The sequence below is a fragment of the Bos mutus genome, chromosome 3, assembly GCF_027580195.1.
Source record: "Bos mutus isolate GX-2022 chromosome 3, NWIPB_WYAK_1.1, whole genome shotgun sequence".
Classification (NCBI taxonomy): Eukaryota; Metazoa; Chordata; class Mammalia; order Artiodactyla; family Bovidae; genus Bos; species Bos mutus.
In genome coordinates this window covers 11,129,660-11,372,455 of record NC_091619.1, presented here as the reverse complement: position 1 = coordinate 11,372,455, position 242,796 = coordinate 11,129,660, and the positions used below count along the sequence as shown (strand labels likewise).

At 42.8% G+C, this 242,796-nt stretch overlaps 2 protein-coding genes, 1 long non-coding RNA gene and 1 pseudogene across 5 annotated transcripts; 2 read left to right on the top strand and 2 right to left on the bottom strand.

Annotated features, from left to right (window-relative positions):
• Positions 1-109,383: 109,383 nt before the first annotated feature.
• On the bottom strand, positions 109,384-176,340 carry STYXL2 (serine/threonine/tyrosine interacting like 2). Its single transcript, XM_005907607.3, is given in 8 exon segments — positions 109,384-109,954; positions 109,956-110,005; positions 110,008-112,728; positions 135,796-136,013; positions 139,893-140,124; positions 148,900-148,994; positions 175,397-175,522; positions 176,207-176,340. Coding segments are annotated over 7 exon segments (3,474 nt in total). The 5' UTR covers positions 175,507-175,522; positions 176,207-176,340; the 3' UTR covers positions 109,384-109,906.
• Positions 136,697-137,238, top strand: LOC102272142 (dynactin subunit 5-like; annotated as a pseudogene).
• Positions 176,341-178,832: 2,492 nt separating the features above from the next.
• GPA33 (glycoprotein A33) lies at positions 178,833-231,480 on the top strand. The gene is made up of 7 exons (XM_005907606.2): positions 178,833-179,019; positions 195,666-195,820; positions 204,448-204,664; positions 215,965-216,117; positions 229,544-229,663; positions 230,373-230,505; positions 230,893-231,480. The coding sequence occupies exons 1-7, from the start codon at positions 178,977-178,979 to the stop codon at positions 231,029-231,031; spliced, it is 960 nt and encodes a 319-aa protein (XP_005907668.1). The 5' UTR covers positions 178,833-178,976; the 3' UTR covers positions 231,032-231,480.
• On the bottom strand, positions 212,405-219,616 carry LOC138986833 (uncharacterized). 3 transcript variants are annotated; one of them, XR_011463462.1, is made up of 3 exons: positions 218,986-219,606; positions 217,575-217,794; positions 212,405-214,595 (listed from the first exon to the last, which is right to left on the bottom strand). It is a non-coding gene; the product is annotated as an uncharacterized lncRNA (long non-coding RNA). The 3 variants fall into 3 exon arrangements; XR_011463461.1 differs by lacking the exon at positions 212,405-214,595 and having other exon boundaries at positions 217,265-217,794; positions 218,986-219,616; XR_011463463.1 differs by lacking the exon at positions 212,405-214,595 and having other exon boundaries at positions 217,265-217,794; positions 219,178-219,616.
• Positions 231,481-242,796: the final 11,316 nt, after the last annotated feature.

Genomic DNA, 242,796 nt, shown 5'->3' with positions numbered 1-242,796 from the left:
CCAGGTCAGGAAGATTCCATGGAGAAGGAAATGGCAATTCACTCCAGTACAGAGGAACCTGGCAAGCTGCAGTCTATGGTGTCACACAGAGACAGACATGACTTGAGTGACTAACACTTTCACTTTCAATAGCTCTGGAAGTAGAAGTGATAGTCAAAATATTAAACACTTGGTATGGTGCAAGCATGGATGGAACAGAACAGGCAACCAGCCCATCAGAATAGATGCCAGCTATGCCTAACCTAATGAGTTTCAACCCTGTCTGTAAAGGCCATCTCATGAAACTTTTTATCGGACACTGAGGTATAAGGAGATTTAATACTCCTCTGATAGAGTTTAATGCACAAAAGAAAGAGAGATCTCTGCCCCGTTTGGCAAATCACAGACCTCAATGCTTTGGAAACGGGACCAGCAGCACCAATCAAATGCAATAGCAGTGTCTAGAGAGGGAAGCTTATAGACAAAAGGGCATAAGATGGGGGCTCCCTCCGGTAACTGATCAGATGTATTTGAGAAGGGAATAGAATGTAATCCTTAGGTGACTTCTGGCATCAGCCAGATCTGAGATCAATCCCATTCTCATTCTCACTCACTGTTTAACCTCATGGCAGTAAAAGGAATGCCTTTTACTTTAGGGTCTCCTCTGGAAAATAAGGGTTGCAGTACTCTCTCCATGGTCCCTGTTGTTGCAGGTGGTGGGAAGATCATGGAACACACCCACCAGGTCCCACCACTCAAGGGGACTAGTCCTACATGAGTTGACAAGATAAGAGCCAGCAGCATGCGAGCCACACAAGTCAGCATCTTGGTCATAGCCAGGAATAGGGAGAGAACAAGCTGGGATTTATTGAGCTATTGTGCTTCTCTTTTGTTTCACTTCAGATCCGTGGATATCCTGCCAGAGATAAAAGTACAATTCCTTTCCTCAAGAGAACTTTAGGTTATTGGGCATTCACCAGTGTGGGTTAGTATACAGTGTGAAATCCACATAAATCAGGGGATCTCAGAGTAGATGCATCTGACAACTCAGACACGTGTAGAAGCCAGTGGTAGGAGGGAAAGGGGGACTCTTGAACAACCACTGGCTTCCCGGCTGGGAGTTGGAAGGGCCCTATAAAGACACACAAGAAGGGGCCTGGGGCTGCAGGTAAGGACCAGCACCCTATCGGTATAGGCCTACAGTTTCTAAATAAATAGAGGGCTCGTGGGATGGAGAAAAGTGCTAAAAATACATTGTCTCATTTAAATAGGATGCCACCCTTGAGAACGAAGCAATATTTTCATTACATGTTCAGAGGAACCAAGGTTTACTCATTTGGGAAAAGTATATGTATAAATATGAACACTCACAGAAAACATACATATGTACATACATAGAAATTCCCATGACAACCAAAGGAAAAAAAGGAGTTGAGGTTCAGAAAGGTTTAGTAACTTGCTCAGAGTGACGCAGGCACTTAGAGTTGAACCCAGGACCACCTTATATCTGCTTTTCTCACTAAGCCAGGCTGCCCCAGCTCAGGAGAGAAAACCTAGTGTTTCTCTTTGCCAGATAGTTCTGATTGCTATTTACTTTCTAATCTATTTCATATTATGATAATGTTTTCCTGGAATTGGATGATATAGTACTAGGAATTGAAGATGTTTATTCACCACAAAGATTACATATGTAGACGTCCTGTCATAATCAAGGGAAGTTGCTCACATCATCTATGATTTCCAGTCTTCTCTGTATATGATAATGCTTATTTTAGGAAATCTGTTTTTACGAAGCCTTTTGATCCTCAAAAGGAAAATAAGCAGAGGTGGGACAATGATATAGCCTTTTGATATTTACTGAGTCTGAGTCAATCTAAAATTAGTTTACTAGGAAGCTGTGCATATGATGAATGGTATAGTATTTAAATGAAGCTGTGAATGTTCTCCCTTGTAATAAAGCAAATTACTCAAGCAAAATTGTTTTGTTTCATTTCTTCATGCAAAATTCATGTTTGAATTTCATCTAGGTCTTAAAATTTTAAATTTCCATAACAAGTTTTATGCATTATTATATTTTATACACTACTGCATTATGCTTTTGAAACTGATTGTACAATCTAATTAATTCAGAATATTAACTACAGTTTCCATAAAATAAATAGGGTAATGTTGATCAGGGTGAGATGGAGGTCTAAAATCAACTCTTCCCCTCTCCTCAGGATGTCAATTACATGTTCACTAAAACCCAGTTCTCTGAAGTCCTTCATCCAGTAACTTCAATTTGGAGGAATACAGCCAAGACCCAAGGTTCATCTAAAATGCCTCAAATAAATTAATTTCTTAAAGACTTGCACTTCATTCATAGGCAAACCTTTCTGACCCTCTGTCAGAAATGAGAACCCAATTTTTTATGCTTTTTTAGTTTTTAGAAGAGTCATGTAACTTCTAGATCCAAAGCAGACTAAATATCAAATTAAAATGATGGGGGTAAAGAAGATTCTTAGAAACTGTCTCCCTGAGAAAAGCAGCAAGTGTCTGTTGACAGCCTAATAACAGTGGAAGAGAAAAAGACTACCAAAAGTGGATACAAGAGTTCAGAAAACATGGCAGTCCGGGTGCGGTGTATTTTAGGGAAGTATGGCCCTGCATAGCTCAGGACCTTCTCCTGTGTGTGTGTGCTCAGTTTTGTCCAGCTCTTTGAGACCCTATGGGCTGGGCCCGCCAGCTTCCTCTGCCCATGGAATTTTCCAGGCAAGAATACTGGAGTGGGTTGCCATTTCCTACTCCAGGGGTTCTTCTCAACCCAGGGATTGAACTTGAGTCTCTTACATCTCCTGCATTGTCAGGTGAATTCTTTATACTGTGCTACCTGGGAAGCCCCAAGACCTTAAAATACTATGTGCAAAATGTCATCAATGTTCATCATGACCCAGAGATACCAAGAAATGGTTAAATTATTCCTTGTTTCTGCTTCAGAGAGTAGCAAAGTGTACAGTATATTTTGGCAGGCTTTCCATCAGAAAGATTAAAATGTTACAAATCTTAAAGAGCTGTGTCAATCATTTGGAAAAAAATTGGCTCACTTGGAATATCATGTTCCCTAACAAGTGAAATAAATGAGCATCTTATTATATATTATAATTGAATCCTCTTTCATTTGTTTAAAGAAAACTACATAAACCGTGTTGATATATAACTTTAGGTGCCTCAAGACCCTACTGTCCTATGGGCATAAAGGAAGTTAAATTATGCACAATAACCCCGAAGTTCTTATTCACATCACCAATTCCCATTACTGTGAGACAGCACGTGCTATTCGAAGTTGGCCTTTCGTGTTCCTCTCTGTGCCGAGTCCCCCTGCCATTGTTGCTAGTGAGGAGCAGGCAGCTGCCCAGGGCTGTCACAGCCCCAAGCCTCTGGGCACACCAAACAGCTTCTGGACCCCCTGTGATCTCGATTGCTAGTGTGCATTGTGCCGTTGTCTTGAAATCTGTCAATCAGCCCAGAAGCGTCCCTGTTTGTGCTCCAAGTCCTACTGAATGACTTAAGAAAACTGCTCTTTCAGCTTGAATTATTCCTTCTCTGTCTTGAGCCCTGGCTGGGGAACAGGCACCATTCTTAATTCACTTTCCCCTCTCTTCTCCAGCACAGTATCTACCCTAAACGTCCTCGAAAGCTTCTCCCCAACACTCATAGTAATGAACACAGGTTCCTGGGACTGCCAGCTGATGGGTTCGACAGACACACTGTGGAAGCTGGCTTTGGGATTCCGTTTGAAAATTTTTAATTCTGTTTTTTTAAAGGGCATTAAATGAAACAATATTTTTTAAAAACCATAAAAACTTTCCCTGAAGCCAAATCTTATTCAAAAATGCAGTTCCCATCCCTGCTTTCCCCTTTTCTGGGAGCTGCTGTATTTGTTCAAGCCACATAGTAGCCTCCTCAGGCTGAGGGCTGTGCTTTGGTAAAATCTGACCTCCTCCCCCATTGATATTTCATTCGCCAATTGGATTCTCAATTCATTCTTCACTGTTTCACTATTCATCATTTCACGGAAATATTTTAAACCACTATTAAAAAAATAGTTACATTTTTAAAAAGAGCACACCCTTGGGCGCCAACCTTTCCCACCATTGCTGGCAGTCCACATTTTATCTCCACCCAACAGGACTCCAAACTAGTTCAGGAGTACATGCAACTCAGGAATGCAGAACTTGGACATGATTTGGTGACGGGAACTTACTCCCCATGTGCTCACTGGGCATGGAAATACTGACTCTATGTTTGGAGAATCCATCCTATGCAGGAATCTTTCTCTAAAAACCCTCATGTTGACTTCTTTTGTATCAGGACTTGATGAAGACAGCCAGACAGATTAATTGAGAAGAACAAAACTTGCATCATGACATAAACTCTAGATAGTTTTCTAAGTAACTTTTGCATAATTATTTATACTGATTAGAGATACAGTTGAATTAGTATAAAATGACTCCATTGTTAACTCTTTGGAAACTCCTCATGATGTGTAATATGTAAAAGGAGAAGCATGTATTAATATTAATATCCTGATTCTATCTGGATCCTCCTTATAGTCTGACAGATCCATGTTTGATCTCCTGTAGAGCATGTATTAATCATAACCATGTAACTCTGGACTTAAATATTTGAGTAACTTTCAATCTTTTTGTTGGTTATTCTGAGAAGTGCTTTTTCAAGATATGCTCGTTTTACTGTTATATTGTCTTATTGATCTGTGCATGTGGGCTCAATTGTTCAGCTGTGTCTGACTCTTTGCCACCACATGGGCTGCAGCCTGCTAGGCTCCTCTGTCCATGGAATTTTCCAGGCAAGAATTCTGTCGTGGGTTGCCATTTCCACCTCCAGCGGATCTGCTTGACCCAGGGATCAAACCCACTTCCCCTGCATCTCCTGCATTGCCAGGCAGATTCTTTAATTTTAAAAATATTAAAAACATTTTAAATTATGAAAGTATAATAATACATTTACAGGAGACTTGGAAAATACAGAATGAAGTTACATATAGTTCCCCTATATATTACAATTATTTTTTAAGTGGATAAATTAAGATTTTTTTAGGTGGAGTTTCAATATCAAACTCTCAAAAATTAATAGAATGGATATATATAGAAAAGTAGAAGGATATAGTAGACCTGAAAAGCACCATGAACCAATTTAACGTAATTAAGATTTATGCTTTGGTAAAATCTGACCATATGTGACAATTTTCACACAACAGTAGGATACAAATTCTATTCAAGTACACATAGACTCTAAACTAGGAGAAACTGGAACATATCCAGGGACATAAAACAAGGTGTAAAAATTTCATGGTCTAAAGGTATTGAAATCATATAGAGTCTGTTCTCTTATCTCTGTGGAATTAAGTTAGAAATCCATATCAAAAGATATTTGAAAATAACCCACATATTTTCAAGTGCAATGTGACATTTACCAAGAGAGATTTTTCACTTGGCCATTGAAAGGCTCAACAAAGACTAAAAAAGCACAGAAGGTAACTGCAGAGAAGAAAGCATTTAAATAATAAATTAATATCAAAGATACTATAAAAGCCTACGTTTTGGAAATTGAATGTCCACTTTTAAATGATGGGTGTATCTAAGAAACCTAACAAGGGAAATTAGAGAATATTTGTAATAGAATAAAAATGAAAAGAGAATTTATCAGAATTTTTTGCATGCAGCTGAAGCTACTCAATGCAACTAAACGCAGTGTGAAATCTTGAATAAGGTACTTTAATAATAACTGTATCACATGTTAATTTCCTGTTGTTTTTTTTTTTACAACATAGTATTTCTTTATATTCTCAGAATTGGATTAGCAGAGTCAAGCCTCATTCAAAAATTTTAAAATCATTAGGATAATAAACTTTCTAGGCTTTAAGCAGTAATACTGGATACCAAAATTCCTGGAAATACATCAATTTTTGAGTGATATAAATTAAAAATCTAGCATTCTTCTAAGTCAGACAAGTAGACTCAAAATGTTATAAATGTTTTAGCTAGGCAAAAATTTGTAAGTTTTCTAAAATATGTCTATTATGTCACACATACTACTTATATATAGGTATACACAAGCTTTTCTGCTATGCTTGAGAAAGGCTTGAGAAAGAACAACAAAAAAGAGAGATACTGGAAAACATAGCTAAATGAAATGAGAGCACTGAATGTGAAATAGAAAAAGGGACACAAGCTAGATAAAAGTTAGAGATCCTCATGTGGTCTACTCGTTTTTATGGCAGGTGGATTCTTGACCCCTGAGTCACCTGGGAAACCTCTCTTATTGATCTGTAGGGCGGGCATTATATATGAACTTTTTGTTGGCTAGATGTAGTGTAAATATCTCCTTCCATCCTTGTATTTGCCTTTTCACTCTCTCAGTGATATCTTTGATGAACAGAAGAAGTTGTAAGTTTTGACATAGTCCACTTTGTCAATCTTTTTCTTTCCTTATGAGTGACCAACCATCCCAGTTTGGCTGGAACTAAGGGGTTTGCCAGGACATGGGATGTCAATGCTAAAACAGGAGAAGTCCAAGACAAGCCAGAATGCTAGGTTACCCTAGGCTGGGTGGTTCATATTGTTTTGAGGCGGGGAGGGATCCTGTCAGGTCACAACTGTATTTTCCAATGTTACCTTCCAGAAAGTTTATTGTTTTATCTTTCACATTTAAGTCAATCTTCAATCTAGAATTGACTTTTTGTGTGTGGTATAAGGCAGAGGTCAACCTTCCTTTAATCCCTATGGATACATACCGATCAACCCAGCACTATGTATGGAAAAAACCCACTTTTTCCATTGTTTTGTGGTGATACCTTTGTTGTAAGTCACATGTCGTAAATCAGTTGTGTGGCTTTGTTTCTCGACACCTTATTGTGTTCCATTTCTCTATTTATGTCTCTGTGATATTGTTAATACTAATATTAATATCATGGTATTTGACAGCATAAAGGTCCTCTATCTTCTTTTTCATTAAGATTGGCTTGGCTGTTCTTGGTGCTTTGCATTTTCGTATAAATTTAAGCACCAGACCATTGACCTCCTGAAAAAAATGTGTCAGGATTTTGACTGAGGTTACATCAGATCTCTCAATAACTTTGAGAGACATCTTCATAAAACTCAACATTTCAGTTAGTGAAAATATTATATACCAATATATATTTAGGTCTTTTATTTCTCTCATCAATGCTTGGTACTTTTCCTGAATAGCCTTTTAAATAAACACATTTGGGGCCCCCATTCCAAGCCTAACAAATTAAAATCTCTAGGAATGAGTTGTTGTTATGACCATGAATAGCTTGGTACATGTTCTCCAGACTTGATTCATGAGACTCATATAAATGGGTATGTATTCCCTTGAGATTGAAGTGCAATTGCCTTAATGCTCCTAACTCACAGTGGGTGCTAACTGCAACGCCTGTTGTCCTGCTTCCCTCAATATAGTATTACAGATTCCTGGGACCTTCTGTTCTCATGGTCTCTCTTGACACTTGATCTCTGGATCTCACTTTTATCCCACTGTTACTGTCTCTTCTTCTCTTCTTCACAATGTAAACAATTCATGGACCCCATGGAGGAACTGAACCCCTTTGCCTACTCGCTTTCTTTATCATGTATTTTGAATAGCTACACTCCGTACCCTCTGCATATCTCTGACCCACCTTTGCACATCCAAAGATACACTTACAAGCTCTGATAAAACAAAAGCCATCTATTCTGTGTCTCACATTTTAGCAACAAAGAGTAGCGAGGATTTAAAGTTTCTGTTTTTCTTTTACCACTCCTGCTTCCATAAGTCTAAGTAGAAGGGACTAATTGGAAATGACTATTTCCCTATGTATAAAAATTATTTTAGAATTATCCCAACTTTCAGAGGTAAGCTTCTTATATACATATTTACACAACACATACATATAGATCAATGTGTTTACATTAGTGTGTATATGCATATATATGTATATGTGTGTATGTATATACACACACATTTAAATATATTTTTAAACTAGTCTTCATATTGAATTCAGTTGCAATCATTTTAAAAGTGATTCTCCTATGACTCTCAGGTATACAATCATGTTATTGGCCCACCATAATAATTTAGAAGAGACAACATTAAAAGAAAAAACTATATACCCTTAGAAAAGTGATGAGCTCTTTCTAACTTAAAGCCGCATGCCTTGCACTTGTATTTAATTTAATAAAAAGACTGAAAAAGATCCCTACTTGGCTGCTTCTTTAATGGGTCTAGATATTCATAGTTATTGACTACAAAGCGGTCCTAATTTTTTCTGAGTTTATACCATTTTTTTTTGAGGAAAGAGGAAAAAAGACATTTTCATGTAGAAAAAATAAGAAGTGGGGGCTGTAAACTTTTTATGTTTTTATAATGGTTCTTCCCCTGGAGAAGGGAACGGCTACCCATTCCAGTATTCTGACCTGCAGAATTCTATGGACTGTATGGTGTTGCAGAATCAGACACTACAGAGTGACTTTCATTTTCACTTACATTGGTTCTTCCACAAAAAGATTGCTTACCACAGGCTTAGAATTCAGGGATTGATTATATCCATTTAGAGGCATTTTTTAAAATGTACTCAACAAAATGCTCAAGAATGTTTTCCCTTAATCCTTAGGAAACCCCACAAATTGAACAGATACTTCTGGACCTTAAGACTCTTCATCAGTGTTGATCTACAGCAGACCATTGCTTTTGGAGAAGATTAAGTTTTGCTCCCAAAATGGGCTACCACAAAAGCAAGAATTGTGAAACAAGCTACTCTAAATAAACAGATTTTTAGCTAAGTTATATATTAACAATCTTAACCTGCTGTGTACACCTTGTACTCTCAGATTTTACTTCTAGGATAATTAAATGTCTTTGCACTCCAAATAGGAGGGGGAATATGTCCTGACAATGAACTTGGCAAAAGCGTCAGGTGGAAGGAAGAGGCATAGTGGTGGAGGCAAAAGAAAGGTGCTAAGGTTACAGTTTCAAAAGAAATCTAATCTTTCTGGTGGAAATAGGAGACTTACCTGGATTTTGAGCATTAGAAGCCTTCTATATGGGGTGCTTGGAACTCTGACACAGATCATTCTGAAAAGTGTCACATATACATTCCCAGAGGGCTTTGCATTATTCTCATGTACATCATCAAGCACTGTGCATGCTTCAAATCTTAGCACAGAGTTAGAAGTATGTTATTTTGAGTCATCACGTTTTCCCCTTATTGAATGTCATCCACAAAGCATTAGTAGCTATTGAGTTATAATTCCCTCGAACATTTCTAATTGTTTTATGTAAAAAAGAAATTGTAACATCTCATTGGTAAAGGAGGAAAATCTTAAAGAGGGAGGGCTTATATTCCAGCTCTTACCTTTGTTTCAAAGGAAGATGGTGATCCAAGGGAGTACAAGTGTTTATCTCTTGCCCTAAAATAATAATGTTTCTGACTGAAAATGTTTTCTGACTCTTAAAGATTACAAAACTTTTGCTAAAATAGAAAGTGAGTCAAAAGTCCCAAAGTACTCATTATAAACCAGTTTTCCACCCTTAGGAACTAACATTTACAGAGTACAACTTATGAATCATGGTTTTTACTTTTTATTTCATACGTGTTAAACTCATTTAAATTTTCCACAACCTTGAGAGGAGATTGATGGAGCCCACATCGTAGATGAGGAAACTGAGGCTCAGAGATGTTGAATGGCAAAACCAGTATTTACACCTTAAATGATGAAGCCAGTCTGCAAACCCAAGTCAGTATGTCTCCCCAGTAGTTCCCCAGGCAGTCCAAGGTGATCCTTGCTCTGCATTTTGAAACCGCTTTCATTGTCTACTCTCACTTTAAAAATGCCAAGAGCATTTGGTGTATATCATTAGAACAATAGCTATAGGCCTTGTTGGCAACATACAAACTTGTCAGCACCTCCTATATCCTGAACAAAATCTTCACAAATTTTCTGTAACAAGAGTAATGAACAGTGATAACAATAATAGCACCTTAAATTTGTACAACATAGAAGAGTTTACAAAGCACTTCTGTTTGGGGAAATACACTGAAACCTCCCACCCTGGCCAGCCACCACAGTAACCATTTGAGTGGGTTATTTTACTACAGGAGGTACTAGTAAGGAACATGGAACTAACAAACCACCACTAACCTAAAGAGTTCAGGAAAGGTCAAAAGGAGAAGCAGGTGTCCTACCACCTCCCAGAATCCTTCTCACTGGCATCCATCTTGGTTGAGCAATGCATGCACCACCAGGAAGGATGCTGAGTCAGAATGATTGGCCAAAGACAACCAGAAATGAATCCTATCACCATAAAACTGGAGACTGTGAGCCATGAAGCAGAGCAGTTCTCCGTGGGTTCCCTTACCCCTTCTGAATAAAGTCTCTTGCTTTATCAGCATGTGTGCCTCCTCAGACATTTATTTCTGAGTGTTAGACAAGACAAGAACCCACTCTCAGGGCCTGGAAGGGGTCCCCATTCTTACAACACTTTCACATGTTGTCTCCACATATTGTAGATTGTCTGGACCTAGACTTTCACAACGATTTCAGCTTGTGTCAGTCCTAATGACTGGTAGTATCTGCCTTGAATTCTGCGTTGGAAAGGATCCTGAGGATCATTCCAGGATCTGTGGGAATCAGGGCCACCATTGAGTAGCCTTGTTAAATTGTTAAAGGCACATTAGGCATATGTTTGCTGTCTCTTGTCTGTTCTAGTCCACTGTTTTTACACAGGATTAAGTGACTTCTTTATGGTCACATAATAAACGGTAGTGCTGTGCTTAGTCTCTCAGTTGTGTCCGACTCTTTGCGACCCCATGGACTGTATGTAGCCTGCCAGGCACCTCTGTCCATGGGGGATTTTTCAAGCAAGAATACTGGAGTGGGTTGCCATGCCCTCCTCCAGGGGGTCTTCCCAACCCAGGGATCGTACCCAGGTCTCCTTCATTGCAGGCAGATTCTTTACCATCTGAGCCACCAGGGAAGCCCGAATAAGTGGTAAAGCTGAAACCAAAGTTCAGGTTCCCCTCAATCTGTTGTCATTGCAATTAAACCATACTGTATGTGAAGACAATATATAGTTTTGAGCTCAATAATGTTTAATCTAGATGCTTTCTCTAGCAAAATACAAAAAAAAAAAAATGATGTCACTTGTGAATAGTCAAGGAATGGCCTCAAGTATGCAAATACTGTGGAGGGTACATACTACACAGGGGAGGCTACAGACATACTGAACTGTTGTCAGCTGTGTGCTGTTACCTAACTGATAATATCTGGAAAGTCTAGGAGCTCAAAATTCTATTTCAAAGGCCAAGGACCTCTTGATAGTGCCAATAGCATCAATATGACATTGGAAATCAAGCGAAGTCTCCAAGCTGGCACAGCAATAAGTGTGACCAATCTTTTAATTAATTTAACATCTCCACGTTCATGTAGCACTGTTTACAATAGCTAGGATATGGAAGCGACCTAGATGTCCACTGACAGATGAATGGATAAGGAAGATGTGGTACATATACACAACGGAATATATCTCAGCTATAAAAGAGAACGCATTTGAGTCAGTTCTAATGAGGTAGAAGAAACTGGAGCCTCTTATACAGACTGAAGTAAGTCAGAAAGAGAAACACCAATACAGTATATTAATGCATACATATGGAATTTAGAAAGTAATGGCAATCTTATATGCAAGGCAGCAAAAGAGACACAGATGTAAAGAATAGACTTTTGGACTATGTAGGAGAAGGTGGGGGTGGGATGATTTGAGAGAATAACATGAAGCATATATATTACCATACGTAAAATAGATGACCAGTGCAAGTTCGATGCATGAAGCAGGGCCCTCAAAGCCGGTGCTCTGGGACAACGTAGAGGGATGGGGTGGGGAGGGAGGTTGGTGGGGTGTTCAGGACTGGGGGACACATGTGGCTGATTCAGGTCGATGTATGGCAAAAACCACCACAATGTTGTAAAGTAATTATCTTCCAATTAAAATAAACAAATTAATTCAAAAAAAACCACAAAGCTCTACATTCAAGACAATCAGATGTTTGAAGAAGTAGAACAGTCACATAGAAGACACTCTAGTAAATGCTGTTGATAATGATAATAATTTTTAAAATTCAATTAGTGTGTGACTATGGAAGTAAAAGCAGAAACCAACTGTGTTCTTCAATAAAAAAAAATTAACATCTCCCTCTGGGTTATGACAAAAGCACTTCCAGCTTCTTGAAGAATTTTACTAATGCAGTATTAACACAATTTAGCATAAAAAGAGAAGAGAAGATTAGTAAGTATACATATGCAAGCAGGAACACATATATAACCTTTGAGAATCCTGGCAAAATTTCCCAGGTTATTATGGCTTCTTCAGAGTAAAAGTGGCACAGGCTGGAAAATCATCGACTGCAACAAGACTTGTGAAGAATAGCTGTAGAGCAGAGAGACTGAACTGTCCCTAGTGTAGGTCACAGGTTCAGACGCTACGGCTGCACTCTCCTGTCAGCACTGATATCTTGGAATACAGAAGACAAGGAGGCACGTGTAGTCAGCTCTGGCCATCAAAGGCCAAACAGCTTTTCCTTCCAGCTGGGGTTACCTGCCTGACTATGCAATACCCAAGACTCAGGGCAGTTGAGTAGCAGAATACCCCACCCCACCACTTAGCCCCAGCCACCTCTGAGAGAGCCGACAGGGATTTCTTATAGCTTTACACACTGCCTTTGTTGGTGGTTTCCAAGGTGACAAAGTGTTCTGTCCTTTGCTGTAAATAAAGACAGGAGCAAAGGGATCCAACCCATTCTTCCTCCTCTGTTAGCTTCTGTCGAGTTCAGCCGAATGTTTCTTAAGAGGGGAATGTAAAAGCCCTGTTTCCTAGAGTCAGGCATTCCTGGGGCTTTGTCGTTGTTACTGCTGTCTCTTTGTTTTATGTCCATGTGGAACTTTGCTGTCAGACATGAAGCCTTGTAGCTGTCATCCAAAGCTCTCAGATTCTCACTCCTACTTCATTCCAAAATATCTCAGTAGGGGAGGAATACAATCAAATACTGTTGGGGATTGCTATCATACATTTCCAGTTAGTCACTGAACCAACCTCCCTGTGAGATGACACTTTCCCAAACCACTGACCCAGGCTTGGTTTGTGACATTCTTTGGCCAAATGTGCTCTCAGAGGAAGTGATGTATGCTGTGACTGAGTAAAGTTTTAAGAGCCATCTCATAACTCTTCTATTGCTGTTTTTTCTCCTCTGCCTTGGGAAAGGTACTGCGGTATCCAGGTGGGGGCTGCTCCTTCAGCCTAGATCCCAGAATAAAGGAGATACACAGAACACCACCACAACTAATCACAGCTTACGTGTAATAAGAGTGAGAAGTAAAATGTTGTATTTGTGAACCCCTAAGATTTTTGAACTGTGCTGTTGGAGAAGACTCTTGAGAGTCCCTTGGATTGCAAGGAGATCCAAACAGTCCATTCTAAAGGAGATCAGTCCTGGGTGTTCCTTGGAAGGAGGGATGCTGAAGCTGAAACTCCAATACTTTGGCCACCTCATGCATTGACTCACTGGAAAAGACCCTGATGCTGGGAGGGATTGGGGGCAGGAGGAGAAGGGGATGACAGAGGATGAGATGGTTGGATGGTATCACTGACTTGATGCACATGAGTTTGGGTAAACTCCAGGAGTTGTTGATGGACAGGGAGGCCTAGCATGCTGTGATTCATGGGGTGGCAAAGAGCTGGATGAGACTGAGCGACTGAACTGAACTGGACTGAAGATTTTGAGAAATGTTTGTTACTACAGCATAACCTAGGACAAACTGACTAATTAACTAGTGGTAAATTCTGAAAGAGATGGGAATACCAGACCACCTGACTTGCCTCTTGAGAAACCTATATGCAGGTCAGGAAACAACAGTTAGAACTGGACATGGAACAACAGACTGGTTTCAAATAGAAAAAGGAGTACGTCAAGGCTGTATATTGTCACCCTGCTTATTTAACTTCTATGCAGAGTACATCATGAGAAACGCTGGGCTGGAAGAAGCACAAGCTGGAATAAGATTGCCGGGAGAAGTATCAATAACCTCAGATATGCAGATGACACCACCCTTATGGCAGAAAGTGAAGAGGAACTACAGAGCCTTTTGATGAAAGTGAAAGAGGAGAGTGAAAAAGTTGGCTTAAAGCTCAACATTCAGAAAACGAAGATCATGGCATCTGGTCCCATCTCTTCATGGGAAATAGATGAGGAAACAGTGGAAACAGTGTCAGACTTTATTTTTTGGGGCTCCAAAATCACTACAGTTGGTGACTGCAGCCATGAAATTAAAAGATGCTTACTCCTTGGAAGGAAAGTTATGACCAACCTAGACAGCATATTGAAAAGCAGAGACATTACTTTTTCAACAAAGGTCCGTCTAGTCAAGGCTATGGTTTTTCCTGTGTCATGTATGGATGTGAGAGTTGGACTGTGAAGAAGGCTGAGCGCCAAAGAATTGATGCTTTTGAACTGTGGTGTTGGAGAAGACTCTTGAGAGTCCCTTGGACTGCAAGGAGATCCAACCAGTCCATTCTGAAGGAGATCAGCCCTGGGATTTCTTTGGAAGGAATGATGCTAAAGCTGAAACTCCAGTACTTTGGCCACCTCATGCGAAGAGTTGACTCATTGGAAAAGACTCTGATGCTGGGAGGGATTGAGGGCAGGAGGAGAAGGGGGCGACAGAGGATGAGATGGCTGGATGGCATCACTGACCTGATGGATGTGAGTCTGAGTGAACTCTGGTAGTTGGTGATAGACAGGGAGGCCTGGTGTGCTGCGATTCATGGGGTCGCAAAGAGTTGGACACGACTGAGCGACTGAACTGAACTGAACTGAGGGATTGAATATCAGCATTAATCCAATTCATCTGGGATCAGGTTACACTTTATGCTGACTGTCTTGTAAGACCCCTCGTGTATCTCATGCCTCAGTGACCAAGTAAGTTATGACATTCGTTGAGTTCTGAAAGAAGGTAATGACTTTTCAACCTGCTGGCACATCCTTTCAAGCGCTTTTTCAGGAGTCCTGCTGTATGCCATAGCTACTGCAGTGTTTTTCATGAGCCTCAAAATAAGCTTGTTGAAACGAACAAGTGAATTAAGGAAATGCTTTAATACTGCAGGTGCTATTTCTCCAGCATAGGAAGATTAAGTTCCCACCACTATATCCTATTCTTTCATAATCCAAATTGGTTTAACCCCTGTAATTTTCACTGCTTTTGAAGTAATTCTGTACTAATCGTCCTCCTAATTTCCCTGAGAACCTAAAGACTAGAAGAATCTAGTTCTTTAACTAGCAAGTACTTGTAACAAGTGTTTTCTTATATTTCAACACTGAGTTGTTCGGTGCATATGTGAAAAGGGGCCAAATAACACCCAAAGGTATTACACCAATTATTAGAAGATAAACTACCAGATCTGTGCTGGGAAATTAATACCAGAGTCAGAACAAATCACTTGGAAATGAGTCACTTCCCTTTGGCAACTGAAATTGATTGAAGCAACGTCCCCCCACATCCAGTTACTCGCCCCGCCCCACTGCCCTGCACCATGCTTTTTTCTAACACTTCTTTCAAATGCCATTGAACACCTCATTTTGTCCAATTGGATAAATCCAAGCTGCCAGGATCATGTGACTTTGAAGCCATATGGTCGTATGTCTAGGACATTCTAGGACACTCCAATTTCATGTAACTTAAATTTTTTTAATAAAGACAATTTGTTAAATATGTAACTAAATATAAAGATATTTTATATAGCTTTAAGACTTCAAAATAGTTAAATTCACAAGTAAGAAAAGACTCTCAATTACCATTCAATTCAATTCAACCAATGTATACTGACTACCCCATGCTATGCCAGTCCTCGAGTTAGGTCAAAGGGAACTAGAGATAAATCTGACATAATCCTCACCATTGTAGGATCTTATAAAGAAAACAATAAATTAAAATTTGTTGATTTGTGTATAACAATCAAAAAATATTCCAATCACAAGGAAACATACAACTTTATTTAGTCTGAAGGTAGGCAGTGTCAGGGGAGGCCTCCTGAAAGAGGTGACTCCTTGGCTGGATTTTGAAGGATAAATAGGAATTCATTATGGATCAGGGGATGAGGCCTGCCATTCCAAGCAGAAGAATAGCCTATGTATACCCTTGTTTAGGAAATTAGGATCATCCTGTAGCAATAAAAGAACCAAAAGACTAAAAGAGAGCTATTGCTGCTGCTAAGTCACTTCAGTCGTGTCCGACTCTGTGCGACCCCACAGACAGCAGCCCACCAGGCTCCCCCGTCCCTGGGATTCTCCAGGCAAGAACACTGGAGTGGGTTGCCATTTCCTTATCCAGTGAATGAAAGTGAAAAATGAAAGTGAAGTCGCTCAGTCGTGTCAGACTCTGCGACCCGGTGAACTGCAGCCTACCAGGCTCCTCGGTCCATGGGATTTTCCAGGCAAGAGTACTGGAGTGGGGCTCCATTGCCTTAGCCTAATGATATTTATTGTACTTCAGAAATATTTCTGGGTTTTAATTTTGGCTTAAAATATTCTCTAGTTAGTGTCAGTTGGGAAGAAAATTTATTATTTATTATTACATTTGTTTTAAAACTATGTAAAAACCATGTCTTGGATGTTTGTTTGCTGGTGATGAACAAGAAAGATCATATTTTCTAATTCTTAAAAGAAACCATACATCCTGGAAAATAATCACATTTAACCATTCAAAGGAGAAGACATCTCTCAGGCATCTTCAGTTATTCATATAGCACGCATACACTGGATGGCCACCATGAGCAAAATGCTTGTTGGGCTTTTTTTGGGGGGTCAAATGCTACGTTTTATGTGACGTTTATGCTACATTTTCTTGTCCTTGAGGAATTTCTTATCCAGAAGCAAGGACGGATGCCCTGGGAGAGATGATCTGGGTCTCTAGATTGGCATAAAGACCTTCTACATTTCATGAGATAAACAGAGAAACATTTGTAGGCAGCTGTTTGGAGATCTCCAAAGGTCTTGAAAAGCTTCTCAGCTCTGTTCCTTCTGACACGACGGAGAGGAAAAGGCAGATTCAGCACCAGCAGGTGCTCACTCACTCTGCAGAAAGGACAACAAACTCCTGTCTCTCTGTGAGAGCCTCCTAGAAAGCTGCCCCAGTGCAACACTGGCTACAAAAGAACTCAAGAAAAAATTGTCAAATTATTGGCCACATTTCCTTTTCCCCCCGCTTCCATCTTCTGGAAGCCCAAGTCTCCTCTCAGCCCATTTCACTCCCTGCTACCTTTCACTTCATTTCACCTCTTAGCTGGGATATTTTTAGAGCCTGAACACAAGTCAAACATAGCCTGCTTTCATGCCACACAATGAATGCCATGAGTGGCTTCCGAACTGAACTGAAAACTACCTGCTGGCTCGGTCAAGACAAACCTAAAAGGGACAGCTTGGCTGGATGGAAATCACTGGCTTGTAAAATCACACGCACATTTTCTCTTACAGGACACTTGATGCACCCGCTATTTACTCTTAAACTTTTTCTGAAAAGGAAAAAAAAAAAAAAGTTTGCCCACGATGTTAAAAGGGTCATGGGGAGAGGGAATAATTAGAACGTAATTTGGAGTTTGCAGGAATCCCATAGTCCACTAGCTGGTTGTGATCTGAAATGTAAAAGACAGTCTGAAAGTTTGGAGAAAGTTTCTTCTGGGTGGGAAGCATACAACAAGGCCTCCTGATCAAAAAGACAGTCTTCTGCTGTATAAACCCAAGAGAAAGTGAAAGTGTTAGTTGCTCAGTTGTGTCCAACTCTTTGTGACCCTATGGACTACAGCTGGCCAGGCTCCTCTGTCCATGGAAATCTCCAGGCAAGACAACTGGAGTGGATTGCATTCCCTTCTCCAGGGGATCTTCCTGACCCAGGGATCAAATCCAGGTCTTCTGCATTGCAGGCAGATTCTTTACCTTCTGAGTCACCATAAGGACCTCTATGCAAAGAAAATGTGCCAAAATAATACCTTCATGGAATGTCTTTGAGAACAGGAAAAGAAACGAAATGTCTCTCATTGAAGAGGGGAGTTAGGATGATCTGGTTATTTTAAACAGGCTTTTAAACTTTAATATATGCTTTCCCCCCACTCCTGTATAGTGGATTCCTAAAAATCTGCCTGGAAAATCAGACATGTACTACAGAATAAATGGACTTATGTGTAAAATGAGAGTTATATACACATTTTCAGAGTATTAAATGCATCCTAAAGACCATCATTTTACATGCCCCACCCCCCGCTTTTTAGATTGAATCTTAACGATCTATTTTAAGCATTTTATTCTGCTGTTTTTTTCTCTTTCTTTATAATTCAGTATATTTGTTTACATTGACTACATTAAATAAGTCTAATTGACATCTGCCTTAGGCCAAAGATTGACCACATAATGATTTTTATCTTCGTCTCAAGTCTATTAAATTAATGAGAGCCTTGCTTCCTATCGCAAATAAAAGCATTTTCATTCTGTTCTCCAGTCATTGAGAAGCTTTTCTTGTGTATTAAAGTAAAACATGTGTGTATGTATATTCAATACTACTGTAAATTTGAGAAGTTAAAAGTATATCCATAAGCCTCATTCTTCCCATTCCAATGCCCGTTCCTAGAACCTTTTAGCTGTTTCTTCTGATTTTTACTTTCTAAATATGCTTATACTGCCAATTTTTTTCAAAATTTTTTATCTTGGACATTATTTATTTACTTCTAATTGTAGATGTAGATAGGATTTAATTTGGATTGATGAGGATTTTAGTTTCCTTTATCCTTATACCACCTCACTTAGAGCTATGACAGTGTTATTTTTTTTTATTAAATCAACATTCATAATTATAGTAAAAAATATAAAATCAGAATTGACATTTTTATTGCTAGGTGGGCTTCTCTGGTGGTTCAGTCAGTAAAAAACCCATCCGCCTGCAATAAAGATCCCCTGGAGAAGGGCATGACAACCCACTCCAGTGTTCTTGCCTGGATAAACCCATGGACAGAGGAGCGTGGTGGGCTGCAGTCCATGGGGTCGCAAAGGGTCAGATACGACTGAATGACTAAGCACAGCAGACTGAGTGACTAACCTCAGCACAGCACAGACCCAGGGCACAGTTAAACCACTCAGTCTACTTTGATTATATTTGTTATCAAGTACTACTTTCCTTTTTCTCCTAAAGTAAATAATTATCTTATTTGTTGTTTGCTTAGTTTTCCACGTAATTATTACTAACTAACCCTAAACTTTCTAAGAGGAATATGGTACTCTTCTCAGTATGATCAGCATCAGTAAACTTAACGGTTTCGTGAGGCCGTCACCATCCTGTCTGACCCGCACTGGGTGCTCCCGAAGCTCACTTATTCTTGGGCTTGTCTTTGCCAGCAGCCCAAAAATCCCTCTCACTCCACTCCTGTGAAATATCCCCTCCTTCCTTGAGCCCCCATTTTCCTCTTCCTTGGCTTATCCCCTCAATTTGGGCAGGGGAGGGGGGAGTAGCTTCCTGAGAAAGAGTACATTCAAAATACTTTTACGTTTTTGAGACCTCAGTCAGTCTTATTCCACCCTCTAATTTAATTGAATATTTAGCTGGGAATATTTAGTGGAAATAATGTTCTCTCAGAATTTTGAAAGCATTGTCCTAATGTCTTCTAGCGTCCGTTATTGCTTTTGAGAAGTACAGTTCCTAATTCTTTGAACCTTTCTTTTCTTTCACCCTGGAAACGTCAATCTTTCTTTCTGTAGTATAGGAAGTGTATTTTTGCTTTTTGTGTGTATGTGTCTGTGGTTTTTCTTTGATAGGTAAGAAGTGGATTTATCAATATTTAGAGAGAAACATATTCCACAGAGTGTGGACCAGGACATTTTATTTTATTATTCTGTTGATGATTTCCTCCCCTTCGTTTCTTCTTCTTTTTCTTTTTAAATTTTTTGTACATTGCAGATTAATCTAAATTCTTGACTTTTCTCTTCTATTTTCTATTTGTTTCTCTTTTTTGTTCCATTTCCTGAATATTTTCTCGACTTGATCTTCCAGCTTTTCTACTGGACTCTTGATGTTTGATATATCAGTTGTTTTATTATTAAGAGACCTTTCCTGTTTTCTAAATGCTCTTTTTCTCTAACATCATATTCTTCCTTAATATATACAATATCTTTTAATTTGTTAGAACATACTGCTCATACTTAAAAAAAAATTTACTTCTGCTTTCTGCATTGTCTTTCTTGTTAGATTTTTTTTTTTGCCTTTGTTGTTGTTTTGGCTTTCAAGTTATAGGATTTCCTTGACTCTCGGTTGGTCTATTCATATTTAAGAATGAGGCACTAAAAATCTGATTGGAAGTTCTACGTGCATCGGCAGAGATTGTTAATTATTGAGTTAACCATGGTTGGTTAGTTGCTAAGTTGTGTCTGACTCATCACAGCCCCATGGACTGTAGCCCACCAGGCTCTTCTGTCTGTGGGATTTCCCAGGGAAGAATACTGGAGTGGGCTGCCATTTCCTTCTGCAGAGGATCTTTCTAACCCAGGGATCAAACCTGAATCTCCTCCATTGTAAGCAGTCTCCTGCATTGCAAGAGGATTCTTTACCAACTGAGCCACCAGGGAAGCCCACAGGAGACCCCAAAGCCAGTGTCTATAGGTTTGTTTTCTTGGGATGGTCAACTAACTCAGAAGAGAATCTTCTCAACTTCTGGGAGTGGTGGGAAGGCCCAAGATGTATGTTTAGCTGTCAACACCCTGGAATTCAAGTAAAGAATATGGGGGTCCTTATCATTTAGTAGGCTGACCTTCAGTTAATTCCTCTGTTTTCAGTTTGGTGCCTTCATCCCACCTTTAGCGGTGCCCAGTGTCCCTAAGCTCATAGTCTCTCTGCTTCTACCTGTAAGCATTTCTCTGCTGTTGGGGTTGGGGAGGGTTGCCTCATAACTATTAGGTTGAAGGAAGAGACCTGGGGATCTAACTGCTCTTTATACAGACTTTTAACGAATACTCTAGTTGAGAGTTCCATCTCATATTTCAGTCTTTAGAATGACCTGTTGTCTTGAATAAATACACTCTTTTAATAGATTCGCCTGCTAAATCAAAAATGACTCATTCATTCAGTGTCCCTCTTCCTAAAGTTTGTTGATATTGCTAAACTGTTGCTTTTTCTCCTATTTTCTTTCTCTTCGTTTACACCTTTTTGTGTTTTTACAATAACAGTAAAGGAATAACAATCATAGTTGGGTTTTAGAAGGAAAGAGAGATGAAAATATATGTTCAAACACTCATAGTGTTAATGTTAGTTGCTCAGTGGTGTCTGATTTTGTGATCCCATGAACTATAGCCCACCAGGCTGCCCTGTCCATGGAATTCTCCAGGCAAGAATACTGGAGTGGGTAGCCATTCCCATCTCCAGGGGATCTCCTCAACCCAGGGATTGACCTGGGTCTCCTGCATTGCTGGCAAATTCTTTACAGTCTGGAAGTCTCTAATATTCTATTTTAAAATAAAATATAAAAATTAAATAATTGCACAATCAAAACTCTTTTCCCAATTTTGAACCAGGCTGTTGTTCCATGACCGGTTCTCATTGTTGCGTTTTGACCTGGTTCAAAATTGGGAAATGAGTATATCAAGGCTGTATATTGTCACCCTGCTTATTTAACTTCTATGCAGAATAAATCACGCAAAATGCCAGGCTGGATGAAGCACATGCTGGAATCAAGACTGCCAGGAGAAATATCAATAACCTCAGATATGCAGATGATACCACCCTAATGGCAGAAAATGTAGAGGAACTAAAGAGCCTCTTGATGAAGGTGAAAGAGCAGAGTGAAAAAGCTGGCTTAAAGCTCAACGTTAGAAAAATGAAGATACTGACATCCAGTTGCATCACTTCATGGCAAATAGATGGGCAAAAAATGGAAACAGTGACGTGGCAGACTTTACTTTCTTGAGCTCCAGTATCACTGTGGTTGGGGACTGCAGCCATGAAAATAAAAGACTTGCTCCTTGGAAGGAAAGCAATGACAAACCTAGACAGTGTATTAAAAAACAGAGACATCACGTTGCCAACAAAGGTCTGTAGAGTCAAAGCTATGGTTTTTCTAGTAGTCATGTATGGATATGAGAGTTGGACCATAGAGAAGGCTGAGCACTGAAGAATTAGTGCTTTTGAACTGTGGTGTTGGAGAAGACTCTTGAGAGTCCCTTGGACTGCAAGGAGATCCAACCAGTCAATCCTAAAGGAAATCAGTCCTGAATATTCATTGGAAGGACTGATGCTGAAGTTGAAGCTCCAATACTTGGGCCACCTGATTCAAAGAGCTGACTCATTGGAAGACCTTGATGCTGGGAAAGACTGAAGGTGGGAGGAGAAGGGGACAACAGAGGATGAGATGGTTGGATGGCATCACCGACTCAATGGACATGGTTTGAGCAAACTCTGGGAGATGTTGAAGGACAGGGAAGCCTGGCGTGCTGCAGCCCATGGGGCTGCTAAGAGTCAGACATGACTGAGTGACTGAACAATAAGACAAACAACAGCCAAAACAATTGCTGAACCAAAAATACTGCTGTTGAAACTGAACAAATTGGCTGGCAGATACCAAAATCATGTGAGAATTCAAAACATCCTCCTGTTAGCAGAGTACATGAATTTGAATTCTACATATGAAAGGCTGAATGTGTAGCATATTAACTGTATGAAAGTGAAAGTGAAGTGAAGTGAAGTCGCTCAGTTGTGTCCAACTCTTTGTGACCTGTGGACTGTAGCCCACCAAACTCCTCCGTCCATGGGATTCTCCAGGCAAGAATACTGGAGTGGGTTGCCATTTCCTTCTCCAGGGGATCTTCCTGACCCAGGGATCGAACCCAGGTCTCCCACAAAATTATGCCAAAGAACCTGAGTTATTTCCATGACTGAGTAATGGGTCATATAGACAAAGGATAATGAAGATTGGAATTTTATTAATTTTTCTTATAGTCAGACTAGGAAGATGTAGTCTATCCAAATCATACTCAATATTTTAATATGTACAAACCTTTACAAAGTTTTCTTACTTTTGAAAAATTATATTCTTATATTTACATAATTCTACAAACACTAAAGAAGTAAAACAAAAGCAATATTTCACCACACAGAAATATGTTTAATATTTTTCATGTAAATAAATATAATTACCTTAATAGTTGAAGGTTATACCATTGTACTGGGGCTTCCCTGATGGCTCAGTGGTAAAGAATCTGCCTGACAATGCAGGAGACACTGGTTCAGTTCCTGGGTAGGGAAGATCTCCAGGAGATGGAAATGGCGACTTATTCCAGTATTATTGCCTGGGAAATCCCATACACAGCGGGGCCTGGCAGGCTACAGTCCATTTGGGGTCACAAATGACTGAGTTGGACACCACTCAGAAAATAAACAACAACAATAATTCTTCAGGGCTTCCTTGGTGGCTTAGTGGTAAAGAATCCACCTGCCAATGTAGGAGATGGGCATTCAATCCCTAGGTCAGGAGAAGGAGATGGCAACCCACTCCAGTATTCTTGGCTGGGAAATCCTATGGACAGAGGGGCCTGATGGGCCATGGGGTGGCAAAAGAGTTGGACATGACTTAGTGACTAAATAACAACAACAGATACCCAAAGTAGCAGACTTCTATCAGCCTGCATAGTTTTGGGCTTCCCTGCTAGCTCAGCTGGTAAAGAATCCGCCCGCAGTGCAGGAGATCCCGGTTTTAGAGTAAGAGCTTCAATTAAATTTCAAGTTCATTCCACCCTGTGGAAGATCAGCATCTAGCCCTTACAGGAATGTGTGGGTGCAGACCACTGGTCCCAGAAGCTAACTTAGCATAGCATAGCCTAACCTGAAGTATCCAGCAGTCCCTGGTCGCTCTGATAAATTTCTGGGAACTGGAGCAGCTGGTGCAATACTTACCCTGCCCTGTCCTGCTCAAGCTGAGAGGTAAGACTGACTACCAGACAGGGAGGCTGGGTGGGGTTGGGTACAGGCCTGGTCCTAGGCAATATGTAAGTGAAGGAACTCGGTCTAGCCTCTGCACTGCGGGTCGTTCCCTCTGGGATATTGATTATGCCATTCCACCTTTCTGAACCTCAGTTCTTCTGTCAGTGCAGATGATGCAACATTCTCCTTGGAGTAAAGTTTCTTGAGGATGAAATTAATGATGATGATAGCTGGCATCACCCGAGCACTTATTGCTGCATGTTTTTGCGTCTTTCTCTAATTCTAACAGGCTTCCCAGGTGGCGCTAGAGTAAAGAACCCACTTGCCAATGCAGAAGACACAAGAGATTTGGGTTGGATCCCTGGCTGGGGAAGATCTCCTGGGGTAGGAAATGGCAACCTGCTCCAGTATTCTTGCCTAGAAAATTCCATGGGCAGAGGAGCCTGGTGGGCTACAGTTCATGGGGTCACAAAAAGATATGACTGAGCATACATATGACTGAACATACGCTAATTCTGCCATCTGTGTCCATTTTGGATTGGGCCAGTCAACTTCAATGGATTAATTCTTCTCCTCAATCTGCATCACATTTTCCTGCCTCTTTGGCTGCCTTCAGATACCAGGTGTTGTGAATTATATGTTGCAGCGTGTTAGATATTTGTGTATGAGCTTTGTTCTGGGTTGCAGTTACTTAGAAATGCTAGCTTGATCCTTCTGGGCCTTGCTTTTATGATTTGTGAGGTGGTCCAGAGCAGTGCTCAGTCTAGTGCTGAATGTTGCCCCTTCTGTGATGAGAACTTCTGGAGGACTCTACCCAATGTGTCATGAGTTATGAATTCTTTCAACCAGGCGTAGGGCCTGGTCCTCTGAGCCTGGTGCTCCTTCCCCATGTCCAGTGTTCTGACATGCCTCCTTCATCTGCAGAGCCTGCGATGCTCTTTCTGCTCTCCCCTCTCATATTCTGTCCTCTGCGTCCTGGCTGCTTCAGTGTCTCCAGACTCTCAGTTTTGTCTCCTCCACTCAGTGAGACTGCTGGGCTTCGCCTCAGTGTCCCCTCCTTGTGTCCCAGTTTGGCAACTATCTAAGGCAGGGAGTGAGGGTCATCGCAGAGCTCATTAAGTTTATTTCCCATTTCCCCAGAATCATTATCTATTGTTACCTCATCTCCATTGCCTTCAAACTGTCATTTCATATATTTGATCTCTTTTGTTGTTTCAGACTGGAGGATGAAATCCAGTCTCTGTTACTTCATCTCAGCCACACACAGAAGTCAGGATTTCTTGTTTGAAGTCCCCTAAATCTGGGTTAAATTGCTGACTTTATTCCTAAAGTCTCGTGTGACTTTGGTCAAGTTACATAAACTGTGTTTTCTGTTGCATGGAACAAACTTGCTCCATTTGCTGCCACAAGCATGGAGTGAGAAAGTGTGTCTCGCACGTCGTCTGTGTTGAGAAAAGAGAAGGTGAGCAGTCGAGGAGGGAGAAGTCTTGGAAGACAGACTGAGAGGTGAGAAGGGCAAGTGAGAGGATGAGGAGGGAGCCAGGCAGGGACCCCTCAGATAAAAGAGACAGGGAGGAGCCTGGGCAGGTGACTACCCAGGTGACGGGGGAGGAGGCAGTCCTGGGGGGCCTCACGGAGAAGTGGGGGAGAGCGGAGGAATTCTGTAGCCACCCAGCTTGTGTGGTATCGGTCCTGCACAGGGTGCCAGCCCAGAGGTGAACGGAGGTTCAAATCTAATGCAAGTTCAGCAATCCAGGTGTCTCCTCAGGACATACCTCGACCCTCCTACATAGGCTTCTTCTGGCACCAAGCTGTGCCCCGTGGAACTGCCTCTACCCAGAGGAGTACATTTTCATAATTTGAACAAAGGTGCTGTGTAGGCCGTGAGGCCCTTTCTGCAAACACCGGGCGGTGTCAGGAGACTTGTCAAGCGTGGAGGAAAACAGTTCTCTCTTTTGCGGGGGAGCTTTGGACAGAAAGGGCTTCCCTTGTGGCTCAGTCGGTAAAGAATCTGCCTGCAGTGCAGGAGACCTGAGTTCGATCCCTGGGTTGGGAAGATCCCCTGGAGAAGGAAATGGCAACCCACTCCAGTATCCTTGCCTGGAAATCCCATGGACTGAGGAGCCTGGTGGACTGCAGTCCATGGGGTCACAAAGAGTCGTGCACGACTGAGCAACTAACACTTACTTACTTTGGACAGTAAAGCACTTAATGCCATTTACTCATTGATCAATATTCACTTGTCCATTTGTTTAATGAGGGCCACTTTGAGCCAAGCACTGTGGCGGGGACTGGGGATGAAACGATGACCAGGCCAGAGTCTCTGCCTTCTGGGGAGAGGCTGTCACAGGCTGCGAGGCATGGTGTCTGAGGTGGGGCCAGAGGACAGGAGCAGGGGCCAGGTGTGGATGAGACTAGCTGGCTGCAGAGCCGGCCCCTGGAGCTTGGCCAGCCAGCCAGGCTACAACCGCCAAAGGGACTGGCCAAGCACTGACCTGTCTTCCCAAAGCCTCTCACTCTTTCCCCTACCAAATCCGGGAGAGACGATGATACTGGTATTAGGTTACAGGGGAGCAGGACCAGTCTGAGGAGCCCAAGAAAGCTGTGTGCCCCCAACCCTCAGTATCGGGAGTTTTCTTTATAATGTGCTTGGCACCAATCTGGAGTTCCAGTCAACATCCTGGGCTTTGGGTACAGAGCAGAACTACCACAAAAACTGTTGGATAGATAAAATAGCCGTGTGATACAATATGCAAAGTCACAGTAGGGGATCAGTTCAGTTCAGTCACTCAGTCGTGTCCGACTCCGCAACCCCATGAATTGCAGCATGCCAGGCCTCCCTGTCCATCACCAACTCCCGGAGTTCACTCAGACTCACGTCCATCAAGTCAGTGATGCCATCCAGCCATCTCATCCTCTGTTGTCCCCTTCTCCTCCTGCCCCCAATCCCTCCCAGCATCAGAGTCTTTTCCAATGAGTCAACTCTTCCCATGAGGTGGCCAAAGTACTGGAGTTTCAGCTTTAGCATCATTCCTTCCAAAGAAATCCCAGGGCTGATCTCCTTCAGAATGGACTGGTTGGATCTCCTTGCAGTATACTGGAAAGTAAATCTCCCAGCTACCCAGTTCTCTTCCCCCGAAGCAGCTATTATCATCTGATGGTATATGTTTCTGGAGATTATGCATAAAGAAGCAAACATGAACATATATAGATGTCAATGATTTTTTTTACACAAAGTCTGGATGTAAGGTTCTGGCCAGCTCATACTTAAATACAATGATGTGAGAAAAGAAGAAGATAAGTTAAATTCCTGAATTCCTGGGCCACTTTTCTTGATCCTTTAGAAAGGTCTGTCCCCCTTCCATTTCCCTAACTTGCTTCTGCTGGCAGGTTCCTGCTCAAAACCTCTAGGTTTGACTCAGGGAGCTTTGCCACCCAGATTCCAGTTCTCAGTATCTCCTGAGTTTCCTGTCTACACCCCAGCTCACCAACCTTTTGGGATGTGGGAGTGATTTTACCCCAAGGGAGGCAAAGCCCTACAAATGATCAGCACCCATTGCCCTTGTGCATTTGTTGTAATGAGGTGAAACCTTGCAGGTCTGTGCTGAGAGTGTAGAACTCCCTTTTTAATTGCTGCCTGAAAATGCCAGTGACCTTTCCATAGTCCTGTTCTGAGGCTGGTATGATCAGTTTGTGTTTCACTGTGGATTTGGCAGCATCACTGGAAAACACTGCCCTGAGAACCTCACCACTGACACTGTACAACCTTTTAGGCTTCTGTATAAATCTCAGAAGACCGACTTACTGCTGCTGCTGCTGCCAAGACGCTTCAGTCGTGTCCAACTCTGTGCGACCCCACAGACGGCAGCCCACCAGGCTCCATCGTCCCTGGGATTCTCCAGGCAAGAATACTGGAGTGGGTTGCCATTTCCTTCTCCAAGGTGTGAAAGTGAAAAGTGAAAGTGAAGTCACTCAGTCATGACCGACTTAGGGCAGGTTTATTTTAAAGGGTACTGTGCTGTGCTGTGCTTAGTCACTCAGTGATGTCTGACTCCTTGTAACCCTATGGACTGTAGCCCACCAGGGTCCCCTGTCAATGGAATTCTCCAGGCAAGAATACTGGATGGCGAATATTGCCATGCCCTCCTTCAGGGGATCCAGACCAGGGATAGAATCCAGGTCTCCCGCATTGCAGGTGGATTCTTTATCGGCTGAGCTAACAGGGAACCCCTTAAGCATAGTATCTATTCATAATATTTAAAGTTTCATACTCTCCATACAGATTTTGTTCAAGATAAAATTCAACTCATGTTGACCAATTAGACATTCTTAGACAATTATTAGAAGAAAGCACTTACTTGACAGTGAAATTTTTATAACTTGTAGAATGGCTGCTAGATTTCTCAAAATATAAATAGTAGAATTGTTCTCAGAAATATTTAATATCCAACTTGTGTTCATTTGGGCTTCCCTCATAGCTCAGTTGGTAAAGAATCCACCTGCAATGCAGGAGACCCTGGTTCGATTCCTGGGTCAAAAAGATCCCCTGGAGATGGGATAGGTACCCACTCCAGTATTCTTGGGCTTCCCTGGTGGCGCGGCTGGTAAAGAATCCGCCTGCAGTGCAGGAGACCTGGGCTGATCCCTGGGTTGGGAAGACCCCCTGGAGAAGGGAAAGGCTACCCACTCCAGTATTCTGGCCTGGAGAATTCCATGGACTGTATAGTCTGTGGGGTCACAAAGAGTTGGACACGACTGAGTTTCACTTTGTGTTCATTTAACTTGCATTAAGTAAACAATGTTAGATAGAAAAACCTCAGAATTTATTTTTCTCTATTTCCTTTGTTCTAATTTTTCTATTTATCCCTATTTCCTCTACTTATCTTCCTTCCTCTGCTTCTTTATTTTACAGAATTTTAGAAAATAATTTGAGACCTTGGAAAATATTTTACAGGTTTTTTTGTTTGCTTGTTTATTTGGTTTGATTAGTTTTTTAAAATAACCCCTGATCATCAGAATCCCCTGGGATGCTTTTTCAAAAACATAGATTCCTTGACCCTCCCTATCTCTGGAAAGTTTATTTCAGGAGGTCTAAGATGTGGAGTCTGTATTTTTAAAAGCTTTCCAAGTAATTCCAAGGGAACTCCCAGCAAGGAAGACAGCTCTGCAGTCTGTGACAGGGTTCATCTCATTGAGTGCCATGTGCGCCTGTGCCCAGGTCACGTGTGTGGGTCAGGCACTGTAATAGGTGCTTGGAAAAAATCAGAAAACCAAGAGGACAAGATCCCTGCTCTTGTGGAGCTTATACTATAGCATTAACTAAAACAAAACAAACCCACGCAGACCTCTGCACTAGTCTTCCAACCTCGATTGCATACATGAACTGTCAGCCCCCTTGCAAGTGTCCGTGCCTTGGTCGTAAGGGAAGCCAGATAAAACATGGCAGGATAAGAGTATGAATCCTACATACAAGAGCTGTTAATATTTCCTCCCACTTCATACTGTCTTGGAGAACTTGCCCTTAACCCCTTCTCAGAATTTCTTTTCCCATATGTCCTATTGAGTGGTTCTGGAGTCATATAACTCCTGCTGTGGCCAAGCTGCTTGGACCAGGGGCAGACATGATCACAGCTGGGCCAGTCTAATTCTTCTTCTGGGAGCTTAGCACGTGCACTAAGAAAACTGAGTAGGATTGCTAATGTAAATCCCTGTAAGGGCCAAGCAGGTAACACAATGAGTGATGCCTGTCAGGTTTAAGGAAATCAACAGCACAGTTTCTATGGTTGACAGCACATGACCCATGATCTTGGGGTCAGGGATCTTGCTATGGATTGAATGTTTCTGTCTCTAATTTTATATGTTGAAACCCCAATCCCTAATATGATGGCATTTGGTAATGGGACCTTTGGGAGGGTCATGAAGGTGGAGCTCCTATAAATGGAATTGTGCATGCGTGTTCAGTTGTATCTGAATATTTTGCGAGTCCACGACTGTGGCCTGCCAGGCTTCTCTGTAAATGGGATGTTCCAGGCAAGAATACCAGAGTGGGTTGCCATTTCCTTCTCCAGGGGAATCTTCCCAACCCAGAGATTGAACCTGCATTTCTGCATCTCCTGCCAATGCAGACAGAGTCTTTACCACTGAGCCACCCCTTAGTGACCTTATAAGAAAAGACGAGAGAAATTGCCCGCCTCCCCTCCATCACATGAGGAGACCTGGAAGAGGACTCTCACCAGAGCTCACCTGTGTCACAGTTGGACTTCCCAGCCTCCAGAACTGTGAGAAACAGGTTTGTTGTTGAAGCCACCCCGTCCATGGTATTCTTATTAGAGCAGCTCCAACTAATGAAGACAGATACAGTAGTGAGAGGTGAGAACTGCTGTGTGTAAACCCAGCGTGCCAGGTTGTCTGATGTTTACAAAAGAAGTCCAACATTCAGGTGTTTATATGAAATTTGATAATCTAATAATGTTGAGATTATTTTACATTAAAAAAAAATTGTGTTGTCCAAAGCATACCCAGTCATGGGCCGTGTCTGCTGTAGAACCCCAGAGTGCAACCTGTCTGCTTGTCGTAGACAGACTGGTGGAAGCAAGGACAGAGAAGCATGAGGGAGCAGGGGTCAAGGCCGCAGAAGCATGAGGGAGCAGGGGTCAAGCTAGGTTCTGTGCATTTGTCTGGAGAAGCAGAGTGGCAGGGAAAATAAGGTGCTAATGACAGAAACAGTGTTTTTTTGTTTAGTGTGCTGGAAAGGCACCCTGATTCTCAATAGTCTTCTAGTTTTTCATTCCAGCCCATTGCTTCTGAAGCTTGGGTTCTGTAAGACACCCTTTTTCTTTATAATAAACTACTGTTTTTCTTAAGCATCTGTTAAATACAGTCAGTGGTAAAGAGTGCCAGGGTGGACAGCAGTTGCTTAAGTATTTAAAAAGGATCTCAAGAAGATGCCAGCTTCCAAGTTATCTTAATGTTAAAGTGCCAAACTTTTCCATCTTGCCTTCTTATCCTTTCTTGAGTTGGGGAGTAGGTTAAGAGGGGAAGATCCTGGAACATCTTGGTTAAATCTCATGTGGGAATTACACTCAACTGGCCTGCAACAGGCTCCTCTAATTTCCTTCAATTACACAGGGCTAAATAGGTGAACATTACTGCTGAAACAACTTTCCAGGCACCTTCTTTATAAATGGGACAGAAGTGGCCAAATCTGTGGGTGGACCCTCAGATCTTGGGACTAAAAATAGTAAGGATACTTTGTAATTGCCTCTCATTTAAAGCACTGAGTGCTTCATAAATGGTTAAGCGCTTGATATGCTAATAAGATTTCCAGTACAAGAGCATGTGTTTTCTCATGCACATACTTGGAATCTATGAGCTCAGTCAAGGCAGGGTCCTTCAGATGTTTATTTCTTTGAAGCTATTATTATGTATGCAGGAAGACACTTCCCACCCCCATATTTTTCCTTGCTTCTTTATATCACTTTTGAAAGGAGATAGTGAAATGGAAATACAAACTAAGTTTATTCATGTGTAGGAGGTTTCATAAGGAACCTCAGCTCTGCAGCTTGAAATCAGGAAACTTTTGGTAAAATGATCTTTTAGCTTTCAGTCTCAAACCAAGTTTTCGGGGATCTACTGCTGTGTAACAAGTAACCCTTAAAGTTAGAAAAACTACTGAAGCACTGATACAAGCTACATGAATGAACCTCGAAAACATATTAAGTGAAAGAAGTCAGGCACAAAAGGAGTATTGCATGAAATAGCCAGAATAGGTAAATCCACAGAGAGAGAAAGCAGATTGGTGATTAACAAGGGCTGGGGGCAGGGAGGAATGGAAGGTAATTGCTTAACGCACACAGGGTTTCCTTTTGGAGTGATGGAAATGTTTTGGAACTGGATCAAGATGATTGTCGCACAATATGATGAATATAGTAAATGCTATTGAGTAATACACGTTAAAATGGTTAATTTCATGTTATGTGAATTTTACTTCACTAAAAAAAAAAAAAAAATGGACACTGTTCGATTATATCTCGATTTTGTAGACCAGGGACTCTAGGAGGATTCAGGTGATATGTTCCATGTGATTAAAAGAGGTCACTTGATAGGATTCTGGTATCAGCTAGGATGTTCAATGGGATCCAGGACAGCTTGGTCACTGCCCTGGCAGCTTGGTGGGAACAGTTAGAAGAGGAGGCTCAGCTGGGCCTCTTCCTCTCCATGTCTTCTCAGACCTCTCCATGTGGTCTGTCCAGTAGGCTAAGCAGACATGGCAGCTTAGGGCTCCCAGAGGCCGCGTAGAAGCCGTCAATCCTTTTAATGGCTGGCCCCAAACTGACATAGTGTTACTTCAACTGTATCCTATTGATCAAAGCAGCCATGATTTAGAGAGAGGAGTAAATAAACCCCATTTCTCAATAGGAGTGCAAAAAATTTGCAGAAATCTCTTGTCTGCCTCCCCAAGTTTCCTTTCACTGATGAGATCATTAATATTGGTTGCCAAGGGAAACTCAAAACTCAGGGCCTAGATTCCCGATAATGCTGAACAGCTACATTTTCCAGTATATTTAGTTTTGAAAACTGATGGCAACAGTTAACAGTCAGTAAGAATTTACTGAGCACCCATGATAGATACAGCCTTGTATTATAATAAAAATTACATACATCAATATTATAAAGCTGTAGAAATCACAATCTTGGTTTTGTTAAATATGATTGGGCCATACTGAATATGAATGTCTAGAAGGTAAAGTCGAGGACAATACTATTCTAAGATCTGAGACAGGAATTTATCTTGAACTGAAGTCTCTTTGGTGCTGTGAATCTGGTCCTTGGTCCCTTTGACTCCTGATTTCCTGCCATTACACACGATAATTGCACTTACCATGGGCTTTAAGGCTGTGCATACTCCTGGTTCCACTCTTCTATTTATCTTATTAACCATTTTGTGTCTGTTTTTTTTGCTTTTTCCTGCTCTGAATCCTGAGTGCCTTGCCTTGCTTCTCCTATGCATTGTATGTGAGTATGACTTACTTCTAGCTCCTCAAGCTCTACCTGGAGACTCTACTGACATTTCCCAACTGTTCTATAGAGATCTAGCTAGCCTTAGCATACCTTCTCAAGGCTTAGGCTTAAAGGAAGAGACTTAAGAGTCATTACACCAGTTATCTCTAGGCTTCATTCCACTGAAGACTTTTGTTGGTTTTACATTTGCTTGACTCTCCTGGAAGTGGTGCCTAAGTCCATTAAGGAAAATCTGGCAGGGTTTGGCTATGTTGTTTGTAGAGGCAAGAACTCTGCAAATCAGCATCAGGAAAAACACAGTTCACTGGGTTAGTGATGAGTTAGAGAGAAAGAGAAACTTAGCCTATGACACCACTGCTGCTGCTGACAAGTGCTCAGTTATGTCCAGCTTTGCAACCCCATGGACTATAGCCCACCAGGTTCCTCTGTACATGGGGTTTTTCCAGCAAGAATTCTGGAATGGGTTGCCATTTCCTTCTTTAGGCGATCTTCCCAACCCAGGGATCGAACCTGGATCTTGGCATCTGTTGCATCGGCAGGTGGATTCTTTACTACTAGTGCCACCTGGGAAGCCCCTATGACACCACAGTAGATGGTATTTCAGCTTGTTAAATATTTCAGTTCTCTCCCCATAGAAAGGGCTTCCCTGCTGGCTCAGTGGTAAAGAATGCCTGCCAATTAAAGAGACATGGGTTTGATCCCCAAGTGGGGAAGATCCCCTGGAGAAGGAAATGGCAACCGACTCGAGTATTCTTGCCTGGAAAATCCCATGAACAAAGTAGTCTGGCAGGGTCACAAAAGAGTTATACACAACTTACAACAGCAAACAACCCCACAGGAAGGTTATGCATTATCATCCCACTGATGTTAGACTTGGCCACAAGACTTAATTTGGCCAAAGAAATGTGAGGGAGGTAGCCAAAGGACCCCTAGTGATCATTGCTTCTGATATCCATGCCCTTGTGTAATCTCCTTCTACAATGAGTCAGGGCTGGTTTTTGTGACCAGTAGCATAGGCAGAAGTTACGATGTATGAATGATGTATGGCCGCTTCTGCCTTCCTCTCTGGGATCCCTTGGTCTGGGAAAGATCATCCACTGCACTGTGAGGACACCAAAGCAGATCATGAAGAGGCGCATGTGGAGAAGACAGAGGCCCCAGACAATAGCCAGCACCAACTTGCCAGTCTTGTGAGTGAGTCACCTTGGAAGTGGATCCTCCAACCCCAGACAAGCCTTCAGATGATGCTGCCTCAGCTGCAATCTTATGAGAAATTCACACAGCCTGAATTCTTGACCCATAGAAACTGTGAGATAATAAATGGTTATTGTTTTAAGCCAGTGTGTTTTGAAATGGTTTGTTGTACAACAATAAGTAGCTAATACAATGAGTATAACTAACGTGGGTTGTTTCCCACAATGTGGAAACATTAAGAGCCAGTTTGTGATTGCCAAATTTTCTCTTCTGTCGATCAGGGCACTAGCTATGTTCCAGAAGAATATTGCTTCCTCAGCTTGGATCCTAGTGCAAAGGCAACATAGACCTCAACCACAGATTGTCTGCGTGCATGTGCTTAGTCACTCAGTCGTGTCTGACTCTTGCGACCCCATAGGCTGTAGCCCGCCAGGCTTCTCTGTCCATGGGATTCTCCAGGCAAGAATACTGGAGTGGGTTGCCATTTCCTTCTCCAGGGGATCTTCCCAACCTACGAATCGAACCCAGGTCTTCTGCTTACACCTTATCTGAGATGGATGGAATAATGCTTGAGCAAGAAATAAATCTTTGTAGCTATACGCCCTTGAGATTGCAAAGATATTTGTTATCACAGCATAATCCAGCCTATCCTGGCTGATACAGCCAAAGATTGTCCATGTTCCAAGTTAAATTCAAACTACTTTTTTTTAAGACATATATTAATGGAAGCTTCCTAGAGGTAGAAGAGAGAGTTGATGTATATTTGGAATAGGAAGTGCCGGGGAGAGAGAGAGAGAGAGAGAGAGAGAGAGAGAGAGATTCTCTTTCTACCCCTGCCCCAGGCTCTCCAGACACTTTGATTGAGAAGCTTTGAGCATCCCAGCCCTGCCCTCCCTTTCGGCAAGCCCCTGTAACTGAGATTGGCTGCCTGTGTGGTCCCATGAAAGTAGGTGGCTTGTGCCTAGTGGTTCTGCCTTTAAACTAGTCCATAACTGGCTACCAATAGTCATCCTTCCTGGGCTGCTGCAATGAGAAAATCAAGGAGCCTGCCTAACTGTGACTGTGAGTGTGAGTGTGAGTGAGTAAGTGCTAAGAGCTGTTTAACACTGTTAGGTAACAATTTATGGATGAGTTTGCAAAAAATCCACATTTTATTGACTTCACTGCTAATTACATCCTTTCAGGAAAGGAACCAGCTAGAGGAAGCAGGGAAAAAAAGAGTTCAAATTCATGTGCAGAGTTGTATGAATTTTCCCAGTATAGGATTCATTGCTTACATAATCTCCAGAGAGGTTATCTTAGAACACCATATGTGTGTCAGCTTCCTAACTGAGAGATACCAAATGGGAGAAGGGGAACCTCTACTATGTGAGCATGATTGCAGTGTTTGTCTCAAACTGATTTGTAAGAGTGCATTGGGCATTGCCAGATCTGTCCAGGCTCTCAAAGTTATGGTACCTTGAGAAAGGACCAGAAAATAATGCTGTGAGGGACAGAGAGAAAAGTGGGAAGCTGTTCAACCATTGATATAATGAATCCTTGGAAATTGTAGGAGGAGTTCCCTGAAGAGAAGAACAAAGAATCAGCTGGTGTCTCCCTAGCCTCCCTATCTCCAGAGGTGACTCATTCTATCTCACCCAATGCAGAGCACCCCGTTCTGAAGACTTCTATGACCACTTTGGTGCTCATCACCAATTATCCCCTACAGCAGACCTCTTTTGAATTTCAGGCCTGCATTTCTCACTTCCTCCAGACCTCTCCCTCTGTGTGACTGTCTCTCTTCTATGCATCTCAAACTTCTCTATTCACCAAACCAGCTTGCTCCTTACCTTAGGCTCTCCACTTCTCCCCGTTCACTCTTGTAGTGAACCAGGCTAGAAACTCTGTAGTCCTCACTGAGAATTTCTATGAAGGCTAAGCCTCAAAAACCTTACACACCCACAGCCTTTTTCCAAGACAATTCTAAACTGTGCCCTGCTGGTACCATGTGACCTGGCCTCCTTGGCCACAGCTGATTAGACTAGAGGCCTTGGCAGCCAGACCACAGAGGATGCTGCCTCTTAGAGACATGGATATAACTGAAGTATTAGACCTCCCTCTCAAAATGTGAACTAAAGATTCAGAAAGTGAAAGTGAAAGTGAAGTCGCTCAGTTGTGTCCGACTCTTTGTGACCCCATGGATAGTAGCCTGCACCAAGCTCCTCCGTCCATGGGGTTTTCTAGGCAAGAGTACTGGAGTGGGTTGCCATTTCCTTCTCCAGGGAATCTTCCCGACCCAGGGATGGAACCCAGGTCTCCCGCATTGTAGATAGGCGCTTTACCATCTGAGCCACAAAGATTCAGAGAGCAAGTCAATTAGTCAGCAGGGAGGAGAAATTAAAAGACACAGAGGAGGGATTTCCCTGGCAGTCAAGTGGTTAAGACTCCACGCTTCCAATTCAGGGGACATGAGATTGATCCCTGGTAGAGGAACTAGGATCCTGTATGCTACAGGAGTGCCACCAAAACAACAACAAAAAAGACACAGAGGAACAATCATAGGCAACTCTCATGAGGTCATGTGTGTCAGAGGCTGTGAGAGCTAAGAGGAAGCACAAACACAAGAACAGAGGAGTCCTGTGCAGTGAGCTCTGAGCAGTAGACCACCGGTGGCTGGCTGCTGCTGACCACACAGCATTAGGAGCTGGGGCTGCCAGGAGGTGACGAGGTCAGGAGAGTGGAGCCGTCATGAATGGGATCAGTGCTTTCATAAGAAGAGTTACGAGAAAGCTTTTTCTCTGTTCTCCGCTATCTGAGGATACAAGCCCGTCATCAGCAAACCACATGGTAGGTCTGCCAGCACCTTTATCCTTGGACTTCCCAGCCTTCCAGTGTGACATAAATATCTGCTGCTTATACCACCTAGTCTCTGGTACAGTAAGTCCCCTACATACAAATGAGTTCCATTCTGAGAGGACGTTCATAAGACCGATTTGTTCCTAACTCCAGCAAACTTAGCCTACCTCTCCAGAGTGCATGCATGCTCAGTCATGTGCGACTCTTGGTGACCCTATGGCCAGGTTCCTCTGCCCATGGAATTTTCCAGGCAAGAATACTGAGTGGGTTGCCAGTTCCTACTCCAGGGGATCTTCCTGATCCAGGGATCAAATCCTGGTCTCTTGCGTCTCCTGCATTGGCAGGCAGGTTCTTTACCACTGCTGGCAGTGCCTGGGAAGCCTAATAGTACTATACTGCAATAGGTTTATAATAGTTTTCAAAAAATAATACGTACATTAAAAAAGCAAACACAAAAGATAAAGAAAACATTTTTAATCTTACAGATTAAAAGGTACAGATGGTACCTTGAAAAGTATAGTACAACAGCTGGCATACAAGCATGTGAATAGTTGGCACGCCCACTCACATCTGTGAAATTTCACAACTTGAAGGTTTGTATGTAGGGGACTTACTGTAATTTGCTACAGTGGCCTGAACTGACTAAGACAGTTCCTCTTGGTCTCTGTCGGGACTCCAGGATGTGCTGTGCTGGGTGGTGGATGTTCTTCCTGGGGCATTTCATCAATTCTGAGGTCTCATCTTCCACCATGTATCTAAGGCCTCAGATCTGTATCACAGGGAGACCACTCCTTATCAAGTTGTAAGACCTATAATAGCTCTCCTCACCTTACCTGTTACTGGCTTTAACTGCTATATTAGTCATAACATTAGTCATAGCAGGAGGCACCTGGCAGGAGAATTCAGTGCAGACTCTGGAGCTGACTTCCCAGGTCCTGGCCTGACCCTCCCACTAACTAGCTGGTATCCGGGGATAAAGTGCTTCCTCTTCAGGGCCTCAGCCTTCTCATTTTGAACACAGAGGTTCATGATAGTACCTATCTCATAAGTTGATCTGAGAATTAGATGACCTTAACGGGTGGAACAGAGAAGGCAATGGCACCCCACTCCAGTACTGTTGCCTGGAAAATCCCATGGGTGGAGGAGCCTGGTGGGCTGCAGTCCATGGGGTTGCGAAGAGTCAGATATGACTGAGCAAATTCCCTTTCGCTTTTCACTTTCATGCATTGGAGAAGGAAATGGCAACCCGCTCCAGTGTTCTTGCCTGGAGAATCCCGGGGACGGGGGAGCCTGGTGGGCTGCTGTCTATGGGGTTGCACAGAGTCAGACATGACTGAAGCGACTAAGCAGCAGCAGCAGCAGCAACAGGTGGAAAGTACCTACAACAGCCCATGGCACATAATAAACCTTCAATATATCAGAAACCAGCTTATTCTGTGCTTGTCACTTTGTTAATTTAATTTTTAAAGTAACCCTATGAGATCTTAAGGGATTTATCCAACTCCAGAGCTTAAATTCTAAAGCCAAGATATATGTATTGTTAGTCTTTGACTAACCCCTTGCAGAGCTGGGTGTTCCCTCTTTGGGTGGCCACCATACTCACACCGGGCTCAATTCACCCCACTCACTGTCTCACAGCTCACAGTGGGCATCAGCTCTCCACTAAGCCACCAGCTTCTTCTTGCCTGTGAAGACTGGGCTTTGTTTCCCCAGTAGAATGCCTGGTTCACAAGTGCTCATGCTTAACATGTGTTGCTAAATAAATGAACTCAGGAAAGTGTTCATAGAAATAGCTACTCTGCATCCTTTCTTCTTCCATATAGTCTATAATATGCAATTTATATTAAATTACTTTTTAATTGATCACAGGTTTTTATAGAAAACTTATATTTACACACAGAATAATTTGGACATGGAACAACAGACTTGTTCCAAGTAGGAAAAGGAGTACGTCAAGGCTGTATTTTGTCACCTTGCTTATTTAACTTATATGCAGTGCACATCATGAGAAATGCTGGGCTGGAGGAAGCACAAGCTGGAATCAAGATTGCTGGGAGAAATATCAATAACCTCAGAGATGCAGATGACACACCCTTATGGCAGAAAGTGAAGAAGAACCTCTTAATGAAAGTGAAAGAGGAGAGTGAAAAAGTTGGCTTAAAGCTCAACATTCAGAAAACTAAGATGGCATCCAGTCCCATCACTTCATGGCAAATAGATGGGGAAACAGTGGAAACAGTGGCTGACTTTATTTTTGGGGGCTCCAAAATCACTGCAGATGGTGACTGCAGCCATGAAATTAAAAGACACTTACTCCTTAGAAGGAAAGTTATGACCAACCTAGACAGCATATTGAAAAGCAGAGACATTACTTTGCCAACAAAGGTCTGTCTAGTCAAGGATATGGTTTTTTTCAATAGACACGTATGGATGTGAGAGTTGGACTATAAAGAAAGCTGAGCACCAAAGAACTGATGCTCTTGAACTGTGGTGGAGAAGACTCTTGAGAGTCCCTTGGACTGCAAGGAGATCCAACCAGTCCATTCTAAAGGAGATTCATCCTGGGTGTTCATTGGAAGGACTGATGCTGAAACTCCAATACTTTGGCCGCCTGATGTGAAGAGCTGACTCATTGGAAAAGACCCTGATGCTGGAAAGATTGAGGGCAGGAGGAGATGGGGACGACAGAGGATGAGGTGGTTGGATGGCATCACTGATGGCATCACTGCCTCAATGGACATGGGTTTGGGTAAACTCCGGGAGTTGTTGATGGACATGGAGGCCTGGCGTGCTGTGGTTCATGGAGTTGCAAAGAGTTGGACATGACTGAGTGACTGAACTGAACTGAAAGTGTGTCTTAAACATGACCTTTCCAGAGGCAATGTTCCCATCTTTGAGTCCATACATTTTAATGTGACTCACACATTAAAAAACTATTTAATTTTAGAATTGTTTTAGATTTACAGAAAAATTACAAAGATAGTATAGAGATTTTCCACATACTCCACACCCAGTTTTCCCTATTATTGATGTCTTATGGTACATTTGTTTCAATTAACAAGACAATATTGATACATTATTATTAACTAAAGTTCACAATTCATTCCAATTTCCTCAAATGTTTTTTTCCTGTTCCAGCATTCCACACTACATTTAGTCCTCATGTCTTCTCAGTCTCCTCTTGGCTATGGCTATTCCTGTCTTTTTAGACCCGGAAAATACCTAGTTACCACAGAGTTCAGGTCATCCTCTCCACCACAGTTCTGGTTGGATGTGCTTCCCCTGGAAAGGATTTTTACATCCAATCTTGGGGCGTTAAGGGGAAACCACAGAATTTGTTTGTGCAAGAGCCTGATACCCGACCACCTTGGGGGAGTTGGGGTCCAGGGTGGGGGGGGACACAGCACAACTTAGAGCCCCCACACAGCAGTGGTATAATAATGCCAGTTTCCTGGGGGTTTCTTCTCCCAAATCCGTCCTTTAGGCGTCTCAGAGCCAGGGACCTTGTTCTTTCTGGTGAATTTTACCCTGCTCTCACCTGGCCAGCTCTCAGGGGAGAGAAACAGGAGCCCCTGCCTCACAGTCCTGCATTTTCACAGCAGCCATAAATCTAGGGAGATCAAAATTAATACCCCACCTTGCCCCTAGACACTGTTAGTCACATTAGCCACATGCCTTAACGCCTCCCATACTCCTTTTTAAAAAGATTCTCTCTCTCCTTCCTCCTTCTCTGCACCTCCTTCATCCTAGTTCCTTTCCCCACTCCTGACCAGGCCAAGATTAGAAACCAACAAACAAAAGAATGTCTAATCTTGTCATCTCTGCTCTGTTTCTTTTCATTTCCTAAGCTAAATTCCAAATTGGTAATTACATTAGTCATCCCCAAATCCAGCCTTCCCTGTGGGGTCGGCCCCCTGAGCTCTTTTCCTCACTCTTTCATGAGGCTGGAACATGGTTTGTTAAAAGCTTCTTTCCCTAATTACCAATTTGTATTCTCTCTAGAACCTTGTCCCTTTGCAGAAACCCGTCATCTTAGTTAAACCTGAAGCTGCAAAAGCATCCAGAATATAACCTCTCTTCTTGTTACATCTTCTACCTTGTAGCCAGTTAATGATACAGAAAGCTAGCTGCTGTGCCTGCTGCTCAGAGGAAGATGAATTAAGAAAAGGCTGGTGCGAGGCCCTGCTGAGAATGGGGCCAGGCCCTGGGCTAAGATGGGATGGAATGTGCAAAGGGCTTTATGAAAGCTTGGGCTGGATGTGAAACTGTGTACAGCCATACTGACCTGCAAGGCTGCTGATGAAAAACTAAAAATAGGGTGTGTCAATTTTCCCTATGAATTTGCCACTTTCTCAGAGTAGCTCTGACTTTATCCTGTGGACAGGGCAGGGGCAGTTTTCCTCAAATTGCAAACTGTACCTCCTTACCTGGCTCTGCCCCAAATAACACTCTGATGCATTCCACCTGAGAAGTTTCTTTCTACAAACAGATTGGCACCTCCTCTTTGCATTTAGGACCGAAACCCATGGGGTTACTGTCCGTTTTTTGAGAAGGGGTTTTTTGTTGTTGAGGCTAATGGTCAGAAATGAGAAATTTGGTATGTGTAACTTTTTAAGAATTTTTTAATGTGGACCATTTTTTTAAAAAGTCTATCGAATTTTGTTACAATACTGCTTCTGTTGTATATTTTGGAATTTTTTGGCTGCAAGGCATGTGGGATCTTAGTTCCCAAACTGGTGACTGAACTGGTGACCCCTCTCACTGGAAGGTGAAGTCTTAACTCTGGACTGCCACGAAGTCCCAACTTTTGTTATTTAAAAATCAATCGATAGTTTTTTCAAGTGAAGTTATAAGAATTCATGCTCTTTCATTAGTTATCCATTCTGGGCTGAGGACTCTCAAAAATTAAGTATTCATGACCCATTTGCTCTGCTAACATTCACTGAGCCTGTGTGCAGGCGTGGTGCTACATGCTGGGGATACAGAGGGACAGTGCACAGGCCTGCTCTGCGAAGCCTAGATGGGAGGCGGGCAGAGACTTCTTACAGAAAAATTGTGTGTGTGCAAAAGTATGGTGTGTGGTGTGATAGAAGCCTCAGCATATTGCTATGAAAGAACAGGGAGGAGCACCTAACTTGGGGGAAGTCAAAAAAGTTTTCACCAAAATACTGACATTTCTGCTAAGTTGAATTAGTATTCTGACATCGGGTTGTTGTTATTTAGCTGCTTAGTCCTCTCTGACTCTTTTTTGACCGCATGGACCGTAGCCCACAAGGCTCCTCTGTCCTTTGGATTTCCCAGGCAAGAAACTGAAGTGGGTTATCATTTCCTTCTCCAGGGGATCCTCCTGACCCAGGGATCGAACTCGCGTCTCTTGCATTGGCAGAAAGATTCTTTACCACAGAGCCACAGGAAGCCCTTGACACCCTGTGTTGTATTGCAATTCAGTTATACCAGAGTTAGCATAGATGCCCAAAATTAGGGGTATAGTCACCTACGAGACTGCCCCCACTACAGATACCAGCACAAATTTAAGGGATCCTCAGCCACCTGTACTTCTGGCTGATTGGCTGTAAACTCAGGAGTTCTTGTGATGCCTGCAGGTTCCATAATTTGCTGGAATGTCTGACAGAACTCAGGAAAGTGCTACATTCCAAGTTCAGTTTTATTATAAATGATACAGACCAGAAACAGCCAAATGAAGAGAAACACAGGCTGAGGTCTGGGAAGATCCCATGTACTCTCCTTATGGAAAGAGGGTGCATCACTCTCTGTGTATATCAAAGTGTTCACCAACCTGGAAGCTCCCCTCAGCTTTGGTGTCCAAAGTTCCATCATACATGCATAGCTGGTTAAATCACTGGCCCCATGATTAAACTCAATCTCCTGTCCCCCTTCCCTCTCTGGAGGTTGAGTTGGCTCAAATACCTAACCCTCTAATCACAGTCGTCCCAGTGACCATCTCCCACTCAGAAGTTATTTAGGGGCCAGGATGAGTCACCTCATTAACATAATGACAGCACAATGATCCATGGGGCTCATGAATAACAAAGATACTTCTATCACTCTGGAAATCCCAAGGGTATGAAAAGCCCCATGCCAAGAACCTGGGGAAAAATTTAGACAAATCCTTTATAAAACAAATTTTTTATACTAACATATGGTATGCTGGGAAGAAATTCCATCAAGTGATTGAAGGTGGCTGCAAGGGTCAACTTGAAGATCACTGGCCTAAGCTGACCAAAACTAAGCTGAAGATACCCCTTGGCCCCTGTAGACAGGGCAGCAGGTGAGCTTAGCTTGCATTAAAGATAAAATGAGTTACCTTTGTTTCTCTTCGCCTTCATTCTCAGTTTTGTATCTCTCTCCACTCTTCTTTTTTCTGCAGTTTCTTTTCATCAGTTTCTCCAACTTTTCCTGCCTAAATTGCTTAAAGTTGTGGCCCAAAGCCACCCCAAAGCCTACTGAAACCCCATTACATCAGATAGTCCTCCTTTCTAACTGCCCCCCTCCCCAAGACTCCGAGTCAAATGTAGATCCGTGGAGCCCCTCCATTGTGTCTCATACCAGTAGACAGAGTGAAATCCTGTGGAAGTCATAGTAACTCAGGGTTTCTATTCTTTAAAGCTGTCCCAACTCCGAAACAAAATCCTGGAGATTTTAACAGAAGCTTTGGGAAGAAGAGAGGAAATGACATCCCCTAGAGTCTCTTTGATGTGAGCTCTGCCTTACATCATGGTCTTCCCTTTATCACTGAATTCATCCTTGTCCACTTCTGGGAGGTAGGAAAGAAATCATCATTGTCCTTGCTTGGCAGACTTAAGGTTTGTCCCAAAATGATGGCCATGAAAGAGAGAGGGGTTCCTTTGATGGCACATACACTCTGTGAATTCTCTCTCTCTCTCCTTTGTAAGGGTTGGGGCGCTGGTAGGAAAAAGTTATGTAAAAGAGGATAAGGATCAAATTGTAAACAAATAAAAACAATTTATTTCCAGGAGATAAAGATTTTAAATAAAAATTCTCGTTTTTCTCAGAAACGTTGAGATTGGGTGAAAGGGGAAGATTTTTTTATTTTCTTAAACAGTCCCTAGACATCTCCCATTCATTCATTCAACAAATGTTTATTGAACATCAATAATGTGCCAGGTACTGTTCTAGATGCTTGGAAAATATCAAGAGCAAGGAATGAAATTGAAAAACGTCCCTATGCAAATAATCTCTTCAATAAATGGTGTTAGGAAAACTGGATAGCCACATGTAAAAGATAGCAACTGGACCATTATCTCATACTATACATGAAAATTAAAATGAATTAAAACTTGAGTGTAAGATCTGAAACCATAAAACACCTAGAAGAAAATGTGGGCAATAAGATCTATGACATCAATCTTGAAGATGATTTTTTTTGAATCTGATACCACAAGCAAAAATAAATAACTGGGATAATATCAAACTTAAAGCCTTCTGCACAGCAAAGGAAATCTCAACAAAATGAAAAGACAACCTAGTGAATGGGAGAAAATATTTGCAAATCAGATAAGGGGTTGATATGCAAAATAGTTTTAAAATTAGACAATTCAAAAGCATAAAAATCAAACACTTTAAAAAATGGTCAGAAGTTCTGAATGGATATTTTCCCAAAGAAGGCATATAGATGGTCAATAGGTGCATAAAAGGTGCTTAACATCACTAATTATCAGGGAAATGCAAATCAAAACCACAGTGAGATATCACCTCACATCCATTAGAATGGTTATTATCAAAAAGTCAAAAAATAACGACTGTTGCAAGGATGTGGAGAAAAGGGAAACTGTGCTCTTTGGTGGGAATGTAAATTGGTACAGTCACTATGGAGAACAGCGTGGACACGCCTCAAAAAACAAAAAATAGAACCACTATATGATCCAGTCATTTTACTTCTGGATATTTATTCAAAGAAAATAAAAACACTAGCTCAAAAAGATACACATCTCCATGTTTATTGTAGCATTATTTACAATAGCCAGGATATGGAAAAACCTGTGTCCATTGGTTAGATGAATGGATCAAGAAGATGTGGAATGTATATACAATAGAATGTTTTTCAGCCAGTGAACAGGACAAAATCATGCCATTTGCAACAACATGGGTGGGCTTTGAGGGCATTAGGCTAAGTGAAATAAGTCAGAGAAAGACAGATACTGTATGATCTCACTTACATGCGGAATCTTAACAAACAAACAAACAAAAAACTGAATTCATCAGAGCTGCAGAGAATAGACTGGAGGTTGCCCAAGGCAGAGTATAATGGGGTAGGCAAAATAGATGAAGGGGGTCAAAGGTACAAACTTACAGTTATAAAATATTAAGTCATGGAAATGTACAGCATGGTGACTATAGTTAATAATATTGTGCTGAATATTTGAAAGTTGCTAAGACAGCAAAGAGTTGGACACAACTGAGCGACAGAACTGAACTGAACTGAACTGAAGAGAGTAAAAGTTTCATCACAAGTAAAAAAAATTTGTAACTATGTGTGGTGAGGGATGTGAACTATTTATTGTGGTGATCATTTCACAATTATACAATATTGAATCATTGTTGTACACATGAAACTAATATAATATTGCATGCCAGTTATGTCTTAATGAAAAAAGTAAAAAGGCAGGCAATATACTTCAATAATTTCCAAGATCTTTGTTATATAAATGCCCTAGGCAGAGCTGAGTTAATCACAGATGAGTTTAAAAAAAAGTAGAACAAAGAGTTTCAGATGTTTCTATTAGTTAAGTGAAATAATCTTATGAAAAATGTTGTTTCTCATAAAATATTGCTCTTACTCTGCAATAATTAGTTTTGGAAATGCTTAAGCTTCCTTTGTTTTTGAAGTTGAGATGTGATAAAAATTTATAGCAATTTAAAAAAAAGAAGAAGAAAAAAAGAAGTCCTTGTGCTGGGGAAATTTACAGTTCTTTTGAGGAAAGGAAAACAAACCAATAAATACATAATATGGCAGATGGTAATAATTGCTGGTTAAGCAATTAGAGAGTAAGATAAGGGAGGGGACTTTATATAAGGACATCAAGAACAGTCCTGCTGTGAGGTGATCTTTGAAATGAAATGAGAAATTAAGAACACTGAGGAGAGAGTTTTTGGTAGAGGCAACAAGTGAAAAGACCTTTAGGAACAGTCTTTACTTCTCACATCAGGAACTTGCTGGAGGTCAAGTGGTTAAGACTCCATGTTTTCACTTTAGTGGGTACAGGTCCAATCCCTGGTCTGGGAACTAAGATCCTGCCTGCCTCAAGGTGCAGCCAAAAAAATAATAATAATAATAATAAAAAAAAAAAATAAATAAATGAAAGAAAGGAGATGAAACTAGAAAGCTAGGTTGGGGTAATATTTTTAATTCTCACAACCTTAAAAGTCAGTACTATAGTTATCCCTTTTTTAAAAACTCTTTGCTTTACCAATTTCTTCAGCCTTTTCCTCTTCCCCTTTCTCTAATCTTTCCTCCAACTTTTCCTCCTTTTCCATCCCTGATTTTCTCCCTCTTGACAGTCTTATCTAGCATACTTCCTGGAGTATGCCCAATCTTACCCAGAAAATCATTTTTTTAATTCTTTTTTATGGTGGGGGAGAAGTGTACAAAGTCACTCACTCACTCTGCCTCAGTGAGTGACACTCAGGCCACATGTAGCGGCCATGTGACCAGGTCACACTGCTGAGAAAGCCCTTCCCCAGTTCTGGGCCACCACTGGAACAAACCTCAGCTCCTCAAACCATGGGGTGAAGACTTTCTGTCAGTGTCTCCTGCCAACTTTGAGGAATACGGGCAGCAGGACATGGGATGGAGAGAGAGGGATTGTAAAAACACATTTCTCTGTCTGTCAGCAGTCAAGCTGAAAACTCACCAGGATCTGCCAGGTAAGACTTCCTAGTTCATGAATTAAAATCAGAATGCTTAACTCTCTACTTCTGTGATAGAGGAAATAGAAATTGTTCAGCTTGTATTAGTTTTCAGGACATGCATTATGTTTTTTAAAACAAAGTAAAAAAAATCTCTCTTAACAGTAGCATGATTTCCACATACTCTTCTCTTTAACCTATGTCAAAAGATAGGCAATGACTGAACCTCTTGACCTTTAAAGAAAATTCTCATTCATATGTACAAAGATAAACATTGCCATAAATATGAAGTTTAAGACTCTTAAGATAAGAAATGCCTGGTGGAGGTAGTATCTGCCTTAGACAGAGACTGAAGATGGATTGAAACAGTCTCTCTAATTTGTTTCCTCTTTTCCATCCTCATATTCCTAAGTTCCTCTCCTCTCTCCTGTCTCCACTGCCACTATGGAAAACAGTAGGGAGGTTCCTCAAAGAACTAGAGTAGCCATATAATCCTGCCATCCTACTCCTGGGTGTATATCCAGAGAAAACTAGAATTCAAAAAGATACATGCACTTTAATGTTCACTGTAGCACTATCTACAACAGCCAAGACATGAAAACCACCTGAAAACAATTGTCCGTCAATGGAGGAACGGATAAAGATGTGGTACATGCACACAGTGGACTATTACTCGGCCCCAAAAAAGAATGGAATACTGGCACTTGCAGCAAAGCAACTTTTGTGGACCTAGAGATTATCATACTAAGTCAGTCAAAGACAAATATTATGTGATATCACTTATACATAGAATGTAAAATATGATATAAGTGAGTCTATCTATGAAACAAAAACAGACTCACAGATATAGAGAAAAGACTTGTGACTGCCAAGTGGGAGGGCGGTGGGGGAGTTTGGAATTAGCAGATGGAAACTATTATGGATAAACAACAAGGTCCTACTGTATAGCACAGGGAACAATATTCAATATTCTGCAATGGAAGAGAATATGAAAAAGTATATATATATATCTGAATCACTTTGCTGTGTAATAGAAATTAGTGCATTATAAAGCAATGATACTTCAAAAATAAAAACCCACACTGAGTCATGCCATTCCCATCTCTCTACCACCACCTTTGTATCATCTGCAGTTTATGTCTCTGCTGTTGTTCTCACCACATTGTAGGGTGAAAAATTCATTTCCACATGGCCTCCACGATTAGCAGGCAAACTTCTAACTTCATTCATCTCTGCATGGTCCAGGCCACTGTTCAAGTACAGGAATGGTACATGAACAGCTAAGTGAATGAAGGGGCTAATTTCTGAGTGGAATTTGGAGCCCTGCCTGGGCTTTACCATTCATATTGCAGCCACTGCAACAGCTTTTCTTGAGGCTCTTCTCAACTTTGAAGACTATTCTTTGTGCTTGTGTTCATTTACATCCTGGCTATATTATAAGCTTCTCCTTGTCTTTGTGTTTTGTCTGATTGAGATGAAGAGGTCACTGGTTTTCTCTCATAGAGTGTTTGATGCACTTCAGATGGCAAAACCCAATGCTGAATGTATGTAGTCAGTGGTGAGCTGTTAATTCCCAGTACATGCCAGAATCATCTGCCAGAGTCAGAATGGTGCCCTGAGAGTCTTAGATAAACAGACTCCCCTGGTGGTCCAGCGGTTAAGAATCCACAGGAGATGTGGGTTGGATCCCTACACTGGGAAGATCCCACATGCTTCAGGGCAACTCAGCCCGTGCATCACAACTACTGAAGCTCTCCTGCCCTAGAGTCAGGCTCCACAGCAAAAGAAGTTCTGGTAATGAGAAGCCCATGCACAAGAACTAGAGCGTAGCCCCCACTCACCACAACTAGAGAAACCCCCACAGCAACAAAGATGCAGTGCAGCCAAAGGTACAAAAGTAAATTAAAAAAGAAAACAGCTAGAAAATGACTTCATTTGTTCATTCACTCATTCATGTATTAGTTGAATAAGAAAATTTATTCAATAAATGTGTGAACTATTAACAGAGCCCCCGTTATCCCAGGTGGGCTTCTGTGGTGGCTCAGTGGTAAAGTATCTGCTACTAAAGCAGAAGACATGGATTCAACCTCTGGGTCAGGAAGATCCCCTCGAGAAGGAAATGGCAACCCACTCTAGTATTCTTTCCTGGAAAACCAAATGGACAGAGGAGCCTGGTGGGATACATTCCATGGCGTCCCAAAGAATCAGACACAGCTTAGCGACTGAGTAACAAATCTTAGGTATAAAAAGTATAAGAAGAAACATGGTATGTGTAGTTATAGGCCTTATTGTGTTTATAGTCCAGAACCCCTTGGGAGCCTGGGGAAATGTGTGGCCTAGATTATAGAGCTGGAATACTTTGTAGTTTCCCATAGTTGCCATGAAGACCTCAGGCAGAAGAGGAAGGAGGGGACCTCTGGTATCATCTAGCAGTTTCTGATATTCTTCCATCTTAGCCTGAGCTGTGGTCCTTTCCCCAGCTGCAAATACCACCCACAGGACTTCCGATTCCAGATGGTGGAGTAGAAGGGCCTGTGCTCATTTCCTCCTCCAAGAGCACCAAAATAGCACCTAGCTGTTGAACAACCATCAACAGGAGGATGCTGGAAGCCACCAAAAACAACAACAACAAAAAACCCACATCCAAAGACAAAGAAGAATACACAGCGAGACAGTAGGAGGGGCACAATCACAATAAAATCAAATCCCGTACCCCCTGGGTGGGTGACCCACAAACTGGAGAACAATACCAAAGAGGTTCGCCCACTGTGGTGAAGGTTCTGAACCCACATCAGGCTTCCCAGCCTGGGGATGCGACAAAGGGACTGGGAATCCCCAGGGAATCTGGCCTGCAGGCCAGCAGAATTTGATTATAGGACTTCCAGAGTACTGGGGGAAACTAAGATTCTGGTCTTGGAGGGCACAAACAAAATTTTGTGTGCACCAAGACCCAGAGAAGAGGAGCAGTGACCCCATAGGCAACTGAACCAAAAATGCCTTCTAGTGTTGGAGGGCCTTCTGTGGAGGTGTGGGTTGGCAGGGGCTCACTACAGGTATGGGGGCACTGGAAGGTCCCTCTTGGTGTAAACCCTCTTGGAGTTCACCATTAACCCTACCATAGAGCCCATAGACCCCAGGACTTGGTCACCTCAGGCCAAACAACTACCAGGGAGGGAGTACAACCCCATCCATCAGCAGATAATTGGATTGAAGCTACACTGAGCAAGGCCCTCCCCACCAGAGCAAGACCCAGTTTTTCCCACCACCAGTCCCTCCCATCAGGAAGCTTAAAAACCTCTTGGCCACATCCATCAGAGGTCAGACAGAAGAAGCAAGAAGAACCACAATCCCACAGCAACTATAACAAAAACCATATTACAGAAAGCTAATCATGATGAAAAAGCAGAAAATTATGTCCCTGATGAAGGGACAAGGTAAAACCCCAGAAAAACAAGTAAAGGAAGTGGAGATTGGCAACATTTCAGAAAAAGAATTCAGAATAATGATAGTAAAGATGATCCAGGATCTCAGGAAAAGAATGGAGGCAAAGATTGAGAAGATGCAAGAAATGTTTACCAAAGACCTGCAAGAACTAAAGAACAAATAGAGAGCAATAATATACTAGAAGGAATCCAAAGCAGAATAACCAAGGCAGAAGAACAGATAAATGACCTGGAGGACAGAATGGTGGAAATCACTGCCACACAACAGAAAATTGGGGGAAAAAATGAGAAGAAATGAAGACACCCTGAGAGATCTCTGGGACAACACTAAATGCACCAACATTCACATTGTAACAGTACCAGGAAGAGAAGACAGAGAGAAAGGACCTAAGAAAATATTTGAAGAGATAATAGCTGAAAACTTACAGAACATGGGAGAGGAAATAGTCAACCAAGTTCAGGAATCACAGAGTCCCAGGCAGGCTAAACCAAAGGAGGAACATACCGAGACATAGCAATCAAACTGACAAAAATGAAAGACAGAGATAAAATATTAAAAGCAAGAAGGATAAAGAGACAAATAACATATAAGAGAATGGCCATCAGGCTATCAGCTGATTTCTCAACAGAAACTCTACAAGTCAGAAGGGAATGGCATGACATATTTAAAGTGATGAAAGGGAAGAAACTACAACCAAGAATACTCTGCCCAGCAAGACTCGCCTTCAGATTTGATGGAGAAATCAAAAGCTTTCCAGACAAGCAAAAGTTAATTCAGCACCACCAAACCAGTTTTACAACAAATGCTAAAGGAACTTCTCTAGGCAGGAAACACAAGAGAAGGAAAAGCCCTACCTACAGAAAATAAACCCAAAACAATTTAGAAAATGGTAATAGAATCATACATATCGATAATTACCTTAAATATAAATGGTTTAACTGCACCAACCAAAAGACATAGAATGAATGGCTGGGTGGATGAAAATATGTGCATGCATGCACTTCCACTTACCACATCACTCTGCTTGACCCCCAAGCCGTATGTAATTATTTTATATTGTTAAGTTAATCATGTTCCTATTATGGCTTGCAATTTTAATTGTGTGTTATTTTTTGTTTGGCTATTGATTGTGAAAACTGATAAACATTTTTTACTATTGTGATTATGTAACTACTACTCAACTTGATACCACTGTATCATGATTGGTCAACAGAAAAATAATATAACTCTATATCACCAAAATTAGGATCAAATAGAAAAACCTGTAATCACTTTTTAAATCTAGATGCATATCAGAATTCTCTTGAAAGTTTTGGAAAAATATAAATATTCAGTATAGCTTTTTTGCTCCAGAGCTCCAGATATGTTTCTGATGAGCAGCCACTGTATGATGATCCTTTACTTTTATCTAGTTTGCTTCACTTTTTCTATTTCATATTCAGTGCTCCCATTTCATTTTAGTTTATGTTTTCCAATTTCTCCATCTCTTCTCTTCTTTGATGTTCTTTCTCAAGCTTTTATCAAGTGTAATAGAAAAGCTTTTGTATTGCTGCTGTTCAGTTGCTCAGTTGTGTCTGACTGTGACCCCATGGACTGCAGGGCATCAGGCCTCCCTGTCCTTCACTGTCTCCCAGAGCTTGCTCAAACTCATGTCCACTGAGTCAGTGATGTCATTCAAAAATCTTGTCCTCTGTTGTCCCCTTCTCCTCCTGCCTTCAATCTTTATTAACATCAGGATCTTTTCCAGTGAGTCGGCTCTTTGCATCAGGTGGCATAAGTATTGGAGCTTCAGCTTCAGCATCGGTCCTTCCAATGAATATTCAGGGTTGATTTCCTTTAGGATTGACTGGTTTGATCTCCTTGCAGTCCAAGGGACTCTCGAGTTTTCTCCAACACCACATTTCAAAAGCATTAATTCTTCAATGCTCAGCCTGCTTTATGGTCCAACCCTCACATCCATACATGACTACTGGAAAAACCATAGCATTGAATGTATGGACCTTTTCGGTAAAGTAATGTCTCTGCTTTTTAATGCACTGGGTTTGTCAAAGCTTATCTTCCAAGGAGCAAGTGTCTTTTAATTTCATGGTTGCAGTCACCATCAGCAGTGATTTTGGAGCTGAAGAAAATAAAGTCTGTCACTGTTTCCATTGTTTCCCAATCTATTTGCCATAGATATAATATGCATACTATATATATTTATATATGTGTATAAGCAGCAGCAGCATAATATATATATTTTGGAAAACTTATGAATTTTTGCCTAACTAAAAGAACTGTGGCATTTTGATTCCACTTGTTTGACTTAGTATGAATAAAATGTTAGATTTCTAATTAAAAAATATGCACAAGATATGCAACAAGCAACAAAGGTTTGCTGTATTCTGTAGCAAACTATAGTCAATATCTTGTAATAAAATATGTGGAAAATAATTTCAAAAATAATATATGTGTATTTGTATAACTGAATCACCTTGTTGTGTACCTGAAACATTGTAAGTCAACTATATTTCAATAAAATATATGTATTAAAAAAAATACCACCCACATGGGACTCTGGGTGAGGGAAAAGGGGCGGCTGACCTCTGGGAGCTTCAGGCTGCAGGTGATATATGCCATGGAGGGTGAAATAGTTGGCTCTGCCTCAAGGCTGGCCAAGGAGAGCTGCCATGAAGAAAATAATGAGGTGAATTAAACTCTAATTTGATTTTTATTTGGCTTCAGCAGCCAATAAAGGGACAGCAATTTTCCAAGTCCTGTCACTGGTTGGAGGAATTCTTTGAGAACATCTGTTTTACTAATAGCAGTGACAATAAAAGCTTATCCTAAATTGGCCGATAGGCTGTCTTCCAAGCTCCTCTGAGCACTTTCACTGATCTTAACTGCACTTCCTTCCCACAGCAATCCCAAAGAAATGATGTTGACTTGTAATTAAGCTTCACTGCTGACCTCTTCTGCAGCCCTCTCCACTGCTGCCTACTCAGCCACTTGAATCGTACAGAGGAAGACCAGGATGGCCCAGGGGGGAGCCGGTCAAGTTAGAGAGCCAGAAAGCAGAGGGAAAGAACAAGGGGGTGACCTTCATTTATTCATTGTCCTTTGTTCAACACTGGCCATATGTGTGCTGAGTTTTCAGGGCTTATGAAAGTATTCAGATCTAGATGTGTGGGCACAGGAAAAGTGGGGAGAAGCATTTCTGGTTGGCAGAGAATTCTAGTTTTCTGAAACAGTACAAAAATACAGAAATTTCCTATTCTCTACCAAATCTTTTCTCTCCTTTTCCCCTTTCTCTTGCTGAGATGCCCAATTTTTTTTAAAGGCTTTTTGAATTTGTTACAATAACCCATATTACCTCATGAGTTTTTAACCATGAGGCATGTGGGACCTTACTTAGCTCCCCATCAGGAATGGAACTGTCACTCCCTGCACTGGAAGGCGATTCTTATCCATTGTACCACCATGGAAGTCCTTTTTAAAAATTTTTATTGATGTATAGTTGATTTACAATATTGTGTTAGTTTCAGGTGTACAGTAAAGTGAATCAGTTATGTGTATACATATTCCTACTCTTTTTTAGATTCTTTTCCTATAGGCCGTTACAGAGTATTGAGTTCCCTGTACTATATAGTAGGTCTGGTGTTTCTTTGGAGTGATGAAAGTGTTCTGGATTAGATAGTGGTGATTGAAGATCCTATTGTATAGCACAGGGAACTATATTCAATACCCTGTGATAGACCTTAATGAAAAAGAATATGAAAAAGGATGTATACATGTATAACTGAATCACTTTGCTGTATAGCAGAATTAACACAACATTGTAAGTCAACTGTACCTCAATAAAATATGTATTTTTTAAAGATGTGTTTAATAATGGGATAAATCTTCAAAACACAGTATTGGATGCGCAAATTAAGAGACTGCATAGCACAGAATTGCAGTGGAAGCACATTTACACAGAGATCAGCATTGTATACGCAGCATATGGGTATACACACATATTCCTAGACATGTGGCAAATATGGGTATCTGGGAGCTGGGTTGGAATGACACTCAGGTATAAGGAGACAGGTCTTCAATGGATCTTAAATGGGTTGATGATGATAACGTACCACAATTGAAGAACTTACTGACCTTCAAAGGTTATTCAAATATTGCAGAAAAGATACTTGTAAAAGAAGATGAGGAGATAAACCATCTAAAGAACAATGTAAGGCAAAACATAAAACTATGAGTAAATATTGTTCAAGTTAGAAGTCAATTGGGAAATTGACTCTCTTAAAAATAAAACAAAATTATTTTCTCTATTAAAGAATAGTATATAAATTACAAATATGAATAGACATATATCTTTCTATTGGTTTTAGCTAGTCTTTGGGGGGCTATTTTTGAAGTTATTCTCACACTGAAACTCAATATTGTAATTCTCTTTTTTTCTGTCCGTGTCATCAGAAGCACTTACTCATATCATTACACATTTACACATTATACATCATGTAATAATTACACATTAAACATCGTATAAGTCAGACAACTTTCTGACTATGTTGTTAGAAGATAACAGATTCAAAATGACTAACAGTCTAAAGGAGGGTGGGGGGAAGGATAAATTAGGAATTTGGGACCAAAATATATACACTACTAAACATAAAATAGATAACCCAAAAGGACCTACTTCATAGCACTGGGAACTGTACTCAGTATATTGTAATAACCTGCAATGGAGAAGAATCTGAAAAAAAAAATACATATATATGTGTGTGTATAATGGAATCACTTTGCTGTATACCTGAAACTAACACAACATTGTTAATCAACTATAGATCAATGAAAATTTTTGAAAATGACTAACAGTTAAAAATGCTAGGCAAATTTTGATTAATCTGAATACTCAGAGAATGAATTCTCATTTATAGAGTATTTACTTTAAAACTCATGGGGAAGAGAGGAAATACAGTTAAAAAGTTCAACAGCCCAAGTTAGAAAAATTAGCTTTTTCCCAGCAGTCTCTCAGCAATGATTTTTAAAAAGCTATTCTCAGGATGAGGGCAGATACAGAATGGAACAAAGACATCAATTGGATGGTTGAATGGGGTTGTTTTAAACTCATAGCTGAAATAATAATCTTGAAAGACTAGGTTCCAGAGAGTGGAAAGTTTTTTAAATTCCAAAAGCTGGCTTTGAACATCAAAAGCCAACTCCGGAAGGAAACTGGGCATAACATTTATCCACAAATCACAGAATAGGGAGGAATGCACAGCAAAATAGACTGCCTCCTGAGAACCGTTTATTACTGAGATAAGGAGCTCATAACAGAATGTAAATCAACTTTATTACAATGAACACTGTTTAGTTCAGTTGGCACTTTTGCTTTTGGTAGCCAAACTGTCTTGACGAAGGAAGCAACGTGTGGATTTATGAGCTGGCACAATGTCCTTTCTTATTGCAAATCAGCACTCTGAATAGCACTGACGGAAGAGATAGTTTTCCATCCCAAAGGAAGAGGGACAAGAGAATTGGGAAAGGAGAGCAAGAGAGGGCAATGTTGATGAGCTTCCTTGTGGGAAGGTTCAGAGCTCTGACCACTAACCCCACTTCCCTCTCCTTGGGTTTAATCTCAGAAGCTGGGTGTAGAACAAGACTGATGGAAACCTCAGAGAGTTGAGGGGGATAGGGCCTGAGAGACGTAGGCACTTGTACCTTGCTCAGGAAGATGTAGCCTAGGGGGATGGCCTGACTCTTATGAAACAACCTCCCTGCCCCTGCCATGAGGCATGGTGCCAGCAGTGGTCCCTGTAAATGAATGAATTACTTGGGGACTACTTCACAGCATCTTCAAGGTCTTGAGGACCAAAGATTTGTGTGGAGGGACAAGAAATATTATAAGAGGGTTAGTAGACCCCAGAGGTCTTTGGTTGGGATGCTGCTGCTGCTAAGTCACTTCAGTCGTGTCCAACTCTGTGTGCCCCCATAGACGGCAGCCCACCAGGCTCCCCTGTCCCTGGGATTCTCCCGGCAAGAACACTGGAGTGGGTTGCCATTTCCTTCTCCAATGCATGAAAGTGAAAAGTGAAAGTGAAGTCGCTCAGTTGCGTCTGACTCTTTGCGACCCCATGGACTGCAGCCTACTGGGCTCCTCCACCCATGGGATTTTCCAGGCAAGAGTACTGGAGTGGGTTGCCATTGCCTTCTCCATTGGTTGGGATGAGGAGGGGGCAAAGTGGTCTCTCTAGCATTCAGCAGTCATGACAGTGCTTGACATCTACCACAAAGGTCGAGAGGAAGCTTACACAGCTGTGATGCCCGCAGATAAGAAGACAGCCTTAGGGCAAAGGTCTCATCCTGTACCTCTTGCTGTGGGACCTGTAACTATACTTCTTACTCTCTCCATTATTCAAAACTTAGATTTACTCCCTCCAGTCCCCATTGGGAAATGAAGACAATGGACAGAAGCTAGAGCTGACCAAGTGGTTCTTCCTTGAAACACAGCTGAGCATTACATTGAAAAATGGATTGAATGGACAAGACTTGATTATTTTTTTTACATTGATAGAAGTAAGGACTTACTGAGTTCAGTTAAAGGGAAATAAAGATACATCTTTGTACTCCCTAGGATGTGACTGTATCAGTCAGGGTAGGCTAGATTGTGCTGCAGCATCAAATGACCTCCAAATTTCAGGCACACCCAACACATTGACTTTGGGGCAGCTAGGTCTTCACTTCAGGACCCGTGCTGTTGGAGCTGGAACGTGGCCATTCATGGAAGGGAAGAGAGCTCTAGGAGGTCTCCCATCAATGATTAAGTGCCTTCATCCACAGGTGACACACATCACTTCTATTTCTCCCTCTCACAACTCAATGGCCTAAATCAGTCACAGGGCCCCACCCAAACAGGAGGTGCCAGGAAAGAAAAGAAATTGAAGTAACTCAGTTGTGTCCGACTCTTTGCGACCCCATGGACTGTAGCTTGCCAGGCTCCTCTGTCCACTGAATTCTCCAGGCAAGAATACTGGAGTGGGTTGCCATTTCCTTCTCCAGAGGATCTTTCCGACCCAGGGCTAGAACCTGGATCTCCAGAACTGCAGGCAAACTCTTTACCGTCTGAGCTACCAAGTGTTTTCCTTTTCTGTGTCTCAAAGGTGGAAATCTGAAAATATTTGGTGAACAGCACTAATGATTACCCTAGCAAGTGTAAAATTCTTACCTACAACATGACTTAGGACTTAAAAAAAAATAACAAAACTGAGATAAATACAGCATAGCAGGTAAGAGCATAAAACCTGGGGTTGAATTTTGATTCTGCCATTGCAAATGGTGGTTTGATCTTGACTAGGTTACTTACCTCTTTAACACTTAGAGTTTCCCCAGGGTTGGTGTATGTATTATAGAAAAATAACTTACTGGCACAGAGAAGTGACACAATAAATAGCTATTATTTTCATCTTTAAAAAATCCTTTTGCTTCTTTCTTTTCTTTATAGCTTGCATGCTAAGAGTTCTAGTTAGTTGAATTCCAACTAATTGAAGGGTTTTTTGTTTGTTTGTTTGTTTTAAGTTCATTTGTTTTTAAAAAGACACTCAAGGGGGAAAGAATCAGGAGTTTGAGATGAGCAGATACAAACTACTATATATAAAATAGGTAAACTGTATAGCACAGGGAACTATATTCAATATCTTATAATGGAAAAGAATATGTACATATGTATAAATATAAATAAAACGAAATCACTTCGCTGTACACCAGAAACTAACACAACACTGTAAACCAACTGTGCTGTACTGTGCTTAGTCACTCAGTTGTGTCCGACTCTTTGTGACCCCATGGACTGTATGGGCTCCTCTATTCTTGGGGATTTTCCAGGCAAGAATACTGGGTGGGTTGCCATGCCCTCCTCCAGGGAATCTTCCCAACCCAGGGATCAAACCCAGGTATCCCGCATTGCAGGTGGATTCTTTACCGTCTGAGCCACCAGGAAAGCCCAAACCAACTATACTTCAACTAAAAAAAAAAAAAAAAGAGAAAAAGAATATAATTGATACTCACATATATTTCTAGTGGTGGCTTTCTGGGGGTTACTTTGAACGATGTGTGTCTTGGCTCCCGTCCTGGAGTGGCCCTATATATATGTTCTACCCAACAATATAGTCAGATAAAAGCAGTGCTCAGTGGCTGAAGTGGTCTGCATTCCGTTTTGTGTGCTTTAAGTTGGTAGTGATTGGAAGCAACTGCTTCCCCACCCTTCCCCCACACCATGACTGACAAATGTGAAATCAGGAAGATAGCAATGGGAGACATATGTGAAGGAGACAGAGCAAGAGCTGGCACAAAACCACCTCCACCTCAAACCAGCATCAACATGATTCACCGTTAACCCTGTCAGATTTCCATGGGTAAACAGTCCTGCCACTTCTTTGGAATGAACCCAGAGCATCTATGTCTTACATCCTATGTCTCGGTTTCAGCCTAGAAAGGCCCCAGCAGAAATCTGGAAATAGCAGCACTCTCCATTCCCACTTCCTCCTCTCTCAGGGAGTTTAGTATCTGCTCTCTGTGGAGCAGAGCTCTAGAGGAGTGTTCCTCTCGCAGCCGGTGTTTCCATACCTGTCTCCTCTCCTCTGGGTCCTTCACCATCTGACTCCAGACTCGCCGCCGGAGAGGTGGATGAAACGTGGGGACCAAACTCGAAGGTGTTTTCACACATCCCTAGTATTCTCCTTCCTTTCGCCTTCTTCTCAAGGGCGAGGTTCGGATTTAGACAGCAGTGAAAGGAACACTCTGAAAGGCACACTCCTCGTGTGTGTTCTTTTTAACCACTGAGGGACCAAGTTCTGCAGCCGAGAGCAAGATGCTAGACGCTGAAGAAGAGGGGCCATCAGGTGAACAGGCCTGGCCTGAGGCAGAAGGGTATTTTTGTAGACGTGGTTGTCAGCATTTCAGAATACCCACTGTTCACACTGATTATGTGGTAAATTGAGCTCAGAGAGTGAGGACTTCCTCTGCTTAGTTGTGTTCCCAGGTCACCCATCCCCCAAGTAACCCAGAAAATAAAACAAAGGCCCCAAAAGAATTTTTTTCTATAGACCAATCAATCCCCAGTGCACATTCTGCAGAGAGAATACAAAAATGTCCTTCAAGGAAGGACAACCTCAGAAATTTTGCTCCCTTTTAAAATTAATTTTAAAACCCAGTGGCAGGAGTGGCAAGAAAATCCTTTAGCATACCTTACAAAATGCAGGATAAGGTCAACCGTAAATAGCAGAGTCCCTCTCTTAACTTGGTTTGAAGGAAAGGTGAGACTGAGAGAAAGATACATGGAATAAAATATTTCACAAGAAAGGGAAAACAGAATGCTGAAATAAATGACAGGTATCTGCAGAATGAGAATTTAGACTTCCCGTAGGACACAGATGTCCTCCGTGAATTTTGTCTGGAAATGATGTTGGAAAGGTGAGATTCCAGGCTGCTTAGAGGTTCTCTGCCTCCTGAAGTAGCAGAGCAGAACCAGGGAAAATGCTTTAAATTTACAAGGTGAAGCATGGAGTGAGCCACCATTTCAGGAAATCAGCACCAGGGTTGACCAGCAGCCTTGGAAGTCACCTGGATCAAGAACAAAATGTGTGTGCCAGTGTGCACGCTTGTATATGCCCATGATCATTTGTAGATACACGATGAGGGAGAGAATGGTTGAAAAGTCATTGATTGAGCCCAGGAAGAAATGAGGCGATGCAGGAAGGTTACATCCCGACCTGCCAGCACCACCTGTGTCCCTGCCCAGCCCCAGGAATGTGGCCCCCACAGGGACTGCCTGCGCCGACGCTGTCCCTGAAAGGGCTGAGCCAGGTGTGGGAGGAGTGGCTGCCTCCTGGGCAAGGGCGTGTGCGGAGACCCTGGGTGGAGCTCGGGACCCGGGTCCCTCAAGTCTGCCCTGCTGACTCTGTTGCACTCCTGTTCCTGGTGACCCTGGGAGGAGGCACCCCGTGATGGGAGCTTTGCACTGAGCCCAGTGATGACAGCGGGGCCACAGTGGACACCTCCAAAATGTGGCAGGAGGCCCACATGCGGTTTTACAGGATCACCAAGCAGATCCTGCAGAAGTCACTGGGGCTCTGAGCCTCGTCCCTGCACACAAGCATGTGCGCACATGTGTGCAGACACACCACCAACTGGTTTCTGGGGTCTCGCCTCTGGAACACTTGGTGACAGTGACACTGTGCTCGTGTCAAAATACGGCAAGCTGGCAGAACCACAGCATCTCTTTTTTTGTACCCTTTCCACTCCAAACAGGCTTCTTTTCTGAAGCAATGGTTTCTGTAGACTGATGGCAGCTGGGCACAGTTGAGGGCATCTTGCCCAGGTGGCTCAGGTAGATAATAAGAGCTGTCACTACTACCTCTCCAGCTGGTGTGCCTGCGGACCCAGCATTTAGTGGCCTCCGTTCCTCCCAGAGCAGTGAGGGGTTCACCTTGGCCCGCCACCGCCACTAAACCAGTGACGCTCCTTCTGAAGACGTGGGGCCTTGTCGCCCAGGCAGAGGGTATCCAACGTACCTGGGGGCTTCTCGTGTTTCCCTTGTCTCCCATGAGGAGCACACGACTTTGTTTCAGTACTTTTTTTTTAACAAGATTTTTTTTCTTGCAATCTAGTCACATTTTTCATTTGTTGTATGTTACAAATAATCACGGTCACCAGGTGTCGCAAGTGTAAAGAGTCCACCTGCCAATGCAGGAGCTGCAAGAGATGCAGGTTCGATCCCTGGGTTGGGAAGATCCCCTGGAGGAGGAAATGGCAACCCACTCCAGTATTCTTGCCTGGGAAATCCCATAGACAGAGGAGCCTGGCAGATTACAGTCTATGGGGTTGCAAGGAGTTGGACATGACTGAAGCAAATGAGCATGCATAAATAATCACATTAGAATGCTTTCAGGAAATACTTTTTTAAAATGTGGATTAATGAAGAAAGGGGTACATAGAAAAGAAGTTTCCTGCTGGCTGTGAAGACTGACACTTTCCATGCTGGTGTTTATCACAGTTTGCACTCATGTCTCAGTTACTAGTGCATTTATGGAGTAGGAATACTGGAGCCTGAGACTAGTCAAAATGTCTTCTGAGTGTAGTGCAGTTTTTCTTTTCCAGTCTAAAAGCTGAGAATTCTAAGCTTTTGTACATGGTGGCTACAGCAGGAACATGTTGGGACAAAACTGTTCCTTGCAGCTTGGGAAGGGAAGAGCGCAGAGCACAGACCGTGCATCATCCTGGATCTGACTGGCATCTGTGGAAGCATGGAACTCGGGGTCGCTGCGTGGGGCATGCACTCAGCTGTGGTTCGTGACTGTGAGGTGGTCTGGATCCCTCCTGCGTGGGCAGCTCAGCGCCGGTCCAAGGCTCTGTTTCAAGCAATAACAGATCTGTTGCATGCAGAATCAAACATTTGGCCTGTTTCAAACAGGTTAAATGTAAATAGGAGTTTCTAGTTTTGAAATCAGAGGTGGTCTACAAGACATACAATGTATTTTACTCTATGTTGTCTTTTCCCAAAGTGGTACTGGCTGAAGGTCTTCTGTGGAGACCAGATTCTTTCCTTCTCAAGGGAATCATTTAAAAGTTAAAATTCAGTATGAGGACTTTGTGCTTCGACGTGGGTGGAGAAAGGGGAGGTGCTGTACATACAGAGCATTTGCAGGTAGGTGGGTGAGCCTAACCCTCTCCAGAGAGAGGAGAGCATGGCTGTGGGGTGGATGTGCTGGGTGGGCACCAGTGGAGTGTGGGCCTGTGGCCACGAGAGCTGTTGGCCATGGAGCTTGCAGGAAATCTGGAGAAGGAAGAGAGGTGATCCCTTTGCAAAATAAGGTATTTTTATTCATTTGTATTTATTAAATGAAACAAAAGAGAAAGAATCCCATGGCCTTACTCTGTGAAGGAGTTTAATTCCTATGGTTACAATAAAGTTGTATTTTTCCCCTAAAGGAAAAAAAAAGGCCTTGATGCTGGGCAGTCCTTGGCAGGACTAATTCCACTGAGGTCCCATTCTGAAGGTGGGAAAGGGACAGGAGTGTGGGAAGCTATTTACCTGACCTAGATGGAATGGATGCAACTGTTAGGTGCATTCAGTTAGATCTGCTGTCTTTCTACACCACCTGAAGCATTTTGTCTCCCTGTGACTTTACTGAGATAGCAAAGTGATTTATGGAGGTCCACTGTACCCGCATTACTGGGACTCTGATGACAGTTCGCATTCATGACTGTGAGCATCAGACTAAACAAATGAATGGCTTCTTTTGTTGCAATGATGGCTTAAAATGCTATCTTTAAAAAATTATTGTAAGAAATTCTTTGGCAGTTCAGTGGTTAGGAACTTGGTGCCTTCACTGCCATGGCCTGGGTTCAGTCTCTGGTCTGGGAACTAAGATCTGGCAAGCTGTTCAGTGCAGCCAAGAAAAAAAAAAAAAAGACTATGAAAGTTCTTCAGTGTGGTTTTGATGATAATTCTTTTTATCTTCCTCCAGATTGGACAGGACAGGTCCCACCTCTACCCGGTCACCAACGGCCCCCACCTTCTTTGGTTGGGTGGTTCTGCATCACTTCCTGATTCTCTGCGGCACGTGGGTTTGTTTACATTCCAGTTCACATGGCAGTGGTACTCCCTCTTCTAGGTGGGCCTAGGAAGAACCTTGTCTGAATCTCTGTGGACTGTTGGGACAACTGTTTGGAAACACGAGGCAGCATGGCAGGGTCCTGTGTCCACTGTGACACAGAAGGAAAGAGAGAGAGGGAGACCCATTACCCACCCTTTAGTGCAGGAGATGTCCAGCTGAGGACAGCAACAAGTCAAGTGCAGCTTTGGCCCCTGGAGGACCTGGCGTATTGCCACAGTAATGACTCCAGCTGGAGCAGCAGAGGGAAGAGGCCCAGCAGCATAAGGCTGCACTTGGTGCCAGCCCTGGCTGTGGGCATCACAGGGAAGTACCAGGGCAGCAGAAATGATCAACGAGAGCAAAGCAGAGGAAACAAGAGCGGAGATAGCCCAGAGGGCCTTTTCATCAGCACACAAGGACCCCCTGAATAACTGGTGAGGCTGTGGGAGGTGTGGGGGTGAAGCATGGAAAGATATGAGGCCCACAGTAGTAGGTTGAAGCTAGATCCAGAGAAACACCATTTACTTCTGTTAATGTGACCCTGTCTCAGACTCCAAACTGATGAAACTTTGGAAACACAGGCTATCACTTCAGGGATTTTATATAAAATACATAATAAAATTATTTTATTCTGTCTACAATGATTTTGAGCCTACTCTTAAAATGCCATGTAGTATCTTAAAATGTTATGCACTCTTAAAATGTATGCAGGTCAAGAAACAACAGTTAGAACTGGACATGGAACAACAGACTGGCTCCATATCAGGAAAAGAGTATGTCAAGGCTGTATATTGTCACCCTGCTTATTTAACTTATATGCAGAGTACATCATGCAAAATGCTGGGCTAGATGAAGCACAAGGTGGAATCAAGATTGCCGGGAGAAATATCAATAACCTCACATATGCAGCTGACACCACCTTTATGGCAGAAAGTGAAGAGGAACTAAAGAGCCTCTTGATGAAAGTGAAAGAGGAGAGTGAAAAAGTTGGCTTAAAGCTCAACATTCAGAAAACTAAGATCATGGCATCTGGTCCCATTACTTCATGGCAAATAGATGGGGAAACAGTGGAAACAGTGAGAGACTATTTTTTTGGGCTCCAAACTCACTGCTGATGGTGACTGCAGCCATGAAATTAAAGGACGCTTGTTCCTTGGAAGAAAAGCTATGACAAACCTAGACAGCATATTAATAAGCAGAGACATTACTTTGCCAACAAAGGTCTGTCTAGTCAAAGCTATGGTTTTTCCAATAGTCATGTATGGATGTGAGAGTTGGACTATAAGGAAAGCTGAGCACTGAAGAACTGATGCTTTTGAGCTATGGTGTTGGAAAAGACTCTTGAGGGTCCCTTGGACTGCAAGGAGATCAAACCAGTCAATCCTAAAGAAATCAGTCCTGAATTGAAAGGACTGATGCTTAAGCTGAAACTCCAATACTTTGACCACCTAATGCAAAGAACAGACACATTGGAAAAGACTCTGATGCTGGGAAAGATTGAAGGCAGGAGGAGAAGGGGACGACAGAGGATAGGATGGTTGGATGGCATCACTGACTTGATGGACATGAGTTTGAGCAAACTCTGGGAGTTCGTGGTAGACAGGGAAGCCTGGAGTGCTGCAGTTCATAGGGTTGCAAAGAGTTGAACACAACTGAGCAACTGAACTGAACTGAACTTAAAATGTAGAGTCTTCCTTAGCTATATTTTAAAGATAATAGAAACAATAAACCTGCAGAGCCAACTGGATGAATTCAGAATAGACCTGGTCATTACTCACAGACATTGTGAAAAATTAATCTTGCCAGAGTCCTGGGGGTGACCAGACTCCGTGGCATTACCACCATTTATAGAGCTCATAAAATACAGATGTAAAAAACTAAGATGCACATTTACTAATGTACATTTAGATTTATATCCACCAAGGTGACTAGGTGTTTCTAACCCTTGGCCTACAAACTCTCTCTCTGAAGGAGAACTATTGGGGATGCTCGTTTATGATCAGAAGCCTTCCAGGTGAGTGTGGAATCAGGAGGAATTGGTTTTGTGATTCAGCTGTTCCTGGCAGCAGGCTGAGCTAGCCTGAGGCGCCTGTCTGTGCTGGGGGATGTGTGTGCAGGCCAGAATGGAAAATGGGACATGGTCACTAGTGGGTCCTCCTCACACTAGCTTCTGTCACTCTTTTATTTCCAACTCCCTTCGGCCTAGCACATCAGATTTTGGGGCAAGCAAGCCAAATTTCCAAAAGGCAATATTTCTGTTTGCTTAAAAGAAATGTTCTAGGTCATCAACATGTCAAATGACCAATTGACCAAATCTTTGTTTCATCAAAACCCTGATTTTACTAACTACTGACAGAGCTTATAACAGATTTCTTATGTGATACTGCTTCCACATTCTTTAAAAATAAATTTTTTTATTGGAATAGAGTTGATTTACAATGTTGTGTTAGTTTCAGGTATACAGCAAAGTGAGTCAGTTGTACATAAGCATATATCCACTCTTTTTAGCTTCTTTCCCCATATAGGTCATTATAGAGGATTGAGTAGATTTCTCTGTGCTGTACTGTAGGTGCTTGTTAGTTATTTATTTTATATATAGTAGTGTGTATACGTCAATATCAGTCTCCCAATTTATCCCTTCTCCCCCAACCTTTTGCCCCGGTAATCATGTTTGTTTTCTACGTATGTTTTGTACATCTGTTTTATAAATAAGTTCATTTGTACCACTATTTTTTAGGTTTCACATATTCATATGATACGACATATCTGGAAGCTTCAATACTCTGAAGGTTTGTTTTCAGTTTTGTTTGGTGTGGCTCATGGGAACTGCTTCACCCCAACTCTTTCACTGAGAATTTGTCAGGCTGGCTCAGTTTTATGTTTTTCACCTTTTAGATCCTGTACTTCTTTAATATATAACATTTTATATGTTAATGCATGAGATCACCCTAGTTGTGAGGCCTTAGGCCTAACTTGGATTTTATAGGTCACATGCGTAAATTTATATATACATAGACCTTATTTCATGCAAGTATTTTTTCCAATTTCCACATTTGTTGTATATATGTAAAATTAACAAGCAGGCAAAAATCTTTGCTGATAAAGTCAGCAAAAATATGAAGGGCAAATTGATATAAAACTGTTTAAAGGGCAAACCATTCTTTCATGTATATGACATTAAAGTGAAAGGAGTGTGAAGCCTGAAACATGCAGAAAATATTTATTTGCTTGAGCTTATTCACAGGCTGTGATTAAAAGTAATAGGAAAGGAAGTGGGCTAAACCTATTTGCAGAGAGAAAACAAACTTACTATTTACAAAATCCACAACATTGAATTTGTGCACAATGCATGAAGTTTAAAATACACAAGATCCTCTCACACAGACCAAAGTGACAAATACACTAGGGCTGACTGGCCTCAGTGACACAACTATAGCAAACCAGTTTGTAGTGAGATCACTACCGTTAACTGTTTGAGACCTGGCTTAAGGTAATGGACTTGGCAGTTTTAGGTGAATTAATCATTCAGCAAATTAATTTTCAATACACTGCCTTTTGTTAAATCAGTCATTTAAGGACTTAACTTTTTCAAATTCATCTTTGACCAACTGATTTTAATCAAATTTACTTTAAGTTTTCCTTTGGATCTACTACCATCATTAGTTAGATTAGCATTATATTTCCAGTTGTAGGCATTCCTCTCTTTAAGGTGATTTAGCAAATTCCCAATTAATTCCTACTGTGTTGATTTTATAGTTTACTCCGAGGGCAAGCATATTTTTAACATCTTGGGAAACATGTCAATAACCTATGTCCATATTGCTGTTCGGTGTTTAACACTGACTTTCTATTATGCTACTGAAATATTCATGCTATGCACAGAGTTTCAGGCATGTGATCATCCTGCACATCTTTTCCTGGGGGTATTCCCAGACATTGGTTCTCAATGAGGGTAATTGAAGAGGGTGTTCCCAGTTTCTCATTGTGAATAGTTTGGAAATTTATAGGAGCATTTTTGCCACAGTTTGCCACAGTGGCTGGAGAGTACAGCTGACTAGGGATGCTATACTTCCTGAAAGGAGGAAAGTAATCCTCCATGACAGTAGCTGTTTTTGAATGAATGAACGAATGACTTTGGAAAATTATGCTAGATGTTTGTGTAGTTGAAAATCCTACAGATAATGATCTGAGCCTACAGTGTAACTGAAACTGGGTGAATCAAGGGAATTGGCATTTTGCTTTTATCAAAAGCTCTTCACAATTTTGGAAACACATGTTTCTGGCAACAATTACCACCTTAACCACAACTATATCCATCTGTATTTGTAGCTCCTGCATTCATATAATGATTTTAGATAAAGCTGCAAGCATCTGGCTCTTTGCTATGTCCTCTAGTGTAGTTGTGTGTTAGTAGTCACATATTTAAATATATTTAATTTTGTTATGTTATTACTTTCTTTTTAATTTTTTTTCATATTATAGGTAGGACATTACATTGATTTTAAAAATTATTTGGGTAGGTAGGTTATGTTATCCAAGAATTTCTAGAAAAGGGACATTGTTAAATATTTCATATAAAAGTTAAGTACTGTGTTTGAGAGTGCTATCCAGCACTTTCTTTCTCCCTGCACTATTCCATTTTCTGGTCCTGGCAATCTGCTTTCTGTCTAATTGTGTTCTGGGTGTGGAAGGGGCTCTGTAGTCAGCCTTGGCTTTTAGGCAGGAAAGAACAACTCCCAAGATGAATTGACCTCACTAGAGTCCTCAGGGGCTCTGAGGTCACCAACATTCTGTGACTTCCTGTGTTGCCACAGGAAATATCTTCCCTCCAACCCCTGCCCCCCCCCCCCGCAACGCTCCCCCAACCAAAACTTTCCGATCACAACCCAGCATCAAGAGGTTCCACTGTAAAAACACTACCCACTGATAAGGCGGCAAAGTAGAAGTGGTTATGGGCTTCCCAGGTGATGCTAGTGGTAAAGAACCTGCTGCCAATGCAGGAGACACCTAGAAACGGTTATGTTTTAAGAGAACACCAAAAGCCTGTGCAAGCCTAATGTAACTTTACATTGGACTTTAGGCTAAAAATTACATGTGTGCCTGCTAAGTTGCTTCAATAGTGTCCAGCTCTTTGTGATCTTATGGACCTTAGCCCACCAGGCTCCTCTGTCCTTGGGATTCTCCAGGCAAGAGGAGTGAAGTGGGTTGCCATTTCCTCCCCCAGGGGATCTTCCTAACCCAGGGATTAGAGCCACTTCTCCTGCATCTCCTGCATTTCAGGTGGATTCTTCACCCACTGAGCCACCTGGGAAGCCCACCAGTCTACATTATCTTCTCCAAATTTCCGTCTACTTAGAAGCATGCAACCTGTGAGGAACAGCCTACTAAAGCTTTGGTGCATTTTACCTGAGATCAGATTAGCCCAGAATGCAAGAGAGGGCAGGTCTCTGCAGAAACAGGGCCTTGATGTGGGAAGGGAGAGAGAGTCAGGCTCTGGGTCTAGGTATAGCTAGTGAGGGTCCTACAGGGGTCCCCTGGAGTGGCAGAGGCACAGTGCTGACCAACAGATTGTTAAAGGCTAGTCTCAAGATATGATGATGAGAGGAGTTCTGGTTCAAGATTGCAGAGTAGAAGGATGTGTGCTCATCTCTTCCTGTGAGAGCACCAAAGTCACAACTAGCTGTTGAACAAACAGTGACAGGAGAATGCTGGAATCTACCAAAAAAAAAGATACCCCATGTCCAAAGACAAAGAAGCTTCAGTGAGATGGTAGGAGGGGCATAATCACAATAAAATCAAACCCAAACCTGCTGCGTGGATGACCCACAAATTGAAGAACAATAATGACAAAGAAGTTCTCCCACTGTTGTGAAGGTGTGGAATACCACATAAAGCTTCCCAGCCTGGGGATCCAACAAAAGGGCTGGGAATCCCCAGGGAATTTGTCCTTGAAGCCTAGCAGGATTTGATTACAAGACTTCCACAGGACTGGGGAAAACAGAGACTCCAGACTTGAAAGGCACAAACAAAACCTGTGTGCACAAAGACTCAGAGGAAAAGAGCAGTGGCTCCACAAGAAACTGAACCAAAACTACCTGCGAGTGTTGGAGGGTCCCCCGTGGAGGCGTGGGTCGGCAGGGGCTCACTGCTGGGACTGGGGCCCTGGCAGCAACTGTGTGAGGAGGTCCCCTTTGTCATAAGCAGTCTTGGGGATCTCCTTTAAACTGACCGCAGAACCTCTAGACCCCAGGGCTGGGTTGCCTCAGGCCAATAACTTACCAGGGAGGGAGTGCAACCCCACGCATCAGCAGATAATTGGATTAAAGCTTTACTGAGCAAGGCCCTCCTCACCGGTTCAATTCAGTTCAGTTGCTCAGTCGTGTCCGACTCTTTGCGACCCCATTAATGGCAGCACTCACATCCATCAAGTCAGCGATGCCATCCAGCCATCTCATCCTCTGTCGTCCCCTTCTCCTCTTGCCCCCAATCCCTCCCAGCATCAGAGTCTTTTCCAATGAGTCAACTCTTTGCAGGAGGTGGCCAAAGTACTGGAGTTTCAGCTTTAGCATCATTCCTTCCAAAGGAATCCCAGGGCTGATCTCCTTCAGAATGGACTGGTTGGATCTGCTTGCAGTCCAAGGGACTCTCAAGAGTCTTCTCCAACACCACAGTTCAAAAGCATCAATTCTTTGGCGCTCAGCCTTCTTCACAGTCCAACTCTCACATCCATACATGACCACTGGAAAAACCATAGTCTTGACTAGACGGACCTTTGTTGGCAAAGTAATGTCTCTGCTTTTGAATATGCTATCTAGGTTGGTCATAAATTTCCTTCCAAGGAGTAAGTGTCTTTTAATTTCATGGCTGCAATCACCATCTGCAGTGATTTTGGAGCCCCCCAAATAAAGTCTGACACTGTTTCCACTGTTTCCCCATCTATTTCCCATGAAGTGATGGGACCGGATGCCATGATCTTTGTTTTCTGAATGTTGAGCTTTAAGCCAACTTTTTCACTCTCTGCTTTCACTTTCATCAAGAGGCTTTTGAGTTCCTCTTCACTTTCTGCCATAAGGGTGGTGTCATCTGCATATCTGAGGTTATTGATATTTCTCCCAGCAATCTTGATTCCAGCTTGTGCTTCTTCCAGCCTAGCATTTCTCATGATGTACTCTGCATATAAGTTAAATAAACAGGGTGACAATATACAGCTTTGACGTACTCCTTTTCCTATTTGGAACCAGTCTGTTGTTCCATGTCCAGTTCTAACTGTTGCTTCCTGACTTGTATACAGGTTTCTCAAGAGGCAGGTCAGGTGGTCTGGTATTCCCATCTCTTTCAGAGTTTTCCACAGTTGATTGTGATCCACACAGTCAAAGGCTTTGGCATAGTCAATAAAGCAGAAATAGATGTTTTTCTGGAACTCTCTTGCTTTTTCAGTGATCCAGCGGATGTTGGCAATTTGATCTCTGGTTCCTCTGCCTTTTCTAAAACCAGCTTGAACATCAGGAAGTTCACAGTTCACGTATTGCTGAAGCCTGGCTTGGAGAATTTTGAGCATTACTTTACTAGCGTGTGAGATGAGTGCAATTTTGCAGTAGTTTGAGCATTCTTTGGCATTGCCTTTGTTTGGGGTTGGAATGAAAACGGACCTTTTCCAGTCCTGTGGCCATTGCTGAGTTTTCCAAATTTGCTGGCATATTGAGTACAGCACTTTAACAGCATCATCTTTGAGGATTTGAAATAGCTCCACTGGAACTCCATCACCTCCACTAGCTTTGTTCGTGGTGATGCTTTCTAAGGCCCACTTGACTTCACATTCCAGGATGTCTGGCTCTAGGTCAGTGATCACCCCATTGTGATTATCTGGGTCGTGAAGATCTTTTTTGTGTCGTTCTTCTGTGTATTCTTGCCACCTCATCTTAATATCTTCTGATTCTGTTAGGTCCATACCATTTCTGTCCTGTATTGAGCCCATCTTTGCATGAAATGTTCCCTTGGTATCTCTAATTTTCTTGAAGAGATCTCTAGTCTTTCCCATTCTGTTGTTCCTCACCAGAGCAAGACCCAGTTTCTCCCACCACCATCAAGAAGCTTACACAAGCCTCTTAGCCACCTCCGTGAGAGGGCAGACAGAAGAAGCATGAACCACCACAATCCCACAGCAACTAAAACAAAACCACATTACAGAAAGTTAATCAGAATGAAAAAGCAGAAAGTTAGGTCCCAGATGAAGGGACAAGATAAAACCTCAGAAAAGGTACTAAATGAATTGGAAATAGACAACCTTCAAAAAAAAAAAAAATCAGAATAATGATAGTGAATATGATTCAGGATCTCAGGAAAAGAATGGAGGCAAATATTGAGAAGATGTGAGAAATGTTTACCAAAGGCATACTAGAACTAAAAAACAAAGAAAAAAAAGTGAATAATACACTAGAAGGAATCCATAGCAGAATAACTGAGGCAGAAGCACAAATAAATGACCTAGAGGACAGAATGGTGCCACAGAACAATATATAGAAAAAGAATGAAAAGAAATGAAGAAAGCCTAAGAGACCTCTGGGACAACATTAAACACACCAACATTTGAATTATAGGGTTCCCAGAAGAAGAGAGAGAGAAAGGTCCTGAGAAAATATTTGAAGAGATAATAGCTGAAAACTTCCCTAATGTGGGAAAGGAAATAATCAACCAAGTCCAGGAAGCAGAGAGTCTCATGAAGAATAAACTCAAGCAGGAACACACTGAGACACAGAGTAATCAAACTGACAAAAACGAAAGACAGAGATAAAATATTTAAAGGAACAAGGGAAAAACAACAAATAACATACAAGGGAACTCCCATCAGGCTATCAGCTGATTTCTCAACAGAAACTCTACAAGTCAGAAGGGAATGGCATGACATATTTAAAGTGATGAAAGGGAAGAAGCTACAAACCAAGAATACTCTTCCTAGCAAGACTCTCCTTCAAATTTGATGGAGAAATCAAAAGCTTTCCAGACAAGCAAAAGTTAATTCAGCATCACCAAACCAGCTTTACAACAAATGCTAAAGGAACTTCTCTAGGCAGGAAACACAAGAGAAGGAAAAGCCCTACCTACAGAAAATAAACCCCAAACAGTTAAGAAAACAGTAATAGTATCACACTTATCAATCATTACCTTAAGTGCAAATGGATTAAATGCACCAATCAAAAGACATAGATTGGCTGGGTGGATGAAAACATGTGCATGTATGCACTTCCACTTACCATATCATTGCTTGACCCCCAAATTGTATGTAATTATTGTATATTATTAGTGAAAAAGTTGGCTTAAAACTCAACATTCAGAAAATTAAGATCATGGCATCCGGTCCCATCACTTCATGGCAAATAGATGGGGAAACAGTGGAAACAGTGACAGACTTTATTTTGGGGGGCTCCAAAGTCACTGCAGATGGTGACTGCAGCCATGAAATTAAACGATGCTTGCTCCTTGGAAGAAAAGCTATGACCAATCTAGATAGCATATTAAAAAACAGAGAAATTATTTTGCCAACAAAGGTCTGTCTAGTCAAAGCTATGGTTTTTCTAATAGTCATGTATGGATGTGAGAGTTGGACTATAAAGAAAGCTGAGTGCCGAAGAACTGATGCTTTTGAACTGTGGTGTTGGAGAAGACTCTTGAGAGTCCCTTAGGACTGCAAGGAGATCCAACCAGTCCATCCTAAAGGAAATAAGTCCTGAATATTCACTGGAAGGACTAAGGCTGAAGGTAAAGTTCCAATACTTTGGCAACCTGATGGCAAAGAACTGACTCATTAGAAAAGACCCTGATGCTGGGAAAGATTGAAGGCAGGAGGAGAAGGGGACGACAGAGGATGAGATGGCTGTATGGCATCAGCGACTCAATGGACGAATTTGAGTAAACTCTGGGAGTTGGTGATGGACAGGGAGGCCTGGTGTGCTGCAGTCCATGGGGTCACATAGAGTCGGACATGACTGACTGAACTGAACTGAACTGAATCATGTTCCTGTTATGGCTTGCAATTGTAATCATGTTTTTTTTTTTTTTGTCTGGCTATTGATTGTGGAAACTGATAGACATCCTTTACTACTGTGATTATGTAACTGTTACTCACTTAATACCATTTTATCATTATTGGTCAACAGAAAAAGTATAGAATTCTATATCACCAAAGCTACCATTTAATAGAAAAACCTGTAATCACTTTTCAAAATCCCAGATGCATATCAGAATTATCTTGGAATTTTTTGAAAAATATAAATGCCCAGGTAGTGCTTCTTTTTTTTGCCAGAGTTCCAGATACATTTCTAATGAGCAACCATTTTTAAAAACAACTGGACTATATGATGACCTTTACTTTTATTTAGTTTGTTGCACTTTTTCTATTTCATATTCAGTGCTCCCATTTCATTTAGTTTATGTTTTCTGATTTCTCCATCTCTCTCATTTTTGGATGTTCTTTCTCAAGCCTTAATCAAGTGTAGTAGAAAAAGCTTTTGTATACATATATATAAATAATATGTATAATATATATTTTATAAAGCTTATAAATGTTTGCCTGAGTAAAAAATTTATGAGATTTTGGTTCTACTTGTTTGACTTAATGTGAATAGAATGTTAGATTTCTAATTTAAAAAATAGTTATGTAATAAGCAAAAAAGGAGGTTTACTGTACAACACAGGGAACTATAGTCAATATCTTGTAATAACATAGATATTATTATGGAAAATAATTTCAAAACTAACATTTGTATATAACTGAATCACACACACACAAAAAAGAATTCTACTTTCGAAATTTAGTAATGCTTATCTTTTTGCCAATTTTTGTCCTATTTGCCAGTTGATGTCCTATCAACATCTAATAGCAACGTTTGAGATATAAAATTTTGAGTATATTTGTATGTGATATGATTAATATAAATTAACTAAATGTGAACATATTATATTTAAAGTATTAATGATATCAAGATGCTCCTATTTTTTTGCACTTGATAAAATATTCTCAGAGAAGTGTATGTTTCACTGCTGCTGCTGCTGCTAAGTCACTTCAGTCGTGTCCAACTCTGTGCGACCCCATAGATGGCAGCCCACCAGGCTCCTCCATCCCTGGGATTCTCCAGGCAAGAATACTGGAGTGGGTTGCCATTTCCTTCTCCAATGCAGGAGAGTGAAAGTGAAGTCGCTCAGTTGTGTCCAACTCCTAAGGACCCCATGGACTGTAGCCTACCAGGCTCCTCCGTCCGTGGGATTTTCCAGGCAAGGGTACTGGAGTGGGTTGCCATTGCCTCACTATGATTATATAATTTTTCTTTTTCCTTATATTTCTTCTGACTTTCTTTATGTATCTTAGTTCCTTTGTTGTTAAGGTGTCTAATGGTTTATGATTCTATTTTTTTTGTGAATTGTATCTTTAGAATTAAAAATATTCATCTTTGTTTCATTTAAAATAAATAAATTAATTTTAAAGAAGGAAAGGAAGTATATTAAGAAGAGAGACCATTCCCACAGGAATGTGCCTAGAAAGCCAACATTACTGCCACATAAAGTTGAGGTTTACAATAAGGGTAGCAGGTAGGAAGTAAAACAAATTGCTATTTCTGTGGCTGGTAGTCACAAGTGACTTTTATTCTTTTACTTTTTCTTTTCTGTATTTCATAGAAAACAATGAATAATAGTACTCTGGCTAGGGTTTGCCTGCTTAGTCACACTTGGGTATGAATCCCAAAGCTACTGAAATGGGAGGGAAGGGGGAGCACATAACCTCTGCAAGAATGACTTAACTCTTGAGGATATGACATGAACTGGTTAGAACTAACTAGGTCCAAGATGGTGGAAGATTGAACTTCCTGTAGGCCTTGAGATTCATTACGCCCTCATTGCGACACCTCAGCATGCTCAATGACATATCCATAGCTACCCTGATAGTTTTGAGGTCAACCATAAATGGTCAAAAGAGGGTGGTGGCTCAATTCCTGGAAATCTCTACCCCTTCTCCAAATAGGTGAAGTAATCCTCCTACTCATTGCATGCATGTGTGTAAGTTGCTTCCGGGGTGTTTGACTCTGTGACCCTATGGACTGTAGCCTGCCAGGCTTCTCTTTCCATGGGGTTCTCCAGGCCAGAATACTGGAAGAGGTTGCCATACCCTCCTCCAGAGGATCCTCCCAACCTAGGGCTTGATCCCACGCATTAGCCTATGAAATTACCAGCCCATTAAAAACTACCTACCTCATATTTTGGGGCCTCTGACCTTCTGAGATGCCCACGCTCTGTGCAGTGTTTTTCTAAGTAAATTTACTTCTCATCTATTGCTTTGTCCTTCACTCAGTTTTTTTCTGGATGAGACATAAGAATCTGAACTTTAAAGTCCTGAGATCATGTGTGCGATCTCAAGTAAAGACGATGGGTTCAGTCCCATCTGAGTTGTGTGGTTGCACTAACACGTAGGAACTGTGATCTGAAATAAATGGATTTGTTACTGATCCAAGCTCACTCTGCTCACCACATGACAGGCCAATGAACCTAAGAGATGAGGTGTTGAGGCAAGGAATACGACTTTATTCGAAAAGCCAGCTGACAGAGACGATGGCAGACTAGTATCTCAGAGTAATCACCTTGGCAGAGTCTGGATGCCAGGTTCTTTTATAGATTCAGAGAGAGAGAGAGAGAGAAGCAAAGAGGAACTAAAGTCAAAAGGCAGAATAGAGAGGGAGAGGCAGTGGGGAAGTAAGTGGAAGGGAGGGAGAGGCAATGTGGAAGTAAAGTGAAAGTGTCTTCAGCCTCCCCAAACAGCTCTAAGAATGGTCAGCCTTTGGAAGGGATATGTTAAGCTCTTCTTTTTATTGTAGCTGTTCACAGATGGGAAGGGTCAGATTATCTATGAGCTGAACAAAGTTAGAGTCAGGTAGATGGGCAGGGTCCTCTGAGGCAGACTGTTATATAAGATTACAGTAACAAGGGGCTTCCCTGGTGGCTCATATCGTAAAGAGTCTGTTGGCAGTGAGGGAGATGGGGTTTGATCCCTGGGTCAGGAAGATCCCCTGGAGATGGAAATGGCAGCCCACACCAACATCCTTGCCCAGAAAAATCTCACGGACCTAGGAGCCTGGCAGGCTACAGTACATGGAGTTGCAAAGAGCTGGACACGACTGAACGACTTCACTTCATTTCATAATAACAAAAGCAAGGAAAAGCAAGTCAAAGAAACAGTTTCCAACATGGAGTCAATATCGGCTTCTTCTCTGCAATAATTCCCAATGTCAAAGTCCATTCCACAATCTTGTGGAAAAGAGGGTGATCACTGTTCTGCTTCATCAGATGGATCTTCCTGGAAGTGTCCACCACTGGTGCTGTTTCAAATGTTGAGATTTGTCTTCTTTTTGTTCCTCTTTTGGAAAGTGTGTATTTTACACTTGTAGACTTAGAAATCCCATGGATGGAGGAGCCTGGTAGGCTGCAGTCCATGGGGTTGCTAAGAGTCGGACATGACTGAGTGACTTCATTTTCACTTTTCACTTTCATGAGTTGGAGAAGGAAATGGCAACCCACTCCAGTGTTCTTGCCTGGAGAATCCCAGGGACGGGGAAGCCTGATGGGCTGCCGTCTGTGGGGTCGCACAGAGTCGGACATGACTGAAGCGACTTAGCAGCAGCAGCAGCAGGAACAGCAGACTTAGAAATGCTGAACTTCAAATCCATGAGACAGGACCTCAAGAAATTTGGTGCTTTTTTATGTATCAGAAGAATCAAGAGTCAGGGCTCATTAAAATTATTTTCTTAGTATGTACCCCAGCTATCTGGAGGCCCGTCACCCTGTATTCTCAGTTTCCTCGGGACTCACCTTAGGGAGTGGCTGCAGTCTAATGACTGCTTAGGTGGCATGTATTCCCCCTTCCTTGGGGCTCACTGGTTCACATTAAAGGTCTACAATCACTGCCTCCACTCCTCAGACCTTCCCCTCTTGCTCAGGAATTTGACCAATATTTGGGAGACATTTCATAATCAGCTCTTGTCCCATAGTACTAGGAGACTCAGTCCAACTCAGGCAAAAATTCTTGAGTGTTAAGGTGTTAAGTTTCGGACCAGGCCACATCAACAATTAAAAATTCTCTAGATTCTGTCTAACTATAATCCAGGAGACATGTTCCCTCGTTGCTTCTTCCCATATCTATAATCACACTACTACAATGATTTTATGTTACGAATGTGATTTCCTCAAAATGTTTAGCCAGAGAAGTTTTGTTGGAGGCCTAATTATACATTGGTTTCTGCAAGAGATAACTATAGAGATAACTAGACAGAATGTAAGTAATGCAGCAATATTGACAGTGACACAGTGATTCGGGGAGGCACAAAGCACAATTTGAAAACAAAGAACAAATTTAAACAATGATTAGCATAATTCGTTGTAATCCAGTTGCAATAATCACCTGACCAAAGAAGCCATAACTAATTTAATGAGCTATTTGCAGTTTCATTGTACCAGCCATGCATATTTGCTGCTGCTACTGCTGCTAAGTCGCTTCAGTCGTGTGCAACTCTGTGCGACCCCCATAGACGGCAGCCGATCAGGCTCCCCCGTCCCTGGGATTCTCCAGGCAAGAACACTGGAGTGGGTTGCCATTTCCTTCTCCAAAGCATGGAAGTGAAAAGTGAAAGTGAAGTTGCTCAGTCGTGTCCGACTCTTAGAGACCCCATGGACTGCAGCCCACCAGGCTCCTCCGTCCATGGGATTTTCCAGGCAAGAGAACTGGAGTGGGTGCCATTGCCTTCTCCATATTTATGCATGGTTTAATCTTCTGAGACAAGTGGATGTTACCAGCATGTTCCAAAAGGCATAATCTACCAAACTATTCTAAGTAATAATTAGTTGAAGGAGAAGGTTTTTCTTATACCTGGAAAACACAGATTCAAACCAGCAATCCTTTTAGGTAGAAACCAAAAAATTACAACCATGTTTAACATTTTACTCAGTCTTATGTAACTAATCCTTTTGGCTAATGGTTTTATGAAGTCATCAGTTTTCTCATTAGAATTCTTCAATTTTTTTACTCAATTCACTATTATGTTCTCAAAATCAGAAACTTTTATTTATCCAAAAGTCCTTTTTATAAATCTTCTTGAAGAAGTGGCATTTTTGCAAAGGCATCAGAGTGAAACCATAACTGTCTATATTAACAAAAGACTTAAAGAAGGCAGGTTTAAATCTGATTACACTGCAATTAACAAAGCAACCCAGTTACTGCTGTGACATACAACACCTTCAGATAACTAAAATTATGACTGATAATATTCTACCAGGATATATCAGATTCTTAGGAAGTCCATATAATCTATAGAATATCTGTACCATCATTTACCATATAATTTAAAATTTATCACTTATTTGACTTCCCTTATAATTTAACATACCAAATGAATCTAATTAGTTTAATGTCTCCCTTTGAGGTATTTCAGGGGCCCGTTGAAACACTCCAGAGTTAGCTAAAGGTCAAAGGAACTTTATTGTAATTTGATTTGGAAAGCCCTGTCAAAGGGATAGGACAAAGGGATACAAAATAAAAGAAGAAAATTAAATACAACAAGGCCATAGATCACTATGAAACTTAGCCAAAGTAACAATACAAGATTTCAAAGGCAAATACAAATTATTTAAAATGTAAATAAAAATAAAATCTGTTATCAAAAGCAATTTAGCATCTTTAGAAAACTTGTCTGCTTTAACAGAGAAAAAAGCCAAATTTATGTTTTGCACCAGCTTACTTTTAAACTTAATCAGTCCTAACTAGTCATGTACAAAACCCTTTTTGGGGTCCGTTTTCCACAAACCTTTCATCATTTAGCTTCAGTTCAGTTCAGTTCAGTCGCTCAGTCATGTCCAACTCTTTGCGACCCCATGAATCACAGCACGCCAGGCCTCCCTGTCCATCACCAACTCCCGGAGTTCACTCAGACTCACGTCCATCGAGTCAGTGATGCCATCCAGCCATCTCATCCTCTGTCGTCCCCTTCTCCTCCTGCCCTCAATCCTTCCCAGCATCAGAGTCTTTTCCAATGAGTCAACTCTTTGCATGAGGTGGCCAAAGTACTGGAGTTTCAGCTTTAGCATCATTCCTTTCAAAGAAATCCCAGGACTGATCTCCTTCAGAATGGACTGGTTGGATCTCCTTGCAGTCCAAGGGACTCTCAAGAGTCTTCTCCAACACCACAGTTCAAAAGCATCAATTCTTCGGTGCTCAGCTTTTTTCACAGTCCAACTCTCACATCCATCCATGACCACTTTAGCACAATTTTAACTGGTTATAGAGTATCTGGAGAGATCCTTAGAGCTTTCCAGGTAGCACTACTGGTAAAGAACTCATCTGCTGAGGCAGGACACATAAGAGATGCAGGTCGGATCCCTGGATTGGGAAGATCCCCTGGAGGAGGGCACGGCAACCTGCTCCAGTATTCTCGCCTGAGAATCCCACCGACAGAGGAGCCTTGCTGGCCCTGGCCCATGGGGTTGCACAGAGTCGGACACGACTGAAGTGACTTCATATGCACGCGTGTACTGAGAGTTCCTAAAAAACATGTATTTCTCACAGTTCACTCAAAACTGTTCTCATTTGTATTTTCTTTCCTTAAAGTTTCTTTATCTAAAAAAGTCTTATTTATTTTTACTTTACCTGAAAGTTTCTTTACATTGAATTGGGCCACTACCCACTTGTTGGTGCATCATTTAACTTGCTGATATGTTACAAAGAGTGTGTACTGGGGCTCAAGGTCTAATGGAAGTCGACTAATCCACCATCTTGGCTCACATGGCCATCATTTTGACGTGGAACTATTGTAATTGCTTCCATAGTCTTCCTGTGAATCTCCTTGATAAAAGAAGCCTTTTTGTAACAGCATCAGAGTACAAAAATGTCTATAAATAACGAAAGACTTAAAAGTCATGGTTAAACATCTGATTAATTGGTAAAGACATTTGAACAATACTTATTTCCTTAACCAGAGTAACCAGAGATCTCAAAATCAGTACAAATCACTTAAAGGCAAAGAAACTCATATACTCTGTTTTCAAAAATGGCATTCCAAGAATCTGAACATAAAGAAAAAGCCAAATCCAAGACTTAGCTTACTCCCAACAAGATTCATTTACCCAGCTAAATTCAATCCAGTCTTAGGAAAATCCTGATCAAGCATAACTCTTTTCAGCATTTCTTTATTTTTATTCCTCACACTTTCTTCTACTGATAACACATACCTTAGGGTTCCTTAAGTTATTTTTCCCCCACATTGAGGTACTTTTCTTGCTGACAAATTAGTAACAGATATAATACCTTATTTATGTTAAACTTAGGCACAACAAAAGTATTATACTTAGTATTATAGTTAATATGTTGATGACTCAAGACATGTCTGTATTATTATAATTAGATCAACAAATTTAAACATTAATAGCAGGTACTAATTTAATGTTAACTATTTCGTAGTTCACATGAAACTGAAACTCATGTAACTTAATTTCTCTTGTATTTAGAATTGTTTGGTTTGTAAATGCTTATTACTGTTATTTTGGAGAGGGAATGGCAACCCACTCCAGTGTTCTTGTCTGGAGAGTCCCATGGTTGGAGAAGCCTGGAGGGCTACAGTCCATGGATTGCAAACACTCAGACATGACTGAATGACTGTCATTACTGTTATTTAAGCTAATCAAATAGAGCTCTTTTAACAAATAAACTGCAGCAATGTTATCCAAAAACAAAGATATATATATAAAACACACAAACAGTGAGGCCTCAGTTCTTATTTCAAGATTTCAGTCCTGAATCAGGTACAGCAATGTAAAACCCATCAGTTTACAAAAGAGTTCGGATTAATATTGGGTTTCTCACAGATGGAACAAGTCAGGCTCACTTGGCTAGATGGCTAAACACTAATATTTGCAGAAAAAAGCAATTTCTAATTATCTTGGACAAGCCAACTTCTAAATTACTTTCAGTTCAGTTCAATCACTCAGTCATGCCCAACTGTTTGTGACCCAATGGACTGAAGCACACCAGGCTTCTCTGTCCATCACCAACTCCCCAAGCTCACTCAAACTCATGTCTGTTGAGTCGATGATGCCATCAAACTCTCTCATCCTCTCTTGTCCCCTTCTCCTCCTGCCTTCAGTCTTTCCCAACATCAGGGTCTTTTCTAATGAGGCAGCTCTTCGCATCAGGTGGCCAAAGTATTGGAGCTTCAGCTTCAGCATTGTCCTTTCAATGAATATTCAGGATTGATTTCCTTTACAATTGACTGGTTTGATCTCCTTGCTGTCCAAGGGACTCTCAAGAGTCTTCTCCAACACCAGTTACTTTACCTCTCTAAATTACTTGACCCTCTCTAAAATTTGCTTTAAAAAGACAGCACAGACAGATAAGGGTTCCTGAGAAGACCAGAGAAAAAAACATTTGCATCTCAAAGATACAGGCAAGTTCTTCATCAGTTCAGCTCAGTTCAGTTCAGTCGCTCAGTCGTGTCCAACTCCTTTTGACCCCATGAATCACAGCACGCCTGGCCTCCTAGCTAAGTCTGCTAAGTCGCTTCAGTCATGTCCGACTCTGTGCAACCCCATAGACAGCAGCCCACCAGGCTCTGCCATCCCTGGGATTCTCCAGGCAAGAACACTGGAGTGCGTTGCCATTGCCTTCTCCAATGCATGAAAGTGAAAAGTCAAAGTGAAGTCGCTCAGTCATGTCCCACCCTCAGCGACCCCATGGACTGCAGCCTACCAGGCTCCTCCATCCATGGGATTTTCTAGGCAAGAGTACTGGAGTGGGTTGCCATTGCCTTCTCTGTGTCCATCACCAACTCCAGGAGTTCACTCAAACTCATGTCCATCGAGTCAGTGATGCCATCCAGCCATCTCATCCTCTGTCATCCCCTTCTCCTCCTGCCCCCAATCCCTCCCAGCATCAGGGTCTTTTCCAATGAGTCAGCTCTTTGCATGAGGTGGCCAAAATATTGGAGTTTCAGCTTCAGCATCAGTCCTTCCAATGAACACCCAGGACCAATCTCCTTTAGGATAGACTGGTTGGATCTCCTTGCAGTCCAAGGGACTCTCAAGAGTCTTCTTCAACACCACAGTTCAAAAGCATCAATTCTTTGATGCTCAGCTTTCTTCACAGTCCAACTCTCACATCCATACATGACCACAGGAAAAACCATAGCCTTGACTAGACGGACCTTTGTTGGCAAAGTAATAATTCTGCTTTTGAATATGCTGTCTCGGTTGGTCATAACTTTCCTTCCAAGGAGTAAGTGTCTTTTAATTTCATGGCTGCAATCACCATCTGCAGTGATTTTGGAGCCCCCAAAAATAAAGTCTGACACTGTTTCCACTGTTTCCCCATCTATTTCCCATGAAGTGATGGGACCGGATGCCATGATCTTCATTTTCTGAATGTTGAGCTTTAAGCCAACCTTTTCACTCTGCTCTTTCACTTTCATCAAGAGGTTTTTTAATTCCTCTTCACTTTCTGCCATAATGGTGGTGTCATCTGCATATCTGAGGTTATTGATATTTCTCCTGGCAATCTTGATTCCAGCTTGTGCTTCTTCCAGCCCAGCGTTTCTCATGATGTACTCTGCATAGAAGTTAAATAAGCAGGGTGACAATATACAGCCTTGACGTACTCCTTTTCCTATTTGGAACCAGTCTGTCGTTCTTCATAGGATGACTTTAGTTCTCCTTTGTTTAATATTTACAAGCCTCTTAAGATAAACAGGGAAGGTTTTAGAAATGAAAAGAATTTTTGGAGGCACACTTCTGGCCCTGTAAAGACTACACTGGTAAAACAGAGACAGTTTTGCTTCTTCTCTCCTTTCACAAAAGAATTGGGTGGCCACCTCATGGAAACTGAAGGGCTGACACATCCATCCACTCATGGAAAGTTTCACGCCTTTTCCTCTAGCCTAGGGGAGAAGGCCTCCTAAAAATCAATCTATACTGAGGGGGAAAGAGGTGAAGGTAACAGGAAAAACAGGCTGAATAATCCACCTTGTAGTCCTGCCAGGAAGGCAGCAGCCAGGGGGAACCTTATAGCAAGTACCTCTCATTTTAGCTTGAGCAGTTAGTACCAGATGTATGCGCATTACCAAAGTAACCAGAATGAACCAAAACCTAGCCAGCCAGATAGTCACATTAACGTGATTTCCCAGTCCCATTAGACCTGTGATCTTTGTCCAAAAGATCAGAGTTTTCCTTCACAGGGAGAACACCCCAAATTGGAGCCAAAGCCCCCCAGTTGGGAGCCAAAGCTCCCCAGATTGGGCAAGGGCAAAAAGGCCCCTGTAGGACCCTGATGTCAAGCTGTTCTGGGGAAAAGGTTACTTGAGAGTTTAATTTACAAAGAAAAGTGGTATCTATTAAAGACTCAATCATCGTGTTCCACACTGTCAAAGTTATCCAGGGCTCCTGTAGCGGAAATTAGAATTGGACACCATAACTCCAAGGGAACCCTTGGTCCTGTTCATTATCAGAGTGGTCCTCTCCTCTGTAAAGTACTTCTGATGAAGGAGGAAACAGACAGAGCTGGACTCCATCTTAGGCCAGGCTGCAAACATTAGGCTACACACATGGTCACCCTCCCAATGGACTCTGAACTTTGTGCTCGGTGTCTATAGAAATGCCATACCAATGGAAAACCAGACCCCCAGGATAAAGGAGCCTCAGGACTTGTACTTGGACTCTCCATCGCCTAAAAGAATATGCTAATTATCGCTGTAACAGAACAAAGTTGTAAATTCCATTATGTTTATTGGGATATGACCACAGGCCTATTGATAAATGTCCACTGCTTAACTATCTAGGCTTATGACACGTGAATCATGGGTTAACTTTGATCATATCTCTCTTACCTTGTCCAGACTAGTTTCAAGGAATTTGGGGAGGTGGGTTTGAGCAAGTACACTTAGGGTATATAAGGTTTTCACAAAAACTGGTCGGGGTCCTTGGCTAAGAGGATCTTGGGCCTGCTGGTGTAATAAACTGCACTCCACTATCTGCATTGTCCTTCTGAGTGAGTTTGTTTCCCGGAACATGTGGCTACAACACTGACTGCCAGATTGTTTAACTGTGAGCCATTCAGGGGCCATTGATCATTTGATCTTATATCTAAAATGTGTTCCCAAGATCTTTCCTTTGGGATAGATGAAATATTTCCCATTTTCATAAGTTTGATACACCAAAACCCAAAAGACGTAGGCAAATTCCAACAAAGATGGCACAAAGAGATTCCAGCATCAATGCACAGATGAACTGGTTCCCAACTCAGGTAAATAAATTTAACTTACAAAAATGAATTAGTTCCAACTAGAGTAGGCTTACCCTCATAAGAACTAGTTCCTAGTGAACCAGTACCAACTCAGGCAAAAGTGCAACAACAGGATACCCTTTCCAACAGGATACCCCAACCAGATTCGCTTGTCCCATAAAGGAAAAGCCCCAATTGAGGGGCAGATATGTTTCTGGTGTGCACACCAGAGCAACTTTACCTACAAAATCGAACCCATTGACTTGCAACACAAAAAGACACAGCACAGATGAACCAGTTTCCAAATCAGGTAAATAAACTTTACCCTACAAAGGAACTAATTCCAACTATGATAGGCTTGCCCCACAAGAACAAGTTCCCCAGTGAACTGGTCCCAACTCAAAATTTCCCTCTCCACAAATTGAGGGGGGAATATATTGACTCACAAGACAAAAGGGCACACAAACCCACAAACAAATGAACTGGCTGGATCAGCTATTGAATTGGGTAGACTTACCCTATGAATGAAATCGAGTCCGTTGACCTGTAGAAGTTTGTCAGTTCCTTGCCTCAGTGACCAAGGACTAGGGGCAATTGGTGCCATTTCAGGTGTCTTGAAGGGAAGATCCTCAGGACAAATGGTCCCAGCGGTTGCTAGGGCCTTGCTCCAGTATTCCCTAACCAAGGTCAGCTAACCATGAGCAGCAAGACTCCTGGCTGGTTTGCCAAATTTGTTATGGAGTCTAAGCTTGCTCTGCTCAGCACACGACAGGCCAATGAATCCAAGAGAAGAGGTGTTGAGGCAAGGAATACGACTTTTTTCAGAAAACTGGCTAGTAGAGAAGATGGCAGACTAATGTCTTGGAGTAACCATCTTCCCAAGGTCTGGATGCTAAGTTCTTTTACAAAGTCAGAGAAAGAGAAGCAATGAGGAACTTAAGTCAAAAGGCAGAGTAGAGAAGGAGAGGCAGTGGGGAAGTGAAGTGAAAGGGTCTTCAGTCTTCCAAAACATCTCCAAGAATGGCCAGCCTTTGGACGGGGTGTATTAATCTCTTCTTTTTGTTGTACCTATTCATAGATGGGCTGGCTCAGATAATCTCTCTATGAGCTGAACAAAGACATTTTAGTTTTCAGTAAGGCAGGGTCCTCTGAGGCAGGCTATTATATATGATTGTAATAACAAAAGCAATGAAAAGCATGTCAAAGAAACGATTTCCAACATGGAGTCAGAGTTGGCTTCTTCTCTGCAACAAATTAACCTGTATAAGTTTGGTTCCTCAAATGCAGAATGTGCACAGTGATAGAACTGACTTCAGAGAGTAGGTATTAATGAGGTAACACACATAGAGATGTGTGTTAGGGAGATGTAAGAGACACAGTTTCCATCCTTGGGTCAGGAAGATCACCTGGAGGAGGGCATGGCAGCCCACGCCAGTATTCTTTCCTGGAGAATCTACATGGACAGAGGGTCACGCAGAGTCAGACATGACAGAATGACCAAGCATGTGACTTAGCATGCACACACACACATAGAGAACTGTGGTGCTCAATAGCTAAAATAACTGTCGTGACCTTGGCTTTTTGGAAGAGTAGGTTTCTCTGGGGTTGGTCTGGGCCAGCCATAAGTGGAGCCTCTTAGGTGGTCACTGCCTGGGTCACCTTGGGCCTGACTCTCCCACTTGAGGGAGCCACAGGCATTTGGTGCCGTGGACATCCTGGTCAAGTTCTTTCCTGGCCTGAATAAACACCTAAGTGGGACTGGCCCTGCACTAAGAGGATCCAGGAGGTGGGGGCCAAAGCAAAGCAGGACAGAATGGGTAGTTGGCTTGGAGAGGGGTTATCCAGGAGAGAAATAGCTACCATGGTCAAACCATGGCTTGGGCAAACCTGTGGCTCAGGGAAAGTGGTCAGCAGTGGTCTCACTTCTCCTTTCAGCTCCACCTCCTTCCTTGTTTCTTTCAAAAGCTGACATCATGGGCCAGAGCCACAGGATATTCTTACATGGGACTTTCTCCTTACCTTCCATCAACTGCCAACATAAATCTCAACATAAATGGCCTTCAATTATTTATTTTAAAATATACTTTCCTCAACCTTTTCACCCACCCATGGAAATTCTGGCCACTTTTACTTTGGTGATTCTTTTTTGTCCTGTTAATTAATCAATTAACATCACTACAAACAAAGCTAGTGGAGGTGATGGAATTCCAGTTGAGCTATTTCAAATCCTAAAAGATGATGCTGTAAAAGTGCTGCTTTCAATATGCCAGCAAATTTGGAAAACTCAGCAGTGACCATAGGACTGGAAAAGGTCAGTTTTCATTCCAATCCCAAAGAAAGGCAATGCCAAAGAATGCTCAAACTACCGCACAATTGCACTCATCTCACACACTGGTGAAGTAATGCTCACAATTCTCTAAGCCAGGCTTCAACAATACTTGAACTGTGAATTTCCAGATGTTCAAGCTGGATTTAGAAAAGGCAGAGGAACCAGAGATCAAATTGCCAACATCCGTTGGATCATTGAAAAAGCAAGAGAGTTCCAGAAAAACATCTACTTCTGCTTTATTGACTATGCCAAAGCCTTTGACTATGTGGACCACAGCAAACTATGGGAAATTCTGAAAGAGATGGGAATACCAGACCACCTGAGCTGCCTCCTGAGAAGTCTGTATGCAGGTCAAAAAGCAACAGTTAGAACTTTACATGGAACAACAGACTAGTTCTAAACTGGGAAAGGAATACATCAAGGTTGCGTATTGTCACCCTGGTTATTTAACTTATATGCAAAGTACATCATACAGAATGCTGGGCTGGATAAAGCACAAGCTTGAATCAAGATTGCCGGGAGAAATATCAATAACCTCAGATATGCAGATGACACCACCCTTATGGCAGAAAGTGAAGACTAAAGAGCCTCTTGATGAAAGTGAAAGAGGAGAGTGAAAAAGCTGGCTTAAAACTCAGCATTCAGAAAACTAAGATCATGGCATCTTGTCCCATCACTTCATGGGAAATAGATGGGGAAACAGTGGAAATAGTGACAGACTTTGTTTTTTGGGGGCTCCAAAATCACTGCAGATGGTGATTGCAGCCATGAAATTAAAAGACGCTTACTCCTTGCAAGAAAATCTATTACCAACCTAGACAGCATGTTAAAAAGCAGAGACATTACTTTGCCCACAAAGGTCCATCTAGTCAAAGCTATGGTTTTCCAATAGTCACATATGGATGTGAGAGTTGGAATATAAAGAAAGCTGAGCGCTGAAGAATTGATGCTTTTGAACTGTGGTGTTGTAGAAGACTCTCAAGAGTCCCTAGGACTGCAAGGAGATGCAACCAGTCCATCCTAAAGGAAATCAGTCCTGAATATTCATTGGAAGGACTGATGTTGAAGCTGAAACTCCAATACTTTGGCCATCTGATACAAAGAACTGACTCTTTGGAAAAGACCCTGATGTTGGGAAAAATTGAAGGCAGGAGGAGAAGGGGACGGCAGAGGTTGGGATGGTTTGATGGCATCACCAACTCGATGGACATGAGTTTGAGTGAACTCCGGCAGTTGGTGATGGACAGGGAGGCCTGGTGTGCTGCAGTCCATGGGGTGGCAAAGAGTTGAACACGACTGAGTGACTGAACTGAATTAATCAATAGTTACTAAGCATGGGTTATGCATACTGGACAATAGTCAAGTCCTAAAAATGATCAGTATGATCTCTCAGGGTTACTTCAGGCACAACAAAGGGTCATTTTGGGTAGCAGGAAATGAAACTTGCTTCCCATTGGGAAAGTTTGTGGTGGCTATATTACCCCAAAATTGGATTTGCCTCTTGGTGGGTGTCAAATCAAGACACAACCAAGTCAAAGATTGGGAGAAGGAAGGATTTATTATTACTTGTAGCAAGTAACGCTGGGAATCTTTCCCAAAGCGGAGTCTCTCTGAACAACAAAACTGGGTAAGTTTAAGCTAAGCTGTGCGTAGTCTCTCAGTCATGTCCGATTGTTTGCGACCCCATGGACTGTAGCCTGCCAGGCTCCACCAACCACGGTGATTCTCCAGGCAAGAGTACTGGAGTGGGTTGCCATGCCCTCTTCCAGGGGATCTTCCCACTCAGGGATCAAACTCAGATCTCCTGCATTGTAGGCGGATTCTTTACTGTCTGAGCCACCACATGCATATTCAAGAAGGGGTTTGAGAATTCAGCATTGAATTGGAACTAAAATCTATGGAGTCCAAGCTTTTGTTGACTGACGTCAGGAGGGTCAACATGATGATTCTCTTTTCCACCTGGGTGGGAGCCTTAGTTCTTATGGAAGTCAAAGTGTTAGATTGTTATGTACATTTCTTGACGAAGAACTAAGACTCCATTATATTGATGAACTATTGTTTCTTGACTGCTTTTCTTTAGTTCCTAGGTTCCCTCATTTCCTGTACAATAATTAATTACTGAGACCCATTCAAGGGCAAGCACTGTGGCCAGGCTGATATTATAAAATGGCTTAGGCCAAAGTGGCTTCTCTTCTATCAAGTAAGCCATTCCTGGTTCTCTTTCTCCAGGGACCCCTTACCCAATCTGCTTGCAGCTACACTACCAACTCCTGAAACTAGGGATCATGAATAAATTTGAAGCTCACTGTGGTATATAAATATGATAGTGGTTGGGATGGGTGGATGACAGTTTGGATTAGCATGGAGAATCCTGAAATAACTCCTGCTTTAGTCACCTAGAACTTGCCTAACTTTTTGAGTTAATTCTGTTTCATCTCTCAACTTTTCACAAAACTTGTCTACCACTTTATCTAAAAGCTAATCCCAATTCAAGGCCCTGTCTTCTTGATTGCTTTCCTAAGTAGAAGATTTTATTATTTTAACCAAACAGGGTAGGGATTTCCTGGAGAAAGAGAAACAGACATGGCTTTCTTAACATAAGAGAAACCATTTTTGGCCCAAGCCATTTTGTGACCTAAGCCTGGCCACAATGTTTGCCCTTAAATAGATCTCAGTAATTACTGATCTTAAAGGAACAAGAGAATACATAAGCAAATGATTATTATCAGGCAAATATTAGCCTGAAGTGCTCGATTTCCAGATCAACTGGAACCTAAGGGATGATGATGTTGACCTTTTCTGACCCTCATGACTTCAATCAACTAAAGCTTGGACTCTGTTGACCTCCCAAGCCCCTTCATGAATATGCATGTATTAGCTTAAAATTTTGCTGTTCAGAGAGACTACGTTGGGAAAGATCCCAGGTGTTTCTTACTTGCCATAAGTAATAAATCCTTCCTACTCCTACTCTTTGGCTTGACTGTGTCTTTTGGCTTGACACCCACCAAAAGGAGAACTTGGGTTTCAGGTAACATTATCTGATGCTCCATGCAGCACAAGATCCAGAAATTCACTGCAAGTACAGAGGCTTTGGGAGCTTTTTCCCTACTAACCACACTCAATAGGAGATTGATGTATAAATCTGTATTACCAATTTTTCTTAGAAAAAGGAAATACACCTAACCAGGGACATTCTGCCCATTACATAAGGTATTAGGAGTTGTTCCACTTTTAGCAACAGAGCTCTGGAATAGCAGTGACTTAAAAAAGATGGAAGTTTATTTTTCTCTCATGTAAATTAAATTTGGATATGGGCAGTTTAAAGCTGATCTGCTGTCTCTGCAGAACCCTTTAATGCTTCTGACTCCTTCTAGAAGCCAAACTTATTGTGTGGTTACCATTCACAGATCACTTCAAGGTCACGACTTGGACACTGCATGTCCAAACATTGAATCCACAGTTCTTTGCAGGAAGGAAAGGAAGGGGAATGCCAATGGGGACTCCCAACTGACTCAACAGTCCTTTTTAAGGGGCTTTCCCCAAAGGTTCAATGTTTTAGAAGCCAGAGCTTAGTCATAGAGTTACCCAATCTCTATAAGACAAGTTGGGAAATTCAGTTTTTGGTTGGACATTTAACCACTCCCCTCCCCCCAAATCACAATTATATTATAAAGAAAAAGGGGAGAGAATGAATAGTGGGCAGACAGCTGGCAATCTTTTCCATTATTGAGGAAATAGAACTGGACTACACCATGAGTATTCATATATATATATAATCAGAGATTAGCCAGTTAGGTAATTTTGAGTAATATCTCTTCTGGGCTATGGAAAAGATGGATGAACATTCCAACCCCAGCCAGGGGTATTCATTCCATTCCTGGAATAGTGTCCATTTCTGTTTTGTGGGGTTGAATAAAGACGGATAGAGTCTTAGTAACATTCTTCTCCTCATGCCATTCATGCAGACCACACTATCGTAGTGTGGCAGGAAGGCAAGTGGGGTGTGAGGGGATAGTCACATCCCAGGGACTTCCCTGAGCCCTGGCAAGTCCCTGAGACAGCAGCCAGGTATGAGTCTTGGCTTCTGACAGGAAAGAATTCAAGAGCGAGCCATAGGAAAGCAAAAGGAGGTTTATTCAGGGAGGTACACACTCCAGAGACAGAGTTTGGGCCATCTCAGAAGGCAAGAGGTGCCAGGATGCGAGGTCATTGGTTTTTATAAGGTTGGGTTAACTTCATAGGCTAATGAGTAGGATGAGCATTCCAGCCATTTTGGGGAAGGGTGGAGATTTCCAGGAATTTGGTCACTGCCCATTTTCTGTTCTTTTTTTCTTGGCCTTGTAACTGTTATAGTTCCTATGGTGGGTCATTTATCGTAGGCTGATGTATAACAATGAGCATATACTAAGGCTCTAAGTCTAGTGGAAGTAAATTGTATCCCATTTTGGACCTAGTTGGTTATAACCAGTTTGGTTATAACTTCCGTGGCTGTCATTCTTTTAAAGATTGTGCCCTGCCCCCTTCCTGTCTCTGTAGCACTCTGCAGCTTACACTGACATTGCTGCTCAGAGGTTTCCACTGAAATACTTATGATGGTTACGAGCAGAATTTTTTTTCCTCTCTAGCTACTTGTTTCAGTCTAGGCAAGAGGAGAATACAATCAGAGGCTTGTGACTCTGAGGAAGTTTTATTCTCTCTTCTCTCTGTACTCATTAACTCAGAGACTAGAAGAAAACAAAAGAGAAGAAGACCAAGGGTAAGGGAAGGTGCTGGAGAATTCTGGCTTCCTGGCATCAGTAGGAACAGTCTCTGATGTCCTTCAAGATGAAACTCGGGAAGCTGCTCAGAGCTGTCCTTCACTTGAGGTAGTTCAGTTCAGTTCAGTCACTCAGTTGTGTCTGACTCTTTGGGACCCCATGAATCACAGCACGCCAGGCCTCCCTGTCCATCACCAACTCCCAGAGTTCATTTAGACTCATGTCCATTGAGTCGGTGATGCCATCCAGCCATCTCATCCTCTGTCGTCCCCTTCTCCTCCTGCCCCCAATCCCTCCCAGCATCAGAGTCTTTTCCAATGAGTCAACTCTTCGCATGAGGTGGCCAAAGTACTGGAGTTTCAGCTTTAGCATCATTCCTTCCAAAGAACACCCAGGGCTGATCTCCTTCAGAATGGACTGGTTGGATCTCCATGCAGTCCAAGTACTTAAGGATTATTGTGGAGTTATAATTAAATAAGGTATTATTTTAATATGCCTAGACAGTCCATGGCATACAATAGAACTTGGTAAGTAAATTATACATTGGTATATGTAATTCTATAATAAAAACAACACATTATTATTGCTATAGTTATCATTATAATAAACACAGTGTGGTGAAGTGGTTAAGCACACAGCTTTGGAATCTGATTGAAAAACCACCAACTTATTACATATTTACCATATTCCAAGGGCTATGCTGAGAGCTTCAAGCATGGGTTATCTACTTTATTCTCTTCAAAAATTTAACCTTTATTTATTTACTTCAGTTTTTAAACATGTGTTGTGCTAAACACTATGCTGGGCACTGAGAATTCAGCAGAAGTCAAACAAGTGATAATTTGCCCTCAAGGAGCTAATAATTTTATTGAGGGCGATAGATGGTAAAAAGGGAATTTAGAATATTATTTATATATTTATTATCTGTTTGCTTATTTGTCTGTCACTCTCTCCCTCCTGGGCTTCCCTCATAGCTCAGTTGGTAAAAAATCTGCCTGCAATGCAGAAGACCCTGGGTTGATTCCTGGGTCAGGAAGATCTGCGGGAGGAGTGATAGGCTACCCACTCCAGTATTCTTGGGCTTCCCTTGTGGCTCAGCTGGTAAAGAATACTGCTGCAACGCAGGAGACCTGGGTTCGATTCCTGGGTTGGGAAGATCCCCTGGAGAAGGGAAAGGCTACCCACTCCAGTATCTCTGGCCTGGAGAATTCCATGGACTATGTAGTCCATGGGGTTGCAAAGAGCCAGACACAACTAAGCGACTTTCACTTTCACTCTCTCTCCCTACTAGAGTGTAAGTTCCATGGGGTTGTGTTTCCTGTTGTATCCCCAGCACTAGAAGCCAAGCCTAGCAAAAAGGGGACTCTCGACAGACAGTTATTATGGCTAAAAATAATAGTGCTCTGAAAGATGGTGGTCGGGAGTGGGGTATTACCTTAGACGTGGTGATTAGGGAAATATTTCTCCGATGTGTCAAAGAAACTGATAGGGACACTGATGCTCAGAGAGGTAAAATAACAAATTACCCAAGGCCACATGGCTGCTCTAGGTCAAATTCAAAATTCAAATTGAGGTCTGGTTTGAGAGCCCACACACCTTGCAGGATAGATGACATCTCTAAAGAGCTCAAGACAGTGCCTGGCACACGACAATTGCTCAGGAAATATCCTTTACATCTTCTACTAAATTGTTAGTCTTTAAATCAATTTGTTTTAAAACGTGTGGAATTATTGATTGACTGGTGAATTAATGATTCAGCATGAATCATTTTTAGGACCCAAAGATGTTAATTTGTTTCTGTTTGGTGACACTTTTCCCTCTTTCCTCCCTTTCTCCACCCCCCTCTAATGAGTGGGCAAGTTGTTTAGGGGGTGATGGGAGAGATAACATCACAGGATACTGGAGGTTGGAGGGAATTCCAGGCATCTCTGGGAGGCAGAGCAGCTCAGCCAGCTGCTTGGGAGAGCAACCCTCACTTCACCAACAATGACTGCTGGACCAGAGTTGCAGGAAGCATTTCTCTCAAGTCACAGTAACTCTGCAAATGCTTCAGTAGAGCCCAGTCTTGACAAATGTCCATACTCTCCAAACCAGAGCAGAAGCTGGGGAGCAGAGCTGGGAGGCAAAAGGAAAGCATCAGGGTAGTAACTGCTCCTGGCCTGCTCTGTGCCGGCTGCCACCAGCCTGCTGTGGCCTCGCTCACATGGGACTGCTAAGAGCTGTCTGGGGAGAACCAGGCATTCCTGAAAGGAACACAGAGCAACAAGGCCCCTGTAGCAGGCAAAAGGGCAGATGGCAGGCATGACTCACTGCCCTTTGCTGGACGTTGAGACCCTGTGGCTTAAATGGATCATTGCCTTATTAGCATTTCTCATACAAGAAGAAAATGTAAACAAGCACTCAGACAGGAAGCAATGCGATGGCATCCTGCTTCCCCTCTCTCCCCACCAACACCATTGCCCCAGAGAACACAGACCAAGAAAGTCCCCAGAGTTGTGTTGCTCGTCCTTTTGGGAAGCCGGCTGACGACCTCTCAACTCCATTCCATTTAGCCTACTGACCAACATAACAATTCTGCAAAGCTGGTGTCAATATCCCCCTTTTACAGATGGGAAAATCTGGCTGAGAGGAATTAAGTGATGTGCTTAGGATCACAATTTAAGTAAGGAAACAGGGATTTGAACCTAGATATGTCTGACTTTAAAGCCACTTTTTTCTACCACACCATTTTCCTTTAAAAAGATCTATGCCCAGGGAGGAATTAAAAGCACAATTGCAGAAAAATCTGAAATCAAATTGTAGGCTGCTGACAGATTGACCATCCAGAAGATATAGTCCCTGAACAAAGCCCAAGCTCAGACTGGCTTTCCTCCATCCAGCATGTTAGCCTGCTCACTAATAATCAATCCAGTGAGAAAGAGTTCCAGGAAGATGACAAGCCCAGAACCCCCAGGGACCACTGTTAAATAGGAGCTTTACTTAAAGGATGGTATGTTCAAAGAGGTTGAGATTTCCACACGCTTTCTCTTCTGACTCCCAGGGGGGAAGCTTTCATTCCAGGGAGTCACAATATTTGTGCATCTTTCAGACAGCTTTCTCTTTTTAAAGCTGCACAGCATAGGCGGTTGTGGAGCTCTCGATTTATTACAAAGGCTTCTGGGAGAGACGCAGAGAGCTGGAGGGTGTATGTGTGAGAGGAAAAGAGAGCAGAGACAGAGAAACAGAAGCAGACAAGAGATATTAGGCAAATCACTCATCCTCATAGTCCCTTAAGCAGAAGAAACATGCCCCGTCTTTAATAGCAGTGGACTCAAGATGAATGAGGATTTCAGTTATTGAAACCAAGTCCCCCTAAAACCAAGTTCCTCTACTGAGTGTATGATTCCAACACCTGTTCCCCTCCAGATTGCGGAGTATCAAAAAAAGGGGGGTTGAAATGGAGCAGGACCCTGTGGTGCCTTCTAACATACAAAAGCCTTTACGTGTCCCCTGTTTCTTGTTTGTAGGGAAAAGGCTACAGCCTTCCTGACCTTTCCTAAGATCCAAAGGGCAGATTCAGTTGCTAATTAGGGAAGAGAGGGAATGCAGAAACAGAGGAGCGGTCAGGAAACAGTAGTGTAGGATAAAGCAATGTCCTCCTTGAGGGGTATATGTAAGACCCATGGGTCAAACCCGTGCTCCCTGCAATGGAAGGGCGGATTCTTAACCACTGGACCACCAGGGAAGTCCCAACAGGACAGCTTTAAGCAAAGTTTTAACCAATAGATCTCTACTGGAGTTTTTCTACCGGAGCTAAGCCTTCCCCCCCAACCCAGGTGGAGACTGTAACTTCAGGCTGAGCACAAGTACTTAGACCTCCAGATTGGTTGGAATCAGATGGCTGATAATTGAGATGTGACCCCATTACCTTATCACAAACCAATCAGAAGAAAGTCACACACCCTGCAGCCCTTTCCCCCCAGATTTTGTCTAAACACTTCCCTGAGAGCTTCACTAGTGGTTCAGTGGTAAAGAATCCACCTGCCAACGCAGGAGACATGCACTCGATCCCTGATCTGGGAAGATCCCACATGCCGCAGAGTAACCAAGCCCACGTGACACAACTGTTGAGCCTGTGCTGCAGAGCCTATGAGTCACAACTACCGAGCCCACGTGCCTAGAGGCCACGCTCCACAGGAGAAGACACCGCAGTGAGAAGCCCAAGCACCGCAGTGAAGAGTAGCCCCTGCTCAGCAAACTAGAGCAAACCCGCACAGCAACGAAGACCCAGCACAGCCAAAAATAAATAAATAAATAAAGTTGTTTTTTAAAAGACACTTCCCTGTAACTGTTAAGGAGTTTGAGCCACCCATTCTCCTTGCTTGGGCCTTGCAATAAACCTTTCTTTTCTCCAAATTCCAATGTTCTGGTTTGTTTGCCCTCACTGTGCGGGAGGCACCCAAACCTGGGATCAACAACAGTGTGAGCAAAATTCAGTCAAATAGGTTTAATAGTAGACAAACATTGTATTTATTAGTCAACAATACTTGGGACCTGCTATAAAAGATCCCTCTAATTGATTTCATCCCTTCATTCCTTCTTTCATTCCACAAGCACATATGGAGTTTTTACTAGGGAACAAGAATTTTTCTGGGTGCTGGAAATGGAAAGATGAATGAAACACAATGTCTTTCTCTGAAGAGTTTGAATACAGTCCAGCAGATTCTCTAATGAAAGGCACTTCAGAGCCCAGAGGCTACTTTGGCTTGAAATCCCAGTGTCAGAATCTTTCCTTTGAGTTAAGGCACCAGCTACAGTTAAAGTGTCTGTGAATTAAGGGTAGCTCAGTGGCATGGATTAGCTAGCGTCCCTTTGAAATGAGACAGACACTGAGAAAGAAAGTTTTGATGGAGGAATATCAAAAGGTCCAAGAGTCTAAAAATTGTCAGTGGAATAACAAAGGACACGTGAGGCCATGGACAAATCAAAAAGAGGGCCTCTTTCCACCTTTCGTCTCTGTTGTTTTATGTCTCTTAAGATACACACGTCTTTGCACACAATGCAGTGAATCACAAGAAGAGAGCACAGCACTCTTTATGTTTTTTTAATTTTATTTTATTTTTAAACTTTACAATATTGTATTGGCTCTGCCATATATCGAAATGAATCCACCACAGGCATACATGTGTTCCCCATCATGAACCCTCCTCCCTCCTCCCTCCCCATACCATCCCTCTGGGTCGTCCCAGTGCACCAGCCCCAAGCATCCAGTATCGTGCATCGAACCTGGCGACTCATTTCATATATAATATTATAGAGGGAGAGGGTGGGATGATTTGGGAGAATGGCATTGAAATATGTATAATATCTTTATGTTTTTTTAAAGTCTGTGTGTGTCAGCAGTTTAGTCAAGCCAATCGGTGTTTTTCATTTGATCATGAAAATTGTGAAGTTTTAGGCAATAATGTTTCCTGGACACAACAATATTGTTTCCAATATGATTTCAAACTGGATGAGTTTTTAAATTGTATTAATTATTATAAATAATTTCACCACCCATGACAATAAACAATATAAATCAAGTATTCTAAACTCTGGTCTTATAGCCCTGATCTTCAGTGAAATCTCAGCTTTTTTTTTTTTTTTTTTGAGTCTACAGTCTCTTTTTTTCAATTTGTATTGGAGGATAATTGATTTACAATGTTGTATTAGTTTCAGGTGTATAGCAAAGTGAATCAATTACACACACACACACACACACACACACACACACACACATATATATATATATACACACTCTTTTTTAGATTCTTTTCCCATATAGGCCATTACAGAGTATTGACTGGAGTTCCCTGTGCTATACAGGAGGTTATTAATTATCGATTTTGTATATCATAGTGTATATGTATCAGTCCCAATCTCCCAACTGATTGCTCCTGCCCTTACCCCCTGGTAACCATAACTCTGTTTTCCACATATGTAACTGTATTTCTATTTTGTAAATAAGTTGATTTGTACCATTTTTTAAGATTCCACATATAAGAGATATTATATGGTATTTGTCTTTCTGTGTCTGACTTAAGTTCACTCAGGATGAGAATCTCTAGATCCATCCATGATGCTGCAAATGGCATTATTTTGTTCCTTGTATGTGCCACATCTTCCTTATCTCTTCCTCTGCTGATGGACATGTAGGGTGCTTCCATGCCTGGCTATTGTAAACAGTGCTACAGTGAAAATTGTGGTGCACGTAGCTTTTGGAATTATGGTTCTCCCTGGGTATGTGCCCAGGAGTGGGATTGCTGGATCATATGGTAGCTCTATTTTTAGTTTTTTAAGGAAACTCTATACTGTTCTCTATAGTGGCTATACCAATTTACATTCAGGTAAAGCAAGGGAGAGTATGTTGGCTCCAGAGTCAAGCTGAAATGTTTTTTAAGGCTAGTTTTGCCAGTCTAGATGTGTGATCTAGCAGGTAATTGAATTTCTCTAAATGTACTTCATCTGTAAAATGGGTGGAGTGGGTTGTCATGCCCTTCTCCACCCATGTCCTTCTCCACCCATTTTACCTGAAGTAGATTTAGAGAAATTCAATTACGCTTTACTTGACCTCACAGTTACAAAATGCTCTAACAAATATGGCATGTAATTTTAGAACTCCACGGGCTGTTCTGATTCTCCTACTTTAACTATCATTCCCAGACCTCTAAATCAAAGACTGATATCATAACAAACCCTGGACACATAATTTGTAATTGAATTGTCTATATATTGATGTTTCTTCAGTTGAATGTCCTGACCATGTCTGGAGTTATTTTCTATGTTTGTTCCTTTTTCCTCTGAGGAGATATATTTGATCTGAGACCATCTGTTATTTTCTGTAACAATTTTCTCATTTGGCTTTGAGCTAGCCGCAGGAATCAGATGTGCTACCTCAGATTTGTTGGTTCACACCAAAAACATTATTAATACCTACTGCTTGAGAATGCTCTGGTAAAGTGAGAATGACCTTTGTTAGTAATGCCACTATCAGCTTTTCTAATTAAGTTGTTTGAATGCTATGATTTAGGTACTCTGAAAAAGACAGGAGAGAAATGGAGCTCCTGCTAGTGCCATTCTGGAGCAGAGGCACATCTCTTCACAGTGTCAATGAAAGAGCTGCATCTATTACAGGCGCTCAGCAATTCCACTGTGGAACTATGCGGAGCTACAGCTGAAGGGTGCTGGTGAGTTAGTGACCACTGCAGACTTCTGCCGTCCCTAGAGTAAAGGCACCTTAATTGCTCGGGTTAATTGCTCTGGTCTGAAAGAAACATTGAGAATGATAGGAAATCTCTCCATGTCAAAAGTATTTTTTGTAAGACATTCAACTTCCAGATTAGAAAAGACAAAACTACACTCACTGATCAATTAGAGAGTAAATTAAAGAATTAAAAGAGTAGATAATGAAGTGTAAACTGGAATGATACAGACCGTTATACTTTCTTTATAAACATTATTGAGATTCCCTTCTTCCATTACCAAAAAAGAAAAAAATAGAAAAGAAATTTTCAGTGAAGCAAGTTTGTAACATAAAGAAAAACATACACAAGAAAATCATACCACCTGGAGATAATCCCTGTTTTGATATTTCTCTATGCATATATAAATATGTACTTTATATATTCAAAATCACATTATATAGACTATTTTTTAAACTTCAGTTCAGTTAAGTGAATTGTTAAGCTCAATTGTGTCCAACTCTTTATGACCCCATGAACCACAGCACGCAAGACTTCCATTTCCATCAACTCCCCGAGCTTGCTCAAACTCATGTTCATTGAGTTGGTGATGCCATCCAACAATCTCATCCTCTGTCATCCCCTTCTCCTTCTGCCTTCAATCTTTCCCAGCATCGGGGTCTTTTCTAGTGTGTCAGTTCTTTGCCATCAGGTTGCCAAAGTATTGGAGCTTTACCTTCAGCATCAGTCCTTCCAATGAATATTCAGGACTGATTTCCTTTAGGATGGACTGGTTGGATCTCCTTGCAGTCCTAGGGATTCTCAAGAGTCTTCTCCAACACCACAGTTCAAAAGCATCAATTCTTTGGTGCTCAGCCATCTTTATAGTTCAACTCTCACATCCATACATGACTACTGGAAAAACCATAGCTTTGATTAGATGGACCTTTGTTGACAAAGTAATGTCTCTGCTTTTTAATATGCTGTCTAAGTTGGTCATAACTTTTCTTCTAAGGAGCAAGTGTCTTTTAATTTCATGGCTACAGTCAACATCTGCAGTGAGTTTGGAGCCCCCCAAAATAAAGTCTGTCACTGTTTCCACTGTTTCCCATCTATTTGCCATGAAGTGATGGGACCGGATGCCATGATCTTAGTTTTCTGAATGTTGAGTTTTAAGCCAACTTTTTCACTCTCCTCTTTCACATTCACCAAGAGGCTCTTTAGTTCTTTGCTTTCTGCCTTGAGGGTGGTGTCATCTGCATATCTGAGGTTAATGACATTTCTCCAAATGATATGATATTTCTTCATATGATATAGATATTTCACCATATGATATGATCCAACAGAAGTTGACAATTTGATCTCTGGTTGCTCTGCCTTTTCTAAATCGAGTTTGAACATCTGGAAATTCTTAGTTCACGTACTGCTGAGGCCTGGCTTGGAGAATTTTGAGCATTACTTTGCCAGCGGGTGAAATGAGCACAATTGTGCAGTAGTTTGAAGCTTCTTTGGCATTGTCTTTCTTTGGGATTGTAATGAAAACTGATATTTTCCAGTCCTGTGGCCACTGCTGAGTTTTCCAAATTTGCTGGCATATTGAGTACAGCACTTTCACAGCGTCATCTTTTAGGATTTGAAATAGCTCAGCTGGAATTCCATCACCTCTACTAGTTTTGTTCATAGTCATGCTTCCTAAAGCTCACTTGACTTAGCACTCCAGGATGTCTGGTTCTAGGTAAGTGATCACACCATCTCGGTTATCTAGATCATTAAGAACTTTTTTTTGTATAGTTCTTCTGTGTATTCTTGCCACCTCTTCTGAATATCTTCTGCGTCTGTTAGGTCCATACCATTTCTGTCCTTTATTGTGCCCATTTTTGCATGAAATGTTCCCTTGGTATCTCTAATTTTCTTGAAGAGATCTCTAATCTTTCTCATTCTATTATTTTCCTCTATTGCTTTGCACTGATCACTTAGGAAAGCTTTCTTATCTCTTCTTACTATTCTTTGGAAATCTGCATCAGATGGATATATCTTTCCTTTTCTCCTTTGCCTTTCATTGCTCCTCTTTTCTCAGTTATTTGTAAGACCTCGTCAGACAACCATTTTGCCTTTTGGCATTTCTTTTTCTTGGGGATGGCCTTGATCCCTGCCTCCTGTACAATGTTACAAACCTCTGTCCATAGTGCTTCAGGCACTCTGTCTATCAGATCTAATCCCTTGAATCTATTTGTCACTTCCACTGTGTAATCATAAAGGATTTGATTTAGGTCATACGTGAATGACCTAGTGGTTTTCCCTATTTTCTTCAATATAAGTCTGAGTTTGGCAATAAGGAGTTCATGATCTAAGCTACAGTCAGCTCCCACTCTTGTCTTTGCTGACTGCATAGAGCTTCTGTATCTTTGACTGCAAAGAATATAATCAATCTGATTTTGGTATTGACCATATGTTGATGTCCATGTGTAGAGTAGTCTCTTGTGTGGTTGGAAGAGGGTGTTTGCTATGACCAGTGCATTCTCTTGGCAAAACTCTGTTAGCCTTTGCTCTGCTTCATTTTGTACTCAAGGCCAAACTTGCCTGTTCCTCCAGGTATTTCTTGACTTCCTACTTTTGCATTCCAGTCCCCTATGATAAAAAGGACATCCTTTTTGGTGTTAGTTCTAAAAGGTCTTGTAGGTCTTCATAGAGCCATTCAGTTTCAGCTTCTTCAGCATTAGTGTTTGGGGCATAGACTTGGACTACAGTGATATTGAATGGTTTGTCTTAGAAATGAACAGAGATCATTCTGTCATTTTTGAGATTGCATCCAAGTACTGCATTTCAGACTCTCTTGTTGACTATGAGGGCTACTACACTTTTTCTAAGGGATTCTTGCCCACAGTAGTAGATATAGTGGTCATGTGAATTAAATTTTCCCATTCTAGTCCATCTTAGTTCATTGATTCCTAAAATGTCAATGTTCACTCTTGCCATTAACATTTTAAACTTAATATTCACTTAATAGTTTTCCCATTTAAGATACTTTTAATAAACTTTATAGTATTTTTATCTTTGATCTGGGACTCATTTTGCAAATTTCTATGATTGATTAGTTATATGTTCTGGCTTTCCTATAATAAACAATATTGAGATGAGTAACCTTATACATACCTGGTTGTTTATCTGTGTAGTTATTTCTTCAGAATAAATTCCTGTGCATACATACAGAAAACCAAAAACTTCTTTGTAATATGTTGCCAATTTGCCTTCTAGAACGTCTGTATAAATTCATTATCAGCAACAGTACCGAGTTCTCACATCCCACCTGTGCTGGTTATTATCAACATATGTGCACTTTTGCTGATACAAATAATTGTTTGAATTCTAATTAAAGCTAAGATTATTAGATTCTTCCTGCTGCCAGGTACTGGGCTAATGCCTTAAGAGATCATGTGAGTCTGCCATTTTTAGGTCCTCCATCAGCCCAACCAAGCAAGACCAACCTTCTAGTCTGGGTGATTCATTATTCATTGCTCTTAAAGAGACCAGAAACTAAAACCCCATTGCCTTTGATTCCATCTTTCATCTGGTAATGCTCAGGAGTCAGTGCTCTGGCCACCAGCTCTCTGTGCATTATGCCCAGGATGCTCTGTACTTCCTGGCTATACCTGCACACCCATTGTCCTCCACTTCCAACCCACCCTCTTCAAGTACTTTTTCTTTATAGCTTCTGCTTTAAAGAAAGAAATGTCTTTCTTATTCAGTAATTCATACATGCACATTTATATTTACACATACTGATGTTCATTGTATTTCCTCACAACTTCTTGTACTTTTGGAAGGTTGGTAATGATGTCCCCTTTTTCATTCTTGACTTTTAGTCATTTCTGTCTTTTTTTCTTTTTTCTTGCTCAGTCTAGCTAAAGATTTGTCACTTGTGTTGATTTTTATTCAAAATATTCAATTTATTGATTTTCTCTATTGTTTATTTATTTCTTTTTAAATTTTTTAAATGTTTTATATATATATATAATTAATTCACAATGTTGTGTTAGTTTCAGATGTACAGCAAAGTGATTTAGTTATACATATTCATATATTTCTTCTTTTTCAAATTCTTTTTCCACATAGACTATTACAGAATATTGAGTATAGTTTCCTGTGATATACAACAGATCCTTGTTGATTATCTGCTTTACATGTAGTAGTGTGCATATGTCAATCCCAGCCTCCCAATTCATCCCCCTCGCCCATTTCCCCCTTGGTATCCACAAGTCTGCCCTCTAAGTCTCTGAGCCTGTTTCTGTTCTGTAAATAAGCTCACTTGTGTCATTTCTGTAGATTCCACATATGTGATATCGTATGATATTTGCCTTTCTCTGACTTACTTCACTTAGTATGATAATCTCTACGTCCATCCATGTTGCTGCAAATGACATTATTTCATTGTGTTTTATGGCTGAGTAACATTCCATGGTATACATGTACCACATTTTCTTTATCCATCCCTCTGTTGATGGACACTTAGGTTGCTTCCACATCCTAGCTATTGTTAACAGTGCTGCAATGAACACTGAGGTGTATGTATCTTTTCAAATTATGGTGTTCTCCACACACATGCCCAGGAGTAGGATTGCTTGATCAAATGGTAGCTCTATTTTTAGCTTTTTAAGGAACTGTTCTCCATAGTAGCTGTACCAATTTACATTCCCACCAACAGTGTAAGAGGGTTCCCTTTTCTCCATACCCTCTCTAGCATTTATCGTTTGTAGACATTTTGATGAAGGCCATTCTGACCAGTGTGAGGTGATACCTCATTGTAGTTTTGCTTTGCATTTCCCTAATGATTAGTGATGCTAGACAACGTTATCCTTGACTGTGGTAGATTAATTAAGCTGTACCCAGACCCCTAAGAGAATGCCTTTACTCGTGCTCCCTTGGCAAGTTGCTGCAGAATTGTGGGTGCAGGAGCAAAATGTTCTTTGTAATAATTATCAGTGTGTGTTTATGTGCATGTGTGAAGTACTCAACTTATCTCTATTCAGTACCTAAGAGACTGCCCTAGACAGCATGAAACTTAACACATTCTGCAATTAAAGCAGAAATTGGCAATTTGGATATCAGCCAAAGGAAACTGATCTAATACTAAGTAAAACTTTGATGTCAAGGCAGAGTTCAGAGTACTGAAAGGGCAGGTAGAACATTCCCACAACACAGGCAGGAATTACAGGCTCCCATCCTAGATACAGGGTTAAACTGCTGGGACCTAGAGCTGTCAATTACATCACACCTACCATCACTTCATGGGAAATAGATGGGGAAACAGTGGAAACAGTGTCAGACTTTATTTGGGGGGCTCCAAAATCACTGCAAATGGTGACTGCAGCCATGAAATTAAAAGACGCTTACTCCTTGGAAGAAAAGTTATGACCAACCTAGACAGCATATGGAAAAGCAGAGACATTACTTTGCCAACAAAGGTCCATCTAGTCAAGGCTATGGTTTTTCCAGTGGTCATGTATGGATGTGAGAGTTGGACTGTGAAGAAAGCTGAGCGCCGAAGAATTGATGCTTTTGAACTGTGGTGTTGGAGAAGACTCTTGAGAGTCCCTTGGACTGCAAGGAGATCCAACCAGTCCATTCTGAAGGAGATCAGCCCTGGGTGTTCTTTGGAAGGAATGATGCTAAAGCTGAAACTCCAGTACTTTGGCCACCTCATGCGAAGAGTTGACTCATTGGAAAAGACTCTGATGCTTGGAGGGATTGGGGGCAGGAGGAGAAGGGGACGACAGAGGATGAGATGGCTGGATGGCATCATCAACTCGATGGACATGAGTTTGGGTGAACTCCGGGAATTGGTGATGGACAGGGAGGCCTGGCGTGCTGCGAATCATGGGGTCGCAAAGAGTTGGACACGACTGAGTGACTGAACTGAACTGAACTGAACTATTAATCCTTAAGTAAGGTAGACATTCTTAACCTTAAGTACCAAATTCCTATAATAAAAAGCAGAGTGTAGTAACTGCCAAAAACAGGCACAAACAAAATACTGTGCGATTTCAGAGGAGGAAGAGATACATGTGGTCAGGGTGGCTGGAAGAGTTTTGATAGAGGAGAATCTCAGAGGATGGAGGTGTCTGAGCATGGAGATAGCAGGGTGGGTGGGATGGGGACCCTGAGGCAGAGAGGAAAGCCTGAGAAAGGGCACAAAAGAGTGTATGCAAGGGTGTGCTGTTCTCACAGAGGCGGAAGTGGGGTACATGAAGGGAGAGGTAGGTCGGGCTGGAAGTGGAGGGGAAGGCGGCTCGCAAATGCCAAAGGAAGAAATTTAAACTTCGTTTCATAGGCAGTAGGGAGCTATTAGAATTTTTAAGCAGAAGGAGATAAAGAACCAGAATTGTGAACTTGAAGATTAATTCAGTTCTAGACTAGATGGAAAGGAAATGAGGCTGCAATTGCTAGGCAGAGTACCGGTTTGGGGCAACGGTGGTGATCATAAAATGAAGAAAACACATGCACAGAGCAGAATCACCTGGCTCAGGTGAGGGACAAGGGAAAGGAGGTGTCAGAGTTGGCTGTGAGTTTTGAAGATTCAGAGGTTGGTGCTCTTCCTATCTGCCTGACATGCTACTAAGCTTGGACCCAGGGACCTTGATTGTTCTCTAACCTGGGCAATTTTTCAATAAACCTTTCTCCTGAGGGATTTAGGACTCTCTCTTACTAGAAATTGTCTCTGTTTTCCATGACTTCATGTAGAATGATCATAAGAGCACAGTGTCCTGGGGCAGTGTTGGTAAGGCTGGCATTCACTCTAACTCTAACCAAACAGAGCTAAATTGAACTGAATTATTGGTTATGGCTACCCCTCTGGGTTTCCACCAAGTTGAGTCCAGCTTCTGCCTCCAGGAACCTAGACACAGATAGAGCTAAACTAAGTGGATCTTCTGCCCACTGTGAGAGGCCATGTCCGCCTGGGATCAAGGTGACTGAATGGCTGGAAATGGGATGGCTGCAGCAGCCGGTCTGTGTGCACAGCTGCTCCCAGATGCTGGGTGGGGCCATGATGTCCAAAGATGACGGTAGTGGTGTTTGGAACCTATAGAAATAAAATTATGTTGATAACTACCTTCACATGCACATGGATAGATTTACACTAAATTTGGCAGATATTTGGGGGGATGATATGACTTAGAGGTTTTACATGAAATTTACTTTTGAGTGTGTGTGTTGCAGGGATGGGGAGGTGGTTTCTAGTTGGTACCTGAAAGAGATGGAAGGCATCCTGCATAGCAACAGGAGCTGACACAGAAAATCGTGCTTTAAAACATGAGCCCTGAACCAAAGTTCATAAGGACAGATGATCCCAAGGCTACGTATAAATTTTTATTCAAGATTCTTCTCACAAGGGCAGTTCTGTTTAGCGTGTTTTAGGCAGGTTGTGGCAAGAAGTTATTTAATTGTCATTGGCTAATAACACTAGGAATAAAGGTTTCAGGGAATCCAGAGAAATTCATATGCCCTCTTCTGGTAATTTTCCAAACACTAAAAGCTGAGTCTTCATAACCCAGGGCCAACAATATATCACAGGATAACTGGTGTACTGGCCTGAAATTGTGCCCTTATTCTTGGATATCGTCCATCTGCTCTTGACTCTTCAGGCCCAGGGACCTAACCCTTAACCCCAGGGTTCACACTATACCTCTCCATTCTGCCTGCACCTCTGTAAATGACTCCTTTTTGAATTACCTAATTTGGGTGTGTCTCCTGTTTCTTGCTGGGGTGCTTCAGATCCACCTTGTTTTTCACAGACTCCATGACTTCATTTCCCCTCCAGGCCTTGGAGGTTAAAAAATGCGTTCTCTGTCTCTTACCACCTACCTCCAAATCTGGTGCAGGATTTCCACTCTTGTGGGGCCCCTTTCTGTATACTATTCTCCGTTATCATGGAAGTCTCCCAGTGAGCTCTTTGTATAACTTAAAAGTAGATGATACATGAATTCAGATCTGTCCCCTCTTTTTCTTTTCTGTAAAACAAAATCACTGACTCTATTAGCTGGTTTTGTGTAGCTAAAACCCCATTCCGGTCATCACTTAATTCTTAGTAGTGGATCAGTCTTGTGTTCAGTGCATGTTGTTCCCAGTCATTTAAAACAGCATCATCAGAAAGGCTCTACTGAGATGGCCTTTCCATGTAAGGGCATTAGCATCTGTGCTGGTAATTCTCTGTTCGCCCCTCCCAACTCACCTTTTGTTCTTCTCCAGACTACTGGGTTTTTCCACCTGCCGGATTACAGTTAGATTTGGCTAAAAAAATTACTAGCATGAGATCAATATTTAGGAGGGGAGAGAGGTCAGGGTATTCGTTCACCTCACTCCCCTGCCAGGTTGCTAGGTGGTCCTCCTCCTGTGGTTATGGCTCTTGCTGGCCCTATAAATAGCTCCCTCACTTTGCCCCCTCAGTCCCAAGAGGGGATGAGTATCCCACTCTTCTAGTGCATGGGTGAGTCACTGTTTCTGTTTGCTCTCTTATCCCTGCCCATGCCTCTGTAAATAGTTCCCCCACTGAACTCTCATCGTCCACTTTGGGTGTGCCATCTTCTGAGAACTTTACTGACATAAAACACACCTTTTCATGTCATTCAGAGACTGGAAGGCTGAAGTCCACCCTATCATCCTAGATTGGGTCTAATTCAGAAGTCACACTTGGGATCCTAACATTTCAAACCCCATCTATTCCTTCAAGCTCATTATAACTCATATAAAGTTTGCATTAATGTGATTTACTAAAATACAATCTGGACTCCAGGAATCAGGTGAATTCAGAATCCTGAACTCTCAGGTGGACACCTCCCTGAACACAGGACCCTGAAGGAGCCATCCTTGGAGACACAAAAAGCAAAAGCCTTTCTGCAGGTCTTGACTTTGACTTCTCTCGGGTTTCCTCCTCTGAGCTAGTCCACATACAGACTATGAGGACCATTGCTGTCTTTCTAGCCTAGGAGCTCAACTAAAAGCAGACTAGGTCATTTCTTTAGTACGTGTTCACCAGGCTCAAATTCAGGTTTGGAGAAAGACTAGGTGGCTCTTCAAACTGAGATGCTTTAACATGCTTGTTCAACATCTGCTCAGTGGACTGTTAGGGCTGACTAGAGAGTTTTAAAAAGTTTCTCGACATGATTGAGATCAATTTATTTATTTCCCACTTAGGTTAGTAAAAAAAGACATGTGTAGAGATCTGTGTTAATTGGATCCTTATGAACAGGCACTGGGGGAAGCTGCTCAACTGGCCTGTCAGTTAATTCAGTCCCTGAACTTGGGTCTCTAAATATTGATGGTCAATTTGCACGCTAATTCAAGGTAAGAAGATCAGGAAAAGAAAAAGAGAACTGTTGTCCCAGGGATATTGCCAATCCTGTCTCTAGAAGATCAGTCTTCTAGAATGGATGCTCAACTGATTGTCTATGCCTTTGTCAGAAACTTTCCTATAGGGGTAAAATGAGAGGAAGCTCTGAGCTTGCCCAGAAGGTAAAATGAGCCACAACCAGCCTTCTTGCCTATGAGGATAGTGCCGTCTTAGATGATGACAACGACCTGTTGAGCACGGAAACTAGGGACTAAGGCTGACTAAAGTGAGCAAAGGAAGAAGGAAAGGGGGAAATGGGACAAAGACTGAGCTGTGTTTTTTTAAGGCCTCATTCTCTCTCAGCTAGTGAAGGGGAGATGAGCACCATCAGTGATTGAACTGCAGGCTGATGTGGTAGAAGGAAAGTGAGCAAATTAATTCAGTTATTTTGACAGCAGCTAATGTGCAAGTCTGGGTTTGAGCTCAAGTCTGTTCCTTTTGCCTTGGTGTATTCATGCTCACTGCAACATGTAATGTTAATAATCCATGTAGAAAAGATGCACCATGCCCACGTCCTATAAAACTCAGTTTCTAGGAAAAATGATCACATGATTAATGATCACTTACTATACACCCCATTGGTGGATTCCTCATTCCTCTTCTGCCCTCCCAACTATATCTCATGAATTAGATACATGCCTGTTTTCGAATCCTGCAAGATGCTCCAGGTTGAAAGGACTATAGAAATGAGTTCCCCAATGTTTGAGATAGGTGCCCAAAACATGTCTCTTGCTTTGGCAATTCAACCTGTGTTTGGAAGGTGGAAATCCTTGGGAACAACACATAAGAAATCTCACCAACCTAGCCCATCCAGAGTGCAGAGAAGGATCAAATGGACTGCCCACAGCATTGTCCAGTGATCCTCAAAGGAATGAAAAGCAAGGATGACCACAAGACCTCATAAAAATACATCTCCATCTCCTTGTGCTGGGCTTCTTTTCTTCTCTCCCTCATGGTGGTTTGCTTTTAACCCCTGCCATTCCAGAGGGACTCTCTACCTTTAGCTCACCACTACAAAACCTTTCTCTCTTGAGTTCCATCTGTTACTCTCAAGGGTCCCCCTCATGTCTTCCCCTTCCCTGGGGCTTCCCAGGTGGCTCAAATGGTAAAGAATCTGCCTGCATTGCAGGAGACCCATGGCTTCCCATTGCACTGTATCCTAAACTAAATACTTGGTTATTAGTTCTTATAATAATAAATATTATTTTAAAATAATATTTTATACATTAATATTTTTAATATAAGATGATATTGGTATTGTCTGGAGACAGCTTTTGTAGCACAAGGTGAGGGTGGCTCTTGGTAACACATCTGTGTCTCTTAAAGTGGGTTTCCACTAATACCCAAAGAGTTAAAAGTGACCAGAATGAAGAAGAAATGCTTGACAACATATCAGTTTAATGGAGATCCAAAACTTTCAAAAGAAACAACCAGAACTCAGCTGCTGGGAGAGGTGAGACTTGCCACAGGATAGATTTCTTGGGTCTCATTATCAAACCTCTACATAGAGAACCATGTCCTGTACTCACAGCCTTCCTGGAATAAGTTGGAGTCTCCAACAAACTATAGCGCCTTTGTGAGCTCATCTCTAGTCTGTGATGAAAAAAATCAAACATAAGTGAAGCATCAAAGTTCAGAAGCATTGGGCAACAGAAATGGCCTCAGCTGGTCCCTCATTTGGACCTCACATTTATGCTCTTCTTCCCCTTCTCTGCTTCCTCCCTACCCCACCTCTGGTGGTTTCCTGCCTGGTGCTGCTCATTTCACTTCTGCCCCTCCATATGATCCTTTCCCCATCCTTGTCCCTTGGTGGGCTGTGGCTAAGTGTGTCTTGAGCTCTGTGCTAAGCTGTAAGGCTTCTCCCTGTGTTTTCAGTCTCTCCCAGATTCCCTTTGCCCAGCTCAATCCTCCCTTCTTCTCTGCAGCTTAGTCCTTGTTTCTTCTTGCCGGTCGTCTCCAGGCAGCAATGATGGCTTCATCATCCATTTCCTCCTCCTCCCCCTGTCAGTGCTTCTCCAATACCGGGACTGCCGCCCTGAAGCAAACCTCCCTTCTTCTTTCTTTTCCATCCTCGCTTTCTCTCCCTCCTCTTCAGATCTCATGAAACTCTGGGTGAATTTCCTCTTGGCTCCAAATTCAGAAAAGTCTGACTTGGATGACTCTTCCACATCTTCCCAGTCCCTGGATCTGGCCCCATTTGGACGCCGTGGTTCTGGGGACTCTTCTCCTTCAGAGGGCTCGGGGGTCCGGCGGAAAAAGTAGGGCTCCGGGCTTTCCTCCCGGGAGCTTGAGGTCTCACTAAACATGGACCTGGAGAATGTGTGCATCTCTCTGCCTTCCCTGGTGGAGGAAGCAGAGAACCGTGAAGTGCTTTTTACCGAGTTGCTATTGGTCTCGTGGTAGGAGGAGGTGTCCTGCTCCTCTGACCGGGATTTGGAGAACTTGTAACTGGAAGACTTAGACTCTGTCTCCCGAATCAGGGAAGATCTGGTGCACTTTTCCCTGGAGCTTCCAGACCAATCACTTTGGGGAGATTTTTCCTCTGTCCTGAGGCCACTGAGCCACTTATTAATACTGTTATCCTTCTCTCTGCCAGCTCTGCTGCCACTTCCGTAGCCATCAGAGACGGCCAGGGAGGAGAAGGTGTCTGTTTCGGGTTTCTGGGAATTACTGCGGGAAGAATACCGGAAGCTCCCTATGGCGCTGTCAGTGTCCTCATCCCTATCACCCACGTCATCATCCTCATCCTCATCTTCCTTGACCTTCTTCTTCTTGAAAAGGGAGCTGCGTTTGTTGTCGGAGGCCAGCTTCTCCATTTTGTACTCGGACATCTTCTCTCTCAGCTCTGTTTGCATCTCCTTCTCCTTCCGGCCAAGCTCCTTTAGGTCAATATTGTCAGCAAAGAGGCTATAGATAGGCTTGCTGGTCCCCTTCACTTTGCTCCCAGTACCTTCAGCTCTTGCACTCATGGTATGGGAGGACAACACAGACTGGGTCTCAGAGCTGGGTCTTGCCTGGCTTTGAGGCAGCAGGCAGCCACCCAGGGCAGAGCTGCTCTGTCCACTGAGCATGGAGACTTGGTCATCCCCTAGGCAGCTGCCTGCTGGTGCTGCCTTCATGCTTACAACGGACAGTGGGCGGGGCGACAACAGCATTTCATTTTGCTTCTGGGCGAGAGTTTCACTGACTACGTTGGCAATCCAGTTCTGTATGCTGGCAATGGAGATTGTGTCTCCAGGCCCCACATGCAGGTTAGGTAGAGGTGTGGTGGGGGTGGAAGCCAAGCATCCGCCTACTTTGCTTAGGGCCTGAGAGGGATGGGAGCTGTGGCTCTGGGCGCTGAGCACAGATGCTGTGTCCCCATCAGCGCTGACTGAGGGGGCTGCCGACCAGAATGCAGACAGGGGGATGCTCCCACTGGCAGCTGAGCTATCTGCCTCCCAGCTTCCCATTGACTGGCTCTCCTCCAGTGTCTGCCTGCTTCTCTCCAGCAGCTCCAGCCTCCGCTGCCGCTTCTTGACCAAGGCCAAGTCATCTCCCTTGCTGAGCTCCACCACCTCCTCCTTGTTCTCACTGCCCACCTTCTTTTGGTGTTTCAGCTTCCAGGCCTGGTAGGCAGACAGATTGACATCAGAGAGGTTTTTCTTCTCCCCCTCCACCTCCTCCGCACCTTGCTCACTGCTGCCATCTCCTGCCTCTGAGTCCTTCTTGTGAAATCCAAACTGGATTCTCTTGATCTTCCACCTTTCCAGGGCGGTGAGTTTGTCCTTGTTTCTGCTGCAGAAGTGATAGAAGGAGCTGGCCTCGGAGGCCACACTCTCCTCGTCATCCTCCCGCACCCTGCTCCCCACCTCCGAGCTGGCGTCCACCTCCTCTCTCTTGTTCCTGGAGTGGTACTTTCGGGAAGCCTCCTTCTCAATCTCCTGCAGCCTCTGGTCCCACATGTCCCAGGTGCTCTCCGTGGACATGGAGTCAGAGCGGCGTCTCCCACCTCGGTTCTGGCTGCTCATCTGCAGCTGCTGCTTCAGGACCCGGATGTCATGGCTGCTCACACTCTCGGAGGTGCTGCTCTCACTCAGCGTGTGCCTCCTTCTTCTCGTCACGAAGGAGCTGCCATTGCTCTCCTCTTCCTCTTCCTCCTCCCTATTCCATCTCCGGTGCCCTTCTGCCTGGTACCTCTCATTTCGGCTCTGCCACTCCCGGATGATTCGCTCCACATCCTCATCCTCGGGCTCCTCACCTTGACGAGAGGAGGCTGAGAACCTGTCGTCCTCGCCCTGCAGGACCTTGCCCGTGGGGAGGCTCTGCCCCTTTTTCCACGCCTCGTAGAGCCTCTCCTCCTCCTCCTCATCGATAAGGGTGAGGGGCTTGGAGGCCTGGCTGGCCCTCCCCAAGGAGGAGGTACTCAGGTGACTGGCAGCGTCATCCTCCTCCTCCACGGTGAGGGTGTGCACTCTGGCTGCCACCGTGCTCCCGGCGTCCTCGCCCTCCTCCACCGCCTCCTCCCCACACTCCCTGCTGAAGTCCTCTTCGCGCTCCTCCATCAGCTTCTCCTTGAGCTCGCGGAGCTGCTTCAGGAAGCCGTCGTTGGGGTAGATGGCCCGCTTCTTGCGCACAGTCATCAAGGCCTCCAGGACGGCCATGTTGTGGAAGATCATCAGGTAGGCTACTACCAGCACAGCCGAACGGCTGACGCCCATTTCACTGCTGACCAGGACTTTCCCTGTGAAGAAAACACAGCAGATGGTGATGGAACAGCAATAGTTTGGCTGTTGTTGTTGTTGTTGTTGTTTTTAAGTTTTGATGTGCTGGATTTAGTATGTTTCCTTTGCCTCTCATATTCATCCATGCTCAAGTCACATTAGGGACAAGCATCATTGTCCCCATATTACAGAAGTCAGAGCAGTGAGGCTACCCTGTGCTTGTGGAAACATTTTCTGAACATGTACAAGGATTGGGGAGTGGATACTCTCTTCAGGTCAAACTTGGATTTATTAGCTTTATTCCAAAGGAATTTGTGTCAGTGTGGAACAAGATATTTCAGGTTTGGAATGACCCAAATGGAGTGGAGTGGGCCCCTCGTTACTCTTGTTCTAGGCACTGGGCTTTCACTGATGCCATCTGAGCCTGCAATGTGGGTGGATATGTCATACAACGAACTCAAATGATTGTTTATATCAACTGAAACCTGTAAAGCCTTCTAAAACTGCTATTAAGTCATGTCTCTCTTTTCTTGTAGCATTCTTAAAGCATAAGGATAGTTGTATAAATTCCTATGAATGCTTTTGGTAAATATAGCCTGTTCTTATAGCCTAACAGAAGCTTTTGCAAGTCTCAACTTTACCATTCAATACATTAGTGATTCCCCAACCTCCCCCTCTACCTTGCCTCCTTCATAAAAATGACAAACATGCCTTCTATGCCTTTGTTCTAATAACTGTTTAAAATGCACATTGGGATCACTAGAGATCTCCTTCCAGGCTGTCATCAATCTGTTTTCCAGCAGTCTTCAGGGATATTTATTAAATCATTCAGAAGTCCTATCTTACAATATGGGATGGGGGTGGCTTTTATTATTATATCTTTGCATCAGTTAAGGCTATGTCTTTGTCTTATAGCAGGTCAGAGACCCAGGCAAGACTTGAGGGCACCTGAGATCCAATAATGCTGAAAGGCCAATTACCGAGGGCCAGCAGTCACTAGGGGTAGGTAAGCAAGCCACTAAAGAATCAAGGCCTTACAAACAGCTGAGAAAAAAATGAAAGGCAAAGGAGAAAATGAAAGATATACCCATCTGAATGCAAAGTGCCAAAGAATAGCAAGGAGACATAAGAAAGCCTTCTTGAGTGAACAAAGGAAAAGAAAGAGAGGAAAACAACAGAATGAGAAAGACTAGAGAGAAGGCAATGGCACCCCACTCCAGTACTCTTGCCTGGAAAATCCCATGGACGGAGGAGCCTGGTAGGCTGCAGTCCATGGGGTCGCTGAGAGTCAGACACGACTGAGCAACTTCACTTTCACTTTCATGCATTGGAGAAGGAAATGGCAACCCACTCCAGTGTTCTTGCCTGGAGAATCCCAGGGACGGGAGAGCCCGGTGGGCTGCCCTCTGTGGGGTCGCACAGAGTCGGACACGACTGAAGTGACTTAGCAGCAGCAGCAGCAGAGGTCTCTTCAAGAAATTAGAGATACCAGGGGAACATTTCATGCAAAGATGGGCACAAAAAAGGATAGAAATGGTATGAACCTAACAGAAGCAGAAGATATTAAGAAGAGGTGGTAAGAATACAGAGAAGAACTGTACAAAAAAGGTCTTAATGACCCAGATAACCACAATGGTGTGGTCACTCAACCAGAGCCAGACATCCTGGAGTAGAGTATGAAGTCAAGTGAGCCTTAGGAAGCATTACTAAGAACAAAGCTAGAGGAGGTGATGGAATTCCAGCTGAACTATGTCAAATCCTAAAATAGGATGATGCTGTTAAGTGCTGCATGCTATATGTCAGCAAATTTGGAAAACTCAGCAGTGGCCACAGGACTAGAAAAGATCAGTTTTCATTCCAATCCCAAAGAAGGTCAGTGCCAGAGGATGTTCAAACTACTGCACATTTACACTCATTTCACATGCTAGCGAGGTAATGCTCAAAATCCTTCAAGCTAGGCTTCAATGGGTCATGGTGGAGAGTTCTGACAAAGTGTGGTCCACTGGAGAAAGGAATGGCAAACCACTTCACTATTCTTGCCTTGAGAACCCCAAGAAGAGTATGAAAAGGCAAAAAGATAGGACACTGATAAATGAACTCCCCAGGTCAGTAGGTGCCCAATATGCTACTGGAGGTCAGTGGAGAAATAACTCCAGAAGAATGAAGAGATGGAGCCAAAGCAAAAACAACACCCAGTTGTGGTTGTGACTGGTGGTGGAGGTAAAGTCCGATGCTGCAAAGAGCAATATTGCATAGGAACCTGGAATGTTAGGTCCGTGAATCAAGGCAAATTGGAAGTGGTCAAACAGGAGATGGCAAGAGTGAACATCGACATTTTAGGAATCAGTGAACTAAAATGGATGTGAATTTAACTCAGATGACCATTATATCTACTACTGTGGGCAAGAATACCTTAGAAGAAATGGAGTGGCCATGATAGTCAACAAAAGAGTCCAAAATACAGTACTTAGATGCAATCTCAAAAATGAAAGAATGATCTCTGTTCATTTCCAAGGCAAACCATTCAATATCACAGTAATCCAATTCTATGCGCCAACCAGTAATGCTGAAGAAGCTGAAGTTGAACGGTTCTATGAAGATCTATAAGACCTTCTAGAACTAACACTCAAAAAAAGATGTCCTTTTCATTATAGGGGACTGGAATGCAAAAGTAGGAAGTCAAGAAACACCTGGAGTAACAGACAAATTTGGCCTTGGGGTACAGAATGACGCAGGGCAAAGGCTAATGGAGTTTTGCCAAGAGAACACACTGGTCATAGCAAACACCCTCTTCCAACAACACAAGAGAAGACTCTACACATGGACATCACCAGACGGTCAACACCGAAATCAGATTGATTATGTTCTTTGCCGCCAAAAATGGAGAAGGTCTATACTGTCAGCAAAAACAAGACTGAGAGCTGACTGTGGCACAGACCATAAATTCCTTATTGCCAAATTCAGACTTAAATTGAAGAAAGTAGGGAAAACCACTAGAACATTCAGGTATGACCTGAATCAATTCCCTTATGATTATACAGAGAAAGTGACAGATTCAAGGGATCAGATCTGATAGAGTGCCTATGGACAGAGGTTAGTGACATTGTACAGGAGACAGGGATCAAGACCATCCCCAGAGAAAAGAAATGCAAAAAGGCAAAATGCTTGTCTCAGGAGGCCTTACAAATAGCTGTGACTAGAAGAGAATCAAAAGGCAAAGGAGAAAAGGAAAGATATACCCATTTGAATGCAGAGTTCCAAAGAATAGCAAGGAGATAAGAAAGCCTTCCTCAGCAATCAATGCAAAGAAATAGAGGAGAATAATAGAATAGGAAAGTCTAGTGATCTTTTCAAGAAAATTAGAGATACTAAGGGAACATTTCATGCAAAAATGGGCACAATAAAGGACAGAAATGGTATGAACCTAACAGAAGCAGAAGATATTCAGAAGAGGTGGCAAGAATACACAGAAGAACTGTACAAAAAAGATCTTCATGACCCAGATAATCACGATGGTGTGATCACTCACACACCCAGAGCCAGAAATCCTGGAATGCGAAGTCAACTGAGCCTTAGAAAGCATCACTACGAACAAAGCTAGTGGAGATGATGGAATTCAAGTTGAGCTATTTCAAATCCTAAAAGATGATGCTGTGGAAGTGCTGCACACAATATGTCAGCAAATTTGGAAAACTCAGCAGTGGCCACAGGACTGGAAAAGGTCAGGTTTCATTCCAATCCCAAAGAAAGGCAATGCCAAAGAATGCTCAGACTACAACACAATTGCACTCATCTCACACACTAGTAAAGGAATGCTCAAAATTCTCCAAGCCAGGCTCCAGCTGTACGTGAACTCTGAAATTCCAGTAGTTCAAGCTGGATTTAGAAAAGGCAGAGGAACCAGAGATCAAATTGCCAACATCCACTGGATCATCAAAAAAGCAAGAGAGTTCCAGAAAGACATCTACTTCTGCTTTTTTGACTATGCCAAAGCCTTTGACTGTGTGGACCACAACAAACTCTGGAAAATTCTTAAAGAGATGGGAATACCAGACCACTTTACCTGCCTCTTGAGAAATCTGTATGCAGGTCAGGAAGCAACAGTTAGAACCGGACATGGAACAATGGACTGGTTCCAAATCAGGAAAGGAGTACATCAAGGCTGTATATTGTCACCCTGCTTATTTAACTTATATGCAGAGTACATCATGAGAAACACTGGGCTGGATGAAGCACAAGCTGGAATCAAGATTGCTGGGAGAAATATCAATAACCTCAGATATGCAGATGATACCACTTTTAAGGGAGAAAGCAAAGAAGAACTAAAGAGCCTCTTGATGAAAGTGAAAGAGGAGAGTGAAAAAGCTGGCTTAAAACTCAACATTCAGAAAACTAAGATCATGGCATCTGGTCCCATCACGTCATGGCAAATAGATGGGGAAACAGTGGAAATAATGACAGACCTTATTTAGGGGGACTCCAAAATCACTGCAGATGGTGACTGTAGCCATGAAATTAAAAGACACTTACTCCTTGGAGGAAAAGTTATGACCAACCTAGATAGCATATCAAAAAGCAGAGACATTATTTTGGCAAAAAGATCTGTCTAGTCAAAGCTATGCTTTTTCCAGTAGTCATGTACGGATGTGAGAGTTGGACTATGAAGAAAGCTGGGCGCTGAAGAATTGATGCTTTTGAACTGTGGTGTTGGAGAAGACTCTTGAGAGTCCCTTGGACTGCAAGGAGATGTAACCAGTCCATCCTAAAGGAAATCAGTCCTGAATATTCATTGGAAGAACTGATGCTGAAGCTGAAACTCCAATACTTTGACTACCTGCCCTGAAGGACTAACTCATTTGCAAAGACCCTGATGCTGGGAAAGATTGAAGGCAGGAGGAGAAGGGAACGGCAGAGGATGAGATGGTTGGATGGCATCACCGACTCAATGGACATGAGTTTGAGTGAACTCCAGTAGTTGGTGATGGACAGGGAGGCCTGGTGTGCTGCAGTCCATGGGGCTGCAAAGAGTCGGACATGACTGAGTGACTGAACTGAACTGAGGCTTCAACAGTACGTGAACTGAGATCTTCCAGATGTACAAGCTGGATTTAGAAAAGGCAGTGGAACCAAAGGTCAAATTGCCAACATCCATTGGATCATAGAAAAAGCAAGGGAGTTCCAGAAAAGCATCTACTTTTGCTTTATTGACTATACTAAAGCCTATGACTATGTTTTTTGTTCTGTCACTCAGTCATGTCCAGCTCTTTGTGATCCCATAATCTGTAGCACATCAGGCTTCCCTTTTCCTCACCATTTCCTTGAGTTTGGTCAAACTCATGTCCATTGAGTCAGTTATGCCATCCAACCATTTGTCCTCTCTTGTTACCTTCTCCTCCTGCCTTCAACCTTTCCTAGCCACAGTGTCTTTTGCAAGGAGTCAGCTCTTTGTATCAACTGTGGAAAATTCTTAAAAAGATGGGAATACCAGACCACCTTACCTGTCTCCTGAGAAACCTGTATGTAGGTCAAGAAGCAACAGTTAGAAACAGACATGGAACTAACTGGTTCCAAATTGGGAAAGGAGTATGTCAAGGCTGTATATTGCTACCCTGTTTATTCAGCTTATACGCAGAGTACATCATACAAAATGCCGAGCTGGATGAACACAAGTTGGAATCAGGATTGCTGGGAGAAATATCAATAACCTAAGATGTGCAGATGACCAGCCTAATGGCAGAAATTGAAGAGGAACTGAAGAGCATCTTAATGAAGGTGAAAGAAGAGAGTGAAAAAGCTGACTTAAAACTCAACATTCAAACAACTAAGATCATGGCATTAGGTCCCATCACTTCATGACAAATAGATGAGGAAAAAATGTAAACAGAGACAGACTTTATTTTCTTGGGCTCCAAAATCATTGTAGATGGTGACTACAGCCATGAAATTAAAGCTTGTTCCTTGGAAAGAAAGCTATGATGAACCTAGACAGCATACTAAAAAGCAGAGACATTGCTTTGCCAATAAAGGTCCATATAGTCAAAGCTATGTTTTTTCCAGTAGTCATGTACGGATATAAGAGTTGGACCATAAAGAAGACTGAGTGCTGAAGAATTGATGCTTTCCAACTGTGGTGCTGGAGAAGACTCTTGAGAGTCCCTTGGACTGCAAGGGAATCAAACCAGTCAATGCTAAAGGCAATCAACCCTGAATATTCATTGGAAGGACTGATGCGAAAGCTAAAGCTCCAATACTTTGGCCACCTGATGCAAAGAGCCATTGGTAAAGAACCTGATGCTGGGAAAGATTGGAAGCAAATGGAGAAGGGGCAGTAGAGGATGAGATGGTTAGATAGCATGACCAACTCAATGGTCATGAATTTGAGTGAACTCTGGGAAATAGTAAAGGACAGAGGAACCTGGCTGTGCTGCAGTCCATGTGGTCACAGAGTCAGTGAAGACTGAGCCACTGAACTTAACTGAAAGAATCAAGGCCACTAAAAAAGCATCTACAGATTCAACGTCTTATCCCCTTCCTCTTCCAGCTCAGGGCTCAGCTGTCACTTTTAACTGGCAAACTAGGCAGCAGTTTACTACTGTGAGTACCGAAGACTCACTCCATTTTTTTGGAGGTGGTTACTAGGCCAGCTCAGTTCAAGACACTTCAGGACACAAACCAATAGGCTTCCTCATAAGGGGATCAAATATTGAATACAATTAGACTCAGTCTGGTAGAGCCTAGGTTGCCATCCGTGCTTTGTCATATTATGTTCCTTGCACCTGGGATTCCTCTGAGGAGACTCAGGGGCTGCCTCAGGGACAAGGGAAAGGCTGGGTGGGTCAGACTCAGGGGTCCCCACCCAATTCACCCAGAGCAGCAGAAGGATTTTCTATTTTCTTAGGCCACACTAAGGTATAGTTTGTGCCTGATATCAACTTCAGGGGGTGCCTTTCATTTTGAAGTGAAAGTAGATTTGTTTGGTTGTGATGAAAACTCTCCAGCAGTAAAATGGCTTGAGGAAGGAAGTCTTTTTCTAAAATTTGAAGCCATCATTTTGATCAATAGGGGGGCTGATTTTGGGGGTGTCGGGGCTCAGTCTTGAGGTACAAATTTCTAGGCAGTCAGTGTAGAACAACTGGGGATCATTAATCTTAAACCCATATGTCTGGTCCATGGTAAAATGGTCAGAGGGCATGAAAAAGGATGGTGACTTAATCCAAGGATCAAGAGAAGCCATGAAATGAAGTTTCTCAGTCGTGTCCGACTCTTTGTGACCCGTGGACTCTAGTCTACCAGGCTCCTCTGTCCATGGGATTCTCCAGACAAGAATACTGGAGTAGGTTGCCATTTCCTTCTCCAGGGCATCTTCCCGATCCAGGGATCGAACCTGGGTCTCTCGCATTTCAGGCAGCGCTTTAATCTCTGAGCCACCAGGGAAGCCCCCAAGAGAAGCCATAAAGATGTTAAGTATCTTGACCTTTAAATTGATTGGTTAGAAATAATGTGATTTAAGGAAGGATATAAAAACTGCTGTAAGTCCCACCTTGGGGGGACTCTTTACCCCCTCTCAGTGTCTATGCTGAGAGCTTTATACTTTCCTCCTCTTTAATGAATTCTATTCTCTTGAATGTTTGCATGTTCATGGATTCCATTCTTTTGCTCTGCAGACAAGAACTCGGATTCGCATCTCAGTCTGTCTAGATGTGCTTAAAAATTTGAAGAGTACTGCTAGTGGAGAGAGCCCTGGACTTGAGTAAGGCTGGGTTCAAGTTCTCTCACACGATCAGTATGCCTTTGTATGGCAGGAGTTTGTGTTGTATCCTCTCAGTTCACAATCCTCTTTTCCCTCAGAACTTTCTTCTCTCTCTGCATTTCAGGAAAATGAAAAGTACTTGCCCAGAGGTCAACCCTCCTTTTCACTGTGGATAGAATTCAGGGTAGACAAAGGACCAGAGTCTGACAACTTCTCTCTCCAGGGAATGTGGAAATGGAACTGAGGAAGAAAATCAGCAGTTATTGCCAGGCCTGTGGAGGGCCATGCTCTCGATGTAGAGAGAAAGAGGAAATGGAACCAAGAGTCCTGAGGTTGTCCAGTCCTTGTTCTAGACCATCCTGAGGCCACATTCCTGTCTCTGGATTTCTTCTTGTCTTGTTATAGTTAATGCCTTTGCTGCTTGTTAAGTAGTTTGAGATGGTTTCCACTTACTAGCAACCAGTGCAGTTCAGTTCAGTTCAGTCTCTCAGTCATGTCTGACTTTTTGCGACCCCATGAATCGCAGCACGCCAGGCCTCCCTGTCCATCACCAACTCCTGGAGTTCACTCAGACTCACGTCCATCGAGTCAGTGATGCCATCCAGCCATCTCATTCTCTGTCGTCCCCTTCTCCTCCTGCCTGCAATCCCTCCCCTTACTAGCAACCAAGGGGATCTTAATTATTACATGGTTTCAGTCATTTAGGGGCTTCCCTGATAGCTCAGTTGGTAAAGAATCCCCCTGCAATGCAGGAGACCCCAGTTGGACTCCTGGGTCGGGAAGATCCGCTGGAGAAGGGATAGGCTACTGAATCCAATAGTCTAGCCTGGAGAATTCCATGGACTGTATAGTCCATGGGGTTGCAAACAGTCGGAGATGACTGAGTGACTTTCACTTTCAGTCACTTAAGCGTCCATGAGTGGGGATTTCGCCATCTGTAAAAGGTAAATAACATGTTCTCAAGGGGTCACTGTGATTATTAGGTAAAAGGCCCAGCACCAGGAGTATATTTCATTTTCCTCCTGGTACTAGAGTGGAGAAAATCACAGAAACTAAGGTCCAGGAGGTTAATTCCAGGTCTGCTGGGAGGTAGGAACTACCCACAAAAGCAGCAACCACTGTAAAGGATGTTGTCCTTTCCCCGGCTTGCAGGGGTGCTGAGACAAGGGAGTGGGAGGCTGAAGTTCATAGTAGCAAGGGAAGGGGGGATGGTCCGCAGGACACACAGGCCAAGCAGGAGATGGGGACCACCTGGCTGACCCACGGTCTAGGCTGGCTCCAGCTCAGCTGCCACACTGGCAGGAAGGCCCGATGCACCACTGTGGGTGGGACGGGGGAGCTGGGGGTGCAGAACCAGCCCTGGAGGGAGTGCTACTGCCTCTCTTTCCCCGCGACGGGACACTCCCTGCTCCAGCCACAGCAGCTCCTGAACGTCCACGCCACCACCCTTGGGCAGCTTCTTGCGATTCTGGGCATACGTTTCCACTGTGCGAACTACCTCTCTCACCCGGGATGCTGCGTGAGTCTGTGCTTCCCTTGCTCTGCCAAGAGGTTGGTGGATAGCACCAGGAAAAGCAGCGGGAGAAATCCCCTCTCTCACAGACACCAGGCAGACATGCCCAAGTCTATTTTAGTCAGAAGAAATACGTTCTTAAAAATAGGGTTTTTGTTTTTTTAAGTATTGAAAAGAGAAAATCATTTTATATAGATATATAATTATCTATACATATATGTAACACATGAATTATTTAATAAAAATACACATATATAAAAATATTTTCCCTCTCTCTGAACTCTCTCTGCCTCTCGCTGCCTCTGTCTCTGTCTCTCTATATATGTATACATATACATGCATATGTGTTATTGTTCAGTCACTAAGTCACGTAGGACTCAGACCCCATGGACTGCAGCACAGCCAGGCTCCTCTGTGCTTCACCGTCTCCTGGAGTTTGCTCACATTCATGTGCATTGAGTTGGTCATGCTGTCTAACCATCTCATCCTCTGCTGCCTGCTTCTTTTGCTTTCAGGCTTTCCCCACATCAGGGTCTTTTCCAGTGGGTCAGCTCTTCGAATCAGGTGGCCAAAGTACTGAAGTTTCAGCGTTAGCATCTGTCCTTCCAGTAAGTATTCAGAGTTGATTTCCTTTAGGATTGACTGGTTTGATCTCTCTCCTTGCAGTCCAAGGACTCTCAAGAGTCTTTTCCAACACTACAATTCAAAAGCATCAATTCTTTGATGCTCAGCCTTCTCTCACATCCATACATAACTACTAGAAAAACCATAGCTTTGACTGTATGGACCTTTATCAGCAAAGCGATGTCTCTGTTTTCTAGATTTGTCATAACTTTCCTTCCAAGGATCAAGCGTCTTTTAATTTCATGGCTACAGTCACTGTCTGCAATGCTTTTGGAGCCCCCCAAAATAAAATCTGTCAGTGTTTCTACTTTATCCCTTCTATTTGCCATGAAGTGATGGGACCTAATGCCATGATCTTAGTTGTTTGAATGTTGAGCTTCAAGCCAACTTTTTCACTCTTCTCTTTCACTTTCATCAAGAGGCTCTTTAGTTCCTCTTCACTTTCTGCTGTTAGAGTGGTATCATATGCATATCTGAGGTTGTTGATATTTCTCCCAGCAATCTTGATTCCAGCCTGTGCTTCATCCAGTCCAGCATTTCCCCTGATGTACTCTGTAGAGAAGTTAAATAAGCAGGGTGACAGTATACAGCCTTGACAAACTCCTTTCCCAATTTGGAACCAGTCGGTTGTTCCATGTATGGTTCTAACTGTTGCTTCTTGACCTATATATGGTTTCTCAGGAGACAGGGAAGGTGGTCTGGTATTCCCATCTCTTAAAGAATTTTCCACAGTTTGTTGTGATCCACACAAGTCAAAGACTTTGGCATAGGCAATGAAGCAGAAGTAGATGTTTTTCTGAAATTCCCTTGCTTTCTCTATGATCCAACAAATGTTGACAATTTGATCTCTGATTTCTCTGCCTTTTCTAAACCAAGCTTGTTTAGAGGTTCAAAATTTGGAGATCCTCAGTTCATGTACTGCTCATGTCTAGTTTGAAGGATTTTTAACATAACCTTTTTAGCATGTGAAATGAGTGCAATTGTATGGTAGTTTGAACATTCTTTGGTATTGCCCTTCTTTGGGATTGGAATGAAAACTGAGCTTTTCCAGTTGTGTGGCCACTGCTGAGTTTTCCAAATTTGCTGACAAATTGAATGCAGCACTTTAACAACAATCCTATTTTAGGATTTAAAATAGCTTAGGTGGAATTTCATCATCATCTCCTCTATCTTTGTTCATAGTAATTCTTCCTAAGGCTCACTTGACTTCACACTCTACTCCAAGATGTCTGGCTCTATGAGAGTGACCACACTTTCATATGAGAGTGGTTATCTGGGTCATTAAGACCTTTTTTGTACAATTCTTCTGTGTATTCCTGCCACCTCTTCTTAATATCTTCTGCTTCTGCTAGGTCTTTACTGTTTCTGTCCTTTTTTAAAAAATTTCTTTTTAAATTGAAGGATAATTGCTTTATAGAATTTTGTTGTTTTCTGTCAAACCTCGACATGAATCAGCCATAGGTATATATTTATCCCCTCCCTTTTGAACCTCCTTCCCATCTCCCACCCCATTCCACCCCTCTATATTGATACAGAACCCCTGTTTGAGTTTCCTGAGCCATACAGCAAATTCCCATTGGCTATCTGATTTACACATGGAAATGTAAGTTTCCATGTTACACTTTCCATACATTTCACCCTCTCCTCCCCCCTCCCCATGTCCATAAGTCTATTCCCTGTTTCTCGATTGCTGCCCTGTAAATAAATTCTTCAGTATCATTTTTCTAGATTCCTTAATATTCATTAGAATATGATATTTATATTTCTCTTTCTGACTCATTTCATTCTGTATAATAGGTTCTAGTTCATCCACCTCATCAGAATTGAGTCAAATGCATTCCTTTTTATGGCTGAGTAATATTTCATTGTGTATATGTACCATAACTTCTTTATCCATTCATCTGTTGATGGACATCTAGGTTGCTTCCATGTAATAGTGTATTAGTGCCGCAATGAACAATGTGATACATGTGTCTCTTTCAATTTTGGTTTCCTAGGAGTGGGATTGCTGGGTCATATGGTGGTTTTATTCCTAGGTTTTTAAGGAATCTCCATACTGTCTCCCATAGTGGCTGTATCAATTTACATTCCCACCAACTGCGCAAGAACATTCCCTTTTCTCCACACCCTCTCCAGCATTTACTGTTTGTAGACTTTTTGATGATGGCCATTCTGACCAGTGTGAGGTGATATCTCACTGTAGTTTTGATTTGCATTTCTCTAATAATGAGCGATGTTGAGCATCTTTTCACGTGTTTGTTAGCCATCTGTATGTCTTCTTTGGAGAAATACCTGTTTAAGTCTTTTCCCCACTTTTTGATTGGGTTGTTTGCTTTTCTGGCATTGAGTTGTATGAGCTGCTTATAATTTTGGAAAGTAATCCTTTGTCAGTTGTTTCACTTGCTATTATTTTCTCGCATTCTGGGGGTTATCTTTTCACCTTGCTTATAGTTTCCTTTGCTGTGCGAAAGTTGTTAAGCTTAATCAGGTCCCACCTGTTTACTTTTGTTTTTATTTCCATTACACTAGAATGTGGGTCATAGAGGATCTTGCTTTGATTTATGTCATGTTCTGCCTATGTTTTCCTCTAACAGTTTTATAGTTTCTGGTCTTACATTTAGGTCTTTAATCCATTTTGAGTTTATCTTTGTGTGTGCTGTTAGGAAGTGTTCTAATTTCATTCTTTTACATGTAGCTGTCCAGTGTTCCCAGCACCATTTATTGAAGAGGCTGTCTTTGCCCCATTGTATATTCTTGTATCCTTTATCAAAAATAAGATACCCATAGGAGCATGGGTTTATTTTTGGGCTTTCTGTCTTGTTCCATTGGTCTATATATCTGTTTTTGTGCCAGTACCATACTGTCTTGATGACTGTAGCTTTTTAGTGTAATCTGAAGTCAGGAAGGTCGATTCCTCGAGCTCCATTCTGCTTTCTCAGGACTGCTTTGGCTATTCGGGGTTTTTTGTGTTTCCATATGAATTGTGAAATTTTTTGTTCTAGTTCTGTGAAGAATGCCATTAGTAATTTGATAGGGACCACACTGAATGTGTAGATTGCAGTTTGGTAGTATAGTCATCTTCACAAAATCCATTCTTCCTACCCAGGAACATGGAATATCTCTCCATCTGTTTATGTCGTCTTTAATTTCTTCCATTAGTGTCTTATAATTTTCTGTGTACAGTTCTTTTGTCTCCTTAGGTAAGTTTATTCCTAGGTATTTCATTCTTTTTGTTGCAATGGTGAATGGGATTGATTCCTTAATTTGTCTTTCTGCTTTTTCATTGTTAGTACATAGAAATGCAAGTGATTTCTGAGTATTGATTTTGTATCCTGCAACTTTGCTAAATTCACTGATTCTCTACTAATTTTCTGACACTATCTTTAGGGTTTTCTAGGTACAGTATCATGTTATCTGCAAACAGTGAGAGCTTACTTCTTTTCCAATCTGGATTCCTTTTATTTCTTTTTCTTCTCTCATTGCTGTAGCTCAGACTTCCAGAACTATGTTGAATAATAGTGGTGAAAGTGGACACCCTTGTCTTGTTCCTGATCTTAGGGATATGATTTTAGTTTTTCACCGTTGAAAGTAATGTTTGTTGTAGACTTATCATATACGGCCTTTACTATGTTGAGGTAGGTTCCTTCTATGCCCATTTTTTGAAGTTTTAATCATAAATGGGTGCTGAATTTTGTCAAAGGCTTTTTCTGCATCTATTGAGATGATCATATGGTTTTTATCTTTTGATTTGTTAATATTGTATATCACATTGATTGATTTGAATATATTGAAGAATCCTTGCATCCCTGGAATAATCCCAACTTGATCATGGTGCATGAACTTTTTGATGTGTTGCTGAACTCTGTTTCCTAAAATTTTGTTGAGGATTTTTGCATCTCCGTTCATCAGTGATATTGGCTTGTAGTTTTGTTTTTTTGTGCTGTTTTTGTCTGGTTTTGGTATCAGGGTGATACCATTCTACAAACTCATTGTAGAATGAGTTTGGAAGTGTTCCTTCCTCCTCAGTTTTTTGAAAGAGTTTTAGAAGGATCGCCTTAGCTCTTCTCTAAATGTTTGATAGAATTCTCCTGTGAATCCGTCTGGTCCTGGGCTTTTGTTTTTTGGGAGATTTTTGACCACAGATTCAATTTCAGTGCTTGTAATTGGATTGTTCATAATTTCTATTTCTTCCTGGTTCAGTCTTGGAAGATTGAACTTTTCTGAGACTCTGTCCATTTCTTCCAGGTTATCCATTCTATTGCCATTTAGTTGATCATAAGTCACTTATAATCCTTTGTATTTCTGCATTGTCTGTTGTAACCTCTCCTCTTTCATTTCTGATTTGTTGGTTTGATTCTTCTCTCTTTTGTTCTTGATGAGTCTGGCTAAAGTTTTGTCAATTTTGTTTACCTTTTCAAAGAAACAGCTTTTAGTTTTATTGATCTTTACTATTGTTTCTTTTATTTCTTTTTCATTTATTACTGCTTGGATCATTATGATTTCTTTCCTTCTACTAATTTTGAGGGTTTTTTTTGTTCTTCTTTTTCCAGTTGTTTTAGGAGTAAAGTTAGGTTGTTTATTTGATGTTTTTCTTGTTTCTTGAGGTAGGATTGTATTGCTATAAACTTCCTCTTAGAACTGCTTTTGCTGCATCCCATAGGTTTTGAGTTGTCATGTTTTCATTGTCATTTGCTTCTAGAAATTTTTTGAGTTCCCTTTTGATTTCCTCAGTAACCTGTTGGTTATTTAGAAACGTGTTGCTTAATCTCCATGTGTTTGTGTTTCTTACAGTTCTTTCTTGTAATTGTTATCTAGTCTTATAGTGCTGAGGTTGGACAAGATGCATGATACGATTTCAATTCTCTTAAATTTACTGAGGTTTGATTTGTGACCCAGGATGTGGTCTATCCTGGAGAATGTTCCATGTGCACTTGAGAAGAAGGTGTATTCTTCTGCATTTGGATGGAATGTCCTGAAGATATCAATGGGATCCATCTCATCTAATGTGTCATTTAAGACTGGTGTTTCCTTATTAATTTTCTGTTTTGATGATCTGCCAATTGGTGTGGGTAGGGTGTTAAAGTCTCCTACTATTATTGTGTTACTGTCAATTTCTTCTTTTATGTCTGTTAGTGTTTGTCTTATGTATTGAGGTGCTCCTGTGTTGGGTGTATAGATATTTACAATTGTTATGTCTTCCTCTTGGATTGATCCCTTGATCATTATGTAGTGTCCTTCCTTATCTCTTGTAATTGTCTTTATGTTAAGGTCTATTTTGTCTGATATGAGGATTACTACTCCAGCTTTATTTTGCTTCCCATTTGCATGGAATATATTTTTCCATCCTCTCACTTTCAGTTTATATGTGTCTTGAGGTCTAAAGTGGGTTTCTTGTAGACAGCGTGTATATATATATATATATATATGTGTATATATATATATATATATATATTGTTTTTGTATATATATATCTTGTTTTTGTATCCATTCAGCCAGTCTGTGTCTTTTGGTTAGACCATTTAATCTATTTACATTTAAAGTAATTATTGATATATATGTTCCTATTGCCATTTTCTTAATGTTTGGGGTTGATTTTGTAGCTCTTTTTTCTTCTCTTGTATTTCTTGACTATATAAGTCCCTTTAACATTTGTTGTAAAGCTGATTTTGTGGTACTGAATTCTCCTAACTTTTGCTTGTCTGAAAAGCTTTTTATTTCTCCATCAATTTTGAATGAGATCCTTGCTGGGTATAGTAATCTTGGTTGTAGATTTTTCCTTTCAGTACTTTAAATATATCCTGCCATTCCCTTCTGGACTGCAGAGTTTTTGCTGTAAGATCAGCTGTTAAGTATATGAACTTTCCCTTGTATGTTACTTGTTGCTTCTCCCTTGCTGCTTTAATGTTTTTTCTTTGTGTTTAGATTTTATTAGTTGGATTAGTATGTGTCTTGGCATGTTTCTCCTTGGATTTATCCTGTATGGGACTCTTTGTGCATCTTGCACTTGATTGACTATTTCCTTTTCCATGTTGGGGAAATTTCAAACTATATCTTTAAAAAATTTCTCATACCCTTTCTTTTTCTCTTCTTCTTCTGGAACCCCTATAAATCCAATGTTGGTGCATTTGATATTGTCCCAGAGGCCTCTGAGACTGTTATCAGTTGTTTTCATTCTTTTTACTTTATTCGGCTCTTCAGAAGTTATTTCCACCACTTTGTCTTCCAGCTCACTGATTCATTCTTCTGCTTCAGATAATCTGCTATTCTTTCTAGAGTATTTTTAATTTCATTAGTTGTGTTGTTTGTCTATGTATGTTTATTCTTCAATTCTTCTAGGTCTTTGTTAATTTGTTCTTGCATTTTATCCATTTTGTTTTCAGTTTTTGATCATCTTTGCTATCATTATTCTGAATTCTTTTTCAGGTAGTTTGCCTATTTCCTCTTCACTTATTTGGACTAATGTGTTTCTAGTTGTTCCTTCATTTGTGTAGTTTTTGTCTGCCTTTTCATTATTTTTTTTTAACTTACTGTGTTTGAGGTCTGCTTTTCCCAGGCTTCAAGGTTGAATTCTTTCTTCTGTTTGGTTTCTGCCCTCCTAAGGTTGGTCCAGTGGTTTGTGTAAGCTTGTAAAGGGTGAGATTTGTGCTGAGTTTTTGTTTGTTTTTCCTCTGATGGGTAAGGCTGAGTGAGGTGATAATCTTGTCTGCTGATGATTGGGTTTGTATTTTTGTTTTATTTGTTGTTTAGATGAGGCATCCTGCACAGGGTGCTACTAGTGGTTGGTGATGCTGGGTCTTGTATTCAGTGGTTTTCTTTGTGTGAGTTCTCACTATTTGATACTCCCTAAGGTTAGTTCTCTGGTTGTCTAGAGTCTTGGAGTCAGTGCTCCCACTCCAAAAGCTCTGGGAACAAAGATTCCACAAGTGGTTTGTTATGGGATTGCTGCTGCTGCTGCTGCTAAGTCGCTTCAGTCATGTCTGACTCTGTGTGACCCCATAGACGGCAGCCCACCAGGTTCCCCCGTCCCTGGGATTCTCCAGGCAAGAACACTGGAGTGGGTTGCCATTTCCTTCTCCAATGGAGGAAAGTGAAAAGTGAAAGTGAAGTCGCTCAGTTGTGTCCGACTCTTCATGACCCCATGGACTACAGCCTGCCAGGCTCCTTCATCCATAGGATTTTCCAGGCAAGAGTACTGGATTGGGGTGCCATTGCCTTCTCCTTGTTATGGGATTAAGTGAGATTAAAACAAATATCCAAAAAAGAGAAACCAAAGATGAACCCCAGACAAATGGCAATTACAAAATCAGGCAAATAATTAAAATAATGGAATATACACATATACACATATACACCCATGAGCAAAGTGAAAACGGTCCACCAACAAAAGTAAAGTACAGTAGATTGACCCAACAAACAAAGGAAATAAAAAATTATATTTACCAGTTAAGAACAAAACTAACTAAAGCACAAACTGGAAAACAAAACTAAAACAAGGTGCCAATTGGGGAATAAAGCAATGAAAATTAAACTACCAAATTGTTGATAGGAAAGGAAAGAAAGAAAGAATAGATATGCAAAGTTAAATAGAGATAGATTAAGAAGATTTATATACATTAATGGACTCTGTGGGAGAGGGAGAGGGTGGGAAGATTTGGGAGAATGGCATTGAAACATGTAAAATATAATGTATGAAACGAGATGCCAGTCCAGGTTCAATGCATGATACTGGATGCTTGGGGCTAGTGCACTGGGACGACCCAGAGGGATGGTGTGGGGAGGGAGGAGGGAGGAGGGTTCAGGGTGGGGAGCACATGTGTGCCTGTGATGGATTCATTTTGATGTTTAGTGAAACTAATACAATTGTGTAAAGTTTAAAAATTAAAATACAATTAAAAAAAAATAAAGGCAGAACCACAAAAAAAATAAAATTAAATTAAATTAAAAAAAAAAGATTAACTGCAAGGGGAAAAGAACAGTAGGAAAGACAAAGAAAGGAATAAATATAGAAAAATATAATAGGTTTAAAAAATTAAAATTATAAAGAAGAGAAAAGAAAGAAAAACAGAAGAAAGAAAAAAAAAAAAGGAAAACTCCACAGAACTGCAAAAGCCCAATGTAAAGGCAAAGGTTTATAATAGCAATAAAAAAATGTTACTGATTAAAAAATAAAGCTCAAAATCTTAATTAGATTACACAATGCCAATAAAATCAACAACTGCAACAGAGGTGGGTGGAAAGGGGAAAAAAATCCAAAGGAATCTACAGAGTGTCCAGGTTCGATGCACGATGCTGGATGCTTGGGGCTGGTGCACTGGGACAACCCAGAGGGATGGTATGGGGAGGGAGGAGGGTGGAGGGTTCAGGATGGGGAACACATGTATACCTGTGGTGGATTCATTTTGATATTTGGCAAAACTAATACAATTATGTAAAGTTTAAAAATAAAATAAAGTTAAAAAAAATAGGTCAAATCTTTAAAAAAAAATAAAAATAATAAATGTTTTTCTTGAGTCACTGTTGTCAGAGTCCTTCCCCTCGCTGGGAGTGACAGTCCACCTCACCTCCCTCGGATGCCCTCCAACACTGTGCTGATCTCTGGACCTGCTGTGGGGGCAGCTCAGGTTCTAATCTTGTCCTACTCCTGTATGTTCTTGCCTCCAATGTCCACAGTTATCAGAACTACTGAATTTTCTTTGGTGGGAGCGCTCAATGACCTTTTATACATTCCATAGACAGAGTCTGCCTAGTTGATCATGTGGATTTAATCTGCAGCTAGTACAGCTGGTGGAAAGGTTTTGGGTCTTCTTCCTTAGCCACACTGCCCCTGGGTTTCAATTCGGGTTTTATTTCTACCTCTGCATGTGGGTCATCCACTGGGGTTTGGTCCTGAGGCTTCCCTGGAGGATTTGGGTCTGCACCTGTGAGGGCCAGGTGTGGAGGAGGTGCAGCTGCTTGGGTCGCAGGGGTTCTGGCAGCACCAGGTACTCAGGGGAGTTGGTGGCTAGGGCAGCAGGAAATACAGTGCTCTAGGAGGGCATGGCACTCCATGGAGAAGGAAATGGCAACCCACTCCAGTATTCTTGCCTGGAGAATCCCAGGGATGGGGGAGCCTGGTGGGCTGCCATCTATAGGGTCACACAGAGTTGGACAGGACTGAAGCGACTTAGCAGCAGTAGTAGGAGAGCGTGGCAACCAGTACTGGCCAGTACACTCCAGTATTTTTGCCTGGAGAACCCCCCTCCCTGACAGAGAAGGCTGGCAGACCACAGTTCACAGGGTTGCAAAGAGTTGGACACTGCTGAAGTGACCCTGCACGCATAGATGCAAAACTTTTTTGCTTGTGGCAGCTCTGCTCCAGTGAGAGTTGAGTGTGAAGATGGCCCAGCTGCTTGGCCTGTGGGGACCCTGGTGGCGCGAAGTGTGCAGGGACACGGACTGCCTCCGCCGCAGGAGTTATGGCCCTATCAGAGTCTTTTATTCGAGCCCGTTGTAGCTGGCAATCAGAACGCCTCTTTGGCCAGTCTTTCTCTGTAGCTCTGCCCATTCAGGCACATAGAGGGACCCCCCTGGCCGGGCGTCCTACTCTTGTTCTGCACATCAGTCACTTAAAGAAGCAAACTGGGTGAGGTCCTACTCTGTAGTTCAGTGCATCAGACGTTTGATGGGCCAGCCTCTCTATTCAGCTGCTGCCAATGCTGGCATGTCGGGAGAGAGAGGCTATAGTGATGGCTCCATCCCCTATGTGTGACTTAGCAGTATCGCCTTGCTTCCATGGCCACCTGGCTTTCCTCCACAGGCATTTCTTATCACAATCTCCTCCTTCACCTCCCCTCGATCTGTCTCTCTGCAGTCAACAGCAGCCCTCGCCCTGGGCTCACTCCCCAAACTCCAGCTCCCAGCCGAGCTGCGCCTTCCAGGGGACCCTCATCCGTGTCCAGGGTATGTATGGCTGCAGCAAGGACTGTCTGATTCTCATTCCACTTAAGCTGCCACAGATCAGCTGTTTCACTCTCAGCCTTAAATGTTTCTCCTCCAACTCAGACAACTACCCCGATGTGTGATCGGACCCCTGCTTTAGTTCCCTCACTCACCGAGGGCAGGTCCAATTCTACTAACACTCCTGTTTTCCCCCTTAGTTCCTTCATCCTACCAAGTTTTGCATGGTTCTATATATTCTTTTCCTCTGGTCAGGTACTCCTGTCCACTCTCAGCTGGTGTTATGCACGCACTTCTGTATCTTAAGGTGTATTCCTGATGTATCCATGGAGAGAGATGTACTCCACATCCACTGACTTCTCTGCCATCTTCAGTCCTCTTTTTCTGTCCTTTATAGTGCCCATACTTGCATGAAATATTCCCTTGATGGCTCTAGTTTTCTTGAAGAGATCTCTAGCCTTTCCCATTACATCGTTTTCCTTTATTTCTTTGCATAGTTTATTAAGAAGGCTTTCTGAGCTCTCCCTGTTGGTCTCTGGAACTGTGACTAATTGGGTATGTCTTTCCTTTTCCCTCTTGCCTTTTTGCTTCTCTTCTTTCCTCAGCTATTTGTAAACCTCCTCAGAAAACCGCTTTGCTTTCTTGCATTTCTTTTTCTTGGCGATGGTTTTGGTCACTGCCTCCCATACAAAGTTACAAATCTTCATCCATACCTCTTCAGGCACTCTGTCTACCAGATCCAATCCCTTAAGTTTATTCATCACCTCCACTGTATAATCATAAAGGATTTTATTTAGGTCATACCTGAATAGCCTAATGATTTTCCCTACTTTCTTCAACTTAAGCTTGATTTTTGCAATAAGATGCTCATGATCTGAGCCAGAGTCAGCCCCAGGTCTGGTTTTTGCTGGTTGTTAGAGTTTCTTCATCTTTGGCTGGAAAGAACATAATCAATCTGATTTCAGAATTGGCTATATGGTGATGTTCACTTGTATAGTTGTCTCTTGTGTTGTTGGAAAGGGATATTTGCTTGACAAAACTCTGTTAGCCTTTGCCCTGCTTCATTTTGTACTCCAAGGCCAGACTTGCCTGTTGTTTCAAGTATCTCTTGACTTCCTACTTTTGCATTCCAATCCCCTATGATGAAAAGGAGCTTTGGTGTTCTAGAAGGTCTTGTGGGTGTTCATAGAACTAGTCAACTTCAACTTCTTCAGCACTAGTGGTTGGGGCATAGACTTGGATTACCATGATGTTGAATGTTTTACCTTGGAAACGAAGCAAGATCATTCTGTCGTTTCTGCGTATCTGAGGTTTTTGCATATTTTGTCATTTTTGGATATCCGAGATTGCACCGAAGTATTGAATTTAAGATTCTCCTGTTGGCTATGAGGGCTACTCCATTTCTTCTAAGGGATTTATGGCCACAGTAGCAGATATAATGGTCATCTGGATTAAACTCATCCATTCTAATCAATTTTAATTCACTGATTCTTAAGATGTTGATGTTCACTCTTGCCCTCTCCTGCTTGACCACATCCAATTTACCTTGATTCATGGACTCAATATTCCAGGTTCCTGTGCAATATTGTTCTTTACAGCATCGGGCTTTACTTTCACCACCAGACACATCCACAACTGAACATCATTTCTACTTTGACTCAGCTGCTTCATTCTTTCTGGAGCTATTAGTAATTGCCCTCTGGTCTTCTCCAGTAGCATGTTGGACACCTTCTGACCTGTGGGGCTCATATTCTGGTGTCATACCTTTTTGCCTTTTCATACAGTTCATAGGGTTCTCATGGCAGGAATACTGGAGTGATTCATTCCTCCAGTGGACCGTGTTTTGTCAGCAGTCTTCACTGTGACTCATCAGTCTTGGGCGGCCCCACATGGCATGGCTCCTCATTGAGTTATGCAAGCTCCTTCAGCATGACAAGACTGTGATCCATAAAGTGGGTGTATACGTGTGCTCAGTCATGTCCAACTCTTTGCCACCCCATGGACTATAGCCCTCCAGGCTCCTCTGTCCATGGAATTTTCAAGGCAAGAATACTGGAACAAGTTGCCATTTCCTACTCTAGGGGATATTCCTGACCCAGGGATCAAACCTGTGTCTCTTGCATTATACATATTTCCATTAAAAGTTACCCTTCCTGGCCAGTTGGTGATGACAGGAAATGTCCCTCCCAGGAATAATGACTAATATTTATTATAGTAATAGCTATAATTTTTAAAACATTTATTATTGGTCCAATTCTGTGCTAAGTGAGCTCTTATATGCATTTTTGCAATTTTAATCCTCACAGTAATTTTAGGAGCACTTGATCTACTTGTTCTATAGGTAAGAAAATTGTGATTCCTTGTAGAGCATAGCAACTACTGACTGCAGCCTGGATTTTTGGGCCCCAGATCCTAAGCTACCACTCACCCCCACTGTATAAACTCCAGTCTCTCCTGTTGAGATCCTCACGAGACCAATGCCCATCAACTCTGTGGACAGTCTCTGATCATCCCACTGGGACAGCAGTGATAGCATCAGCTCTGCTCTCCTCATTCCCACTCTCACCTCCCCAGCCAGTCTTGCCTCCAAAGCTCAAGGAATGGGTTTCTCATAATGTAGGTCAGCTCAAGGTGCCTTTCAGCTCCCTTCCCCCGGCCCTCAGCTTCCTGCACAATGGGCCCCTGCCATCCTCACTTGCCCACCTAACCCACCAGGCTAATCGCCTTGTGATTCCTGAACACATAAAGCTTATTCCACCTTTGGGTCTGTGCGCTGACACTTCCCTTGCCAGGAATATTCTTCTTTCAGTTTTTCCATGGCTAGCTCCTCTTGTCACTCAGCTTAAATGTTTCCTTCTCAGAGAGGCCTTCTCAACCACTCTGGTAGGAGCTTGTCAGCCACTCCAGTACATCATCCCAGTTGTCATCTCTGCCTTACACTGATTGGTATCTGACCATTTTATTTTTCTTTTTTTTTTTATATTGTTCTGCCTTCACTGCAATGTAAGTATCAAAGGCCAGAAGCTTTGTCCATATCTTTCACCACAATGTCTAGAATAGCACCTGGCCCGTGTTGGGCCCTCAATAATTACTTATCAGGTGAATACTGCTCCATTCCTTTCCCCTTGTCCTAGAATGAGACAACAACCGTCTTAACATAGATGACCTCCAGACAGCAGATAACCTGGAGGTTTTCCTAACATTCTTTATGTTGCTCCTCCTGCTGTGGAATTCCAGCAGCCTGGAGTGAGCAGACCCCCTCACCTCTATAGGTCAGCAGGGCTTCATCCAGGAACTCGGCTGCCTTCCGGAAATGCTGGGAGATATTCACCTCAGGAAAGTCATCCACCTCCACACCCAGGTATTGGATCTCCAGGCCAGTGTAGAATTCAGGCCCCGTGTAGACACCAGTGCCATGAGCAGCATTCAGGATGTGAGTAATTCCCAGCCTCTTCAGCCTCCCCTTGTTCACAGCCACACTCCTAAAGAGAAAGAAGCAGGGACTTTTTTTTTTGCCAGCATCAGAACTAGAAAGGTACCTTACCTCTGAGATTGGAAGCCTGTTTCAGCAGGGTCAGGAGAGCCCAGCTGGGTGAAAACCACTTCCTCTGCTCCACGGTATGTCTGGGGCTTACTGCAAATATTGTTATAAAAATGGACCAGTGACCTAGTTCTAGCAAGAGAGAGAAGGGAGGGAGAGCTGGGCAGGGGAGGACAGGAGAAAGAGGAGAACAGGGCTGATGTGCAAGGAAAACATTGATTGACTGAGAAAGCTCTAGGCTAAAATTCCATGCCTTCAGGATCGACATTTATCAAGACACAAAAGTGGCAGTCAAAAATAATTATAAAATTAAGTATGTTTCACACTGATGTGGCATGCTATATTTTCCAAAGTGCTTTCATATGCGCTATTTTAATTTATCCTAATAATAAACTTAAGAAGTAGAATAACTATTCTTTTTTCCATCTGAAGATTGTAAAAATGAATCAACTATGTTTTAGGACTTGTTCCTAAGAAAAGACTCTGAACAAGAACTGGAGGTCAGGATCACTGACTGCCCAGAGCGGAAGTGGTAGAGCAGCCGGAAGTTGCCAGAGTTCCAGTCAGAAAGACTGGCAGGCAGGCTTTGACAGGAGCCAGAGCCATGCTGAGGAGTTGGTGGCCATGGCGTTGGGTGAGCCACTCTACAAGTCCGAGTACATCAAGATGGCACCTGAGAACAAAGTTAGTGGCCAGTCTGTATTGTGAGGAAGTCAGAACATCGTTCTCAGTGGCAAGACCATTGTGATGAACGACTGTATTATCCGAGGGGATCTGACAAATGTAAGAGTTGGACATCGTTGTGGTGTGAAGTCAGAGTGTCCTAAGGCCACCATTCAAGCAATTCAGCAAAGGTTGCATTTTTTCCTTTACATATTGGGGACCACATCTTTACTGAGGAAGATTGTGTGGTCAACGCAGCTCATATTGGCTCTTATGTTCACATTGGCAAGAATTGTGTGACTGAGTGCTGATGTGTCTTGAAAGGCTGTTGAAAAATTCTTGACAACACAGTATTACCCCCAGAAACTGTGGTCCCACCATTCACTGTCTTCTCAGGCTGCCCAGGACTTTTCTCAGGGGATCTTCCAGAATGTACTCAGGAGCTGATGACTGACATCGCCAAGAGCGACTACCAACAGTTTTTGCCCTTGACACAGGTCTAATGTCTCTGCCTTGTGTCTTGAATTTGATTGAACTCTAAGATGAACTTGGGGACAAAGTGAGCCAGACAGCATCTACAAAGAGCTCTTGTGTCTTTGACACCTCCCACACTCTTTTTTTGTTGTTGTTGTTGACTTCCCTGGTGGCTCAGATGGTAAAGTGTCTGTCTACAATGCGGGAGACCCAGGTTCGATCCCTGGATTGGGAAGATACCCTGGAGAAGGAAATGGCAATCCACTCTAGGACTATTGCCTGGAAAATCCCATGGACAGAGAAGCCTGGTAGGCTACAGCCCATGGGGTCACAAAAAGTCAGACACAACTGAGTGACTTCACTTTTCACACTCTTTTTTTGCTTGTTTGTTTAATTCTTTAGAATTTCTCAATCCTCCCAGGCTCTAAGCTCTTTAGACTTTAATAACAGAACGACTGGAGGGTTGTCTCCAAATGCTGTGCTTAAACCATATCTATTCACTGTCACTCTGTACCATGATGGGGGGAGCATAGACTCATCTGTTTCCAGCACTCCCGCCCTTTGCCCTGCGGGCAGCCGGTGGAGCAGGGCACTCTATCCCAGTGGGGAGGTTGTGTGCAGCCCGTGGCCACGAGCTGCCACAGTGAGCACCATTCGCAGGGGTCACTGTTGGCTTCCCTGCTGCTCATGCAATTGGCCAGTTGCCACAGCTGCTTGTCATTTGCAAAAAAAAAAAGTGTTTGCCACTTTTCAGTGCCCAGGTTCCTCTTGGCTACTAAAACTTGCAGGGAGGGTGGTTAGTATTTCTCTTCTTTCCAAAATGACCTGATCATCTTAATTAGGGGTGAATAATTTAAGACTTTCTAGCGTTCTATTCTAGGGCCTTGGCTTTCATTAAAAGGGGGGCCCTTAGCATTCAGATTTTGTTTTTGCAAAGTCCCATGTTTGAGTCTCACTTATGGATGGACTAGACTAGCAGCCACTCCTTGTCTCATGGTGTTTAGGGGCAGCAGTGTATGCCTTATTTCACTGGAGATGTAGCATTTGTGACACTTGCTTTCTGGCCTCAACCATTCAAACCATCCTGCATTTGCCAGAAATCTCACAGTTCAGACCAAAATATCAATACTTGGGCCCAATCTCATATGTACATGGGGATCTCTTAAAATCATTCTGGGGGCCTGGAGTCCCGAGGAGTAGACAGAGTTGCCAGTGCTGTCCTTATCTTCTGGGTAATGGCACAATCCTTCCCGTTCTGCTCTAGTAGGAAGACTTAGAAGTGAAGGCCTGAGAAGGTCGGCCTTGCCTGATGCTCTAGTGCTACTGCGAATGGGGTAGGACAGTCCAGCCTCAAAGGTCAGGATCTAGCAGCAGCTGTCTTGACTTAATATCTGGTCTGGGGTTTGCAAAAAGAACTATGTAGTCACCTCTGCTAGTTCAATATAAAACTGCTTTCTGGTTTCTCATTTTTTATGTTTGTACATTAAAGGTGTGACACATGAAACAAACAAACAGAAAAAGAACTGGAGTTTGGGGTTCCTAGTTCAGAGTTCTTTTTACCGTAGTGGAACAGGTGGAGCTTAGTTTGAAGAGCTTCTGCACACAGCGTTGCCCAAGAAGAAGCAGAGGCCTTCAGCTGGGGATTTCTGGAGATGCCCAGAGTCTCTGTTCATCGCAGTGTGAATGTTTCTGAATCTGTGGAGCTAATTAGCGATCACTTGGGACTTGGTGCCCAGCTCTGGGAAATTGGGTTCTGGGCAACATATTATACCATGCTGGAGTATAAGACCCAATGTCCAAAGCTATTTTACCTATTGCCTGCTTTCAGGGCCCCAAATTCCCTCCCTTATATTGGGAAAAGATCTCATTAAGAAGCCAGTAGATCAGCAAAATGGTTTCACAAATCAGTCTTTTGTTACCAATTATGTACTGGCAAGACCATGATGAAGGAATAAGATGTGAGTGAGTTGTTTGGGGTTTTGTTCTGGATACCACTGATAAACTTTTGAAAAACAACATTTTGTTTTCTGATTATAAAAATAAATGTTTACTGTAGGATATCTATACAATTCAAAAATCACTTATAGAACCACCTCCCAGCAAGAAGTATTGTGAAATTTTTATCACATTTGTTTCTAATTTGTTGTCTATGCAAAAGCACATGTGCACACACACACACACACACACTATATCAGTTAGTATCATATCGTATATACAGGTTTTGGAACCTATCTATCCTCTTAATATATTGTGGATATTTTCATAAGTTAGTAAATACATATAAAATCAATATTGTCAATGGCTCCAAGTGCCCCATTATATGGTTGTTACGGATGTCATGGAATAATGGTAATAGTGAGGTGTGTGCTATTGGCAAGGCTCTGGGCAGGTAGGAAGGCCCAGAGAGGGCACCTGGGGCAGCGGGGAAGGCTGTGAACGACAGCCCTGTCAGGAGGTTGGAGGATAAACAATCATACCAGCATTTTTGCCTGGGAATCCCTGTGTGCAGATGGGTGGCCTGGGTCTTTCTCCAAGGTGGGGGCTGGAAAAATGCTCAGGCAGCATCCATTTGCTGGATGGAGCTATTGGAGCTGTTGGTCCAAGTTGGGGGAATTTCATCTCTCTTGGGCACTACCCAGAAGGCTGGGACAAAGGCTCATGACCATCCAGCCATCAGACTCACTTCTCTGCTATGAAGACGTTGGGCCAGACCTCATCCACCTCATTCCAGGGAGCCTCTTGGCGGTCTTGGACCAAGGCCCGCTGGAGGTCCAGGATGCAGGGAGTGTTGTACAGGCTGGTGTCATCCATCTTCTCCCTGACACGGTTGTACAGGTCCTCCACCAGCAACTGCTCGGCAGACTCCAGCATGCCTGGACACTCTGCCTCGACTCTGACCCCACGTGGCTTGAGTTCTAGGGGGAGAAGCAGCATTCTCATCAAAGAGAAAGAACACCACGACCCTCCCTGCTCCTTGGAAGAATCCACAATTGGCCCATTTTCTGCCGGGACTCTGTGTATGGGATGAATCTGATCTTCCAGGAAGGACTTAACAGGGATCAGCAGTAGCATAGATGTACTGGGGTGGGAGAAGGGACGTCAGTTTCCCTCATCTCCTCCCATATTTCTATAAAACTGGCTGATATTTTCTTGGACCACGGTCCTTAAGTAGCTAGTATATGTCCGATTTATACTTGTAAAACCCATAGTGAAACAAAATGTATGCTTAGATGCATTTACCAGATGAATACATGACATTCTTTAGTAACATAATTCATTCCATTAGTTCGAATCCATTATGTACAGAGGGCAAATAACTGGGAAAAGTAAAATTTTCAACAGTCACTTATGCTAGGTCATGTTCTACTACACCTTTAGTTTACTTATTTCATTTATTGTCTGAATGCATTACTTGGGCACAATCTCAAAAATGACAGAGTGATCTCTGTTCATTTCCAAGGCAAACCATTCAATATCACAGTAATACAAGTCTATGTGCCAACCAGTAACGCTGAAGAAGCTGAAGTTGAACGGTTCTGTGAAGACCTACAAGACCTTCTAGAACTAACACTCCAAAGTGATGTCCTTTTCATCATAGGGGACTGAAATGCAAAAGTAGGAAGTCAAGAGATATCTGGAGTAACAGGCAAATTTCACCTTGGAGTACAAAATGAAGCAGGGCAAAGGCTAACAGAGTTTTGCCAGGAGAACACACTGGTCATAGCAAACACTCTCTTCCAACAACACAAGAGAAGACACTACATGTGGAATCACCAGATGGTCAATACCGAAATCAGATTGATTATGTTCTTTGCAGCCGAAGATGGAAAAGCTCTATATGGTCAGCAAAAAAAAAAAAAAAAAAAAGACTGGGAGCTGACTGTGGCTCATATCATGAAATTCATGAACTCCTTATTGCCAAATTCAGATTTAAATTGAAGAAACTAGGGAAAACCACTAGGTCATTCAGGTATGACCTAAATCAAATCCCTTACAGTCGAAGTGACAAATAGACTCTAGGGATTAGATCTGATAGAGTGCCTGAAGAACTATGGATGGAGGTTTGTGACATTGTACATCCCCAAGAAAAAGAAATGCAAAAAAGGCAAAATGCTTGTCTAGGGAGGCCTTACAAATAGCTGAGAAAAGAAGAGAAGCCAAAAGCAAAGGAGAAAAGGAAAGATATACCCATCTGAATGCAGAGTTCCAAAGAATAGCAAGGAGAGATAAGAAAGCCTTTCTCAGTGATCAGTGCACAGAAATAGAGGAAAACAATAGAATGGGAAAGACTAGAGATCTCTTCAATAAAATTAGAGATATCAAGGGAACATTTCTTGCAAAGATGGGCACAAAAAAGGACAGAAATTGTATGGACCTAACAGAAGCAGAAGATATTAAGAAGAGGTGGTAAGAATACACAGAAGAACTGTACAAAAAAGATCTTCGGACCCAGATAACCATGATGGGGTGATCACTCACCGAGAGCCAGACATCCTGGAATTGGAAGTAAAGTGGGCCTTAGAAAGCATCACTAAAAAACAAAGCTAGTGGAGGTGATGGAATTCCAGTTGAGCTATTTCAAATCCTAAAAGATGATGCTGTGAAAGTGCCACACTCAGTATGCCAGCAAATCTGGAAAACTCAGCAGTGGCCACAGGACTGGAAAAGGTCCATTTTCATTCCAGTCCCAAAGAAAGGCAATGCCAAAGAGTGTTCAAACTACTGCACAATTGCAGTCATCTCAAACACTAGCAAAGTAATGCTCAAAATTCTCCAAGCCAGGCTCCAGCAGTACATGAACTGTGAATTTCCAGATGTTCAAGCTCATTTTAGAAGAGGCAGAGGAACCAGAGATCCAATTGCCAACATCTGTTGGCTCATCAAAAAAGCAAGAGAGTTCCAGAAAAACAACTACTTCTGCCTTATTGACTATGCCAAAGCCTTTGACTATGTGGAGCACACTAACTCTGGAAAATTCTTCAAGAGTTGGGAATACCAGACCACCTTACCTGATTCCTTAGAAATCTGTACGCAGGTCAAAAAGCAACAGTTAGAACTGGACATGGAACAGACTGGTTCCAAATTGGGAAATGAGGACATCAAGACTGTATATTGTCACCTTGCTTATTTAACTTATATGCAGAGTACATCATGCAAAATGCTGGGTTGGATGAAGCACAAGTTGGAATCAATATTGCCGGGAGAAATATCAAAAATCTCAGATACACAGATGATACCACCCTAAAGGCAGAAAGTGAAGAGGAACTAAAAAGCCTCTTGATGAAAGTGAAAGAGGAGAGTGAAAAAGTCAGCTTAAAACTCAACATTCAGAAAACTAAGATCATGGCATCTGGTCCCACCACTTCATGGCAAAAAGATGGGGAAACAACGGAAACATGAGAGACTTTATTTTGGGGGGCTCCAAAATCACTGCAGATGGTGACTGCAGCCATGAAATTAAAAGATGCTTGCTCTTTGGAAGAAAAGCTATGGCCAACCGAGACAGCATATTAAAAAGCAGAGCCATTACTTTGCCCACAAAGTGCATATAGTCAGAGCTATGGTTTTTCCAGTAGTTATGTATGGATGTGAGAGTTGGACTGTAAAGAAAGCTGAGCATGGAAGAATCGATGCTTCTGAACAGTGGTGTTGGAGAAGACTCTTGAGAGTCCCTTGGACTGCAAGGAGATCCAACCAGTCTATTCTAAAGGAAATCAGTCCTGAATATTCATTGGAACAACTGATGCTGAAGTTGAAACTCCAATACTTTGGCCATCTGATGCAAAGAACTGACCAATTGGAAAAGACTCTGATACTGGGAAAGATTGAAGACAGGAGGAGAAGGGGCTGACAGAGGATGAGATGGTTGGATGGCATCACCAACTCAATGGACATGAGTTTGAGCAAGCTCTGGGTGTTGGTGATGGACAAGGAAGCCTGGCATGCTGCAGTCCATGGGATTGCAGAGTCAGACATGACTGATCAACTGAACTGAACTGACTGCCTCTCTAGAGTGTAGGCACCTGTGATCCACAACCTCCCAGCTCTATGACAGCTGGGAAAACTTTGCAATGAGCCCTGATGCCAGTCACAAGACATCATACAGGACCTTTTTGACAACAGCCCAGAAAAGCTCAAATTTCAAATGAATTCCCTCTTGAGTGAAACTTTATCTTCTCCTTCCAATGTATTTTCTTCCAAATTATCAAATATAGAGGAAAGTAAGATCTTTCATTTCTCTAAGAATTTATCAGTTCAGTTCAGTCACTCAGTCATGTCTGATTCTGCGACCCCATGGACTGCAGCACCCGAGGTCTCCTCGGTGCTGCAGTCCTTGGGGTCCATCACCTGTCCATCATCCAACTCCCAGAGTTTACTCATACTCAGGTCCATTGAGTTAGTGATGCCATCCAACCTTCTCATTCTCTGTCAGCTCCTTCTCCTGTCTTCAGTCTTTCCCAACATCAGGGTCTTTTCCAATGAGTCAGCTCTTTGCAGCAGGTGATCAAAGTATTGGAGTTTCAGCTTCAGCATCAGTCCTTCTAATGAATATTCAGGACTGATTTCCTTTAGGATGGACTGGTTGGATCTCCTTGCAGCCCTAGGGACTCTTGACAGTCTTCTACAACACCACAGTTTAAAAGCATCAATTCTACAGCACTCAGCTTTCTTTATAGAACAACTCTTACATCCATACATGACTATTGAAAAATCATAGCTTTGACTAGACAGACCTTTGTTGGCAAAGTAATGTCTCTGTTTTTTAATATGCTGTCTAGGTTGATCATAACTTCTCCCAAGGAGTAAGCGTCTTAATTTCAAGGGTACAGTCACCATCTGCAGTGATTTTGGAGCTCAAAAAAATAAAATCTGTCACTGTTTCCACTGTTTCCACATCTATTTGCCGTGAACTGATGGGACCTATGGTCATGTATGGATGTGAGAGTTGGACTGTGAAGAAGGCTTAGCACCAAAGAATTGATGCTTTTGGACTGTGGTGTTGGAAGAAGACTTTTGAGAGTCCCTTGGACTGCAAGGTGGTCCAACCAGTCCATTCTAAAGGAGATCAGCCCTGGATTTTTTTTGGAAGGAATGATGCTCAAGCTGAAACTCCAGTACTTTGACCACCTGATGCAAAGAGTTAACTCACTGGAAAAGACTCTGATGCTGGGAGGGATTGGGGGCAGGAGGAGAAGGGGATGACAGAGGATGAGATGGCTGGATGGCATCACTGACTCAATGGACGTGAGTCTGGGTGAACTCCAGGAGGTGGTGATGGACAGGAAGACCTGGCGTGCTGCGATTTATGGGGTCGCAAAGAGTCGGACACGACTGAGCGACTGAACTGAACTGAACTGATGGGACCAGATGCCATGATCTTAGTTTTCTGAATGTTGAGTTTTAAGACAACTTTTTCACTCTCCTCTTTCACTTTCGTCAAGAGGCTCTTTAGTTCTTCTTCACTTTCTGCCATACAGGTGGTGTCATCTGCATATCTGAGGTTATTGATATTTTCCCTGGCAATCTTGATTCCAGCTTGTGCTTCTTCCAGCCCAGTGTTTCTCATGAAGTACTCTGCATATAAGTTAAATAAGCAGGGTGACAATATATAACCTTGACATACTCCTTTCCCGATTTGGAGCCAGTCTGTTGTTCCATGTCCAGTTCTAACTAACTGTTGCTTTTTGACCTGCATACAGATTTCTCAGGAGTCAGGCAAGGTGGTCCTGTATTCCCATTTTTTTAAGAATTTTCCACAGTTTGTTGTGATCCACACAGTCAAAGGCTTTGGCATAGTCAATGAAGCAGAAGTAGTTGTTTTTCTGGAACTCTCTTGCTTTTTTGATGAGCCAACAGATGTTGGCAATTTGATCTCTGGTTCCTCTGCCTCTTCTAAAACCAGCTTGAACATCTGGAAGTTGACAATTCACGTATTGTTGAAGCCTGGCTTGGAGAATTTTGAGCTTTACTTTACTAGCGTGTGAGAGGAGTGCAATTGTGTGGTAGTTTGAGCATTCCTTAGTGTTGCCTTTCTTTGGGATTGGAATGCAGACTGACTTTTTCCAGTCCTGTGGCCACTGCTGAGTTTTCCAAATTTGCTGGCATATTGAGTGCAGCACTCACAGCATCATCTTTTAGGATTTGAAATAGCTCAACTGGAATTCCATCACCTCCACTAGTTTTGTTCGTAATGATGCTCCTAAGGCCCACTTGACTTCACATTCTAGGATGTCTGGGTCTAGGTGAATGATCACACCATTGTGATTATCTGGGTCATGAAGATCTTTTTTGTACAGTTCTTCTGTGTATTCTTGCCACCTCTTCTTAATATCTTCTGCTTCTGTTAGGTCCATACCATTCTGTCCTTTATTGAGCCCATCTTTGCATGAAATGTTCCCTTGGTATCTCTAATTTTCTTGAAGAGCTCTCTAGGCTTTTCCATTCTACTGTTTTCCTCTATTTCTTTGCATTGATCACTGAGGAAGGCTTTCTTATCTCTCCTTGCTATTCTTTGGAACTCTGCCTTCAAATGGGTATATTTTTCCTTTTCTCCTTTGCTTTTGGCTTCTCTTCTTTTCACAGCTATTTGTAAGGCCTACTCAGACAACCATTTTGCCTTTTTTTTTGCATTTCTTTTTCTTGGGGATTGGTCTCGATCCCTGTCTCCTGTACAATATCACGAACCTCTGTCTGTAGTTTATCGGGCACTCTGTCTATCAGATCTAGTCCCTTAAATCTATTTCTCACTTCCTCTGTATAATCGTAAGGGATTTGATTTAGGTCATCCCTGAATGGTCTAGTTACAAAGGAGAAGGAAAAAGAAGGTAAGTAGGAAACAGGTGTCCTCCATGTTGGTCATAGCGTCTTCCAGCACCACCTCTTCTCCATGGGTGAAATGTGGGTGAAGAGTGCAGCCGCATTTGGCAAATAGATGTGGCCTTGCTCTTCATGGAATGAGCAGGTGTGTGTAAGCTGGGCATGGCACTCAAATTCTGTCGATCCAGGAGTCCTGAGTTCTGCTGAGGGCTGAGGGCTTCATTTCCCTAAAGCTTCCCCTTCCTCTCCTCCCTTATTTCTGCACCACCTGATGGGCCCCACATCCATTCACAGGTCTCAGCTCTAAGTGTTCTTTGATCTCCATTTCAAAAGCAGAAAGAAGGAAACCTCTGCAATCCCAGTGCTCTATTTTGTTTAAAAATAGATGAAGTGTTCCTATTTTCTCCACCACTCTGGACTCTCCTGGGGTCTTAAATGGCAAATGTAAAAGCCTTTCTCTTTCCTTACTTCTAAGTAGAAGTAAGATTTCTACTTAGGTATTTTTACTACACTGAGAAAAAGACTCCCCACTGCCTCATTAAAACATGCAGCTGGGCCTTCCTCAGCTATTTACATAGCAGGGGATTGTTTTGAGTTCTTTTCCTTCCTGTTTAAAACAAATGTGCCAGTTCCTTACCCACACCGGGTACTTTCCCTAGGTTTCTAGTCCACACCTCAGCCACATCAGTTCTCCCATTTATTTCTACTCCTGGAAGTTTCTTCAAAAGACAGTTAAGCCCAGACAATTCTCTGCACTCTCTCAGATGTGTGGCATATGCAGACTTTCCTGAAATTGGAAGGTTCTGCCACATCCATTTTTACATCTCTAGTCATTACTGAGTAGGGCAATGTTTTGAAAGATCACTTGGTACATTTTCCTTTTTTTCTGTAATTTATTCTTTGCTTCTTCTTCCACCACCCATCAGCCACTCAGACTACTGAAACTTTGACTTAATGCCTAGATGTGACCTAGGATTGGAAAAAAATGCATTGCTCATTTTCAGGTCTCAGTATAAACGTTGAATGTCCCTAGAACCCCACAGACCTGACAGTGAAGCTTTCAAAGAGAGCACATGGTTTTCTCACTACTCCTTAAACTGGACTCTTACTCACACACAAACCTAGAGAGTAGAGCAGAAAGGGAAGCGCAGAGCATGGATGATGCAGGATGGGCTGTTAGGGACATTCCTAACCACTCAGGAGGGACAAAGAACTTTCAGAGTTAGAGTGGTGCTGTGAGCAGTTTAGAAAGAACTGGATTGGGGTCAAGACACCTTGGCCAGGGCTTATCTAGTGACTCAGTGGTACAGAATCCTCCTGCCAGTACAGGAGACATGGGTTCGATCCCCGGTCCGGGAAGATCCCATATGCTGTGGAGCAACTAAGCTCATGCACTGCAACTATTAAGCCTGAGCTCTAGAGCCAGGGAACTGCAACTTCTGAAGCCTCTGCACCCTACAGCCTGTGCCCTGCAACAAGAGAAACCACTGCAGTGAGAAGCCCTCACACTGCAACGAAGAGTCCGCCACTCGCCACAACTGGAGAAAAGCCAGTGCAGCAACAAAGACCCAGCACAGCCAAAAATAAATAAATAAAAATTCAAAATGCACACCTAGGCCTGCCTAGGAGAGAGGCAATAGCCACCCCAGGAAGGGCAATAAAGAAAACAGAAAAAAAGTAGTTATTTGAGAAGATGGAGCCTCCTGGGATTCCCAGACCAACAAGCAACATCAGGTAAAATATCTCATTCCTCATCAAGTGTATAGGAGATCCAGATGTCCTCAGAGACCCAAAGGGTCTAGGGCCTAAGGAAGACCTGGGGTTACATGGAAAAGGAGTAGTATGTTTGGTTCTCATCACTAGGGAAGTGATCCTGGCCACCAGCTGTGGATGCCAGATTAGGCTCAAGGCCAGGTGGGTGCTGTGTCATTAATAGGACTGCCTTACCCCACTATCGGAGAAGGCAATGGCACCCCACTCCAGTACTCTTGCCTGGAGAATCCCATGGACGGAGGAGCCTGGTGGGCTGCAGTCCATGGGGTCGATAAGAGTCGGGCACAACTGAGCAACTTCACTTTCCCTTTTCACTTTCTTGCTTTGGAAAAGGAAATGGCAACCCATTCCAGTATTCTTGCCTGGAGAATCCCAGGGATGAAGGAGCCTGTTGGGCTGCCGTCTATGGGGTCGCACAGAGTCGGACACGACTGACATGACTTAGCAGCAGCAGCAGCAGCAGCAGCAACCCCACTATACTCATCAAAGTGAGAGAGACACAAAAGGCAAAGGCATGAGAAGGGAGAGGAATGAAATTGTGAAAGATTATTGCCCAAATTTCCATCCAATCTGGATGCGTATCCTTGAATGAAATATTGTATGGGTTCTGCTCTAAAATTTCCTGTATAAATATTAACATCTTTTTCCATTCCATCTTTTTTTTTTTAACCTTCTCCCCATTCATACTTCAGTGTGAAAACTATCTTTAATCTCTGGTGTAAATGCAGGTTTAAATATAGACATGCCCTTGAACAGAACTCTGTGGATGCTCCCAGCCATTTTGGGGGCTCTCAGATCTGCATCTGTAGCATAACCAGGACCCCTGAGTTTAACTGAAAAATTGGAGTAGAGGCCCTAGTGGCAGATTGGAGTTACCTCCCTGGCTGTTGACTAGAGAACTGTTCACACTGAGACATGATAATTTCCACCCTGTCCCATGAAGGTTGATGAGGAGGGGTTGGAGGAACTGTCTTCTTTGGACCTTCTCTTCTTAATGTGATGGGAATCACATGAGAAACACATGACATCTCCCAGTGAGCCCCTTCTGAGGGTCTCCAGATGACCCATGGACCCTCCCACCTGGCGTCTGATGGCATCACCTTCATTGATGATCTGTTTAGCTGCAACAGCTGAGGAGAGGTGAATGGGATCCATGAAAATGCTTTCTGTTTCTGCATCTGAGACCATTGAGTACCTGAAAGAAGAGGATATCATGTGAGATGACTTAGAGCATCTGAATGGAAGGTAATCTTTTTAGACAAGAAACCTAGATCCAATTATAGCCATGAGTGGCAAACAATGAGAGATAAAAGGAATGCCTTCTTAAGAATGCAGACCACTGGGTATGCTATGGCTTAGTCACCTACTTATTTTTAGACCAGAATTGATGCCTTGATATGTGATGACGTGGTAGTCTGGGTTGTGGAGGGAAGAGACTGGGGGGAACCTACACTAATGTGGCTCCACTTTCTCTGTGTGTTCCTACCCTTGGATGTACTGCTGCTCCTTTTTCTTTTCCTGTCCCTGCCTCTCTGTTACCATTACGATCAGATGTCCCTACCTGTGCTTCCACCTGGGTTCTGCTAGATTGTTGGGCTGGGTAGGCTGCCACCACTCCCTCCATGCACCGTATCTTCTGCCTGCTTAAAGGCATGGGCTGATGAAGAAGGGCTGGCACAGCACCAAGGGAAGTGTGAAGACGTGATAAACTGCACAGTCCTGATTCTGAATACAAGAAATCCAGGATCTTCCTAAGTCCAGGGAAGCAATAGAGTCACTTAGGTATATGTTAGTTTTCTGGAAAGAATTCAGCAGAGGTGTCCAAAGGGATCTTTGAGGAATATGGTGAATCAAGGGCAGAAACAAGGCTTAGGACATATAATAGTGGGTCCCTGGAAAAGGTGACAACCCACTCCAGGATTCTTGGCCAGAAAATCCCATGGACAGAGGAGCCTGGTGGGCTACAGTCATGGGGTCACACATACATGCATAGTGGTGGGTTCCCTCCTCTCTGATGGGTTCTTCTCTTTTCCAGGTGTCATGGTGAGCTCTGGGTCTTTTTCACTTAGTCTTTCCTTTCCTTTATATCTACAGAGGATTTTTTTTTAAGTGAGAAGGCTTAATGGATACCATTTTCCCACAAAAATTCCATCATGCCTCATTTGTTTTATAGTCAAACCCTCCCTGTACCTCACCCCCTGGCAATCACCAATCTGTTTTCTGTCCCTAAGTGTGGCCTTTTCCAGAAGGTTAAATAAATGTGATAATATAGTAGTCTTTTTGATATGGTTTATTTCACTTAGCAAAATGAATCTGAGTCATCTAATCTATTGCAATAATAGAATAATAATAATAATAGAGTCAATAAGTTGTTCCTTCTTATTGCTGAATAATATTTCATTTCTTAGGCACTGCAGGCTATTGCTGCCATCGCTGTCACACTGCCTGAGTGAAGACGGTGTATTCCATAGGAAAGTATGATACACTTACTGCTGATGTGGTGATACTTTGGATTCTGGTTTTCTTCCTCAATCTGCCTGCTACTATTTACTTTTCAGAATCCTGAAACAGTTGCTGTATCCTTCTGTCCAGGTTTTATAAGGGCAATCCATGGGAGAGTCTGGGTGAAGGGTGTGTTTGTCATCTTTTCCAGAACTGGAAACTTGTACTTTATCTTTTTGATTTTAAAAGTCTGAAGTCAATATGTTTCCTGACTCTTATAATTGACCTATTTTCTCTCTGTGGAAACCAACAGGGTCTCTTTTAGTTTGCAATGTTTAGAAATTTCCTGGTGATGTTCCTTTTTTGGTATTAGTTCTAGAAGGTCTTGTAGGTGATATCCTTTTCATCATAGGGGACTGAGATGCAAAAGTAGGAAGTCAAGAGATACTTGGAGTAACAGACAAATTTCACCTTGGAGTACAAAATGAAGCAGGGCATAGGCTAACAGAGTTTTGCCAAGAGAACACACTGGTCATAGCAAAGACCCTCTTCCAACAACACAAGAGAAGACTCTACACATGGATATCATCAGATGGTCAATATCAAAATCAGATTGATTATGTTCTTTGCAGCCAAAGATGGAAAAGCTCTATACAATCAGCAAAAACAAGACCAGGAGCTGACTGTGGCTCAGATCATGAACTTCTTATTGCCAAATGCAAACTTAAATTGAAGAAAGTAGGGAAAACCACTAGCTTATTCAGGTATGACTTAAATCAAATCCCTTAAAATTTTGCAGTGGAAGTGACAAATAGATTCAAGGGATTAGATCTGATAGAGTTCCTGAAGAACTATGGACGGAGGTTCATAACATTGTAAGGGGGCAGTGATCAAAATCATCCCCAAGAAAAACAAATGCAAAAAGTAAAATGGCTGTGTGAGGAGGCATTACAAATAGCTGAGAAAAGAAAAGAAGTGAAAGGAAAAGTAAAGATAAATCCATCTGAATGCAGAGTTTCAAAGAATAGCAAGGAGATAAGAAAGCCTTCCTAAGTGAAAAATGAAATTGAAATTTGCTCAGTTGTGTCTGACTCTTTGTGACCCCATGGGATTTTCCAGGCCAGAATACTGGAGTGAGTAGCCATTTCCTTCTTCAGGGGATCTTCCCAACCCAGGGGTCAAACACAGATCTCCCACAATGCAGGATGATTTTTTACCATCTGAGCCACCAGGAAAGCCCCTTCCTAAGTGATCAGTGCAAAGACATAGAGGAAAACAACAGAGTGGGAAAGCCTAGAGATCTCTTCAAGAAAATTAAAGATACCAAGGGAACATGTCATACAAAGATGGGCACAATAAAGGACAGAAATGGTATGGTCCTAACAGAAGTGGAAGATATTAGGAAGAGGTGGCAAGAATACACAGAAGAACTGTACAAAAAAGACCTTCATGACCCAGATAACCGTGTTGGTGTGATCACTCACCTAGAGCCAGATATCCTGGAGTGTAAAGTCAACTGGACCTTAGGAAGCATCATTGAGAACAAAGCTAGTGGAGGTGATAGAATTCCAGCTGAGCTATTTCAAATCCTAAAAGATGATGCTGTTAAAATGCTGTACTCAATATGCCAGCAAATTTGGAAAACTCTGCAGTGGCCACAGGACAGGAAAAGGTCAGTTTTCATCCCAATCTCAAAGAAAGGCAATGCCAAAGAATGTTCAAACTGCTAAACAATTGCACACATCTCACACACTAGCAAAGTAATGCTCAAAATTCTCCAAGCCAGGCTTCAATAGTATGTGAACTGAGAACTTCCATATGTTCAAGCTGGAATTAGAAACGGCAAAAGTACTAGAGATCAAATTGCCAATAACTGTTGGATGATAGAAAATGCAAAAGAATTCCAGAAAAACATCTACTTCTGCTTCATTGACTACACTAAAGCCTTTGACTATGTGGATCACAATGAACTGTGGAAAATTTTTCAAGAGATGGGAATACCAGACCACCTTACCTGCCTTCTGTGAAACCTGTATGCAGGTCAAGAACCAACAGTTAGAACCAGACCTGGAACAACAGATTGGTTCCAAATTGGGAAAGGAGGATGTCAAGGCTGTATATTGTCACTCATCCTATTTAACTTTATATACAGAGTACATCATGCAAAACGCTGGGCTGGATGAAGCACAAGCTGGAATCAAGATTACACGGAGAAATATCAATAACCTCAGATATGCAGATGACACCACCCTTATCATAGAAAGCGAAGAGGAGCTAAAGAGCCTCTTGATGAAAGTGAAAAAAGAGTCAAAAAGTTGGTTTAAAATTCAACATTCAAAAAATTAAGATCATGGAATCTAGTCCCATCACTTCATGGCAAGTAGATGGAGAAACAATGTAAACAGTGCCAGATTTTATTTTCTTGGGCTCCAAGATCACTTCAGATGGAGTGATCTCAGCCATGAAATTAAAAGGTGCTTGCTCCTTGGAAGAAGACTTATGACAAACCTAGACAGCATATTAAATAGCAGAGATATTACTTTGCCAACAAAGGTCCATCTAGTCAAAGCTACGGTTTTTCTAGTAGTCATGTATGGATGTGAGAGTTGGACTATAAAGATGGTTGAGCACCAAAGAATTGATGCTTTTGAACTGTGGTGTTGGAGAAGACTCTTTAGAGCCCCTTGGACTGCAAGGAGATCAAACCAGTCAATCCTAAAGGAAATAAGTCCTAAATATTCATTGGAAGGATTGATGCTGAAGCTGAAGCTCCAATACTTTGACCACTTGATGTGAAGAGCTGATTCACTGGAAAAGACCCTGATGCTGGGAAAGATTGAGGGCAGGAGGAAAAGGGGCTGACAGAGGATGAGATGGTTGGATGGTATCACCAACTCAATGGACATGAGTTTGAGCAAGCTTGGGGAGTTGATGATGGACAGGGAAGCCTGGCGTCTTGCAGTCCATGGGGTCATGAAGAGTCGGACACGACTGAGTGAACAACAACAAAATTATATTCCTTGGTCAATGTTAATCCAATGTGTTGGTTATGGATACCATTTTGAGTGCCTTTTATGAATTTGTAATAATCCTGACAAAATAGGTTTTATTTTTCATGCTTTAAGATGAGGAAATTGTGGCATAGAGAGGTTAAAAAAATTGCCCCAAACAGTAAATAAGTGGGATAGCTAAGTTGCAAACATAGAACAGTCCTGCTCTGAGTCCACTCTTCAGTCCACTGCAATGCATGGATACCATTTTGATTGGAAAGGGGAGGTGAATTGGCTGGTGGAGAAACCCCAGCTGGATCCCCAGGCCCAACATAGACTTTGACGCAGAAAATACTTAAAGAATACTTGTTGAAAACATGGATGGATGGTTGCATGGATTTGGTTGAGTTGAGCTGAGTCCAGCTGAACTGAACGGAGCTAAGTTGTGCTAAGTTTAGCTGAATTGATTAGCAGAACAATTACCTTGTAGTAGACACCCACGTTGGATTTCCCACTTGGGAGAATGATGTAATCAGAACCAGCAAAGATATGAAGAAAGAAATGTCTTCGACAGAAGAAAGGAGTAGCTAATGTCTCTACCCAGGATGTGGCTAAATCTGTCCATGCAGGTCAGCACAATGTGGCATCATCACTGGTAGTTCCTGAGGGATTTCCAAGAGCAACTGCGATGGATTATTCCCAAGTATAACTTGTGACCAGAAGATGCATTTCAAATAAGCATAACTGGGGAGTAAGTGTGACTATTAAGAGTGAAATTTGTGAGACATTAATATCATCCTGGATGCCAGAACTAGAGAGGCTTTTTGAGACCTCTTTGCTTTGTAAAGATAATAAAGAGTAGAACACCCAGCGGGTTGTACACAAGCTGTAAATGTACAGATTTGTTGTTATTCAGTCGCTGAGTCATGTCTGACTCTTTACGACCCCATGAACTGTAGCACACCAGGCTTCCCTGTCCTTCACTATCTCCCAGAGTTGGCTCAAACTCATGTCCATTGAGTCAATGATGCTATCCACCCATCTCATTTTCTGTCACCCCCTTCTCCTCCCACCTTCAATCTTTCCCAGTATATTTTCCAATGAGTCAGCTCTTCACATCAGGTGGCCAAAGTATTGGAGCTTCAGCTTCAGCATCAGTCCTTCCAATGAATACTCAGGGTTGATGTCCTTTACAATTGATTGGTTTTATCTCCTTGCTGTTCAAGAGACTCTCAGGAGTTCTCCAGCACCACAGTTCAAAAGCATCAATTCTTTGGCACTCTGCCTTCCTTATGGTCCAGCTCTCACACCCATACATGACTACTGGAAAAACCATAGCTTTGACTATATGGACCTTTGTCATACAGATTAAACAGTCATTTTTATCCCTGTACCTTCAGCACATGGAAGATGAGTGACCAGACAGGTTTTGATGACTGCATGGATGGTGAGTGGACAGATGGGTAGATGGATGAACACATGGGTGACTGGCTGAATGGACGGAATTCTCGGCAGCCGGCAGGGTGTCCACATACCACCTTGGTGATCAAACTTGATAGTCTCCACGGTCCTGCAGTCTCTGGTCTCTTTCTACTCTCCAGCCTCAGCTTGTGCTGGCTTCCCTTGGGCTCACTTCTTTCCAGTACACTGATTCTCTAGGCTTTCCATCCTCACCAATTTTCCTTTTGTCCAGGCATTTTGCCAAAGCCAGTTTTCACTGCCTGGATAATCAGTCCTCCCCCTCCTCACTGATCTTTCAGGTCTTAGTTTAATCGTCATTTCACTAGGGAAGTTTTCCCTGTTTTCCACCTCTCATTGCACCATACACCTTTTCTTTGAGGCACTTCTATTAATGTAATTTTACATTTATTTATAAAATAATTTGATAAATTGTTTCCTTTAAAAGACCATACCCTCTGTGAGGCAGAGACAACACCTTCTTTATTAGACTCATTAAACCACATCTGTGGCAAAATAGTCTTAGTGCTGTTGGAGTATTTTGTGAGCTGTTAGGTTCCCAGAATCTACTTTAATGTCTGATTAATAGATATTTTCTGATTCACTGACTGACTGAATTTGTCCTCAGGGAAGTACCATATTTAAGGGACTGTGGCAGGTACAATAGCTACAACACAATGGTATTTACAAAGTATTGGCTACTGGCTCATCATTTTACTGGGATGCAAACCCAGGAGCAAACCCAGGAGCAAACCCAGAGTGCTGGCTATCTTGTGTCCATGCTCATTCTCAGCTCTTCTGAGGTCAAGATGTGTACATCTTGGAGGCCTATATTGGAAGTTAGAAATTCTTTTCTTATGGTGGCCCCAGATCCGTGACACCCCCCACATAGAGGGAGTCTTTGTCCCCCTCTCTTGCATCTTGGTGGTTTCTGTGACTGTTCTCACATAGACTATGGTGGGAGTGACACTACAATGTTTCAATCTGAACCTTAAGGATAGCTCCTGGCTCTTGGTGTTCTCTCTTCAGAAGCCCTGAGCTTCCATATTAGAAGTCAAATGACCTGAACCACCCCAAAGCCACCAAGCTGGAAAAGCTATTGACCAACACTCTCTGCCAAGCTCCTAACCAACATTCAGCCATGTGGGTGAGCCTTCTAGAGGAACATCCTTCACCTCTTGGGCCACTCCAGCTGACACCATGCGAAACACAGAGAAGCTGCCCCATCCTGTCCAAATCCCTACCCATAGAAAGAAGACCAAAAAAAAAAAAAAAAAATTATGTCTTAAGTCATAACATTTTGGGGAAATCTGTTAGGCTGCAGGAGATGACAGCAACAACACCATTTCAAGGATTAAGTAAGTAGTGAATTTTGAGCAAATGCCAAGGCATTCTTCTCCCTGATAGTAATACAGAACCTAGTAAATATCGGTGGCTAACCTCAATTTGTTGCAGTTGGGAGGCAACAATAAAATAAGACCAATATGAAAGTAAGACCTAACACTGTTCCAGACCCTGGTGATATTTTGGGCCCAGGACTCAGGGCAGTCTTTTTACAAAAATTGGAATGTAATTGCTTTACAATGTTTGTTTCTGCTACAACAAAGTGAATTAGCTATATGTATATGAATTAGCTGCCTAGAGGAGCTATTCCACGTTCAAGGTCAGAAGGGGTGGCGGTGAGGAGATACCCCTCATCCAAGGTAAGGAGCAGCAGCTGCACTTTGCTGGAGTAGCCGTGAAGAGATACCCCATGTCCAAGGTAAGAGAAACCCAAGTAAGATGGTAGGTGTTGCAAGAGGGCATCAGAGGGCAGACACACTGAAACCATACTCACAGAAAACTAGTCAATCTAATCACACTAGGGCCACAGCCTTGTCTAACTCAATGAAACTAAGCCATGCCCATGGGGCCACCCAAGATGGGCGAGTCATGGTGGAGAGGTCTGACAGAATGTGATCCACTGGAGAAGTGAATGGCAAACCACTTCAGTATTCTTGCCTTGAGAACCCCATGAACAGGATGAAAAGGCAAAATGATAGGATACTGAAAGAGGAACTCCCTAGGTCGGTAGGTGCCCAATATGCTACTGGAGATCAGTGGAGAAATAACTCCAGAAAGAATGAAGGGATGGGGCCAAAGCAAAAAGAATACCCAGCTGTGGATGTGACTGGTGATAGAAGAAAGGTCCGATGCTGTACAGAGCAATATTGCATAGGAACCTGGAATGTTAGGTCCATGAATCAAGGCAAATTGGAAGTGGTCAAACAGGAGATGGCAAGAGTGAATGTCGACATTCTAGGAATCAGCGAACTGAAATGGACTGGAATGGGTGAATTTAACTCAGATGACCATTGTATCTACTACTGTGGGCAGGAATCCCTCAGAAGAAATGGAGTGGCCATCATGGTCAACAAAAGAGTTCAAAATGCAGTACTTGGATGCAATCTCAAAAATGACAGAATGATCTCTGTTCATTTCCAAGGCAAACCATTCAATATCACAGTAATCCAAGTCTATGCCCCAACCAGTAACGCTGAAGAAGCTGAAGTTGAATGGTTCTATGAAGACCTACAAGACCTTTTAGAACTAACACCCAAAAAAGATGTCCTTTTCATTATAGGGGACTGGAATGCAAAAGTAGGAAGTCAAGAAACACATGGAGTTAACAGGCAAATTTGGCCTTGGAATACAGAATGAAGCAGGGCAAAGGCTAATAGAGTTTTGCCAAGAAAATGCACTGGTCATAGCAAACACCCTCTTCCAACAACACAAGAGAAGACTCTACACATGGACATCACTAGATGGCCAATACCAAAATCAGATTGATTATATACTTTGCAGCCAAAGATGGAGAAGATCTATACAGTCAACAAAAACAAGACCAGGAGCTGACTGTGGCTCAGATCATGAACTCCTTAGTACCAAATTCAGACTTAAATTGAAGAAAGTAGGGAAAACCACTAGACCATTCAGGTATGACCTAAATCAAATCCCTTATGATTATCCAGTGGAAGTGAGAAATAGATTTAGGGGCCTAGATCTGGTAGATAGAGTGCCTGATGAAATATGGACTGAGGTTCGTGACATTGTACAGGAGACAAGGATCAAGACCATCCCCATGGAAAAGAAATGCAAAACAGCAAAATGGCTGTCTGGGGAGGCCTTACAAATAGCTGTGAAAAGAAGAGAAGCAAAAAGCAAAGGAGAAAAGGAAAGATATAAGCATCTGAATGCAGAGTTCCAAAGAATAGCAAGAAGAGATAAGAAAGCCTTCCTCATCAATCAATGCAAAGAAATAGAGAAAAACAACAGAATGGGAAAGACTAGTGATCTCTTCAAGAAAATTAGAGATACCAAGGGAACATTTCATGCAAAGATGGGCTCAATAAAGGACAGAAATGGTATGGACCTAAGAGAAGCAGAAGATATTAAGAAGAGGTGGCAAGAATATACAGAAGAACTGTACAAAAAAAATCTTCACGACCCAGATAATCACGATGGTGTGATCACTTACCTAGACCCAGACATCCTGGAACATGAAGTCAAGTGGGCCTTAGAAAGCATCACTATGAACAAAGCTAGTAGAGGTGATGGAATTCCAGTTGAGCTATTTCAAATCCTGAAAGATGATACTGTGAAAGTGCTGCACTCAATATGCCAGCAAATTTGGAAAACTCAGCAGTGGCCACAGGACTGGAAAAGGTCAGTTTTTATTCTAATCCCAAAGAAAGGCAATGCCAAAGAATGCTCAAACTACCGCACAGTTGCACTCATCTCACACGCTAGTCAAGTAATGCTCAAAATTCTCCAAGCCAGGCTTCAGCAATACGTGAACCGTGAATTTCCTGATGTTCAAACTGGTTTTAGAAAAGGCAGAGGAACCAGAGATCAAATTGTCAACATCCACTGGATCACTGAAAAAGCAAGAGTTCCAGAAAAACATTTATTTCTGCTTTGACTGTGTGGATCACAATAAACTGTGGAAAATTCTTCAAGAGTTGGGAATATCAGACCACCTGACCTGCCTCTTGAGAAATTTGTATGCAGGTCAGGAAGCAACAGTTAGAACTGGACATGGAACAACAGACTGGTTCCAAATTGGAAAAGGAGTATGTCAAGGCTGTGTATTGTCACCCTGCTTATTTAACTTATATGCAGAGTACATCATGCAAAATGTTGGGCTGGAAGAAACACAAGCTGGAATCAAGATTGCCAGGAGAAATATCAATAACCTCAGATATGCAGATGACACCACCCTTATGGCAGAAAGTGAAGAGGAACTAAAAAGCCTCTTGATGAAGGTGAAAGAGAAGAGTGAAAACATTGTCTTAAAACTCAACATTCAGAAAACGAAGATCATGGCATCTAGTCCCATCAGTTCACGGGAAATAGATGGGGAAACAGTGGAAACAATGTCAGACTTTATTTTTGGGGGGTCCAAAATCACTGCAGATGGTGACTGCAGCCATGAAATTAAAAAACGTTTACTCCTTGGAAGAAAAGTTATGACCAACCTAGACAGCATACTGAAAAGCAGAGACATTACTTTGCCAATAAAGGTCCATCTAGTCAAGGCTATGGTTTTTCCAGTTGTCATGTATGGATGTGAGAGTTGGACTGTGAAGAAAGCTGAGTGCCAAAGAATTGATGCTTTTGAACTGTGGTGTTGGAGAAGACTCTTGAGAGTCCCTTGGACTGCAAGGAGATCCAACCAGTCCATTCTGAAGGAGATCAACCCTGAGATTTCTTTGGAAGGAATGATGCTCAAGCTGAAACTCCAGTACTTTGACCACCTCATGCGAAGAGTTGACTCATTGGAAAAGACTCTGATGCTGGGAGGGATTGAGGGCAGGAGGAGAAGGGGACGACAGAGGATGAGATGGCTGGATGGCATCACTGACTCGATGGATGTGAGTCTGAGTGAAGTCTGGGAGTTGGTGATGGACAGGGAGGCCTGGTGTGCTGCGAATCATGGGGTCGCAAAGAGTCGGACATGACTGAGCAACTGAACTGAACTGAACTGATGTACTGTGTCCCTTCCTTCTTGATCCTTCCTCCCACCCCACCCGCATCCCACCCCTCTGGTCATCACAGAGCCGAGCTTCCTGTGCTATACCGCCGCTTCTTACCAGCTATCTCTTTTACACATAATCGTTTGTGTGAATGTTGTCCTAGGCTCCCTTCCCCCCGTATGTCCACATCTGCTCTCTACATCTGCATCTAAATCCCTGCCCCGCAAATGGGTTCATCTGGAGCTGGAGGAATCAGGCTCCTTGACTTCAGACTATAATATAAAGCTACAGTCATCAAGACAGTATGGCACTGGCACCAAAACAGAAATGCAGACCAATGGAACAGGACAGATAGCCCAGAGATAAACCCATGCACCTATGGCCATCTTATCTTTGACAAAGAAGGCAAGAATATACAATGGGGAAAAGACAGCCTCTTCAATAAATCATGCTGCAAAAACTGGACAGCTACAGGTAAAGGAATGAAATTAGAACACTTCCTAACACCATACATAAAAATAAACTCAAAATGGATTAAAGACCTACATGTTAGACCAGAAACTATAAAACTCTTAAAGGAAAACATGGGCAGAACACTGTATGATATAAATCACAGCAAGATCCTTTTTGACCCACCTCCTAGAGTAATAAAAATAAAAACAGAAATAAACAAATGGGACCTAAAGAAACTTAAAAGCTTTTGCACAGCAAAGGAAAGCATAAGCAAGGTTAAAAAAATAACCCTCAGGATGGGAGAAAATATTTGCAAACAAAGCAACAAAGGATTAATCTCCAAAATATATAAGCAGTCTCAGTTTTAACATATCAACATTTCATAAAACTAGATTCAGAGTCTTAAATTTTATATAAATTTGAGTTACATTTCCATTTCAATGATATTTATTAAAGGAGTTTTACTTTTTTATTTATTAATGCATAAAGTGCATGCAGACTTAGCTGTGTTGACTCTTTGCGACCCCACAGACTATATTTCACCAGACTCCTCTGTCCATGGGACTTCCCAGGCAAGAATACTGGAGTGGGTTGCCGTTTCCTTCTCTAGGGGCTCTTCTCGACCCAGGGACTGAACCCGTGTCTCCTGTACTGCAGGCGAATTCTTTACTACTGAGCTATCAGGAAAGCCCTTATTTATTAATTGTTAATAAAATAATTACCTTGTTTCTTAAGGGTCAGTATTATTTTAAAATGAGATTTGAGTTGATGAGGGGGATCAAATCAAAACCTTGAAAGGGTAATTAGCCAAGAATTCTCGTGTTACTGTGGGGATGATAAGGACTTCCTCCTAGCATGGCCCTCATTCTCCCAGAGATCTGTTTCCTTTGTTCCTCTGCAGGTCTCCAGGGCTCTGCATTCAGGGAGGTGACAGGCACAAACTGAAAAGAAATGCAGGAGAAGCCCTCACCTGTCAGGTGTGCAGAAAGAGCGAGTCAGGAGCTCAGCAGGTGGTGTCCCCCGGGGTCCCCACCGGGTACTCTTTCTTCGAGCCTTTGATCCTGGCATTTTCCCTAAACAATGTTGACTTCAGAGTGTGTGGATTTGATTTCACATGACAAATACCAGGAACTAACAGCCTGTCCTAAATATACTTAAACTCTGAGGCTGTACATTTGATAGGGGAGTATTTGAAATTAAAATCTGAAAATAGAAATGGTGGAGAAACATTCTTCATTCTTGTTGGTGGTAAAGACTGAACTCCAGCTCATGAGTCAGTGAATCTGAGAAATCACATTTGAAGACAACCCAATACACTTTTGAGAAGTTGGAGGTTTATGATTGAGAAAAGAGGGAAGTTACGCTCAAATGCCCCTCCCCTACCCCAAAATGCATCTGTTTTGACTGCTGATGCAAAAATTCAAGCCGCAGTAAACTCAGCTCAGCATCCTCCAGTGTTAAGGAAGGATGTAAATTTCAAGTGCTTTTATGAGTTAACCTGTTATGAGAGGAGGAGATGGAAACCTAATAGTCCTCAGACTATTTGGTGGAGACACAGTTTACTGAGTCTATTAAAGAAGGTGTGGGGCTAGGACTTGAAATGACCTGAATGGAGAACAAGTGTCCCAGCGGCATTGTGAAGCTGCTCTTATTTTCTACTGAGAAGCAGGACTACAGAGAAAGAAAGGAGGAAGGAGGCTGAGATCTCAACAAGTGGCCCTGTTTATATTTGCAAGGTCAGTGAGACAGCGGCTCTAGAGGTTTTGATTTATGACCGTGTCTGTACTTCCACCCGCATGCCTGAGATGGAGTGTGATGACACAGTGTGATTGGAAAGCAGCAAGGGCTGGCTGTTCAGAAAGGCTGGCAGGGAAGCAGAGGCTCTAGGATCGATATACACCTCATCATAGGATCAGGAAGCAGCAGCTAAAGAGCCTTGAAGGTGAATTGAAGATAAATAATAAAGCAGAGTTTGATGGACTTCCTAACCAAGAGCAGAGATGGGGGCAGCTTTCGTTAAATCGGTGTTTTTCAAAATTGCAGACTGTGACCTATTATTGTATCATAAAATCAATGGGTCGCACCTAGCATCTGGAAAAGAAAAGAAAAGAAAAAAAAGAATAGAGAATGGTACCATCCATTTTAAAGATAAATACAATTTTTGAAACCTTTTTAAAATTTACACAAACCTATAAGCATATGCTGTGAGTAAATGGTATGTCCCACTGTGGATTACAGTTGGCAAAGTTTGTAAGCCAGGTCTTTAAATCAGTTGCCAGGTTGTCAAGACCCAAAATGGAGTGAAATTGGGATCCTTCAACCCAGATCCCCTGACAGCTGGTCACTTCCTTTCAGTGAGTCCCTTGGAAATGAAATGGAGGCAGAGGCCCAGGAGTGGGTGTCCTCCTTGATTTGGCTTTTGTAAAAAAGGAACAGATTTCTGAGCTTCAGTGAAAGTGACCATACAGGCAAAGTTCAGGCTCCAAGGAAGAAGAGAAGTCACCAAAGCAAATCTATTTTTAGCAAGCTGCTTCTAGCAAGCTTTGTGAAAGAGGCATGGCAGAAAAATTTTCATGGGAAAAGATATATGAAACAGCAAAGGTATGTGAGAGGAGCCATTTCTCAAGGACGCATGACGAGGACACACAGACCTGACGTGCCATGCCCCGGTCTCTTGCCACCCCCGCCCACCCACCAGACATGCAGGCCTCAAGATAAGAGGGGCAAGCAAAGCACAGCTACGGAGCTATGCTGAGAGTGAAGGGGAAAATGCCACCGAGAGAGGCAGCCTGACATCAGTGAGAAGTTCCAAAACACTGCAAAGGCTTGGAAAATCAGATGTGAAGTCAGAGCAAGAAATGGATTTTTGACTTGGGAAAAAATTAAGGAAAACAGAAAAACATTATTCAAATTAGAATAATAGAAGGATAAAGAAGTCTGATCCTTTATTTGGAAAGGAAGAGAAAACGGGTCATAGCTGAGGAGGAAGAGAAGCAGCAGATGTAGGCTCCAGACCCTCTGTGTGGGCAGGCTTGGCGGGCAGCAGCCTCCGGTGATGGAGGGCCTGTCTGGAGGTTGGTTTGCATCGCAAGCACACCAGTACTTCAAACTGCGGGGTTTACTGGGGAGGTTTGATGGAGGTTATGGACATGGGTGAAGGCTCCACCAGGCGGCCCCACTGGATATGGGGTTTTACATTTTAATGTTAACTCACGAATTACCTCAGGAAATTTGCCCAGATGGAAGATAGGTGACTCTCTAGCTACAGGTTTTCCTCCAGAGAAAGTGACACACAGCAGTTAGATTTGAATTTAAGGTGTTTGAGGTCAGGGTCTAACTCAGGCAAAAATAGAAGACTTGACACCTCTGTCTACTGTCTACACCCCTTTCTCAGGTCCTTTACTCACCCAGGGATGAGATTTGCAGATGAGGCTGGGAATGTTATGACTCCCTGCTGGGACAGCAATCACACCTCATCCCCGAATGAACTCTGCCCTGTTGGCTATGCCTGTTTGCAGCACTAGGTGGACTTTTGCAAATCTCTCTCCTGGTTCCACAGAACAGAGTACAATTGTATCACCCCAGGGCTGAATCTAAAGTTACAATGGGTTGAATGATGGCCCCGGCAAAGATACATCTCCCAGAACCTGCGAATGCAAGCCTTTTTGGAAAAAAGATTGTTGCAGATTAGTTAAGTCAAAAACCTTGAGAAGACACTATCATGGATTCAGTTCAGTTTAGTCGATCACTTGTGTCCGACTCTTTGCGACCCAATGGACTGCAACACTCCAGGCTTCCCTGTCATCACCAACTCCTGGAGCTTACTCAAACTCAAACTTTGAGTTGGTGATGCCATCCAGCTATCCCAATCTCTGTCGTTCCCTTCTCCTCCTGCCTTCAATCTTTCCCAGCATCAGGGTCTTTTCAAATAAGTCAGTTTTTCGCATCAGGTGGCCAAAGTATTGGAGTTTCAGCTTCAGCATCAGTCCTTCCAATGAATATTAAAGACTGATCTCCTTTAGGATGGACTGGTTGGATCTTCTTGCAGTCCAAGGGACTCTCAAGAGTCTTCTCCAATACTACAGTTCAAAAGCACCAGTTCTTTGGTGCTCAGCTTTGTTTATAGTCCAACTTTCACATCCATACATGACCACTGGAAAAACCATAGCTTTCACGAGACAGACTTTTTGTTGGCAAAGTAATGTCTGTGCTTTTTAATATGCTATCTAGGTTGGTCATAGCTTTTCTTCCAAGGAGCAAGCATCTTTTAATTTCATGGTTGCAGTCACTATCTGCAGTGATTTTGGAGCCCCCCAAAATAAGATCTCTCATTGTTTCCACTGTTTCCCATCTATTTGCCATGAAGTGATGGGACCTGATGCCATGATCTTAGTTTTCTGAATGTTGAGTTTTAAGACAACTTTTTCACTCTTCTCTTTCTCCTCTTCACCTTCTCCCTTAAGGGTGGTGTCATCTGCGTATCTGAGGTTATTACTATTTCTCCTGGCAATCTTTATTCCAGCTTGTGTTTCATCTAGCCCAGCATTTTGCCTGATGTACTCTGCATTTAAGTTAAATAAGCAGGGTGACAATATACAGCTTTGACATACTCCTTTCCTGATTTGGAGCCAGTCTGTTGTTCCATGTCCAGTTCTAATTGTTGCTTCTTGACCTGCATACAGATTTCTTAGGAATCAGGTAAGGTGGTCTGGTATTCCCATCTCTTTAAGAATTTTCTGCAGTTTGTTGTGATCCACACAGTCAAAGGCTTTAGTGTAGTCAATGAAGCAGAAGTAGTTGTTTTTCTGGAACTCTCTTGCTTTTTCAATGTTCCAATGGATGTTGGCAGTTTGATCTCTGGTTCCTCTGCCTTTTCTAAATTCAGCTTGAACATCTGGAAGTCCATCGTTCATGTACTGTTGAAGTCTGGCTTGGAGAATTTTAAGCATTACTTTACTAGTGTGTGAGATAAGTGCAATTGTGTGGTACTTTGAGCATTCTTTGGCATTGCCTTTTTTTTGTATTGGAATGAAAACTGACCCTTTCCAGTCCTGTGGCCACTGCTGAGTTTTCCAAATTTACTGACATATTGAGTGCAGGACTTTCACAGCATCATCTTTTAGGATTTGAAATAGCTCAGCTGGAATTCCATCATCTTCACTAGCTTTGTTCATAGTGATGCTTGCTAAGGCCCACTTGACTTCACATTCCAGGATATCTGGCTCTAGGTGAGTGATCACACCATCATGCATATCTAGGTCATAAAGGTCTTTTTTTATACAGTTCTTCTGTGTATTTTGAAGTAAATATCTTCTTTACTGAATATCTTCTCCTTCTGTTAGGTCCATACCATTTCTGTCCTTTATTGTGCCCATCTTTTCCCAAAATGTTTCCTTGGTATCTCCAATTTTCTTGGAAAGATCTCTACTCTCCCATTCTGTTGTTTTCCTCTATTTCTTTGCACTGACCACTGAGGAAGGCTTTCTTATCTCTCCTTGCTAATCTTTGTAACTCTGCATTCAAATGGTTATATCTTTCCTTTTCTCCTTTGCCTTTAGCTTCTCCTCTTTTCTCAGCTATTTGTAAGACCTCCTCAGACAACCATTTTGCCTTTTTGCATTTCTTTTTCTTGAGGATGGTCTTGATCACTGCCTCCTGTACAATGTCACAAACCTCCATCCATAGTTTTTCAGGCACTTTATCAGATATAATCCCTTGAATCTGTTTGTCACTTCCACTGTATAATCGTAAGGGATTTGATTTAGATCATACCTGAAACGTCTAGTGGTTTCCCCTTCTTTCTTCAATTTAAGTCTGAATTTGTCAATAAGGAGTTCATGATTTGAGCCACAGTTAGCTCCCGGTCTTCTTTTTGCTGACTGTATAGAGCTTCTCCATCTTTGGCTGCAAACAATGTAATCAATCTGATTTCAGTATTGACCATCTGGTGATTTCACGTGTAGAGTCTTCTCCTGTGTTGTTTGAAGAGAGTTTTTGCTATCACCAATGTGTTCTCTTGGCAAAACTCTATTAGCCTTTGCCCTGCTTCATTTTATACTTCAAGGCAAAATTTGCTTGTTACTCCAGTATCTCTTGACTTCCTACTTTTGCATTTCAGTCCCCGATGATGAAAAGGACATCTTTTTTTGGGTGTTAGTTCTAGAAGGTCTTATAGATCTTCACAGAACCATTCAACTTCAGCTTCTTCAGCATTACTGGTTGGGGCATAGGCTTGGATTACTGTGATATTGAATGGTTTGCCTTGAAAATGAACAGAGATCATTCTGTCGTTTTTGAGATTGCATCCAAGTACTGCATTTTGGCCTCTTTTGTTGACTATGTGGGCTACTCCATTTCTCCTAAGGCATTCTTGCCCACAGTAGTATAGTAGTCATCTGAGTTAAATTCACCCATTCCAGTCCATTTTAGTTTGCTGATTCCTAAAATGTCAATATTCACTCTTGCCATCTCCTATTTGACCATTTCCAATTTGCCTTGATTCACAGACCTAACATTCCAGGTTCCTATGAAATATTGCTCTTTACAGCATTGGACCTTGCTTCCATCACCAGTCACATCCACAGCTGGGTGTTGTTTTTGCTTTGGCTCTGTCTCTTCATTCTTTCTGGAGTTATTTCTCCACTGATCTCCAGTAGCATATTGGACACCTACTGACCTGGGGAGTTCATCTTTCAGTGTCCTGTATTTTGCCTTTTCATACTGTTCATGGGGTTCTCCAGGCAAGAATACTGAAGTGGTTTGCGATTCCCTTGTCTGCTGCTGTTAAGTCGCTTCAGTCGTGTCCAACTCTGTGTGACCCCAAAGACGGCAGCCCACCTGGCTTCCCCGTCTCTGGGATTCTCCAGGTAAGAACACTGGAGTGAGTTGCCATTTCCTTCTCCAATGCATGAAAGTGAAAAGTGAAAGTGAAGTCACTCAGTCGTGTCCGACTCTAGCGACCCCATGGACTGCCACCCACCAGGCTCCTCCATCCATGAGATTTTCTAGGCCAAAGTACTGGAGTGGGGTGCCATTGCCTTCTCCATTCCCTTGTCTAGTGGATCACATTTTGTCAGAACTCTCCACCATGACCCGTCCATCTTGGGTGGCCCTATACTGGAGTAGGTAGCCTATCCCTTCTTCAGCAGATCTTCCTGACCCAGGAATCAAACTGGGGTCAACCTGCATTGCAGGCAGATTCTTTACCAACTGAGCTATGAGGGAAGTCCATTCATGGATTAGGGTAGACCATAAATTCAGTGGCAGATGTCACTTAAAAAGAACACAAGAGCTGTAAGAGTTACTTATATATTCTGGAGATTAATCCTTTTGTCTGTTGTTTCATTTGTGATTATTTTCTTCCATTCTGAGGTTTGTCTTTTAATGTTGTTTATTATTTCCTTTGCTGTGCAAAAGATTTTAAGTTTGAGTAAGTTACATTTTTTGTTTTTAATTTCCCTTACTTTAGTCATAGAGGACCCTGGTGTGATGTATGTCAAAGAGCATACAGCCTATGGTTTCCTCTAAGACCTGTGACTAACTCATGTTGATGTATAGCAGAAGCCAACACAACATTGTAAAGCAATTATCCTCTGATCAAAAATAAATAAATTTATATGTGAAAAAAGGGCACAAGAGAAGACAGAGAAAAGACGACCATATGAAGACAGAGGCAGAGGTTGGAGCTACACTGTCACAAGCAAGAAACTCCTAGAGCCAACAGAAGCAAGGGAGAGGCAAGGACAAAGTCTTCCCTGGATTCTTTGGAGGGAGGGTGTTCCTGCCAGCACCTGGATCTCAGATTTCTGGCCTTTAAAACTGAGAGAGTATGTTTGTGCTGTGTGTGTGTGTGTGGTTTTTAAGCCACTCAGTTTGTGGAATTTGTTACAGAAGCCCTAGGAAACTAGCACTGGGACTCTGCTGGTGGGATATTTGCTCTTCCACACATAACTTAATTTAAAAAAGGCTCAAGCTTTTAGCTAAAGAGATAAAACAAGGAGGATGGAATTTCAGGCATTTATTAAGTACAGGGAGGATTGCTCAGACTTGGGTGATGATCTGTTGCTTAGAATGGGCTTCCCGGGTGGCTCAGTGGTAAAGAATCCACCTGCTAATGCAGGAGATATATGTTATATTGTAATAATGTAGGTTATATATTATATATAATATAAATAATATATATTTTACTATATTGTTTAATTTCTGTCACTAGGTAAAACTGATATCCCAGTTTTATGACTACATTATTTATATAAGCTTTTGTGGCTAATAAGTGGCAGAGCAGAGCTGACCTTAATTTTGGCCTTAATTACACCATTTTCACTCTTCCCCCATCACTATATAGGCTTCTAGAAGAGAGTTTTATTAATAATTCTCTTTCCATAGCTTTAAAAAGCCCACAGTTTTACTTAAGGTATAATTATTACACATACAGCACATATTTAAAATGTACAGACTGGTAAAGTTTGATACACAAATAAGTGAGATCATTACCATAATCAAAATTGTGTGGTTTCTCTTTTACTGGGTTTTGAGAGTTTTTTAAATGTATATTTTGGATATGAGCTCATTATCAGATATGTGATTTTCATTTTTTTCTCCCAGTTTGTGAGTTGCTTTTTCATTTTTAAAGATACTGTAGATATTCACCTGGGCTAGTTTAAGGCTCGGAGAAGGCAATGGCACCCCACTCCAGTACTCTTGCCCGGAAAATCCCATGGGCAGAGGAGTCCATGGGGTCGCTAAGAGTCGGACATGACTGAGCGACTTCACCTTCACTTTTCTCTTTCATGCATTGGAGAAGGAAATGGCAACCCACTCCAGTATTCTTGCCTGGAGAATCCCAGGGACGGGGGAGCCTGGTGGGCTGCCATCTTTGGGGTCGCACAGAGTTGGACACGACTGAAGCGACTTAGCAGCAGCAGCAGCAGTTTAAGCCTGGTTCTGTACAGTGCAGTGGGGTTGATTGGATGATGACTCAAAAGTCAGTGCAGCTGTACTAATTTATACCTCAGATTTTATGATAATAATTGCAGGAAGGGATAGCCTGTGAAGTGTCACTGTGTGTTTCACTTTCTTGAACATTTCTGAAAAGGGCTAGTTGATTTAGGATCAGCTACTAAAAACCAACTGCTAAGGAGTATACAGTGGAGAAGGAAATGTCAACCCACTCCAGTATTCTTGCCTGGGAAATCCCATGGACAGAGGAGCCTGGTGGGCTGTAGTCCATGGGGTCACAAAGAGTTGGACGTGACTGAGCGACTTCACTTCACTGAGAGCCCAGAGAAAATGTGCTGTCTCTGTGGGACCTTACTTTTCAGGAGTTCAGCCCTTTTCATGTGTAAGTGGGGCTTTAGGGTTGAGCCTGTTTTTGTCTAGAAGGGGGACTGGCAGCTGGAAGGACTAAGAACTGGATGCTGCTGGAATGTCTCTATTAATCAATGTTTGTGTCCTGCTGCCAGCTCACTTTATGTGAGACTCTGGAACCGGCAGAACCAGCTCTCCCTGCGGTGACCCACCTTCTGCCTTCACACCTGGCACTCACTGATCGCCCTCTCCAGCCAATGACCTCAGAAGCTCAATCACACCAAAGTGACAGACACTTAATAAAACACCTAGGTCAGTATTTTAAAATATTCACCAGACTTTATTTATCTAGCCTACTATTAATTAGACAGTTCTTCATGTTGCTCAAACATTCCAAATTCTTAATGACTGTTAGCTGCTAAAGCATTCTAGTATTAGTACTTCTCTTCTGGTGCACATATATACTTACTTCTGTTAAGTATGTATCAGGAATAAGCCTGCTGGGCCGTAGGACATGCATGTGTTTAGATACTGCTGCTGCTGCTAAGTTGCTTCAGTCGTGGCCGACTCTGTGTGAGCCCATAGATGGCAGCCCACCAGGCTCCCCTGTCCCTGGGATTCTCCAGGCAAGAACACTGGAGTGGGTTGCCATTTCCTTCTCCAATGCATGAAAGTGAAAAGTGAAAGTGAAGTTTCTCAGTTGTGTCTGACTCTTAGCGAACCCATGGACTACAGCCTACCAGGCTCCTCTGTCCATGGGATTCTCCAGGCAAGAGTACTGGAGTAGGGTGCCATTGCCTTCTCCTGTTTAGATACTAGGAAACAATTTTCCAAAGGGTTGTACTAATTTACCCTCTTACCAGCAATGAACAGGAACATCTTGTTTGCTTCACATCCTCATTAATATTTGCTATTGTCAGTGTTTAATTTTAGGCAGTCTGGTGAGTATCGTACTATCGAACTGTGGTTGTGGTTTGAATGTCTGTCATCCATATATTTCAATATATCCCATCCCACTTGCTCTCTTGTAAGTGTCACCTTGATGCCTCTCCAGGGGAGTGGTGGAGTTCATGTTGTCTCCTTTTGAATATTTGTTTCATGTGACTTTCTTTCTGAGGCTAGATCATGAAAATCAATGAACTTCCATGCTATTCTCTTAGATACTAACTCTTGAAATTTCTACTGTGTATTTTGTCTTTAATGATTTCTAGCTTAACTCTGCAATGATCAGAGAACATGTTTTATATAATTTCAAGCATTAAAAACTTGTTGATATACATATGACCCAATGCATGTATGAACTTTTTGGTTAAAAATTCCATGTGCACATGATAAGAATCTATCTCTTGCTATTGTTGAGTATATATTCTATAAATGCAAATTAGGTTAATTTTATTTATTTTTATTTACATTTCTTATATTTTTTATTTTTTCCCCTCATTCTATCAGTTGCTGAGATTGTGCTTTTTAAAACGTACATTTGACTAAGATCGTGAATTTTACTTTTTCTTCAGTTCTGTCAATTCTTTGCTTTACATATTTTGAGGTTACTTTATCAGATCCTAGAAATTTTAATAATTTAAATGAATATACCTATTATATAGCGAATTTGAGTATTCTGAAACTTTAAGGTAAGGTTTTCTTTGTCTGCTATCAGTAAATCACTTCACTGGCTTGCTTCTGGCCAGTGTTCGCAATTACAGCAGTGGGTACTTCCCAAAGAGGGCCACGATGTATCCCATCCCACTTGTTCTCCCTACAACGTGACCCTAATACGCCTTCAATGGAATGGTAGAGTCCGTGTTGCCTCCTCTGAACTTTGGTGGTCCTGTCTGTGACTTCTGAGGCTAGATCATGAAAATCAATGCACTTTTGTCCTATTGTCTTGGAATTCAGCTCCCAGGCTCTGAGAAAACCCACAGTGACCCACATGGACAGATCATATGAAAAGACCATGTTAGGTATTCAGGCCAATTGCCTAACTGAGGTCTTGACCTCAAGTGCCAAACGTGTGATGATGCCTCTCTGACACCAGCTCCCAGCTCTTGAATCACCGCAGGCTAAAATTTATCCCCAGTCTCCAAGTCTTTTTAGCTGAGGCCCCAGACATCCTGAAACAAACAAGCCACACTACTGTGCCTTATCCAGATTCCAAATTATGAGCATAATAAAATGGTTATTTTATGACACTAAGGTTTGGAGTTATGAACAATAGTAACCAGAACAGTGTACTATAAGTTTTCTATCTTTTGTTCACCTTTGTACATCTTTATTTTTGAGTGTGCCTCTTGTAAAAAGTATGTAGGCTTGTGAAAAAATTGAGTCTGCCAATTTTTGTTTTTTAATTGAAGTATTTAGTCTGCTGTGCTGTGCTTAATCACTTAGTCGTGTCTGACTCTTTGCAACCCCATGGACTGCAGCCCGCCAGACTCTTCTTTCCATGGGGATTCTCCAGGCAAGAATACTGGAGTGGGTTGCCATGCCTTCCTCCAGGGGATCTTCCCACCTCAGGGGTCAACCCAGGTCTCCTGCATTGCACGCTGATTCTTTACCATCTGAGCCACCAGGGAAGCCCAAGAATACTGGAGTGGGTAGCCTATCCCTTCTCTGGGGGATCTTCCTGACCCAGGAATCAAATGGGGGTCTCCTGCATTGCAGGCGGATTCTTTACCAGCTGAGCTAACAGGGAAGCTGACGTATTTTAGCTTATATATGTTTAAATAATTACTTATATATTTGGGTTTAAATCTTCCATCCTACTATTTTCTTACTATCAATTATGCTTTTCCTGTATTCTTTTTTCTCTTGCCTTCTTTTGGATTGATTACATTTTATTATTGCATCCTTATAAATTCTAAATAACTTTGATCCTGAACTTCCTACTCAAATTTAAAGTTTCAGATACTCTCTCAAGATATCTATCATTAAGCTGAGAGAGTGAGGCACATACACCAGGAATCAGAGAAATAAATTAGGATTGAAAATTATATCTAAGAAAGAACTATGGGTGTGATTTCTGGCACATGGAGTTGTCCAGTTTCTGTAAATCAGAAACCAATTACGTGTCTCTTTCCCTTCTGGTTTCCTCAGTGTGTATGCCCAGCAGTGGGGTTGCTGGATCATAAGGCAGTTCTATTTCCAGTTTTTTAAGGAATCTCCACACTGTTCTCCATAGTGGCTGTACTAGTTTGCATTCCCACCAACAGTGTAAGAGGGTTCCCTTTTAAAATAAAATTAGAAAAAAAAAAAATAAATAAAAACTACATTTTCATCTCTAAAAAAAAAAAAGAAAGAAAGAAACCAATTAAACTTTTGAAGGGATAACATTTTCTAAGAAGTCATGACTCTTAAAAGGCCTTTGGGTGGTATAAGCCTTAAAACAGCCCTTGGACCTCCAAGTTTCCATAAGCAGGACAAGTCTGCAAAAGTTACGCAGTGCTCAAGGAAGAGACCCTCTTCAGCTTCACTTCAGATGTGGCTGTGGAGGATAACAGACAAGGAAAAAGGCCCAGGGGATGGAGCTAGAAGCCGCAGAGAACAACAGATCAAGAGTGCCACCCTGAGAGCCACATCAAGGTCACACCTAGGAGATCTCTCCACTTCTGGGGCAAAGCCACACTCAACAGGGTCATTATTTGTAAGGACTGATGGCTGCTGTGTCCCCTACTCCTCCTTTCATTAGATGGAAGGCTTTTTTTTTTTTTTTTGGTAGGGCCGGGGGCTGTTATCCTGGTCAGATCATGAGGAGCTGCATTCAGCCCCAGACAGGGCATACTTTCCAGAGAACCCAGCCTTTGAACTTTGCAGCAATTGGTAAATGGGATTTCAGGCTGTTTCCCCGGGAAGGCAGTAAGTGTGGTCTAAGAGTGTGAAAAAGGAGACATGAATATTAACTGCCTCGAGAGACTACAGTGGCTGAGCCTACTTCTTTTTCCTGGGTTCATGGACCGTTCCTTTACAAGAAAGCATGGCCTTGCTGAATTCTAGCCAATGGAATATGATCGCACAGAGTCAGACACGACTGAAGCAACTTGGCATGCATGCATACATCGGAGAAGGAAATGGCAACCCACTCCAGTGTTCTTGCCTGGAGAATCCCAGGGACAGAGGAGCCTGGTGGGCTGCTGTCTATGGGGTCGCACAGAGTCGGACATGACTGAAGCGACTTAGCAGCAGCAGCAGTGCTTAGTCGCTCAGTTGTGTCCGACTCTGTGCGACCCCATGGACTGCAGCCCACCAGCCTCCTCTGTCCATGGGGATTTGCCAGGCAAGAACACTGGAGTAGGTTGCCATGCCTTTCTCCAGGGGATCGTCCCAACTCAGGGATTGAACCCAGGTCTCCAGCATTGCAGGCAGATTCTTTACCATCTGAGCCACCACGGAAGCCCAGGAATACTGGAGTAGATAGACTATCCCTTCTCCAGGGGATCTTCCCTACCCAGGAATCAAACCAGGTCTCCTGCACTGCAGGCTAATCCTTTACCAGCTGAGCTACCAGGGAAGCCAGTATGAGTGGAAGCAAAATGGCCATTTCCAGGCCTGGCCCATAAAACCCTCCTGAGAGATTCTCCATTTTGTCTCAAGACTGATGAACACAGTCACTTTGGAAGTCAGGGCTTACAGTGGAGGATCTACAAGACAAAAGGAGCCTCAGTTCCTGAATCACTGCTCAGGTACCTGTTCTGAAACACACCTGAGTGAGAAAAAAACATCCATTTGCTGTAACAGCTGTCATTACTCCAACTACTACACAAAGCCATCACTTACCCTAACCACACATAAAACTACCTATGCCTTGTCTGGTGGCATAGAGAGGGGAGGGCTGTATTTTAAATCTCTCAATCCTGACAGTTTTTCTAAGTGGGAACATAAGCCTGAACTTTAAGGGAAAATCCCTGAAGCTCCATCTGGCCAGTGTGGTCTGGCCCACTATGGTGACGAGCACCTACATTTGCTCCCATCTCACTCCAAAGGGGAAGCCTGTTGAGCCCCGAGAAGCCGGAGCCAACAAGACCCCAAGAGGCCCGAGGAAAAGGAAAGTCAAGCAGCATCAGAGATGCTCTGATGTGAATTTACCTTGAAATATTCTAAGTCTTTTCTTCCCTTTTTCTAGATAAGGAGACATAGGCTCGAGAATTAGTGATTCTTCACTTAAAATTTGGTGACAGAGTTAAGATTAGAAGTCAGGTCCCCTACTATTATTTGTAGCAAAAGAAAAAAGAAAAGGCATACACATGACTGCTTTAGCAAGCAATTAACTATTTCTTTGTTGCTTTATGGTTTTTCTTAAAATTTGTATGCAAATTTTTCATTCTACATCATCATATATCCCCAATGATTTTATATAAAAGAAACTTTAAAATTAATTGTCGCAAAATAAAGAAAACCCTCCAGGAAGCACACTTCCCAGTGGAAAGACACAGCCTGATCACAGATACAAAATTACCTTAGTGCTAGAATTTGATGTCTTAAGGGCGTCTTCCTGTCTTGATGCCTTCTCTTACTTCTCTTATCTATGATCTATGGTCTATCATCCCCATTCCAGCCTTATTTCCCTCCTAGGGAAAAAAAAAACTATAATCCAGGGACACCTGCCAAATTTCTACTCACCCTTTGAGGTTCAAGTCCAACATCATCTCCTCTAGGAAGCCTCCTATGAACCTTCCAAGCCCAGGTGATCCTTTCCTTCCCCACATCAACTAGACCCTAAGCATGCTAATTCTAGCACTTACCATGCTGTGTTGCAATGTATCTGTTTGCAAGTTTTTTCTTCCATGAAATATAACACATAAAAAATTTGCAAACGATGTTTGCTGAATGAATGAACTTAAGGCTGTGGCTGTAGGCTCCCTGGGGTCCACTCGTCGTCACGCTCCCTAGCACACTCCCATTACGGCTGGAGGGAGGCCCACACTCAGCAAGCGCACACTTACTGGCTGGGGGAGGGGCTCCGGAGGTACCGGGCCTGTACAGCCCTCACGTTGGCTTCATCCTCTTCACTCGGGACCACCTGCTCCTCTTCTGGGTCCCCACTGGTTGCCATGACAGCCCGTCAGCCTCTGTAGGTTTAGCATGAATAAGGCAGTTAGAAAACCTAGTTCTGGAGGTTTTGTGGGGGTGAGAGGTGTGTTGGTGATGTCACCTCAATGGAACTAGGGATGGGAAAGTCACCACATGTTAATCGCCTGGTGGGAAAACAACTCATGGGGAAAACAACTCATGAGGAAAACCCAGTCAGACTTGATTCAGCTACTGTTATCAGGACACCAAAACGCACACTTGGCTGGCCATGTAAGCAATCCACCTAGTCCACCTTGGAGTCATGAAATTTAAGAAGTGATACCTTGGCTCCTTCCACAGGTGCCAGCAAGAAAGCAGTGAGGGGAGTCCAAAGTTTGCCTTAACTATAGCTTACGCTGAACATATGTGTATTCCCCAGACCAGAGAGGTCCTTCTCTGAACCTTCTCTCTGAACTTTCTCTGAACACACACTCTCTCTCTCTCCCTCTCTCACACACACATCTTTTGTCTCTACTGGGAAGGTACCTTCTTCAGCGACTCTAACCAAGGCCACAGGAGCCACTGCCTTTGATTCAGGAGCCATCCCACAGCTTATTAAAGAACATGAGACCCCCCAGGAGCTGGTCACAGATGAGGCTAGGCCCTGACACTCAGGGAAGAGCTGCTGCCCTTTTGGTTGTAAGTCCTGGGCTCACAGGACAAAGTGAAGGGAGAACACTCACCGCTGATCTGCCTGTATCTCCACACCAAGAGGGCAGCCACCCAGAGGCTGAGGGGCCCAGACAAAATGGCCAGAGACTCCGACCAGTGAGAGGGACCTCCCTCCTCTCTCCAGTCTCCTTCTCTGAGGGGCAGGACAGCTGTTCACAGGAAACCTTAGCTGCCTGCTAAATATAGCCTCTGGCCCCTCAGCCTGGCAGATCTCTGAGAGGAAGGCATGCAGGCTCAGGACTCAGACCCAAATGTGGGCCCCACTTAACTCTTTCCCTCCTGGCTGCTTCTTTGGAAACTGACCCTGAGCCGCAGAATTGGGAGAAGTTCACGCTTCACAGAGCGGCCTCAAGAACAGGTTTACTTTAGGCTCTCTCTCCATACCTCCCTGCCTGGGGCTGCCTATGCAGAGTGCTTCCAGAAGATAATCTAAAGCCAAGGATCTAAAAGAATGAAGTAAACTGTACTTTAACCCTCTGTCAGCAGATATATAGAATGGGGAGGATCCTCTGATAGATGTTGGGAGAGCACCATGGTGAGACTAAGGGGTACTAACTGCCTGTGGCCAGGACTCCATTTCTTTGCAGAAATATGACTCTGGATAGTGAACTGGGCAGTCGTGCATGCCTTCCATAACCCCGTCCCACACTCAGCCCATATCATCCCTGGGTGATATAAACACTCCTTGAGCTTCACGAACTTCAAATGAGTTTATAATCCATCTACTCCACCCACCAACATTACAATCAAAACAAAGCCCAGTAACCCAATAGTTCATTCCCCAACCCCGTACATTCTGTAATGACCCCTATCTCTTCGTCCAGCCATCTGCCCATTTGTCTACCCATTCACAAATATGTACTGATATCCACTATGCATCCAGCTCTGATGTGACCAAAGTAAGACACTTAAATGGTGTTTCCTCCCAGCTAGGTGGAATAATGCCTGGGGCATAGTATCATTAACAATTGGCCAAACGAATGAATGACCTCACAGTTTATTAGGAGGGATGAGACACAGACCAAAAATAGCTCAAGGGCAAGGCAGAATGTAGTTAGTTAGTATCCTAAGAGAGATCCGGAGTGCTGTGTGAGTTCAAATGAGGGAGAGAGCCCTTCTGACTGAAGAAGTCAGGAATGGCTTCACGAAAGAACAAATACATGAACTGGGCTTTAAAGCACATATTGCATTACAACAGCAGATATGGTGAGGGGAGGATTTCCAGAGGGGACGACATGGAAAAAGTTTTAGGGTAGCAAAAATTAATTTCACATAGTGATTAGAGCTTTGAAGAAAGAAAACAAGGTTGAGTGCAGAGACTTGGCAAAGCTGGGATGGGAGCGTCTTTGGATAGAGTGGTTCAGGAAGGCATCTCTGGAGAAGCACATGGCATCACCACTGACCAGTTGCCAAACCACTGTCCTGGGCATCAAAATAGGGGCTCGGTGAGTGGCTGCTGAAGAATGAAGAAGGACCACAACTGAGTAACCATGGGGATTCAATGTACCTCCAGACTTCAAGGCTCCATGAAGATGAAAAGTAGTATGAGAGAGAGGTGAGATGAAGGAGGGAGGGATGGAGAGTGGGGTGGGAATCAGGCAGGGGGCTGAAGAGGGGCATCAGGTGGACAGACCGCCAGCATAAGGAAGCAGACGGTGGAGGGGAGGGGAGAGAGAGAAAAGGGAGAGCGAATACACCAAAAAGTGGCTGCAGATAAAGACGGGACCGCTCAGGAGGAGAGGATGGCAGAGGGCCTCTGTTTTCTTTATAACCTTAGTCACCATCCCGAACTCACAGACGGTGACATCGGGATCACTAGCAGAGTGGACTGAGAATCAGAAGACTACTTGCTGGCTGTGTGACCATAGATAACCCATTTAACTTCTTTGAGACAGAGATACCTATCTGTAACATAGAAAATCAAAGTACTAATTTTTCCACTGCGTTCTGACCACCCAGTCCAAGGTGGGTCCTTCCACGGCCACAGTTTTATTACCTACGTCTTTTTCCAAGTCATGCTCCCCATAGCACTGGTGATCTTTAAGTGGGGTGACCAACCATCTCAGTTTCCCTAAGACAGAGACATTCCTGGGACATAGGGCCCTCTGTTTTAACAGTGGGGCAACTCCAAGCAAACTGGATGAATTGGTCATGGTATTTCTGGCTGTCTTGTTTGATTGTATACTATTTTCCTCCTCAGTCAGATTAGCAGTTCTCTGGGATAGAGACTTCTGGTCTTCCTCATGACTGTGTCTCTAGCATGGTGTGGGGTAGGGGGAAATGACAAGGAAGGGAAGCAGAGGAACAGATCATAATATGTCTTGCAGTGTTTCGGCAATTGTGGCCAACACCCTTCTTTTATTGACTTTGAAACCCTTCCTCTGAGATAGTTTCCCTTTATATTACAGGTGGCAACTTCCTATCTCATATAGGTAAACCTGCATTATAGTGAGAAGCCCAGGACTTTGCTCACCTGCTAAATGGAGAGAAGGCAGGGGAAGGAACTGACGAGCTGAAAGAGGTTCCTGTTGGGGCCTTTGGTGGAGTGGGTGGAGCTGGAGTCTAGTCCCACAGGTGAGCTCCCCTGTCAGTCTAGCTGTGGGGTGGGGCATGGGGGCCAGGCTGGGCAGAGGTAGAGGAAGGGAGAAACTGGAGGACTGACCGAAGGCTGGGCTGGGCTGGGCCAGAGGCCACTGTAGCTTTAACCAGTCAGCCCAGACTGATTCAAGACAGGAGCCCACCAGTGCCAGGCTGGACGTGGGGCAGACAGGGAGCCAGACCATGGAGGGGAAGATACAGCCTGTGCTGTGGGTGCTTTGTGCAGGTGAGTGGCGCCCAGGGGTGGGCAAGATAGGGGCTGAATGCTGAGGGTCTCCCAGACAGCCCCAGAGAGGGCCTCAAATGACAGTGTTTTCCCTCTGGGCAGAATGACATGTTGAGTTGTTGAAAAAGCAGGTTCCAGGCCAGAATCAGAATTGTTTAATTCTCATATTAGTAAATAAAATTTGAGCCCATTTCTGGAATGAAGAATTCATAAGACTCTCAAAACTATATTTTCTGATTCTAAGTCAAATCATCGGATCAAATATATTAATAAAATCTGGAAATTAGGACAATAAACCCCAGAAAGGCCAGGATGTGTGGATCCAGGAATTTTGTTCACTACCTGAGATTTTAGAGGAGGAAATGGCAACCCACTCCAGGAATCTTGCCTGGGAAATCCCATGGGCCGAGGAACCTGGCAGGCTACAGCCCATGGGGTTGCAAGAGTCAGACACAACTTAGCGACTAAACCACCATTACGTGAGATTTTAACCATTGCCTTAAAACCAGAGAAAATGGTAACATCTGTATCATGTATATGGAAACTAGCAGAGAGACACTACTACTCACCCAATATCGTTTACAGGGCGAGAGAAGACTAAGCAAAAACAAAGAGAAAAACAACCAATTAGAAAGGCTCTTTCCAAAGGTCAAAGCTCTTTAGCTCTCTTTGTACTCTGGTCGTTGAAAACGCAGAACATGGGGAAACTCCACATAATAAAAATCAGACGTTCATTAATATAATGGTAGACTCCAAATCAGGTGCTAAATAGCAAAGCCACTGTGTGAGGATCCATGGAGGGTCTACGGGTTAGGATGGAGGTCTTGGCATTAGACTCCTGGGAACTCACAGAAAGTAGAATGAGCAAGGAATTTGAGAGATAAGGGTTGGGGGAATTTTAGGAGTTGACCATGCTGAGAATCTCATCAGCTTGCAATTTATTTATTTATCTTAAAATTTGGCCATATTTTAAAACTAAAAATATTCTTTTTCTTTGAATGAAAGATTCTTTAAATTCTGTAGTGTTTACAATTGTCAAATATTTCACATACATGATTTTATATAATCCCAAAATAACCCTTTCTTCTCCTACTCCTATCTTGCCCCTCCTGTCTTCCCTCTCCCCACTGGTAACCACTAGTTTGTTCTTTATATCCATGAATCTGCTTTTGTTTTTTCATTTTATTCATCTGTTTGCAGCATTTTTTAGATTCCACATGTGATATCATACAGTATTCGTCTTTCTCTGTATTAGCTTGCAATTTAGAAATTATTGTGGGCTTCAGGGATCTAGCAAGACTAGGGTGTGTTGTTGAATTCAAGTTCATGTGCCCCGTGTACAATGAGGCTAAATAAACTGAAATACTGGAGTGTGGAAGAGAAAGTTTCACTGCAAGGGCCATAATAGGAGAAGGGGTGGCTCACGCTCAAAAGACCTAAACTCCCCAATGGGTTTCAAGAAAGCATTTTTAAAGGAGCAGGTGAGGAAGGAGAGTCACAGGATGTGTGATCAGCTTGTGCGCAATTTTCTGTTCGGTTGGTGGTGAGGTAACAGGGTGGTGTCACAGGGGTTAACATCACTCTCAGGCTCCAGTAGCTCTGGAGGCTGCATGTTCACGGTCATAAAGTACTTCCTTCCATTTGGTAGGGGTTTCAGTAACTCTAAAACAACCCAGGAAATGTGGATCAGGTAGTGCTGTCTAGGTTCTTCAGGGAGGAGCTAAACATTCTGTGACTGCTGTATGGCTAATTTACTGTTTATATTCTTACCAGTTTTCCTGGTCCAACTGCTACTTTTGCATTCACTCTTGATTCAGACTTTTATGACTCAGGGTAGGCCTGGGAGACCACAGCTTTTCCACAAACAAGGGGCAGGCGGAGGACATGCAGAGAAGGAACTGTCCTGGGCAGTCCCATAGGGTCCTGCGCAGTTACAGGGGGAGGTGAAGAGTTCTGCCAGGAAACTTGGGAGCCCTAAGGCCTGGGAAGTGGAATGGAACAGGGTCTGATTTAGGGCTCACTTTTCCGCTTCTAGAGGCAAGCTCCAAACCAGTTGGCCTGCCAGCCCAGGGTGGTTCTCCCAGGTCCCCAGGTTTCCCCAGGTTCCCCTTCTTTCCCCATCTCTCCAAACGCAATCTTGAAGCTGTTGGTTGCTCGGGAGGGTCTGGTCAAATTCGGAGGCCCTGCCAGAAGGCCCATCTCTGTGGGGCAGAGGGGCCCTCGTCATCAGGCTAGAGGGCCTACTTGGTTCATTCTTTCATCCAAACAGCTCTTTACCAAACACATAGTTTGTACAGGAAACGCAGGAGTGAGGGGCCTGGAATGAATTGCAGTCATCAGGGAATCTGTCTCAGCCATCACATCCAGACCTGAATGACGTGCTTCAAGTCTCAAGGGTAGTAGGCTGAGAGGAAATGACCACCCTTTCTGGGCTGGGCCAGCGACCTCTGATCTTCTTCTCCAGAGCCTGGAAGTCTCTCTCATGCCTTGCCTCCTCCCCTACACACCCCTGCATTTGCAGTCTGGCTGCAACCCGAAAGCCATGCACAAATAAAAAGAAGGGATTTGGGCTTAGGGAAAAAATAACCCAAAACAAAACAGACTGAAAAGTGGCCCTAACTGTGAACAGCCTCGAGCACTACATTTCACCTCTTCCTGTGAGAAGGTATGTGACCCCTGGGTGAACTCATCCAGTGGAACCAGTTCTTGGGATTGTGCTCAGACACACTGATAGAGTGTTCTGCCCCCATCCACTTCCCTCCACCCTCCAAGTCTGGCTCCAGGGGCTCATCACCTTTGCCTCCATACTTTATACTAAGGGGAAGGGGCTGGAGCAGTGGAGCCACGGAAGCCGGGCTTGGTGGCTAGCTCTGGGTATATGTTTGCCAAGTGGAAATGTTTGTGGGTGAAATAGTCATTTCCATGTGTAAGTGAGCAATAAAGGCCTTCAAAAGTCAAACATAAAAACTGTTGGGTGACACTCCCCACCATGAGGAGGAACAGGGAAATTAGGGACGGCTTTCTGGAGGAGGTGGAGATTAAGCTGGGTTCCAGAGGACCTACTGGCTTTCCCTGTTGTTCTGTTCTTCACCTGAACTTGCTCAGTAACCACTAAAATTTTGCTGATGTCTTGGGCAGAGTACCATGACAGAATTAATGAAAACAGGCCCCAGGACTCATCAGACTTTGGGGAATCAGAATAAAATCACATTAGGTCATATGATGGAGAAGGCAATGGCACCCCACTCCGGTACTCTTACCTGGGAAATCCCATGGACAGAGAAGCCTGGTAGGCTGTAGTCCATGGGATCGCTAAGATTTGGATGTGACTGAGCGATTTCACTTTCCCTTTTCACTTTCATGCATTGGAGAAGGAAATGGCAACCCACTTCAATGTTCTTGCCTGGAGAATCCCAGGGACAGGGGAGCCTGGTGGGCTTCTGTCTGTGAGGTCACACAGAGTCGGACACGACTGAAGTGACTTAGCAGCAGCAGCAAAAGCAGGTCATATGAAGGGTATGCAAACAGAAGGTGGTGCATTCAAGAATTTAAAAACAGTACTTAAACCTACTAAAAGTCAGTATGACAATTCCAAAAATGTCAGTGACACAATACCTCCCCCTCCCTGGCAGACGCTCCCACCCGCTTATCCTCTCATGTCACAGGCACTCAAGAAGGGCAGGCCCTCTTCCTTAACTGACTTTGCTGCTGCTGCTGCTGCTGCTGCTAAGTTGCTTCAGTCGTGGCCGACTCTGTGCGACTCCATAGACAGCAGCCCATCAGGCTCCCCCGTCCCTGGGATTCTCCAGGCAAGACCACTGGAGTGGGTTGCCATTTCCTTCTCCAGTGCATGAAAGTGAAAAGTGAAAGTGAAGTCGCTCAGTCGTGTCTGACTCTTCACGACCCCATGGACTACAGCCTACCAGGCTTCTCTGTTCATGGGATTTTCCAGGCAAGAGTACCAGAGTGGGGTGCCATTGCCTTCTCCTAACTGACTTTAGCTTGAGGCAAATTAGTTGCCTCAATAAATCTCAGTTTCCTAATCTGTGAAATGGAGAGGGCAACCTATAATGTATAAAAATGCACATTTTACCTCCCATTTGGTTATTAGAGATAGCAAATGAGGTTGTCAATGTAAAGACCCTGGATCAGTGCCTGCCACATAACAAGCATTCAATAAATGCCCATTATTATTGTTGTTGTTGTTATTAGTGTGGGCAAGTGTAAATTATAGGAAAGTAACTAGACTTTGATGATCAACTGTCTGATCACTCTGACCTGGCAGACATCTGCCAAGAGACTGAGAGTCACTGTGGATGAAAGATTTTCATCCACCCTCCCAAAGGCTGCTAGAGAAAATGCTCCAACTTGTGTATAGGACCAAAGCTCTTCCACGCTGGGAATTTTTTCAGCCATCAGACTTCATGAAAGACTTGATATAGTAGAAGGTACAGCTGCAGGAAAAGAGACTCATAAAGAGGAGTCCACCAAGGGGAAAAAAGTCTCTGAGACACTCTGCCCAGAGTCACTAAAATCTTTGAAGACTTGATAAAAAACATAACCAAACAAAAAGCCCTACCTTCCTAGAACTAGAGGAAACCTCAAAGCTTAAGTTAGAAAAGCAGAAAGTACTGCTTTTCACCAAGAAATAAGGGAATCCATCATCCTGAAATATTCAAGATGAGAAAATATTTTTTTTTCTCCTCCATCTAAAAAAAAATTTCAATAAGCTCATGGATGATTCATCCATGATGGGTTTTTTTGGGGAACTATTAATAAGTTTCAAATTTTCTATCATTGTAAAGTTGATCATGCCATTTTAGAATCCTTCCCCACGGGCCTTTGTTAGAGCTACAGTCCCCAGCAGGAGAATTTTCCTACACGACTTAGATTTGCCCACTCTGAAGTACCATGTTCCTGTTAGTCACACAGGCTTGGGCAGCTTCCCAAGACCTTCCCTGTCAGAGGGTGGCATATCTTCGCCTCGTGTCCCTTGCGTCTCTAAGTCCACACAGTGGCCTGGTCGAGGCTCTGAGGTTTACAGGGCTCAATCTCAAACATGTACAAAGATGAGAACCAGATAAGTGGCCTTGTGCCAGTTCATCTTGACCCCATGAGTGCGTGCTTAGTAGCTCAGTCATGTCCAGCTCTTTGCAACCCCATAGACTGTGGCCTGCCAAGCTCCTCTGTCCAGGGGATTCTCCAGGAAAGAATACTGCTGTGGGTTGCCATTTCCTCCTCCAGAGTATCTTTCCGACTCAGGGATCGAACCTGGGTCTCCTGCATCATCTGCACCGCAGGCAAATTCTAAGAGAGTGGCCTTGTGCCCAGTTCATCTCCACTCCAAGAGTGTGGTATTCAGACCACAGCCAGTAGTGTTGGCCAGCAAGTGCACTGCAAGATGGCCAGGCTGGCCTTTTATCTCCTTCTCAGCTCTAAGCCCTGTTGCCACACCTGACCCCAGGGTGTGACTCACACCTGGAGCCTGGGGAGGGCCTGCTGGTGCCTGAGCACAAGTCAGAAGCCAGTGCTCACAGGGAGGGCTTGTGTGCCTGGGGAATTACACTTTCTGCCTGTCAGAAATGAAATCAGATTAAAATGCCCCAGTCCCAGCTCCAGCCTTGAAGTGGGAAGAATGCAATGAATGGTCACCCTAAGTGTGGTATGTGTGCACTGAGTGATGGTTTAGGGCAGTAGCTGCAACCCAGGCAGCCCATCAGTATCCCCTGGGGAGTAAAAGTACACATGTCCAGGCGCCCCCAGACCCTCTGAATCAGACTCTTGAGAGGCAGAATCTGTCCATCTCCCTGATTATGAAAATTTACCCAAGTGATTCTGATGTGAAAACCTCAGTTCAGAGTTGCCTACTGGACCTTGAGGAAAAATAGGTTTAATGAATGGTTGTCTCCGTGACTGGGGCTGATACTCTGCATGTGATTTGCAGCTCAATTTTGCAGCATCTGGCTGCTTCCCTGAGTTAATGTCCAGCCTCCAAATTGATGTCTTAACTCACACTTTCATATGCATAGAAGTCGTCTTGAGATCTTGTCAAAACACAGACTGATTCAGTAGGTCTAGGGAAGGGCATGGAAATCTGAATTTCTAACAAACTCCCAAGTGATGTTGCTGCTCCTCCAGGGACTACAGTTTGAAAAACAAGGCCTCCAGGGAAGAACTGGTTCATGGGCACAGGTGTGATCCTCATCTTGCCCTCATCTTTGCCCTCTAGGGCCCCATCCCAGGGTCTTGGTAACCAGTAGCACTGCTTACTGTGATGCTGGCTAGCAGGGAGGAAGCCTGGGGGAAAGTATTCCCGGCAAGGTCTAACCTTGATTATCCCTCCCTCCTTCCTAACATACTCTAGTCCGTCGGTCCCCCAAGATACACCCATTCCTGGTTCTCCTCTGGCATTCCTGGGCTAACCCTTTCACATCTCCCTTGCAGCTTCATGCTTCTCGGCCTACCATGAAATGTTAGAATTCCCTCCACTTAGACCCTCATCTACATCTGCATCTTTCATTCACACCCGTTCTAACTGGGCTTCCCTTGTGGCTCAGCTGGTAAAGAATCCACCTGCACTGCAGGAGACCTGGGTTCAGTCCCTGGGTTGGGAAGATCCCCTGGAGAAGGGAAAGGCTACCCACTCCAGTATTCTGGCCTGGAGAATTCCATGGACTGTGGAGTCACAAAGAGCTGGACACAACTGAGCGACTTTCACTCACTCACTTATTCTGATTGACCCACATTTGACCCCAGTTTTGTCTTCAAACTCAATCTCTTTCTTGAGCCTTAGACCCATAAATCCAAAACTATGCGTGACTTTTCAATTTAGATATCTCAGAATCAGTTCAAACTCACAAGCTGTAAACCAAACTCATGATCTTTGTCCCCACATCTGGGCCTTTTTCAGTGATCTCTACATCAGTAAATGACACCCAATCCCTCCAGGAATGAAAGCCAGAAAAATAGGAGTCATCTGTTACTGTTTTCTATTGTTATGTAATTATCCATTCCAAAACTTAGTAGTAACTTAAAACAATAATAATAAGCATTTATTTTGCTCACAAATCTGCAACTCGGATGGGGCTTGGCAGGGACAGCTTGTCCCTGCTCCATGCAGTGTCAGCTGGGGTGACTTGATTGGGGTTGGAAGACCCACTTCCAAGACTCTGGCTCACTGGCTGGCAAGTAGTTGCTAACTCTGATTCCTCTGTTTATGAACTTCTCCACAGGGAAGCTTGGGCTTCCTCATAGCATGGTGTCTAGATTATAAGAGTGAACATCTAAAGAGATATAAGGTGGAAGCTGCCAATATCTTAAAGTCTGGGCCCGGATATTGACCCAGCATCTTTTACCATACTTCTACCATATTCTATTGATCAAGCAATCACAGAACCTAGGTTCAAGGGCGGGGACATGAGTCCTTTTGATGAGAGGAGTTCCAAAGTATTTTGGGACCATATTTTAAAACCACCATATCACCCTTGACAGCTTCTTCTCCTTTAGCTACAAATTCAAGTCATCACTAAGTCCTGATGATTTTAGCCCTCCAGTATCTCTAAAATCTGTTCATCTTTCTCTATTTCCTCTGACACCTCTCTGAAGTAAGCTCCCTCTCCTAAGCTACTTCCATAGTCTCCAACTGGGCTCATGAGCCTATTTTGCCACTTCTATCTGCTGTCCACCCTGAAGCCAAAATGATCTGTTAAAATAAAATTATGACTATGATACTACACCTACTTGAAGGTATTCAGTTATTGCCCATTACTATTAGGATAAGACTCATATTGTGAGGCTAGTTTCTCCTAACTCTCATTTAGACTCTGTAAACCACTGGGACATTCTTCCAAATCCCAATATTTCAGCACCTAGAATGTCTCTACACTTTTGATATTACAAAAATGTTTGCCACATTACATCTTGCACTTCTTGGTCTGGAAAAATGTTATCATCAGACCTCTTTGTAGTGTCGGTACCTTCCTTTTTTCTGGCTAACCTTGAAGTATCACAAGTTCTTTCTCTCCATAAAGCCTTTCCAGGTAACTTTAAGCCACATTGTTTTTTTCCCGATTTGACTTTGAGGTCTTGATCACTTTTTTCCCCCCCATCTGATTTACTGCCATTTAACCTTTTTTTTTGATACCTGTTTGCCTAAGCAGCATGGGGATCAAGAACTACTGCATATATATTTTTTTTTTTTTTTTTCTGTATCATAGTTTCCAGAACAAGTGCTCACAATCTATTTGTGAACAATATATTTTGGTTTTCCAGTATCAAGTTATAGTTTTCTGGTCCTCTTTTTTCCTCCGACTCTTTTCATTGGGCTCTCTCCTCAGATATAAAACTCCCTTTAATCCAGCTGGGGTATCCATCTTACCAAGCATTCTCAGATACTATTATTGAGCACAAATCTTTAAATTACGAGAGTCTACCATGTGTGCTAAACATAAACAGCTAGATTCTTGTCCTTGATGATTGATTTTGAGGCTGTTCTGCCTACTTATTTCCTTTATGATTTTTCTCTCTGTCCCCTCCAAATCTAAGTTAACTTCCTATCTGGACAACTTTCCCAAACTAGGCTTCTTTCCAACCAGCACCTGACCTCTAACCAGCCCCACTGCCTCCGCCAGTGCCCATTCCTAGGCCCTCTTTTCTTAGATGGCCCCCAGAAAGCCAGTGTAGGCTGTGCAACTCCACTCCTGCAAGCGGATCCTGCGGGCCAGACTTTGCTGCTGCGACTTTGTTCAGTCGCCCAGTTGTGTCTGACTCTCCGTGACCCCATGGGCTGCAGCATGCCAGGCCTCCCTGTCCCTCACTTCTTCCCAGAGTTTGCCCAAGTTCACGTTCATGGCATCGGTGATGCCGTCTATCCTCTGATGCCCTCGTCTCCTTCTGCCTTTGATCTTTCCCAGGGACTTTTCTAATGAATCATCTGCTTGCATCAGATGACCAAAATACCAGAGCTTTAGCTTTAGCATCAGTCCTTCCAGTGAATATTCAGGGTTGATCTCCCTGAAGATTGACTGGGAGCCAGAGGAGGATGGGCTAAAAGAAGATGGGCCCGAGGAGCTGACACTGAGGAGTGAGGAGGGCCAGAGAAAAGGGTCCAAAGACGGTGGCGACCATTATGCCCACGGCTGAGCCCCTAACTCCACACTCTGACCAGAGCCAAGACTGCTGAGCACAGGAAGTGGGGGCCTTACCTTCAGCATCAGGACCTGGAAGTGAGCTTTGCTGTGACACCGATGTGGGGCGAAGGGCACTGAAGAACAAGCGTGTTTGGACCATGCACTTGGATTTGCTTCCTTCATTTCCAAATTGGAAGTATCTTACAAACTATGCTGATGTCCCAAGCAAGCAGTAACGTCCCAAGCAGCAATTCACTGCTTGTCCCTTTATGCTCACCACCAGGTTCCTTGGGTTGAAATCAATCATCATTCTCAATTTTGACAACAAAAATCATATTGAGCAGGATATTGTCAACCAAACCAGGAAACTTTGATAAGAGACAGTGGCTGAGAGCATAGCAGTGCCCTCCTCGTGATGAAGACTGGGAGAAAGGTTTGTAGCAGCAGATCCTGTTTGTCTGGGGCACAGCCAGCTAATATAGTAACGACAGCCCTGCAAGTGACATAGTTACGGAACGTAAGCTCAATCTGGCTTCACACACCCATGTTGTCAAGTCTCTGCCCTATGTTTTGTCCTGGAAAAACAATGGGAATGCACAGTAACGAATATCTATCTCATCAAATGCCAGGCGGGAGAGGACTCTTGCTTCTTTCTGTTATCAGTAGGTTTTTCATTTTCCTCCTAATTTAATTATCTAAAGATAAACATCAGTGATTTTCAAACTGACAAGTGCTCACTCCTTGGATGCAAGAAAGAACCCTCATACTCAAAAGAACTGTTTCAAATAGATGTAGATAGTGGAAAACAAACAAACAAACAAAAACCCACAATTGCTATCATAGCCTGTTTGACTTGGGCCCATCTCACATTTCTGACCACAGTGGGGGAGGTGTAACTTTGGAGTTGCTTTCTAGGAGAGTCCTGAAGGGTGAAGTCTGACAGATAGCAAGAACTGTCCTAAACTGCCCTGAGGGCACAAGTATGAAGTTTGAACTTGGCCTCTGTTTATTTGGAATCATCATGGCCCACCCACACCACCCACTTTCATTGCTGCACAGCGGCTTGTTTTAGTTTCTGGAATGTGGCCCACCTTCTCCCGTGCCCTGACCTCTGTACATGCTCTTCTCTCCTCCTCTCACCTCTTCCTCTTTTTTCCTGTGGTTCCCTCCTGCCCATCCTCCAATGTCAGCTCAAAGGGCCTTTCCTCAGGACAACCTCACCTCATCCCCAAGTCCTCTGTTATATCCTGTCATTGACTGTGTACCACCGGTTACCATGATGGTTTTACATTTATCTCTGTGATGCGGGAACTGTGTCTGTCTCTGGTTGCCATTTTCCCCCGGAGTCCAGCAGAGCCCTTGGAACACAGGTGTCCAGCAGCCATTTGCTGAGTGGGTGTCAACGAATGAGCACCCACCCCTTTGAACCTCAGCAGGCAGCAAGCTGGTTTGCTCTCAGTTTCCTACCTGTCTTTCTTTCTTTGCCTTTACTCTATCCTTCTCTCCAAGCCTCAGTTTCCTAATTGCATTTGTTTTTTTAAATCAACATTTATCCATCCTGCATCCCTTTTCTAGGGAATGGATGGGTGAGAGGGGCTAATTAAGGAGATGGGTTTGCCCTGCAGGTTAAAGGAAGAGAGCCACTCACTGTGCCTTCCCTCCCTCCCTCCCAAGCAGCACTTGCATTCCTGGGAAGATCCCCTGGAGGAGGGCATGGCAACCCACTCCAGTATTCTTGCCTGGAGAATCCCATGGACAGAGGAGCCTGGCGGGCTCCATGGAGCTGCAGAGTCAGACATGACCAAGTGGCTAAGCGCATGCAGACACACACACACACACACACACACACACATGCACGCACACGCACACACAGCGCCTTCAGTCAGTGGTGGGATTTTAGTATTGAGACAGCCAGTGGAGAATATATTTGACTTGGAGGTAAAGTTCAGTTGCTCCTCAAACCACTCCACCTTGGCAACACTCAGGTTTTGTTCCCATATCCCTAACCCTAACTGTTGAGCTTGTCTCTGTTCCCAGAGCACCCTCTCTGCCCAGGGCACCAACTGTCACACTTGGAACCCGCCTCCTTCCTGGGGTTCTTCCTCTCCTGGCAGTCAGTGCCCTTTGGGCGGCTTCCTTGTTCTCTGCCCTGTGAGTCAGGGATGCCATAAACACCCGGCATAGGCAGAATATGGCGATAGATAGACGCTCAGACAGACAGACAGAGAGCGAGCGTAGCGGTGGAGGGCAGAGCCCCTGGTCAGAACTCACTCCTCCACTCCTGCCCACTGGCTGCTCTCTTTCTGCACACTCGGGCACAGGTGCCTCTTGCCGTGGGCAAGGCTAGTCCTCCACCTTTGCCCATACCCACCCAGGCAGGGGTCGTGCTCCATCAGGCTTCTCCTCCTTTATTTTGTTAAGGAGTCACTTCTTTTCTAGGAGCTCCATCCCTATGACCTAGGAGCCTGCTCAAGTCTCTCCATCTTCCATTCCAGAGGGGATGAAAGAGACCTTCTCAAGATCTTTCATAGCCTTCTATCTGCAGCTTTCCCATTTCTCTGTGTTAGGCAAGCTCCCTGACAAAACAGTCCGTCCTCACTTCTTTGCTTCCTTATTTCCTACTTGACTTGTAGAAATGTAACTCAGTTTTATGGTTGCAAGAGTATCACATGTCTGCTGCAGAATGTTTGGAAAATAAAAATACACAAAGAAGAAATCCGGAATCCAGAGATAACTGCTATTAATTCTATACTTTGATATATTTTCTTCTAAAATTTACTTTCTGTGACTCTGTGGAAGTGAGATACTGTTATATGCACAGTTATGCACCCTGCTTTACTCTCTTACATACACAAGTTCAACAACATGAACTGAGTCCCTTGGGGGCTATTTCAAGTCCCATCATCTCACTAAGGCTTTCCATTAAAATCCTTCTTCTGGATCCAAACGCAGTCCTTCTCCTCTCTCCCCACCTCCATCCCTTCACACTTCCCTCCTTAACACTTGCACTAAACACTTACTTAGGCTTTGTTAGGATGCTGGCTGACAGTGACTTCTAACTTCTTCCTGGGCAGGGAATACAAACCACTCAACAAACAAGGTCTTATTAGCACCCAGCTCTGTGTAGACACCTTGGTGGTGGGAACTGGCAAGTGATGAGTACAAGAGAAGTCTGAGACACACACCCTGCTAGAAGGAGCTGCCATGTGATGAGGGGAGGCAGCCTGCACACGTAGACCCACAGTGACATGATAATGATGTGTGTGGGACACAAGCTCCCTGGAGCAGTTCAGCAAAGCCAGTAAGGGCTGAGACGGTCCTGGTGGATTCCCCAAGAAGGTAGGGGCATGAACATGCCTCTGATCATTTTCTCAGTGCCTTGCACTAAACTAGGGCCTTAGGAAAAATTCATTAAATTGACTGGAATATATAGATTCCTAAAGATCTTTGTTGAAAAAAGGCTTCCACAAATGTCCATTGAGTTCTAACCCCGCCTCCCCATCTCTCCATCTCTCCTTCCCCAGCTGTCATTCTGAGAGCCTGCAGGCGTCATGTCCACCTTGGGGGACAGGACAAACCAACACGCACGTGCATGTATGAGCTGCACCCCTTGCCCTAGAGACCAGCACTTTCTCACTGTAAGAGCTCCATCTATCTAGTCCTAAGGCACGATGGGTCCCTTCTGGCCTCCAGCACACGTCCTCCCTAAGACGTGGTTTCTCTGTGCAAATGGATTTTCCTAAGTGGAGGCATTACTGCCAGTTTCCCAAGGGTTCCCATAATGTGCTATTTACGCCTCAAGCAGCCGGGTTCCATCAAGCATTTCATTAGCCTCCTTGGATGTATTGCTTTCTAGTTAGCTCTCAAGAGACCGTTTATTATCTTCTTAACAAACCTTAATTATTTACAAGCAATTCTGGAGGCCTCAAGCTGAGTCTTCACACCCCAGTCACTTAGGGAGTTTCAGTGACCTTTACCATTTCCACCTGGGGCCACCTGCAGACTTGGTGTCCCCTCTCTGGGGCTCCTTTGGTTATTTATTTGATTTTTTTTTTTTTTTTACATCTTCTAGCAACTAAGTTTCTCTGGTTGTAAATCCTACCTATCTTTTAAACTTAAGTTCTTCGTAACTCATTCATTTTGTTGGCAAAGGGCACTTAATTGAGTATTTCCTATGTATTAGGCACTTTGTTGAGCCCTGAGGATATGAAAATGAAAGAAGCACAGTGTAGCAGAGGAGAAGACATGACAATATAGAATGTGGATACAGCTCTTGCTTATCTGCCAGGGTAAAGGTTGTGCATACTAAATATGTTGTCATCCAACACTCACAGCCTTGAGTTAGGTAGTATAATTAACCTCATTTTATAGTCAAGGAACCTGAGGTACAGAGAAGTTAATTAAGTTGTGCAAGGTTGCGCTGCTAGGAAAACTAAGGATGAGGATGCCGGCCTGGGCAGTTGGCTTCAGTGGCTGTGCTTTTGGCCACTCTGCCACTTTGTGTGACAACCTTTCACGAGAGAGCACTAGGGTGAAGGCATGCGTAGGTGGTGCTTGTGGCACAAAATTCTGAGATTTTCATTCCTTCTTTGCAGGTGAAAGCACCTACTCTCCCAATTTGTATACCTTGGGAAGGTCAACATATCCCTGAACTATTTATTAGTTTTTAACACCTTATGGTGAATTAGCTTAGAGAGATGATCTTCATCAATATCGGAAGAGCCCAGCCTTGGAAAAAAAAGAAAGGAGAGCAGCAGGGAGGAGGAGAGAAAGAATACTTCTGGAGCAGGAGAGACACAGCTGTTAGGAGCAACAGGATGTGTGAGTGGCAACGACTGGGGAGAGGGTGGCATCTTCTTTCCAGTCGCCCAGAACATGCCCAGTGTAGACCTATACAAAAAGTAAAAAGGGAGGTTGTTGGAAAGCTCTAGAAACCAACTTCTCCACTCCCTAGTGTTCTGATTATAGATTAGATATCCTCACCCGGTGCTTTTCCCTCATCCACTGCGTAGGATGCAAAGATTCCATAGAATGTGGGTCACAGTAAGCCTATGGGAAGAGGTGAAAGGAACTGGACTTATTACAGTTTATTACAGAACTAGGAATGAGAAAGCTGGTGATTACAAACATCAGAAGCCTCTGAGTTTATGATGGGAGGCTATTAAGAAGTTAAGCCAGATGTCTTTGTTGCCAGTAATGTCAGAACAAGAGGATACTCACTGAAGTCAGCGAGAAGGATTTAGATTAGCTATGGAGGATTCCCAGTGATGGCTGTTGGCATGAAGTGCTTAAACATAGGATAAATTCTCATCTAGGATTATGGAAAATGTAAGTGTGCCTTAGGGCACAGGATTGGCCTTTAAAAATCCTTCTCAGGTTTACAAATAACATTAAATAGCACTCTATATTTGTTCAATATATTTTCCCTTTCTTTATGAGTTCTTACTCATCCATTCATTTCAGTCTCTTCTCTCACTCACATAAAATGACTTCAACTCACTGTTATTATGATCTTTAAAAGTGATCTATTCTTTTTAAATTATTTAACTTACTTACTTTTCGCTGCACTGAGTCTCGGTTGCTGCTCTTGGGCTTTTCTCTAGTTGCGGTGATAAGGGCTCCTCTCTAGTTGCGGTGCATGGGCTTCTCATTGTGGCGGCTTCTCTAATTGCAGAGCATGGGTTCTAGCATGCATAGGCTTAGTTGCCCCGCCATATGTGGAATCTTCTTAGACCAGGGATTGAACTCATATCCCCTGCATTGACAGGCAGATTCTTAACCATTGGACCACCAGGGAAGCCGCTTGATCTATTCTTTAGTATAGTCATTAGTAATTATTATTTATTTACAATAGTTCATCCATGGTGATGGTGATGGTTTTTCTTGTGATTAATTTCTAATTAAGGATGCACCTCAACAAAAGACTATTAGATGAAAAAGTAGAAGTTGTTCAATATGTCTATATATATATATATATATAGAACACACACATATGTAATGTAACTGTCATATATTAAGCACTGATTATGGGTCAAGATGGAGAAGGCAATGGCACCCCACTCCAGTACTCTTTCCTGGAAAATCCCATGGATGGAGGAGCCTGGTGGGCTGCAGTCCATGGGGTCGCTAAGAGTCGGACACGACTGAGCGACTTCACTTTCACTTTTTCACTTTCATGCATTGGAGAAGGAAATGGCAACCCACTCCAGTGTTCTTGCCTGGAGAATCCCAGGGACAGGCGAGCCTGGTGTGCTGCCGTCTATGGGATCACACACAGTCGGACACGACTGACGTGACTTAGCAGAAGCAGCAGCATGGGTCAGGAATCATTCTAAACAAAGTACACATTTCATGTTATTTAATTTTCAAACAACCCGTTTTTCAAGCAAGGACTCTGGCACAGAGAGCTTAAGTAAGTTGCTCAAGGCTACACATTTAACAGATAAAGGAACTGGAATTCCAAAGAGGCATTCTAGCTCTGAAGCCTGTGCATTTAAACTCAGTGCTATGCTACCCTTACAGGCACACCGAATCTACACCGACATACAGAGCAATTCCTCCTAAGGAAGACCTGAGGGCTGATCAAAGTTACTACATACAGAAGGGCAACATAGAAATGAGTAGGAAACACAGAGATGTTGTATCCATGGGAACCCAACCCCTAACACAGAAACCAATAAGGAGGGTTATTGCTGATGGGCCCAAGTATGGACTTGCCCACCTGAGAAACAGCATAAAAATCAGCAGTTCAAAGGGCACCCAGACTCTATGGGAAAGAAATCCATTTACTAGAGCTTCAGCCAAATGGGCGTCTCTCACACTGCAGTTACAGGCCGACTCAGATTCAGGGGGAGGGGACACAGACCCCAGGTATCGATGGGAGAGAGTCAATGTCACATGGTAAGAATGTATGTGATGAGAGATGCTAGTGTGACCACACTCTTTTTCTCACCGTTTTCTTTTTTTCTGATAAACTTATATAGAATAAATGCTCCTGAGAGTACCCTCTCTCTCTTTACCTTAACTTAATCTTATTCAAATTTATCATATATAAGTGCTCCATAAATATGTATTAAATATTGAGTGAATTATCATCACAACAAAAAAGATGGGGGGAAATATTTATTGAGTGTGTTCTATGTGCCAGGCATTAAGCAAAACATTTACATGTTATCTCATTTAATTCTCCAAACAGTTCTGAAAAGTATTAATGTTCCTTTTTCTGGATGAGAGCTGAGGCTAAGAAAAGTTCACACAATGCCTAAAGGGAGGGGTGGGGCTGAGGCTCAAAGCCAGGCTTTTGCCCACCACACAAGCCTCTTAACTTTATTGAGATGCTGCAGGACGGGGACAGGGTGAACCAAGGTATACGTGTTTGTCTTCACCCAAGGCTTGGAGGAGAATAGCCGGTGTGCCATGGCCAAGATCGCAGTTGTAGTGTGTTGAGCTGTGGTTGGAGGAGATCCAGTGGATAGTGAGTGGGTATGCCATGTCATTTACTTCCTGCTTTCTTTCCAGTCTGGGTGACTGTCCATGGCATCTTTGTGGAAACCCCAAAGGATGTTCTTCGGGCTGCGAGGGGGAAAAATGTTACCCTTCCATGCTCCTACCAGACTTCCTCCCCCAACCGAGAAGGATTTATCCAGTGGGACAAGCTTCTAAGGAGTCATACGGTAAGGATCCTTAAAATGCTGGGAGCATGCATATAGGACTGAGTATGACCTGACCATAGAGCAGCAGTTCCCAACCTTTTTGGCACCAGGGACCTATTTTGTGAAAGACTATTTTTCCAGGGACTGGGGGGTGGGAGGTGGTTTGGGGATGACTCAAGACATTACATTTATTGTGCACTTTATTTGTATTATTATTAAATTCTGATATACAATGAAATAATTATACAACTCATCATCATGAGAATCAGTGGAAGCCCTGAGCTTATTTTCCAGAAACTGATCTGACAGGAGGCAGAGCTCAGGTGGTAATGCGAGTGATGGGAGCAGCTGTACACACAGATGAAGCTTTGCTCGCTTGCCTGCCTCTCATCTCCTGCTGTGTGGCCCGGCTCCTCACAGGCCAAGGACCAGTACCGGCCTGTGACCTGGAGGCTGGGGACTCCTGTCTTAGAGGACACGCACTACAAAACCTTTCAATACAAGTTAGACAGACTAAACCTCGTTAACGCCCGGGCTGGGCTGGGTGGGGAAGGAGCAGTGAATGTTGGACCCAGGGAGGGCTGTACTGTGCCATCTCTAGTTTGAAAGAGTTACCTTCCCTCAAACATCTTTCTCTCGTCCAGTCTCAAGGGACCTTTACTGTATCATTTGAGTCAGTCATCACTTTTGATTAACACAGAGCTCTCCCAGAGACCAAATTTTGTTGTAGCTTTTTTTCCTTCCTGCTTGGGTTCTTTCAGGGAGTATGGGGAGATTTTATTTTCTATTTTGGAATAGATAGTAATCCTAAGGTCCAAAAATTAAAACATCATGAAGAAGTACATTGATAAGTCTCATTCCCATCCTTGCCAATCTTGTCCCATCCCTGCCCCAGTTTCCATACCCTAATCCCCTTATCTCCTCTTTCTCCCAGACAAGGCTAATTTTCACTGCTACTGGTTCGTTGGGGGCCACGTTTACTCTAATTTATTGGTATTTCTGCCACAATCATTCGGTACTGTGAATACCACTTTTGGCTAAGATCTGGTTTCTTGTGTTTCCTTCCAATGGTTCTTTATGCCAGTTCAGAAAATGTATATATTCATATACACGAAAATACATCTGCTTTCCACCCTAGAATCCCAGTCCCCTATTCCCCTCACTAGAGGTGTGTGTGTGTGTGTGTGTGTGTGTGTGTGAGTGTGTGAGTGTGTGTGCTCAGTGGTGTCCAACTCTTTGCAACCCCATGGACTGGAGCCTGGCAGGCTCCTTGTCCGTGGAATTTTCCAGGCAAGAATGCTTAAGTGCGTTGCCATTTCCTACTCCAGTGGATCTCCCCAACCCAGGGGTAGAACCTGGTCTCTTACATCTTCTGCATCATCAGGTGGATTATCGGTGGGATTCTTCCCACTGCAGTACCTGGGAAGCCCACTAGAGGCAGCCGCTATTCCCAGGTTTTGGGGTGGCCTTCTCCTGCTCCAAAGTCACTGCAGACGGTGACTGCAGCCATGAGATTAAAAGACGCTTACTCCTTGGAAGGAAAGTTATGACCAACCTGGATAGCATATTCAAAAGCAGAGACATCACTTTGCCAACAAAGGTTCGTCTAGTCAAGGCTATGGTTTTTCCAGTGGTCATGTATGGATGTGAGAGTTGGACTGTGAAGAAGGCTGAGTGCCGAAGAATTGATGCTTTTGAACTGTGGTGTTGGAGAAGACTCTTGAGAGTCCCTTGGACTGCAAGGAGATCCAACCAATCCATTCTGAAGGAGATCAGCCCTGGGATTTCTTTGGAAGGAATGATGCTAAAGCTGAAACTCCAGTACTTTGGCCACCTCATGTGAAGAGTTGACTCATTGGAAAAGACTCTGATGCTGGGAGGGATTGGGGGCAGGAGGAGAAGGGTACGACAGAGGATGAGATGGCTGGATGGCATCACTGACTCGATGGACGTGAGTCTGAGTGAACTCCGGGAGTTGGTGATGGACAGGGAGGCCTGGCGTGCTGTGATTCATGGGGTCGCAAAGAGTCGGACGGGACTGAGCAACTGATGTGATCTGATCTGATCTGTAGATGCATCACATGTAAACATAGGCATATATTTACATATGAACTTACATATGAATATGTAAGTTTCTATAAACTTCATGCACACTGTCCTCCACTTGGATTTTTTCCTCTTAATATACTTTGGAGCTCTTTCCATATGTCAGTGCATTTATATTTATCTTTTTTTAAAAAATTCATATTATATATTTCATTTTATGAATGCTCTATATGTACCAATGATGGACATTTGTTTTACTCCCTATATTTTGCTACTACAAATAATATTGCAATAAATATCCATATATGCATGTCTCTAGGTATATATTTATAACTACTATTGTAATTGTTTATAAATATGTATTCATATATAAGATAAATTATTTTAAAATGGAACTTTGGGGTCAAAAGCTATATGAATTTAAAATTTTGATAAATGTCAAGTTGCCTTCTTTGTATGTCAGACCAATTTTCAGGTTCACCAACAGTGCAGGCACTTATTTCTCTAATTCAGACTATTCTCAAACTATCTGATATTTGTGAATTTGATGAGTGGGAAAATATCTCATTATTGATGAAATTCACATTTCTTTAACTGTAAGGAGAAGGACATCTATTCACAAGTTTTTTGGGTTTAATTTTTTTTTTTTTTGCTACACCAAGTGGCATATGGGATCTTAGTTCCCTAACCAAGGATCAAACCCTCACCCCCTGCCGTGGAAACAGTCTTAACCACTGACCACCAGAAAAGTCCCTATTCATCAATTTTAAAGTTACTTCTACTTTTAAAGTGCAAACATGCTTGGCATTAGATCCCCAGCTATTCAGAGAGAAGGCATTAAGCTTTTCCCTAACAGAGAAGAAGGGATGACCCAAGACACCCAAGTCCTAGAGCAGCAGGGCTGAGGAGAAAGGAGAGTAATTCTTGGCCTGAGGCACCTTACTCTCTGTTGCCCAAGGGACCCTGATGGGCCAGAGTACCTGTCCTATCTGTTTCCAGAATACCAGGAAAAAAACCTAGAGAAGGCAGCTGCTGCCGTTAGCTTGCAGAAACTGAAGACATGTTCTCTCAGCAAACCAGATGTTAGGTCTCTGCCAGGCACCTAACAAAGATAAATTTACCTCTTTTGAGATAAATACTAAAGATCTTATGTTGACTGATCCCTTACTTCCTAAAGGATTTGAGGCAATCACGTTGAGAGCAAGTAAGTTCAGTTTAGTTCAGTCGTTCAGTTGTGTCCAGCTCTTTGCGACCCCATCGACTGCAGCACACCAGGCTTCCCTGTCCATCACCAACTCCCAGAGCTTGCTCAAACTCATGTCCATCGAGTTGTTGATGCCATCCAACCATCTCATCCTCTGTCAGCCCCTTCTCTTCCTGCCTTCAATCTTTCCCAGCATAGGGTCTTTTCTAATGATTCAGTTCTTCTCATCAGGTGTTCAAAGTATTGGAGCTTCAGCATCAGTCTTTCCAATGAACACCCAGGACTGATCTCCTTTAGAGTGGACTGGTTGGATCTCCTTGCAGTCCAAGGGACTCTCAAGAGTCTTCTCCAACACCACAGTTCAAAAGCATCAATTCTTCAGTGCTCAGCCTTCTTTATGGTTCACCTTGCACATCCATACATGACCCACTGGAAAAACATAGCCTTGACTAGACAGACATTTGTAGGCAAAGTAATGACTCTGCTTTTTAACATGCTGTCTAGGTGTGAGAATACTCTGTGAGTTCTATCACAGCCCTATTTTTAATTTTAATTTGCTGTTACTTGATAGCAAGTAAGAGTGCAGAGAAAAGGATTACATCTATGCCCTCAAGGAGGTTATTGTGACAGGTACTAGCAAGAGTGGGAGATGACATGGGGGAGAGTCAAGAAAGGGGAAGCCTTAGGATAGCTGTAACCAGTAGGTCAGAAAAAAGTTGAACTGAGAAAGACCAACATCCATGCACTCATCCACAGCTCAAGACAGGTCCTCATCTCTTGCTTTCTTGTTCCTCCCTGTCTCAGCCAAGCTTCCTGAGAGTCATCTGTTCCTACCAGAGCTGTGGCATGTGACCGGGTGAATTATGCATCTGGGTACCCAGCCCAGGGGACCTGATCACCATTAGCTTGGCACAGATGTGTCTGTCCAACAACTAGAGTATCTTTTCCTGATTTGCATAAAGAGTACATGCAGACCTCAGACCTGACTCTTTTCCCTACCCAGCATGGTCTGCCTTCCTCCCCTAACACTCCACCAAAATCACCAGCAACTTCTCTTTTGTTAAATTTAATGTACTGATTCTGTCCTCATCTTATTTCATTTCTCCCTAGCTTTTCTAATGATCAGCCACTTCCCCCATCTCAGAATCTCTCTCTCTTGGCTTTCTGATAGTCTTATCTTGGCTTCCACTCTTATCTCTCTGACCTCTCCCTGACTTTCTCAATTAAGTAGCTTGGGGGCTTGCCATTTCTCTACTTGCTTACCTGAGGTGGCTTCATTAAGCCCATGGCTCAATGCCATTTGCTTTTCGTATATTATCTACTTCAATCCTCACAAAAATCCTATGATACAAGTGTTATTATCATTATCTCCACTTTGTAGAAGAAGAAAGAGACTCATAAAGGAGTCAAATATTTCACTCAGTTCAGTTCAGTTCAGTTGCTCAGTTGTGTCTGACTCTTTGTGACCCCATGGACTACAGCACACCAGGCTTCCCATCACCAGCTCCTGGAGCTTGTTCAAACTCATGTCCACTGAGTCAGTGATGCCATCCAACCATCTCATCCTCTGTCGTCCCCTTCTCCTCCCACTTTCAGTTTTTCCCAGCATCAGGGTCTTTTCAAATAAATCAGCTCTTCACATCAGGTGGCCAAATTATTGGAGTTTCAGCTTCAACATCAGTCCTTCCAGTGAATATTAGGACTTCAGAACATTTCTTTTAGGATTGACTGGTTGGATCTCCTTGCAGTCCAAGGACTCTCAAGAGTCTTCTCCAACACCACAGTTCAAAAGCACCAATTCTTTGGTGCTCAACCATCTTTATAGTCCAACTCTCACATCCATACATGACTACTAGAAAAACCATAGCTTTGACTAGACAGACCTTTGTCAGCAAAATAATGTCTCTGTTTTTTAATAAACTGTCTGGGTTGGTCATAGCTTTTTTTCCAAGGAGCAAGAATCTTTTAATTTCATGGCTGCAGTCACCATCTGCAGTGATTTTGGAGCCCCCCAAAATAAAGTCTCTCAGGGTTTCCATTGTTTCCCTATCTATTTGCCATAAAGTGATGGGACCAGATGCCATTATCTTAGTTTTCTGAATGTTGAGTTTTAAGCTGACTTTTTCACTCTCCTCTTTCACTTTCATCAAGAGACTTTTTAGTTCCTCTTTACTTTCTGACTTAAGGGTGGTGTTATCTGCATATCTGAGGTTATTGACATTTCTCCCAGCAATCTTGATTCCAGCTTGTGCTTCATCCAGCCCAGCATTTCTCATGATGTACTCTGCATATAAGTTAAATAAGCAGGGTGACAATATACAGCCTTGACATACTCCTTTCCCTATTTGTAGCCAGTCTACTGTTCCATGTCTAGTACAATCTGTTGCTTCTTGACCTGCATATAGATTTCTCAGGAGTCAGGTAAGGTGGTCTAGTATTCCCATCTCTTGAAGAATTTTCCACAATTTGTTGTGGTCCACACAGTCAAATGCTTTAGTGTAGTCAATAAAGCAGAAGTAGTTGTTTTCCTGGAATTCTCTTGCTTTTTTGATGACCCAACGAATTTTGGCAATTTGATCTCTGGTTTCTCTGCCTTTTCTAAATCCATCTTGAACATCTGGAAGTTCACAGTTCATGTACTGTTGAAACCTGACTTGGAGAATTTTGAGCTTTACTTTGCTACCGTGTGAGATGAGTGCAATTGTGCGGTAGTTTGAGCATTCTTTGGCGTTGCCTTTCTTTGAGACTGAATTGAAAACTGACCTTTTCCAGTCCTGTGGCCACTGCTGAGTTTTCCAAATTTGCTAGCATATAGAGTGCAGCATTTTAGCAGCATCATTTTTTACGATTTGAAATAGCTCAACTGGAATTCTGTCACCTCCACTAGCTTTGTTTGTAGTGATGCTTCCTAAGGTCCATTTGGCTTTGCATTCCAAGATGTCTGGCTCTAGGTGAGTGATCACACCATCATGGTTATCTGGGTCATGAAGGTCTTTTTTTGTATAGTCCTTTTGTGTATTCTTGCCACCTCTTCTTATTATCTTCTCCTTCTGTTAGGTCCATACCATTTCTGTCCTTTATTGTGCACATCTTTGCATGAAATGCTCCCTTGATATCTCTAATTTTCTTGAAGAGCTCTCTAGTCTTTCCCATTCTATTGTTTTCCTCTAATATTTTGCTCAAGATCATACAACTACTAAGTGGCAGAGCTGGGATTTGAATTGAGGCTGTCTGGCTCAAAGTAGTGATCTTAGCTAGTACCATGTTTTATTTGATAAATGATGAGTATATTGATGAATAAACAAATTCCAAAGGTAAGAGTCGAATAAATAAAGGGGGGTTGCAAGCCATGGATGACTGCCCAACACAATGCCTGGACATCTTATATACTCAATTAATATTGGTTAACTAAAGGTTTGAGAACAGAACTAAAATGGAGTAAGTAAGAGGTGCCATAGGTTACAAGAGGTGAAAGCCTCTGGTATGAAGTGCCTACCTGCCCTGGGTTTTTTTTTTTTGGTTGTGAATTAACTTTTATTTTGGGACATTACTAAGGACTTTAGCCTGGGAGACAGCCTCACAGATAACTCTGAGGAACTGCTTTTTCTCTTTTTTTCTGTCTAAATATTTTTAAAAATTTTAAATTATTATTATTATTTTTTACTTTACAATATTGTATTGGTTTTGCCATACATCAACATGCATCCACCATGGGTGTACACGTGTTCCTCATCATGAACCCCCCTTCCACCTCCCTCCCCATACCATCCCTCTGGGTCATCCCAGTGCACCAGCCCCAAGCTTCCTGTATCCTGCATCCAACCTGGACTGGCGATTCATTTCTTATATGATATTACACATGTTTTAATGCCATTCTCCCAAATCATCCCCCCTCCCTCTCCCACAGAGTCCAAAAGACTGTTCTATACATCTGTGTTTCTTTTGCTGTCTCGCATACAAGGTTGTCATTACCATCTTTCTAAATTCCACATATATGCTTTAGTATACTGTATTTATGTTTTTCCTTCTGGCTTACTTCACTCTGTATAATAGGCTCCAATTTCATCCACCTCATTAGAACTGATTCAAATGTATTCTTTTTAATGGCTGAGTAATACTCCATTGTGCATATGTACCACAGCTTTCTTATCCATTCATCTGCTGTTGGACATCTAGATTGCTTCCATGTCCTGGCTATTATAAACAGTGCTGCGATGAACATTGGGGTACACGTGTCTCTTTCAATTCTGGTTTCCTCGGTGTATATGCCCAGCAGTGGGATTGCTGGGTCGTACGGCAGTTGTATTTCCAGTTTTTTAAGGAATCTCCACACTGTTCTCCATAGTGGCTGTACTAGTTTGCATTCCCACCAACAGTGTAAGAGGGTTCCCTTTTCTCCACACTCTCTCCAGCATTTATTGTTTGTAGACTTTTGGATAGTAGCCGTTCTGACTGGCGTGAGATGGTACCTCATGGTGGTTTTGATTTGCATTTTCCTGATAACGAGTGATGTTGAGCATCTTTTCATGTGTTTGTTAGCCATCTGTGTGTCTTCTTTGGAGAAATATCTGTTTAGTTCTTTAGCCCATTTTTTGATTGGGTCGTTTATTTTTCTAGAATTGAGCTGCAGGAGTTGCTTGTATATTTTTGAGATTAGTTGTTTGTCAGTTGCTTCATTTGCCATTATTTTCTCCCATTCTGAAGGCTGTCTTTTCACCTTGCTTATAGTTTCTTTTGTTGTGCAGAAGCTTTTAATTTTAATTAGATCCTATTTGTTTATTTTTGCTTTTATTTCCAATATTCTGGGAGGTGGGTCATAGAGGATCCTGCTGTGATGTATGTCGGAGAGTGTTTTGCCTATGTTCTCCTCTAAGAGTTTTATAGTTTCTGGTCTTATGTTTAGATCTTTAATCCATTTTGAGTTTATTTTTGTGTATGGTGTTAGAAAGTGTTCTAGTTTCATTGTTTTACAAGTGGTTGACCAGTTTTCCCAGCACCACTTGTTAAAGAGATTGTCTTTTCTGCATTGTATATTCTTGCCTCCTTTGTCAAAGATAAGGTGTCCACAGGTGCATGGATTTATCTCTGGGCTTTCTATTTTGTTCCATTGATCTATATTTCTGTCTTTGTGCCAGTACCATACTGTCTTGATGACTGTGGCTTTGTAGTAGAGCCTGAAGTCAGGCAGGTTGATTCCTCCAGTGCCCCGGGCTTTTAGTACTATAGATCATAAGAGGAATCCATGAGTGGGCCCCATATGTGGAGCTCTTTGTTCTGCAGGGTCGGCTTGTCAGTACATCTGGGCCTGGGGACGGTTGGTGAGGGTAGACAGGACAGGCTGCAGCATCATGCCAGGGCCTTAGGCTGAAGACCAAGTGGTATTTCTTCTTCCTTCCAGGAAAGCGTGCTCATCTGGGCATTTTCGACCAAAGAATATGTCTACGGTGAACTTTATCAGAATCGTGCTAGAATATCAAACAACGCCGAGCAGTCAGATGCCTCCATCACCATTGACCAGTTGACCATGGATGACAATGGCACCTATGAGTGCTCCGTCTTGCTAACGTCAGATCTGGGTGGCGTCTCCAAGTCACGTGTCTATCTCTTGGTCCTTGGTGAGTGCTTCCTCCCTCCTGGGGTGATAGGAAGAGGCTGGGGAGGGTGGGGTGTGAGGAGGAGGCACCCTGGTGGCAAGGTAAAACTGGAAGCAATGCCTAATGAAGAGCTAAGACTTCTCCCCTCATCTGGTCTGTCCAGAGGCTTGGGGGGTCTGCTTCTCCCCCTGGAACCAAATACGGTTCTGTCTGGGCATACAGCTCCCCAGGACAGAGGTCAAGGCTGATTTGGAGTGGTCCCTGGGGGTCATCCCTGGAGATTCTTGTCCATGCTTCCTCCAGTGCTCTTTCCTTCACACCAGCTCCTCTCTTTTTCATGGAAAACTTACTAAAGAGAAGAAAAATGGCAATCCTAGATCCTACTGGAAAGATTCTAACTGCTTTGCTATGATGCTGAGGGCCAAATCATGACTCTTACAAGTCAGGCATTTTTTCCAGCTCTAAATTCAGCTAATCAGTAGAAGTCCTTCACACCACCATCTCCCCAGACCTTGGCTCTAACACACCATTCATCAGGTTCTATTGTTTCTGAAATATGTCCCACAATAACACTCTTTTTATACAAATAGCTTATTATTGGAGTCTATCATGTTGGAAGGATTGGAACTATCACCTACTTTCAGGATCTTCATTTTGTAGATGAGGCCCAGAGACTCAATGTCAAACAGTTGTTGGAAAACCTTTAGTGAGCCAGCCTGTGTCTACTCTAAGAAATGATCCCCACACTGGTGGGTAGCAATACTTTTTAGCCATACTTTAAACCAAAGAAATGGATCATGTTCCTCCATTTTACCCCCTTTACACTACATAGTGGGATTTTATTTTTAATTGCATAAGGTAGCTGCCTGGGTTTTTGAATCATTGTAGTGAGTTAAACAATAAAGCCCTGAATAAAGAATGACCATCTCCTCCTTGCACCCTAGTGCTAACAAGGTGGCCAAGGCTAGTACTTGTGTGCATTCTTCTAGACTCCTCTCCAAGTCCTTTCAACACACACACACACACACACACACGCATTTCATTTTCTTTTCTTTCCTTTTCTTAAAAAAAGAAATAATATTATAAAGGTTTTTTTGTAACTTTCTTTTTCTTAATGTTTCATGTAAATTTCTCCAGATCGTTACATACAAATATACCTATTAATATAATACATTCCCTTGCATGAATGTACTGATTATTCCAGTGGCCCATACTGATGAGCATTCTCAAGCTGTTTCCATTTTTTGTACAAATATATATGTATGTATAATATGTGTGCATATATGTATGTACATATATATGTATATGCATATTCTTTTACTGTGTTATCTTTGTTTCTGTTGGATAGATTCTTAAAAGTAGGATTTCTATTGCTCAACATCATTAGGCATCAAGGAAAAAAAATTAAAAAGAAGGATTTCTAGGTCAAAGACTTTGCCTTCATTAAAAGTTACTACATACTGGCAAATTACTTTCTCCAAAGCAACTTACTCTTGCCATGAACATTATATGATCATGCTTATTTTCCTATATTCTTACCAGAACTGAATATTATCAATCTTCTTAATTTTTCTGTGAAAGTGAAAGTCACTCATTCCTGTTCAACTCTTTGTGACCCCATGGAATTCCATGGAATTCTCCAGGCCAGAATACTGGAGTGGGTAGCCTTTCCCTTCTCCAGGGGATCTTCCCAACCCAGGGATCAAACCCAGGTTTCCCACATTGCAGGCAGATTCTTTACCAGTTGAGCCACAAGGGAAGCTTAATTTTTTATAAATTTTGTTAATTGACTAAGTGAAAAAAAATCTGTTCAGTTCAAGTTCCACATCCATGCTAAGTCACTTCAGTTGTGTCTGACTCTGCGACCCTATGGACCATAGCGCACCAGGCTCCTCTGTTCATGGGAGGATTTTCTAGGCAAGAATACTGGAGTGGGTTGCCCTTCTACAGGGATACTCCCAACCCAGAGATCCAACTCTCATCTGTTATGTCTTCTGCATTGGCAGGCAGGTTCTTTACCACTAGCACCACCTAGGAAGCCCGGATAAGCGTCACATCTCTCCTTAACTTGGCGCTGACCACCTAAGGTGAGGAGACCAGCAGTGGATTAAAGACTGGGTCTGTTTCCTTATTCTCCTTAGTCCACTTCCTCCCACTCTCACTTCTGTGACTCTGAGGTCATGGCCAAGTGTTAAAGAGGAAAGCAAAGCCGTGATCACCTAGCCAGGCCACTTACCGTCTTCTCTTGCTATCCCATGATCCCAATCAGAGCAGACATCCCACTACTGTTTCTTTTGTGGGGTGCGCGATAGGGTTCCTCAGCACTGGCCCCACCAAGGGATCCACCTGACACAAGTATTTTGCACACCTGCAGGGCAGATTTTCACATCTTTCACCCTTTTCCACCTTCCCCTGATTATGGTAACTTGATCTTACTCTTCACTGTCCACTCTGGGCTCCCCTTGACCCAGCCAACAGCTCTCTGAGGCCAAATCCTTTCAGTGTGACAAGAACACGCCTTGTCCTTATTCTGCACCTGGAAGGGCAGATCCTTCTCACTGTTGCACGCTCTCCTCACCTTGCCATTGCAGTCTGCTCCAGCCAGCTTCTCTGAGCAAGAGGTAGGACCTGAATGTGACCCCAGATGGTTCCTCAGATACCCAAGGACATCTATAAAGCCCTTCCAACATCACGTTCCAGGAGTAGACTGTAGGAACTTAATGATTCCTTACAAGTCTCAGCGAGGAGTGAGAGATGCCAGTTCCCGACAATAGACAACCGCTATCTCCACATGGTATTCTTTTGGTTCCTCCCCGGCTGGGAACGAGATGAGGGGAAATACCTCCTTCCCTTCCACCAAGAGGAGGAGGAGAAATGCTCATGGTCCCTATTTCTGACAGTCTTCTTTAAAGAAATCTCTCTGATGAATCTCTAGTCTTCTCTTAAATGGGAAGGAGGAGGGCAACTGATAATTAGAGAATTCACTCCTGGGAAGGCCACTCCTCTCCTCAGCAGGGAGGCTAGCCATTCAGAGCCTCAACTTGAAGATTTTAGTGGACATTCTGAGACACAGGAGAAGTCCCTCCATATCCCATTGATGTTTTCTGCTCTGGATTTGGGGACTGTTGTCCTGTACAAGGTCTCTCACACCACCTTTGTGGTTATAAAAATGAACTTAATGTTCTTTTCTTATGTCTGTAAGTCTTGTTTTTTACCCTTAGATCTTTGTTTCATCAGGAATTCATTTTTGAACACAGGATACTAAGGGTCTTTGTTTTCTTCCAAATGGATAGCCAATTACATCAACATCGTTTATTTATTATACCAAAGAAACAATTATTCTCCCACTGGAATGCCAGGTTTGTCACAAGTTAAATTGCTACATACACACAGCTGTTTTTTACTCCTTATTTCATTTATTCTCCTTTGGATTATTCCTACGCCAATATCACATTGTTGTGATTATAGTGTGTCTATAGTCTGTGTTGAGACACAAACATGCATGCACACATACATATTTAGTTATCAGTATTTGTGTGCATGGCTTTTAAAATCTGGCACTATGTAATATCTGCTCTTACTAAACTTTTCCAAATCAGTTTTACACATTTATTCTTTCATGTTAATATTAAAATCACTTTGTTATGTTTAAAAAAAGTTGGTTGGAATTATATTCAATTTACATATTAATTTGCAATGGAAGGACATTTTAATGATATAAGGAAGATGATATATCAGGTTTTCTGACCTATATTGGCGAATCTATAATGACTGGATTCCAGGCTTTCTGTGGCCAAATAAAGACTAATGTGTTTACTTAGGTGTGTAAGAGGAGGGCAGGAAACTGTACCCATTCCATGTAACTAAAGACCCAGTCTCTGTGTCCCCCTGCTCTGCAAACCAAGGGGATCCTCTTAAATGGAGGGAAGTTCAGTTCAGTTCAGTCACTCAGTTGTGTCCGACTCTTTGCGACCCAGTGAATCGAGGCACGCCAGGCCTCCCTGTCCATCACCAACTCCCGGAGTTCACTGAGACTCACGTCCATCGAGTCGGTGATGCCATCCAGCCATCTCATCCTCTGTCGTCCCCTTCTCCTCTTGCCCCCAATCCCTCCCAGCATCAGAGTCTTTTCCAATGAGTCAACTCTTTGCATGAGGTGGTCAAAGTACTGGAGTTTCAGCTTTAGCATCATTCCTTCCAAAGAAATCCCAGGACTGATCTCCATCAGAATGGACTGGTTGGATCTCCTTGCAGTTCAAGGGACTCTCAAGAGTCTTCTCCAACACCACAGTTCAAAAGCATCAATTCTTCGGCGCTCAGCCTTCTTCACAGTCCAACTCTCACATCCATACATGACCACTGGAAAAACCATAGCCTTGACTAAATGGACTTTTGTTGGTAAAGTAATGCCTCTGCTTTTGAATATGCTATCTAGGTTGGTCATAACTTTCCTTCCAAGGAGTAAGCATCGTTTAATCTCATGGCTGCAGTCACCATCTGCAGTGATTTTGGAGCCCAGAAAAATAAAGTCTGACACTGTTTCCACTGTTTCCCCATCTATTTCCCATGAAGTGATGGGACCGGATGCCATGATCTTCGTTTTCTGAATGTTGAGCTTTAAGCCAACTTTTTCACTCTCCACTTTCACTTTCATCAAGAGGCTTTTGAGTTCCTTTTCACTTTCTGCCACAAGAGTTGTATCATCTGCATATCTGAGGTTATTGATATTTCTCCCAGCAATCTTGATTCCAGCTTGTGCTTCTTCCAGCCTAGCATTTCTCATGATGTACTCTGCATATAAGTTAAATAAACAGGGTGACAATATACAGCCTTGACGTACTCCTTTTCCTATTTGGAACCAGTCTGTTGTTCCATGTCCAGTTCTAACTTCCTGACCTGCATACAGATTTCTCAAGAGGCAGGTCAGGTGGTCTGGTATTCCCATCTCTTTCAGAATTTTCCACAGTTTATTGTGATCCACACAGTCAAAGGCTTTGGCATAGTCAATAAAGCAGAAATAGATGTTTTTCTGGAACTCTCTTGCTTTTTTGATGATCCATAGGATGTTGGCAATTTGATCTCTGGTTCCTCTGCCTTTTCTAAAACCAGCTTGAACATCTGGAAGTTCACAGTTCACGTATTGCTTTAGCCTGGCTTGGAGAATTTTGAGCATTACTTTACTAGCAATGTGAGATGAGTGCAATTGTGCGGTAGTTTGAGCATTCTTTGGCATTGCCTTTCTTTGGGATTGGAATGAAAACTGACCTTTTCCAGTCTTGTGGCCACTGCTGAGTTTTCCAAATTTGCTGGCGTATTGAGTGCAGCACTTTCACAGCATCATCTTTCAGGATTTGAAATAGCTCACCTGGAATTCCATCACCTCCACTAGCTTTGTTCGTAGTGGTGCTTGCTAAGGCCCACTTGACTTCACATTCCAGGATGTCTGGCTCTAGGTCAGTGATCACACCATCGTGATTATCTGGGTCATGAAGATCTTTTTTGTACAGTTCTTCTGTGTATCCCTTCCACCTCTTCTTAATATCTTCTGCTTCTGTTAGGTCCATACCATTTCTGTCCTTTATCGAGCCCATCTTTGCATGAAATGTTCCCTTGGTATCTCTAATTTTCTTGAAGAGATCTCTAGTTTTTCCCATTCTGTTGTTTTCCTCTATTTCTTTGCATTGATCGTTGAGGAAGGCTTTCTTATCTCTTCTTGCTATTCTTTGAAACTCTGCATTCAGATGCTTATATCTTTCCTTTTGTCCTTTGCTTGTCACTTCTCTTCTTTTCACAGCTATTTGTAAGGCCTCCCCAGACAGCCTTTTTTGCATTTCTTTTCCTTGGGGATGGTCTTGATCCCTGTCTCCTGTACAATATCACGAACCTCATTCCATATTTCATCAGGCACTCTATCTATCAGATCTAGGCCCTTAAATCTATTTCTCACTTCCACTGTATAATCATAAGGGATTTGATTTAGGTCATACCTGAATGGTCTAGTGGTTTTCCCTACTTTCTTCAATTGAAGTCTGAATTTGGTAATCAGGAGTTCATGATCTGAGCCACAGTCAGCTCCTGGTCTTGTTTTTGTTGACTGTATAGAGTTCCTCCATCTTTGGCTGCAAAGAATATAATCAATCTGATTTCGGTGTTGACCATCTGGTGATGTCCATGTATAGTGTCTTCTCTTGTAAACTATCATCAAATTGCAATGACCTTTGCCTGTATCAGTCAGTTCAGTCGCTCAGTCGTGTCCTACTCTTTGTGACCCCATGGACTGCAGCACGCCAGCCTTCCCTGTCCATCACCAACTCCTGGAGCTTACTCAAACTCATGTCCATCAACTCAGTGATGCCATCCAACCATCTCATCCTCTGTCATCCCCTTCTCCTCCCACCCTGAAGCTTTCCTAGCGTCAGGGTCTTTTCAGATGAGTCAGTTCTTCACATCAGATGGCCAAAGTATTGGAGTTTCAACTTCAGCATCAGCCCTTCCAATGAATATTTGGGACTGATTTCCTTTAGGATGGACTGGTTGGATCTCCCTGCAGTCCAAGGGACTCTCAAGAGTCTTCACCAACACCAAAGTTCAGAAGCATCAATTCTTTGGTGTTCAACCTTGTTTATGGTCCAACTTTCATATCCATACATGGCTACTGGAAAAACTATAGCCTTGAGTAGACAGACCTTTGTGGCAAAGTAATGTCTCTGCTTTTTAATATGCTGTCTAGGTTGGTCATAGCTTTCCTTCCAAGGAGTAAGCGTCTTTTAATAAGTAACACCAAGTTCACAATCATAACAACTATCCTTTTTTGAGTGTCTGTTTGGTATGTGCCAGGCATCTCAATAAGTCCTCTACGGATATGATCTCATTTCATCTTTGCAATACATCTGTGACAGTGGGTATTAACACTCATATTTGATAGAAGGGAACACTGAGACCCAAGCAGTTAAATGACCACTAGAAAGTGTCCAAGCTTTGATGCAAACAAGGATTTGATGCTCAAATCCCTTCACTGTTCCCAACCATCAAGCCTTCCAATTCCGGGTGATTCCCAAACTCTGCATGACTGACAACTTTTCAGCATACCCTTTGTTTCACTTTGTGGCAGATGTAAGCTTGCCAATTATGTTTTATGGTGTCATTGCATTAACTTGTATCTTGCCCTTCCTGTGCCCATGCCAATGAAAAAAGGCTGGAGAGGCTAGAGCAGTGCCAGCCATGGATGTGCCCACTGTCCACAGGACATGCCCATCTTGGAAGCATCACTCAATGAAAACTGAGGTTCTGTAACTGCTCTTCCACACTGAAGGTCTGAACCTAGGTCTGGGACACGGAAGCCCCACAGCCCTCTGAGTACATGGATATTTATTTCAAGGTTTTCATGGGGAGCTCTGATGGTCTTAGAGCTGCGGGAACACCTCCCCTAATCTGCTGGACAAGGCTGACACCATCACGTTTTATTATCTTACGGCATTTTTACAGCTGTGTTTCGGTTGACCAGGTGGAGTGCCGTGATGGTTTTTCTACTGGCCCCGTGGAATCAAGAGTCCGCCTCTTTGTGAAGGGCTCCTCATGTCAAAATCTCTAGTGCACCGGACTCTTAGAAAGAAGCCTGTTTCTGTTCTGCTGGCCTGTTCTTGTTCTCCTGCTCCGAGGACCTTACTCCTGACACAAATAAACAAATAGCTGTGTTTGATGACCCCTTGTCTCTTAAAAATATACTAATTTAAAGAAAGATGAAACAAAAAAAGACAAACATTCACATATATCATTGGGTTTTATTTCTCCATGTTTTCTTCCAGCTCCTAGCCACATCCTTATTTCCATACATAACGGAATCTGTAACCTAACCATAGGAACTTTTCTCTTTTCATTTCATTACGTGCTGTCTTAGCACTTGCTGTTCTTTAAGCTTCATGCCACTTCAGCAAGGGAATGCTGAGTCCTCTGTCGCAGAACTGGACACTGTTTCCAATTTAAGCTATTATAATTAATGTTGCATTAAACCGTTCTGTGTTCACAGCACTTAATTTTATCTGCATTAGCTCCCGAGAGAGAGATTACCCAGCCAGGGAAATGAGCGTTTTTCTCCAGTTTCTCTTCTGCACTGTCTGCCCTCCCTCACCCTCTCCCCTTATCCTGGTTCACCCCCAGCTGAGTCCCTCACTCTGCTCCACCTGATCCTCCTCTGGCTGATTCTGGCTCCTCTGGCTTCCGTATTTAACGGCTTTGGTTTTCTTCTGGCAGCAAGCTGGTTTCAGGCAGGGCAGCCGGGCCCAATTCAAGTGTGAATGTCTGGATTTCCCCCCTCTCCTCTCTTAGGACCAGCTGCACTTTAAGAGACGAATTAGTTAAACTCGAACAGCAAAGACTACAAATTTAATGAGATTATGAAACTCGGTGAAGAGACAGTTTTGCTTTAAAAAGAGAGATAATTGGTACTATATGTTAAGTAAACCCAGGAAAAAAGATTTTTACAAGTTTCATTTCCAAATGGTTTGGTGCTGGGCTGATTTTAGGCAGAACAGCTTTTGAATTAAATGGGGTCGTCCATTCAGGCTGCGTGACCTCACAGTAAACTGAGGTGAGCATGGAGCTTCCGGAAGGAGGGGAACCGTCTTGGTCACCAAGGGACAGTCACCTGGCCCGGGGACCCGGGACCTGGCGCCGCCGGGCAGGACTGGTCGTCTTCCCGGCCTCTGGCGCCCCCTGACGTCTGCAGCGGGAGTCGCAGGCTTTGGAGAGGCCTGGACCAGCTCCCTCCCATCACTCCGCCCTCTATAAATATTCAGGTATTATCTACAATTTATTTAGGAGCTGGGACGCGCCAACTGAGAATCCAAGATCTACAAGAGTCCTAAATCCCCCCGCCCCCCGCGTCAGCGGGTTGAAGGGCTGTTTGAACTAGATCTGTATGATTCTAGGTCCTAGCTGTTCTTGATGGTGAGGGCTGCGGAGGGAGCTTCGGGGAGGAGCTGGACGAAGTGAGGGCTGGCGGTGCCTCGGTTTAGGGCCTGGGGAAAGGACCCTGACATATTCTTCCGTAAGGTGGGTCTCCTAGGAAGTGATTGATCCCTTGTTTGCCGTTATTTCTACTGCTGCCTCTAGAGTGGATTCAGTTCAGTTCAGTTCAGTTCAGTCGCTCAGTCGTGTCCGACTCTTTGCGACCCCATGAATTGCAGCACGCCAGGCCTCCCTGTCCATCAACAACTCCCGGAGTTCACTCAAACTCACGTCCATCGAGTCGGTGATGCCATCCAGCCATCTCATCCTCTGTCGTCCCCTTCTCCTCCTGCCCCCAATCTCTCCCAGCATCAGAGTCTTTTCCAATGAGTCAACTCTTCTCATGAGATGGCCGAAGTATTGGAGTTTCAGCTTTAGCATCAATCCTTCCAATGAAATCCCAGGACTGATCTCCTTTAGAATGGACTGGTTGGATCTCCTTGCAGTCCAAGGGGCTCTCAAGAGTCTTCTCCAATACCACAGTTCAAAAGCATCAATTCTTTGGTGTTCAGCTGTCTTTACAGTCCAACTCTCACATCCATACATGACCACTGGAAAAACCATAGCCTTGACTAGAGTGGATTAAGGATTTGTTTTTAATAATATTCCCTCAGCAAACGGTGGCATAAGAAAGCTAGTCACCGGATATGTACAGCATGTGCTGGCTACTAGTCATGCACCCTTAGCATGGTTCTGAGTCAGTGAGAGACTTCAAAGGTGGTGTTGTATTTGTGGCCAGTCTCTTTTGTGGAATAAAAGGTTAGGATCCTGTTAAAGGAGTACCTGGGAAGCAAGGGTGAGAATTTTTATTGGTAGGGAGGGATGTTCCTGGACCTGCGGAGAGCTCAAGAGATAAAGCTTGGCTCATAAACAGCTTTGACCAGTAGCCAGTCTCCTCAGAAGTGATGCTCTCTTTTTCTGTCCTGCAGATACCTGCTGGCTGGGCCTGCAGGGAGGGCAGAGAGCTGTTTGTGAGAGTAGCCCATGGGTAGCAGCCTTTTCCTCCCCAGGCTGCTTCAGTCCCCGGGGTCTGGGCATGGATACCTGAGTCCTGTTCTTGAACCTAGGGCCTTTTAGGTTTAGGGACTAACTGATTAGGGTGGCAGTGGGAAATGCCTTTGATTTTCCCCACGCTGCTCCATGCCTGGCTGCCCCTCACCAAGACAACAGGAAATGAGGGGGCACACCCAGCAACCACCTGCCTTTGTCGGAGAGCAAATACCAGAGCAGATGTGAGGCTAGAAGGGAGAGGTGCCTCCTGTCTCCCAGCAGCCCTGGGCGGAGTGGAGATTGGAATTCACCCTCCACGCCCAGCGAGTGTGCGCCTGTGCAGTCTGCACTGTAGAAAGGGCAGCACTGTTGGGGCAAGCAAGCCGTCCAAGGGGGCATGTGAAGAGAGAAGCAGGATGGACAGGCCTGCCGCTGAGGTATTCAGTAATAGTACTTTCCACTGGTGTCCTCTTCCTCCCACCAAAAAGGACACTCCCTGGAGTCTTCTTGCCTCAGGGCCTCTGCACAGGCTGCTGCCTCGGGCTGGAGCGCCACCCCATCTCTTCTCCAACCCCTCCCAGCACCTCCACTATTGGCTTCACGACTGGGTCAGTGTCCCTTGTCATGCCTGTCCTGTCTCAGCATTGTTGCGTCCTGCCTGGTCATGGTTTTTTTTTTTTTGCCCCCACTGGATTCCTTAAACACAAAAACTCACACACTATGTCATCTCCATGCCCAGCAGAGTCAGGTATACAGAATTTTTGTAGAACAAACCACTGTACACAGTGGTGTGTTAACTTACAGTGTTGAGTGAACGACCCTGGCTTAAGGTCTTCAGGAATTCTAAGCAATCAGATTGGGCTTGTGCATTGAGGGTGGCCTGTTGGTTTTCGCAACCTTCTTTCTGTGGGCTTCTTTTGTGTGTGTCTGTTCCTTCCTGCCCCCTCCATCCACTCAGTCCTCGTTCTCTACCCTGCACATAATCCCACTGCCGCCAGGGGGCTCTTCCATCACCCAGTTACTTGTGGTAATTCCATTTCATCAGCAAAGCACAGGAAGAGAGTTCTGCTTAACTGAAGGGAACATTGCTAAGAAGTTAGCATTGAAGGGTTTCAGAGAGAGAGGCTTTCACTGAAACCAAGGGTAGGCAAACTGCAGCCAAATCCAGCCTGCAGACTGTTTTCTATGGCATGTGAGCTAAGAATGGTTTTTACCTTTCTTTGCCTGTGAACAAACAAGGCAATTGGTGTGTGTTGGGGTGACAGAGTGGTTGTCACCAAGCCCCAACTAATTCCTGGCTTCTCTCTGGCTCTTCCCCTGCGCAGTGCCGCCCTCCAAGCCAGACTGTGGCATCCAGGGAGAGACTGTCATTGGGAACGACATCCAGCTGACCTGCCAGTCAAAGGAGGGCTCCCCAGCCCCTCAGTACAGCTGGAAGAGCTACGATGTCCTGCACCAAGAGCGTCAAGTCACACCAGGTAAAAAGGTCTGCAAGGAAGGCCAGCGCCCCACATCGAGGTGCCGCTCATGTGACGTGTACTGCCAGAGGAGACCCTGGGCTGACCAGTCAGATGCCCCTGAAGGCTGCCTCTCCCCCCTGCATTTTGCACTGGATTATCTTGGACATCTCTCTAAGCAGCATTTTTCTCATAATAGTGCCCACCTCATAGGTTATTGTGACAAATAATAACATTGTACACATTAACTTGTTTTCTTTATTCCCCATAACTGAGTTCTCTTGAGTAAGCATGTATCAGTAACCAGTCGCTGCACAAGCACTCATGGGGTTTTAGTTTTGATTATGATTATGTCCTAAAGTGTATATTTGAGTCCTCAAGTCTGACTCTGTGGCTCCACTTAAGGACGGAGAAGTTTCTATTTCCATCCCTTACCTAGGCAGATACATCTCGGACTGCCCTGGTTCCCACCCACAAACTCACCCCTGTTATATGGTCCCACCCACTACACAACTGGGTCTGCTATGAGGTTCCCACATTCTCAGGGAAGGTTCTGCTGTGGTTGCCAGGAGACTGGTTTTGTACCAGGCAGTTTGGTATTTGACCTTTCAATCAGGAAACAAACTGGAAAGAGAAAAGGAGCTGCCTTTTGTATAAACATCCCGCTGCCATTACCTTGGAGTCAACTAATGTGGGAAAACCCCAGTGGAATCCCTGGGCCCTGTTTCCACCAGCTGCTTAGCCAGCTGCACCCACCACTCCTGAAGATCAAGAAAGACAAGGTCTGGAAAGTCCCACTGGATTAACTTCTGGGAAGACTTTCTATCCAGTATGGGTGGAAAGGAAGTGGGTGGTGGAGCGGTGGGTATAGACAGCAGGTCTGAGGAGATGAGACGGGAGAGCGAGTCCCACCAAATGAGGGCACAGACAGGGGCTTCCGCCAAGTGAGGGGACTTAAGCTCTCTACCATTTGTTTGGGGGTAAAACAAGAACTTCTGAAAAGTTAAAAAAAAAAAGAATTAGTAGAACCCACTCTAATGTAAAATAGATGTGTTATGGATTTCAACAAGCTTCTGGATTTGTTTACATATTTCTAGCTGGCAAGTTTTTATTGAGTGTGTCAAAACTGGCTGACAGCTCTCCTCTGGCTATATGACATCCTGTCTCTGGGCTGTGTACAGCCCAGGGACTCCATAAGTGGTCACAGGTCAACCACAGACACTAGTTGATCTGGCATTCCAGCAGAGTATGTATAGCAGAGGGTTGCATGAGTGCATGCTCAGTCACTCAGTTGATTTTTTGTGACCCCATGAACTGCCAGACTGCCTGCCAGACTCCTCTGTCCATGGAATTTTCTAGGCAAGAATACTGGAGTGGGTTGCCATTTCCTTCTCCAGGGGATCTTCCTGATCCAGGGACCGAACCTGTGTCTCTTACATCTCCTGCATTGGCAGGCAGATTCTTTACCACTGACCCACCTGTCAGTGAAGCTAGCAGAGGGTAACAAGATAGGAAATGCTGCCGTAGTTTGTATCCAGTGGTGCTAGAACCCAGAGGGGTCAAAGAAGATTTCTTCAAGGAGGGGGCACTTGAACAGGCAGGAGAGCGTGGTGGTTAGGAGCGTGCATGGGCTTGAATCCTGGCTTGTTAGCTGTGTGACCTTGGCAAGTCAGTCTCTCTGTACTTTCATTTGCACATCTGTAAAATGGGCATAAAATTAGTATTTATTTCATAGGGATATTGTGAAGATTTTTTTTGGCTTCTCTTTGCAGCATGTGAGATCTTAGTTCCTCAACCAGGGATCGAACCCATGCCCCTTGCATTGGGAATGTGGAGTTAGGGAAGTCCTATAGTGAAGTTTAAATAAAAGTCCATGTAAAGTACTGAGACCACCAAGTGCCTGGTAGAATGATCAGCTGTTATCTGAGCTGATTCCTTAAGAGTGAGTAGGCTAAGGATGGAGACAGCTTAGGAACTGTGCATGCAGGAAGGATGGGAGGTGCCACTGAAGAGAAGCTGAGATGAGAGATGATGCAGGGCCTGCTCATTGGACTCGAGAGGCTGGCCTCTGCCCTGGAGGATGTGGGGACCCTGCTCACAGCTCTCCTGCCTCCATCAGGAAGGATTCCTCTGCTTGTTAGAAGCCAAAGCTCAGTTTTTCAATGATCCAAAACATGAGAGCCATAAAAGAGCTTAAATGGAGATTGCTTAGTTACTTTGGAAAAGATTTATTCTGCCTCTGGGTAAGAATTACTCAGAGTCAGAATTAGGATTAGACAGTGACTGAAAAAAGCATCTGGATGGTGGTGCGGGTTGGGTGTTGTTCTTAAAGACGTGGGCTCTGCCTTGCCTCACGGAGCCCTAGGGAGTCTATCGTGTCATCTTGTGTGGGTCAGTTGAAACCCATTTCTGACTTTTAAAATATTTTAAAACAACCCATAGTGGGCAATCTGGGGAGCAGAATTCCTCAACTCTTCTACATCTAAAGGAGAATTCTCAGCATTAGAGATTGTTTCCTTTAACTTGGATCAGCAGGAGTAAGCCAGCAGTAAAGGAACAGGGAATGTGGAATCAACAAATGAGGGTTTGAGTTCTGGCTTCTTCTGTTAATCGTGGCCTCTCAGACCCTTAGTGTCTTCATCTGCAAGATTGGGATGATCGTCATTCAGCCTTCCCCAAAGACTGTGGAGAGGGTAAGAGGCGATCACGTATGTGATACCTCTGAACATCCTCGTAAACCCTGTCAGTCAGCTGAGTTTCATGCACTGAAGGAGTAGGAATCTGGGTAACAAGGAAGGCGGGAGAAGTAATTCTAGGGTCAGGAGCACTTTAGGGGAGGATATTCTGAAGGGTGGGCTTCCCCGGTGGTTCAGTGATAAAAGAACCCACCTGCTGATGCAAGAGGCGCAGGAGACCTGGATTTGATCCCTGGGTCGGGAAGATCCCTGGAGGAGGAAATGGTGACCCACTCCAGTGTTCTTGCCTGGAGAAGCCCATGGACAGAGGAGGCGGGTGGGTTACAGTCTGTGGAGTCACAGAATCGGACACGACTGGGCACACTGAGCACACACTCCCACGTACATTCTGAAGGGCGGCATGGACGTTGCTCCCAGCAGCCAGGGAAGATCTTGAAGGCAGCTTGAGCTTGTTGACAAACCATGGGATCAGGGAGATGCTGGGGTAGTGGGCAGAGAAGTTAAACCTTGTCAATTTGACATCAGTGTCTCTTGCTGACCTGGGCTGCTCTGGAGGGAAACCTCTCCTAGCTGCAGCAGAGGGAATGTGGAAACCCTTCTGTCCTACGTGTTCCCTTCTTGACCACGAGGTGTCATTGTAGAAGAAACATTCGTTTTGGCCAGATTTCAAGAACGATTGGGTCCTTTCCAGAGGAAAAGGGACTTGGGAGCTCCAAATTAGAATCAAAACAGGTCTTGTGGCAATGTTTGTGCGCTGGTTAATCCCAGGGTAGCTTCTCATGTTTGTTGTTTGTTTTGAGAGACTGGGGAAGGAAAGTGCTGACTCTGGCCTAGGCTGCCACATGTTCCCGACCCTAAAGAGGGCCAGGAGTGCCAAGCTGGGCTCTGATAAATGGGAAGAGCCTGGCAAGAGCCTGAGGTTTTCCACCTTGATCTGTCTGAAATGTGCTGGGCACATTTAACATATAGACTGAGTTTCATGTTCTAAAGTAGTGGGACTCTGTTAAGAGCCATACACCCCTGAAACATGTCCAGGTTCATAGAATATTTCTCAGAATGGTTTTGTGTTCCTTCAAGACGCCTCTTAAAAATATAAAAATCCAATTGGCTTAGAAAACGAGGCCATTAATACCATACCCACATGTTAGAAGTGTCCGGTGCTATCAGCACATCAGAAACTCTAACTCATGCTGAACTTGCTTTGGTCATAAACCCTTTCTTAGTATCATACGTTAATATCACATGTAAACAGTGTCCCAGAAAAATTGCCAAGGTATGAAATTCTAGGATGGAAGGAACAGTGTGTTACAGAGAATGAGTAACCAGAGGCTATCATGCTGAGTTTCAGGGGATGAATCTGGAGAACGTATATATGAAAGGATTGGAAGAAAATAATCTCAAATTAAAGCGCTGTTATTTCCAGCTGGTGAGATTATGAACGATTTTTATTTTGTTCTCTGTTCTTCATAGAGGCCTCCTCAGACCCTTCAGATGAGATTAAGATCTAATAGGGTTCCCATTATGAACTCTAATCACTCTCTAATCACCATTGCTTTATGTCTGTTCTCCCTTATATACACCAAAGGATAGGGTCCCTCTTCATCTTGTTTTGAACTGATGTGATGAGCATAGCAAGATTTTCTAGATTAGACTAAATTGAAGTAATAATTTTACGTCATAGATTCTTGTATATTATGTACATGTTATTGTAATGAGCATAATGTAAGTTTTTATAATGAGCATCTATTGCTTGTATATCTTATTTTTCTTTAAACATTTTTTTATTTTATATTGGAGTATAGTTGATTTAAAATGTGTCAGTTTCAGAATGATTCAGTTATACATACACATATATCTATTCTTTTACAGGTTCTTTTCCCATTTAAGTTATTGTGCTATACTGTAGGTTTTTGTTGACTGTCTTATATATAGCAGTGTGTATATGTTAATCTCCACCTCCTAATCTATCCCTTCCCCTACATTTCCTCTTTGGTAACCATGTTTGTTTTCTAAATCTGTGAGTCTGTTTTGTTTTGTAAATAAGTTACGCTTGTATCATTTTATTGGATTCCACATATAAGTGGACTTCCCTCGTGGCTCAGACAGTAAAGCGTCCGCCTACAATGCAGGAGACCAGTTTCAATCCCTGGGTCGGGAAGTCTCCTGGAGAAGGAAATGGCAACCCACTCCAGTATTCTTGTCTGGAAAATCCCATGGACGGAGGAGCCCGGTAGGCTACAGTCCATGGGGTTGCAAAGAGTCGGACTTCACTTTCTTTCACATATAAGTGATTTACATGATATCTTTCTCTGATTTATTTCACTTGGTATGATAATCTCTAAACCCATATGTGTTGCCACAAATGGCATTATTCCACTCTGTTTTATGGCTGAGTAATTGTCTATATGTACTGCTTCTTCTTTATCCGCTCATCTGTTGATGTCTTCATGTCTTGGCTGTTGTGCGCAGTGTGCAGTAAACACTGGGGTGCATGTATCTTTTCGAAGTATGGTGTCCTCTAGATGTATGCCCAGGAGTGGCATTGCTGGGTCATATGGTAGCTCTATTCTTGAACAGTATTCTGTACTGTTCTCCATAGTGGCTGTACCAATTTACATTCCCACCAATAGTGTAGGAGGGTTCCCTTTTTTCTACACCCTCTCTGGCATTTATTGTCTGTAGGATTATTGATGATGACCATTCCGGCCAGGTGAGGTAAACCTCTTTGTAGTTTTAATTTGCCTTTCTCCAACAGTCACTGATGTTGAGCATCCTTGACTTAATGATGTGGTGCTTTTTGGCCATCTGTATGTCTTCTTTAGAGAAATGTCTATTTAGATTTTCTGCACGTTTTTTGATTGGATTGTTTGTTATTTTGATATTGAGCTACATGAGCTGTTTATATATTTTGGCGATTAATCCCTTGCTGGTCATGTTGTCTGCAAATATTTTCTCCCATCTTGTGTGCTGTTTTTTCATGTTGTTTATGGTCTCCTTTGCTGTGCAAAGGTTTTTAAGTTTAATGAGGTCCCATTTTTTATTTGTTTATTTTTATCACTCTGTGAGGTGGCTCCAAAAATTGTTACGATTTAGGTCATTGAGTGTTCTGCCTATGTTTTTCTCTAAAAGTTGTGTACTGCCTGGTCTTACATTGAGATCTTTCATCCACTTTAAGTTTGTTTTTGTGTGTGGTGTTAGTGCATGAGTGCTAAGTCACTTCAGTCGTGTCCAACTCTTTGTGACCCTGTGGACTGTAGCCCACCAGGCTCTTCTGTCCGTGGGATTCTCCAGGTAAGAATACTGGAGTGTGTTGCCATGCCCTCCTCCAGGGGATCCTCCTGACCCAGGGATCGAACCTGCATCTCCTGTGGTTCCTGCATTGCAGGTGGATTCTTTACCACTGAGCCACCAGGGAAGCCTGGTGTGTGGTGTTAGAGAATGTTCTGATTTCATTCTTCACATGCAGTTGTCCAGTTACCCCAGCACTGCTTATTGAAGAAATTGTCTTTTATCCATTGTACTGATATTATTATTGCCTCTTTTATTGTAGATTAATTGGCCAAACATGTGTTAGGTTTATTTCTGGGCTTTCTCTTCTGTTCCATTGACTTATATTTCTGTTTTTGTGCCAGAACCATACTGATTTGATTACTGTAACTTTGTTGTATAGTCTGAAGTCAGGGAGCCTGACTCCTCCAGCTCTGCAATTTTTTTCCGCTCAAGATTTCTTTTGCTCTTATAAGTCTTTTGTTTCCATACAAATTAAAAAATTTTTGTTTTAATTCAGCAAAAAAAAAAAAAAAAAAAAGCCATTGGCTTGGATAGTGTAGTCATTTTGATAGTATTGATTTCTCTAATCCAGGAACAGGGTGTATCTTTCCATCTGTGTCATCTTTGATATCTTTCATCAGTGTCTCATAGTTTTCAGAGTACAGGTTTTTTTGTCTCCTTAGGTAGGTTTTTCCTAAGTATTTTATTCTTTTTGATGTGACGGTAAATGGAATTGTTTCCTTAATTTCTCTTTCTGATCTTTCACTGTTAGTGCATAGAAGTGTATTTCTGTGTATTAATTTTGTATCTGGCAAATTTACCAAATTCTTTGATGCGATCTGGTCATTTTCGGGTCTCACTTCTTTTATAATTTTGGTTCCTTTTTTTTTTCTTCTCTGATTGCTGTGACTAGGACTTCCAAAACTATGTTGAGCAAAGGACATCCTTGTCCTATTTCTGATCACAGGGAAAATGCTTTCAGCTTTTTCATCACTGAGTATAATGTTAGCTGTGGGTTTGCCATACTTGGCCTTTATTATGTTGAGGTAGTTTCCATCTATCCTACTTTCTGAAGTTCTTTTTAATCATAAATAGGTGTTGAATTTTGTCAAAAGCTTTCTATTTTTTCTTTTCTGCATCTATTGAGATGATCATATGTTTTTTATTCTTCAATTTCTTAGCACATTATATCACACTAACTTGATTAACTTGCAGGTATTGAAAAAGCCCTGCATCCATGGGATAAACCCCACTGGATCATGGTATATGATCCTTTTAATGTATTGTTGGATTTGTTTGAGTAGTATTTTGTTGAGGAGTTTTGCATCTATACTCATCAGTGATATTGGCCTCTAATTTTCTTTTTTGTAGTATCCTTGTCTGATTTTGATATCAAGGTGATGATGGCCTCAAAGAAGGAGTTTGAGAGTATTCCTTCCTCTGTAATTTTTGCAAGAGTTTCAGAAGGATAGGTGTTAAGTCTTTTCTATGTATAAGTACCAAGTACTAATGGTTTGCACAACTGGAACTCTGGTTAACTCTTCTCTAAATGTTAAATAGATGAGCCTATGAAGCCATCTGAATTTTTATTAGTTGGGAGGTTTTAAATCACAGTTTCAATTTCAGTACTTGCGATTAGTTCATATTTTGTATTCTTCTCAGTTCAGTCTTGGGAGATTATACCTTTCTGAAATTTGACCATTTCTTCCAGATTGTTCATTTTATTGGTATATGGTTGCTTGTAGTAGTCCCTTATGATCCTTTCCATTTCTGTGGTGTCCATTGTAACTTTTCCTTTTTCATTTCCAAGTTTATTGATTTGAGTCCTCTTCCTTTTTTTCTTAATGAATCTGGATAAACATTTATCAATTTTGTTTATCTTCTTGAAGAACCATCTTTTAGTTTCATTGATATTTTCTATTGTTTTCTTTGTCTCCATTTCTTTCTGCTCTGATCTTTATGATTTCTTTCCTTCTGATAACTTTGGGTTTTGTCTGTTCTTCTTTCTCTAGTTGTTTTAGGTGTAAGGTTAGGTTGTTTATTTGAGATTTTTCTTGTTTTTTTTTTGAGGTAAGATTGTATTGCTATAAACTTCCCTCTTAGAACTACTTAGGTTTTGAATCATTATTTTTATATTTTCATTTTCCTCTAGGTATTTAAATTTTTTTTTCTTTGATTTCTTCAGTGATTCATTTGTTGTTTAGTAGCATCTTGTTTAGGAGAAGGAAATGGCACCCCTCTCCAGTACTCTTGTCTGGAAAATCCCATGGATGGAGGAGCCTGGTAGGCTGCAGTCCATGGGGTCACGAAGAGTCGGACACGACTGAGCGACTTCACTTTCACTTTTCACTTCCATGCATTGGAGAAGGAAATGGCAACCCACTCCAGTACTCTTGCCTGGAAAATCCCATGAACAGAGGCGCCTGGAAGGCTGCAGTCCATGGCGTCCCTGAGGGTCAGACACGACTGAGTGACTTCACTTTCACTTTTCACTTTCACGCATTGGAGAAGGAAATGGCAACCCACTCCAGTGTTCTTGCCTGGAGAATCCCAGGGATGGCGGAGCCTGGTGGGCTGCCGTCTACGGGGTCACACAGAGTCGGACATGAATGAAGCGACTTAGCAGCAGCAGCAGTGGGGTCAAGAAGACTTTAGGCAGCCTGTCTGCTGATGGGTGGGGCTGTGTTCCTGCCTTGTTTGTTGTTTGGCCTGAGGCATCCCAACACTGGAGCTCTTGGGTGGGGCCAGGTCAAAATGGCGCCCTCCAGGAGAGCCCACACCATAGAGTACACCCCCTTACCTCTGCCTCCAGTGTTTTTGTCTCCACAGTGGCCACAGCCACCCCCTGCCTTCCCTGGAGACTCTACAAAACCAGCAAATACTTCTGGCTCAGGCTCCTATGAAGTCACTGCTTTTTCCCTGGGTCCCTGTACACATAAAACCTTGTGTGCACCCTCCAACTCAACAGAGTTGAGTTTCTGATTTCCACAGTTCTGTGGAGTTTTGTGGTCAAAAACCAAAAGCTCTGAGGAGTCCCCTCACTCAATGCCAGACCCCCAGGCTGGGCAGCCTGATGTGAGGCTCAGAATTCTCACTTCTGTGAGAGAAACTCTGTGATATAATTATTTACCAGCTTGTGGGTTGCCCACTTGGTGGGTATAGGATTTGATTGGCCATATTGTGGATGTGCCCTTCCTACCATCTTATTGTGGCTTCCTCTTTGTCTTTGGATGTAGAGTATCTTTTTTGGTGGGTTCCAGTCTTGTCAGTGGTTGTTTCAGCAGTTAGATATGATATTGGTATTTTTGTGGGAGGAGTTGAGCTCAAGTCCTTCTACTCTGCCATCCTGTCTCCAACCAGAAGCCAAAGTTCTTTAATAACCATAGATGTAGACATGTGGGTAATCCTTTGGGTGTGTCTTCTTAGACAAATTCACATAAAATATGTGTCTGTACTTGGTATTTCCATAGGCGTAGCAGTCTAAGATTGGTTTGTTGGTCACCCCATAAAATGTGGAATCTTGTTCACAAAGTTTCTTGGTCAGAGAGGCCTCATTTTGAAGATAAATGATGCATTTCTATATGATGCTAGCCTTTAGAAACACACAGCCTGTTCCTGCAGCCGTTCCTGCTAGTGGCACTGTCCAGAACACTAAGATTCATGTTCTCTTCCATGGGGTCCTTTCTGAGACCACAATGGGGCAATTACTCATAAACTGTGCTTCTTCTTCATCTATGATCTGGAAGGTCCTGGCATGGTCTTTCTACTTATAAACCTTTCTGTTCTCTTTTCTATATTTTTTTACAGAAAGGTGTCAACTGTTTCTGGGAATTCTAGACCTAAAAATGAATTTTTGTTATTGGTTTGTCATTTCTTATTTTTGTGACCTTGGGGAAGTCCCTTAACTTCTCCAACCCTCCAGTTACCTCTAGGGCACTGGAGATTGAAATATTTCTTCCATTCACAATGCAAGATTGTTAGAAAAATCAGAGGGCATCATATTTGAGGAAGTGTAGTGAATAGCACATTCAGACAAGAAAAATTCACACTGAGATACAATCTTGCAACAGAGTAGAGCTGGGCAGGGAAAGAATTGGCCACCAGGGGAACTAGCAAGAGGTAAAGCTGGGTTACTATGAATGGAGGTTTGTGACATTATACAGGAGTCAGGGATCAAGACCATCCCCATGGAAAAGAAATGCAGAAAAGCAAAATGGCTGACTGAGGAGATCTTACAAATAGCTGTGAAAAGAAGAGAAGCCAAAAGCAAAGGAGAAAAAGAAAGATATACCCATTGAATGCAGAGTTCCAAAGAATAGCAAGGAGAGATAAGAAAGCCTTCCTCAGTGATCAGTGCAAAGAAATAGAGGAAAACAATAGAATGGGAAAGACTAGCAATCTCTTCAAGAAAATTAGAGATGGCAAGGGAACAATTCATGCAAAGATGGGCACAATTAAGGGCAGAAATGGTATGGACCTAAGAGAAGCAGAAGACATTAAGAGGTGGCAAGAATACACAGAACTGTACAAAAAAGATCTTCATGACCCAGATAATCACGATGGTGTGATCACTCACCTAGAGCCAGACATCCTGGAATGTAAAGTCAAGTGGGCCTTAGGAAACATCACTATGAACAAAGTTAGTGGAAGTGATGGAATTCCAGTTGAGCTATTTCAAATCCTAAAAGATGATGCTCTGAAAGTGCTACACTCAATATGCCAGCAAATCTGGAAAGCTCAGCAGTGGCCACAGGACTGGAAAAGGTCAGTTTTCATTCCAATCCCAAAGAAAGGAAATACCAAAAATGTTCAAACTACCAAGATGAATTGCATTCATCTCATATGCTAGTAAAGTAATGTTCAAAATTCTCCAAGCCAGGCTTCAACAATATGTGAATTATGAACTTCCAGATGTTCAAGTGGGTTTTAAAAAAGGCAGAGGAACCAGAGATCAAATTGCCAACATCTGCTGGATAATCAAAAAAGCAAGAGAGTTCCAGAAAAACATCTGCTTTATTGACTATGCCAAAGCCTTTGACTATGTGGATCACAATAAACCGTGGAAAATTCTGAAAGAGATGGGAATACCAGCCTACCTGACCTTGAGAAATTTCTTGAGAAATCTGTATGCAGGTCAGGAAGCAACAGTTTGACCTGGACATGGAACAACAGACTTGTTCCAAATAGGAAAAGGAGTACATCAAGCCTGTATATTGTCACCCTGCCTATTTAACTTATATGCAGAGTACATCATGAGAAACGCTGGGCTGGATGAAGCACAAACTGGAATCAAGATTGCTGGGAGAAATATCAATAACCTCAGATATGCAGATGACACCACCCTTATGGCAGAAAGTGAAGAAGAACTAAAGAGCCTCTTGATGAAAGTGAAAGAGGAGAATGAAAAAGTTGGCTTAAAGCTCAACATTCAGAAAGCTAAGATCATGGCATCCAGTCCCATCACTTCATGGCAAATAGATGGGGAAACAGTGGAAACAGTGGCTGACTTTTCTTTTTTTTCTGGGCTTCCAAATCACTGCAGATGGTGACTGCAGCCATGAAATTAAAAGACGCTTACTCCTTGGAAGGAAAGTTATGACCAACATAGATAGCATATTGAAAAGCAGAGACATTACTTTGTCAATAAAGGTCCATCTAGTCCGGGCTATGTTTTTTCCAGTAGTCATGTATGGATGTGATAGTTGGACTATAAAGGAAACTGAGCACTGAAGAATTGATGCTTTTCAACTGTGGTGTTGGAGAAGACTCTTGAGAGTCCCTTGGCCTGCAAGGAGATCCAACCAGTCCATCCTAAAGGAGATCAGTCCTGGGTGTTCATTGGAAGTACTGATGTTGAAGCCGAAACTCCAATACTTTGGCCACCTGATGCGAAGAGCTGACTCATTTGAAAAGACCCTGATACTCAGAAAGGTTGAAGGCAGGAGGAGAAGGGGACAACAGAGGATGAGATGGTTGGATAGAATCACCAACTCAATGGACATGAGTATGAATAAACTCCAGGAGCTGGTGATGGACAAGGAGGCCTGGTGTGCTGCAGTCCATGGGGTCACAAAGAGTCAGACACAAGTGAGTGACTGAACTGAACTGAACTGAAAGCTGGATTATCAAGGCCAGATCTGTAACATCATGTCCATATTAAGAAACTTGGGCTTATTACTGAAGATGAGGGACTGCCTCTGAAATGTCACTCAGATCCTATTTGCAATTTAGAATATCTCCTCAGAAGGAGTGTAACCCACCTGGTAACAGCAGTGGAGGCTGGCTGTGCAGCAAATTAGAGGACAAGGTCTCTAACTCTTCTCTCATAATAGTGGCTATGACACAGCATTAATGAGGATGTGTGTATGTGAGCTCAATTGCTTCAGTTGTGTCCAAGTGTTGGTGACCTCATGGACTGTAGCCTGCCAGGCTTCTCTGTCCATGGAATTCTCCAGGCAAGAATACCAGTGTGGGTTGCTGTGCTCTCCTCCAGGGGATCTTCCTGACCCAGGGATTGAATTCACATGTCTTATGTCTGCTGCAGTGGTAGGGGGTTTCTTCACTACTAGCACCACCAGGAAAGCCCATCATTGAGGATAGGATATATAAATTTGTCTAAACATTTATGTTTTATGCTTTAGCTCTCCCTTTCAAGGTGAAGACATTTGTAGAATCATAGATTTAGTAGAACATCTTCTCATGAGGACATCTAGACCATTGCCCTGAATTTGGGGGGATCAGATACTTTCCCTCCCACTTCCAGATGAGGTAACTACAGCTCACAGAAGTTAAATGGCTTACTTAAGTGGTGGAAAAGAAAGAGGAAGAGTCTAGACTGACTGCCTGCCTCCTCCCACCCCACCGCACATACACATACATACACAACATACAAATATCACATACACTCACACACACACCGCTCATGGTAGAGAAATACAGAAGTCAGAGTCCTTGAGGTTCTAAAGCCTGCTTTCACATGAGTCTAAGCTGCAGAATTCTGTTTCTGAAGATCATAAAAGTGATAATTGTATCATCTAATTATAAAACATTTCTATGTAATATATAATGCATATTATGTTTCCTAAGCGTTTACATCAGGCATTTGGTTGTGGGCTTATATTCATTAGTACTTTATTTCATGTTCACAATTACCCTGTTGTGAAGGCACTATTATTATTTTATTTGTAAATAAACAGAGTTAATGAAGCTAAGTTCCTTGCCCAAAGTCACAAAATTAAGGTGGCTTCAAACACACAGTTCCTGCCTGAATTCTAAGCACTTCAGAATTGTGCAGTCTGCCTGGTTTAATCATCCTGCAGCCCTAGAGGTGGATATTTTCTCCACATTCCAGATGAGGCTCAGACATGCTCAATGGCAATGCTTTTATCTACATAGGAGTTCAGGAGTCCATACTCCTTCCTAGCTGGTTCTATTCTACTATGGTGGACTGTCTCCTCAGCCTGACTCTTCTTCCTTCCCAGTCACAGGACAGACCTTCTCTCTGAAAAACATCTCCACAGAAATGTCAGGTTACTACATCTGCATCTCCAGGAACGAGGTGGGGACCGAGTCCTGCAACATCACTGTGGCTGTCAGATCTCGTAAGAGCAGTTTGGGGTGGAGGGAGAGTGGGAGGGTGAAGGCCAGAAGGTGACCGGCTGGGGGTCCAAAGGGTCAGCTGACTGGGAGATGAGCTGGGCAGCCTCTTGGGGTCTCCCGTTGGCAGGTGGCTGAGGCGTTGACCAGATGCTCCTGTCCCAGGTTCCCCTCATCTGGAGGCTAGCCCTGTTCCCTTTGTTGTTTGGAAATAGCACCTAAGACTGGCTTCTGGAGACCTTAGTCCTACCCTTAGGGTTGCTCTGTGGGAGTCGGGGAAGTGCCCAGATCTGGCTTCCATAGGAGTCTGGACCCCATCACTTGGGGAGGGACACCCTGAGCAGCTTGGAAATGAGCTAGAGTAGGAGCTGGCATGACACCTGAGGGCTTTTTTGGAGCCTGAGTAGCTCAGATCTGCTGGCCATCTGGCCTTTTGTACACCTTCATTCTGAGAAGTATCCTCCCGCATTGTCTGGTTCCCTTCCCACGAGGCTGTGCCTTCCATGGAGTGCCCCCAGAAGCTGGCGGCACTGCCCCTTGGGCTGGGAAGACAGGCACCGCTCAGAGCCTGGGAAGGACCACTTCTCACATCTGGGACACTGGCTGTTGTGGTTCCTCATCCCTGGCATGCTCCCTGCATCTTGACTTGTGTTATGGGCTCGAGTTGGGAACTGTGGTTAGCGCTCACAGGACTTGCGGCTCTGTCTCTCCCAGCCTCCATGAATGTGGCTCTGTATGCGGGCGTCGCTGGGGGCGTGGCTGCGGCTCTTGTCATCATTGGCATCATCCTGTACTGCTGCTGCTGCCGGGACACCGGCAAAGCTGAGGACGCCGAGGTCGCACGGCCGTGAGTGTCGGGGACAGCCTGTTAGCAAGGGTCTAAGCAGATTAGGAAGATGTGCTCCAGCTCCTCACAGCCTCTTCCTCTCACAACACCTCAGGGGGCAGCTGTTAACAATAAAAACAACTTTTATCCATCCCATTTTATAGTTGAGAAAATACTAAATGATTCACCCAAATCCTAAAGTGGCATTGCTATCTGGGACATGACTCCAGGGCCCGTGGTTCGCCAGTCTCTAATCCCAGGGTAGAGTTTCCTGTGGGTGTCCAGGGCCGGGTGTGGGGGCAAGCCTCTGTCATAGGCTGCTCTCTCCTCATAGGAAGCACTAGACCCAGCTCCCTCAGTCCTGATGGGTGAGTGTGAACCCTTCCCCTCTCTCCTCAATGCCTGCAGGAATCGGGCGGCCTACCGGGAGCCACCAGAGCAGCTGACAGAGCTTTCCAGAAGACAAGAAGAGGAGGGTGAGGATGACTACAGGCATGAAGACCAGAGGAACGCCGGCCGAGAGATCCCTGACCAGGCTGGCCGATGATCCGGGCCTGCTGCAGGCTAGGGCCAGTGGGAGGATTAGGGGTCATCCCCCTGCCTCCAGGCCTCTCCCCTCCTTTCCAAACCCTACTTTTCTGACCCTTTGTCCCAGTTATTGAGGGATGCTTCATTCCCCATGTTGGCTGCTGGAGGACTTGGCTTGGCCTAGCCAAGGGGATGTCACTTTTGACTGACCCTGCCAAGTGCCCTCCCCTTTGAAGTGACCCTCCTATTACCCTCAGGGCCCTTCACCCTGGACTAGGCAGCAGCCTCCACTTCCCCATGGCACTCCTGCTCCCCAGAGGTGATACTAGCCTCAGGATGGCAGAAGTTGCCCTCCCCACTGTGTGCCCAGCACCCAGGGGAACAGCACCTGGCAGAGGTTTTGCACGCAATGCATTTTTGTTGAATGAATGAAAGAATAAATGAGTACATAAGTCTTTATTTATCCAACTTTGGTGTGAACTCCTTGCTTTGGACCCATGTTGGCCTGGCCTCAAGCTCCCTCTCCAGCTGCATCTCCCACAACTTTTCTGAACATTCCATATGCTCCCTGCAAGTGCCACCCCAGCTCCCACTGCACACTCCCTCATGGGGTTTTGCTTTCTCTGTTTGGCTGGGAATGCCCATGAAACTCCCATCTCTGCCTGTTAAATCCTACTTGCCCCTCCAGGCCTGTCTCAAATGCAAGTGAACCCTATAACCCCATCCTAATCTCACACACAGATGGGGACAATCTTGTTACTTTGTCCCACACCCATCACAGGCCACATGGCACAGTTGTCTGAGGGTCTCTCCCTTTGTGTATCGGAGAAGGCAATGGCACCCCACTCCAGTACTCCTGCCTGGAAAATCCCATGGACAGAGGAGCCTGGAGGCCCTCTGTGTATAGTGTGAACTCCTGGAGCAAGGCCTGGGCCTCAACCCCCTGCTTTTCCTGGAGCCCTCACAGTCTACAGCTCTTCTAGCAGGCTCAGTCCACCTAAATTTAGGAAACTGCTTTCATAGATTGAGCCTTCCCCTCTCTGGTCCCCGAGACACAGGATGACTTCCACTCAAACCCACTTGCTAATTTCATGAATGAAGGAAGAGATGATTTAAGTGAACACACACACTCATGTGAGTATGTACACTGGAGTCAGTTTGCAGCTGGCCCTGTGTTCACAGTGATTCTTCTCCAGGCCAGAGTAACTGACATGCCCATCTCTGCTTCTTGATACCTACCCCTGCCCTGCCCGGCCTGTTCCTGTCTTGGCTGGGCTGCCAGATCTGCTGTGCTGGCCAGCTGTCTAGTTACCCCTCCCACAGCCTCTCACCTGTTGGTCGATTACTTCTTCTGTTCCCAAGAACTTGGCAGTATCCTGCTGCTTGGGTCTTGTGATCCAGTGGCTACTCTCACTCAAATACAATTTGCCAGTAAGTAAAGATTGTCATTTCTTTTTTTTCTGAATGATCAGGAAAGCAAATCTATAAATCTGTTGTCCATCTTTGATTTTTAAAAATATATTTTTTATATGTCTTGTTAAATTCTTTGGTTCATTCAAAATGCTGTCAGTAATAATAAAATTGTTGGTGGAAATTGTTATTTCTTTTTTAAAGTGGGCTTTATTCACATCAAGGTAAAGATTATGTCTTTTGTTGTCGTGTGTCAGCCTACTGTGGGCCTCTCTTGGGCTTTCTGGGAGAGGTGAGGTGAGGTGAGGTGAGGTGAGGGAGTCAAGCAAGGAGACAACTGGGTCAGATCCTGCAGGTCCCATTGCTTGTAGCCATCGTAGGGTCAGGCAACGGTTGCTGGGGACAGGACAGAGCCCCGCTGATTACAGAAGAATATTCCAGGTGCCTGCAACATCAGAAAGAACACACGGACCTGGGAGTTGGTGCATGCACTCTAAGGAAGATGGTGGAGAGGTTCTGGCCAGATATACCCCAAGAGTACCGCTCCTGAGAGAGGGAAGAAAGCAGATCCCCAACCCCTACTCCAACTGTCAGAGATCTGGTGACTCTTCCTCCTCCCCAAGCACTCAGCTCTGTCACCCTCTCCCACCACACATTCAAAGTCCTCTTGACCTATGTACCCCTGTCTTGAACCTGTCCCACGGTACTGTCATTACCACGGTCTGTGTCTGCCTAGGACTGTGAGATTTGTGAGAATAAGAACTGATCTTACTCATGGCCTGGCATATATTGACACAAAACTTAATATATTTTTGTTGAATGAATAATTTTTTTTGTCACCATGTCCTGTTCAAGGTCATTTCCTTGTCTTCTAGTTACTTTGGGTGTCTCCCAGCCCTCCTGGTGCAAGGTTTTACACACATGATCTTGAAAGTGGTGGAAAGGAGGTGGCCACCTCCCCCAGCCCTGACCTGGCTGACCTCTGCCCCTGGAAGGGCTCTGAAAGTTCACCCACCTTAGCTCCAGGCTTGGGTAAGAAAACGAGGGAGATTAGAACCCACCACATTCCTTCAGCAATAAATATTTTGTGAGCTCCTACAATGTGTCACATTGAGAAACCTGTATGCAGGTCAAGAAGCCACAGTTAGAACCAGACATGGCACAACAGACTGGTTCCAAATTGGGAAAGGTGTACTTCAAGGCTGTATATTGTCACCCTGCTTATTTAACTTATATGCAGAGTACATCATGTGAAATGCCAGGCTGGATGAAGCACAAGCTGGAATCAAGATTGCCAGGAGAAATATCAAACCTCAGATATGCAAATGACATCACCCTTATGGCAGAAAGCAAAGAACTAAAAAGCCTCTTGATGAAGGTGAAAAAGGAGAGTGAAAAATCTGGCTTAAAACTCAACATTCAAAAAATTAAGATCATGGCATCTGGTCCCATCACTTCATGTCAAATAGATGAGGAAACAGCAGAAAAAGTGACAGACTTTATTTTTGGGGCTCCAAAATCACTTCAGATGGTGACTGCAGTGAAATTACATGAAATTCACATGCAGCCATGAAATTGAAAGACGCTTGCTCCTTGGAAGAAAAGCTATGACCAACCTAGACAGCATATTAAAAAGCAGAGACATAACTTTGCCAACAAAGGTTTGTCTAGTCAAAGCTATGGTTTCTCCAGTAGTCATGTATGGATGTGAGTTGGACCATAAAGAAGGCTGAATACTGAAGAATTGATGCTTTTGAATTGTCATGTTGAAGAAGACTCTTGAGAGTCCCTTGGACTGCAAGGAGATCAAACCAGTCAATCCTAAAGGGAATCAGTCCTGAAAATTCATTGGTAGGACTAATGCTGTGAAGCTAAAGCTCCAATAGTTTGGCCACCTGACGCAAAGAACTGACTCTTTAGAAAAGACCCTAATGTTGGAAAAGATGGAAGGCAGGAGGAGAAGGGAACCACAGAGGATGAGACTGTTGGATGGAATCACCAACTCAATGGACATGAGTTTGAGCAGGCTCTGGGAGATGGTGAAGGACAGGGAAACCAGGCATGCTGCAGTCCATGGGGTTGCAAAGAGCCGGACATGACTGAATGACTGAACAGCAACAACAATGTGCCAAACACAGTACTGGCTGCAGAGGATATAGAGCTCACTATGACGTCCATCTAGTCAAGGCTATGGTTTTTCCAGTGGTCATGTATGGATGTGAGATTTGGACTGTGAAGAAAGCTGAGCGTCAAAGAATTGATGCTTTTGAACTGTGGTGTTGGAGAAGACTCTTGAGAGTCCCTTGGACTGCAAGGAGATCCAACCAGTCCATTCTGAAGGAGATCAGCCCTGGGATTTCTTTGGAAGGAATGATGCTAAAGCTGAAACTCCAGTACTTTGGCCACCTCATGCGAAGAGTTGATTCATTGGAAAAGATTCTGATGCTGGGAGGGATTGGGGGCAGGAGGAGAAGGGTACGACAGAGGATGAGATGGCTGGATGGCATCACTGACTCAATGGACGTGAGTCTGGGTGAACTCCAGGAGTTGGTGATGGACAAGGAGGCCTGGTGTGCTGCAATTCATGGGGTTGCAAAGAGTCAGACACGACTGAGCGACTGAACTAAACTGATGACGTCATTACTCAGGAGGCGCTACAATCTAATGGAGGTGATAGGCAGGAGCGTGGTCATGTGAGATGGCGAAGATGCCATGAGAATGCAGGACAGGGGCCCGAGTTACTCAGCCAGAGGGGATTGGGAAAGCTTCAAAGAGGAGGTGACCTGTGGGTTACATCTTGAAGGAAAAAAAGGAGTTTTAAAAGTGAGAAAGTGGGTGGTGCTGAGCCTTCTGTCCTCCATTTCAGGTCTCTTTTACTTTGGTCTTAAATTACATTATGAATTGATGAGACTACTCTCCTGCTGTATTTATTTCAAGCCATAAACTCAATGAGAATCAGGTTATTGTTGGTTCCCTTACAATCACCATTACCCCAGCCTCCTTCCCAATTCGGGGTTTCCAGCTGACAGTTCATAGCCTTACTGTGTTTGAGAAAAGAGACCAAGAAAAAGAAAGAAGAAAAAAAGAAAAGAGACCTGTGGGTGAGGGACGATTGTTTGCTAGACACTCATTAGGCACTTGAGACAGTTTTTCAAGTAATCCTTACTTGGACTTTCAAATATTAAGGCATTTTTTTTCTCTTTATCTGCTTTTATTTATTTATTTTTAAAATTTACTTATTTTAATTGGAGGCTAATTACAAGATTGTAGTGGTTTTTGCCATACATTGACATGAATCAGCCATGGGTGTACATACGTTCCCCATCCTGACCCTCCCTCCCACCTCCTTCCCCATCCCATCCCTCAGGGTCATCCCAGTGTGCCAGTCCTGAGCATGGAACCTGGACTGGCAATCTGTTTCACATATGATAATATACATGTTTCAGTGCTATTCTCTCAGATCGTCCCACCCTCGCCTTCTCCCACAGAGTCCAAAAGACTGTTCTATACATCTGTGTCTCTTATGCTGTCTCGCATATAGGGTCATCATTACCATCTTTCTAAATTCTGTGTATATACATTAATATACTGTATTGGTGTTTTTCTCTCTTACTTCACTCTGTATAATAGGCTCCAGTTTTGTCCACCTCATTAAAACAGATTCAAATGTATTCTTTTTAAAGACTGAGTAATATTCAAGTGTGTACATGTACCACAACTTTTTTTTTATATAAATTTATTTATTTTAATTGGAGGCTAATTACAATATGGTAGTGGTTTTGCCATACACTGACATGGATCTGCCACGGGTGTATATGTGTTTCCCATCCTGAACCCCCCTCCCACCTCCCTCCCCATCCCATCCCTCTGGGTCATCCCAGTGCACCAGCCCCGAGCACCTTGTCTCATGCATCAAACATGGACTGGCGATCCTTTTCACATATGATAATATACATGTTTCAATGCCATTCTCCCAAATCATCCTACCCTCTCCCTCTCCCACAGAGTCCAAAAGACTGTTCTATACATCTGTGTCTCTTTTGCTGTCTACCATAACTTTCTTATCCATTCATCTGCTGATGGACATCTGGGTTGCTTCCATGTCCTGGCTATTATAAACAGTGCTGCGATGAACATTGGGGTACACGTGTCTCTTTCAATTCTGGTTTCCTCAGTGTGTATGTCCAGCAGTGGGATTGCTGGGTCGTATGGCAGTTGTATTTCCAGTTTTTTAAGGAATCTCCACACTGTTCTCCATAGCGGCTGTACTAGTTTGCATTCCCACCAACAGTGTAAGAGGATTCCCTTTTCTCCACACCCTCTCAAGCATTTATTGCTTGTAGACTTTTTGATAGCAGCCATTCTGACCGACGTGAGATGGTACCTTGTTGTAGTTTTGATTTGCCTTTCTCTGATAGTGAGTGATGTTGAGCATCTTTTCACGTGTTTGTTAGCCATCTGTATGTCTTCATTGGAGAAATGTCTGTTTAGTTCTTTGGCCTATTTTTGGATCAGGTCATTTATTTTTCTGGAATTGAGCTGCAGGAGCTGCTTGTATATTTTTGAGATTAATTCTTTGTCAGTTGCTTCATTTGCTGTTATTTTCTCCCATTCTGAAGGCTGTCTTTTCACCTTGCTTAGAGTTTCCTTTGTTGTGCTGAAGCTTTTAAGTTTAATTAGGTCCCATTTGTTTATTTTTGCCTTTATTTCTAATATTCTGGGAGGTGGGTCTTAGAGGATCCTGCTATGATTTATGTTGGAGAGTGTTTTGCCTATGTTCTCCTCTAGGAGTTTTATAGTTTCTGGCCTTACGTTTAGATCTTTAACCATTTTGAGTTTATTTTTGTGTATGGTGTTAGAAAGTGTTCTAGTTTCATTCTTTTACAAGTGGTTGACCAGTTTTCCCAGCACCACTTGTTAAAGAGATTGTCTTTTCTCCATTGTATATTCTTGCCTCCTTTGTCAAAGATAAGGTGTCCATAGGTGTGTGGATTTATCTCTGGGCTTTCTATTTTGTTCCATTGATCTATATTTCTGTCTTTGTGCCAGTACCATACTGTCTTGATGACTGTGGCTTTGTAGTAGAGCCTGAAGTCAGGCAGGTTGATTCCTCCAGGTCCATTCTTCTTTCTCAAGATTGCTTTGGCTATTAGAGATTTTTTGTTTTTCCATAAAAATTGTGAAATTATTTGTTCTAGCTCTGTGAAAAATCCCATTGGTAGCTTGATAGGGATTGCATTGAATCTATAGATTGCTTTGGGAAGTATACTCATTTTTACTATATTGATTCTTCCAATCCATGAACATGGTATATTTCTCCATCAGTTTATTTTGAAATAAAGGCTGTGAAAAGAGACAAAGAAGGACACTACATAATGATCAAAGGATCAATCCAAAAAGAAGATTTAACAATTATAAATATCGGATCAGATCAGATCAGTCGCTCAGTCGTGTCTGACTCTTTGCGACCCCATGAATCGCAGCACGCCAGGCCTCCCTGTCTATCACCAACTCCTGGAGTTCACTGAGACTCACGTCCATCAAGTCAGTGATGCCATCCAGCCATCTCATTCTCTGTTGTCCCCTTCTCCTTCTGCCCCCAATCCCTCCCAGCATCAGAGTGTTTTCCAATGAGTCAACTCTTCGCATGAGGTGGCCAAAGTACTGGAGTTTAAGCTTTAGCATCATTCCTTCCAAAAAAATCCCAGGGCTGATCTCCTTCAGAATGGACTGGTTGGATCTCCTTGCAGTCCAAGGGACTCTCAAGAGTCTTCTCCAACACCACAGTTCAAAAGCATCAATTCTTCAGCGCTCAGCCTTCTTCACAGTCCAACTCTCACATCCATACATGACCACAGGAAAAACCATAGCCTTGACTAGATGAACCTTTGTTGGCAAAGTAATGTCTCTGCTTTTGAATATGCTATCTAGGTTGGTCATAACTTTCCTTCCAAGGAGTAAGCATCTTTTAATTTCATGGCTGCAGTCACCATCTGCAGTGATTTTGGAGCCCAGAAAAATAAAGTCTGACAGTGTTTCCACTGTTTCCCCATCTATTTCCCATGAAGTGGTGGGACCGGATGCCATGATCTTAGTTTTCTGAATGTTGAGCTTTAAGCCAACTTTTTCACTCTCCTCTTTCACTTTCATCAAGAGGCTTTTGAGTTCCTCTTCACTTTCTGCCATAAGGGTGGTGTCATCTGCACATCTGAGGTTATTGATATTTCTCCCGGCAATCTTGATTTCAGTTTGTGTTTCTTCCAGTCCAGCGTTTCTCATGATGTACTCTGCATATAAGTTAAATAAACAGGGTGACAATATACAGCCTTGACGAACTCCTTTTAGGAGCATTGCAGTATGTAAGGCAAATGCTAACAAGTATGAAAGGGGAAATTAACAGTAACACAATAATAGTGGGAGACTTTAATACCCAACTCACACCTATGGATAGAGCAACTAAACAGAAAATTAGCAAGGAAACAAACTTTAAATGATACAATGGACCAGTTAGACCTAATTGATATCTATAGGACATTTCACCCCAAAACAATGAATTTCACCTTTTTCTCAAGTGCACACGGAACCTTCTCCAGGATAGATCACATACTGGGCCATAAATCTAGCCTTGGTAAATTCAAAAAAATTGAAATCATTCCAAGCATCTTTTCTGACCACAATGCAGTAAGATTAGATGTCAACTACAGGAAAAAAAAAAAAAACTATTAAAAATTCCAACATATGGAGGCTAAACAACACGCTTCTGAATAACCAACAAATCACAGAATAAATAAAAAAAGAAATAAAAATATACATAGAAATGAATGAAAACATAACAACCCAAAACCTATGGGACTCAGTAAAAGCAGTACCAAGAGGAAAGTTTCATAGCAATACAAGCTTACCTCAAGAAACAAGAAAAAAGTAAAATAAATAACCTAACTCTACACCTAATGCAACTAGCAAAGGAAGAAATGAAGAGCCCTGGGGTTAGTAGAAGGAAAGAAATAACAAAAATTAGGGCATAAATAAATGCAAAAGAAACAAAGGAGACCATAGCAAAAATCAACAAAGCCAAAAGCTGGTTCTTTGAGAAGATAAATAAAATTGACACACCATCAGCCAGACTCATCAAGAAACAAAGGGAAAAGAATCAAATCAACAAAATTAGAAATGAAAACAGAGAGATCACAACAGACAACACAGAAATACAAAGGTTCGTAAGAGACTACTATCAACAACTATATGCAAATAAAATGGACAACGTGGAAGAAATGGACAAATTCTTAGAAAAGTATAGCTTTCCAAAACCGAACCAGGAAGAAATAGAAAATCTTAACAGACCCATCACAAGCACAGAAATTGAAACTGTAATCAGAACTCTTCCAACAAACAAAAACTCAGGACCAGATGGCTTCACAGCTGAATTCTATGAAAAATTGAGAGAAGAGCTAACACCTATCCTACTCAAACTCTTCCAGAAAATTGCAGAGGAAGGTAAACTTCCAAATTCATTCTATGAGGCCACCATCACCCTAATACCAAAACCAGACAAAGATACCACAGAAAAAGAAAATTACAGGCCAATATCACTGATGAACATAGATACAAAAATCCTTAACAAAATCCTAGCAAACCGAATCCAACAACATATTAAAAAGACCATACATCATGACCAAGTGGGTTTTATCCCAGGGATGCAAGGATTCTTTAATATCCTCAAATCAATCAATATAATACACCACATTAACAAATTGAAAGATAAAAACCATATGATTATCTCAATAGATTCAGAGAAAGCCTTTGACAAAATTCAACATCCACTTATGATAAAAACCCTACAGAAAGCAGGCATAGAAGGAACATACCTCAACATAATAAAAGCTATATATGACAAACCCACAGCAAACATTATCCTCAATGGTGAAAAATTGAAAGCATTTCCCCTAACATCAGGAACAAGCCAAGGGTGCTCACTCTCACCACTACTATTCAACATAGTTTTGGAAGTTTTGGCCACAGCAATCAGAGCAGAAAAAGAAATAAAAGGAATCCAGATTGGAAAAGAAGAAGTAAAACTCTCACTGTTTGCAGATGACATGATCCTCTACATAGAAAACCCTAAAGACTCCACCAGAAAATTACTAGAGCTAATCAATGAATATAGTAAAGTTGCAGGATATAAAATTAACACCCAGAAATCCCTTGCATTCCTATAAACTAACAATGAGAAAACAGAAAGGCATATGTTAAGGTCAGGCATGCATATCATTACCCAAAGAAAGACTGGCTGCCCAGGGCCAGGGAATATGTACCTTCTTAATAAATTAGCCACAGTTCAGGGCCTTGTTCTTAAGTTGCTTTTGGGCACACTGAGAGGGCATTGGTTTTCAAAGGCAGAGTCACATTACCCAACATGATAGAGCCTGATGTACAGTACAAATAGGAAACACTTAGACAGCACGTGCTCTGAGCCAGCTACTGTTTTAATCACTTTCCATATAGCATCTAATATTTCTCACCACAACTCTCTGAGATAAATCTTATTATTATTCCCATTTACAGATGAGGAAGCCAAGGTACAGTGAATTTTAGCATTTGAAATAAACACAGAATGTCAATTTGATATTTACAGCTGTCAGGTAGAATGGACTTTTGTCCACCTGACCTAGGCATTCTCACCCTGTGGGCACCATGACCTCAGCTGCTGGTGTGGAATCAAAGCAAAGGAAGTTAGTTGTCTTCAAGGAACGCTCAGCCTCTATAACAATGTGTGCAAACAGGGGTTGTGCCATCTGCGGGAGTTCTGAAACCTTCACTGGCTTTGACCCTCTCCCTAGATGTTCTGGTTTAGGGCCCTGGGCATCAGCAGAGATCATGCCTGGTCCCCATTGGAAAGTGTAGTTCCCCAGGAAAGGCCTCTTCAGGGACACTTGGATATTGGCTATTGGCTATTGAGTTTGCTTACTGAGACAATATCTTCTGCGGACAATTTCCAGAAAGTCTTATCTACTATCTCTGCTTTGTGGATGAGGAAATTGAGGCTCAGGGAGATAATGTCAATTGAGTTAACATAGCAAGTCAGTATCAAAATAAGAATTAGACTCAATTCTGTCTGATTCTGAAGACCTTCCCATTGATCATATTTCCTCCTGACCCCATGTGTATGAACTGGATGACTGAATGGGAAATATGTGGGAGTGGAGACAGAGTTAGGGAGTTTTAAGTTTGGCAGTTACCTACTGTAACATAGAGATTTCAGATATAATGTATGTGCATTTCTAAAAAACCTTGCTGTATGCAAAATCACAAGCTAAAAATAATGGGATTTAAAAGAAAGTTAGGATTAGAAGCAGACCAATAAAGCTTTCTAAACTGATCACTTTTAAACATTAACAATCATAGTGAAAATACAAGTGGTGTTAAGTCAATGCTGTGAGTACCCAGGGGCATTCAATTCTGTAGAATTTCATCAGAAGTAAAAAATGATCCAAGCAGTTCATTTGACCATAGAATTGGGGGATGTCTCTCTTAAAAATTTGATTTTTATCACCTGTTGGTTTTAGGCTACGTGCTTATTTTTGTACTTGAATTTTCCTGTTAGTACAGTTGACCCTTGAACAACAGGGTTTGAATCGCATCAGTCAGTTCAGTTCAGTTCAGTTGCTCAGTCGTATCCGCCTCTTTGCAACCCCATGAATCGCAGCACAACAGGCCTCCCTGTCCAACACCAGCTCCCGGAGTCTACTCAAACTCATGTCCATCGAGTCGGTGATGCCAACCAGTCATCTCATCCTCTGTCGTCCCCTTCTCCTCCTGCCCCCAATCCCTCCCAGCATCAGGGTCTTTTCCAATGAGTCAACTCTAGCTTCAGCATCAGCCCTTCCAATGAACACCCAGGACTGATCTCCTTTAGGATGGACTGGTTGCATCTCCTTGCAGTCCAAGGGACTCTCAAGAGTCTTCTCCAACACCACAGTTCAGAAGCATCAATTCTTTGGTGCTCAGCTTTCTTCACAGTCCAATTCTCACATCCATACATGACCACTGGAAAAACCGTAGCCTGGACTAGACAGACCTTTGTTGACAAAGTAATGTCTCTGCTTTTTAATATGCTATCTAGGTTGGTCATAACTTTCCTTCCAAGGAGTAAGCATCTTTTAATTTCATGGCTGCAATCACCATCTGCAATGATTTTGGAGCACCCAAAAATAGAGTCTGATACTGTTTCCACTGTTTCCCCACCTATTTCCCATGAAGTGATGGGACGAGATGCCATGATCTTAGTTCTCTGAATGTTGAGCTTTAAGCCAACTTTTTCACTCTCCACTTTCACTTTCATCAAGAAGTTTTTTAGTTCCTTTTCACTTTCTGCCA

Coding starts and splice junctions, on each gene's coding strand:
- GPA33 (XM_005907606.2), top strand. CDS start 178,977: ATGGAGGGGAAGATACAGCCTGTGCTGTGGGTGCTTTGTGCAG. Junction 204,665..215,964: donor TGTCTATCTCTTGGTCCTTG/GTGAGTGCTTCC, acceptor TCCCCTGCGCAG/TGCCGCCCTCCAAGCCAGAC. Junction 229,664..230,372: donor CACTGTGGCTGTCAGATCTC/GTAAGAGCAGTT, acceptor TGTCTCTCCCAG/CCTCCATGAATGTGGCTCTG.